The sequence below is a fragment of the Chionomys nivalis genome, chromosome 23 (genome assembly GCF_950005125.1).
Source record: "Chionomys nivalis chromosome 23, mChiNiv1.1, whole genome shotgun sequence".
Classification (NCBI taxonomy): domain Eukaryota; kingdom Metazoa; phylum Chordata; class Mammalia; order Rodentia; family Cricetidae; genus Chionomys; species Chionomys nivalis.
In genome coordinates this window covers 12443776-12699019 of record NC_080108.1, presented here as the reverse complement: position 1 = coordinate 12699019, position 255244 = coordinate 12443776, and the positions used below count along the sequence as shown (strand labels likewise).

At 44.9% G+C, this 255244-nt stretch overlaps 3 protein-coding genes across 4 annotated transcripts; 1 reads left to right on the top strand and 2 right to left on the bottom strand.

Moving 5' to 3' along the window:
- Nucleotides 1-29872: 29872 nt before the first annotated feature.
- Nucleotides 29873-51272, top strand: Tm6sf1 (transmembrane 6 superfamily member 1). 2 transcript variants are annotated; one of them, XM_057756606.1, is made up of 10 exons: nt 29873-30316; nt 34104-34207; nt 36842-36939; nt 39925-40028; nt 40622-40704; nt 41391-41512; nt 43700-43804; nt 45720-45812; nt 45986-46105; nt 51068-51272. In XM_057756606.1, the coding sequence occupies exons 1-10, from the start codon at nt 30225-30227 to the stop codon at nt 51257-51259; spliced, it is 1113 nt and encodes a 370-aa protein (XP_057612589.1). In that variant the 5' UTR covers nt 29873-30224; the 3' UTR covers nt 51260-51272. The 2 variants fall into 2 exon arrangements, with proteins under 2 accessions (XP_057612589.1, XP_057612590.1); XM_057756607.1 differs by lacking the exon at nt 51068-51272 and adding an exon at nt 46598-48594.
- A 1345-nt stretch (nt 51273-52617) lies between these two features.
- Nucleotides 52618-105491, bottom strand: Hdgfl3 (HDGF like 3). Its single transcript, XM_057756608.1, has 6 exons — nt 104960-105491; nt 72963-73039; nt 67200-67338; nt 66569-66724; nt 61280-61426; nt 52618-53717 (listed from the first exon to the last, which is right to left on the bottom strand). Exons 1-6 carry the CDS (start codon nt 105041-105043, stop codon nt 53712-53714), a joined length of 609 nt encoding a protein of 202 aa, XP_057612591.1. The 5' UTR covers nt 105044-105491; the 3' UTR covers nt 52618-53711.
- Nucleotides 105492-133433: 27942 nt separating this feature from the next.
- Nucleotides 133434-159245, bottom strand: Bnc1 (basonuclin zinc finger protein 1). The gene is made up of 5 exons (XM_057756323.1): nt 159054-159245; nt 144477-144576; nt 143409-143644; nt 139466-141315; nt 133434-135094 (listed from the first exon to the last, which is right to left on the bottom strand). Exons 1-5 carry the CDS (start codon nt 159147-159149, stop codon nt 134410-134412), a joined length of 2967 nt encoding a protein of 988 aa, XP_057612306.1. The 5' UTR covers nt 159150-159245; the 3' UTR covers nt 133434-134409.
- Nucleotides 159246-255244: the final 95999 nt, after the last annotated feature.

The following is a 255244-nucleotide window of genomic DNA, read 5'->3' as shown; positions in this document are numbered from 1 at the left end:
AATAAGCCTTTCTTTTTGCAGTAATAAGTGGATTGCAAGATAAATCAGTTGTTAGAGGCAAAAGGTAAAATAGATCCAGAAAATGATTTACTGGGTGAGGCCAGTTGGGGAAAACTTCCGGTTCACAATGTCAGTTAATCCCAAAATCCTAAACTTGGATTCTGTAGTGGGATTGGAAAACAAATTTAAGATGGTTCTTTCAAAACAAAAGCAAGATACCACAACAATCTTTTCTGGATTTCATAATTTAATCCTCATTTTTTTGGCGATTAAAACAATCTGTAAAGGCTCTATTATTAATTTTGAAACTACCAAAGACGTGAAACAGTTTGGTGGGATGTGTACAATTCAATGATCTATTGTAGGATTTTAAAGGTAGAGATGCGCTTGCCCCCAAGTCTGATGACCTGAGTTTAATCCCCAGGACCTACAAGGCGGAAGGAGAAAACCCGACTCCAGCAAGCTGTCCTTTGACCTCTAGGTATATACACCCATCCTGTAATGAAGGGATGTAATTTTAAAAGATAAAGCTGAGCGTGGTGAAGCACACCTTTGATCCTAGGAGGCAGGGGCTTACTGAGCCCGGTGAATTCCTGGCCAACCAGTGAGACGCTGTGGTAGTTTGAAGGTATTTGGTCCCCATACGCTCATAGACAGTGGCACTATCAGGAAGTGTGGTCTTGGAGGGGACTGGATGACACACTTTTTTTTTTTTTTTTTTTTTTTTTCCCCTGGGGCAGGGTTTCACTGTAGCTTTGGAGCCTGTCCTGGAACTAGCTCTTGTAGACCAGGTTGGCCTCGAACTCACAGAGATCCGCCTGCCTCTGCCTCCCAAGTGCTGGGATTAAAGGCATGAGCCACCACCCCCAGGCACACTCATTTAATCCAGACCTTGAGACTGGAGGGCACACCTTCTGTTGGAAGTGTGTCGCTGTGGGGCAGTCTTTGAGGTCTTTTTTCTCTAGCTTTCCTAGAGATGACTGTTGACTTTCTCTTGCCTGAAGATGTAGGACTCCCAGCTTCAGCATCACATCTGCCAACAGCTGCCATGCTCCCTGCCATGACAGACTGAACCTCTAAACTGTAATCCAGCCCCCTCAGTGAAGTGTTTTCTTTATAATAGATGCTGTGGTCAAGGTATCTCCTCACAGCAATAGTAAACCCTAACTAAGACAGATTCTGTCTCCAAAATAAATAAATATACAAAAATAGCCCACAGAGCCAGAGAGATGACTTGGTAGGTAAAGGTGCTTTCTGTGAAGACTAAAGACTCGAATTCCATCCCAGAAAAGACTGGCAGGTTGTCCTCTGACATCCGCATTGGCTGTTTACTTCAACGTGTGTACACACCTACAAACACACAAAAAGTATTTAGAAAAACCTACAAAGCGGGAGGAACATAGTATCCAATCTCTTTAATTTTAGAACTAGAGAGACAGAGGTCTCTTGTGAATTCCTGATTCTACAAAGCACGTTCTCAGCCAGCCAGGGCTACAGAGTGAGACCCTGTCTCAAAGAAATAAACAAAACTTTAAAAAAAGAAAAAAGTAACCCACAATAAAATTAGTTGCTGTCAGGTCCAAAATTCCCCTTTTCCCAAAATGGCAGTGCTGGGGATATTGTCCTAAGCAGGAGAATTTGGGGTAAACAGAGGGTTGCTGTTGGGTAAACAAGCCAAAGGTTTGCAGTAACTAGAAAAGCAAATCTCCCAAGGCAACTGTGCTTCACCAAGAATCTCCCTTAACCCTCCAGGAACCAGCCAGTAGGTGGTGGTGCACGCCTTTAGTCCCTGCGTTCATCTGTAGCAGAGGCAGGTGGCTCTCTGAGTTCGAGGCCAGCCTGGTCTACAGAGTGAGTTCCAGGATACCCAGGGCTACACAGAGAAACACAGTCTGGAGGGAAAAAAAATCCTCCAGGAACCTCCCTTAACCTTGCCCCAAAGGTTAACTACCTCAGACAAGGGCACCTACTTCCCAACCAATCCCGACAGCCCATATGATCTCAGCTTCTCCACCCTGCTGTCATTTAAAAGTCCCCTTGCTTTTCTGCCATTTTTCTCTCCTCTCTGGCCCCCACCCTCCTTGATAGTTTCTCTGATCATTGCTTATAGCTCCATTACTGTTTTCAATTGTAGTGGTGTAAGAAAGATCCAGAACAATGCATTCTTGCTATAGAAATCAGCAGGCATGGGTTCAGCCATAATGCTGTTATGGGGAATAAAAGAGACATCTCACACCTGATGCTGTTTATAGTCAATTAAAAATCTTTTGATGCCAGCTGGCCAGGACCACACCCAGGTGTTTCTGGACCTAGGCGTGGCTCCCAGTGTCTATAACACAGGTTTTTTGAAGTTTTGAAGGCAAAAACCACTTACTGGCATCATGCTAGGTGTGTGTGGGGGGAAGGTGGGGGGGGGTGTAGAAGTTCAGGTATGCAAGCAATTTTATACAAGCTAAGTGGTTAGTTGGAGGGGGTTCTGCACAAACAGGCAATTTAACAGAAGCTAAGTTATCCAGGGCATCCTGACCTTCTATTTCCTACAACAGAGTTTAGTCATTTTCCGTGGGATTCCTCATCGAAGAGATCAAACTGTCGTTACAACTGAAATGGCCTAAAGACCTGTATTTTGATTATAGCCATCTTAGTCACAAATTAAGTAAGATATTCACCTCTGCAGGGCACGTTCCCAGCCTAGGAAATTAACCCAGTATCTTATCTTCCTGTGAGACCTGCAGGCCCCAGGCTTCAGAAGCAATCAGCATTTATTTTGTTAGATAACAGTCACAGACCCTCAGTATCTCCTTCATCTTTCTCTCAGCCAGAGACCTGACATTCCAGCATCCTACCCTCCCCCCTGTCCTTTTGCCATAAAATGCTCCTGAGAAAAAAATAAAGTTTGCAGCTTGATCAGAATTCAGACTTGCTGTCCATTTCTTGTGTCTCCTGTCCGTTTCATTCCCATTCTTCCAGGGTTTGGATCCCGTTCATGTCCTGCTGGTCAGGACAATTCAGGATTCTAAGAGAAAAGACCTATGGAAAAATCAGTTCTACTTCAGTATGCTAACAATAATACCAAACAAAACTAGGAGAATGATTTAATCTTAAGAAGATGGCTCAGTTAGTAGTGTGCTTGCCTTGAAAGCACCTGAGTTCTATCCTCAGAACGCATGTAATATTCATCAAGAAGGAACTGATTAAATTATGGTTTACTTACATAGTCTAAAAGTATAGTCATTTATAGAATGAGTATTGTAGGAAGCATGGAGGTCTTTGGGCTCACAGATAAACACTAGGGAACCCAAAATGTTAAACACACAGGGGTGTTCCTTCGGAGGAAGTCATGCACAGTCTCTTATTGCCCAGAAGGCTGGGAGAAGAGGTGGTGACCGCCTGGTGATCTGTGTGCTCTCTGTGTGGTCCGAGACCACACTGGACCCTCCCACAGACCTCTACCAAAAGCTTGTTATTCTCGGTGAGTCTATAGAACCCATCTTTATGGAAGGTGGCACATGTCCTTTGCAAAGAGTTTTTATTCCTCCAGGAGATTTATATCTGCTTTATTATGCATGCAGGTTTGAATTTATTATCACCAGGAATCTTTTCATCAAATTGTTCTGTGGTGTAGATTCTAATTGGCCTTAATAATAAACCTGGAGTCAGATTGTGGTGATATCTTGTTTGTACAAATAAAGCTTGCCTGAAGATCAGAGGGCAGAGCTAGCTAGCCACTAGCTAACCATAGAGTCTGGAGGTCAGTACAGACAGTCAGGAAGTGATACCACTGGCTGGAGAGAGGAACCGATAAGGTGGGAGGAGACAGGAACTGAGTCTCTTTTTAGCTGGGAAGCTCAGTAGCTAAGGTGGTTGTGGTTTGCTCCTTCATCTCTCTGATCTCTCAGCATTTACCTCTATATCTGATTCTGGGCTTTTATTATTAAGACCTATTAGAACTTATGCCATATCACATATTAGGGGTAAAAGCTGAAAGGTCAAAGAAGCAGAACAACCAGCTGGGTATCCTGTCTCTGCGAATCCTCAGACTGAAAGCCCTGAACTCCTCCCTCTCTGCCCAGCCATATCCCATCCTGTCTCCACCTCCCTAGTGCTGGGATTAAAGGTGTGAGCCACCACCTCCTGGCTCTGTTTCTCTTTTAAACTGGATTTATCTCATGTAGTTCAGGGTGGCTTTGAACTCACAGAGATCCATCTGCTTCGACCTACCAAGTGCTGGGATTAAAAGCCACAATGCCTGGCCTTTATGGCTAACTAGTGGCTTAGCTCTGCACTCTGATCTTCGGGAAAGCTGTATTTGTTATAGCACTTAAATATGCCTAAAAGCATAACTAAAAATATGCCTAAAAAAACTAAACTACTTGGGCTGGGCGGTGGTGGCATAAGCCTTTAATCCCAGCACTTGAGAGGCAGAAGCAGGTGGATCTCTGTGAGTTCGAGCTCAGCCTGGTCTACAGAGAGAGTTCCAGGATAGGCTCCAAAGCTACAGAGAAACCTTGTCTTGAAAAACAAACAAACTAAACTACTTGGGGTCAGACTCCCAAAGTTTGATCCAACACTGGATACTTAGTCTGGTTGAGCGGACGCCCTTTTTTGCCCCCTGTGAATTGTTACTCTGCTGGCTAAGGTAGTCACAGAGTCCCCTGCAGAGTATCATGAGTGCTGGTATGGAAAGTTCTTCAAGCAATATTCCCCAAGATTGGGCTTGAAAGATGGCTCAGCAGCTAAGAGCACCAGCTGCTTTACCAGAGGACCCAGATTCAATTCCAAGTACTCACACGACAGCTCACAACCATCTGTAACTCCACTTCCAAGGGATTTGCCATCCTATCCTGGCCTCCGAGGGCACCGGGCATGCAAGTGGTACGCAACCATACACGGAAATGGCAGACACAACACCCTTACACATACAATTAAAACCAAATATCTTCAGAACTATAACGCTGAGATAGAATGGAGCATGATCCTTTACAGACAGCCTAGGTTGGTACTTCAGTACTGTAATATACTGTTATATTAATTAATAACAGTAATATACTGTTAGCGGCAGTATATTAACTAGTGTTGCCTTGACCTCTCTTTATTTCATTTTATCATCTGTAAGATGATTGCATCATAGATGCATATTTTATGAGGAACTTTTAAGAAAAAAATAATGCTAAGTAGAAACTGGGCTGCGCAGCCTTTGTTACAAACAGAAGCCTTTCAAACCTTCCGGCACACTTGAAAGAGGAAGAATGAAGTCGCCGAAACACGTCTGTAAGGCTGTGCCCTGGAGTTCCGACTCTTCCTATGGTAAGAGAATGTTTTCTAGAGAGAAAACAGAAAGACTATATTCTAAAATGATCAGAAGGTTATTATTGACTGTTGAGCGAATGTCGTCGGCATTCACAGTTGTTAGTGGAGACAGTCTCCTTTGTGGGGTGTTCTGCAATCCAGGGAAGACTGATGCTTCTCTGTGGAGCTGTCACGGACGTTTACAGTACAGATGTGTGTTTTATAAACACAGGAAGGCTGATAAATGTATTCTGTGTGATTTCACAGAAAGGATGTGATTATCCAATTGAAGTCAGTGACTTACCAAGAGCAGTCTTGACAGTAGACTTCATCTTGATCAACTATAACTGAGAACAAAAAAGTTCCCTCATTAAATTTGTACTTTGATGGATTGGAGGAAATCAGACTGATTGGCTTCAAGTCATGCAAATGTTGACATTGTTTTTTCCCTACTACACATACACTCTAGGGCTGACCCACAGCTATAGAAAAGTGTCCGCCAGGCGGTGGTGGCGCATGCCTTTAATCCCAGCACTCGGGAGGCAGAGGCAGGCGGATCTCTGGGAGTTCGAGACCAGCCTGGTCTACAAGAGCTAGTTCCAGGACAGGCTCCAAAGCCACAGAGAAACCTTGTCTCGAAAAACCCAAAGTGTCCTGACATGCTGCTGGCTTGACCCACAGAGTAGGCCGTAGGAGTCTTCCAGAAGCTTTTCCTACCTCGTCACCTAGCACTAGTGGTGGCAATTCCAGAAGGGTATCCCATTAAACCCAGCTAAGTACACCCCACTTGGCTTTTTTTTTTTTTTGCCATTTACCATTTCTTTTTTTTAATTGTTTATTTATTTATTAAAGATTTCTGCCTTCTCCCCGCCACCACCTCCCATTTCCCCCCTCCCCCATCAAGTCCCCCTCCCTCATCATCCCTAAGAGTAATCTGGGTTCCCTGCCCTTTGGGAAGTCCAAGGACCCACTTGGCTTCTTATTATGCTCTGACTCAGGGAAATTGCCATGGGAGATTTTCTTTTTCATAAGCAGCAGTAAACTAACTGATGGAAAATACCTTATTTTTCAAAGTCTATAAAACATAGGCTTGTGTGGAGATGTTGCTGGCGTCTGCTCCAGGGAACTGTCCTGAGTTTGAAGACAGGCTTCTCTGTGGAGATGCCGTAATGGTTAACTGAAATGAAATAGAAAAGGCAAGTAGAGGAGTCTGGGGGCATACAGGTGCTTGACAGGGGGATCTATAACATGTGACTGATAAATAGTAGTCTGCCATACCTGAAGAGACTAGGAACACCAGAAACTCTATTATAGACAGACAAACAAGGAAACATTTCATATTAGTGGGAAAAGCATGGAATTCACTGGTAAAGGTACTAGGTATAAAATTACTTAGCTCACATGAGTTAGATTGTTTTTCTCTCCCTACATATTTGACGTAATAGTCTATATATTTTCGAAATATGATGGGAATCTGGGTGTGTTGATCCATGTATGCAGTCTCTGCACTCAGTGGCTGAGAGAGGTAGATCATGAGTTTGATGCCAGCCTGGCATACATTGTGAGTTCAAAGCCAGTCTGAGCCATGTAGAGGGATCTTGCCTCAGTAACAACAAAACCATAATAATAAAAAGGAAAAGCAAGGGAGAACAATGCCAAGAAGAAACTATAAAGGAACCAGAGTAAAATTCAAGTAGAAATGATTGCTCTTAAGGTAGGAAATGCTTTTCTAAAGAGTACATCAATACTCATAAAATAAAAAAAATACAGGCTGTTCAGTTCTATCTACCTAGAAATAATGCATAATTAAATCAAAAGTAGAAAAACCAAAAATCTTGAGTTTACACGATTTATGACAAAAGTGTTGTGGTTGTAATATATAAAACACCTTTGTAAATTAGTAAGGCAAATACCCTTCCCCCTCTTTTGTTGTGGAACTCAAACCCAGGGCCTTGTACATATGAGGGAAGCACTCTACCAGTGAGCTATATCCCCAGCTCAGTCTCCCTTTCAGTGGCTAAAACAGTGAATTCCCTGGGGTAATTCAGAAGTATATGTTCACAGTTTAAAAGCCAATGCATTTCTTACTTAAGAAATTGTGGGGGGCTGGAGAGATGGCTCAGCGGTTAAGAGCATTGCCTGCTCTTCCAAAGGACCCCAGTTCGATTCCCAGTCAACCACGTGGTGGCTCACAACCATCTGTAATGAGGTCTGGTGTCCTCTTCTAGCCTGCAGGCATATATGCAAACAGAATATTATATCCATAATAAATAAACATTTAAAAAAAAGAAATTGTAGGGGCTAGAGAGATGGCTCAGAGGTTAAGAGCACTGACTGCTCTTCCAGAGGTCCTGAGTTCAATTCCCAGCAACCACATGATGGCTCACAACCATCTGTAATGAGATCTGGCACCCTCTTCTGGTGTGTGGGAAGCAGAATGTTGTACACATAATAAATAAATTTAAAAAATAATAAAATATTAAAAAAAGAAATTGTGTCTATCTATAGTAATCTATCTTAGAGAAATGGGTGTAGATTTTAAAACAAGGAGCTCAAATGGCTATGCTGAGTTTTAAAGTGGAAATACCCTAGACAGTTACTATATATTATTATATATTGTCGTTCCAGGTTGGACTCCCTTGCTTTGCTGCCATAACGTAGTGACCCAAGGCTTCTTGGGGACGAGAGGGTTTATTTCATCTTACAGGTGGTAGTCCATCATTGAGGGAAGTCAGGGCAAGAATTTGAGGCAGGAGTCCGAGGCAGGAACTGAAGCGGAGACCGTGGAGGAACACTGCTTACTGGCTGGCTCTCCCTGGCTTAGTTCAGGCAGCTCCTACACTACTCAGGACAACTTCCCAGGTGGCACCGCCCACACTGGGACGGTCCCGCCCATGCCAATCTTTAATCAAGAAAATGCTTCACAGACATGCCCATAAGACAATCTGATCTAGGCAATTCCTTAATTCAGGTTCCTTCTTCCTGTGTGACTGGGTTTGTCCCTAGGACAGCTGAAGCTAACGAGAACAACTACAGTACAGTCAGCCGTGTGACGGGCTCAGCATTATCTGCTGGAAAGCGGTCTATCGATGTGAAAAAGTATTCTCAACCCATAATACTGACAAAGGAGTAACAGGCTACACAGCACAGGCCACACACACCGGTTTGTCCTCTGGGCTCAGAATAAGGCATTCTGTGTGAAATGCCTAAGGCCCTTTACGAAAATATATGCGCACTGTATATAGGAAAACACATAAGCACGCTGTTAGGTCTTACAGAGTGATAGATTAGGTTATGGGTGATTTTCTTCATGATCATTCATTGAGGAAAAAGAAAGAGGCTGGGTTTTTTATAAGGAAACGCTGAGCAGAGACTACATTGAAGTCTTGAACGAGCTCCCGAGAAAGCTCCAGGACGGACCCCAGGCACGATTATCATAAACTGCCGTTGAGCCCCTGCAGCGCTGTTGGATATGACCTGGAATCGGAAGAGATGTCATTTAATCCGCTCCCGCTCCCACTGCAAGGACTAGAGGTGAGATTACAACACGACCAGAGCATTACTTGTCCCACCAAGTTTCCTGTTTATCAAGAGGTGGAAACCCAGGGAAGCCTGTTTAGCTTGACATCAAACTCCCGTGTTCTGTATTCCTTTTAATACTGCAGCAGCAACGGCAATTTGCCGTGTCCTAAGCTAAATTTCTTACAGAGCCTTTCTTTCTCTGCTTGTCAGTGCTTTCTGGAACCCAGCCTAGGGAAGGTAACACATGCCACCATGCGCGCTAGTTTATAACTAGAACGAATGTGAGCACGCCCGAAGAAAAGGATCTACTGGCAGGAAGGCATTTAGGAAAACCCTAGAAAAGGCAGCCGGGGGAAAGGAGGAGGAAAAGATCTATTTTGGAAAATGATCTAATGCCAAAGAAGAGACGAGATCTGGAAAGCACGAAAGGCAGTGATTAGGCCCTTGGAATGTGGGTTTCGGGGAGTGTACGGAATGGTAGCTGCCGCTGGACTACCCGCTCTTTGAAGGGATGAGCGCTGAGGTATAAATAGAAGCTAAAGCCACGGCGCCAGAGGCAGAAACACTCACGTGTGCTTTGAAAACCGATGAGCGCGTGAAATCCCACCCTCTACACTTAAGGCTGCACTCAAGCCTTCGACTCCAGTTCGAGTTCCAGGGAGGGCAAAGGTCAAGGAGAGAAGAGCTTAAACTTGCCCTTTCTTCGGGCAGCCCCAGCCTCTCCCAGGTTTCACTGGAACTCAGAGATCCGCCTGCCTCTGCCTCGTGAGCGTGAGCGCTCCTCCTCTGCCTTCTTCAAGATGGATTTGTCCTCCCTCAGAATCAAAGAGTGGAAGTTCAGCCTCCTCATCAAGGTCATTTGGAGGAAGTTCCGTGGTCAGGGGGTCATGCTATCCACTCCTCCTGAGCCTCCTTTAGCTCCTAGGATTGCAATTAAGAACAGTTAGACTTCCACAGACCTGCTGGGTGGGGACAAAGTGACCTCCTTGCCTGGTAGACAATGTGTCAGTGGAGAGCAGTGGGTCAGTCAATGCCAAACTGAGGTCGAGCCAGCTGGAGAGCAGCCCTCAGACTCTGACCAAAAGAAACAAAACTAGGCTACAGGTTAACGTGACTGCTAAGGTCAGCTGTGGACACCAGAACACCAGGGCCAGAGCCAGTATGTCAACCATCACCAGCCCATACATATCCCCAATCCAGGGCAAGAACAAGGTAGTCAAGCAGCCCAGCAATATCCTGAGGGCACGTGGTCTTTCCCCAGATTGTCCAGTTTACAGATAGGCTGGGCAGCAAGGTAGAAGAAGCTAGGAGAGTCAGTTCACTGAATGGATGGGCACGTAGGGATTGGTTGTCTTCCTGTCTTGGACAAGTTACAGGCTGAAACACATTTCCCCATTTCGTCTAGTAGGCGGGACTTGCTAAGACCAATCTGTTTTAAGATAAATAAGGAAATTCCACTCCTTAGTGTTTCTGAGTGTTGTGTGGGTATATTTACCACCCTCTTTTGCTTGTTTTTCCTTGGTTATGCCAACTTTCATGGTTACCATGAGAGTAGTTTACTTTGACCATTTTTCTAGACTTCCGGTTAGAACTGAAGGAGGAGGCTCTAAACATCACTGCCCCACACTCTTCTTTATCTATCAGTAAACAAATAATAACCTACCCTGAGCAGCGGTACTGAGAGAGAGAAGATGGAGAAGACCTTCCTTGACATCACGTGACTCACAGAGGCGCAGCCACTCTCCCACACAGACACACAGATGTCTCACTCAGCATCGAAGTGCCACTTCTGCGCCTCAGGACATGATGGCAGTCCTCTTCTGTGCTGTGGAGGATGGGATGCTCCTGCCTCCGACCAAGATCCTAGGGTGGTAACATGTTATCCCATGGGTGGGTTTGGTTTGTACCGCTCGAGTTACTAATGCACTTCTCTATTGGTTAATTCCGAGTGCTTCTTGGCCATTTTAAAACTGGGGTGTCTTTTGTTTTTGAGTTGTGAGTGTTCTTTCTGCACTCTGAATACTGGCACTTTATTGAATCTATGGCTTGCAAACGTGGCTTCCATTCTATTCACTGTCTTCTTACTTTCTTGTGTCGTTTGAACCTTAAATCTTTTAGATATTGATTAGATCCACTGTTCTAGTTTCCTACTTTCTTTTTTTAAAGATTTATTATTTTTTTTTAATTTTATGCGTATGTGTGTTTGCCTGCATGTGTGTGTGCCATGTGCATGCCTGGTGCCCTCAGAGGCTGGAAGAGGGTGTGGGATCACTCTGGAGCTGGAGTTAGAGACGGTCGTGAGTCATCTTGTGGGTGCTGGGAACCAACCCAGGTCCTCTGCCAAAACAGTAAGTTCTCTTAGCCACTGTCTTGGTTAGAGTTTCTATTGCTGTGAAGAGACTCCATGACCACGGCAACTCTTAAAAACATTGACTGGGGCTGGCTTACAGTTTCAGAGGTTTAGACCATTATCATCATGGTGGGACACGGTGGTGTGCAGGTAGACATGGTGCTGGAGAGGAGCTGAGCGTTCTGCATCTAGATCTGCAGGCCGTAGAAGGAGTCTGTGACAATGGCAATAGGGTGAGCATAGGAGGCTTCAAAGCCCACCCCACAGTGACACAAAAAGCCACACCGACTCCAAGAAGGCTGCCACTCCCTGTGGGCCAAGCATTCAAACATGTGAGTCTAGGGGGTCATTCCTGTTCAAACTGCACAGCCTCTGAGCCATCTCTGAGCCCCTAATTCTTCGGTTTCCAGTTGAGATTTTAGCATCCTTTCTAAGAATTGCTTGCTAAATCCCAAATCGTGCAGATTTACCCTCATGTTTTATTCTAATAGTAAAATCGTTTTAATTCTTAGCCTTGTGTCATGCATCCATTTTGTGTTGATTTTTGCATATGATATGGGGCAAAGGTCCACTTTCATTCCTTTATTTTATTTTATTTATTTTTATTTTTTGGATTTTCAAGACAGCGTTCTCTGTGTAGCCCTGGCTGTCTTGAAACTCACTCTATAGACCAGGCTGGTCTTGAACTCACAGAGAGCCGCCTGCCTCTGCCTCCCAAGAGCTAGGACTAAAGGCGTGCGCCACCACTGCCTGCCCCCCTTTGTTCTTTTACATGTAAATATCCAGTTGTCTGAGCACCATTTATTGAAGCACCATTTTTTTCTCCCATTAAATCATCTTGGTACTCTTTTTGAAAATCAATTGACCACAGACGTTTGGGCTTACCACTAGACTTTCAATTCTAGTATATTGATCTATACGGTTATCATTTTGCCAATACCACACTGGTTTAATTCGTATGCTTTTGCGGATTTGAAATTAGGAAATGTAAACCATCCAATGTTAGTTCTATTTCTCAAAATTGTTTTGGCTAACAGGACCCCTTACAATTCTTTTTCAACTTTTACTTTTTCATTTTCTTCAGAAAGGTCATTGTTTGCATGAGGATTGTTCACAGTCTGCAGATAGTATTGGGAAGAACTGCCATCTTATTAACATTAAGTCTTCCAATTCAGGAACCTAGAATGTCTTTCCACTTAATTTAGATATTATTTTCTTTTATCAGTGTTTTCATTTTCTGAGGAAGGGTTTATCTATGTAGCCCTGACTGTCCTAGAACCTGCTCTGTAGAGCACACTGAACTTGGAACTCACAGAGATCCACCTGCCTCTGCCTCCCAAGTTCTGGGATTAAAGGTGTGAACCACCACCACCCAATTTAAGTTTAATACTTTTTATATTCTTCAGTGTATTAACCTTATAACTTGGGTTGGCACAATAGTTCAGTCAGTAAAGCATTTGCCTTGCAAGCATGAGGGTCTAAACTGAGTCGCCAGTATCTGTGTAAAAAGCTGGACACAGGGTGCATGATTCCAATCCTAGCAGTGGGAGGTAGAGACAGGCAGGTTCTTGGGAGTTGGTGGCCAGCCAACCTATCTACTGGGCAAGTTCCAGGTCAATGAGAGACAGTGTGGTGGTTTGAACAGGATTGGGTTCTATGAGCCCATAGATTTGGATACTTGGTCACCACGGAGTGTCACTATTAGAAGGTGTGGCCTTGTTGGAGTAGGCATGGCTTTGTTGGAGGAAGTGTGTCACTGGGGGTGGGATTTAAGCTTTCAAATGCACACACCAGGTTCTCTGTCTGTCTGTCTGTCTGTCTGTCTGTCTGTCTGTCTCTTTCTCTTCCTGAACCTGCTGATCTGAAGTAGAGCTCTCAGTTCCCTCTCCAGCACCATGTCTACCTGCATGTGGACATTTTTTTCTGCCATGATGATAATGGACTTAACCTCTGAAAATGCACGCCAGCCCCAGTTAAATGCTTTCCTTTGTAAGAGTTGCTGTGGTTATGGTGTTGCTTCATGGCAATGGAACACTGACTAAGATAGACATGGCTTAGATTTGGTTTTCTTTAAAATCATAGACGTCACCTGAGGAAACAACTTCATCTTTCCATTCCCCATTTTCCTTATTACAAAACGCTAGCAAATGCTCAAAAGGGAGTCAGTTTAAATACTAATTGCTGATTTCTTTTCCTTTTGGCTTTGTTCGTTTTGAAATTCTTGCTATGTATCCTAGGATAACTTTGAACCCTTGACCCTTCTGCGGCAACTTCCTTAGCATCACAGGCTCACTCTGTCCATTCAGCCAGATCAGCCGAATCGCGCCTGGTGATCAGTGATGATCAATGAGTGGTGATCACAGATGTCGTAGGCGGACCACCCTCCCATCTCCATCTGATGCTTGCACTTCCAGGGCAGCGTCTTAGGAATTTTCACCTCGAGTACCATGCTAACTATGGTGTTGGGGATACTATTTCAAGGTGTGTTGCTTTTGTTTACGCTGCATTTGTTTAACTCTGTGAAGCTGTGTTCCTGTCCAAAACACCTAATGGTCTAGCGAGGCAGGAGAGAGAAATAGGTGGGGTTGGCAGGCAGAGCGGATAAATATGAAGAGAAATCTGGGGGGAAAGGATCTGGGAACAGGAAGGAGAACTTCAGGGGCCAGTCACCCAGCCACCCAGCTGCATAGGCAGACATGAAGTAAGAGGGAAAGAAAAGGTATACAGGAATAGAGAAAGATGAAAGTCCCAAGGCCAAAGATAGATGGGATAATTTAAGTTAAGGAAAGCTGGCAAGAAACAAGCCCAGCTAAGGCCGGACATTTAACTAAGAATAAGCCTCCATGTGTGATTTATTTGGGAGCTGGATGGTGGGTCCCTCAAAAAGCCAAAAATGCCCAAAGAGTAAAACGTCACACAACACTTGGGGTTGTTTGCAACTGCTCTTTACCGTGTTGGTGGGGTCACCTTTTATTCCTAGTTTGTTGAGGACTTTTCATCATGAAAGCCGTTATATTTTCTAAGATCCCAAGACCAAAGAATAATATACTTGAGACCAGTTTCAGAGCTGCTGGCGTGAGTAGGGACTAATGAGAAACAGATTTGGAAACCAATCACCTGGGTTTGAGTTGCATCTGGGTCACAGTTTGCTACATGGTACATGACCAACTTCATCTTTCCATTCCCCATTTTCCTTATTACAAAACGCTAGCAATTGCTCAAAAGGGAGTCAGTTTAAATACTAATTGCTGATTTCTTTTTTTTTTTTTGGCTTTGTTTTAAAATTCTTGCTATGTATCCTAGGATAACTTTGAACCCTTGACCCTTCTGTGGCAACTTCCTTAGCATCACAGGCTCAGGTTCTCACCAGTAATGTCGGTGCTACAAATTTCCCAAGGTCTACTCTGCATGGACTTAATAATTTGACTTTGCCTTGGTTTAATTCACGGTGCCTCATTCCCCCCCCCCCCCCAAATTCCCATTTCTGCATTTGCTGCTGTTCAAAATCTTTCATTGTCTTTGTTCCCTTTCTGTCTTTAATCTACTATTATTATTTGGTTGCACGATTATTGTTAGATGTACCGGACTATTTTTGATGGGATCAAACATAAGGCAGATAGCTAAACATTAGTCCAACTTTCGTCATGTCATAATTTTCATGATAATAAAAATAACCTGAGGGCTGCAGGGCGTTGAACACTTCTCTGCCCCACGTGTTCTGAGCACAGTTGCTGTGATCGTGCTATGGGGATTTAAATATGACCTTCCACGAAAAACATGTCCTGGCCAGAAATGAAATACAAAGCAGCAGGCTGGGTTTCAGAGTCCGCTTCTCGAGCATCTGCTGCCTCTTGGGTTACAGGGAAGTAAATATAGATGCTGATTTATGTGAACACGGTTCATTTAGCTCTGCCCATCTCTACTTATTCCCCAGCCCTCGGAAAGCAGATAATCCTACTGTCGGCAGTTGCTTGACTCTTTCTGCCAGCTGCAGAAATCCCCCTTCTTTACAAGACGAGTTTTCCTATCTTTGCACTTGGATTCATCCTGTTATCCCCAGCTACTGTGTGTTCTCCCTCTGGTGATGTTACTGTTCCCATGCCGTGGCTCCTTCTCCAGACGTTTGAAAACGGACGGCTAGTCCCCATTGTGAAGTTTCCTCCACCCTGCCTCAGCCTCCGTTGCCTCTTCTTCTCGCCAAAGCACCCTCATCTCCTCCTCACGCTCCACAAGCAGTGTTGTCTGGTTCGGTCCCCACTTCCACAAGTCGCTCTAATGCTGCTGGCTGGTGACTGTTAGGCCCACTGGGTCTTCGTCTTCTGTGGGACTTGAACTCGTTGGGAACGATGTTGACATGCATACTTCGGAACCTCCTTTGCCTGGGTTTTGTAGCCCAAGTCCCATCATTTTTCACAGCATCTTTAAGCTTTGGACCATCTCACTTCCCAACGAATTTCTTCATATCTCAGCCATACCTACAGTTCAGCTAATGCAGGCGACTTCACAGCTCTCTCTCTTTCCAGCCATGGACGTTCTTTGCATAGGTCTTATTTTGGATGTCCACACTTCTACTAGAAATGTCCTATTGATGTCCCACACATCAAACCAAGCTTACCACATCTCTTTGCCTCAAACTTTCTTATAAAGTCAATTGCTGCTACCTTAAAAAAATTCAGAGTCAAGAACCCTGTCTTCCTTGGGGTTTCTATTGCTGTGATAAACCCCATGACCAAACCCACTTGGAGAGGAAAGGGTTTATTTCACCTTACAACCCTCAAGTCACACTCAGTCACTGAAGCAAGTCAGGGCAGGAATCTGGAGGCAGGAACTGAAGCAGAAGCCATGCAGGCTTTTGTTGCATGCTTTTATTGCATGCTGTTTTATTGGTGTGCTCACTCATGGCTTTCCCCGCCTACTTTCTTATACCATCCAGGACCAACTAGCCAGGAGTGACATCACCCACAGTGTCCTCCCACATCAATTCTTAATAAACAGAAAAATGCCATATAGACTTGCCTCCAGGTATCTGATGGAGGCAGTTTCTCAATCGAGACGCCTCTTCCCAGATATGATTAGATTTGTGTCGGGTTAACAAAACCCAGCTGGCACACGCCATCAAGATGACTCAGTAGGTAAAGGGTAATTTGTCCCCAAGCCTGATGACCTGAATTTGATCCCCCAGAACCCATACGCTGGAAAGAGAGAGTACAAACTTTAGGTGTCCTCTGACCTTTGCTGGAGCCCAGGTACCCACACAGACACACCAAACGGTAAATAAATGTAAACAAATGTAAGAAGTTCTGCCCCGATTCTAGTTGGGAAGTGGAGAGAAAGTCACACCATCTGGCTTTTGCCCGTGGTCTCAACAGTTACTTACAGCAGAATACAGCACACCTCTATAACGTGTGTCAGTCATGGTGTTTACCGACGTGGTCACTTGACTCCATTCCTGGCTCAGGAAATGGCACCACACTGTAGTCAGCCACCGTCATAGCAGAAAGTCTCTAAACCCTGGGGCTATGCTGCCCTGCTCCATCTAGATGACCCCGGGTAAGGGTTTCAATCTTCCAGGCTTCGACTTCTTCACCTGTCTAATGGACATGACCACATTGTTGTTTACTTGGGATAACAAAGGGATCAATTGTTCAGACTCACAACTCCCAGAGAGCTCACCCAACACTGGCCTTTACTGCTAATTAAAAAAAACACAGAAGACATTGAGTCTCATGCAGGTGTACTGCCATCTGGGACCAGCAGCGGAGGGCTGGCCTCTCCCACGGTAGGATGTACAGTGGCCCATAAGGAACATACCAGATTATTAAGAGGTGCATGCAGGACACAGCTTATACCAAGCTGAGTTAAGAAACACCCTTATTTTATAGTTCAGTGATAAAGGAACTGTCTCTAACGCTTTCCACTATGCTAGGTCCCCAGATACCATAAGACATGTAAACCAGCCATAGCCTGCTAAGTGTGTTGCATGGAAAAGGCTTTTAAAAAAACCTTTCTTATTGTTAAATGCCACCAAGAATTATTTAGGAGGCCACTTTGTTTTTCTCTTTTCCTTCTTCCCTTCCTTCCTTCCTTCCTTCCTTCCTTCCTTCCTTCCTTCCTTCCTTCCTTCCTTCCTTCCTTCCTTCCTTCCTCCTTTCCTTCCTACCTTTCTTTTTTATTATTTGTTGGGCTGATTTTTTGTTTGTTTGTTTCTCTGTATAGCCCTGACTATTCTGGAATGCACCCTGTAGACCAGGCTGGCCTCGCTGGCCTCGAACTCAGAGATTCGCCTGCCCCTGCCTCCCAAATGCTGGGATTAAAGGTGTGTGCCACCACTGCCTGATGGCTTTCTCTTTTTCTAGTTCTTTGTTTCTTTCAACACGTCACTACCTCCTGTGATGTTCCATAGGACAAACAACTGATATATGTCAAATTATTTCTTCTTTTCTAGACTCTGGAACCTGGTTTCATTCAGTGGCGACCCAGGCCTGAGAGCACCTGACTCTGGCCTCAGGGAGTAACCAAGACTGACCCTGTCTTCCCACGGGTGACTCCTTCTGAACTGATCAAAGCACACGTTCTAGCCAATGAAAAGGGTTTTGTGGTCTAGTTAACATTAAAAACCCCAGAGGAAACGGGCTTGTATTAACAAGCTTAAAGGTGAAAATCCAGCAGGCCGAGGATGGAATTAAGAAGGCCTAAAGAGGCCAGGTCCTCAATGACATCCTTGATCTACTCGCGCTGAAAAAGGAGTCTTATTTCTCATGGACTTTCATATGGGATTTTCAAGGATCGTCTTCCTTAAGCTGGGTGAGGTGTACCTGCTGATCTTAGAACTCCCTGTGTTCCTAAGGGCAGCAGAGCCTTTGGGAGCTGTTTGAGGATGGGGCTCTGGGTCTAATTCACAGACCCCTGAGATACGGAGACTGAGGCAGGAGAATAGTGACTTCCAGGTTAGCCTGGGCTACAAAGAGCCTTGGTGGAGAGTGTTAGCATTCAGGCATATCTGGGCCTGACCCTGGGGACCTAGCAGAGTGCATCACCCTGTGTCGCTCCTGTGGGAGTGGCAAGCAGTACCCTGGCTCTGTACATAAGCAGGGGCAAAAGGTCTAAGAGACAAGCTCTGCCCACTCCCTCCCTGTCTTTCCGCTGTCCCTTTGTTCCCCTCCCACTCCATCTCCCGTCTCTTCCTCTGTCTGTCTCTGTCTCTTTCTCTTCTCTTCCGCTCCTGTCCCCAGAGGCCGGTCTCCCCTCCCCGCTCCCCCTTTTCCCGTTCCTCTTCTCTCAATAAAACTTCTCACTTAAGCTCCAATGTGTCTGTCTCGCACCTGCCATGCTCTGTTGCGTCTGTCTCGCACCTGCCGGGAGACTCCTTGCTGTCCAATCTCACACTGTATCTTAACAGACAGGGTGAGCAGATAAAGCATTCAATAGGATCTTTATCCTACAATTACTTCCTGATTGATTTTCCTTTCCTTCCCGGTTTATAAAACTGGGGTAAGGAAGGAGGTTTTAGAGAAAAAAAAACAAAACATAGAAGGACTGGGTATGTTTCAGGGAATCTTGGTTTCCTTGGCTCCCTTCCTCCTTCCCTCTCCTAGCCACCTGCCGCCCCTAAATCCTCCCGTTACTCTCGGGCAATTAATCGCCAGGCTCCAGTTCCTAATTAGCTCATCCTTTCCGCTCTTGCTCTAACTGCCCAGCACAGGGCCCGTGTTTCCTGCTGAGATGAGTCTCCTGTTCCTCTTTGCTGCCCGCCTGTTCTCTGCACACCTACCAGCCCCAGCTACTGAATTAACCCGGCAAAGGTGTCTCTCTCACAAACCTTCCGCTAGTCCCTTGCCCTGAGGATTTCCTCCACTAGGCAGGTCCACATGCCTTGTGAAAGGCCTCCTCCACTCTGCTCCTTCTGGGGTCACATTTGCTGACTTGCCCGCACCCTGAGGTTCAGAAGGTGTGGTTTCAAGAAGAATGGTCCCCATAGGCTCATCTGTTTGAATGCTTAGTCGCCAGGGGTGGCCCTACTGGAGAGGGATTAGGAGGTGTGGCCTTTTTGGAGGAAGTGTCGCTGGGGGTGGGCTTTGAGGTTTTCTCTTCCTGTTGCCTGTGGATCCAGATGCAGGATTCTCAGCTATTTCTCCAGCACCATGTTTGCCTGTGTGCTACCATGTTTTCTGCCATGAGGATAATGGACTAAATCTCTGAAACTGTAAGCAAGCCCCAATTAAATGCCCAGATTTCTGTTTGTTTGGTTTGGTTTAGTTTTTCTAGACAGGGCTTTCTTGTAGCCCTGACTCTCCTGGAACTTGCTCTGTAGACCTGGCTAGCCTCTAGCTCTAGCTAGGTGGTCCTCCTGCCTCTGCCTCCCGAGTGCCGGGATTAAAGGCGTGCGCCACCACCGCCAGGCACTCAATGCTTTCTTTTATGAGTTGCCTTTTATGAGGTGTCTCCTCACAGACTATGACACCTCTGCATCTTGACATCTGGAAGAAAAAAAAAAACAGGAAAAATCATTTCCCCCTCATTCTGTTCCCCTGAAGCAGGTCAGAAAAGTTCCATTCTCGGGGTGCCTTTTCTAGACTATGAAGAAAGGGGTCTTCTCATCCCTGAAGACACAGAGATGCCAAGAATAACCTGAGCAAACAGGTCTGGCGGTGTGATTACTATCTTTGTTCAATTTGATCTTCCCACCACCATACACAAATAGCATAAAACTGCCCAGGCTTCTGTACTTCTTCATGCCTTCATTTCTAAGGCTCTGCTGTCGCAGAGAAGTTATACATCCACTTAGATGACTTCCTCTTGATTATTTATCTTCTGTTTTAGGTGCCTGAGCCATGAACCTAGCAATGGGCAAGGACGGTATCGTCCCTCACAATCCTGCCTGTTGTAGGGCTTACACACTCCTCGTGTTTTCCCAAGACAACTGTGATCGTGATGAGTGACACACCTAACTCCCTTACACACTGTGAATGAGTTGGTAACTTACCCACAATGCCTAGAACAGGAAGTATCCAGTCAATGCTGCAACGTCCTTTGGATGCACTGCATTAAGCCTGGTAGCCAAGGTAGAGGTTCGCTTTGTTCTCTAGTGATGAGGGGTGTAATTAGTTAATCTCTGTGCTGTGCTTTCTTTCCCACTTCTCCTTTCTACTTCCTGACTGTGGGACAGCCTTGCCAACACTAGGATCAAGGAAGTGGTGAACTCCCGATGGCAGAGCAACTGTGACAGCTAATAAATATCACAACAGCCAGCATTCACGTGGCCTGGTTATCTGTTATTCAGGATCCCAGAGGGGAGGGTGTGAAACAGCCTTCACCGCTGATGCCCAAGAAGGTGATGGACTTACAGGGAGGGAAGGTTTACTTCATCTGAAAGGTTCACGGATTTCTGTCCTGAGGCAGAATATCAGGAGCCTGTGGAGGAAAATCATTCACCTTGAGGCAACCTGGAGAGAGTGAGAGGCACCGGAAGAGGCCAGACAAAACACACCCTTAAGACGCACTTAGGTGACTACTTTCTCCAGCCGGGTCCCACCCTCAACTGCCCATTCAGTACGAACTCCTCAGTGGATTGACTCACTGGTTAAGATTAGTGTCCTCATGGTTCAGTCAACTCCCAAAAGTGCCTCCAGATGGGGACCAGGCTTTGAACACGTGAGCCTCCGGAGCAAGTCAGTAGCTCTCCAGAATATTAGCTAACGGGCTGGTCAGTGATAGAAAGTGTGCCCACAGCCCACCTCTGCATTGATCCTTTGGTGGTCAAGCCATCAATTTGGAAGCTCTTACCACATCTATGTCTTTCTTTGCTCTTTGTTAATTAATTTTATGGTCAATTTCTTTTTTTTCCTTTTTTTTTAAATATTTATTTATTTATTATGTATACAATATTCTGTCTGTGTGCATGTATGCAGGCCAGGAGAGGGCACAAGACCTCTTTACAGATGGTTGTGAGCCACCATGTGGTTGCCGGGAATTGAACTCAGGACCTCTGGAAGAGCAGGCAATGCTCTTAACCGCTGAGCTATCTCTCCAGCCCTATCGTCAATTTCTTTTTTTTTTTTTTGTTTTTTTGTTTTTTTGTTTTTTTCGAGACAGGGTTTCTCTGTGGTTTTGGAGCCTGTCCTGAAACTAGCTCTTGTAGACCAGGCTGGTCTCGAACTCACAGAGATCTGCCTGCCTCTGCCTCCCAAGTGCTGGGATTAAAGGCGTGCGCCACCACCGCCCGGCCCCTATGGTCAATTTCTTATAAGCCATTCTCCACTATCACTTTGATGAATTTTTTTTTCTGAGACAAGGTTTCTCTGTGGCTTTGGAGCCTGTCCTGGAAATAGCTCTTGTAGACCAGGCTGGCCTCGAACTCACAGAGACCCTCCTGCCTCTGCCTCCTAAGTGCTGCCTGGCTCCACTTTGATGAACTTTATGAAATTCTGCAGGTCAGCAATCCAGGAGAGGCTGACTGTGAGGAGAAAGACCACTGATGCCTTGGGGAGGAACAGGCTCTGACGTTAGCAGAAGCGGAGCCAAAGGTATTTATAAACGTGAAGGGTTGCATTGTTTACATCGTGTTGGTCTGAGAAGATTCTTGAGGGTCCTCTCAATTCCTGGCTACCTTCCTCAGTCCTTGGGGTTTTCAGTTTCTTGTTGCCTATGTTATCTTCTCCCTTGGAGTCATTTTTTGTTTTACTGAACAGTATTTATGATTAATTTCCTCATCTAGGGAGTACGGATACTAAATATCCTGAGTTATCGCATGTCTTAATATTTATCTGTTCTTTAGTATTCTACTAGTAATTGGAGTTTTGCAGAATTTATTATTCTAGGTCCAATATCTTCCTTGCTAACTGTGTGTTTTCTAGGACCCAAGGCTGTTCATGGTGGGAGACAGTCTTGCTTTTTGTTCCCTTGGAGGAAACACCAATGATTTTGTGCTTTCCTTCTTGTAAGTGGAGTTGTAAGATATTGCTCTTTGTGTCCAGATTTTAATTTAATTCACTAAAGCTTTATGGGTGCCTTTGGGTGCCAGGTACCAAGTTCCAGACGCTGTTCGTGAGTGACCAAATCAGAGAGCAGTTCCCAGTTTCCCGGAGCCGGCAGGATAGGAGGAGAGACAGATCCTAGCTAACATGTATAGCAAATAAGGAAAGCAGGCAGCCTGCTAGTGATGGGCAGTGCTATGGGGAATGAAGCACGCAGACCAGGATGAGGGGCATGTTGGGAGGGGAGTTTTCTGTTTTGGTCCTAATTCTGTTCAGTGGGATTTTAAAAGAATTTAAGTAAATATTTAGTTGGGCATGGTGGTGCATATCTATAATCTCAGACTGGGAAGGTGATGCAGGAGGATCTCTGAGAGTTCAAGGACAGCTTAAGCTACAAAGTGAGATCGGATCTCAAACACCAACTGACCAACCCCCAAGCCAACCACCAGGCAAAAAGCAGAAACAAGCATGGTGTTACATTACTTGAGGTGTTTTCTCGGTCTTTTCCTGATTGCGCAGTTGCTGGATCTCTCGTTAAAACGTCCAGTCCTTTGTTTCTCTCTCCCTGCCTACATCAGCAGTTCTCAACTTGCGCGTCGTGGTCCCTTTGAGGGTCAAAGGACTCTTTCCCAGGGGTCACCCATCAGATATCCTGCAGAGAAGATGTTTACATTACGATCTATAACAGTAGCGAAGTTACAGTTAAGCAGTAACAATGGAGATGATTTTATGGTTGGGGTCACCACAGCATGAGGAACCGTGTTGAAGGGTCGCAGCATTAGGAAGATTGAGAGCCACTGCTCTACATTCTGAGATTCCTGGAGCAACTACTTAGTCTGTGTTCTTGGTCCCTTTTACACAACACCTCTCTTCACTTGGACCACCAACCAGTTCCCAAATCATGACAGGAGACTTATTAGTTTGAATGCTCGGCCTTATCTTAGCACGTGTCTGGCTAGGTCTTTTAACTTAACCTGTTTCACTTATCTACCTTTTTGCCTTGGGTCTTTTCTTTCCTTCTGTGTGCGTGTGCGTGTAATTTGTTTTTGTTGTTTTATTTTTGCTTTTTTAAATTAATTTTTCTTTTATTTTGTGTGCATTGGTGTTTTGCCATGGGTGTTGGGTTCCCTGGAACTGGAGTTCCAGAGAGTTGTGAGCTGCCGTGTGTGTGTGCTGGAAATTGAACCTGGGTCCTCTGGAAGAGCAGTCAGTGCTCTTAACCACTGAGCCATCTCTCCAGCCCCCCTTCTGTGTATCTTACTTTCACTGCTTCTCCTGTGTTTCTGTCTGCTGGCTGCCTGGCTTCTTGCTCCAGGTGTGTTCCCTCTCTCTTTTTTCTCCTTCTCTCGTCTTCTATTTGTTTCCTCTGCTCTGCAGCCCTGCCTAGCACTCTCCTGCCTAACTATCGGCTGTTCAACTTTTTATTAGACCAATCAGGAGCCTTGGGCAGGCAAGGTGAAACAAATGCAACCCATCTTTACATTGTTAAACAAACACAGCACAAACAAGAGTCACACACCATCACACAGTTAAAGTAATACCCTGCAGCACAAACAAATGTAACACATCTTTGCCCAGTTAAACTAGTCCACAACACCTCTCCTGCCTCCTATGATGACACCCCAGACTCTTCCAGACAGTAACTAGCTGTTACTAGTGCACAATTCCTCCCTAAGCAGCCTGTCTCCTCCAAGGCCAGCTTTCCTTTTGGACCGTCTTTCTTCTGTGCTGCTGATTTTCCTGATTCATCTAGAAAGCTCTGGGTTTTGCTTATATTTATGAATAAAGGACTACCTAGTGGTCACTATGCCTACATTTGTGTCTTTGCAGATAGGTAGTTTGCTCATCAGGCCTTCCTTAGTGGACAGGTTGTCGGAGGGTTCTGTGTAAGCGGCAGGATCTAAGGAAACATAGAAACTGTTTACAGGGTTTGCCTGAGAAGGAAGCAGCCAGCTTAGGGATGCCCACAGAATATCAAATGGACTTTGTTCTAGGGCTAGGACACTTTAGCACTTCAAGCTGGGGTCTGCTTCATTTAGGGGCTCTACATTCTCCAAAAGTCCCTAGGCAGATCACCTATTCCCTTCAGGGAGTACAGATTCTAGTGAGCAAATAGAAAAGTCATTACTTCAGCCATCACTTGTTCTTGCCGGGAAGGGACAGGTATGCCCAGCTCCTGAAGGGCCATCCAGAGCCACCTCCTACTCTGCCTTTGTTGACTCTGACTTCAGACTTATCTCCCAGGGGAAGCATTTGGTGTCTCAGGTTTAGGTGCCTCCTGATTTCTCATGATTGCTTCCTGCATCACTTATCCACGGTGGCACAACAAATCACTCCAAAATCCAATGGCTTAGGACACCAAAACTTGGTAATTTGTAATGATTCTCATGACTAAGAAATTTTGCTTCAGGTGGTGTGAGCATTGGGCTGGCTGGAAGGTCCAAAAGTGTTGCCTCCTTGCTGGGATTGTCTATGGCTGTCAGCCATGGGCCTGGTCCTCTATAGTGACTTCTTCACGTGACTGCTAGAACTTTTCCTCACCATGTAGTAGCTGCACTTCAAGAGAGTGAACCCCAGAGACAAAACACTGCTAATGTCCCTTAGCTTACCTGTGCTCGGATGCCATTGAGAGGTACAGCTTACACTGCCAAGCCTGATGTCACGTGGCAGGGGTGACAGGGTGTCACGTGGCAGGTGGCTTGCTGCTTCCCACCCCCATCAACACTTGCCATAACCGTCTCCAGACTCCATGGTCTATCAATCATATCTCTTTTCTTTTTAAGTAGAATAATGTTTATTTTTAAAAGTTCATTTATTTATTCATACCAATCCCAGCTCCCCCTATCCCACCCCTCAACCACTCCTCAGAGAAGCGTGTTGTTTCTAAGTCCTGCCCCACTCAGTTCTAACCCTAAACTTAGTGGAGTCTTTCTGTCATGCCTCGGGAGCAGTCTAAAGATGACGGACATTTAGAGTTCTGATAAAGGACTCTATCCCAACTCACCCTTTTCATTCAGAATGTCAAATGCTCTATTTTCCATACTCACTGAAAAAGCATACACCATCTTTTCCTTGCTTGCTGGCTGCTATAACCTCAATCTCCCTATCACCTCGTCTGTATTAAAATTTCCTCCCTTCCTCCTCTCCCCCTTTCAGTTTTTGGAGACAGGGTCTCATATCCTGGGTTGGTCTCTAATTCAGTACCTAACTGGGACTGACAATGAATTCTGATCCTCTTGCCCTGGGATTGCAGGGAGAGGTCACTGAACTTGGCCTTAAAACTTTCTTTGGGAGTGTGTGACTATTTGTGTGCACACAAAAATGTGTGTTCATGTGCAGGCCGGAAGTCACCTTGGGTATCATTCTTCAGGTACCAGGCCCCCTTGTTATTTTGAGATAGAATCTGCTTCTGGCTTGGACCTTGTTGATTAGGCTAGATTGGCTGGTGTGGTTATTTGAGCAAGAATGGCTCCCATCGGCTCATATATTTGGAAGCTTGGTCATCAGGGAATGGCACTACTTGAAAGGGATTAGGAGGTGTGGCCTTGTTGGAGTAGATATGTCTTATTGGAGGAAGTGTGTCACTTGGCGGGGGGGCGCTTTAAGGTTTCAAAAGCCCAAACCAGGCCCAGTCTCCCTCTGTTCCCGCTGCCATGGGTTCAGATGTAGAGCTCTCAACTGCTTCTTCAGCACCCTGTCTGTCTGAACGCTGCCATGCTTCCTGCCATGACTAAACCTTTGAAAGTGTAAGCAAGTCCCTGTTAAGTGCTTTGGGTTTTGTTTGTTTGTTTTGAGTCAGGGTTGCTTGGTAAATACCAAGAGAAACTTACCAGTGTGCTCTGCTGGGAAGGTGAGACCTCAAACAGGAAAGCATGCCACCATCAGGTAGCGGTGTCTACCTTATCATACTAGACTGGAAGCGATGGTACAGGCGCTGGAAAAGCATCTTCGATACATCACAGTCCCCAGGTCTTACAAAATCTCTCTCCAAACCAAGTCTAAATGTTCAGAGTTCTTATCTCTATGAGGTTGCTTTGACGGCTCAAGTATACCGAGTGACACTTGGCAAAATGCCAGTCACCTGCAGAGGCTGTACTGAACAACAGCTGTCCACAACTGTCAAGAGCACAGCCTATATTTACTATAGGAATGCTCACTTAAGACGATTGAGAGGCCAGGTGCTGGTGGCGCATGCCTTTAATCCCAGCACTCAGGAGGCAGAGGCAGGTGGATCTCTGTGAGTTCGAGACCAGCCTGGAGCTAGTTCCAGGACAGGCTCCAAAGCTACAGGGAAACCTTGTCTCAAAAAAAAAAAAAAAAAAAAAAAAAAAAGACGATTGAAGGACGAGTTTTTCTGAGCAACTGCTCTGTTTTTTATCTTCCGGGCACGGTGAATGTTATAACTGAATATGCGTCTCTTCTTTTTGCTCTGGTTGCTAGGAAACCCCGGGCGAAACTGCAGACCTCCACTGGCAACTGCTCAGAACCTTTGCAAACCGTTAAACTCCCTCGTCTCATTTTATGTGCCCTCTGCTCCTCTCTGCATCACTTCTATTTCTGGCATCCCCACTTCCTTTCTCCGCTGTAGCAGTATTGAGCACGTTCTATGTTTGGCACTATTGCGGGCTGGACAACAACTTCATCCCCCCTCGAGATCCTTATCAATAATTTCATCCGACTTCCAGCAACTATAGGGTTAAGCAGTCATCTGCACTGAGAGTTTCTTCCAGTCCTGAGGTTTAGGGAGGGAAGTGGTGGGTGATTCTCTCTTGGCTTCTGTCATCAGGCGGTGCCCTCATTTTCTGCCCCATGAGTCATACAGTCCTGATCACTTTCATGCCATTTGCTTGCCACAGTGTATCCCACAGTGCATTCTGAATGCTGCATGCACTCTCGTCTAGAGCATGTAAGCTTTTGTAAGAACACACACTCAGTTTTATTTTTTCTTTTGCAATACTGGAACTCAAACCCAAGCCTGGTAAACACTAGATGCATGCTCTATCACTGAGCTACAAACCTGGTCATATAAACTTCATGTATGATTGTGCAACGTGTGTGTACCTGGTGCTTATGGAGGCCAGAAGAGGGTGTTAGATCCCCCGGAACTGGAGTTACGGACGGTTTGTGAGCTGCAGCATGGGTGCTTGATATTGAACTGGGTCCTCTGGAAGAGCAGCCAGTTTCCCTAACTCCTGAGCCATCTCTCCAGGCCCTCCGAATGACTTTTCTAAAATCTGGATGTGTCCCTCTGTCAAACTTCAGTTACTAAGATGCACTGAGTGAGATTCTGCCCTCCAGAGCTATGACAAATCTGGGGTTCATGCGCCCACATTTTCCCAAGGCACCATTCCTAGCGCTCTGCTGCTGTCTGGCATAGCATCCTGAGAAACAGCAACTGGAAGTCTCCATCCTCAAATAGCTTTGCACTCTTTAGAGACCTGCTGTGAGGATAACAAGGGACGATGGTGGGGTCTGCTTTTTAATTCATGGGTGTACCAGTTGCAGATGGGATTATATCTCCCAAGCCCAGAGGGTGAAACCTTCCCACTTACTATTTTTGCTTTCAGCTTCAAGATTGAAAAAAAAAAAAATCCCCACTGGAAACACAAGTCCAATATGCCTGTTATCTTTGCCAGCTCTCGGCCCAGGGATGTTGGTTGATCATGCTGTCAGGGTGGATGCCAATAAACTGCTCTGCTGGAGGCCGTGCCCACTGACCCCTCTCAGGGAGCTCCTGTTTGCCTGTCTGACTCTTACGCTGAACACATGGGTTTGGCTTTAAGGTCTGCTTCTGTATGGATGGGACCCAAACTTGCATCTGCAGCCTTTGCCCCCCCCCCCTTTTTTTTTGCTGGCAGACTATGCCTCCCAATTGTCCCTGCTCATACTGAAAACCCAGAACAAGCTCTTACATGGTCTCCTCCCACTTTGTCCAATTCTTTCTGGTATCTTCCTTCCACATTTGTTTCCTCTTCCCTCTCCTTGCCATTGGCTTGGTCCTGGTCCTATCATCTCTTGCCAGGATAAATGGTAGGAGCTTCCTGATTGGTCCTTTTCCTCTGGTAAGCTGCTGTGTATACCATGGCTTTTAAGATGCTCACCTCATCAGGGCAGCCCTTCCTCACCCTTTCGCTTGGCTTCCTGCACGTGAGGTTCTCTGAACAGAGCCCTCATCAACCCCCATCTCCAGCGTCTTCTCTCTGTCCCACAGTGTTTCACCATTTCCACCCAGAGCAAATGATGTCGATGCACAGCAAGCTCTGTGGTGTGTTCCTAAACCGTTCCTGTTGCCGTCAGGGCCCCAGGCTGGCCTTGAACTTGTTAGGTAGCTGAGGATGACCTTGAACTCCCGAATACCTCTGCCTCCATCTCCTTCCTATTGCTGGGGTTTCAGGTTTGTCCCATAAAACCCCATTTATGAAGCACTGGAGAACAGATAGAGGCATGGAGTTTCTGAACGTCAGGTAAGCACTTCACCAATTACATTCCTGGCCTCGACTGAACAATTTTCATAAATATAACTTTGAATTTAACGCAAACCAAGTACAGATGAGAAAGAAGAGTAAGTAATAATTGAGGTTCAGCAAGTGTCCAGGTAGGCAGGAAGGGCAGGGCAGCCAGAGGCACTCAGAGCATATAGAGAATGCTAACACATCCAGGCACCAGACGGGGAGGTGATGGTGGATTGGGCAGGCTTGGGGAGCTGGCCTAGGGGATTGGCCAAGGCAGAGAAAGTTCTTTGGGGGAATGATGGAGGTGGTAAAGATAAGGAGCAATCATGGAAGAGGGTGCTGTTCAGCCTTCCCCTCAGACTTCCGAGAGAAACCTCGAAGACACCACAGTTTGGGTAGAGGCTTTACTTTACCCTTATGTCCCCACTGTTGTTGAGTTTTCAAGAAAAGCTAGGACGGGGATTAGGAGAGCTGGCTTTGAAACAACTGAGTGGCCTGGAGCAGGCCATGGCGGATCAGTGGCTCATTTTCCTCACTTTTAAAATGAACCAAATGAGACTCGGTCGTGGAGATGGGAAGACATGCACTCTGCTGCTCCCGTCGTCGCTCAGGAGCCCACTTTTCTTCGCTTTCCCAAGGCCATAGCAACCAGGTTCTGCCCCAGAGGCCTTCTGGAGCTCCCCCACCAGTAAGGCGGCTCCAGCTGAACAGCGGTCACCACCATGCTCTACAACCAGCCGTCTGTCTGGCGATATTCCGAAGAGAGCTCTTGTCTTCTAGTCTTTGTACCCTGCCGACCTGCCAGGCTAGTCGGTGCTAACCTGGCCTCCAAGAACACTTCCAGGCAAGGAATGAATACTGTCTCAGCGTCCTACACCAGGGCGTTCCTCGGAGGGGTCCGCTCTGCTACAAAAAAGAAAGGGAGCGGGAAACAGACCCGTGCGCTGAGCAGTGCAGGGCAAGCCCTTCATATTTGTTAACTCCGTTATTTCCACAATCAGACGATGCAGCAGGTTATCTCCATTTCACACACAGAGAAAAGATACAGAACGCTTAGTAACTTGATCAAGGTCAAGGGCTGGTGCGCGAGTAGCCAGGGTGGAAACCGAATATTTCCACTTGGCCCAAGAACCTTGGTCGCAGCCCTTGATGACTGCCTGGGGGCGGGGAGGTTCCAAGGTTCCTGGAGCATCTGTCCCTGTGGGTCTCTGAGCCGATCTCGCGGGCCTGCACGCGCTGACACCCTCGCGTCTGGCTCCACCCTCCTCTGGCCCTTGGCTCAGCCCAGCGCCGCTCCAGCTCGAGGATGCCCAGCTCCCGACTGTGACCCGCGTGCTTCGCCCGGCCACTCCTTTTCCCTGAGAGCAAGCGTTCTGGGGCACTTGTCTTGTCGCGGTGGCCTCTGAACCACGGCATTCGTTAGAAGGAGCCGGGCGGGGACGCCTCTCGGGATCGTACCGCGGCTCTAGCGCACCCGGGTGGCGGCACTGCGCTCGCGGGGCAGCTGCGGGGACGCGCGGAGGGGACGCCGCAGAGGGGCGCCTGGAAGGGTAGCGGCTAGGGGCGCGGCGTCGCCGGAAGCTGGGGTGGGGGCACCCGGGAGCGATGCAGTGAAGGGCGAGCGACGCGGCGGCGGCGATGAGTGCCTCTGCGGCCACCGGGGTGTTCGTGCTGTCCCTCTCAGCCATCCCGGTCACCTACATCTTCAACTACCTGGCGGCCCAGCACGAGTGAGTGAGAGCGAAAGGGGTCGGCAAGCACCTGTAACTTTTCCGCGGGACTGGGGTCGCGTCCAGGAACTCCACGCCCGCCGCACGAGGGAGACAGCCAGGTCACCCGTTCCTAGGTCCTCCTTTGGGCTAGGGCAGTTCAAGGTCTGAGGGCTGGGCGCCTACTCTTTGCTGGTGCTGAGTGGTTAACTGGGATTACCTAGGTCAATACCGCAATGCTCCTGCCTCTGAGGCTCTCAGACACCAAAGGGTTCAGAGCTACACAGAAAGGCACGAGCCTGCCCTATTTGATAGGATCGTTTTCCATGTATGGACTTTCACTTACTTAACCATTTTTTAATTTTAGAAATTGTTGTGAGAGACTAGCAGAAATAGCTCTGGTTCTCTGGGCCTGGCTTTAGTGTTCTGGTCTGTCAAATGGGTAGTATTTGCACCCTAAGGTTCTTGTGAGAACTTTGTGGAGGGGCGCTGTGACAGGAATACCGGCCCGGAGCAAAGGCACGGTAGTTCAGTGCTAAGGCCGGGTAGAGCCGAAGGAGTCTACACGGACTCTGGCTCCCAGTCTGGCTTCCCACTTCTCTAAAGGGATCACTGACTGACCAGCCCTTGGGTGGTCACTGGAAAGGCGCCAGCTGCGGCCCTGCTGAAGCCGGTTGCTGCCTGCTGGAGGAGGAAGTAACCTGCTATGTTTTCCACAGCGGTTGGTGCTAAGGAAATTGCATCAGTCTATACTCTGTAATGCCCCCCACCCCCAAGACCTCCAGACTGCTAGCAGGGGGTGCACACATCGTCTCGCCCTGTTCTGCTCACCTCATGCAGACAACCCGAGCACCGAGAAGCTCTGTTAGCTTAGGCACAGACCTTGAACCGACCCCGCCTCTGGAGCATCTCCTGAAGCAGTGGCACTGGGCAGTCAGATGTTTTGTGCCTGTCGCTGGAGTGCACAGGAACCTTGGCTCCTAAAGTAGCACCGTGAGCAGCTCAGCGGACATTTACTGAACACCTCTGTGCTCCGATCCGTCGCAGAAGTTGGGGACTAGCTGAGAACAGGCCAGGAATGATTGAGCCGTGAATTAAAGAGACCAATAGATATATATGCTGCGAAGACAACAAAACGGGGTGATGCGGGGGGGGGGGGGCTAGTGGCCTGGGAAGGTTGTTTTTGGAGATAGGGATGCTTCGGCTATGGCAAGATCTGGGGCAGAGGTTTGTGAGCACAGGGAGCAGGGTGAACACGGGAGGGGAAGGAAGTGGTTGTGATAGGCAGGTGTTTGCTGGCTGAGCTATCTAGGAAGGGCTGGACTGAGTTAGTTCCAGCCCTTCACCCCATCCTCCTATACATAGGATAAAGCCAGCATTCCAGGAGAGCTCTCTCATTTTGTTCCCTAAATTCTTCCTCCTGTCCCCCTTTCTGGTAAATCACAGGGCTACTTGGGAGTCTGCACCTTCCTCTAAGTTCTCTGGTACAGACCGTGACAAAGGCCCCCTCCTGTCTGAGCCCCCTGCACATATCTGAGCCTCAGCTCCCACCCCACCCCCACCCCCAGAGCATTATCTCTCTCTCTCTCTCTCTCTCTCTCTCTCTCTCTCTCTCTCTCTTTCTTTTATCTTTTTTTCTTTTTCTTTTTTGGTTTTTCGAGACAGGGTTTCTCTGTGGTTTTGGAGCCTGTCCTGGAACTAGCTCTTGTAGACCAGGCTGGTCTCGAACTCACAGAGATCCACCTGCCTCTGCCTCCCAAGTGCTGGGATAAAGGCGTGTGCCACCACCGCCCGGCCTCTTTTTTTTTTTTTTCTAAACACCTGGTCCACCTTCTTGTCTCCGTGGCTGTTCCTTCTTCCTTTCTCCCCACCGTGGGTTGCTGAAGACACACTTAACTTGACGGCCCTGTGGAAATGAAACTGCCGCTTCTCCATTTGTGGGTCCTCCCCCCAAAGGGATTCCTGCCTTGAATCCCCTCAGACTCCCGCCTCACTTTCTCCACAGAGTTCCTTCCTGTGGCCAGAGCCCACCTTGCCCAGCGGCAACTCCTCTGGCCGCTGCTCCGCCCAGCCCTGTGTGCAGCGGGGTTTCAGTTACCCTTCCTTTCCTAACTGGAGCTTCTGCTTGCTCAGGCCTTTTATGAAACTCTGAGAAACAGGACGGTCAGAGAGGTCAAAGGGTCAGAAAGAAGTTGGGGGAGGGAAGCTCTTGCATGCACCGGCATATGTTCTGTTATGGGAGATCTGGGGACAGAGCCTTGCAGGTGTTCTGGGGTATGTGTGAGCTAGGCAAGGTAGGGGGAGGGCTAGCCTGGTTGTCTGGAGAGCAGCCTAGAGAGGGCTGTATGGCAGCCCAGAGGATTCATCAAAGAGCACCAGGAACTCCTGACCACTCCAGCTAACAACCCCTGGCTTATCCAAATCGCCCTTTGTGCAGTTAGACCTGTTTCTGCTTGCCCTGGGCATGGGTTGTTTTCCCCAGAGGGTCTCCAGGAGCAGAGCTGGGGGGTGGGGGTTGGCAGATGTGACCTACTGCCCCAGTTTCCCTTCCCGTGTCCTCCTACCTCAGAGGTGGAGAGCATGAGAGGGCGCCCTGAACTAATTCATGCTGCCTGTCATACTCCATCAGAGCCTAGCCCTTTGAGCGCACAGGCTGTGAACTCAGCCGTTAGAGTCCAGGCATAGCCTTGACTGCTGACCAGCACCGGCCTCTAGGCTCATTGTTTGCACCCTACCACATGGCTCACCAACCTGCCCCTCTCCTCCCTGGGTATCTTAGAGCAGCATCATGCTTGTGAGCCATGGAAGCTCCCCGAGGAGCCTGGAGAACCCACCGGTATGAGGGAAGCTTCAGAAACCTCCCATTATTTCCCAGCACACAGAGCCGGTCTCCTCCTCATCATATGGTAGAATCCATCCATGCACATCTGGTCCTTCATCCACCGTCCCCCATCCATCATCCATCCCTTACCCACTCACCGTTCATCTGTCCATCATCTCCTCTTCCATCCATTCATCCTTCTTCCCTCCCTCCACCACTGTCTTCCTCTTTCCCCAGGGGTATGTGGTGGAGGTTATCTGAAGATCCCAGTGTTTGGGCCATGGTGTGGAGGTATCCCAGCTGGGGATCGGTGCTTGTAGCATCTCTGAGTGGCAGTGGTAGGTGGGCTGGTAGGTAGGAGCTGATTCTATAGAGCTGGCACAGAGGGCCACGGAGGTATTTGTCCAGAATAGGAAGCCCCAACAGTGTTGGCCATCTGGGTATCTCTGTAGGGCTGCGGTGACCTTCCGGCCAGCAGAGCTCAGAACTCCTAGAGATAAGTACCTCCATGTAGACAGCGGCCTCTCTTGTTCATCCGGAGTCTCATAGGCCAGCAACAATGCCTACCACATGGGGAAGTGCACTGCGAATTTCAAGTTTCTCCCTGGAGGGCCTGTCAATCATAATGAAGCTCAGTCAGAGGGTTCATGACTGGTCTAGGGGAGGTGGCAGACTAGTGGTTAGACTGTTAGCTTCTAGGGTAAAGGGTTGGAGAAATAGGAGGGCAGGAGCAGCTGAGCTGCAGCCATACTAGGGACACCTGTGGGAAGGAGAAAGGGTTTCTGGTCCGTGAGTGTCGTGGGGTTGTGACCCAGAGAGGCCAGCATGCTGGGGACAAACTGCAGCAACTTTTTGGTGCCCAAGTTGAGGCTGGCTTCCAGGAGCCTTCTGCAGCACGGGGAGCCAGTGCCTTCAATAGCCAGGAAATTCCAGGCACTGTTGTGTTTATTGTGATTAGTGACCACCTCCCTGCTTTGCTCCTGACAGTTCCTGGACCATTGTTGGGGTTGCTGCCCTCATCCTGCTCCTGGTGGCCCTTTTGGCTCGGGTCCTCGTCAAAAGAAAACCACCACGGGACCCTCTGTTTTACGGTAGGTGGGCTGGTAGGTAGATTCCTCAGAGGGAAAGGGTTTGTATCCACTCTGGCAGGGAGTCAGGCATTGGGTACACGTTCCTGCTGGGCTGTGGCTGCTCTGAGTCCACTGCTGACAGAAACTGGAACTGTAGGGCTGTTCAGGACAAGGCCCTTGCCGCTCAGTTCCCCTCAAGGCTGTGGTGTCCACTTTCTAAATAGAGTTCTTCTAGAGAGTGACTGGCAGGGCCAGGCGGGCCTCCTCTAGGCACCCTGTTGAGCCTCTGGCATGCTCTTACCTCAGCCTCCAGGCTGGGATTTCTGCCTTCAGCTGGCTGCTGGTATGTGAGATTGAATGTGCCACGTCTCAGTCTACACCAGTGATTCTCAGCCCTCCTAATGCTGCAACCCTTTAGCACAGCTCCTCCTGCTGTGGCGACCCCCCCAACCATATAAAATCATTTTTGTTGCTACTTCATAACTGTAATTTTGTTACTTATGAATCATAATGTAAATATCTGATATGCAATGGAGGTTGTGTCCTGCAGGCTGGGAACACTGGTCTACACATTTGTCTAAAGGGGAAGATAATACCATGGTCAGACATTAGTATTTGCTAGGGACTTCGATCAACACCTGACAAATAAGTATGTATATTAAATAAACAAACAAAAAAGTCATTGGTTGGGCACATCGTGTGCCTGAGAAGGCTCCGCGCCCTTTAGAAGTATTATTTTAATACTCGCAACAAATATCCCTTCACTCAGCTAGCTGGAGGTGCCAGAAATGCAGACAGGATCATGGGGGACACCCCCAGACCCTTTTCACACACATGCTGCCTCAGGCAAAGCTGTGGCTGCTCTTGCAGCACTTGCTGTGGCCAGGAATTCTGTTGGGCATCTTATTATGTTTCTGCTGATGTCAAGCCCTCCTCACGTGTGTCTCTAGCAACAGGCATCCATTTTTCTTGCTCACTGGCCTGTGGGTTGGCTGGGATGCTCAGCTCCAGGCTGTGGGTAGATTTAGGGCTGTACTCTCATCTCCTCCTAGTTCCCCACAGCCTACACAGAGGGCTCAAGGAAGGAAAGGAATGTCCCCAGTGCTATGGTCACTTCCAGCTCCATCCTAAGGTCAGAGCAAACCACGTGACCTCATCAAAGGCTGAGGAAGCAGTCCCTGCCCTCTGTGAGCTTTGGCAAAGGTGGAGAGGGAATTGTAAGTGACCAGTCTCCCTGTTGACACATGCACAACTGAAGCTTGGAGAAGTTGTGAGTCTTTGTGTCTGGCTGGCCTCTCTGACTTCAGAGCTGATCTGGTCCCAGACAGTCTCATACTGCTGTCTATCCTTCCACTTCCTCCCCACCCGGGGAGCCCACACTTAGCCTACTGATTGAGACATTACCCCATCCTTTAGGCAAGGCAACCACTCTTGTATCTATGGTTCTGCTTCAGCTTTAAGGACCCTTCAGCCATGCGGTCCAGCCCTAGGCCAGGTTCCTTACCTACCAGGAGGCAGAGACTATGTCTTTGTCCCCTCTAAGACAGCATCTATCACCTCTACGGGTGTCACCAGCTGCTAGTGCATTACATGCCCAGTGCCTCGTTTTCCAGGAGCCATGATGGCTGCTTACCTGGGAGTCAAAGTGGTCACACCAGCAGGAAACTGCCATGGGACCTCAGTGATGCCTGGTGACGCCCACTCAGGGACCCCTCAGTCCTACTGGCTTCCCCTAAGGCAGCTTCCCCTCTCTCCTTTTGCTTTCTTCACAACTTTTGTATTCACAAGCAGGGTTTTTTACCACCCCTCCCCATTCCACAGTTTCAGACGCCAATTTATTATAACCTGAAAATGCAGTTTTCTTGGTGGACTCACAGGCCCTGAGTGGGATTGGCAGCTGTTATAAAGCTCTGGTCCTTAACTGTTGATCATGCGTAGTATTTAAAGCCCAGCTGGGGATTCTGAACAACCGGTCAGATTCTGTAGATGTGGCAGCCTTCCTCCCTGCATCTTCAGCTGTCCCATCTCATGTGCATTTTAAAAGTCACTGCCTTTTGCTGGGCGGTGGTGGCACACGCCTTTAATCCTGGCACTTGGGAGGCAGAAGCAGGTGGATCTTCAAGTTCCAGGCCAGCCTGGTCTACAGAGCAAGTTCCAGGCCAGGCTCCAAAGCAGAAAGTTTCTGCCTTTTTCCTCAAAGCTATTGACTGTCAGTTGCACATCAGCCACCTGCCCACCCTCAGGACCTCCAGGGAGGACAAGGCTAACATGCTGGACACGTGGACACACTCTTAGTTAGCTTGCATGCCACACTAAGAGGACTCACCTTTTCTAGACCGCCTGATGACCATTTGGTTACAGTGGTGTAGCTACTGCTGCTCGGGGTGGGGGTGGGGGTGGGGGCTTCACTTGAAGGGAGTGAGGATGGTGGAGGTGGCCTGGAAGAATCTTCTGGCACACTGTGATTCTCTATTTCTGTGACATGAGTTCCCTGAAGACCAGCCGCTATGCGGCAGATGCAGCCTGCTTGTCTGGGGATAATGATCGCAGCATTTCCTGGAAGAACATGAGCAACACTCCTCGATAACTGGTGGATGCCCCGTCCTTGTTGCCTCCCACGGCATGCGTTTTCAGCTGCTGTCTCCTCTGTTCTAGTGTATGCGGTGTTCGGATTTACCAGCGTGGTGAACCTCATCATAGGCTTGGAGCAAGATGGCATCATTGACGGGTTTATGACTCACTACCTGAGAGAGGTACGGGGCTGCTCGAGGGTTGTACTCTGATCAGGTGGCTCACATGCAGGCTGCTGGTGGAGCACTGTCCTAGCCTGAGCAGGCACATGACAGGCCAGCGATGGAACACAGAAGGCCGGGAGACCTTCTTCTCCACGCCTCCTTTGCTCCAGAACTGTTTTTCCCTGTGAGTGAAGAACCTCAAATGATTTTAGTATTTGGGTTTCTGTTAGTGGATTAGAATCGCAAAGATCCCAAAACCGTCTTTAGTGTACCTGCAATTTTACTCAGTATAGTTGGAAGGCTAAGACAGAAGACCTGCTGAAAGTTTGAGGGCAGTCTGACAATTTGGTGAGCTCCAGGCTAGCCTGGGCTACAGTATGGAACCCTGTATATATATGCACACACACTCACAGAGACAGGGTTCCATATATATAATATCATAATATATATAATATATAATATCAAGTTACTTAAGCTTGCTGAGTCTGTGAATAACATCCTACCCCCAAATCATAGCTCTTGAGGAAACTAGTCTTATTTTCTAATTTAGAGTGGGTTGAATCGTGTCCTAGAGAGGACAAGTGACCTCCTTAAGGTCACATAGAAATTAGGATCAGAGGTGAAAACAGTATTGTCTATGTCCTTTCTGTGTTTCAAATAATGAGGCATTTGTATGTCTCCCCAGGAGTGTGTGAGGGGAGCTTTTGAGCCAGGGAAGAAGGCAGGTTTGTGGGTATTGGGCCATTTCGTGCAGTGGGATATATTATACCTAAGGTGGCTTCTGCAAGGCTAGCAAGGGCAAGAAGATGGCCAGAAGCAGTGCAGGGCAAACAGAGAGAGTTTTAGGGATTTAGAGTGGGATTTTGGGTCCAGATGGGGGTGATGGAGAAGAAGGCCTGAGGTGATGTTCTGGTTCCTGTTTTGGGGTTTGTTAGAATACTGCTGTTAAGTCAGGGGCTTGAGGAGTGACGTTCTGTAAAGAGGCCATGAGCTAATTCCATTTCTTGCCCTCAGGAGTTCAGTGTCTAGTATGAAGGGCGAATGGCATGGGCCTGATATAATGACAGAGGTACACTCTCAGTACAGATGAATGGGCTCTGGAAATGCCCAGCAAGGCCTCTTTGAGTTGCTGGCATTTCTCCATAGCATTTCGGAGTGGCCATGGGAAAGGACCCACACACTTCTATATGGCACAAGGAAGGGACAGGGCTTCCAGGGTAAGGGGGCAGCTTGGGCAGAGGTCTGGAAAGTGGCCTAGTAGTGTCTGTCTCTCTAGGAGTGTTTGCGGGGGAATGCTGAGTTCATCTAGGCACATGTGGAGTTTTGGGTGCTTGAGAGACATCTACTAATGCTCCCTTAGAAGCTGAAAAGCTTTGGACTTCTGAGGAATGATTTTGTCACAGAGAGTCAGGAGCCACCCAAATACAGTTGCTTCCAGGGAAATGATAGACCATGGTGGGCAGAGAGGGGCAGAGGGCCAATGAACTCAGAGGAGGGGCTTTCAGGAGGGAGGATGCTGCTCAAAGGGCAGGATATCTCAGGGATTTGGGTAGTAGGCACAAGAAAGGAAGCTGAGGTAACAGTGGTAAGGTCTGGGACCTAGTGGAAGAGATGGGGCTTTGACCTATAGGCTTTCAGGAGGATGGCCGCTGCGTGCATCTCACATTGCGGCAGTGTGGTAGATGGGAAGCAGGGAGAGACGGGGGGGGGGGGGGGTTTGGGAATGCAGCCGTGGTTCTATGTGGGACTCCGAAGGTCTGAGCCTACGCAGTGATGAAACGGGAAGGTCATCTAAAGTGACAGTGTAGATATACCATCAGTGAAATTTATCTAGAGGCTGCATAGACGAGCTTGGAGCTGGTTGAGCTGGCTGTGCAGGGGCCAGGAAGGGAGAAGGTGAGTTGGAAGAGTTCAGATGGGTTTGAAGAGCCCGTGGGTGTCTGTCAAGCTCCCCAAAGAGACCAGTGCTGGTTTTCAGAACTGAGTGTGTAGGCAGGAAAGACTGGAGCCATGAAATCAGCTGGAATTATGCAGCTACAGCACCATGGAAATGAGAAAAAGGCAGTAGCCAGGCATAGAGCTAAAGTTTGGGTGTGACTTTTTTTGGGGGGGGGGTGCTGATGTCCTTGCCTGAGGGGAGCCAAAAAGTTTCAGGGAATGCCTCCTTGGCTGGTTGATACCATTCAGCTGCTCAGACCTCTCCTAGTTAGAGAAAGGACAGCAAGCATATTAGGGAGACATGGGAAGCTATCTGGGAGGGCATGGTCCTAGGACAAGGAAGAAAACACCATTGAAGCAGTCACGGCTGATGGGAACCTGAAACATGAGGGGGACATGCATAGTTCATCATACAATCGCGGGTTCATGAAACTAAAAATATCCCTGAAGTGTGGCTTTGGTTGGTGATACCTGTCCTGCTCCTTAGTAGCTATGTGACCTCAGGCAAGTCTTAAAGCCTTGAAACATGTTTTTGCCTCTGTAGACAGCCGGTCCTGACCAGCCCACAAGCCGGTTGGGAAGGTCAAATAAGGGGCGGGGGGGGGGGAGCTGGGTGTGAAATTGGACATGGGTCCCTGCCCAACCCACCACAAGATCAGCATGTCTGGTTAAGGTCAGCTGGGGGCACCAGCGAACAGGGTCTTCCTGGGCCACCCTTCTGGCCAGTGCCAAGCTCTTGCAGACACAAGTTTGGCCTTGCTCCAGTGACTGGGATGGCTCACACAGCCACCTGATGCCTTTGTGTTATTATACAAACCTTTGTCGAGTAATCAAACGCCATTTTGTTAGCAGTTCTCCTATTTGATGTTGTGGCAGACCTTGGTTCTGGCTGCTCTGGGGTGAAGTCACATTTTTGCAGCCCTACCAACTGTTTGGGAGCTGTTTCAGCTCAAAATGAACAAGCAGCACTTAGTTCTGTTGTTTTACTTGTAACACGTGTGCTGTCCTGCATTTAAAGATTCGAGTCTTCCTTACCCTGAACCATCTTTGTAATGCTCTCCTCAGGGTGAACCGTATCTGAACACGGCCCATGGGCACATGATCTGCTACTGGGATGGCTCTGTTCATTACCTGATGTACCTGGTGATGGTGGCCGCCATCGCATGGGAGTAAGTGAGCTTTCCTGGTGTGTGTGTGTCACCTTTGCAACCGATAAGGGGAATGTAAGGAAAACATACGTAGAGAGGCGAATACACACATGTATGCCAGGGCAGGAAAGTTCTATGAATTGGACAGAGGCACTGTCTTTTTTAACACATCCTTTTGAGCTGTCCCTCTACTTTGGTGGCAGCTCAGGCAGAGTGATCCCTTAGGTTTCTGCTTATGTTTTCAAAACAGAACAATCTCTCTAGGCGTGTTGGTGTACGCCTTTAGTTCCAGCACTCAGGGGGCAGGGAATGAGGATCTCTGAGTTGTAGGTCAGGATGGTCCACAGAGTGAGTTCCAGGCCAGGGCTACACAGTGAGGACCTGTCTCAACTAATAAACAGACATGTGATATCAACAATAAACTCTGTGTTTGTGTGTGTGTGTATGCGCCTTACCTGTGTGGGAGTGTGCGCTCATTCATGCAGGCTAGTGTGGCAGTCAGAGGGTGATGTTGGGAGTGTTCCTCAATTTCTTTTCTACCTTTTTTTAAAATTACATTTTGTTTTGTGCGCATGTATGTGCGTGTGTGTTCATGTGCACGTGTTTCGTTGCAGGGAGAGCTACAGAACCATTGGTCTGTACTGGGTTGGCTCCATCATCATGAGCATTGTGGTCTTTGTGCCCGGAAACATTGTAGGTAAGAAGCCCTATTTTAACAGCCATGCTTTCCTTGTTATGTTTTGCAATGATGGGGTGTTTAGATAGAGAAGTTGTTTTTTCAGCTTTATAATAGATTGCAAGCTTATAAGAGCTATTTTGCTAAGTTATTTCCAGCCCCTCTGTGCTCCCATCTTTTAAGAAGTGCTTTGGAGCCATGCTGAGAAGTGTGCACTGAAGTTAGCTAAGCAATCGGCATTTGCTGCGTGGACACTGCTTGTAGCTCTTTGTATTTCATGTCACTTTTCACGCGCCATGAGAACCCATGGTCAATGCACCGGAAATAAAGATTCTTCCAGGCTGAAGTAAAAGAAGTCATTTAGACAGGCAGAAAATTAGGATATGTGTGTTAATATAGTTTTTCATATTGTAAACAGGACATCACTGTTAAGAAACATCTAATGGTTTTGACTTTTTTGTGCCTTATCTGATAAAAATAGTGCCTGGTTCATAGCAGAATTTTACGTGATTTGAGGCAGGAAGTCGCTTAAATATCATTGTGTGGATATATGCACCAACAGACTTCTATTTTTCCTCTCTTAGACTTTTTTTTTTGGTTGTGAGCCCAGCCTTTAACGGCTGAGCCATCTCTCCAGCCCTCTTTTAGGCTTTTTTAAAATTTTATCTTATTGAGCTATACATTTTTTTCCTCTCTCTTTTAAATAGGAAAATATGGAACACGAATTTGCCCTGCATTTTTCTTAAGCATACCATATACGTGTCTTCCGGTCTGGGCTGGCTTCAGGATCTACAGTCAGCCATCAGAAAACTGTAATTATCCCTCAAAGGTAACTTTATCACACCGAAGTGTAACCAGTTGGCTACTGGTGTGTAAACTTGGGCTAGCTCTCTGGCAGCCGGTAACTCTTCCGTGTCCTTGGGGTCACAGGGCTCACACCTCCTACGAGGAGAGAGCATTTGGGGCGTTCAATCCCCAGGGCTGTGTTGCTAGCTTGGCATTTGCTGGCATCTTCATCCATGAGGCAGATGGTCTGCTTCCATCTGAGTCCACCTGCCTCTTCCTACTGTCCCCTAGTCCATTGTCCAGGCTACACTTTGGGGGACGTCCCTTGCAGGGATCACCTTGGCTCTTGTGACCCTTCTGTGTTAGCATGACAGGTGAAGTCCAGGCTTGTGGTTTTCCTGGCTTGTCAGTGGCCTGTGTGAGCACTGACACTTCCTTTGGTAATCCCACTTACTGCTGAGCTAGTCACGGCAGTGCAGAAGGCCAAGGGTCTGACCTCTGGGGGTGCAGGACCAGGACTCTGGCTGCAGGAGCACTCCCAAGACTCCTCCCCTTCCATTCATGGCCAAGGTGGTCGATATGAAGCAAGGCTAGCCCCGCAGGTCTGCTTGAGTCTTCCTTTCTGAGAGAGCAATTTCTTCCTCTTCAGTTTATATACGAGATCCTTGGGTAGGGTCCTCTAACTCTATCTGATATGCGAGAACAAAGTACTAGTTAGAACATGGTTACTCATCTGACAGAACTACTTTTACTTTAAAATAATTATTTTTTAAAATTATTTTTGAGGCAGGGTCTTACTACATAGCCCTCCCAAGGTGGCCTCAAACTCTCCATGTTGTCCGGGTTGGTCTCAAAATCACAGGGATTCACCTGACTCTATCTCTTGAGTGCTGGAATTAAGGGCATATGCTACCATGTCTGGCCAAAATTGTTTTTACAACTAGAATTCATTAAAATACCTTTTTAGGGGAGTGTTGGGGTTGAATTCATTGCCACCCATGTGCCAAACAACCACTTCACCACTTAAGTTTACTTCTCGCTGTATGTACAGTACAATTTACACGTGGTTAACTTGTAGATATGTAGATACTGCCGTGTAAACTCAGGCCAACAGCAGCCACACGTGTACATTTCTGAGGAGTGAGTGGGCGTTAGAAGAAAGGGTGAACTGTAACCCTAGTCAGCCCCGGCTCCACTGCTGTGTGTGAGCAGTGTTTGCATAACAAGACACACAGAACCACATGTTGTCGCTTCAAGGGTGAGGCACAGCCATGGGCGTTATGACATGGTGCTGTTAGGAACCAAACTCGGTCAACAAAACCCAAGAGCAGCAGACTCACTCTGCAGGGTGGTTTAGCCATGTATCCAACTCATTTCCACATAGGGGCCTGTCCTGAGACTGTAATCGCTAACACCCTGCGGGGATTTCTGTGCAGGGCCGCTCTCCTCAACATTCAGTGTTCGAGTGAAAAAAATGCCCCAGTGTCTTGTACTGGGAGAACAGCAATTATGGTCTCCTTACGGTATTTTCAACTTTAATCATGTGAGCACGTACTCACAGGCAGTTGTTCAGGGAAGAATGCAAAACTGTTTATATTCTAAATTCTATTTCTGCAAACAAGGTTATACGTAGGTATATATGTATTTACGCATAAATGTCTGTGTGTGTATGTGTGCGTATATGAATGAGTCAGGCAGGATGATGGCACACATGAAATCTAATCCTAGCACTTGGGGGGAGGAGGCAGGATAATCAAGAATTTGAGGCTAACTTGAGCTACACAGGGAGTTCCAGGTCTGTCTGTGTCACATAGTTGAGATCCTGTCTCAGAAAGCCAACCAATCAACCAACCAGCTGACCAACCAACCAACCAGCTGACCAACAAACCAACCAGTTGACCAACCAACCAAAACTATAAATGACCGCGAGTGTGTATCAACCACCGACAGCAGTGAGGCAATTTATGGTTACATTCTAAAGTTTCATTTATCAAATGCATGTAGCTTACTTTTATAACCATAAAAACATAGTTTCAAGAAAAGATATGGACTAGCATGGGATGAGCCTCAAATCACCTTAGTGCTTTCGTTTCATGGAAGAGGGAGTGCACAGACGGGAGGTACTCTGGACTGAGCATCTCCCAGACTCACTGTTCATCATCTTGGCCTTTAGTGCTGCAGGCTTGGCCCTGGCCTTGGGATTATTCTCCAGCAACAAACTCTCTTTTAGGTTCTTCAAGAAGCCCAAGCGAAGGCCCTCTTGAGAAGACCATTTGACCTCATATTGGTTGTGTGTCTTTTCTTGGCGACTGGATTTTGCCTGTTCAGAGGCCTGGTAAGCATAGTATCAAAATAGCAATATACTATTCCAAATGGGAAAAAAGTCTCTCTCTCTCTCTCTCTCTGTGTGTGTGTGTGTCTGTGTGTATGTATATATATATAGTTTGTGCATGTGTTTAAAACCACACTGACAAACTCTTCCTGCCACAGCCTGGAGCTCCGGACTAGCTTCCTGCAGCTCTCTGCATACCCCCACTCACAATGGAAGGCTCGTCCTGGGCTATCTCATACTTCCTCCTTTGGGTCCTCAGATCAAGTTCTATCTAGAAATATCTCCCTTATTTTAGGATACCTGAAAAACTGGCGATTAGAATCTCATCGCCACTTAAAGGCAACCATCTTTGGTCAGGGTGATACCCTAAGACCTCAATTCAGCTGTGGCCCAAAGTATCCAGGTGCTCTCAGGAATAGGAATGGTGGGACCAAGGAAGAGGTTCCCGGGCAACAGTTCCCCCATGCAGGGTCATGTGAGCATATCACTGCTAAGGGTAATGCTGAATTAGGCTCAGGTTTGGAGTTTTTCTCTGTGTATCAGTTTTTGCATGTGGCTTGTTTTTGCAGACAGGTTTTCTCTGTGGAGCTGCGGGGAACACCAGCCATTTGCTAGCTGTGCAAATGTCAATCTCTATGACCTACCATTTTCTTCCCCATAAACTACGAGTGCCTACCTTACATTTTTTAAATTATGTATACAATATTCTGTCTGTGTGTATGCCTGCAGGCCAGAAGAGGGCACCAGACTTCATTACAGATGGTTGTGAGCCACCATGTGGTTGCCGGGAATTGAACTCAGGACCTTTGGAAGAACAGGCAATGCTCTTAACCACTGAGCCATCTCCCTACCTTACTTTTTTTTTTTTTGGATTTTTGAGACAGGGTTTCTCCATAGCTTTTGGCTCCTGTCCTGGAACTAGCTCTTGTAGACCAGGCTGGCCCAGAACTCACAGAGATCCGCCTGCCTCTGCCTCTCGAGTGCTGGGATTAAAGGCGTGCGCCACCACCGCCCGGCAAGAAATATCTTAATAGCTAGGAATTATTTGCTAATCATATTCAGCTGAAACAATCACTAACTATTCTAACCTTGCTGGTATTGCATGAGTTGAGAACAAGTCATGAAACCTGTTCTTTGGTTGGTCTGTGCTAATTCCCAAGTTCAACCACCACCACATACTGAGATCCAACTGTATCCTTCCATGTCTTTCTCTCTTGCCCCTGAGAAAGATGTGTGCGTGTGTGCTGGACAGGACTTCCCCAGATGAGTATTTGGGCAAAGGTCCAGCTCCACGGCTAGCCTGTAATCTACATTGTCATCTAGGAGGAACATTTCATTGACGAACAGCCGACGACATGAGGAAAGGTGCCTGAGGGGGAAGTGTCTCAGTGGCGTGCCAAAATCTAGTCTGTGGCCTAGAATCTACTCTGCAGGGACTAAATCTGCACTCTGCTCTTTCCTGAAGTGGGCAGAGCTCCACAGGAGGACCCCGCTTTCAAATCATCCCTTGCTGCTTCCAAGGACCATATGCTCTGGGAGGCACAGTAGAGAGAGAGGCAGATGCTATTTTTGAATCTTGCAGAGCGTAGTATGATTAATTTGGCACCAAAGTGTTATTTTTCTTCTGGTAGAGACTAGTTGGCTAGCTATTCCCAAATGGAACTCGTCATCTATACTAAGAGCTATGCCTTGGCTCACTAAACCTAGATGCTGAAGCTGTGACTATCATTGTCCCAAGAACAATGCTCCACAGTTAACCTAGGCTTAGTCCTTTAGAGAAGTCGGAATGTTTCAGTTTCTCCTGTTACTGATGAGCCTGGAAAGACACAGTAGCTTATGACTGAAGCTGGCACACAGCCTCATCAGCAAACCCAAGAACCAGATGAGACTATTTCTAATGAACTCATTTTGTCCTTAGATTGCTTTGGACTGCCCAGCTGAGCTCTGCCGACTCTACACACAGTTTCAAGAGCCCTACCTAAAGGACCCTGCTGCTTATCCTAAAATTCAGGTCAAGTAGTTACCAAGTCTAAGGTTTTCCTAAAGTTAATTCTCTCTTATTTTAAATGAGAAAATGAGGTGTCTACACAGGAAAAAGAGTTAGCATTTATCTTTGAAAATGTTTCTTGGTTTTACTTTTTGTTAAGGTCAAGCTGTTAACTTGCTCACTTCTTTGTCACACAGATGCTGGCATACATGTTCTATTCTGTCCCTTACTTTGTGATTGCACTATATGGCTTGGTGGTCCCTGGATGCTCATGGATGCCCGACATAACGCTGGTCCACGCGGGAGGTCTAGCTCAGGTACTCAGATAGGAATATTCCCCTCTCCCACTTTTTTTTTTTTTCAAAGACAGTTTCTTTGTGTAATAGCCCTAGCTATCCTGGATCTGCAGACCAGGCTGGCCTCGAACTCAGAGACATCCACCTGCCTCTGCTTCCTAAGTGCAGGGATTAATGAAGTGGCCACCACCGCCGGGCTAGAATATTCCCTTTCGAGAAAGTTCTTTAGTGACCAGCTGTCATTGGAATTATGAAACCTGTCTCCACTCAGTGTTTGAATTGGAAATCATTTTCTAGTTCCCTGGAAGACATTTCTGCTACATACACGCACTCTCTCTCACACTCTAATAATGCCACCTGGTAGATGTAGGCCTCTTGTAAAGCCAGGGTGCCCTGGGGTCACAGAAGTAGCAAGGGGCACTGCTGTTACAGGATTGTTTCCTGATCTATGAACGTGACTACTGATGAGAGCTGAATGCTGTAACGCTTAGGCTGTCTGTTCTGTCTAAACAGAGTCCAGAGCTCTGCTACTCGATCCTCAACAGAACCAGTGAGGCTGGTTTAGTCTAAGTTCTGTTACAAGAAAGCTGAGCCTGCCCTTCATCCCGCACTCTGGCACATCGCCAAGTCCCTGACGGATGAAAGCAACACAGAGCAGGAAATGAGAGTGGGGTCCACCGGGAAGCAAAGCACAGTGATTATACAATCAAGGGGACAGTAACCAGGATGGCAGAAAGACCCCAGAATTCGTATTGTTAAAAAATACAGTACTTACAGGGTCACTGGGTTAAATCCTTCCTTGCATACTCAGAATAATCATAGAAAGGCAGATAAAACCTGCTGAAGAAATACTCCTGGAGATGCTTAGCTGCTCTGCTCTTTGTCCACCTCTGAATCCCTGATCCTCGATGCCTCAGCGAGGGCTTTTGTTTCTCCATCTTTCGATGTCAACTGGAAGCTGGTGACCAGTCTCTTCAGCCCTGACTGCTGCCTCCTAAATTTAATTCCAAACTTATCACTTCACCTGGATGGCTCACTAGCACATCCGATTTCTGGAGGCATTTTGAGAAACTTCTGAAATGGAAAACAGGCACACTTGACTTTTTAAACACATTTGCAAAGCAGGCATCAGTCTACGAAAGAAAACCTATTTTCCTGTTTGATAGTCTTGCTTTGTAGCCCAGAACAGCCTTAATCTCAAAATCCTCCTGTTTCAACATCTTACCATGCCCAGGTAGCATGTTAGACTAAAAATAGGACTCTTGGTTCTCCCCATTTCTCCTGTTTCCCATTTATTTGGTCAGTGCCAATAGCCTCAGCTTCTATTGGTCAGCTCAAGCCAAAAACCTGGAAATCTTTTTACCTTAATGCCTATGGGTGTTTTGCCTGTGGATTTATACACCATTTGTGTACCTGGTGCCGTGGAGACCAGAATAGGCACAAAAAAAAATTTCAAATTTTCTTAGGTCATTGGAAGACACACTGGGTGATTACTGCGTCCTTGATTTCAGACTGGTAGCAACCCCCCAAATCTGTTGCCTTCAGAAAGTCCGAGCTCAGTTAAACTTTTAATAATAAAAATCAGGCTATATTTTAGGTCAATTTCCACTGGGGGACTTAAAGCACAATCTCTCTCCGTGTGCAATGCCTGCTATAGGACTGGAGCTGTAGCTAACTTGGGAAGGATGTCAGACCGTGTTTCCTGTCAGCTGGAGTAGTCAGTTCTTTGTTATGTGCAGGTTCAACCAGCTTAGGAGACCCCTGTCGAGGCTACTGCGGTTATCAGTATTGAACAAAGAGGAGACTTTTCTTGTTCCCTAAAAGACACAGCACAACGGCTTATATTGCATTACCCTGTGTGGTACTGTAACTCATCTCAAGGAAGACATGCAGAAAGATGTACACAAGGTACAAACACATTTTACAAAAGGGACTTGAGGATCCAAGGATTTTGATATATATGGGATGTCCCAAACTCCTGGAACCAATCCTCCTTGGATGCCAACAGCTGACTGCATGTTGTTAGAATCATGGAAAAGGAAACAAAACAAAAACTCTAGTTAATGTAGTCAACGTAATTAACAGCAAGGGCTGATTCGAGCCCCTTGTCATATATTGGTATATTTTACTTCTCTTGATCACCAATTGTCTGTGAAGTTGCTGAGATTAAAAAGGTGCCAAAGAGCTAGGCATAGTGCCTGACGTGTAAAAGCTACTGACTCCTGTTTATAATTATTGTTGGTAGTCTCAGAAAGGATTTAGAGAAAAATGCCTTCTGTGATTAATTCTTTGACAATTTAGCCATCGTGTGTCTCACATATAATGACACTCTCAAAATAAAAGCAACCTGGGCAAAGGCTTAGGGACAGATACCTAGTGGGCACTACGTTACCCCACATCCATTGGAGGGGGGGCACCGAGTCAGGTGACATCTCTCCAGCTCACCACTCCTGGCCGTACAAGGATCGGGAGGTACATCTGTGGACAGTCAAGGTGAAAAGCGCTGACTTTCCTGGAACTAAGTTTCATGGCATTTTTCCTGCAGATACAAACCTTTCTGTCATCCACATCTGGTACTTTATTACTAAGCACCTTTGACCTTGGGGTTCACTTTCTTGTTTCTGCTTTGATAGAGAAGGAATTAAAAGGTCAATTGTCAATAGGGTGCCAGATCAGAGCAGGTAGTTGAGTTTTGTATCCACCCACACCGCACCTGAGGTGGGCCCTGTAACCTAGGTTGTGTTGGATAAAGAATCCAATCTGGCCATGTGTTTCTGGAGTATTATCAGCACCTATGCAGTTACTCAGAAAACTTATATTATCGGGTCTGCTGCCTAGAGGCTTTGCCAGCTAACATTCAGGAGCCAGGGTTGTGATCAGGGAGAGGGATTAGGATAGGGTCACCCTTTCCCAATTTTCTCTATCAGGAATAGAAGCTATCATAATGTAGCCTTTGCTGACTTTCATTACCTCATTTTATTTTATTTTTTTGGTAAGGAGTCTTACAGTCTTCACCCTTGGTAATAACGCTGAGAATGCCTACCACTGTAGGTATAGACAAATGCTTTAAAAGTTCTTTTCGTAGCTGACAATCACAAGACCATTGTTGTTGAACGTTTATTGAACTCTAACAATGTGATAGGTGCCACACAAAACATTAGACACAGTATCTGCCCAATGGGCGTACAATCTAATCTAAGGACAGAAGTCATTTTTCTAATGTTGCCATGAGCTCACTGTTCATGAAAATGAGGTATTATCTGCACTGTGTAGTGCAGGAAGGGCCCACAGACTCACCGACCTTTCGGGCAGGTTTGTCCACACAAGTGCAAACAACACGTTTCTTACTCTTGGAAACCATGGGTGCCATTTTTCTGGTCGTTCTATGATGTACACAATAATCTATAGGGATAGAATCACTAAACCCACAAATCTGACAAAACCAGAGTTCAAAACTGGCCTCCAGTCTAGAAGAAAATGGTTATATATTCAGATCAACAGCTATTTAAAGTAGGGCCCAGAGAAAAAGCGTCAGGAGCCAAGGTTTTGTTTAGAGTTCCCAGACTGTTCACAACCACAGCTCCTCAAGGCAGCCTCCAAAGTGCTCTTTACTCAAGGTCTCTTGTCTGTGTAGCCCTGAGATGCAAACATTTGCTGTGCCCGTTGGTCATCTGCCCTAGGGAGGTGTGTCTGAGGGCAGAGCCCCTCAGTGCCTGTGGATCACAATGCAGGTAATCCACTTGTTGGTCCTTGTCAACACACCACAGGAATTTAATTTTTATCTCCAGAGTAACAAAATTGTATTAGAGGTATCCAGAATATATCAATAATTTATAAATTGTAGCCCATTAAAATATCTGCCATTGATATAAATTCCGAAACATGCTTTTTATAAAAGCTTGCCCTTTTCTTGTCAAGGTCAAATCGAATGCTAAGTAGCGCTTTTATCTGCTAACCCTTAGCACAGTCAGTGTAGGAAATTAAGGTAGCACACACATTAAGAACATTCTCTAGTGAGCCATTCTTTACAGCACCCTCCACCTTTTCACTGACCATGACTTACATTCAAATCTTCAGTCTTTATTCATGTGTACCTTGAATTTCAGCCAAACATAAAAATGCAGACTTGGGTTTGTATTTTATTATAACACAAGTTTTCTGAGAAAATATTTTCTTGATTTTTTAATCCTGCTATGGCCTGTATTACTTTTCTAATAGTTTTTCTCTGTGCTTATGAAAAGTACTAAAAACAAACAAGTCAAGCAAAACTCAGCAGGCACATTCTGGATAGTCTGTGTATATAAAACAGAGGGAGGTCTTGCCTTTCTGTTCTGAAACTTGGATTATGCTGGCCACTCACAATTCTGAGTTGATTTCTGTCCGGTTTAAAAAGGTTGCCTGTGTATGTTTTGTCATTTTATAATCATACTGCTATCGACAGCCAAGCTATTAACAAGTGTATCTTACAAACAACCACAGTGCTATTAAGTTGTGCAGAACAAAATACATGACTAAACAAAACGACATGTTGATGGGGCTCTGAGAACTTGCTCCAGTTGTCAGTCTGATCACTGAAACGGAGATCCTCAGTGCTCCTCTGTACGTAGCTCGTTATACTAACTACAGTTTAGCTTTGAAGCTTAACTTCATTTTTAATTGGAACCCAATTTATGAGTTAGCTGAGTGTCTATGTAGTATTCCTAGAATTCAAATTAGAAATGTTTGGTATTGGGCACTAGATAGGTTAAAAAACAAAACAAAACCCTGGAACGATAAAACCACACTTGAAATAGGAGGCATTATTTAATAGCTGTATCAAGAATGACCTTTAAGTGAAAGGCTATGTATTGAGGCTGTGGGTTATCTACAGGTATTTTGCTTTTAAGGCAGGTTTTGAGGGGACATGGTCTGAGTGAGTCACCCAGAATTCATCATTAATCCAAGAGTCAGTCTCATGCTACTCCTCTGTTCTGATGCAAACAGGCGCAGTTTTCCCACATCGGTGCGTCTCTCCATGCTAGAACTGCTTATGTCTACAGAGTCCCCGAAGAAGCAAAAGTCCTGTTTTTAGCATTAAACATAGCATACGGCGTTCTTCCTCAGCTCTTGGCCTACCGCTGCACCTACAGTCCCGAGTTCTTCATGAGAACAAAGGCAGATGAGAAGGTGGAATAAATATACCTCACGTTATCTCTGGTCCTGTTAGATGGAACGGATGCTCTACTTCATTCCCGTCCATGATAACACGAGAATCAGACTGGTGCTCTGCGGTGTGGGTGTGAGTGGGAATAACGGCGTGTGTATGGTGTACTCTCTGGTTGGAGGGAAACTGAAGAAATATGTCAAAATCTGTCTGTGAATGTGACCATGGATCTTAACATTGCACATACCATGTGAAACTTACAACTCCGGTGCCTACAAACAGCACAGAATCAAACTATTCAGGAGTGACTAACCATATTCACTATGCATATGAAAAAACTCAAAACAGCAAATACAGGTTGGAGAAATAACTTCTTCATATGAAATGTACGACTCATTGACAACCTTAATATAAATGCCAGATCAGCATAATATTCTTAAGTTGTTTGAAGTGTCTTCATAAGGAAAGTACATTATTGTTGTTTTAAAAAGTTGTTATCCAAACTTGCATTGTGAATCTAAATAGCTAAGATGACACAAATCAACCTTATTAGTAGCCTTAATGGATACTTGTTTTACTGGTGGCTGGTAATATTTCTCTTCTGTGTATACTTTCAACACAATTATTTTTGTTGTTTTATGAAGACAAACTTTATTAAATTTGAAGCATTTGATGTATACATTTCATGACAAATTTTGAACTTTTTATTTAAGAAATCTGTTATATGTTCCAATTTAAAATGTTATCCACATTCTTCATATGTTTTAGTGTGATCAATGAAGAAGTCTTCTGGCAAATTTCACTAATTTTAGAATAAAATATTTGAAATTAAAAAGTACCTTTTTTAAAGTTAAAACCTGATGTGGCACCCTATCTCTTAATGAACTTTTGGTATTTGGAACTGTGTGTGAACAACAGAGAACCCACTAATTGCTAAACGACAGAAACAAGTCAAAAGCACAGTAGCCTCCTCAATATGCCCTGAAGGGGCAACTCCCACAGCCCAGCATCACCTTCATCATCACGACACTGGGCTTTTAGATCTTCGTATATTTTGTCTTCATGTTCATTTGTTCTTCAACAAAATAAGAAACCAAAAGAAAGTGGGATGCACATAAGGCTATGTATAAACCCAGGGTCCAAGAGCTGATGTGCTCTTAGACGTGCAGGCAGGTCACACTGTTATTTCCTCCTGTCCCTCCCAGTGTTTTCAATTAACCTAACATCCAGAATAGTTAAAAAGAAAAAGATAGAAAAAATAAAATCCTCACCTACACTTAATTCTGATGTCAATTTGCTGTCAATCTTTGCTTTAATATAGGAATTACATCAATACTTCACTTACACGTATGAAGCCAAATAACACTAACTCAGTTGTTTACAACCTCAAACCTTACTCCCAGTATACATTCCAATAAATTTATTCTGTAAAAACAATACATTTTTTTGTTGTTTTTGATTTTTTTTTTTTACAGTAAACTTTTGAGCTACAAACCTCAAACATACACGGAAGATGTTCCAAGGACAAGCATAACAGAGCGGATGAAACCCAAACTGACTGATGTGTTCTCACAGTATAAGCTGGCATAAAAATAAATAAGACTCTCTATTATCACAATAGCGACAATAATGTACACATAATAATCATTTGTGGATGAAAGTTAACTACTCTAATTCTAGTTCCAAAAGAAAAGTCTATGTTAAAAGTCTGTATCAAGAGTCAATGTTTTGTCTGTTTCCCACAGTGCTCTTGCTGATTTCAGCTGTCAAGTGTAAAGTCATTACCTTGATTGATTAGCTCAAATCATATTGGCATTGGGAAAAAATAAATCCTTGCTTTATTTGGGTATAACACAAAAGACTCACTAGGTTCACATACACACTCAGGTTGTGCACACAGCAACATGAGTAGAGAAGTGTGAGTTTCAACTATCTACTTCTAATACAGGACAGGAACTGTACAGTATGGTTAAAGTTTACACATGGCCTTCAGACTGAGAGATGACTTTAACTCCACTCTAATATACCAACAGTATGTATCTAGGAGTTGGTTCTTGGGTTCTGTTAGAAAGAAAATCCCATCCTTAAGTATTATGTTGAGTAGTCATCTAAAAATATGAATTACTATTTAACTGAGTATTTGATGATGGTGGGGTAGAGGCAGGAAGCTGATGATCAAAACTGCCTTGGAAAAGGAGCTTAGACATGGAAAAGTCTGTGCAAAAATCTTGATAATTCTTAGTGGTTAAGGGAAACTTCATGCAACCGAATAACATAAAATTAAGTCAATAACCTTAAAAAAGGTCAAAGTGTCTTTTTTTTTTCCTTCAGACCAGAGAGGAATGTGACTATGCACACACACTGGGTGGGTTCTGTCAGTGACAACAAAGACTATGTGTTGGTTCATAGCAAATCCAAGAATTAGACAATCAAACATTTAACCTTCTTGTGGTTTCTCTCAATATGCAGCATTCATTACGGTAGTTAGGTCTGTAAAAAAGCAAATAAAACAAGCCTTAGATGAGCTAGGACACTAACGAGGGGAGCTATCCAAACCTCTGGGGCACAGCACTATTTTTCTGAGGTTTGAGTCAGCATCAGCATTATGGCAGCAGCAATACTTAGCAAGGCAGCTTCAGAGGCTTTGCTTTTTATCTAGCAAAAAGTTAAAGGCAATTTCTTGGCATTCTGTTGTAACAAACAAAAACCCTGAAGAGTCAACTTTGTCAGTGGGGCGTGGTGGTGTCTGCCTTTGATCCTGGAACTTAGGAGGCAGAGACAGGTGGATCTCTCTGTGTTCCAGGACAGCCTGGTCTCTACAAACTGAGTTCCAGAACAGCCAGGGCTACACAGAGAAACAACCCTGTCTCAAAAACAAAAGTGAAACAAAACCAAACCAAAGTAAACTGTCTACTCTCTGCAGGAGTGTGCATGTTGTGCCCCTCAAGGACATGTCTGCTGCTGGTACACATGGGTGCACACAGGTAACCGAAATACTTTAGTTACTATGGTACACATGGCATAACAAGTTACAAAAACTAACAGCATCAGTGTGCCTCGTCTTTGCTTTGTGCTTTTGAAGAAAAGAATACAAGATGAAACAAAGTCTAGTTCTCTTTTAACATTATATGGCATAGATGTGGCAAAAATAAAATATTCCTGTTTCATAAAAAATTAAATTTTAATTTAGTCTTGTATTTTTTTAATGTGTCTCTGTGTGTGTGTGCACACTACAGTGCACACATGAAGGTCAGATGACAACTGACAGGAGTACGTTCTCTCCTATCATGTGGATCTGGGTTCAAGACTCAGGTCCTCAGACTTGTTGGCAAGTAACTTTATCCACTGAGTCCTCTTGTAGACCCAAGAATTGCATTTAAACTGAGATTCTACTTTAAATTGTGTCAGGTTATATTTCCCCAACGAGATGCTATTTTTGTTTTCCATCTCATTAACCTGAAAATATTAACTTTTAGTTCTCAAGGGATGGATAAAAAAGGGAAATCAGACCCCACATATTTTCCCCTAAAGCAGCTTGAGTTACTTCATAGCTCACTCAAGCAACACACATGCATGTGGGATGTTCCCGCTCACCCAAAGCCAATCAAGTCACTACAGGACCTTCAGAAAGAGAGAAGGTTATCCACAGAGGGCAGGGAGAGACTTAACTTTCTCTGCCCCTGCCCCAAACAAGGAAGCTAGTGGATCTTTATTTTTTAAATCATATTTACAACCTGTGAATCTGAAAAATACAATGCCTGGTAATTGATTTATTTATTAATAAATAAAAATACTAGACATGATTATACTCACATATACTTTGGAGGACTCTTCTTTTGGAGGGAGAAAGATACCCAAATAATAAAAAATTATTATTCAACCAAAGAAACCTTTAAAAGTATATTTTATTAATATAACGTGAAAGGCAATAAATTCTATGTCTATGCGGCAGGAAGTTCATTTAACAGGAAGTTCATACTAAAGACTACTGTGAAGCAGATCCAGCAGTGGTTTCAGAGCAGGGTCAATGCACTGGAGAGATGACGGCACCAGTGCGAGCACTTCAGGAGCACACCTCTCTATTCTTAAATAAGGCACTGTCAAACGGGGGCTTGTGGAGCAGCTGTGGAGGCTACAGCTTTAAATACTCACGCCAGCTACCATCCTCTTCTAGTCACCCTAACTCAGGATGGTGTCCATGCTGGACACAGCGCTCTGGCTATCTGCCAGGCCTGACACTTCCTCTACCCATGAGTCAATGTGGTGCTCATGCTTTGTGATCCCCTTCCGTGCCTTCCATGGCTATGCTGACTGACATCTAGAGGATCCAATCAGAATCCCCCTTGAGGTACTTTAATGGGAGGCACACTGAAAAAGGCTTTACAGGGCAGCAAAGCTAATGGATACCCAAAATATGGCAGGCAGAAGCCAAAAGGATTTTCTCATGGAGTATAATTTTTATGTGAAAAAAATTGATGTTAAGATTTGGATATTTGGCGAACTGAGCAGTAAGATGCAAGTCAAAATGCCAGTGAGCTTCCATCTCACCCCAGGAGGGATGGCCATTTATCAGCAAGTGATAAATGCTGTGAAGATACAACAAGCAGAGCTTCTGTGGAATCTGTATGGAGGGTTTTCAGAAGACTAAGGACAAGGGCTGGGGAGGTGGATTCGCGAGGGAAGTGCCTGCTGCTCAGCATGAGGACTGAGTGGATCCCCAGAACCAGGGCAGCTGGGGACAGCAGTATATGGTGGCAATGCCAGTGCTCGCGGAGGAAGCAGAGATGGCTGGGGGCACTAGCCAGCCAGCAAAGTCTGTGAGCTTAAGGCTCAGTGAGAAATTGTCTTTTTTTTTTTTTTTCTTTTAAAAGGTTGAGAGTGATGGAGAATTTCAATGCTGCCCTCTGGTATACACATGCGCAGGTATGCATACAAATTAAACAACAGCAACAACAAAAAGACAGAATCACTGCTGATCATATATACCACTTCTGAGTTCACACACAAAGACTCAAAGCATACAGTAGAGGTACTGTACACCATGTTTACTGTGGCACTTACTCACAATAGCCCAGTCATGGAACCATGCTAGGGTCTATGAAAGGATAAAGAAAAACCTGACACACAGACACACATACAAGTTTTAGTCAGTCAAAAAAAAAAAATGAAACTATGCTGTTTGAAGGAAAATGACTGGAACAAAATGATATAAATAAGACTTAGACAAATAAGGCTTTTAAAAAAAAATCACATGCAGATTCTAGATTTAAAAAGGGAAAGGGAGAAAGTGGAGGTGGGAGGGGGACCAGGCCTGGATAAACATAATAATAGTGTATATGGATAAAAACTTCCTAATGAATCTGTATGGTTATTATACACTAATAAAAGCTTTAGAATTGACCACTTTATGAAAATATAGTGACTCTAATTCCTAAGAAAAATAGTATTTGTTGCTAGTGATAAAAATTGATTATTTAAGTGAAAAGTATAATTTTTAGTCTTCCATTGATAGCTTCTTGACGTTTAAAGATTTCTAAAAGTCAGTAGTATTTAGAGAATGACTGAAACATACCACAAAGGTCAGCATTTGAGGAAGTAGTAACCAGGATTTCCAAACAAGTAAAAGTTGTGTAAGATCCAAATGGTCTGAGGGACTGTGCTAAACAAAACGTGACTAGTTCAGGTCCTGTCCTAGTCAGCAGCAGCTGTCACTTTGACACAGCCTAGGGCCGTCCAAGGGGACCTCAACCGAGAGACTACCCAGATCAGATTGTCTGTCTTGACTGATGCGGCAGGGCCCAGCCCACTGTGGCCAGCGCCATCCCCAGGCAGGTGGACCTGGGCTGTGAAAGGAAGCTAGCTGACCACACACCAGTGAGAGGCCAGTGCACAGGACAACAAACAGCATTCCTTCACGGTTCCCGCTGCAAGCTCCTGCCTTGCTTGAGTTCCTGCCCTGACCTTTCTCAATGATGGATTATGGCCTGAAATGTAAGCTGAACAAACCCTTTCCTCTTCAAGTTGCTTTTGGTCAGTGTTTATCACAGCAACAAAAGGAAACTAGACCAATTCCTAATGTGAGCACCTTTTAGGACACTACTATTCATAAGATAGGAAATAAAAGGGCTAGGAAGAGGGAGGAAGAAATCATCCCTATATGCAGCTGACCATCCTATACTTAAAAGTCTCCAAGAATTCACCAAAAAATCCTTAGACCAGATAAGCATTAAGTAGTGGGATGCAAAAACAACATACAGAAATCAGAAAACTTGCCACACACTGATCATGAGTTTGCTGAGAATCAGAGAACACCATCTTATCTGTAAAAGCTCCAAGAAAAGTAAAAAGCCCAGGAATAAATCTAACCAAGGAGGTAGGAGTCCTTCACAAGGAAACTTCAAGACACTGAAGAAAGAACTGGAAACCAGGAGATGGCAGGGAATCTAAGCTCATGAACCGGCAGAATCCGTACTGTGAAAACGGTTACATTACTGAAAGTGATACACACATCCAATACAAATCCCATCAAAACTCTAAGACATTGTTCAGTGAATTAGAAAAGACAATCCTAAAATACATACAGAAACGTAAAGACCCCAAAGCCTCAGTGATCTTAAACAGGAAAAATAATGCTGAAGGTACAAAACCCACAATCTCAAACTATACTACAGAGCCACACAAACTGCAGTCTCAGCGCAAACACAGACATGAAGTCCAAGCGACTACAGAACAGAGGACCTGGAAATAAAACCACACAGACAAAGCACCCAGTTTTTATTTCTGTCAAAACATATATTAGGAGGAAAGTGCCTTTTCAGTAAGCGGATCTAGGAAAACTGGATCCACACCTGTAAGAGATAGAACTGTATCTGTACCCCGCACTGTGTAGAAATAAATTCAAAATGGAATCAAAGATTTCTATGTAAGACCTAGTAATCTGAAAATGTTAGAGAAAACAGCATATGAAGTTGAGAGGAGAAAGTGGTGCTAGGAAATAGGGGAGGAACTGAAGGGGAGGAAACAGGAAGTGTTTGATCAAAACACATTGTATGTATGTATGCAACACTGTGAAGAAAAGCACAGGCAGCGTATTTCAAGACACAGACAATGACTTTCTGAAGGCTCTGACGGACAGTCCCAGGACTGGTAAATGGGATCATACCAAATCCATAAGCTCCTGTCACAGTAAAGGAAGAACAAGGAAGACGGAGAGCCAAGCAACAGTGGGAATTCTTGGCCAGCTATACACTTCCCAGGGGATATCTAACATAAAAGAAACTGCAAAAACCGAATACCAAAAAACTCCAATTACTACATTAACATATTTTGGATTCCATAGTGTGCCCCTTCCAATGCAGCTCCCTGGCCTGAACCTCCTGACCCGTACTCCGGCTGAATTCACCTCTCTGTTCTCTGCTTGCACAGCTCAGTCTGCCTGGAGCAAAGTCACTCCCTCTGCTTACTTCAAGTTCATGCCCACCAGCCCCAAGTGAGTCCCGCTTCCTTATCAATCACTTCATTTCCCAAGCCCACTCACCCTCCTATTCTTCTCTGGGCCTTTTAAACCTCTTCCCCTCTGTGAAACCTCAGCACTTTTCCCTCGTACAGGACACTGCTCCAGCAACTGTTCCTTTGATAATCCACCTAACTGAATCATTCCTAACAATCTGAGCATCAAGGTCATTTGACATTCTATCCCAGCTCATGGCTATTCCATATTTAAAAGTAACTTTAACATTATCTATCAACTTTATGAAATACCATGACTTGTTAGAAAGCTGCTATAGCGTAGAGTGGGTAACTGACCAAAGGAACACAAGAGAACCTAGTCAGAACCTTATGCTAGGTGGCACATGATTTCAGTAGATGGTTACGATGGTTATTCTTAAAGACAGACAATTCTAACACATGAAGAAAAGTGAGAAGCTGACTAAATAAAGCTAAGAAAGTAATTTTTTTAAATCAAAAGAAAGTTAATAGATAAGACACAAATATTAAACAGTATCGTACAGCATAAGCAAGGCCCTATAAAGAAGTAAAAAGATAAGTCTAATGGGAGAACAGGCAGAACCTTGGAAATGTGTATCATGGAGCAGAAACAGGGTCAGTTGGTAAGCATAAAAAGAGACATATCACTGATCACACTGCATTGCTAATTCATACTGTAATGACCATTTTATACCAATATATTGTCAAAAACCAAAATCAGATGACACCAAAATAATACACTGTTGGCATTGTTTGTCTGAGCATAAACTGACCAATCCTCCAGAAAGGGACTTGGTAAAACTGAAAGCCATAAACCTGGACTTCAGCACCTCCAGCTCTAGTGCAAACTAAGAAAACTCGAGCATGTACACTAGGAGACAGAATGCTTATAGCAATATAGTTTTGAACTGCCCAAAGCTGGAAATAGCACAAAACCCATTAGCAGTAGACTGACTACAAAATTTGGCATACTGCCAACATTATATGTTATATAACCTGAGCATTACACAGCACTGAAAAATGAATAAGGGTTGGCAAGATGGCTTGGTGAGTAAAGGTACTTTCGCTAAGCCCAAGCTCTGAGCTTGATCCCAGGATTCATGTGAGAATACAGATCCCTGAAAGTTGTCCTGGGACCTCTATACATGAACTACGTATGGCAAGCTGGAACAGCACCCCCCATGAGTAAGAACTTTAATTAAAAAAAAAAAAACAACAAAAACCAAACTTGCTGCTACATATAACCAAATAAATGAACTTAAAAGCACAGCAGTGAGTAAATGCCATCATTAAATGTTTATAAACAAGCCACACGGAATAATGTTAATAAAAATTGAAATAGGAACTTGTCTGTTTTTCGAGACAGGGGTTCTCTGTGTAGCCCTGGCTATCCTCGAACTAGGAAATCCACCTGCCTCTGCCCCCCAAGCGCTGGAATTAGAGGCACGCCCCCGCCCCCGTGGATGTGTGAACTTTTAAGGAAGCATACCATGGCAGACTGCAGGAGAGCTCTAGGAGAGGGAGGGGAGCAGAAGAGAACGGTGACTGGTGAGAGTCGGGAGGAGAGAAGAGCCGCATGGTACTAAATGCTGCGAGAGAAGGGGACTTGAAGAAGAAGAAGGCCAAGCTTGGTGATGCACCCTGTAGACCCAGCACTCAAGAGGTTCAAGCATGAGTAATATGAATTTGAGGCCAGCTTGAGCTGCACCGTGAGTACTAGGCCAGACGGGGCATACAGCAAGACCCTGTTTCAAAAGCTGAGAGGAGGAAAAAGAGGTGGAGGTTACAGAAGCCTAACCTGCGTGGTGTAAGAGAACAACCAAGTGTACTTGGAGAGTAATGGCAGGCAAGTGGGATGAAGAGGGAAAGCTGACAGGCAAGCGGGACAGGTGTGGACAGGCGAGAATGGATAGAGAACCAGTTGAATAGAGGAGCAGCGCACTTCCCGGGTTCCACGGCTCACCCACGATTTCATCAAGGGCAGTTGCTGGGAGTCAGTGCTGTTGGGCCAGGGCTGTGCTCTCAAGTGCCCAGCCTTCATAGGTTATTCTATGAAGACAACTGGTCTACAGAGAAAATGCTATGGGAAAGGCCCCAGTGCACAAATTCCCTTACTACCACTTTCACAAATGTGGACCTGCCTGCAATGCCAAAGTCAACAGAAGTTAACTAGAGTCAAAGTAAGTCCTATAAGTCTTTTAAATATCAGTACTCAAATCCAGCTTGAATACTTATATTCTATTTTGGATATGCTACTGACTTTGTGATTAAAGAAACAGAACTGTTAAATCTCAATTTCAGTAACTTGCAAACTACTTTAAAATACTTGTAGTTGTTAAAGTGGTTTGAAAAATAAATAATTCAGAGCTCCAATTTTCCAGGAAGGTACAATTTCCACGTGGCTCTCTTTTGTCCTCAGACTCTAAACATCTGACCTCTCATTCAGGTTTGTGAATGGATACAAGAAACCGCATGTCTACTAAGGCTAAGACATGGACACTGACTCCACAGGGCAATGTCTTCTAGGTTAGCAGGAGATAAGGAAATCATCAGCACATCCTCACCCCTTCACCGGCTTTCTGCAAGTCTGAAGTCGTGTTTCTTGTGTCATTGCCGGCGTCTCCGCCCTCAGAGCTGCTTTTGTTTTCCTCTTCTTTGCAGTCTTTATCATCTTCATCTCCTGGAGATTTCCGGGACTGTTTAGAAGACTTCTAAATATTAAAAGTTAAAAATTAGAGTCAAAAGCAGAGCTCCAGCAAATGCACAAAAATAAGTAAAGAGGTGCATTAGGAGCTGGTTTGCATATCGTCTGACTCTATGGAGCACATACACAACACATTTAGTGTGCCAAGGCTGGACTAGGTGCTGCTGGACAAGTCATTTTACTTCTCTGGGCCTAGAGTAACTAGCTGGAAAGGAAGCAGATACAGGCTAGACAACCACCTAATTATAGCAAGAAATATGATATTAAAACTTGGACTCTACAGACACCCACAGCATGACTAAACACAACTGGGTGAGGACCTACCACCTTAGTAGATATCAGAACTGAAAGTCACCTTATAGCAATAGAAACAAAGGTCCCGAGAGTCGGGGTGAACTTCCCGAGACAGCACATGACATTGAAGGCAGAAGACCTTGTGCTGTTTGACCAGGGACAGACTTAGAAAGACTCTGACAAAGCCTTCCCACCACAGCATGACACCACAATATAATCTTTAAACTACGGGTAATTACTTAATCACCAAGGAACACTGGCGAGCTAGGGCGTTTTCTTTGTCATCTTCCATTTGAAATCAAATTATAGTTTGCAGCAGAAGTCGCCTGGCAGAACAGTACTAAAGCTAGAAAAATATGGCTTCAATTGTATGTCTTATATATGATGGTGAAATGTAACATTTTTAACATTTCCCTTTAAAAGACTTTTTTTGGAATTTTTAGAATTATATGTATTTATTGTGTATGAGTATGTATTTGTATGGGTGTATGCACCTGCCACAGCATGTGTGGAAGTCAGAGAACATCCTTGGGAACTAGTTCTCTCCTTCCATCATGTGGTTCCTGAACTGGTCATCAGACTTGGTGGCAACTGCTGTTACCAACTGAGTGACCATGATGACTCCTCTTAAGAAGTTTTTTCTTTTAAAGTAAAAAGCAAGTTTAATTACAAGCATATAAACAATAAACAATGACTAATGGGCTTGTGTGAACGACTACTAGGTAGAAAACACAAAGCTAAGCTGTCTGTCCAAATGCAGTCCCTTTAACATGTTCTGAACTTGACCAGCTTGCCCTTTATCTATTAAATCTGTATTTCTCTTAAGAGGTTTTAATGGTTGGGCTTGTAGCTCGGGTAGCAGTGCTTGACTAGCATGCAGGAAAGCCTGGGTTTGATCCCCAGCACTATATATACTGGGCATGAGGATGGATATTTGTCATCTCAGCCCTCAGAAGACAGAGGAGGAGGCTCAAAAGTTCAACAACATGATTGGGTTACATATGAGTTTGACACCAACCTGGGCTACATGAGGCCATTTCTCTAGAGGAGAAAAGGAAGGTGAGGAGAAATATTTTTAGATCAATCTCCAAATACTTTAAAAAAAAAAAAAAACTAAGGTAAATTGACTAACCCAATAATTTTTTGGATTTCCAGAAATGAATTAGCAAATTGGAACCTTCTCATACAATCCGATTTTAAAAATTATTTTGTATGTGTGTGGTACAGGGGCAGTTGTAAGTGCTTGTGAGCAACCTGATGTGAGCAATGAGAATTGAACTCTGGTCCTCTACAAGAACAAGCGCTTTCAACTTCTAAGCCATCTCTCCAGTCCCTTACATATATAATGTTTTTTTAAATGCAAAGACTGGCTGGAGAGATGGCTGTGGTTAAAAGAGATTACTTGCAGAGGACCTGGGTTTAGTTCCCAGCACTGATATAGTGGCTAACAACCACTCATAATTACAGTTTCAGGGGATCCAATTTCCCATTCTGGTCTACATGCAATACACACACATGTTGTATATACAAACAGGCAGGCAACACACACATGAAATAAACCTAAAACACAAAGAGAAAGATCTTCTAGTTACAGAACACAATAGATTGCTTCTATTTTACTTGATTAAAACTACCAACCATAGCCAAACTGTTAGTTTAAAATGCTATCGTTTTTTACCTTTTTAGATTGCGGTATCCTCAAGTAACAATGCTGACCTCCCACTCTTAGCCGAACGTAGAACATCATAATATATATAAATGCCTGTGCAGGTTGTTTGTAAGTAACCCTGAGTATGCTTCTCAGCACTTAGCATGATACAAACACTAAGTCTCACACCAATGAGAGCCAGGGCATTTTTAGACATCTCCTAATGAGTGACAATAGTATCTTCGCAGGAAATCTGGCTGCAAAACTAATGCTGTAAAGCTCTTCAGATCATAAGTCCTGTAAGTTTCTTTTAAATTAGTGTTTATCATCTGTTTTATCAGTGTGGACTTGAGTTGGTTTTACGTTTAACTGTTGTTCTGCTAACTAAAATTCTTGCTCTTTTAGCATTTTTACTAATTTGTTTTAAGGATCTGATAAGCCTTAACCATAAATCATTTGCATAAAATACTTTTAATTTACAGTTTTCTAGTATCTACTAGTGCTTGTTTAACATGAACCAGCTATACACTTGTTAAAAGATAAGTCACTTTCCTCAGACCTGCTGTACTTTGGCTTTTTTATTTTGATTGAGTTTTTTTCCCCTCACAGGTAAATGCAATCCTGTAGATAGAGGAGATATGAGATAATCCTTTTACCTAACTGGATGTTACAGAAGGTTTACAGACTACTGGTTTTCAAGAACAAAAGTAGACTATTCAATTGTAAGAGAGATTCATGTATTCAACAAAAAGAAAACACTGGGAATCCAGAGAGTAACACGGCTACAGTAGGAAGTGGTTCTCCCGCTGTCATTTCCGTGTTGGCCGACTTATAAACTAGATTCCCAGCCTTTCCACCAAGTTCTGGAACAGCAGCTCTGGGACCTTAAGGCATGTCAACAGCAATCCATAGGATTCTGATCTAAGTGACAGTTGAGACCCACTGTGTTTTTTTTTTTGTTGTTGTTGTTGTTTTTTTTTTTCTTCTGCTTTTTCGAGACAGGGTTTCTCTGTGGTTTTGGAGCCTGTCCTGGAACTAGCTCTTGTAGACCAGGCTGGTCTCGAACTCACAGAGATCCTCCTGCCTCTGCCTCCCAAGTGCTGGGATTAAAGGCGTGCGCCACCACCGCCCGGCTCCACTGTGTTATTAACAGGAAAAAGGTCCAGTCTGACCAGGCTTCTCAGCTACCTGTAACCACAGCATTTCAGAGTTTGGGGCAGAAAGACCACCATGAGTTCAAGGCTTGTCTGAGATATATATTCAGTTTCAGGCTAGGCTGGATTACAGAGATAGACCCTCTACAAAGAAAACAAACTAACTAACAAAAAAAACAAGCAAACAAAAACCCAAACACCTTACCTCCACTTCAACACACAAATGTATATAAAAAAGTTAGAATTCTGGGCTGGGTACTAAGTAGCTCAGGTGGTAGAGTATTAGCCTAGCATGTACAAAGAGTTTTAATTCCTGGCATTGTGGAAAGCCAGCAACAGTAAAAACTAAACATAGTTCTTAAGTGATCATGAAAATTTCAATTAAATAAAAATAGTTAATTCTAATTAATTAAAATTAAACAATCCTTTAAATGGTAAATTTCAGGCTTCACCTTTACTGTTGTAAAGTGCTAACTCTACCCTAACTATGAGTCTTGGTATTGTTGATTGTGGAAACATGCAATGAAATAGTGACATTTAAAGGCAACATGTCCATTATTAAGTCTTTGAAGCCTTATGTAGCTTTTACATAATTTAAGGTTGCAAACACATTCCATACAAGCTCAGCAGGTAATCAATTAAGTAGAAATTCAAATGGATGTTTAAGGAAAACACTAATGCTAAAAGAAACTCAACTTAAAACTAACCAACTTTATCCTCACCAAAAGCAGTCATTTGTTTGCTTGTGTGTGTGTGTGTGTGCGTGTGTGTGCACGTGTCCAATTCTTCCTACCCCCTCCCCACTATTTTCCCCTCCTAACTACATGTGCTTGTGCTTTTTTTTTTTTTTAAATTTAATACTCACTGCATACATTTAGTGCTGCCTATATATATGTGGAACACAATGGTCTCAAAGGGCCTGAATCTACCTTATATTTTTAGGTAGGGTCTCTTACTGGACTCCCTCATTGGGCTAGACTGGGTGACCAGCAAGCCCCTTCCAGGGATCATCCTGTCTCACCTACCCTGCCAGCTCGGGGGTTACAACCACATGGGCCCCGATTTCAGGTGGGTGCTAGGTTATCTAGACTTGGTCCTCATTCTTGTGCAGTAAGCATTTTACCTACTGAACCATCTCTCCAGCCCTAGTAGTAGTCACTAAGATACATAGTGAATCACACAACTAGATACATAGGAAAAAACAATGAATGGATAGCATTTCAGCTGTATGTTAGTAGGTAGATTTTAACAACTGCCAAAGTTAAATCCTAATTGTATGAGAAGCTCTTGGTACTTGTTTTCTCAGGGGTTCCTAATTATATAGAGCCAATAAATACAAGAATCAAAATAGAAATAATTTCAAGAGTTCAATCATGTGACAGACTCTACTGAATCTTGAACCAATCTTAGCTCCTCAAGGATCCATTTCTCTTACTTTCAACTTACTTTCAAAAGTTTTCACAAATCTCAGTATTTTTGACTTCATATCTAAAGTACCGTATAGCAAACCTACTCCTTCCCTTTGTAAATCTGCCATCACGTCACTGCTGCTTCGTTTGGAACAGACCTGGACCCATTCACCGACACCGCTTGCAAGTTTGCACTGTTCAGCATTGACCTGTGTCTCTATGCTCCAGATCTAAGGGTACCTGTGCTTTCTGTTTTCATCCTCTTTTCATGATTTACATTTGTTTATTATTTACTTGTTTATTGTGCCCCCTCTCCCTTTCGCTGGAGTCGGAATCCTCAGTCCTGCATACCCAGTTTAACTCAATGTCTGGTACGGATGCACCCTACAGTATTTTGTTTAACCTTCCTCCTTCAACTAAGCATGCAGTACGTTCAGGGCAATCAGCTGTGACTCCCCGAATACCTCAGGGCTTCTGCCTTTCTGCCTCTAGAGTTTGTAGTGTGTCTGTGGAGGTGGGGAGGGGATGTGGCTGAATCACATGTTCTAGGTTAGCACTTTGCCAAGCAACTATACCTCCTACCCAGAAGAAAGCCTTTAGTGAACATGCATGAGCCATGAATAGTGGGAGGAGGTTATCATGACCTTTGAAGTGCGGGACTTTTTCCGTTTTGAGCCTCCTTTCTCACTCTTCCTTTTGCCTTTTCCATCTTCTACTCTACCGCCTTCCTCCTCGCTGCTCGCGTCTGCGGCATTCCCACCTTCTCCCTCAGTTTCTGAAGAGCTCTGCTGCTGAATTGTCTAAGGGAAAAAAAATCAGCCAATTACATTTTAGAAAAAAAAAAAAAGAACACAAACTGTGGAAACAATCACTCTGCTTAAATTTCAAAGACTTTGGCCTACTTCTAACATTTTAAAATAAAGAACTATGACAGCCAGGCACAGTGGCACACATCTCTAATTCCAGCTGAGGTAGGAGGGTTGCTTGTGGTCAAGAATTTGAAGCTAATCTCAGCAGCATGGGTAATCCTGATTCAATTAATGACCCAAATGACTGTCAAGAGTCGATTTTTCAATGTTCAATGGCCACTTAACTCAGACTCTTCTGGGCAAGACTTGGTACTTAATCAAAAAAACTGCTGCTATAGCCAAAGAAGAACTCTGACTTCAAACGAATGAAAGGTAAGTACTAAAAAGAAGGACATTTTACAAAGATGCATAAGAGTTAAAAGCAAGGAATAAGAGTACAACAAGAGACTGTGATGCAAACTATTACCTGGTACCCAGTAAATTTCACTCCTGGGTTATTTTCAATTTCCCATAATCCTTCATTAAATCCTTTCCGTTTGTTTGACTTTCCAAACTTGTCTTTGTATTCCTTATATGGGAAAAGGTCTTTAGGACCTAGAAATGCACTGCAGAGATAGATCAGAAATAGAACTGACACGCTGACCTTCAAATACAAGGTACTGTAAATATCAAGATCAAATACGATGTCAGAGCACATTACAATAAAGTTATTTAAAGTATATATAAACCCTCTGGGTTAAACACATATCACAAGATGCTTTAAAAACATATTTCAAGGCGATAAAATGGATATCTGAGTATGTAAAGTCAGCAACTGTGGACTGTCCAATTTTGACTTTATATTAATATTACCAATATACTTCGTTTAAAATTGATTTCTTGTTACACAAGATAGAATTAGAGCTATTTACTTTGTGTCAATCATCATTTTAAACTAGTATTTATGTTAATCTTACTGTAGGTAAGGGTTTGTGAGATTTATATTAGGAATTTAAATACTGGAATAAAAATTATTTAATTCTGCATACTACTTTAGAATAGTTAGCCTAGCCAAAATTATTTCTGTAAATTGCTTGGGGGGAGAACAACCCAGAAGTGGCAAAGTAAACAAAATTATATCTAATTTAAAGCTTTCCTAACTAAATTAATTATAATCGAGAAAAAGTAGTTAAATTCTGTAGGTAACAGACTGTGGCACACTGAACAGAACCTTTAATATCGTGACTTGTGATCTTAATCTAGTGAGTGAAACTACTAAGGCTCACTTTGACTGACATCCTTGAGACATTTCAAATTAAAGTTTACGTAGCTATTAATATGACAAATACCAGTCAGACTCCTATAATGTGTCAGGCATTGTTGCAATGGTATGGGAATAAGGCACAGCAATTGCTGCCTTCAGGAAGTACAGGTGCTGATAGTAGACCAATTAAAATGGCAAACTAAACACATATTTCTTGTATACAAAGAAGGATGGTGTCTTAGTTTCTTTTCCTGTTTCTGTGATAAAACACCCGGACAGAGCAACTTAAGGAAGGAAGGGTTGATCTGGCATATAGTTGAGGTTAACATCCACCACTGTCGGGAAGTCAAGGGTTCTGACACAGCTAGACACATCACATCCACAGTCAAGAGCAGAAAGCAATGAGTTAACGCATGCACGCTGAAGCTCAACTCATTCCACTCATACAGTCAGAATCAATCCTAGGGAATGGCGCTCTCACAGTGGGTGGGTCTTTCTAGTTCAAATAACCAATTAAGAAAACCCCTCACAGACAAATTATTCGCCTAGCTAATTTCTCACTGAAACTCTTTCTCTGGTGAGTCTAGGTTGGGTTGTTGACAATTAAAACTAGCCCATCCCAGATGGATGCATTAGGGATGACTTCTACAATTTCAGCTATAAAGACTGGAGAAGGCATGACCAGAAAGGGAACTTCTAAGTAAAGGAGGTGAAGGCACCCTCTGTGCTGTTACCTGGGAAAAATTATGTGTCTGAGAAACACAGAAGAGGCCAGGGCAGCTAGAGTGAAATGAGTAACAATAACCAGTATGGACATGGTTAGAGAGGTAACAGGCTAGCGACCTGTTTAGGGCCTTGGAGCTCATTGCAAAGGTACTGTGTAGTATGGGAAGCCATGCAAGGTTCTGAGTTGTGTTCATAGCACCATTTGGCTGTCATGTTGGAAACCAAGTGAAGGTTAGGTACTAGGATGTAAGCAAAAGCTAACAGAAGGCTACTGAAAAAAAATATGATGGCAACTTGGGCCAGGGTGTAGTTGGTGAAGAAATGATCAAAAATCAGATTTCATTCTCAGGAAAAAAACCTTGGTGGAAAAACTGGATTTGAGGCTAGGGTTCAGGATGATAAATAAGAAAGCTAGAGTTGTTAGTTTCTGAAATGTTTCTCTCTCTCTCTCTCTCCTCTCCCTCCCCCCCCCCCTTCGACAGGGTTTCTCTGTGGCTTTGGAGCCTTTCCTGGAACTAGCGCTTGTAGACCTCTCGAACACACAGAGATCCGCCTGCCTCTGTCTCCCGAGTGCTGGGATTAAAGGCGTGTGCCACCATCGCCCGGTGACGATTTTTCTCTTGCAGAAAAAAATTTGGGATGAAGCATATTGTTAGTTGTAAAACTTGAAGTCCCAGTTAAAACATTCAAAAGAAGATATCAAGTAGGGAGCTAGAAAATATTTTCTGGAGATTAAAGAAAACTATGAGCTAGAGATAGGAATTTAGAAATCAGAAAAAGATGATACTGAAACCTTTCATTCAACATGCTAGCAGTAATTCATAAATTCCATTTTCTGACTGGGTATAGCAATGACCTCTCCAGATGGTTTAAAAATAAACTAACAAATCTACGTATACTAAGTGTGTTGGCACACTTACAATGCACATGGGAGGTGGAGGCAGGAGTCTGAGCCTATGGGCTCTGTGAGACCCTGTCTATCAGGGAAGAGTGTAGACCTGGTAGTTAGCCATACTCCAGGAAGACCACATGTGGTTGTTTTAAAGGAAATGCCCCCCAAAGGAAGTGGCTCTATTAGGACATGTGGCTTTGTTGGAGGAAGTGTGTTACTATGGAGGCGGGTTTTGAGGTCTCATACATGTTCAAGCCACACCCATGTTTCAAACTACTTCCTGCTGCCTTTAAGTCAAGATGCAGGACACTTGGCTACTTCTCCAGCACTATGTCTGCCTGCATGCCACCATGTCACACCATAATGATAAGGGACTAAACATCTGTGCTGTGGGATAATGCTCTTGAACACTGTAAAGATTTGTCATATTGGCTTAATAAAACGCTGACTGGCCAGGAGACAGGCAGGAAGCATAGGCAGGGCAACCAGATGAGGAGAATTCTGGGAAGAGATGCAGTCATAATCCAGAAACAGACGAGGCAAGAGAGAATGCCTTACTAAGAAAAGGTACCAACCCACATGGCTAAACATAGACAAGAATTATGGGTGAAGCCGGGCGGTGGTGGTGCACGCCTTTAATCCCAGCACTTGGGAGGCAGAGGCAGGCGGATCTCTGTGAGTTCGAGACCAGCCTGGTCTACAAGAGCTAGTTCCAGGACAGGCTCCAAAACCACAAAGAAACCCTGTCTCGAAAAACCAAAAAAAAAAAAAAAGAATTATGGGTGAATTTAAGTTGTAAGAGCTAGTTAGTAATAAGCCTAAGCAATAGGTCAAACAGTTTATAATGAATATAAGCTTCTGTGTGTTCATTTGGGACTGAATTGCTGTGGGACTGTGTGGGACAGAACCTTCAGTAGGCACCTCTGAAAATGTAAGCCACCACAATTAAATGTTCTTCCTTACTAGAGTTGCCATGGTCATGGTGTCTCTTCACATTAATAGGAACCTAAACTAAGATACCACACATCCAAGAATATTTGGGCAGCACAAATTGTTCCTGCCTGGTGGTTTAAAAAGAAAAGACACAAAGTTGAATGAGTAGGGAAGGAGGTGTGGGTCCAGGAAGAGTTGGAGGAGAAGAAAGGAAATGCTCAAATACACAATCAAGAATAAAACTTTTGAGGGATGGGTAGGTTAAAGTTTTATTTGATGAACATCATGAACATGAGAAAAAGTGGACATTATATGTCTACTTCACTTTCAAGGAAACTTAACAGGAATTATTACTCTAGCCTTTGACTTTTGCAATCATTGATCTATGCATAGGAAACAACTGTGGGTTAAGCTGCTTAAAGTTTGTGTGCCAGTTGGCAGGTCTTTAAGGGCACCTTTCCACTTCCATTGATTTACAGAATACCTTAAAAAACAAATACTTACCAAGGGAATAAAAGTAAACACATAATTTTAGTAAAAGGTGCATACAGTACAAGTGAGATTTTTTTTAAGTTAACTTTTGCTTTGTCCCCAAAAATGCAGCCAGATAATTTGGAACAGGTCATTCTAAGGAAACCAGAACAATGGTATGCATATAAAATAAGGTCAGGAGTGAGGTAAATAAAATATGTATCACAAAGCATATTCTATTGATAGGTAAAACATTTACTTCTAAGCTTTCTAGCAACCTAAGAAAAGGTATATACAGTGTTTGTCAGATAAAAATAAGACTTGTGTTTAGCTTCTTGCCTCCTTGAGGACTTGTAGCTAGTCCAGCAACACACACATACACACACACAGAACAACAACAATAAAATTAAGCCAAAATAAACTAAACTCAAAACAATACCAAAAAGTCCTAAAAGATTATTTCCTGAAAGATACACATTATCTCTCACACAAGAAAATAACTTTCTGTCTTCAGGACTTTACCCTGGTGCTTTCAAGACCAGAATGAGGTGAAGTTGGAATGGGAGAAATAGCAAGCTAAGATTCCTTTCAAACTCTGCTAACATTTAAATGAAAGTAAATGATAGAGAGTGGCAAGACTGCAAATTATCCCCAAAACCATCTTCTTCTTCTTCTGTCTTTCATTAACAGGTTATTACTCCTCCCATATTTTAAAACTGCTGAACTGGAAACCATTTCCCAGTTTCCCTATGGCTGTGTGCGGTTCCATGACCAAATTCTTGACACTGGAATGAGTGCAAGCAGAAGTGACTGAGGGACCTTTCTTGCCATTTCCTTACAAGTCATCCTGTTTTTCACTCTTCTCTCTTTCCCTCTCCCTAGAAGATGCACATGTACAACGGAAACGTCAGTATTTAAATAAAGCCAATGAGCTAGGTGTGCAGACAAATGACTTTAACCTCCGCACTTAGGAGGAGAAGCAGAGGGATCTCCGTGAGCTCAAGGCCAATGTGGTCTATATAGCGAGGCTCTCACGAACAGGCACACAAGGGTAATACCAAGGACTGGTAGGATCTGAGAGAGGGTGCAACTCTTAGAACTCATTTAGAGCAAATCTGTCTATCCACTGTGCCCACTTCTGGATTACTGTGAAAAAAGGAAATAAACGTATATATTACTAGAATCCATATATTAACAAATGTAATTAGAAAATCTTTAAAAGGCAGTATGTTTGTTTTAGGTCTAAAGCTGAAAGAGCTAAGAGAACATAACTTTGTCCTATAAAAATGAGTGGAAGACGCTTCTCTAAATGGGACATGTATGTACAGAGTCCCAGCAGTAAGTCCATTGCTCTAGGACTTCACAAGTGTCCTGAAAGGAGACTTGGGTTGATAACCAACACTTAAAATAGAAACAGAAATGGCATTTAAAGCAAAGATGTGCTTTCAGTAATCAAGACTTCTATGAACAAAAACTTACTTTATGGTTTGGATTTGAAATGCCCCCTCTCCCTTGCTCTAAGGTTCAAACATTTAGTACCCAGACAGTGATGTTAATTTGGGAAGTTGTGGAGTCTTATGGGGTGAGGCATGAATGATAGGTCATTAGAAACGTACCTTTTAAGCTATGGCCATGCCTGCCCCGGCTTGCCTTTTCTGCATGTCCTAGTCCTAGTCCACATGTAAAAACCTATAACCACATATTCTTCTTGCACAGACTCCACCATGCCTTCCCTGATGTGAGGAACTGAAATCCCCTGGCTTTCTTCCCAAACTTGCTTCTGTTGTGTTTTGTTACAACATGCAAAAATAACTAATGCACCTTATAGTAATAAAATGTGTTAAGTCTGTTATTTTATAAGAGGACATAATAAGTAACATTAAACAGTATAGATCACATATTAATATGTAATCTAGTGGAATCAGATCAGAGCTGTTGAAACTTAGGCTATTTTGTTAACTTACGTTTCATGGGTACCAAAAAAGAAGATGGGATACTTGTTGGCTGGAGGCTTCACAGCTCCCTCTGGGAGTTCATCAATCTATTAAAGATAAATTCAGTTATGAAAGAATGTTGTAAACACAATAGAAACAATGTTTTAATAATTTATTGCCAATTTCAAAATAATATTGGTGTAATAAAAATTCTAAGTTTTTCTTAAACCTAGTAAAATTCTTCTAAACATCCTATTTAAAACTGTACATTAGTTATATCCATTACAATAATTTATTGAGGCTGACCTATTCATGCCTTTTGACTCAACAGAATTACTCCTACTCCTGGAAATCTGTTCTAGTGAAATGAAGCAAAAGCTGGACTTTTGACAGGGTGTCTCTGTTGCTCTAAAGCCTGTCCTGGAACTCCCTCTGTAGACCAGGCTGGCCTCAAACTCACAGAGATCCGCCTGCCTCTGCTTCCTGAGTGCAGGGATTAAAGGTGTGCGCCACCACTGTCTGATGTCAAAAGATGTACTTTTAAAAGTAATGACAAACACATATCTCTAAAATACATTTTAACATAGGGGTATGAGAACTAATAATGTATTATTATGCAACCATTGGTCTGGACCATGCTGAGTTTCTCTCTCCAACCACATAAGACTTAAAGATACACATTTATTATTTCATTTCCAGATTCTTTTTTTTTTTTTTTTTTTTGGTTTGGTTTTTCGAGACAGGGTTTCTCTGTAGCTTTGGTTCCGGTCCTGGAACTAGCTCTTGTAGACCAGGCTGGCCTCGAACTCCCAGAGATCCGCCTGCCTCTGCCTCCCGAGTGCTGGGATTAAAGGCGTGCGCCACCACCGTCCGGCTCATGTTCCAGATTCTATAGCTTTTTGTTGCATATCTATCATTCCTAGTTATGTATCTGAGCAATTTCTGTTTTTCTTTTTGTAGACAGGGTTTCTCTATAGCTTTAGAGCGCGTCCTGGAACTAGCTCTTGTAGATCAGGCTGGCCTCAAACTCACAGAGATCAATTTGCTTCTGCCTCCCAAGTGTCAGGATAAAGGCGTACGCCACCACCGCCCGGCCATTTCCTTTTTTTTTTGTTTTTTTTTTTTTTAAATAAAGTTAAGTCAGCGCTTCTCAAGATCTACCAGTTCTTTTATTTGTTTGTTTGTTTGTTTACTTATTTAATTTTTCATGACAGGGTTTCTCTACATAACAGTCCTGGAACTCGCTTTGTAGACCAAGCTGATTAAAGGTGTGCACCACTACTGCCTGGCAAGATCTACCAGTTCTAAGTGCCACTGAGGTTAAAAACTTCAGATAGAATAAGGTCAAAATTCCCTAGAATATTCCAAGAAATGTTCATTCTTCTCCTCATATCATGATACAATATGAAACTAGATGCGATTATTTATAAGCGTGCTATTTTTAATTTTGTTATGTTGAGACAGGGTCTCATACTGTAACTCAGGCTGGCCTGGAACCCACTACGTAGCCCAGGCTGTCCTCCAGCCTCTGCTCCCTGAATGCTGGGCTTACATACAAGCAACAGCAAGCTATTCTCTTTCTGTCTTTGCTGATGGCTGAACTTCTCATTTTTCAGAGACATATATTATTCAATTACAAAAATGAATATTTGTTTACAATATTTTGTTAGTAAAATAAGCTCCAAGAAATCATCAGCAATTTCCCATAATGCTTATCTAGAAATGGTTTCTAGTTACAATACAGCTTTCTAATTCTACCCTGAACATTTCAAACCCTGCATTGACAAATGAGGGGCTCTGAAATTTAGGATTAACATTGTAAATCTACCTGTTGGCCATGCTTTCCTCTGGAAGCTAGCTAGATATGAGTACAAGTCATGACTGTCACTTACTGGCTATGTGATCCTGGGCAAATTACTCAACTGTAGCTTCTTCATCTCTTCACATGACACACATATTACTACTGTGACTATCAAATGAAAGGCAGCTTTGCATCCCTAGCTCCAGGTGTTCAATAAATAGGCACTAGATAATTATTAATACCATTAGCCTATGAAACTTTCCAGGGGCTGTATCTTGTTTGTATGCAGGCATGTGCATGCATGCAGAGGCATGAGGCGGACACCAGTGGCCTTTCATCAATTGCTTTCCACCTTTACTTTTTGAAACATGGTCTCTACCTGAACCTGAAGCTCACTGATTCCACTAGGCTGGGCAGCCAACGAGTGTCACAGATCTACTCCACTAGGATCTGAACTCAGGCTCTCATGCTTCCCTATCTATAGTCATTTCCCTAGCCCCTGTAGGAGCTATATCATATTTAGAATGTTATCCCTAATACTATTGCTTAAATATGGTCTGAGAGTATCCCTCGATTGTTCATGTGTTAGAAGCTTGGTTTCCTAGTGTAGGGATGTGAAGAAGTGGTAGTACCTCTACTGGAAGAAGCTCCTGGGACATTGTCCTGGGAAAGAGATCATGGTGTTCTCACAGGATCCCTGAGTTAGTTTTATAAAAGCCAGAGCTCACCTCCTAAGTTCTCTGCCACTTCCTGTCTTCTAGGAAGGATTTCCCTCACACTCTACCGTCATCTACCATTCACTGTGACTAGGGCAGCAGCCACAACAGACTGCTGACATGCTGGGAGGACTTCAGCATCACCCACAAACAGACTGGTTCACTTATCTAAGGTACGACAAATAGTGCTTCTCAATCTTTGTTTGTCATATGATAAAAAAATCTACCATATCACAATGGGAAAATCTCATGACTTTGTTAAGCAAAAAAGAAAAATACTTTATGTTCATCATTGATTATAATTATATGTATGTATTTTTATAGATGGATACTAGGAAGGAATAGGAAAATATAAACATCTAAGTGTAAGGTCAGTGGTATTAAAGGAGAAAAATTCTCCCTTTTCAATTTCCTTTTTGTTCTCATAATTTACAAAAGAAAACCTTTATATCAGAGGACTAAAATGACTATTATATAAACAGAAAATTTCTTGTATTTCTGTACTGCTGCTGTTTTAATCAAACCCATAAAGATCGAAGCCGGGTGGTGGTGGCATACGCCTTTAATCACAGCACTCTGGAAGCAGAGGTAGGCAGATCTCTGTAAGTTTGAGCTAGCATGGTTTACGTGGTGGTTCCAGGACAGCCAGAGCTACACAAAGAAGCCCTATCTTGAAAAACAAAACCAAACAAAACAAAAAGATAAAATCAAGTCATTTCAGTGTGAATAATTTTGTCTCATTTGTTTCTGAAATTTAAAAAAAAATGAACAGATTTTCTAATTGTAACATGTTCCAAAATTAGTCTGCTGACTGTAAACACTCTTAGAGCTAGTCAATGCATGCATGAACTATGTTTTTAGATACTAGACATCAGAGGGCACAGGACTATAGTCCCCAGGGGCCAGTGTTTTAAGAAGCCTCTAGGCGATTTTGACACACCCATGTCAGTCTCTTGTGGTTCTTGTAGATGAGCCATGATGTTTGTATTAACATAAAGTCCTCTAAATCTTCAGGCTTTTTTTTTTTTTTTTTTTTTTTTTTTTTTTTGGTTTTTCGAGACAGGGTTTCTCTGTGGTTTTGACCAGGCTGGTCTTGAACTCACAGAGATCCGCCTGCCTCTGCCTCCTGAGTGCTGAGATTAAAGGCGTGCGCCACCACCGCCCGGCCCTATCTTCAAGCTTTTTGTATTCAGACTGCAAGCTTATTTTCCTAATTCTTTCAGAAAGTCCTGTTAAGTATGTAGACATTTAGAAATAAATTCTTAGAGAAACTGAAAACTTGCAAGCATTTTAAAAATAGGAATCAGATGGGTTTGTTTTCATGTGAACTTTTAAAATTTCTTACACTACTGTGAAGCTGGTATTACTTCTGCATGTTTAAAATAAATGAACATGTAAGCAAATTACAATTCTGAGGTTTCTTGCTTTTTGTTTTTTCTTTGGAGGTCTCACTAGGTAACCCGCCTGACTTCAAACTCAAAATCCATTTGACAAAGCCTCTGAGTGCGGAGATTACAGGCATGCTCCACACACTTAGCTCCTTACAGCCATTTTCTGTGTGTAACTATGCACACCTGTGCACAGGGCATGGCGGCCATGGGGTGTCTTCTATTTTACTCCATCAAGATAGGGTCTTTTACTGAACATGGAGCTCACTTGTTTTTGTTTTTTTTTTGTTTGCTATTATTTGTTTTTATTTTGTTTTATTTATTTATTTATTTATTTATTTATTTATTTATTTATTTATTTATTTATTTATTTTTGAGACAGGGTCTCTAAGTAGCCTTGGCTGTCCTGGAACTCACTCTAGACCAGGCTGGCTTCCAACTGTGAGATCTGCCTGCCTCTGCCTCCCAAGTACTGGGACTAGAGGCCTGTGCCACCACCGGCAGCAACTTTATTACTTTTATGAGTTGTAATGTAAATGTATCTGATATGTGACCCCTGTGAAAGAGAATCGTGACCCACAGGTAGAACACAACTGGCTTAAATGATGTCTGAAAGCTCAACATCTAATATAGTTAGGAGGGCCTCTACTGCACTAGCTGGCAGCTCTCCCAGCCTGCACCCATAGATACGGCCCTCACACAAAGAATCTTTCCCAATCAAGGGTAACGGGCAGAGCTCCTACTATCCCCGAAGATCAGCATTCAGTTCCCTGTTGACCCTTGAAATTACTCTAATAACCAAACATATTCTCCTGTGGTAACTGCATGGCACCTGATCCTATTGAAACTATCAGCCCCATTTTACACTGTCCACTGCTTCTGAGTAGAGCTACCATTGGGCCTGTGGAGTGTATAATGTCTTTTTTTCACTCCAGGCTTTGAGTAATGCAATTAATAGTCTGCTGCCTGTCACATCTGCCCAGTATTGGGTATTTGGGCATCCCCACAGCTACACAGTAGGAATTTCTCCCTCACTAGGGGACGAATTAGTGATTAAAATGCACCAACATGAGGGTAATGTAATCATGACATGGAGATCAAGGGATTGGATTCCACATGGTGGCTAAATGTGAATAATTTGTGTGCCCATCCATCCTGAGAGTCTAGCTGGAGGCTGAGGGGGTCAGAAGTCCTAAGGGGCAGGGCCCAGGGAAAGACATGAAGGCTCCTCCCTGGGCAAGATCTCTTCTCTTAGAAGGGACCACGCTCAGCTCTTTCACCTCACTCATATTTCTGTTCAACTCCATCAAAGACTCTTCACAACCTACTTCAAAACCACTTCCTTCCATATCCCTTTCCCTTCTGGTTTACTGCTTTAGCACTCTCTGACACAGAAATGCATGCTTGTGCACATCTGTCTCTTGGCACTGCGACACTCTCTCTTGTCCTTCTCACGGCTGTATTCCCGCTGCATACAGCAATGCTTGAGTGGAAGACATTTTAAGTTGAATCCTACCTCTACGTGCTGTGTGTCTGAAAAAGGGGGTAGAGACAGAGATGGGGACAAAGTGCTGAATGAGGGTTGGGAAACAGCTCAGAGGGTGAAAGTGTCTGCTGCCCAAGCCTGGCAACGTGAATTTGAGCTCCTCTCCAGGAACTCATGATGGAAGGAACTGACTCCAGTTTTCTCTGATCTCTATGTAAGCTGTGGCAAGTGCACATCCATACTCATATATGCAGAATTCCTTCTTTGATATAGGTTCTTCCTGTGTCTCACAGGGTTGCCTCAAGCTCACAGTCTCCTATGTCAGCCTCCTGATGAGTTAGGACTGGCTGCATGTGTCACTGCATACAGCAGACATCACCATTTGTTTATTAAAACTATTAATCATTTTCCTTTGTGGCTTATGAGTCTGGATCTTGCTTAAGAGCATTTCCTAGTTCAAGATTATGAAGAACATCTCTTACGTTTTCTCTATCATCGCTTTCCTTATTTATTTAGAGGTAGGGTCTCACTCTGCATCCCAAGTGTTTGGATTATAGGTACAAGCTACAATGCTAGGATATTTCTGTGGTTTTAACGAATTGTTTCCTAAACCTAGAAATGTGCCTGAAACTGGGTACAGGAAAATGGACAAAACAAGTACTAGCAACGCTACTGCAAATATTTAAGAAATTGATACCATTCTTTTTATTGTAAAATTAAAAAAACACACCATAGTTTAACAATTCTACTGCTAGCAAACAGTCTATCTTGTAGAAGAGCCTGGAAACATAAAGAAACCAAAAAGTTCACTGGACCACTCCAGCCCAAACGTAAGATCATTAGTATAGGTAGAAATGGTTAAATAAATGTTAAGTAGTATATACTACTATAAACCTCAGTCACGATCTATTATGTACGGACTTGAAAAGCTAGTAATATATCAAGGTCAAGGGGATACACACTGAAAAAAAAGACAATCCCATAAAACTCTGTGTGTGTTCATTTAACATAAAACATCAGAAAGGATATGTTCTGAACTGTGACAACCAGTCACCTCTGTAGTAGTAATTAGTGCTACAGATTTACATTTTCTTTAGAAATAAAAAACAAACACAAGTACATAAAATGGTCATGCATTTCATATTTTGCACCAGTTCTTACAAAGCCTATCTAAAAAAAAAAAAAAAAATTGCCCAGGGCATGGAATTCTCATTAAAAACTGGCTAGAGAATCTATCATGTGCCAAGGACTATTTCTTTAGCCAACTTTTCTCAGTACAAAACCAATGAAACCCCTGTCTGACTGGAGAGAACACCTTTTCCCACTACAGGCCACTTTTAGAGCCTCCAATTCAACACAAGGCTGCAATTTTAAAGAATCTTTATTCCACTGTAGGCGGGGTATGTCGGGGGCACAGAGGTGGTTTGTGGCAGAGCTGGGGATAAGACTGGGGTATTAATTTTTTTTTTTTTTTTTTTTGTTTTTCGAGACAGGGTTTCCTCTGTGGTTTTGGAGCCCGTCTTATTAATTAGTTTTGAGGGAGCTGAAACAGAGGTGAAAATCTGCAGTTAGCCTACTTGTCAGAGTGGCCTGTGGGCTCCTGCTGGAGTTGGGGGCTGGGATAAAGCAATGGGGGTAGCTCAGGAGGGGAAGATCTGTGTGGGGTGAGGGGAAGAGGAAAAGGAGGTCTCAAGAGGAGGAGGAGGAGGAGGAGGAGAAGGAGGAGAAGGAGGAGAAGGAGGAGAAGGAGGAGGAGGTCTGCTACAGAGCCAGGAATGAGATTCAAAGCAATTCCAGTAAAATCAGGAACAAGACAAAGCTGTCCACTCTCTTCCTACCTACTCACTATAGCACTTGAAATCTTAGCTAGAGCAATATGACACCTGAAGGAGATCAAGGAGATACAAACTGGAAGGGAAGAAGTCAAAGTATTATATTCGCAGGTGAGATGATAGTATACATGAGTGACCCTAAATATTCTACCAGAGAACTTCTACAGCTGATCAGCACCTTCAGCAAAGTGTCTGGATACAAGATTAACTCATGAGAATCAGAAGCCCTATATTCAAATGACAAATGGACTGAGAAAGAGATTAGGGACAGAACACCTTTCACAGTAGGCTCAAAGAATATAAATTATCTTGGGTTAACTCTAACCAAGCAAGTCAAAGATTCATATGATAAAAACTTGAAGACAGCCGGGCGTTGGTGGCGCACACCTTTAATCCCAGCACTCAGGAAGCAGAGGCAGGCGGATCTCTGTGAGTTCGAGACCAGCCTGGTCTACAAGACTTAGTTCCAGGACAGGCTCCAAAAACCATAGAGAAACCCTGTCTCAAAAAACTAAAAAAAAAAAAAACAAAAAACAAAAAACAAAAAAAAACTTGAAGACACTGAAGAAACTGAAGAAGACATCACAAGATGGAAAGATCTCCTATACTCATGAATTGGTAGGATTAACAGTAAAAATGGCCATCCTACTGAAAGCAATCTACAAATTCAATGTAATACCCATTAAAACCCCATCACAATTCTTCTCAGATTGAAAGGACAACATTCTCCTTCATATGGAAACACAAAAACCCAAGATAGCTAAAACACTCTTAAATAATAATGCTGAAGCTATCACAATCCCTGATTTCAAGTTGTGTTACGGAATTATAGTAATAAAAACAGCATGGTGCTGGCACAAAAAACAGACACACTGATCAATGGAACTGAATTCATGAGCCGGACACGAATCTACACACCTATGGACATCTGACTTTTGATAAAGCATCCAGAAATACACTCTGAAAAAAAGAAAGCATCTTCAACAAATGGTGCTGATCAAACCAGATAGCTGCATGTAGAAGAATCCAAGTAGATCCATACTCCTTGCCCTGCACAAAACTCAACCCCAAATGAATCAAAGACCTCAACATAAAATCAGATACACTGAACCTGACAGAAGAGAAAGTAGGAAATAGCCTTGAACATTGGCAAGAGAAAAGACTTTCTGAGCAGACCACTATTAGCACAGGCACTAAGATCAACAATTAATAAATAAATGGGACCTCATAAAACCAGTAAGTTTCTACATGGCAAAGGATATCAACATTTGTCAGTGTGTAATCATTTTGTCAAAGTGCCAGCCTACAGAATGGAAAAAGATTTTTTTTTATTAACCACATCTGATAGAAAATTAATATCCAAAGTATATAAAGAACCCAAAAACTAGGTATAAAGAAACAAATTACCTAATTAAAAATTGTGTACAGATTTAAACAGAGTCTCAAAACTGGAAATTCAAATGGCTGAAAAACAAAGAAATCTTAAACACCGTTAGCTTTCTTAGGGTTACTATTGAAAGAAAACACCATGACCAGAGCAAACTGGGAAGGAAAGGGTTTATTTGACTTACACTTCCACATCACTGTTCATCAAAGGAAGTCAGGACAGTAACTCAAAAGCAGGAACCTGTAGGCAGGAGCTGACGCAGAAGTCATGGAGGAATGTTCAGCCTGCTTTTCTTATAGAATCCAGGACTAGCAGCCCAGGATGGCACCACCCACAATCGGCTGGACCTTCCCTCATCTATCATTAAATAAGAAAATGACTTACAGCCTGATCTTATGGAAGCATTTTCTCAACTGAGGTTCTCTCTTTTCAGGTATTTCTAGCTTGTGTCAAGCTGACATAAAACTAGCCAGCACATTAGTCATCAGGGAATGCAAATCAAAAGTACTTTGAAACTTAATCTTAAACCCCTCAGAAAGGCTAAGAACAACAAAACAAGTGATAGCTCATGCTGGTGAGGATGTGGAGTAAGGGGAACCCTCATTCACTGCTGGTGGGAGTGAAAACTTGTATAGATAGACACTATAGAAATCAGTATGGCAACTCATCAGGAAAATGGGACTCAATCTAGCTCAAGATCCAGTTATACCACTCTTGGGCATATACCCAAAGGACACTTCATTCTACCACAGAGATACTTGCTCAAACTTGTTCACTGCTGCTCTACTCATAATAGCCAGAAATTAGAAATAACTTTGATGTCCCTCAACAGACAAATGAAGAGAATATGGCACATTTACATAATGGAGCATTACTCAGCTGTTTAAAAAGTGAATTCATGAAATTTGTAGGTACACAAGATAGAAGCAAAAAAAAAAAATCCTGAGTGAGGTTATCTCAGTCATAGAAAGACAAATATGGTATGCATACACTTATATGTGAATATCAGTTAAGTCAATAATAACCAAGCTATAATCTGAAGAACCAGAGGTTAGTTATAAAGTAAGGAACTGGGAAGACAAATTGATCTCATTAGGAAAAGGAAACAGAATAGTTATGGACAAGAGGGGGCTGGAACAGTGAGGATCAAGTGGGGAGAGAGAGAAGAGGATGAGAGAGGAAACGGGGAGAGCCAGCTAAAATTAAGGGCCATCTGAGGGGTAGTGTGGAAACCTAATATAGTAGAAACCTCCTAAAATATTTACATATATGAAGGTGATCTAAATAGAATCACAAAATAATAGGGAGACACAGCCCAAACTGGCCATCTCTTGCTACCAAATAAAGCTTCCAGTACTGGGATTACATCTAATTGAGTTATTGGTCAACGGTTACATTGGAATCCCAATAGAACCCAGACTATTGCCAAGACAATAGACTGCTCTCCACAAACTAATGGCAAGGCCCCATTGCTGAAGACAACACCTACACAACTCACTGAACATGGAGAAGTCAAACTGGTGCTTAGATAGAGCTATCACCCCTAAGATTTAGCGTCTTTGGTACAGGAAGCTACTATAAGAGAAACATAAACACCACCCCAGCCACAAAACCTCTGATCTACAATGATGTCCTGCAAGATATGCTAAGGCAATGGTGGCACAAAGTTTGTGGGAGCAACCAAATCATATTTTTTTTTTAAAGATTTATTTATTTATTATGTACACAGTGTTCAGCCTCCATGTATGCCTGCAGGCCAGAAGAGGGCGCCAGGTCTCATTACAGATGGTTGTGAGCCACCATGTGGGTTGCTGGGAATTGAACTCAGGACCTTCAGAAGAGCAGTCAGTGCTCTTAACCACTGAGCCATCTCTCCAGCCCCAACCAAATCATATTTGATTTGACTTATGGCCCACTCCATGAGGTGGGTGGACCTGAGACCAGATAGCCAGGGACCTAGGTAAAACCAAATAATACTGTTCTTTTTTTAAGTAGCAACACAATTACTCCTAATGACATTCTGCTATACCCATATATCAGTGCTCAGCTATCATCAGAGAAGTTTCCTCTGCAGCTGATGGGAACAAATACAGAAACCCACAGCCAGACATTATTCAGAGAGTGAGGGACTCTGAAACATACTGCTCTAAATGGGATGTCTCCATCAAATTCCTCTTCTCAGGGCTCAGGGAAAGAGCCAGAGGGCATGGAGGACACCAGAAGAACTAGATCCTCTAAATCAACATGATTAATGTACATATGAACTCACAGAGACTGAGAAGCATGCACAGGTCTGCATCAGGTCCTTTGCATACACATTATGGCTTCCAGTTTAGTATTTTTATGGGATTCCTGAGTGTGTCAATGTGTTGGTCTCTGTTTCTTGTGCCTTCTCCCAGGCTGTTTCCTTTTGCTGGTTTGTTCTGTTCAATTCCTATGTGTTAGCTTTTGTTTTATTATATTTTAGTATACTTTTTTAAAAAAAGAATATTTTTAGGAACTTTAATAGCTCCCCAGGCAGGATTCTTAGCTGGTCCTCCTCCAGTGAAATTTTCCTAACCATAGGCACGACTTTCTAGAGTATATTTTAATAAGGCAAAGAACCTAGTGCTTTATTCTGATCTGTCAATGACCTCTCGCTAAAAATTTTAAGTAAAGATGACCATGTGAAGTTAATTGTTTTACTTGAGACACTTGTGAATCCTGGTCACAAGATATGTGACAATGTGTACTTTTTATGTCATGTAAATATTGTCATCTTTTTTGTTCATCTAAATTTCTTCTCCAATTTGAGACTATTTTTTTGCTTTCTATTCTCTTTCGTGAAGTCAGTCTCTTATAAAAGTTATATTGTTGTATTTTGTCAGTCCAAATAAAAATAATTTATGCTAGTAATATGAACCTTTAAACACAATCTCTTTATATGCATTTTCCCCTGTAAACTGTAATGTAAATACCTCATTTAAAATTCTATCAGCAGTTATTTTAAAAATATGATCAAAATGTTTATACAATTAAGATATTTATTACAGTCCAAAATGAGATATTTAGTGCTTTCTCATCCTGCCCTCCCCGCCCCAGTCTGCATTAACCTGCCCACTTCTCTTAATCAGGTTGTAGGGTTTGGTTTAATAAATTAGTAACTGCTTTTCTTGTAGTTACGTTGAGGGTAAATAGTCTTAGGTAAACGAGCAGGAAGACGGCAAACACCAAGAGACAGGATGTGAACACAAAGCTACCCAAGTGTCAGTTTTTGCTGGAGATGCAAAATAAAAGATAGTATGTTCCAAAAAGAGGTCAAGAATGAACTTCCCATTTGGGAAGAATATAGTTAAAATCCACATAAATTTTACTCTAGCATAACAAACAAGGTGGAGAAGATTCTGGTATGCTGTGGCTCTCCTTTGTCCTTTCTCCAGGACTTCAACTAATAAAAATAAAGTTCCTTGAGAGCCCAAGGTATGTCTTCTAGATCTTTAGATGATTCGAATCTATGGAATCCTTGAGAGAGGCTGAAGGCAGAATCATTTCATTAGGTACTCGGATGGCAGCATGAAATTGAGGGTGACTGCCAAGGATTCCTGTAAAGAATGCCAAACTCCATGGCTCACCCACAAGACTGTCTGGGATTTAATTAAATCCTGTCCAAGAGGGCCATCTGGAGGCAAGGCGGTGACTGCAGTGGGAAAAACAAGCTGAAAACACTAAAAGATGACCAGGGAAAGACCACTGACAGGATGTCCACTTACTCAGCGGCTGAACATGAGGCCATCCCAGAAGGCTACTGCTTTGAGAGCTGTAGGCTGCTTTTAAAATGGTACCTAGGGACTCCATTCCTGAGTCACTGCTGTGTGTGGACTCTCCCTCCTAGGCTCCTAGGGACTCCATTCCCGAGTCACTGCTGTGTATGTGAAATCTCCCTCCTAAAGTGCAGGCTAAATCTAGCTACAGACTAGTAATGAACAGAACATGACAAACATGATTGGATACCACTTCTAGGTTAATCAGGACAATGACTTCTGCTGTGCTATAACCTGTTCTATCCAGCCCACAAGGTATGGGAGACACAGGACATTCTCTGACTGACAGCTGTGAAGAAATGAACTCATTAGGTCAACAAACCATTCCTTCCAACTACTTATACGTCTTGAAAGTGGATCTATCTTCAGATCAAGCCTTAAGATAACTGGGCTCTTCTGAAGAGTCAGAGTCAAAGACTCCACACAGACAGAAACTATGAAATAATAAATGTGTGCTGTTTTAAATTTTACAGTAATCTGGTATGAAGGTATTTGATTTGGAATAGTAACATATAAAACATACCAGTAAGTAATATCATGAAGACAATTAAGGAGTCATTAAGAAGAAGTTGCAAGGAACCCACAAGCAAAGAATTGGCTTTAAACAGTTGCCTCGACTAGGCAGCAGAAACACCAGCTCCCCAGTTGTTAGTCAAGTAAGAACTTTCAGCAATCTGTACCCCAAAAAACCAAAAAACTTTAATGCTGTGTCTACCCCATTTCCGTCCTGAGGTGACTGATGACTGAAGACCCCGGCTAGTCAGAATGTGGGTGAACAGGGTGTGTAAGATAGACAAGGTCAGAAATATTACTTAAACCCTTTCCTACTGTAATAGGCCAGTATTCAGGAGGCCTAAAGAAATTACTTTAGACAGGAAAAACTGGCTGAAAATAGAACACAAAGTTTTATTCATTACACAGAATTCACTATATTTATTAATGATTTGTGTGTGTTTAACTAGAACTAATTTCAAGATTTTTCATTAGCAGATCTCATCCAAAGAGGCAGGAGAAAGGCCAGCATCATATAAGTAGAGATAAAACATAGTTTCAACAGAAAAATGAGAAAAAAAGAAGTCATATCAGTTAAATTATAGGTTAACACAAAATTATGCTTGAAGATAAAAGACAAGAGAAAACTACTAGGTTACATATAACATGTTATGAGCGGTAGTTAGCAAAAACAGACACCCAACAAGCTGACAGGTATTATGCTATTTCCTTTAAAATTAAAAAATCAATAATAATTTAAATATTTCTTCTCTAAACCTTCTCTAAAACCGAACAGTACATAAATCTTTCTGTCTACTGAGTAAATATGTTTAACAATAGAGGATATCAGATAATTGTGTTCACAATTTACACTCAGTTGAGCACTGCTGTTTGTAGTTTTAACTATTAAACTGTCCCAATGTTCAGTATTAGTCTCATGTTATTTAGTTTATACCAAAATAAAGGTGATGGTTAAAATGGAAAGTGAAAGTAACAAAATGAACATGGAAATAAACAGTAGTAAAAAGCATAAAATAATAACAGTTCTGTTTATTTCTCTCAAGCAAAATATGACTTAAACCTCGATGAACGGAAAAATTATTTCCACCTGAACCGACACTGGAAGGTTAATAAAAAGGTAGTGAGGGTTTACCAACTAGCCTTTTATTTTTAAAATTAATTATCCCTTTAGACCGTTACTGTGATGACTCTCTGTTGGTATCATCTACATGTGTGCATCCGTATTACACAAATGGACATGTCACAGGTGCTGTTTGATCACGGAGATCCTTGCTTTTAGAGCCAGGCTTACTTTCCCATGTTCCCCCAGATGTGCGCACTCTCAGGTAAATATGTTTAGCAGTGGTGGGTGTTTTTTGAGGGGAAGAATGGTGTCTATGATGCTTCTCACACGCAGAGAAAGAAGGAATTTTATTTTCTCTTCACTATGAAAATGCTTGAAATTGGCATAGACCAAGTGGCACAGATCCAATTTGTAAACAGAGACCGCTTGTTCGTTTCCTGGCCATCCAGATCTGAATAATCACGCAGACTGTTTTCAAAAGAGTTGCAGCAACTCCTATTTCCACCAAGGTATAAAAAGGAACTCCTTTCCCATCTTTGATAGCATTTGGGTATCACTTCTCTTTTAAATCGACATTTTCTGATTGATGGGTTAGGTTAAACATCTTTTCATAGCTTTATTGGCCATTATAATTTGCCCTTCATCAAAATGCCTATTTATAATCATTTCTTCATTTCTATACAGAATTTCTTTTTTTTATTATTTTCTGTTGTATTTTACCCTCACATTTGTTATTTCCATAGCACATAGACCTCCCAATACAGTCCATGTCTCTGGAGATACTTCTTCTTTTGAGTTCCAGGACCAACAATCTCTTTCCTCCTCTCTCTCTCTCTCTCTCTCTCTCTCTCTCTCTCTCTCTCTCACACACACACACACACACACACACACACCTACCTCACAATCTACCTCTTCTCATGAGTCGCCTGTATTTTCACTTATTCTGTTAGTGATCTCCATGACTTTAAATGTCATCTATAAACTGTAAGTCTCATCTAATAATCTATAAATTGATGAGTCTCATTTTGTAAATACCCAAATGTCAGAGCTTTCTGAGCCTAAGATCACATAAGGAGATTGTCCTAAAAAATTTGATCTTATTTCCTAACCTGCTGATTACTGCCCAAATAACAGCATCACCATCTACTCAGCTGTTTCCTACCAGACACTGGGAAGACACTGTTGATTTCATTTTCTTCAAAGGCATTTCAACTTGGTGACCACCAACTTCTTCCAATTATACTGCTAAGAAGCATCACCAAACAAGCCACTTCTTTCCAAGTCCACTGTTCTCCCCAGTCCTTGTTAATCATCTAAGGCCCAAACTTTTACAAGCCTCCAGAAAGGTCCTTCCATTCAACATCTCCAATCTTTACCCTGCCCAACTGTGTACCCAACTTCAATCCTTCAGTTCCTGAAGATAAATCAGACTGTCATTTGTCTGCTTGAAAATCCCCAATGACTTTTCACCCCCTAAAACACTCTAACTAGGTTAGAGATCTAAGATCCTATATAAGAAGGCTCTGGCCCGCCTGGCAGAACTCATCACCTGCAGGGCAGTCGCGTGAGCTTCATTCACCTACGTGCTCATGACTATTCAACCTCTCTGCTGCTTCTCTTTCAGGAGCCGTATGGATTTCTCCCACAGAATAAAATCTGCTGAAACACTGCCATTTTCAGATTGGTCTTCCCTAAACCATGCAGACACATGCACCCCCTCATGCCTGACTCCTCAGTGTTACATCATAAGCACTCTCTTATGTGTGCTTCATCTCCTGTTCTCTTATGGTTACATTACATGTGATTTTGCTGGCTTAACCACAAGTTCCTTCCACACTAAAAATGTCACAAACAGAAACATTTTCCATACTGTTCAGTGTTTAATTCCTAGCACCCGGAACAAGGTTTAGTTTGGTGGTTAATCTTGGTTGTCGACCTGAGTACATCTGATCTGGTATCAACCAAGCAGCTGGGCACACCTGTGGATTTTCTGGATCGGATTATGAGGTGAGGAGGCCCACCCTAAATCTGTACATCTTTTGGTAGCAGTCCACCTGAAAGGACATGGAAGAAGGAGGCTTTCCTTTTTGCCTGGCTGTCCTCATTCTCACTGGCAAGTTCATCTACCCTGCGGTGAGGCACTCCTTCACTAGTAGTAGAACCGATTTCTTTGGGATTCCAAGATAGAATGCAGAACAGCAGCTCTCTATGATTCCTTGGGGACTCTGGCACCAGACTGGGACTGCTGTGACATCCTGTCTCATTGACTAACAACTTCTGGATCCTTGGCCTACTGGGGAATAACCATTATTGAATACTTGGACCACAAACTGTAAGCCACTCTAATAAATCCCATATATATAAACTACATTTCTAGTCGTCTAGAGGTAGAGATATATGTACTATGGAAATTACAGATGCTGAATCAGAAAAACACACAACATTCAATTTACAATATAAATTGTATTCCTAAGTGCTGGACCCTTACATAATCCATCAGTCCTGTTAAAGAATCTTTTTTGAATCATACCATCAGCAATATGATACTTATAAATTTCTTAATTTCCGACATTCCCATAATATTAATTCACATTTCTGTGAGCACTTTTCTTATAGGTATTATACTCATAGGCATTATATATTTCTTCAATGAAATGGCTGTTTGTGTAGTTTTGTTCATTTTTCTATTGAGCTGCCTGTCTTTGTTTACTTGATTCATTATATACACTAGAGCTTTATAGGTTCCATGTGTTGTGAGCATCCTTTCCCATCTGTGGCTTACCCTCGAAACTTCATTATGGAATTTTTAAAAAGTTGATTTTAATGATCTCAAATTTTACCAATCTTCCTTTTATAGTTCATCTCTTCTGTGTCCTCAGACATCCTGAAAATCCCTTCACGGTTTCACCTGACGTTTGTATATGGTATAAAACAGATGCTTGGTTTTACATAGATGCCATGACAGTTAACTCATCTGGATATCTAATATGATGCTAATCTTGACTGTCAACTTGGTTAGGATTAACTACGCCTAGGAAGTGAGTAAAGCACTTCTCTGGATGCTTGTGAGGGCACTTTCAGACATGGTTAGATTACGAGGCCCTGACTCAATCAACTAATTGACTGTTGGGAGGTAATGAAAGTGTACAGGTGTGGGCTAGCTAGAGGACGTGGCTAACTGGAGGCATGCCTTTGAAGAGTCTAACTTAGCCCCTCCCCCATGGTGCTACTTCCCACTGCTTCCTGGCCACAATGAAGTAAGTTCTGTTCTATCATGCCCTTTCTACTATGGTGTTCTGCTTCCTTCAGACAAAAAGAAACAGAACCAGAGGACTATGGACTTAAACATCTAAAGCTATGGGCAAAAACAAATGCTCTTTAAACCAGTTTGGTTATTTGTCAACAACAAAACCAAAAAACCCTAACACATGCACATGACTGACTAAGCATGCCAGTTTTACATGAAAACACTCCCTATCTGCAACCTCACACTTGTCTACTGTGGATTTCACCATCTGGGGACCAGTTTCTGGACTCACTTTTATGTTTTGCTATCTTATAAAGTTTCATCATCTTATTCTTGTTCAGAAGTGTTTTGTCTTGGCCATCTGTTATTTTACATACATTTCAAAGAATAGAAACAAAAATAAAACATAATAATATCAGCAATTAGATTAAAATATATCTAAAATGGATGTGTAGAAAGTTATATTTAAAGGCCTAAATAAATGGAGAAGTAAACTACATTTATGGAAAAGAAAACCACACTATTATAACAATTCTTCCTATATTAACCCATAGAGAAAACCTAAATCCAATTAAAATCCAAAATCCCAACACAGTCCACTGATTGGAAACATTCAGAATTATAAGTCTAAGACTTTAACAGCATGTTTTGTAAAACATGTTAAACGTCACCTCGTTCTAAACTCATGCCTTTCCTTTAAAGTAGTCTGAGCTTTTCCTGATAATCTTGATTAATCTGCTCTGTCTTTTGGAATTGATGTTTCAGAAAGTTGACTTTCTCACAGTATACTTCATTAATTAATTACCATTTTCCCTCTAATAATTTATTTTTGTTCTTGTTTTTCTTTTTTCCTTCTCAAAGTCTGGCTTCTATTTGGCTATTTTCTATCGCATTGACTCTACAAGTTATCTGGGGTGTTTATATATTCCACTCTGGCTTTTCTTATTTTTTTTTTTTTTGGCTTTTCTTATTTTATGTCATCATTGTTAACATTCTATTTTTCTTAACTGAGAAAAACATTTTAAGGAGCACAGATGTGGGTAAGAAGCCGGAAAAGATGCTGGGCGATGGTGGCGCACGCCTTTAATCCCAGCACTCGGGAGGCAGAGGCAGGCGGATCTCTGTGAGTTCGAGACCAGCCTGGTCTACAGAGCTAGTTCCAGGACAGGCTTCAAAGCCACAGAGAAACCCTGTCTCGAAAAACAAAAAAACAAAAAGACGCTGGAAAGAATGGCTTTCTATGGAGATAAAGCACACCACAAAGGAACACAGAGCCTCTGGGCAAGGAAGAAACAATGCAAAGACCAATGAGAGAGATACCCTACATAATTTCAGCTTAGGGTTGTAGCAGTTACCTTACATCCCTCTGGAAACAAGGACATGTGCACTAAATGATAATAGACAAATGGTAAGAATCACTGAAGCAGTGCACAAGCCTTATAATTTATCCAATGTCTTAAAAGTTTAACTTACAGTAGTAATATAATACCACTCTGCAGATTTAATGCATCCCTCTGTAAAGTACCTCTTTTTAAAGGCAAAATATAAAGGTAGTTTTGATGTCGTCTGAAAAGTTTCAACACAAAAATAAGCAAATCAAAACAAAATAAAAACCCTTTTTATGGGTGTGTGCTCCTGACAGGGAAAGAAAACAAGGAAATTATCAGTGTGTGCTGTAGTTTTAGGATCACACAACTCTAGGTATTTTGATTAGGAAGCTAACATTTTTGATGTAGTAATATAACTGCTAATAAAATAAGGTGTGTGTGTGACAGGGTTACTGAGCTGCTTTTGGTCAGGGTGTTTTATCACAGCAGTGGTAGCCCTGATTAAGACATGCTTCATCAGAACCTCTTCCATTTGGTGTTCGGAGAGTAAGTAGCCATACTATTCTACTGGACCTCACTAGAATCAGGCCTTGTCCAAGGACTCCAGTTCTTCACTCACACAAAGGAACATTATTTGGTTTTTGAAAGAAAAGGAAATTCTGGCACAACATGGATGAATCTTGATGACATTATGCTAAGTAAAATAAGCCAATCACAAAAACATATATAATATATAATTCTACTTATAGGAGACGCTTAGACAATCACATGCATAGACATAGAATGTAGAAGAGAATTTGCCAGGGGTTAGCAGGCAGGAAATAGTTACTGTTTAAGGAACATCAAGTTTCAGTTTTACAGGAGAAAATAGGCGCTAGAGATAGACGGAGGTGATATTACATTACTAAACTGTAGACTTGTGCATAGTTATTAAGCTGGTATATGCTCTATTAACAAGAAGCTGATACAGGAAGACTAATAAAAGTTCTAAGCCAGCCTGAGCTATATAGTATGAGAAACATTAAATATCAAATTTTCTATCAAACACTGTAAAACTTGTGTTTCACATAAGGAACCCAAGTCTTTTATCTCCCCCTCCTGTAAGACTTTAATGCAAATTTTAAAATCACTCCTACTCAGTAAAACCTTTGTTTACACAAAGAACATGCTGTATTCTCAGAACTTAATAAATAATAGCAAAATCCTATCTGAAAGAAACAAGATATAGTTAAGATGGTTTCATAGTATGTGTATTATACGATAACTTAAAAAAAACACAATTACAACCAGCACATATAGTTCACTCTAAGTCTGAATTATCTTTTTTCCATAAACGTTTTAGTTTTTCTAATTAAATGATTCATGATATTTAAAATTATATTTAATGTGTGTGTTGTGTGCCAGCTAGGTGTTGAAATAATTATGTGTGTGTATGTGTGTGTGCTGTGTGCCAGCAAGGCATGTGTGTGCTGCCAAGGAGGCCAGAAGCTGATTATCAGATCTCCTAGAGCTGGAGTTATAGGCAGTTATGACCCACCCAGTGTGGGTACTGGGAATCAAATGTGAGTTGTCTAGAACAGCAAGCATTCTTACCCATTTAGCCATCTCTCCAGTTCAAGTCATGATTTCTAAATCAGAGTGTCAAAAACCAGAGTGATTTCCTTATTTACTTTCACTTCTTCCTCTATGTCAGACAAGTGACCAAAGATCACCAATTTTAGTAAAGCACTTCCTATTAACTGACTGTAATTATACACTTAAATTTTCTCATCTTCAAAATAAAAACACTGGAAGTCATCTTAAATCGTACATTTCAGAAAGTACTACCATTTTACCTTCAAGTACTGCCTGCAGGAAGGGAAGAAGCAACAGAACAAACATAAAAGTGGGCTCATTCAGGATTTAGTAATCTCTCTCTACAGAGCTTTATTTAAATGCCATTTTATTGAAGGGATTGTCTCTGAATATTCTATGTAACAAAGAACATCTTCCCTGCACTCCTCAGTCCTGGTAGCACATAGCATCTCCTCTCGGCTATTTACAACGCTGGGAGACAGGGTCTTCTGCCAGATTCCCATGTGTAAACCCTGCTTCTAGACCAGGGCCTGAAGCATGGGCACTCAATAAACAGCTGCTAATTGAAAAGATGAATAAACATGTAGTGATAATATTATTTGTATTTTAATAAATAAAGCTTGCCTGAAGATCAGAGTGCAAAGCTAAGTCACTAGAGGCCCAGGAGTGGTGGCACACACCTTTAATCTCAGCAGAGGCAGACAGACCTCTTTGAGTTCAAGGTCACCCTGGGCTACACAAGACCTCAGAAACAGATCCAGGTGGTGGTACTCACACCTTTAATCCCAGCACTAGGGAGGTGGAGACGGGAACAATATGGCTGGGCAGAGAGAGGAATATAAAAGGGAAGAGACAGAAATTCACTGGAGTGTGGAGTCTGGTTTGGTGGGGACACAGCTACAGCGTAGTTCAGGGAGTCTGAGGATTGCCCCTTCAGTCTGGGCATTGGTAGAGGTAAAAAATCTCTCTAGTGACTTACTGCTGTCTCTCTGACCTTCAGCTTTAACCCCTGTATATCTGACTAGGTTTTGGTTAATTAAGACCAACTAGAATTCTTGCTGCACTTGCACTGCCAGAGGCAAAGCACACACTCTACTGGCTTAAAGTAAGAACGGGAAGTAGGTTTTGAGCTTATCAATTACTATAATTCCGCAACTTGGAGGAGATACTTAGGATCTCTCTAGACTTTAATTTTCCCATCTGTAAAAGGGGGGATAGTAATACTTAGGTGTCTGTGCAGATTAATGGCACATAAATACTATATAGAAGCTTCAAGCGTCCTCCTTTAAACATGGTTCTTCTCTCACATGCCCTTATTTTGTGTGTGAGTGCTCTAGTGCTTACAGAGGAAAACGGTCATTGCTGGGACTGGATTCTCTCCTTCCACAGTCTGTATTCCACAAACTTGCCCTGAAGACCTGTCAGTTTTGTGAACCTAACAGTCCTTATTTTTATTCACAGATTTAGCACTGTAAACTTAAGCCAACTCCAGAGCCTCAATATCAGCCAGGGAACATTATATAGTCAGACCATAAATAAATATGCAATTACCAAATAAATGGTGCTTATTAGTAAGTCACATACATGAAATTATAATAGCTTCAAGGTAGTTACAGATATAGTCAAAAATTAGAAGGAAGGTGAACGTTGAAAAGTTTCAGTTTGTATTTTAAAACCATTTGAAAACAAGGAATCTATAGGCCTGGATGATTAAAATATCTAACAGAATACCAGCTTCATTCCTTATATTTACACAACTTTCATATAAGATTGCAGCTGTATCAAAATACAAAGTTCAGGAATGTAAGTAAATCATCATTTTCTAAAACCCAACAATTATTCCATATAAACACAGAGAATACACAACAGATTAACTTCCTTTGTTCTAGCAGACCAAAACCATGCTTTTAAATCAGTAAAAACTGATTTATTGGTAGTCAACCTAATTTTACACCAAATTAAATATAAAACTATCAGGCTGCTTCACATGTAGAATTATGGTTTGGTTAAAAAAAGTTCTGGTGTGTTTCTGGGAATTAGTATTTATTTTTACTGTCAAATATAGCAAAAGCAAGGACAGCAAACAACTGCTGAGTGAACCGACGATTACGCATTTCCCAGAGTCTCGATCTTCAGAACCAGTGAGTCAACCTTGTTATGTCAGCCAGTGAAGGTGACAGTTTTACTTTGAAAACAGCTGGTCTCGTACTGAAAATCAAAGACAGGTAGAGGGAAAATTCATTTGCAATGCATTATAATATGGGAATTCAAAAAACTAACAGAGAATTTATAATACTGTTCCCTCTAAAATTAAAGATGTCATTAGTACAAAGTTTCTACTTAGAATCAGAAAAGAAGGGTTCTAAAGCTGAGTTATTTTCTGACATTCCTGCCTACATAATTTTTTAATCTTCTGTGAAACTTATTTTTATATGTGCTAACCACTATTGAACCAATTTTTTTAACAACTTTAATGTTACGCATTATTTTGCATTAGAAACTTACTACTATGTTATCAAGAATTTTCTACTGCCCATATAAGAAACGTTGTTGCTACCACTGACTGTACCATTCTGTGGAGACTGAACATCTCCAATTCTGGGTAGCCTTAAACTAGTAGCAGAATTTTCATGAAGCTTGAGCCCCAGTGACCAAACAGGAAGGTTGATTTATTCACTGGCCCATCTGCGCGTCAACATGGTCATATATCTTGCCCCCACATCCCCAGTTCTAAAGCTATGGGGAATCTCTAGAAATGGTTCATTACACTTGGGAATCTTACAATGGGAAGTCCCCACAATTCCCATAAGCTAGCGCCAAAATGATTATTATAAAATTACAAGGAAACTGTTGAAAAAACATACCACCAAGCCACACAAGCATTTACTGAAGTTTTTACTAGGGTTCTTGCATTATGTAAGTAGAGTTTGGTGCAGTCATTTAGTATTTCTTTCATGCATAGTTTAGCAGCGAATCCCTAGGGAAAAGATTTGCAACGTTATCACCCTTACTGTCGCCCAACCTAACAGACTCGAACAGCAGTAGAGTGAGGGGCTTGTATATCAAGGCTTCTCTGTATATCACAGGCTTCCTCACAGTCAGCAAGATGTCGTCCCACAGGTCTGGACTTGTCTTTCTTTTCCTTTCCTTTCCTTTTCCCCTCCTCCCTTTCTCCCTTCTCTCTCTCTCTCTCTCTCTCTCTCTCTCTCTCTCTCTCTCCTTCTCTCTCTCTCTCTCTCTCTCTCTCTCTCTCTCTCTCTCTCTCTCTCTCTCTCTCCTTCTCTCTCTCTCTCTCTCTCTCTCTCTCTCTCTCTCTCTTTCCTCCCTCCCTCCTTCCCTCCCATGTGGCTCCAGACTAACTGCAATCAATTCTTATTTGGGTAGGGGAGAGATAGAAAAACATCATTTACTAACTCTTTTAATTAAGTTGAAAGATTACCATACAAATGGCAGGGAAAATCAGGAAAATGTTCTCAGGATCAGAAATGTAGTAAAGTGGTAGAATTTACACTGGCCAGTGGTCAGACTTAAAACCTTATTTGTAGGTTCCAGAAAATTAGAAACTCATAATTAACCCACCTGATGTTTGGAGAGTACCTGTTCTCTCTTATACATACAGATTTTCAATCCTTCACATACGTCAATAATACTGTGCAATTAACTCAGAAATGATTTTAATAGTTCTCTGATTTCTCTAAATGCACAATTACTGCCTTACTTATTTTATATTTCCTTCAATCAAAGGGCGTTTAAAGAGATAGACTAGAGAAATATAATACAAACCAATATAATAGATGTTCTGATTTAAGATTGCCAGCATCATAGATGTAGGATTGATCTATCTATCTATCTATCTACCTACCTACCTACCTACCTACCTACCTACCTACCTACCTGACTTTCTTACATACTGCCAAATGTTTCTTCAATCCTTTCATCTAATGGCAAAATTGATAAATTTTTGAGGCATTCTTAATAGTCAGGGATTAAGACAGACGGGAGAGTGTTTGCTTAGGAATCCTGAGGCCCTGGGTTTGATTTCCAGCACTCTATAACTGCTCATGGTAATGAATATTCATAATCAGAGGGTATACACTGAGAGATCAGAAGTTTAAGGATATTCATTATTTTAAAGTGGATTTGAGGTCAGTCGGGGAAATGTGAGACTCTGTTTTAAAACAAGAACAAAAATAAGATATTTATTGTTAATCTTGAGTGTATTTCTTAAGCTACAGTATTATTATATTTACCTTACCCTATTATCAAGATATATACGTAATATGTGCACTCTCAGAGATAATAAACTTAATCATAATTAGAAACTTAATTCAAGTAAATGTGTGCATTGAGCTGACAGATTTATTTATTGGTGCTGAAGATAGGACCTAGAGCCTTACACATGCTAGACTTTAAAAACCAAGCCATTTACTCTGAATGATTAGGAAGGAAATGGGTGTTCTTTTTCTCAGCTAGTGAACATGTGGGAGCCGAAACTTCTCTGTTAAAGTGATGCTAGTAACATAGATCCAAAGTTCTAAAGTGCACACATACCCCAGGACTCAAAAATACAATTTCTAGAGACTCATCCAAAGAGAATAACTAATGACCTAGCAAAAAGAATGTTTCTGAATCTTGTTCTATAGTTATAAATTTGAATAACCTATGTCATATAGCAGAACTAAAATCATTTATAACCATACTAAATACATACTCACGTTGGTCATAACTGGGTACAGGGATATTAATCTTTCTATAATGAATATTATTCACACAATATAACTTTTTACTCAGGAGAAATTAGTATCTACAGCATGAAATTCAATGTACTTTCTTTTTAAAAAGCTGATAATAGTACAAATCATTTATAGTACTAAGATAACTGTATCAGATGAAAATCCACCTTGCAAGAGCCCTGCTGGACTGTTGGCATTAAAAAGAAAATCTGTTGGTGTTTATAAAATACAGGCCTCGTGGTGGTGGTGCCACTATTCGGGAGGCAGAGGCAGGTGGATCGCTGTGAGTTTGAGGCCAGCCTAGCCTACAAAGAAAGTTCTAGAAGAGCCAGGGCTGTTACACAGAGGAAAACCTGCCTCAAAAATAAATAAATAAATAAATAGAGTGATGATTAACTAGAAAGTAAAAATAAAAAGCACACAAAATTAAGCCTTGGTCTAAAATAATTAGATTCACAAACTAAACTAGCCTAATTATTTTCACATTCTTTTTGTTGTTTGTTTGTTTTGTTTTCAAGACAGAGTTTCTCTGTGTAGCTCTGCTGTCCCGGAACTCACTCTACAGACCAGGCTGGTCTCAAACCTTGTGATTCTACTGCCTCTGCCTCCTGAGTCCTGGAATTAAAAGTGTGCATCACCAAATGTCATTTTCACATTCTTACTCGGAATTTCTTTACCTGTTTCACAAGTGAAAGTCAGCAACCTGCTAGCAGGGCTTGAAGTGATCAGAAAAGCATTCTGCCAAGGCCTATACCTATAACCACATCAAACAGACTAGGTTCTGATCTGACTTTTGAATATTCTTAACAATAGAAAACTTTCTCCTGTTTACTAGCCTAACTGCTTTAATACTAAAGGACACTTCCAATAAAGTTGTTTATAATGCTAAACTATCAGTCATCTTACAAAAGAATCATAAATAGTATCTTACAGTAGAGATGTCATGACAGAGAATTAACGCAACATATTAAGGATAAATAGTATCTTACAGTAGAGATGTCATGACAGAGGATTAACGCACATATTGGTATTAAGGATAAATAGTATCTTACAGTAGAGATGTCATGACAGAGAATTGACGCACATATTGGTATTAAGGATAAATAGTATCTTACAGTAGAGATGTCATGACAGAGAATTAACGCACATATTGGTATTAAGGATAAGTTGCCTGCTTGCTCTTAGTTTATGTAAAAGAAATGAGACAATCTGCCCATTTCTTGGCAAGGTCAATGAAATCCCTGGGGAAGAGGCTTTTTCCAACTAAAGACAACTTCTCTGGATGTATGCCACGGTAGTGAACATTATGGACATCTTACTTCATGTTGAGATTTAAAAGAACTTAAATTCTTGAAAATATGAGGCCTGCTTTCCAGAAATAAAGTCTTATGTCTAATACCTTATTGCCAAAGGCAAACAAACAAATATAGAAACATCACCACCTGGACAGTGCTCCTGTGAGGAAACCCAACTGTTCCAAAAACGTTTATATTAATAAAGATTATAAAATACATTTTATTTATGCTTTTAACTAAGTGTCACAAATTTTATCTGAATTTTGAACTGTACCTAGCACTGTGCCTCTCACAGAACAAAATTTCAGTAAGAGTTCGACACCTCACGCAATACAGGAGGGTGAGGTAGCACACTGCTGTAAAGTTCCATCACGAGAGAGAGGCTGAGACAGATCTAGAGCATGATCAAAATTGATTTAGTGAGAACGGAACGGAAAGACAGATGCAGGCAAACAAATGAAGCTGAAGTCAGAACTGAAAGAAGACCAAAGAGAAACTTCTAAAGTAGCAAATGTAATCTCTTTTTTGTCTTTCTGTCTTCCAATACCTGGGGATGGAACCCAGGGCTTCACACTGCTAAATGAGCACTAGCACCGAGCTCAATCTCTAGCAGCAAAAGGAAAGCAAAACCCTGAAAACTAAAAATGGTGAGATCGAATCCATGTAGCTCACGGGATCAGTTGTGTGAGAGGGCACTTTACCACATCTGTCCCAAAATGTATTTCTAAAAATGAAGGTAGAACCCACGTGCAGCCTGGTAAGCGTTCCTGTGAGCTCTAGCTTGTCCAGCACCAACAGGCAAAGGCACAGAATAACTGCAGGGCTTCTCCCCACTGTATGAGATCTCCACCGCCAGCTCTGCTTGTTTTTCAGTATTATATAAACAGATTTATACTCAATATACTGTCACGTCTGGCTCCTTTCTCTCAACTTTACATCTTTTTTGGGTGGGTATCAGTAACACATGACAGAGTTGTCTAATCATTCTCCTGTGAGGGACACTGGGCTGTTTCTACTAGTCTATTATGGGTAAGTCACTTCCTACAGACACTTTTATACAGACCTTTTGGTGGACATAAACACATTATTATTATTATTTGGTTCTATAACAACAGACTGCTATGCCACAAAGTAGGTTTGTGTTCAATTCCAGTAGATGAGGCCAGAGTTTGGAAATGAGAACAGTGTTTTAGAGTTCACATAAAAATGTACTGAAATCTTGGGGGCGGGGGTGTCTCGGTGTGTTACCCAGACTGGCCTTGAGCTCTTGCACTCAAGCCATCCTCCTGGGTAGCCTCCCGAGTACTGGAACTAAAGACTTGTGAAGACTTGGGCTAACATGCCTGGAAATAACTTGGGGGTGTGGGGGAATATTATTTTAACGTGTGTTACTTTTCTTTTTATGATGCATTTGTTTAACTCTGAGAATCTCTGATTCTTTGTCTAAAACACCTGACAGTCCTAATAAGGGCTGAACAGCCAATAGGCAGACGGGGCTGGCAGGCTGCAGTTTAAACAGGAGGAGAACTCTGAAGAGAAGGAGCAGCAATGAGAGAACAAGGGAGAGGGTGTCAGGGGCCAGCCATGGAGTCAGAATGAAAGTAAGATATACAGAAGTAAGAAAAGGAAAAAGGCCAGGGGCAAAAAGAAATAGGGATAATTTAAATTAAGAAAAGCTGGCAAGAAACAAGCCAAGCAATAAGCCTCTGTGAGTGATTTATTTGGGAGCTGGGTGGTGGGCCCCCCCAAAAGTCAAAAGAGTAAAACACAACGAAGAGGGTGGACACTAGGGATAAAATTCAGGGCCTCATGCATACAACGCATTGGTTTACTACTGAAGTCCGCCATATCAAGGTTTTCAACTGAAAAAGCTCCTGAACGGAAGCACACGGTCTTGGAAGCTATTCTCTGTACTGAGTAACACAGGGTGCTCGTAACTCATACCCAAGGTGCATAGGGGAGTGTGGCAAGAAAAGACTATTCTAAAAAGTCAATTTCACTATAATTTAATATAAAAATTGACATTAATGCCCTTACTTAGCCTTACTGTGGTTTACTGCCATTTGTGAAAGCTTGGTTGAACAGAATCACTGAGAATTTAATTCAACTAGCTTTCACCAAACATACAAATGACTAAAAACTTCCACACAGATATTAATGAATACAAGCACACAGCTTTAAAAAAATGGCTCAATTGGGATGTGTAACCTAAAAAACAAAACAAAACCTCTTTAGAAGATTATAAGCTGTGACCACTTGATTAATTGGGTCCCACAAGGAGCAGGTCAAAAACATTCTTAAAAACTAAGGCTTAAAAATATGGATTTAATACCTTGACCATAAAAGATTTGAACTATAAAATACCCTCATCTCACGTCATTCCCTTTGGATCATATTCATGTTTATTTTTTAATGTACATAGTAGTAGTATAAAATAAGAGGTATACACAATTTTAAGGTAAATTTACACATATTAGGGATGCATACTGAAATTTTACCAACAGCATACTCAGTCAAGAGTTCACATCCTTGTTTAGCGCACCTTAACTTTTTAGTTTTAAGCTAGCAAATCTTTATACACAGATGAATTTCTAGTTTCTAAAGCCATATACAATAGTCCGCAGAAATGTCTAGCTGCCTTTAATGTTAAAATAACACAGGCAAACAGTAGGAGAGAGGGGAAGAAGACAGGACTTGCCAGGGAGAGACACGAGGGACATTTCCTAGTTACTGGTACTAGTCTCTATCTCAGTAGATACTTTTTATTATATCTGTGTATATATTAGTCAAACTCAGTGAATGTACATTTATGCTTCCCTTATGTAAATTTTACCACATATGGAAAAAAATCCATTAAATATGTTGACCTCTAGTTAATGACAAGCGTATATAAGAGTAAATTATACTAATGTCTATAACTCACTTTGAAATATATCAAATTAAAATAGACTGCTGTATGGACAGAAGGATTGACATATGAACAGATATGTGATAAAACAGTATAATTAATAAAAAACCTAGGTGAAAGATACACGGATATTCACTGAATAATTGAACACCTCTGCAGTTCTTCATGGTAAAATAATTTTCTCAACACATCTACTAAAGAGCTGAAAACTGACAGACATTAACTTAAAATGGTACAATGGTAAAATGTAAATTCTAAATCTATAATGAAAAAGGTACGAATATTTAAGCACACTGCTTTGGGATACAGCAGTTCCTTATCCTCAGGGTGTGTCTCAAGACTCACAGTGGAAGCCTGGAATGGGCACAGTACCATAGCCTATAAACACTGTTTTTTTTTCCCTTGAAATATACATAACTATGAAAAAGTGAAACTTATAAATTAGGTAGAGAGATTAACAATAAAGAAAAATTAAAATACATTGTAATAAAAGTTACTCGAATGCAGTCTTTCCCTGTATAGCTGCACTGTACTTTTGAACTGTGGGTAATAAAAACACAGATAAAGGAAACTAATAAACTCTTTATGTGGTGAGAATTATCCTTATTTTACAGACTACTAAATTGAAATTCAGAAAGATTATAGAAGTAGACCAGACCATTAAAAGTCAAGGCCAGGCAGGAATGGAAGACAACCTTTCCAAGTCCTGGGTCCTCTGGACCCAACTTTCTCACTAGGTGCCACCCTGAACCAAACATCTTCCTCCCAAGCATGGAAACTGTTCTTCCCGTCCTGTACCTCCTGTACCGACCAGCTCTGACTTCTCAGAAGCTCCCTCCTACAAGACCCAGCTTCTTCTGCTGCCTAGCTGTGATTCTTTGGGGCCGCACACATTGCAACCCCCACATTACATTTTATGTGTGGGGAAAGGACAGGAAATGTGACGATGCTGTGGTTTCCAGTTAGTACTTTAAGTATCAGTGGACAGCTCTAAGTAGGTATAAAACGAGGGAAAACGCTGCGTGAAACTGAGATGACGCTATGTGGAATCAAGAGTAGGACCTCGAAAGAGCTTTTTCTAACCTTCACCCTTCCCTGGAATGCAAAATGTTGCTCATCATAAAATAATTTTCATAGCCAGGCCCTTTCCTTAAAGTTAAATCGAAACATGCCGGTTTTTCTTCCATGCACTGTTTTAAATCTGAAAACCTAATGGACTTTTGCTTTCTCATCTCCCTTTCTATCTCGGTTTGGAATTATACCTTCAGGGATTTTTTTTTTTTTTTTTAACTAGGTAAACAACTAGAAACACTTCCGTAGCACTTGGTTTCACAAATTACCACAGGTGGCCAACCTGTGAGAGCAATATGCTAATGTGAATGTCAGTATTTTCTTTGGGGCCACGAGGAGACATTTTTCAAAAGCAAGACTGTAAAGAATGATTGTGGTCTTCCACTTTTGACCACGCACATATCTCCTCAAAGCGCTGTTATTACCTCTTTCTGGACAAGTGCGCACGGGGCTCCCGAAAAGACCTTGCCCTTGTGAGTATTGTATACTATTCTGTAGCATCAAAAACAACAAAACCATACAACAAGCAGTAATCCTGCTCTGAAAAGCTCGCCTTATTTTAGGACCTGGAGAACTTCTTACACCCTCATGGAGTCTGAGTGAAGCTTTTCTCCTGATGCCTGAGGTTGTTAGGTTGGGAGGTAACTGGAGGCGACTATGTTGGAGCCGCAGACATGGACGTGCAGGCAGTTAAAATGATGGGTTCCTAACAGTGCCTGAACCACACGCCAGATCCCCGAAATTCCCGGCTCAGTGTCCTTTCCATTTTAAAACCATGCCAAAAACAAACGTTTACAAAAATGACTATGTCCATCCATTACCTCAACTTCACTAAATTTCAGCCTGCCCCTCTTGATGTCACTTCCTTTCCTAAATGAGTGTGTTTTCCCCTTGGTCTTGTTAGCTTCACTTCATTACCACACAACACTCGAACTCGCGCTCCCAATTTTGGCCAGCTTTTTCCTTGGCTATTTTTGTTCCTCAGGGACATCAACACTGTTTCCGAGATGCCTTGACTATCCTTTAGATTTCAGGCAGTCAACTGCCGACTATTACAAAACTGACGATAAAAGTGGTTTATTTTTAAAACATGAAGCGCGCACACACCCGGCAGTGTGCTTCTTTCTTAGTCAGGGAGTGTAATAAAAATGCCGAATGCCAGGTATTAAATGCAGATGCTTTCGAGAGAAAACCCTGGCTATTTAGGAAGACAGCTATCGTGGGCTGTGGTTCGAGCCAAGAACAAGGTTCGGAAACTGACCTAAAACAAATATGGAGGTGAAAAGGCACAAGCAGCTTCTGGAGCTCATCAGCCTGTGACAGGCTATTTGGCGTCAGTTTCTAAGGACGAGGGGCACCAGGAAGGCACCTGGACAATGAGGGCACAGGCGGGGCACAGGGGATCGCGCTCGGGGAAAACTCAACAAGTCTGGAAGGTGAAGGATGGCACCGGGATAGAAGATGCTGCCACGAGGCTCTCGCTGGCCTCTGCTCGACCAGGACTGAGCGCCACGGGCGACACTGTCGCCGGCTCGGTGGGGGACAGCTTTTGGCTCTCCTACCTGCCTCGACGTTCGCCCGGGACTAGGGTGTCTACCCAGGACCGTGCCGCCCACCCGCTCCCCGGGTACGATGGCGACGTCGGGCCTGTCCGGCCGGACCCGCCTTCCAAAGTGGGCGTCACGATGGCCGCCGAGCGGGCCGGATCCCTCGCCTCGGCCCCGAGGCCGGGGCCGAGCGCGGCCGGAGGCTCAGTCCAGGCGGCGGCCGGCCGGGCGGCGGGGCTCGCGCTGAGGTGCTGATGGGGAAAGGGGGCGGGCGCGCCATCATGAAGGGAAAATGGTGGGCGGGCGGGCCCGCGCGCGCGGCCGCCGCCGTACTCACCCGGGCGGGCCAGTGCGGGTAGCCCTTCATCTTGGCGAAAACCAGGTCTCCCGCTTTGTACTCGCGGGGCCGCGGGCGCGCCATCCCGGGTCGTCTCCTCTACCCGCTCGTCCTTGGTCGTCACCGCGAAGATGCAGAGAGGCCGTCCCCTCCCGCAGCGCCCCGTGCGGGCCGACGGACAGCGCCGCGCGCTCCGCGCCGGGCCTCGAGCTGCCGCTCAGACGAGAGGAAGCGGCGAGGCGGCGGCCGAGGCGAGCGGCGTCTGGCTGGGTGTGCGGTGACGGGGGGACCGCAGGCCCGGCAGATCCCCGCCCGGCTGCGGGGGAGGGGAGCACGCGTCCGGCCGCGCCGAATCCCGCCGCCGCCGCCGCCGCGTGCCGTTCACAGCAGCCGCGTCGCCAGCCTCTGGCCGCCGCCGCCGCCTTCCCGCCGGGCTTGCTGGGTTCCGTGCGAGCTCCGGGCCTCGCGCCTCCTCCGAATTCCTCCTCGGGCAGCGACCGCAAACACGATCTTATTATTGTTCTCGCGCGCGCTCAGCACCCCCCCCCCGCCCTCTCGCTCGCCCGCCCGCCCCGCTTCCCTCTCCTCGCGCGCCGGCCGGTTAATTCCTAGGTGCACGGCCGGCTTTCGCGGAGAAACCGCGCGCGCCGCCCGGCTCGCAGGCTCGCTCGGCCGGTTTGGTGGTGGGCGCGTCCTCCCGCAGCAGCGAAGTCGGTGCCCGGCGGGTGGGAGCGCCTACTCCGAGGACGCCCGCCGCCTGCTCTCTTTTGTTCTTGGCCGGGAGCTGCCTGGCGTAGCCCAGCCAATCACTACCCGGCCGCCCCTCTTCCCTCCTGCCCGCGCCCACCCCCCACGGGCTGCACCCCCCTTCCTGACCGCCCCCCACCCACGGGCCACTTTGTGGGTGTTCTCTGGTGAGTGGGGGGTAGGGGGACGACAAAAGGCTCCCGAGGCCTGGGGATGGCCGCGCGGGGAACTCTGCCTGGTCACTAGGCTGCTGGAAAGAGCTAGCGACCTCCTTAGGGTTTTGCCCCAGGTCTGCCCTTAACAATGAATGCAGTGTGACCCACCTAGGGCGACCTGCTTCACTGGAGTCAAGGCCAGTCTTCACCTTGACACAGTCGAGTTTTGAACATGGACCCATGGTCCAGTGCCCATAGCCTTTATGCTTCTTTATGTAGGGGCTTCATGGGTCAACAGCTTTGGGGGGAAAGATTTAGCCTGACCAAGTCACTTGTTTTCTGTGGCAATACGCTGGGCAGCAGCTTCAGGTGATTTCTTGCTACAGGTCAATAGGTCTAGAACGTGGGTTCGCTGTTGTTTTATTTGGAAATCAGCTGACTGCTTTCAAAGACATTCTGGGAGCGAGACTCTTGATAACATCTTGGTGAGAGGTAAATAAGAGAATTCACTCTTTTCCGAATTGGCCTGATGGATGAAGGAATGCTGCCCCTTCCTTCCATCACTAGAACAGACCTTAGAAGGTCCGCTGCTGCGGCTGTGGCCTGCACGTCGCGCAGAGGACAGCCTGGCTTGGGGACTACCCTCTTTGCCGTTTCTCCCCTCTGTAGACAGTGCGTTTTCCAGGCATCTGTTTCCCTGGCTTGCGCTGTGGAAATTGTTTTAATGCAGGCTTCCAGTGACCAGGGCCACAGTCTGTAGACTTTCTGTGGAGTGTTTACTTTGTTCACCGTTCTTAGCCATTTCTTTTCTGCATCTCTTAATCCCGCCCCCACCATACACACACACCCCTCACCTTTTCTGTGGGCTCACCTTCTCTTCTGCAAAATAAATCTAGGTCTTTCCCCTTTGCTGTCATGGCCTGATAATGTACCATCATCAGGTGCATGATATGCTTCTAGGAATCAAGTCACACCCATTATAGGTACCCGTAGAGTGTTTCCTAGGCCCTCATGCCAAAGCCACATCTCTTGACAGGCTACCAAAGCCCTAAAGGTTCAAAGGCGGAATGGTCCAGTCTCCCGGTGGACTTAGGGTGGTCATGAGTAGAGGAGGGAATCAGTAGAAGTTACCATTGTGAAAGCCATGGAAGGAAGTTTAGCTGGGAAGTAACATGATGGTAGTTGGTTTAGACAGAGTACTCTGGTGCCAGTGTAGGCTAGGTGGATCGGAGAGTGTGGCTGGACCAGGACCCTCACTGAGGGACTTTCATCAGGAAAGAAGACATGGTCTCAGACGTCTTGCTGACTCCCGAGTGGCAACTAGGTAGGAAGATGGTGATTGAAATCTGATTCCTTGGTTTCTAGACAAAGTAACAGGATTGTGGGCATTGGGGAAGGTTAGGAAGTCTGTGAAGAATTGGCGGGTTTGCAGATAAGACCGCAAATGGTTTTGGATGTGTTGAGATTTCTGTGGGTCCTGTTTGGTGGGCTTTTGGTTAAGGCAGAATGTAGAAATTTGAATGACATCTGTCAACAGGTGGTTACTACAGCATAGTCTAGGAGTGTGTTGAAGGAGAGAAGCAATTGCCAAGTTTGGAGACAGGTCACCAAATGCTTGGGGTCAATTAGAAGTTCAATGTCGTAGGATCCAGAGTTAGAATGCATTTCTAGAAGAAAGGGGATGTCTGGGTAAATGGCACAGAGGATAAGCGAGCTGCTGGAGGAGACGGGCCCATCTATTATGCTGACTGGGAGGTCACTGGTGACCTTTTGAGGACGGTTTGAATAGCGGTGGAAAGAAACCAGAGCGGTGGCTTGAGGTGTGTCAGAGGCAAAAACGTGGACACAGAAAGTGCAGACCGCTCATTCTCACGAAGTAAACACATCAGGCTCTAATAAAAACTAAGTAAACACCAGTGGAGAAAAGACAACAAGAAAGCAGGAGGGGGCCGTTCTGTATGGTGCTTGGCTTGTTTTTAAAGATAGGAAAAACGAGGAAACAGCTAACCAAGTAGTTAGAGGTAGTGTAAGAGGGGATAATGGACAGGACTTTGGTTATTTTGAGAAGGCAGACATGTCCCCCAGTTTTTTGGTTTCTTTTTTTCAGTTGAGCCTGGCCTTACTGCTCAGCACATATTGCTCAGGCCCTAAGCAAGCCAGACTTAGTAACACAAAAGCAGGGACTCCCGTTATGGGTTGTCTTTGGATGATGATCAGGACTGCCAGATGTGTCTGGCTGTCTCTGCAGCCAGACTGGATGCTGACCTCCTAGGGAGGAAACACTGCAGGTTTCACTGAAGGCCTGACTGGTCTCTCCACTTTATACAAAGGACTGATGCTGTGGAAATGCTCGATCCAATATTTGGGTAACAGAAGCAACCACACGGAGGTTAGAAGGTAGAGAAGCAGAGGATGCTCTCACAATAATCTAGGGCGTAGCAAAAGCCACAGACGATGCTGCTTGGACTACCTGAAGTTACTGCAGGTCTTGGGAATTCTGAATCTGAGCTTACAACCTGTTTCATTGAGGTCATTTCCATTCTTCCTCTTTCATCGTCCTGTTCCAGACTGGGGGAGAAAGTGGATAGGTTTAATGAGTTAGTTGCTACTTGGAGAGAAGAGATTCAAGATGTAGAGTACATCAAATGCTCAAAGAATCTGCAAAATTGCCTGTCATTTTTGTTAGCGTAGTTCTAATGTTAGTGTGTATGTAGATGAAGAAAGCATTAGGTCAATATTAATACCCATTCCTTCATTTATTCAGTGAAAATCTGTTGAATACTGGTGTGCACCACTCACTTTCTAGAGACCCAGGACCATAGAGAGCAAAGAGTGATGGTACCAGATGCAAAGTCATGAACGCAGTGGTGTGGGATTCTGGGGAGACTGGGATCTCTGACTCTGGGTCTCTCAAGGGGATGTGGAATGAAGGGTGTAAAGGGAATGATGTTTTGATAGTTCTAAGCTCGGGCATTCAGAGGCCTCATGCTTCCATTCTGAGTCCTCTTGGAGTCCCAACGCCATGTCAGGAATTGTGAATACTTTGCTGCTGTGGAAATGGGGTGGGGCATATGGAGAGATGGTGTCCTAAATAGCTTAAACTGTCAGCATGACACAGCCTAGTCCGTCACCTGAGAGAGGAGTCTAGTTGGTGGACTGTAAGATCAGATTGGCCTGTGGGTGAATCTGGGGGATGTCTTGATTTACTTGATGTGTATGTGTGGAGCCCACCGTGGGTGACAACATCTGAAAGATTCTGTCTCAGAAAACCAAGTGGAGGACTCCTGAGAAACAGCACCCACGGTTGACCTCTAACCACATACGGCACACATATAAACACCGACATGCCTGTACACATGCAAAAATAATTTAAGATTTATTGTTTGTTTATATGATTGCTCTGTCTGCATGTACAGATCCAATGTATAGTGGGCATTGGATCCCATTATAGATGGTTATGAGTCACCTGGGAATTAAACTCAAGACCTCTGGAAGAGTAGCCAGCGCTCTTAACCACTGAGCCATCTCTCTAACCCTACAAAAATAATTTTTAATGTGGGAGCAGATTGTAATTTAAGAAAAGATAACAGCCAGGCCATGGTGGTGCACGCCTTTAATCCCAGCACTTGGGAGGCAGAGGCAGGCGGATCGTGAGTTCGAGGACAGCCTGGTCTACAAGAGCTAGTTCCAAGACAGGCTCCAAAGCTACAGAAAAACTCTGTCTCAAAAAACCAAAAAAAAAAAAACCAAAAAAAAAAAAAGAAAAAAGAAAAGACAGAGTTTAATAGCAGTTTAATAGAGCCAAAGAGAGTGACATAAATGGTCAGAAGAAAAAATTGTACTTGGAGCTAAAAAAGGACGACTTAAGGAATTTAATATAGTCCTTCCAGCATTCTGCTACTAGTCTTGTAAGTACCTGTGGGCTATGAATTGTTTAAGTCTTTATGGAGTCCCAAGTGATGGGACAAAGGAAGAATGAGGTGGAAGTTTTGTTGCTACCAGGAGTTTTCTAAAGCAGAAGATAACACTATGATCGAATATTTGTGAGGACCCCCCATTTGTATGTCAAAACACTAATTCTCAATACATTTGTAGCATTAGTTGCCGGGGCCTGCTGTGTAGCTCTTCCCTCTGATTGGAAGATTCCCTCCCAGAAAGAGACTCCTGAAGACTCAGGAAACAAAAGAAATTTACAGATCTCAGGAAGCCCCTAAAACTGAGGAAATTCACAAAGGACCACCCTGTGACTAAAAAAAAACAGTGAGTGTTTATGTAAGCAGGGTAAGGTTTTCAGTGATGCAGCTGCTTTGAGAGTCCTCTGCTCCCCTATGTCAGCCCTCACCCACATTCCTCTGCACCCCATTTCTGAGCCCTCACCCACACTCCTCTGCACCCCTATCTTAGCCCTCACCCACACTCCTCTGCACCCCTATCTCTGAGCCCTCACCCACACTCCTCTGCATCCCTAGTGGCCCTCACCCACACTCCTCTGCACCCTTATCTCTGAGCCCTCACCCACACTCCTCTGCACCCCTATCTTAGCCCTCACCCACACTCCTCTGCACCCCTATCTCTGAGCCCTCACCCACACTCCTCTGCATCCCTAGTGGCCCTCACCCACACTCCTCTGCACCCTTATCTCTGAGCCCTCACCCACACTCCTCTGCACCCCTATCTTAGCCCTCACCCACACTCCTCTGCACCCCTATCTCTGAGCCCTCACCCACACTCCTCTGCATCCCTAGTGGCCCTCACCCACACTCCTCTGCACCCTTATCTCTGAGCCCTCACCCACACTCCTCTGCACCCCTATCTTAGCCCTCACCCACACTCCTCTGCACCCTTATGTGAGCCCTCACCCACACTCCTTTGCACCCCTATCTCTGAGCCCTCATCCACATACCTATAAGTAACCCTAATAAGCTCATTGGATCACTGAGTTAGATTTGAGTGCAATCGTTGGTCTGTCATTTGGTGCCCTATTTGGCGTGAATAGACATTTGTGCAAGTTTCCTCCAGGGAAAGACCCACAACAAGGCCTTTGGGAAGTGACTAGAGGAGGAGGTGAATCTCTTAGGACGGGATTACTAATACCTTTACAAGAAGAGGTAGAAGAGAGTTTCTTCTCCTCTCCATCTACCGTGACAAGATGGCGTCTGCAAACCGGAAGGAACACTCCCACCAGATGCGGGAAATGGCAGCTCCTTGGATTTCCCAGCCTCCAGAATGTGAAGATAAATGTCTGTAGTATTTTATTATAGCAGTCTTGAGAGACCCAGCCCCAGCGGATGTGTAGCCATAGCACAATCCCTGAGCACCCTGGCTCTGAACCCAGAGCCAGTGATAGAAACAGACCCTCGATCAGGGACCTGATCTGGGGAGAGAATCACTTTATCCCTGAACCCAGAGCTAGAGAAAAACACCCTGGATTGGGGACCTGAGCCGGGGAGAGAATCACTTCATCCCTGAACCAGAGATAGAGAAAAACACCCTGGATTGGGGACCTGAGCCAGGGAGAGAATCACTTCATCCCTGAACCAGAGCTAGAGAAAAACACCCTGGATTGGGGACCTGAGCCGGGGAATCACTTCATCCCAAGCTAGAGAAAAACACCCTGACCTTGAAACCAAAGCCAAAGGAACACACTTTGCCCCTGGACCCAGAGCTTGTTAAAGAAATTCACTCTGAGCCTAAAATTAGAGCCTCAAAGATAAAAAGGACCAGAGAAAGAAACATAATTTGGCCCTGAAATCTGAGCTATGTCTGCCCCTGACATGATACCAGCTAATCCCAGGACAGGAACGTGGTAACCTCTAGTCAGAGGCCTGACCTTTCTGGACCTTATCCCAGGGAGGTAGGAAAGCAGTAACCTCTAGCCTGGAAAGGTGCCATGACCTTTTCCCGACCTCAACCCAGGGAAGTAACTACCTCTAGAGGCATGACCTGGCCTTCATGGGTACCTGTACTCAGGTGAACACATACACACACACAATCAAAAAATCTTAGAAAACCATGCGATTATGACGAATTAATAAAGGTACTAAGATACTACATTTTAATGAAGACACACATGAATTTTTGGATAATTAAATGCTCAAACTAATAAAAATAACTCATACTCCCAAATGGGAAGAAGTGAGAAAAAATATCATAGAATATAACATAATTACACAGAACCCATAAACTCATATATACCAATGATCACACCAAAGATAAAGTGACAGATTTTCTAATTAAAAGACGGACAAACTGACTTAAAAAGACTTTATAGTCTCACAACGTTCTCCTCCTCTCTTTTTTGCACAAGTCTTACTTTGTAACCCAGGTTGACCTTGAACTCATCGCAATCACCCTGCCTTCAGCCTTCCGTGTGTTGGGGCTATGGATATAAGTTACCACTCCCAGCAAGAGAGATAACATGAATAAAGACACTCAACAGTGAAATGATAGGCAAGGAAGACAGTTACAGATTCAAATAGCTTTATTTGTATCAAACAAAATAGACTGCAATGCATAAAATATTCCTATAAACTGGTAGGGCATGACCAGGGGTGGATTACCCCCAGGTGACCACCACACAGTGAACATTTGACAGTGCCTACAGATGATTGTGATCTGCACAGCTTGGGTTGAGGTTGCTGCTACCATGTGGTTTATTGAGGAAAGGAGCGTCACTGGACACTTTACAGTACATGGTACAGAACCTCCCCTCTAGGAAAGAATTATCCTGCCCCCAATATCAATATGCATATTTCAGAAATGCTGCCTCAAAGAGAGAGTATTCAAAAACAAAGGGACCAATAAATGAAATCCTTAATTTGTATAGATCAATAACTTATCTCAAAATATATAAAGAAAACTAGACAAATTTACAATCATAGTTGGAGACTTCTAATTCTCTTAGAAACTGGTAGCACACAGAGATTTTACAAAATCTGTGAGAGAGCTGGGCTATGGCTCGATAGTAGAGCACTTTGCAGCATGCAGAAGCCCTGGGTTCAGTCCCGAGCCCCGCACATACGTTAGGAAGACCATTGTTGGTAGCACAAGGAGAGCTGGGAAGGCGGCCCAGTGGGTAAAGCACTTGTATAAGAATAAATGAGTTCAGATCTTCAGAACTCAAACCCAGATACAGCAGCTTGCATCTGCAATCCCAGAGTTCCATGGTTAGATGGGAGGTGGGGACAGAAGAGTCCTTGGAACCGTGAAGGTCAGATACTTAGTGTGGCCTGCACAGAGATGAACCCTGCGGCCTTGCCTCCAAGCAGGAAGTAAAGACCTGTACCTGAGGTTGTCCTCTGACCACACCAGGGGCATGTATGGACCTAAACTAACGCACCACACATGAACACACAAACAAAGATAAAAACACAAGTAATAAATGTATTGGATAATAATAATTAATATGTAATAAAACTTAACAATAACTAAGTAATAAATATATGACTAATATATTTAGGACACAATTCCAAATACCAAGTATACAATTTCATATGCATATGAAACATTTACCAAAATTGACCATATGCTGGGTAACATAATTTTTAATATCTTATAATTTTAGCTTTCTAAAATAAGACTTGTTATAGCTTCTGATCACAGAGCTATGAATCAACAGCAAAAATGTTAGTAAATTTTTTTGAACTTGGAAATTAGACAATATTTTTATTTCTAATTTTAAATAATCCATGACTCAAGGAAGAAGAAGCAATGGAAATTAAAATATATTTTGAATAACAATAGTGGCAACTTATCTGTACTTTTAATCTCAATTTAAAGCTGTTTAGAGAATTTTAAATTGATATCATAGAAATAAGGTTGAAAAGCAGTGACTTATTCAGAAATCCAGGAAAAAGCAAAATATGATTAAAAAGAATTAAATATATGATAAAATATATCATAAAGAGATTCAACAAAGCCAGAGATAATAAAACACATATGTCACTATAGAATTTGATCAAGATAAAAGTAAAAATAGTAAATATGAAAGATGAAAAATGGTACATTGTAGGCCGGGCGTGGTGGCGTACGCCTTTAATCCCAGCACTCGGGAGGCAGAGGCAGGCGGATCTCTGGGAGTTTGAGGCCAGCCTAGTCTACAAGAGCTAGTTCCGGGACAGGCACCAAAGCTACAGAGAAACCCTGTCTCGAAAAACAAAAACAAAAAAAAACAAACAAACAAAAAAAAATGGTACATTGTTTCAAATCCTATGGATGTTTAACATAAAGGACATTGTGGACAACTTGATGCCTATTTTGAAATATTAGTTGAAATGGACAATGTCTTGGGAAATATATCTTACAGAGTTGACACAAGAAGAAAGACAAGTGAGAATAGTTCTCCATCTCCCAGAGAAATAAATTTCATCTGTAATCTAAAATCTGGGGGCTGGAGAGATGGCTTAGCGGTTAAGGGCACTGACTGCTCTTCCAGAGGACCCAGGTTCAATTCCCAGCACCCACATGGCAGCTCACAACTGTCTGAAAATGCAGTTCCACGAGATCTGACACCTTCACACCAATGCACATAAAATAAAGTTAAATAAATCATAAATAAATAAATAAAATCTGTCCAAGAAAATTCCAGACTTATGTATCTTCACTAGCAAATCATATTAAATATTTTCAGACTTAAACAATGCCAATACCATACAAAACCAGAGCCTGCAAAGACAGTGAATTTACCAAACTGTTTAATGAAACAATATATTAATATCAACATCTGACAAGTATAACACAAGAAAAGAAAATGTCACTCTAGCCTCTCATAGATAAAAAAAATCAACTAAATATCAAATCACATTCTGGTATATATCAAAAGGATAAACCCATCACAGAAAATTGGAATATAATCTAGAACGTAAGCCAGCACTTGAGAAACAACTGGTGTCTTTACCTTAATAGATTTTAGGAGAAAAAAATCACGACTCTTCAAAGAGGATGGTGCTTAAGTTTAACACTATTTCAAACTTGAAATAGGAATTTTCTTACTCAGATACAAGACATTTATAAAATACTTGCAGAAAGTATCATACTCCGTGGTAAAATATTGGAAACGTTCTCCAGAATTATGAACACAAAAGGGCATCTGATACTGTTTCCTGTATTTAAGAGTTCTTGTCCAGAGAAATATGATCAAAAAAAAGTAGAGTTGAAAAATAATAGATCCACTTTTTTCACTGATAATGCAATTATGTAATACAGTCATTTTTAAAAACTGGAAGCTGTCAGAATTAGGACGTAAACCTGGGATTTGATGCCCTCTTCTGGCCTCTGTGGGCACTGCACTCACATGGTGCAAGTAAATACACACATAAACATCATTTTTTAATTTTTAAAGAAAAATAAATATATTTATAATAGCAACAATTATAAAGCTAAATTTTAACTATGTTATCATTTATAATAACACCAAAAATCAATTCCTTATGAGCAAATTAATAAAAGATTATAACCTTAAACAGGAAGCTATATAGTATTATATAGAGAGATTAAAGATAATATCAACATATCAGGTGAATTTCACATACCTAGCCTGGAAACTCAATATTATAAATGCATTACTCCACTTTAAACTGATGTATGGGTTCTAATTAAGCCACATTAAAATCTCAGTGACTTTTTGGGGTATGTAGATCTTTGCTTCTAAAACTTACATAAAATGTAGAGTTCCAAAAAGAAGCTTGATAATATTAAAGAAAAATTTGGAGGATTTGTGTTCCTATATATTATTATTTTTCAATATTAGTTCAATATACAGTAACCAAGAGAGTAAGTTTTAGCATGAAAGTAGATTAACAGACAAGGAGATAAAGTTGCAGGATCAGCCGCTAACCCACACCTGTCTGAATTTTTGAGCCTGTGTGATAGCGTAGACCTATAACCCAGGTATATAGCAATCAGGAGGCAGAGCTAGGAGGATTACCACTAGTTTGAGGCCAACCTGAGCTATATAGTAGAATCTAGATGTCCTAGTGAGCTTTACTTGTCTACTTAACACAGCCTAGAGATGTCTGAGAAGGGAGTCTCAGTTGAGGGACTGCCCAGATAACACTGACCTGTTAGCGTGTTTGTGGTGAATTAATTTCTAACCTGATGTCAGGGAGCCCAGCCCACTGTGGGCAGCATCATTCCCTGGGCAGCTGGCCCTGGACTGTATAAGCAAGCTAGGAAAATGGACCTGTGAGTAGGTCAGCAGGTAGAGTTCCTCCTTGATTTCTGCTTCAAGTTCCTGCTTGAGTTCCTTCCCTGACTTCCCTTGATGAACTGCAACCTGTAAGCTTGAACTTTTCCTACCTTGAGTTGCCTTTGGTTAGAATGTCTTATCAACACAATAATAAAAAGGGAAACCAGACCAACAGGCTGCCCAGATCTATGTATAAAGATCTTGTCTCAAAGCTAAATAAATAAATAAGCAAATAAACCACCGTGATATCTATGAATGGCTTCTGAGAAAGATGGTACTCTGGAAAGACTACTGTGTTTTAAATAAATAATTCAGGATCAATTGAGATGCTGATACTTCAATTGAGATGCTGATACTTCCTCTCTCAAATCCTGAAGATTTTCTTTATATGTATTTTTAAGTTTTTTTTGAGATTATAATGTAATCACATCATTTTGCTTCCTCGCTTCCCTCCTTCCAATCCCTCCCACGCACCTCCCCTCTGCTTTCTCAAATTCATAGCCTTTCAAAAATTGTTATTGCATTCCTAAATACATGAACACAACCAGACCAATCTGTATAATGTTTCTCGTACGTATTTGTTTTCAAGGCTGGCCGTTTGGTACTGGAGAGTGAATTAATGTTCTCTTCCCTGGGGAAGACTATTTCTCCTGCTTTCAGCATTCTTTAGTTGCCTGTAGCTCTTTGATGAGGCTTCTAAGCGCTCCCCCCCCCCCCGTCTCTGTTAGCATGTCTGTTAGCATGTCCATTGGTGGTGTCCTTGTTCAGGTCTTTTATAGGCAACCCTGTTGATGAGACATCATGTGTGTGTAACCTCTCTGACATCAAATCTCGAGTTTAATCTCATATATCAAAAATCTTATGTGTTTAAATGTGAAAAAAAACTGGGAAAACAAGCTGATGATCTCAAGGAAGATAAAATTCCTAAAACAGAATATATCCCCATCAATGTAAAAGCTCTAACTGTGAAGGAAAGGACTGATACAGTATAATAGGATTCTTTAGTTTAGATGGGAAGTGAAAAGAAAAAACACAGAGTGTAAAAAAGTATCTTTAAGACAGAAGTAATAAGAGGATTATATCCAGACTGTATGAAAAAAATATATAAATTAGTAAGAAAAGTACCAAAAACCAAGATGAGTGGAGAATTTGAATAAGTTCTTTTTTTTTTTTTTTTTTTTGATTTTCAAGATAGGGTTTCTCCGTAGCTTTTTGGAGCCTGTCCTGGAACTAGCTCTTGTAGACCAGGCTGGCCTCGAACTCACAGAGATCCGCCTGCCTCTGCCTCCCGAGTGCTGGGATTAAAGGCGTGCGCCACCACTGCCTTTAATAAGAATAAGTTCTTTGCAAAAGATGTTAAACACATGGGAAAATACCAAGGTTGTAACATGAATAATAAAAATCCAGAGACAGATATTGGGGTTCAAGCCAAGTATCAGAAAAGCAAAGCAGCCAAGGCACTGGAGAGTTCTCATCTCTACCAATGCTCAGACCAAAGGTGCGAACCATCGAACACCAGACTGGAACTGAGCCCGAGACCTGTCTCCTCCCGTTTTATGTTCCTCTCTAGTGCTGGTACTAAAGGCGTGCACCACCACTGCCTGGCCTGCATGACTGACTAGTGTGACTGCTTCGCACTCTGATCTTCAGGCAAACTATTAAGACACAAATACTATACCACTATAGGTGCTGGCAAGGAGGTGGGACAAGTGAAACCCTCCTCCCCTCCAGTCACTGTTTTATTCTTGGGAGTTACAGTTAAAGGCAATGTCTCACATTTGGAATATTCTATGTACTAAGTCCTGTTTTATTTTCCACCATACACACTATGACAAAGTTTAATGTCTTAATTAGGCGCAGTGAGAGATTAACAACAACCAAATGAGAGCAGAATGATTATAGCTCTATGCTGTGATAAAAGTTTCAACTTAGGAATCAGTTATTTCTGAAAAATTCCCATTTATGTCCTCAGCACAGGTGACCAGAGATAACTAAAAAGTATCACAAAAACCTGAGATTAAGAATGGACTCCCATTTCAACCTTCAAGAAATTGGAAATGATATGGCCAATTTTCCACTAAAGTTGGAGTTCTCCACCACAGTTGAAGGGGCTTGCTCTTTATGTTTATAAATGTGAACATGTGTGCAACAGAAGTCAGGCACAACAGGTTTATTAGAGACATTATTCATGGTAGCCAAGACCTAGGAATAAGCCAACTGTCTATCAGCACTAAACAGTGAGCACACTGTGGGATAACCATAAATAGCATATGGAAATGAGGGACAAAGGGCCACCCATATGCAGTGGCATGGATTATATTAGAATATTGACCAAAAGAAGTCTCATATGTGAAAGAGTAAATTCCATGCCATTTCTCTGACACCAAGATCAGAATTTGTCTATGGCATTCAGAGTCAGGGCAATGGCTGCTTTCAGGAAGAAAGAGGGAATCTGAAAGGACACAGAGGACTTTGGGGGTGCTAAGTGATACTTATTTCTCACGGGGGATTGGCTGCACAGGTATATTCATTTTATACCAATTCATCAAGCTCCTCAAGATTTTCTATACTATAACTATTTTTCTTAAATAAAGTTTGCTTCAAAATAAAAAAAAAACATGTATTAAGTTTTGGAACTGTGGCTTAAAAAATTTGAAGTGAAGGCTACATTAGGGTTTGTGTGTCTGATGTTTCCTTCTTTGAGCAAGTCCCTGAGGGATGAAGGGGATTTGTAGCTTCAAAATGACTTCAGGAATGGGAGAGAGGATTCTTGGATGACACTTAGAATCTTGTTCAGGCCAATAAAAAAATAAAGTCACTTATCAATACTATTTAAATTTCCCCAAAGGAGAAAATCCATCATAAAACAGACTCAGCTTTGGGCTAGGGTAGGCAAATAGATGTCATCCACTGTTGCCAATTCCAAACCATTAGCAGTGGCTACCTGGGACATTATAGAAGAATGCATCTTGAGCCTACACATAGGATCAGTGGGAAATATTCCGCCTTCTCCTCGGCAATGTATGCAGATGCTAAAGACAAAACAATGGGGCGTGAGACCATTTTAATCATCTGGGCCTAAAATTCCCCAATCACAGGATGTTGGTGGATGCTGCAGAACACTGAATTAAAAGCATTGTTGGTTCAGGAGCTCACAGTAGGAACAAAAGGATGTTGAGCTAATACTGGATATTATGACAGCAAAGTCAGTGAACCAATCCATACAATTACTGTGAAGAAAGTAAAGTTTGATGGAAAGACAAAAGATAGTGAAGGGTGTTGGCAGTACATCAACGTGGAATGAAAATAGAACAGGAAACAACGCTGTCCATCAACTTCTCCCAGATAGATGTTCCAGGGAAGACTGAGCTTAAAGTTGTTCATAAGCAAAAGTAGGTCTGCTCAGAATATCAATTCTTGGCTCTGATCCATCATGGCAGAGCTAGTGGTGGCAGTGTGCATGAGTGATGGAGGAAGGTCATTGGTTAAAAAATAAACTGCTTGGCCCTCATAGGTTAGAACATAGGTGGGTGGAGTAAACAGAACAGAATGCTGGGAGGAAGAGGAAGTGAGCTCAGACTCGATAGCTCTCCTCTCTGGGGCAGATGCGATGAAGCTCCGACCCAGGATGGACGTAGGCTACAATCTTCCCGGTAAGCGCACCTTGGGGTGCTACACACATTATTAGAAATGGGCTAGTCCAGGTGCGAGAGTTAGCCGAGAAGAGGCTAGATATAATGGGCCAAGCAGTGTTTAAAAGAATACAGTTTGTGTGTTGCTATTTCGGGGCATAAGCTAGCCAGGCAACCAGGGAGCCGCGCTGTGGGAAGAGGCCCGCAGCTCCCACTACACATGAGCAAGCAAGAGACTTGATCCAAAAGGAGAAAGAAGAGGGAAGGAGAGAGGAGCTGGCACCTGCCAGCCTTTCTGGGGCTGCAGATGGCATCAGGACCTCCCACGAGGCCCCGCTCTGCAAAGGTTCCATCACCGCCTGGCAGTGGTACCCTGGGAACCAGCTCTTTCATCACAGAGAACTGTCGAGGAACACAAGCCATAGGAGATGTTTTCTAAAAGCTATTTCAGAGTGTGACATAGTGGCACACACCAGAATTCTCAGCTATTTGGAAGCTGAGGCAGGAGGATCACTTAGGCCTAGGAGTTCAGGGCCAGACTATACAACAAAGTAAGTACCTGTTCCTTAAAAACAAACAAACAAACAAACACCAAAAAATAAAAAGAGGGGCTGGAGAGATGTCTCAGTGGTTAAGAACACTTTCTACTCCTGCAGAGGACGTAGATTTGATTCCCAGCACCCATATAATGGTACACAACGATCTGAAACTCCAGTTCCAGGGAATCCAGTGCCCTCTTCTGGCTAGGGCAGGCACAAGACATGCATGCGGTACACCAATGTACATGCATGCAAAACACTCATAGACATAAAATTTAAGAAAAAAAAGTTTTAAAAAAACCCACTGCTTTCTCTGAACTGTAGAAGCTTTAATTGCAAATAATATTTTCAAATAAGATTTAAAACAGAGCAACATGTTTACATGACATGTAAATCATTATAATGGGTTAACTTATGTAAATGAGAATTATCACAGAATATGTTACAAAGTAATTTCCTTATGTATTATTTTCTATATAGTAACTTTTACTGTCTCTTAAAATGATACCTGGAATCATACAACATCTCTAAATCCTTTTAGCAATTTATTTTTAATTATATGTGTGTTTGGGGGGGGTCTGTGAATATAAATCTATTACAAAGAGAAGTTTCCTTGATGAGGGATGTAGACTGTACTTATCTGTGGCTGTGGTTATCAAGACAAATGTTTATGGATTGTTATATGGGGATTCTGATGGTTTAACAAATTAGTGATTGTGGAGTCTCCTCCAAAAACCATGATTTCACTAGCACCGATTAGTTAGCTAGGTTTCCAGTACCACATATGGGATCCCTCTTATTCTGAGGGTCTTAAGTCCAACTAAAGAGTCATTGGTTACTGCCAAGGTATGTGTGCCATTATTGTATCTATCGGATTAAACATAATGTTTATGGAAAGTACTTGCCTCCTCAGCACAAAAGGTCCAGCTAGTTACCAGTGTAAAGTATTGATGTCACATGTTACATAATTTTTAGGACATAATTTTAATTGTTGAGTATGCAAAACAGTTTTCAACCATTCTGGGCCCAGCTGTGGGTGAATAGTTGGCCTACTCATGATACAAAGAAGGAAGAGAAAAAGGAAGCCTCTCCCTACCAGGAAAAAGTACTTAGTTATATAAAGATGGAATGTTTCCAGCTATCTGACAAGGGATTTGGTACAATCATTTTTCTTTTCTCTTACCTAAATGCCTCGCCAACTTGGCTCTCCTCCAGACTCCTAGCCAGCTGGGCTAATCCACACTCCCAGAAGAGTCACCCACACACTTGAATTATGTCTTCACATAGTCACCTTTGAGTTTGAGGATGCAAATACTGGAAAAGTAAGAAATGACTACCTTTTTCTAGGTCCTAGGAATATTTGTTACAGGTGGGATCCAGGGCAAAGATTCCTGTTGCTCGGACTTGTGACCAGAACGGTAAATATACAGCAAATGAAGTTCATAGACAAATTAGCTTTAGCCATGTTAAATTAAAGCACAGATGAGACATCTTTGGGAATTCTCAGAGCCTTTAATTTGCTTACAGACTCTCACCAAAAGGGAGTCTTCAAGAGAAACAGAGTATGGTGCTCATTTAAAATGAATTCACTCAAAGCATCCTTTACTGCTGAAACAGCTCAAGGACTTGTATTACAGAGAGCAGAGTTGGAACAAGCATGTGTAGCTTGGGGCACAGGATTTCCCACCCACAGCAGTCTGGGAAGAAGGAAGACACTGTCTGGGCCACTTAGTCTTTGTCTTTCCACTATTTCCCTATCAAAGACAAATCAGGGAGCCTGAGAAAAGAATCGCCTCTAGCATGGGAGAGACGATATAAAGAGGCTGCTGGCATTTCCATCTCTGATGTGCTTTGCTCAGTCCCTTGACTTGCTGAGTCTCCTCTGTGCTGTGAGAGAAACTTGCGTGAGCCAGAACAGAAGGGGCCAGGACAATTTGCCCTACTTCATACCAGCTAAAACATGGGAGAGCCTATGTATACTCAAGGGCCCAGAGATTGCCATGGAGGACAGATGACATAAGATAGGGTAGTCTTGCCCTAACCACCGCAGTGGGCAATGTCAAGACTTAAAATCTCAGGCATGAGACATGATGTCACTAGCTGGGAATCAGTGTGACGATGTGGCTGAGTCTCCCAACGGCACAGTGCCAGATCTCCACCAGCAGGTCTGGTTGGAGTTATTATCCCTGTCCCGGGGACCCCAGACACTCTAATGCACTAACTTTACAGGCGGCAGCCTCTGGAACCAGACCAGACTCCCAAAGGGTGCTACTGCAGGGAGGGGTCAGTGCAGCTCAGAAGGGATGCAGGCTGCCATCTAGAGGATCCAAGGGGTGAGGAGGTGAGGTGCCCGCTGACTGAGTCTGGGGGCAGCTTCCCGCGAGTGCCAGGACCAGGACAGTGGCATCAGCAGTTGTCCAAACCCTCGCCCAGTGCCAAACACAGGTATTCATATCACTGACAAGATGGAGAAAAAAGAACTATTAGTCTCTACAAATCCACAGTGGGTGCTGGAGCTATGTCCAGGGTCATGGCTATTCTTGGCCACCAACTTGACTACATCTGGAATGAACTAGAACCCAAGCGGCTGTGTACACCCGTGGGGCATTTTTTTTCTTAATTAAATCATTTGATGTGGGACGACCAATCAGGGTCACCCCTTCCGCTGGCAGCCCATGAAAAGGACACAGGAGAAGGAAGCTGGCTCTGTTTGCCTGCTTGCTCTCGCTCTCGCTAGTAAGTCCGTTCCTTCACTGGTACCAGTGCCTGCTGGATCCCAGCATATCCTGAGGACCAGCTGAGACACCCAGCTTCTTGGGCTGAACAACTACTGGATTCTGGATCCTTCGGTTGGTAAATAGACAGCCATTATTGGACTAGCCAAACCGCTGCCTATAAGCGTTTCTGATAAATCCCTTCCCTTTATAACCATAAAGTCGATTAGTTCCGTTCCTCTAGAGAAGCCTGACTGATCCATCCAGCCATGGTGCTGCAGCCTTGCTCCAAATGTCCACCCTAAGGAGGTCCCGAAACTCTGGTGTTGCTAGCATCTGCTTTCAGTCTCTTCTGAGAGATCCTCAGCCAAAAGGAATTTTGCCTGGAGCCAGCTGCAGCCTATTCACTATTGCTCCCTGGAGGTTGCATCAAGGAATGAAATGGGGGGAGGGAGGGAGAGGTCCTGGCCAATACCTTGTTTTCAAGCCCAAGCACCAGGGAGGCCTGAGGTCACTTGTGGGTAGCAGCAGGGAGGAGTAACATCATTTTTTACTGTCTGAGAATCTATGTGGGTCCCTACAGTGAACGCCTCCACGCCCCGTCTGATCGGGCGCTACTGACAAGACTGAGCAATGACACCTCACGAGGACATCGTCAGTCCCGCCCATCTGTGTGAAGCATCAGCACGGGACCAGAAGGCAAGAGCTCCTTGCCATTACTGACTAAATCAATCCTGGTGACCCAGTCACGAAACAGAGCCAGCGTCAATTATGCCTCAGGAAACTCCTATTGAGGAGTAGTCAGATGAGGTGACCTCACCTCCCCTTACCCCCAGTTCTTCCTGCTCCACCCCTATCTGAAGAGCTAGGGGGCAAGACCCACTGTAGGGGCAACCCTCCTCCAAGGATAACAGCTATCGGGGCATCATCTGGGCAGCCTGACCACCCACAGTGACCCTCAAGACTGGCCTGTTGCTGTCCCTGTTTAGAAGGAGCTGGAAGAGAGTCATTAAACTGTCACATGGGATCCTAGCCGCCCTGTCTTCACGCCTCTGTGAGCTCTACTGCTGTGGTTTCAGAAGGACCTAGAACATAGAGAATGTGGAAAGTTGACTGAGGGGGGTGGCCAGACGCCATTTCTGCAGCTTTGGGGAAGTTAACCATCCTGGGTAAAACTTCTTAGTGAAATGGCTGTTTGGGGATCACCTGTAAATGAGCCTAACAAACTCATGGGTTCATCCCACTGGACTTGGGTGGAATCATTACTTTGGTCTGTAGTTGGTGCCCTGTCCTGGGTGAGTAGATGTTGGTCCGCATTTCCCCAGGGAAAGTTCACATGACACTGATGGACAGTGAGGTTTTCCAACTCAGACGTTGCATGCTCTGTGTCCAAACTCACTGGGCACAGCAAAAGAAGCTGCGCGCAGAGCTCGCTGAGGTGCACAGCTGGGAATAATCTTGGCCTTGTATAGCAAATTGATAATCCAAGACAAAATTCTAGGAGGAGGTCGATTTAAAACATTAAGCTTGTTCTTGGACAAGGTCATACATGTATTTGGGGTACTCTGTTTACTCTTTCTCAACACCCCTCTTATCCTCTCCCCACCCCAGCCATTCCGCTCTCTCTGCCCCATGGGTCCCCTTCTCACACTCATGCCTTTCGCTTCTGACACATTGGGTTTTGTTTGTTTGCTTGGTTTGATTATTTGGTTTTTCGAGACAGCTTTGGAGCCTGTCCTGGAACTCACTGGCCTTGAACTCACAGAGATCGGCCTGCCTCTGCCTCCCGAGTGCTGGGATTAAAGGTTTGCACCACCATCATCTGGTGACACACTGTCACCAGACCCCTCTGTTTGGCCATGAGAAAAGGAAACTTCTCCTTGGAACTACCCTTTGAAGCTGAACGGGTCACTCTTTGGTACACAGTTAACCAGAGGCAAAGACTAGCGCCCTCACACAGCCCAGAATCATTCAGTTGCCAATAATTTGTCAGGGAAGGGTAGGACCCCAATCTTGTGCTGACCCAGTGGAAGCAACCACAGCCGTCACGAGACTGTGTTAGCAACAGCTGCATCATGCCCTGAAAATAGCATCGTGCAGCTCTCCTCCCTATCTTCAGGCTCTGCTCCCTCTCCTGCCGTGTTCCCTGCACACTAGAGGGAGTTGTATAAGTGTCCTGCTTCGGGCTGAGCTCTCAACCATCACATACCCTATACATCCTGAGCAGCTGCGAGCCTCTGCATTCGCTGCAAGGACAAGCTTCTCTGATTACGAAAGTGAGTTGTGTTTGTGTAGGAGTGTAAACACAGATTTTTTAGGCTGCAGATTTTCACTGTGTCAGTTTAGCTAAACAACAATGATGAGTTCCCAACTAGGGCCTGTGACCTCCCCAGCCAGGGGCTTAGGCCTGAGTTTACAGTCCTGGCTCGGTTGTTTCTTGAGATACTTGCCCCGGGTGGGGTGGGGAGGTTTCATGAGAAGAGCCCTGCAAATTTTTTGGTGCTTTCCAAAAAACAAAGGAATAATCTGGTAGTTTATAATTAATCACAGAAGAGCGGTGTTAGCTCTGAGCCTGGGGCCTCTCAAGTATATGCAAAGTGGATTTTCCCCAGCAGTTACTGCTGATCCGGAGAATTCCACTAGACCTAGTGAGAATTTAAAATCTTATCTGTTTTACAAACCCAGCTGACTTCAATCCTCCCTCGGATTTTAACATCAAGGAAGAAAACAGGTAATATCGCCAGTGAAAGGTTTAACAACATGCTGAACACATGTATATGCATGTGGCATGCAAATCCACAGGAGAAGGCACAAGTTACCAAGCACACAGAGTGCAAACCCAGCGTCACAGAGTCTAGAATTCAGGTGGCCATTGGGTCATCCCCCTTACTTCTTCTGGTGCTGGAATTGAGCTCAGTACTTCACGTATGCTAGGCAAGTATTCCACCATTGAGTAGCATCCAGTCAAGGGTTTAAATGTGTGTGTGTGTGTGTGTGTATGTGTGTGTGTGTATGCTCACATTCCACACACAGAGGCCACAATGTAGGAACTGAGAATTTAACTCACATCTGTCCAGGTCCTCTGCTCCCCACCTCCCCACCCCCTTATTTACTCAGGTAGTCTTTCACTGAAATTGGAGCTCCCTGATTGAGCTAGTCTCTCTATCTAGTTTGTCCCAAGGGGCCTCCTGTTACAGGTGTGTCCTCACACCTACCCAGCATTCATGAGGGTGCTGGGATTTGAACTCGTTTTTTTCACATTTGTATGACAAACATTTTATCTTCTGAGTCATCGCCCTATTCCTGGGATTTTATATTTTAAGTGTGAACATCCAGTGAGCCTCCCCCCCCTTCCCGGGGGTTTACATTTTCCATGTGACACCTTAGAGTTGTGCTGGCCTCCACAAACAGTATCATCATGAATCTTACTGAGCAGCTCCAGCAAGGCGGCATCTGATTGAACCACACAGTTTCTCCACAGACACTGCAGAGCGACCCTGGGGTCTAGGACAAGTTAGCAAGCTTGACAGGGAATGGGTTTCGGCAGAACCCGGTGTCATCACACACACTGAGCAGCTCACGGGAAAACTCGGTCACCCTTGCTCTCCCTGTTATCCATAGCACAGCTTGTAAGGCGGGGAAGAGGGAAGCTGAGGGCAGGGACCAGGGAAGGAGGGACTTTAGATATTATCTTCTGAATGGTTTTGGAGAGAAAAGTCTCTTTTTTAGTATCAATACACAAAATAGTCAATGGTCTGTGGCTTTTATGACGATGCAAAAGTGTCAATGCAATGGGACAGTCAACACTTTATAATGGAAAGGCGCGTCAGGTGATTGTCCCGCTAAGTTCACACAGGTGCTCTGAGTACGGTCAAGGCCGAAAAGGGCACCTGTGTCTTTCAGTAGACGAGCAGGTTTTGAAGAGAGTCTCATCCTACATTGAAAAGCCTATGGATAAACCAGGTGTGTGTGTGGGGGAATGGAAAAGTAGGAGGCAGAGTTAGGTAAAGGCTAGAGGAACTACCATCTAGAATCATCTGATACCGTACAAAACAGCTAGATGTTCAAAGATCACTAGCACAAGAATAATTGACCTCTGAGGAGGGAAAAGGCTTGGTTGGGTCATCACACGCCACATACTTTCACTGAATTAGTACACACTAGACCATACACGTGTGCTTATGTATTCTAGGAGGCAAAACAGTGGCCATATTCCCCAAGCCAGTTGTGCCCGCGTACAAGAGGTCCTGGAGATCTAGCCGATGGCTGTGATGGAGACTGGGGAGGGTCACTGATGCCTCGTTGAGATCCCGGCCACTCTTCCTAGCCACTTGCATTCAGATTGGGCCTCACTGCATGCAACCTCAGAATCTCTAGGTCTTAGGAGTCACTGGGGAACTTAAAGAAGGGTTTTTTCTATAGGGCTATGGGATGCCATCATTCATGCTGCCTGAAGACTTTGCAGTACTAGTGTTTTCAGGTCACCCAAGCTCCTTCCTCCAGTGTTGGTAAGTCCACTAAACTCACTGATTCCCCAGGGTAAACTTCAGGCAATTCATGCTTTGGTTTGTTATTGGGACCCTATGAGGAGCAGGTAGACATTGATCACATATCCATAGAGAAGGAATTCTCACAACAGACATGGAAAACAAATGACATCAACAGCACCTAAAAGAACCAATGTTGGAGAATACAATGCACAAACCTCTAAGTCCAGCCCTTGGAGGTGGAGGCAAGGGATCAAGAGTTGAAGGACAACCCGAGCTCTAAGAAGGCCTGTCTCAGTAACAATAACCACAAAGGAAAACCAAAACCCCAACAACAACAAAAACCTCAATCACCCCCACCCACCTAAGGAGAAAATACCCCCCCCCCCCGGCAGCAAAGTCCCACTAAGATGGGGACTTCTGAAGGAAGCAGAGTGAACTCTTGGATGGCACCTACCTTCTACATCCTCTTGTCCTTCAATGATGCCGTTTCTGAGGTTCCCTCCCGAACACCCCAACATGTAATCTGAAGCCACCGTGTCACAGATGGGGAAATGGGGACTCCAGAGTTGATGTTTAAGGGTCAGGGAATGAGAGGTTCCTGCCAAGCGTATTTCTCCTCGTTGTGGAGTCTACTTTCGTTCCCCAAAAGCAAATACCAAACACTGGTGCCTGGAGCCCTGGGTTAAAGTTTTATTTAAGGCGTTTAACTCCTGGAAGAGGGAGCAAGATCATGCAGGGGAATATCCTCCTCTGAGCTGCCCTTAGAGTTGGAGGGCATGGATAGCAGCCCCAGGGGAACTTTCCAGTCTCTTTCAGGAATCTGGAGGACTCCAGTGTAGTTCATTGAGTGCGTAGTGCCCATTGCAATAGCCTACAAATTCCAGCAGAGGGCACTCCTCCCTCATAATCTGAACTGTTAACGGTGTTGATTGGAAAGCCACACTACTTCTTTGCAAAACATTTTTTCTTGACCTCCGTTATTCCTAACCCTCTGTAGAGACAAAGTGCCATCATTATGACTAACGAAAACTCATGACTTAGACTCAGGAAGGATATATTTTGAATGTTTTCTCTCATTTGTGGATCCTAGATTTTATATAGACACATTCCCCCATACACACTTCACATAAATAAACATGAAAGTAGATATTCAATATATCACATGATGTAATACATACATATAAGAAAACAGGAGTGATATGGGGGGAAAGAAAGGCCCTAGTGAGGAGGGAGGGAGTGTGCAGAGGGTAACTACTGTCTAAGCATATGGTATACATTTAAACATGTCTTTAGGAAATTCCACCGTGTAGAATGACTATATACCAATACAGAATCGAAACAAAACTTGTCAAAGACAGAATTTTTTTTGGTAAAAGTATCAGGTGACCAGTAGGAGTTCTTCCTCTGAAGTTCCCCTGAAGCTACTTTTAAAGATCCTTGCCAAAACTGGCTTAGTTGATAGCTCTCAGAAGAAGTTGTGGGTGAGAGGTGGAAGGTGGTAGGGATCCAAGCGACCTCTCAGGATGACACAGGTGATGTCCAGAAACTCAGAGACACGCTTTTCTCCCGCCATCCCCAATGCCAGGCAGGCAGACCCAGGCCTCATCTCCTTTCATCGAGAGATCCGTGTCCACAGGGTTGCTCCCATGGGTCTCCAACTCCTCTATAGATGTCTCTTGATCTGTGTGGTGTGAGGACAGGCAAAGAGAGGCAGCCTGAGTCAGGCACCCATCACGCCGTCCTTCTGAAGGAGGTGAATGACTTAAGCCCTCCTTTTCACACCTACCTTACCTGACGCCCCTCCGCATATCCCAGGATGGCTGTATGAATGAGGCCCAGCGTATTTATTGATGATGACATCATGTCATGATGTAAAAAGGTTAGCACCTCTGGTAGACTGATAGCTCTCAGCTGGGAGCTGCTTCATCACTGCTCCCATCAGGGAATTTCTGTCAACACATGGGGCCAATTTAGCAGTCACAATGTTGTAGGGAGCTACTGGCATCTAGCGGGTTGAGGTCAGGGAAGCAGCTGGACACTACAGTGCACAGAACAGGACAAAATGAAATGTCAGTAGTGCTGAGTTTGAGAAATGTGGTCTAGACTTCGGACTAGATTTTTTTTAATTTAAAAGTTGTTTTTTTTTTCATTTTATATACCAACTACGGTTCTCCCTCCCTTCCCTCCTTCTGTTCCCCCAAATTTCCCCCCATCCAAGCCCCTATCCACTCCTCAGAAAGGGTAAGGCCTCCCATGGGGAGTCAACAAAGTCTGGCACATCAAGTTGAGACAGGACCAAGGTCCTCCTCCCTGTATCAAGGCTGAGCATGGTGTCCTTCTATAGGGAATGGCTCCAAAGAGCCAGTTCATGCACTGTGGGATAAATCCTGTTTGAACGCTTGGCCGAGATAGGAAGTTTGACTGGAGTGTCTATGATCAGATCTGTGATGAAGAGCCAAGATGCAAGTTTTGTCTGGGAGCTAAAATTTTGTTGATTTGAGAGTCTGTCTTCAGAATGAGGTTTGTGCTTTTCTGGTATTTAGAAGTTAACGGAGCGAGTCGTGGCTGAGACAACTTTCCCCTCAAGTGTCGGGTAGAGTCTCGGTTATTTAATGTGAATAGAAGTGGAAGGTTGTCCTCAGAAGACTGGAGGCTTGGGGCACTCTGGGGAACTGGCACTCAAGCTACATGTATGTAGGGAGAAATTCATGTACCGACTCTTAAGAACAGGCATGGGTTTCTGTGTTTGGGTATGTGCATGTGAGCGCATGTGCCCTTGAGAGTCACAAGAGGGCATCAGATCCACCAGGGCTGCAATTACACAAGCTTGTGAGCTGCCAGACATGTGTGCTGGAAACCAAACTCGGGTCCTCTGCACGAGCAGTGTCTCAGTTACTTTCTTATTGCTGTGACAAAATACCACAACCACAGTAACATTTAAAAAAAACATTTAATTAAGTCACAAATGGACCATAAAAATGTTAGTCTAACTATTAAATGAATGAATAAACTAATCTTAAAATCAAAAAAAGGCATTTAATTTGGCTTATGGTTTTAAGAGGGTTAGAGTCCGTGATGGCATGCAAAGGTATGAGCACAGGCACAGTTGAGAGCACATGTCTTGATCCATAAATAGGAAGGAAAGAGAGCCAACTTGAAATGTTGTGAGTCTTTTGCAACCTCAAAGCCAGTGACATTCCTTTCCTAACCAGGCCATGCCTCCTAATTCTTCCCAAACTTCTTACCATCGGGGACCAAGTATTCAAATATGTGAGCCTATGGAGGCCATTCTCATTCAAACCAACACAAGCAGTAAGAGCCCTTAATCTCTTTTTAAAGAAAAGCCGTGGGAGGGGTCATAACCCTCACCCTTAGTTATCTGCAGACAGATATCCTGAGAGTATAGCAAATAAAATACAAAATATAATTGTCTTCTAACAATTCAGCATATATATGTGTGTGTGTATGTATGTATGTGTATATATTTTAATTTTTGGCTTAGAATCTGCCTTTCTTGATGGACTTTAAACTTCATAAGGATAGGGACCATGCCTAGCAAACTTACCACTATGTATTTAGCAGTTCTTGGGTTCTTGATCTTTCTCTGTTGATGGACGCCAACCTGAAGGCCACAGTTAAACTTGGCCACAATCAAGGTGAGTGACCATTGACCAAAGGACGGCCACCCAGGTGGTGGACACAGGGTAAGGGAAATCTGTGCGCCAAGCCTGAGACCATGGTGCTGCAGGTGTAGAAAATAGGAACGGCAGGAATCCAGAGGCTTCCCACAAATGATTGCTGGGCTGCATCTCAGGAAGACTGTGGATCGCTGGGCAGAGCTGGAAAGGCAATTCCTGCAGAGGTGTCGCATGCAAGGCCACAAGAGGCTGAGTACAGACAGAGCCACCTGCAGAGGTCAAGCCGCTGAGCATGGCTACGGTCTGAGATGACAGGCTTGGCCTCGCTGGAGTCTGCCCGAGGGTGGGGGGTTGGGGTACAGCTAAAGGTGGGGACGCAGTCAGATGCACGTGATTGTGGAACTCCCTGCAAGTGCTCTGTAGAGGCTGGATTTGAGCAAAGAGGAGTAAACTGTACTGGGATGGTCTTAGAGGGAAAGGAGGAAAGGGCGGTCGTGATGAACAAGATTCATTACGGGTGTGAAGAGGAGGAAATCTGAGAGTGTGGGGAAGGTAGCTGTATTGGGATTTGAGGTTGCGGACTACAGGGAGCGAGGTGAAAACAAAGTGCCAGTGTGTGTCACCACAGGTCACATTTATTGGATGCTTATGTGCCGGGCACTGGCCTATGCTACATACCCACTGTCCGTAGAATCTTATGACTCCTGAAGTGGAAACCATTTTTTATGCTCGTGGTATTGATGAGGAAACTATGACTCGCCGAAGTAGTTCTTCATCAAAGTCATCTGATTAGAATGTAGAGTAGCCGAGGCTTGACTTGAAGAGCCACATCCCTGACTGGAGGTGCTGTTCCCCAATGTGGTCAGTTTCCATTGATAATGATAGATACACCTTCTCCAAGGTGAGGAAGTATTCAGAGGATAACAGCTCAGTCGAGGAGGAGGGAAGTGCTCTTGAGCTGAGTTCAGAGTAAGCTGAACTGGAAAGGCTGTGGATTATTTGGTGACATCCTATGGGCATGTATGTACTGCCTGGGAGGGCATTTCTGGAGGGGAGGACTTAGAAGGTACTAGCTATGGACAGGAGTCAGTTGTGGAGATGCTACAACCTAGGGGAAGAGGAAACAAAGTGATCTCTCCTCCTCTCCCTTCAGAACGTACACCATGGTAGAAATGCGCCATATATGTTGTCCATCCTGCTTTCCTTCATCCCTTTTCTGTCTCAAAGAAATTCCTCGTGATAAAGTCCCCCTGTCCCTTAAATCCGTTTCACTGAGGATTCAGACCTACAGACCTGTAAGTGGGAAAAACAATGAAACCCAGATGGGTGAAACTCAATAGTCTGCAAATTGGGACTATGTCGTTCTCAACTTCACCGAATGGCCGTGTAGCTTCCTGCACTGATAGAATTGCCAGATACTTTAATTGTAACAGTTTAACTGGGAAACTGGATTCATGAGGGTGGGCAAAAAGTGAAGAAATTAAGTTACATTAAAGAAAAGGTTTAACCATTCCATGACGTTCTATTTTTGGTATCAGCTAGGCTTATCTCGGACAGGACTGTATTTATGAAACACCACAGTCTGTATTTTTTTTTTTAAGACCAATACTCAGCTCATCCTCTCAATGAATGACCTACTCCATCTCTGTGACCTCTGCACTGCAATCTGTTTTCGTGTAATAATGTCTTGTCATCTGTAGATTTTCAGCTCACTCAAAATGACAGTGTCTCTGTGTTTGTATGTATGAGAAAAATCTACTCGTAAAAAGACAGACATATAAACAAAACCAGTTATAAATATTTGCCCTTTAAACAAAAGGTATGCCATATATTTTATTAAATCATAGAAAACGTTGCATACAAATTTTTCCATTTTGGAGAAACTAGAATGTCAAACATCTCAGTAACAAAGAAGCTCGAAAGATGCAATCTCTCCTTAAGCAGAGACAACTTTTAAGTAATCTTTTTTTTTTTTTTTTTTTAGTTGAAATAATTACTAACAGGTTGTTGGCCTTTTCTGTCTTTAAGCCAGGGGAATAATACCTCTATAACCATCAGTTTCCTTTAAGGATTTTTAAATTAAGTCAACATGAGTCAGACAGTTAACTTGAACTCTGAATACAAAATCCACTTCTTTAAAAGCTGTGTAGCCCTTTAGAATATTGCAAATGCTGAATTCCAAGAGATGGTCTCATTTCACAGGGCTGCTCACACATCCTTTCAATAGTGGCAAACACGTTTAACAGTGTGGAATAGATCTTGGAATAAGTTAAATATTAAAGACACAGAACATGGCGGTAAGGTCCCTACTTTTCTTTCTACCATATAAATTTCAAAGTTCATCCTAACCATATACATTTACCAACGGGTGAAGAGCAAGGGATCCAGTGATACTGAAAAGACCCGACAGCTATCAGAACCTTGTTCTCTAAATAGCTTGGTGGATATATACAAATGTGTTAGTCCAAATCTCACTGGCGCTCATTCCACAGTGGTCAACAGGCTGCAGTACAGTGCCTGAAGCCAGGCTGCGGTTCTGAAGGGTAAGCTGTCAATTGTTCTGGTTCTGAACAGATTCAGAGGTGACACGGACATGTCTGCACTCACACCAAATAGTTACATAATATAAACACAAGTTAAATATTATCAAAATAACTTTAAATTAAACTGAAGTCCACTATTCTTAAGTGCACAAAATATTTTCCCTCTAGCTTCTTAAAGGCGTGTTACAGATCAAGAACGGACAAGGTACATATTAGGGGCTAGCCAGCTTCCTCGGAGAACTCCCTGGAATCACATCCGAGACTGTGAGGGTAGCAATTACTGAGTCCAATGGAGGGATGGTTTCTGAATGTCATTTCCCTAAACTCAAGTCTGGGTTTTGGATTCATCAAAAAAAGGGGGGGGGGACCTGAAAATGACATTTTTAGGGCTGGTTGTCAGGCCCATGATGACAGTGTTGTATTCAAGGAGACTTCTTCCCTGGCACCCTTAATACTGCAGGCCTCACGTGAAGCTGTGCCCAGTTCCTGATCCCTACTCCCTCCAGTTGGTCTGTAGACCTACAGGTCTCCTAGGGAACATGTAAACAAATCTGGGGGAAACTGCCTTTCCGTGTTTTCCAGGTGTCGGCAGAAAGCCTCATGGGCTAAGAAAAACATTAACAGGCAGGGCGACCCCAGTGTCAACTTCTCACAGGCTTGCCTTGTGCTTTTCCTGCTGCAGAAGACCGTAGGGTCAAGTCATTTTGCCTGGCTTCTGAGAAATGGTACTGAACAGTCCAGCGACCTTTTTCTTTGGATGCTTCTCTTCCTGAAATCAGAGCAGACCCCGGCCAGTCTTCGGCTTGTTATTGGAGGTGGCTGGGTGAGGCGGCCAGGCTCTTGTGCAGGTTGGGGTTCTGACTGTGTCTGTTTCGGCTGCGGACCGATGAGAACATGGTGTTGCAGCCGGGCACTTTGCACTTATGGAGCTGGCGGAGGTGCACGGTTTTGTAATGGGCTCGAAAGGTCCCTTTGTTACTGTATATCTTCTGGCAGAGATGGCAGGTGATGGGCAGCCCGGAGGGCAGACTAGCAAGGCTCTGATCAGCCTTCTCCATCAGGACGCAGATGGGGTACTCGTCTTCTCCGGACACAAGGCTCTGTCCTTCACAGTTCCCATCACTGTCCTCCAGAAGGGTGGCACCTTCCTCGCTCACCCCGTCAGAGTCCCAGGAGGAATGACTGCTGCTCTCTGACTTCATGCTTGAGGTAGTGCTCAAATCCAGGATGGTGCCCTCGCTCGGGGGGCCGGAGTTGTAACTCTCCAGACGGGCACTGTGCACTTGGGATATTGGGTAAACCAGACTGCCCATGCCACTTGACCCCTTGAAGATGACAGACGTCTGCGAGGCTTGCGGTGTGAAAGCCACATCCTGGTAGGCCTCCTTGGCCACGTCTTGCAGAAGGTAAGCAGCACGGAAATGGTCCTCACTACTCTCCAGTGCTTCCTCACTCAATACTTGCTGGTGGAGGCTTAGGTTCGAGCTGTGTCTACAAGAGGGACAAGACAGAGGTGAGCTGGATTGCTGTCTCGGAGCCATTGTTCTGAGTACAAAGTCTCAGCAGACACTAGGAGAAACTTGTGGTGTGGTGGGGGTGATAGTCAGGGTCAGCATCCTGTGAGCTGTGCTGTGTGGTCAGCAGAGACTAGACCATTGCTGTGGCTACTCGTCAGAAGCCAGCGTTCCCCAGGAAAGCCAGCAGTCTGGAACTTCAATTTCCACCACCTGATTAACCCTTCATCTCAGCCACAGAGGAGGTTGAGACAACTTCAATTAGAACAATTTAATGGGAACACTAGATTCAGGGGAGCCCAAGAAAAGCATCAGTCACAGATGCTCAGAAACTAAGTAGAAAGCTTTATTTCAGTGAAATGATGAAAGATTACCATCTCCAAAGCACCCCATCTAATACAGCATTCAACGCCCTACACACTGCCACTGTCATATATAGAAAAGATAGCATTTGGGGTATACTGAATTAAACATGTAATTGAAACTTACATTCCCTGGTTCCTTTTGTCCTTTGGATATGGTTAGTCAAACACTAAAGATTCCTAATGTGGGGGCTGGAGAGATGGCTCAGTGGTTAAGAGCACTGACTGCTCTTCCAGAGGTCCCGAGTTCAATTCCCAGCAACCACATGGTGGCTCACAGCCATCTGTAATGAGATCTGGCGCCTCCTCCTGGCTTTCGGGCACACATGGAAGGAATAATAATATTCCTTCCATAATATAATAAATAAACATAATAAATAAACAAATATTAAAAAAAAAGATTCCTAATGTGGCTTCCCATCATCTTTCTATTAGATGGGGCTGGTCTTGAGCAAGAGTTCATGTTTCACTCCGGAAGTTCTATAGGTACAGCTGGTAACCTCACCAGCTGGAAAGCGTGCTGTGTGTGTGTGTGTGTGCATGTGTGTGCGTGTGTGTCTAGTGTAGGTCGTAGCTGCAGTGTCTCATGATGAACCAGACAGGAGTTTTGCAAATGCAGCAGTGTGAGCACACCGCCAATCTCGCACCCAATGATTTTCTCCTAGCAGGCAGACGGTGAGCATCCATTATGACATATGCTGTTTATCCCCACGTTATCATGGATGTAACTGGTAAGATCAATGCTGCTCTTACTTAGGGATCCCTTGGTAAGTTCTGACAAGACAAACAAATTCCCTTATACCAAAGAGTACACTCTTACAGGTGACAGGAGAATGATCCCAAGAAAAATGTCTCTATTTTTAAATGATCAATTATAGATCAGAATTATGCCATTGTCAAGAAAGCACCCTCTCTAAATAAATGAATTAAATTTCCTATTTTAAATCTCTCAAGGTATGTGTACAAGGCAGTCTTAATTGCATTTAATGAAATGTATATATTTTGTTACATAGTTTCTTTTACCCTGGATGCCCGTGTTGTGGACACGGTGAAAATTATAGTCAGAGATCACCCACTTTGCAAGCCGCTCTTCTCAGCTACGGCTCTGCCCTGTGATTATGCTAATGTTCCGCACTGAAAAGGCTGGCATGTGCCGGCAGAAAACCAGACAGCAGATGGACACGTATTAATTCTGGTACACGCAAGCAGCTGAGAAAGTCAGACATGTACCGGAACCTGGAGCATGAGGGCTCTACTACAGTGTGAATATCTGGGTCTCCTGTCCAGCTCCTGACTGTCCAGTGGTCCCCTATGACCAGGAGATAGTAGGAATACACAGACTCTCTGGTCCAGGAACCAATCTGTGCCCCCTGCCTTATCTTCCCTTGGCTTCCAGTTCCCACTTCAGCTTTTCCCTCTCACTCCAACTCAGTGGAGACCAGTGGCTCTCAGGTGAACCAGTCTAGTCCCCAGTGTCATTCCAGCAGCTCCCAAAGCTACAGTTCATAACCAACGTTATCAATTCAGGGGATTTTCCAGAATGGATATAATGTGATATTGCAATAGGCTCAGTGCAGAAGCAGCTGTTTCCTACTAAACCAAGTATTAGAGATTTGCAAAAATATAAAATAAAGCCATTTATTTCACTATATTTATTTTGGAAAAGTAAAAGCAGTTTCCCATTAACGTGTTTTTTTTTTTTTTTTTTGGTTTTTCGAGACAGGGTTTCTCTGTTGCTTTGGAGCCTGTCCTGGAACTAGCTCTTGTAGACCAGGCTGGTCTCGAACTCACAGAGATCCGCCTGCCTCTGCCTCCCGAGTGCTGGGATTAAAGGTGTGTGCCACCACCACCCAGCTCCATTAACGTGTTATATTAACATAAAATGTGGGTATTCTTCTCAAAGAGGTATGTCATATTTTTCCAGTTTTGCTTCCTAATACAGTAAACAATGATTTCTACAACTTAAATAGAGAAAAACACTTTCAGGTCCTTAGCTGAGATTTAAAAAGATGTTATAGGCCTAATACATTTAATATTTGCTGGCTTGGACAGACCCCTTCATGCAGGGACCTTTGTTACCATAGTAAAGAGCCTAGGTTAGTGCCGTAGTATGTGTCATTCTGCTCTACAACCCACTGTAGCAATCTTTATAGTCATCTATAATCCCTTTTTACTGTCTTCTCCACTAGACTGATGACTTTTGTGTGCAAGGATTGTGGATCCCAACACCTAACACAGAAGAGTTGCTGATTAAATAAACATTTAAGATGTACTCTCTTCTCCCCCCCCCCTCCCGATCCTAGGAACTGCTGCTGGCAGGAACTGTGGCTCAAAGAGGGGAAGTTAGCTGCTTTACCAAACAAAAAGCAGTTTTCAACTTTGACTTAGCAGAAGCGGTGGACCTGGGCTTGTCCACAAAGTCCTGCTTAAAGTGGTGTTTTCAAAACTATAGATAAATGGATCTGGGGACTATTGGAATAAAATGTGAAATAAAGTGTTAAAACATTTAGAATACAAGATGGTATCCTGTTATAGATGAGACTTCTATATACATACAGGTCAGAACATAAGGAAACATTGACTGTATGGAAATTAAGCATCATATGAAAAGAACTGTCGATCTACAATCTAGTATGTGTTATAATTTAGTAGGTCCTGTAGGCTGCTCCGGTCTCATAAACAGCAAAGATAATCTAACTGATATGACTACCTCTTTTTATAACAACATCTTATTCATAAGCAAACCCTCCTCTTCTTGGAGGATGAAGGAGAAGGACTGGTTCATTAATTAGGGGTACCCTAGTGGTTTGGTTTAAACATCCTAGCAACAGAAGGCAGGAATTTTAACTAATATCTCCTGTGCTTTCTTCTCTTTATTAAAGACAATGAGCGTGTTCTTATGAGGCCTAGCGAGGAATGTGTGTGGGAGTCTTTACATTTTCACCCTCTTAACAAATTAGGCGTCACGGCTTGGACTAAGTTGTTGGTGGTGCTAACCTGCTTCAACTCAAGCTTGTTAGAACAATTGCAGTTTTCACATCCTCCGAGCCATTTATCACACTGCATTTCAGCAGACAGCTGACCCTTTCAGCAAACTTCTTAGATCACCTTTGTGGGCTTGCTCTTCCTTTCAGAGGCTGGGAAGAGGGTGACCTCGAGCATCATCAGTGGCCCAAGTACACACACAAAGAAAAGCACAGTGCTGTGCTCCAAGGAGATAAGCGTCAGTGTGCGCTCTGAGACAAGTCTGTGTGCTTTATGATAACCCAGCAACTTTCGAACGGATACAGTAGCCCCAAAAGGAGCTGCCAATCACTTTTATTCTTTAATAGGTTAGCATCTTGAAAGGTTTCTAATCAAGCAGTTATTCTTTCTGCAAATGTTGCTAGATGACTAGAAGCGAGAGAATGGGTCTCACGTGAGAGACGTCTTCATTTTATGAAATGGAAATGAGGCTAGTTTTGAGAAATTATGTGACACCGAGAGGCCCTTCCTCTGTTCTCTCTACACAGTCACCCTTTACACAGCTGCTAACACGAGAACCAGCTCACCAGTCTTTATCCCACACACCTGGGAGAAGATACGTTTCTCAATTTGGGATCTCTCAGACTTTAGAAAGGTAGGATGCTACATGTGCTGGAATATATCAGAATATCTACTAATAAATTAACATCAATACAGTCACTAGTAATTGAATTTGACCAAAGCTGCATAACCCCTTCAAAGAGGTAAGAGTGGAGATCTACCACAGAAAGCACCATGTCTTTCCAGGTCAAGTTTTGTGGCTAAATGCTTTTAGATTTTTGGAACTGAAAATGCATATAGTTCCCACACCCTCTGGGAACTTGCTAGAAATGCATACTCTCAGGCTTGACCCCTGACTTACAACAGCGGATTCTAGAAGTGTTTTCCTGACCTGTCAGGTGGACACATGCTAAGTTTTAAACCACTGTCTGAAAAGAAACAGCTGCCGATAGACACCTTACCTGTCCCTGCTCCTGCGGGATGGGAACGCAGCGCCGCACCCCTCCACTGTGCATGCGTGTGTCTCTTTGGCGTGTGTATTCTTATGGTGTGTCTTCATACTGCAAGCATTTTTAAAGGTCTTCTTGCAGATGTCACACTGAAAGCGATTTTCTTCCTTCTGCCTCACTAGTGCATGCTCACCCAGGTGTTCCAGCTCCTTAGATTCTTCCAGAAAAGGAAAAGTCATCCCCCTGTTGGACAAAGCACTAAAGAGTCCTCCAGCCAGTAAGCGCTGCTGCAATTCCATGTAGTCAGGAAAGGGAATCTGTGGCCCTAGTCCGGGTGTGAAATGGCGCTCATGGCCACCATCCTCCACCTCTCTTGGCATGACTGAAGTCAATGCTAACTTCTGCTCCGCCTCTCTCTCTGGGTGTGTGGTCTGCTCAAGGGTCCTGCCGATAGTTCCGTGAGACTCAATCACAGATTCAAGATGGCAGGGTCTTTCTCCTTGTGCTAAAGGCTTCTCTGAGCTTAACTGTGTGTGCTGCTCCTCGGGTACTCGGTCTGACTGAGGACTGCTGGCCTCTGGCTCATCTTCGCTGACTACCTGCAGGGGTGTGTCATCATCTGAGCTGAGACTGTGTCTCTTCTCAGCAATGTCCACAGCTTCTTTCTCGATTTTGATAGGCATGCTGGACTTCCTAGATTTCTTCTTGGGAAGTGCATCGAATGGCATGTCTGTGGAAACCAGCTGCTCTGGGATGGAGGAAGACAGCAGAGGGAGAGAGGGCAGCACACCAGGTGTGTTTGCCAGCTCAGCTGGAGTAGCTGGGCTGCGGTAGAAGGGAAGGACTGGCTGCACGGTCCGCAGGTTAGGGAAGAGCACGCCATTCTGCCCAAGGCTCGAGAACGCTGGCTGGCCTTTGGAGTCCTCCACCGAACTGGGGTAGCCTGGGAGGGGCCCGCAGTCTGAGATCACCGTGAAACCCGGGCGCTTGTACGTCTCAGAGCTCGCCAGGTTCAGGCTGTTCCTGAGATCTTTGTCCCGGTTGTTTCTGTTCATGGGCATGTGCAGGCGAGGGTTGGGGTTGGCGCTGTGTCGGTTCCGGCTCCGCAGGGAACTGAACACCATGTTACACCCTTCGATAGTGCACTTATGCTTGATCTTGAGGTGGACGGCGTTGTAGTGAATCTTCAGAGTGCCTTTGTCATAGAATGTCTTCTCGCAGGCGGTGCAGAACACCCGGCCCTTCTTAGCGCTAATGCTGTTCCTCTCGGGCTTTCCTTTGGCCTCAGGGGACAGCTGTGTCCTTTCAAGCTTAGTGGCAATGCTGTACGAGCTGGAGTCACTTAAGTGCGCACTGTCTTCTTTCGGGGTAGCAACATCTGGACACTTCAGACACTGTTCCTTTTCAACCTGAAATGGTGTGGACGTGAGGAAGCCGCTGTCAGAGAAGGGCCCGTGCAGCTCCTGTTTGGGGTCCTGGCTCTGGTCCTGACCCTGCTCCAGCACGTACTGTTCGGGCAATGACCCTATCAGAGCAGGAGGCAGAGGGTTGAAGAACTGGAAAGGCAACATGAACGTCATGTTGCTGATAAGGTTCTCAAAAGGGTGCAGGCTGCTGGGGTTTCCTTTGTCCACTGGAGTGGGGAGGCCAGCACTCCTGTGGGTGCAGCTCTCGATGAAAGCCCTGATGTCTACGTTGGCGGTGGAGGGCGGTATGATGATGGACTGCTCTTCTTTCTCCTGGATTGCCATGAGCTCCACTATGGACTTGGTCTCTCCAAAGCGAAGGAACTGCTGCAAGGTGGCCACTTCCTCCTCACTGGTCATGATGCTCCAGTGATCCAGCACCTTCCCCGAGGCATCCTAGATACAAACCAGATTGTAAAAGAGTGTCCACTTGTTTACTGCTCACTCTGCTCCCCAGGAAGCTGCCATCTGACGGAGCCTCCACCAGACTACAACAGGGAAACATTTTCTGTGGATCAACACAGGACTTGCTGCGTTCAATCCCTGCCTATCTCACTCTCCTAGGCCTGAAATTGTGAATATCATAAACTATACCAATATAAACAGTGGCCCTACTGTTAGCCTAGAAGAATGAAATAAAGCATTCAAACCCAAGTCAGGAAAATATGGAAATCATTTTTCATCTTATTTCAACCCAGCTGATGGTCATGTATGATTCTTGTCATACCTGAGGCATGATGACTTTCTTCACTAAAATAAAAATATGCATCATTTGAATGACGGTAGTATCTTCATCTAAAGACTACAAACGGGGCGGTGAAGTCTGGATGTAGCCAAGTATATATTTCATTTGCTTCAAACTTAATAATCTGCTAAACACCTACCATCAAAAACCAGATGAGCATGTATTGATCTACTGCCCGTGTTCATAAAGCACAGCTGTAATTATGCAGGAGTGTTGGAGATCTTTCAAACTCTAGCAAGGCCTAACTTTCCCCAAAACTACAATAAATATTTTATCACAGAACATGTATTTGATGGCCTACTGAGATTTTCACAGTGCATGTGAGAGTTTTGAAGATGAGGAGGAATGTAACATCATAAATATTTCATGCACCAGAGGTTCAAGGTAATTGATTCCATATTTTTAATCCTAACACTGGAAAGCAAGATTATTAGGATCATTAAATATTGATCTATGTCATAATGTAAGACCATAATGCTACTCTATGTATAGTTGTTTCTAGTCAGTCGAGGCCCCCACACCAGAGGTGTGCACACAGGATTTCAGGGAAAGATTACAAGCTTTGGAACTGGGAAGAAATGTACTAATTTCTGGTCTGCTATATATTAGTGAAATAACTTTCAGTGAGAGTGCTTCAGTCTTCTGGATTTTCAATTAGAAAACAAGGGTAAATGGCTGTGGTACTGCATACTTTTAATCCCAGTATTCAAGTGGCAGAGGCATGTGGATCTCTGGGAGCTTGTGACCAGCCTGGTCTACATAGGGAATTCTAGACCAGCTAGGGCTACGTAATAAGACCCTATCTGAAAAAAGAAAAGGAAAAAGGGAAACAGGGGTATGTCATCATAAAAGTACTAGAAGAGCATGTCCATTAATAAATGGGTATTATCAGTATTTATTTTTAATGATATAGTCTACCTAAGACTTGAAAATACACATATCTCCGATTTTACTGAAACAATTTTAAACAAAGTCTGTTCATATTCCTAGTGCAGCGGCAAGAAACAATGATCTGTAATTTCAGAAAACATGCTATTTTCTCATAAAACACTTCGATTGCCTCTGAAGATGAAACACCCTTCACCTAACACCCATGGCATGACCTGGGAAAAGAAGCTAAGCTACTCTGAAAACAGGCAAGGGCTCGAAGGATGGAACACTGAAGAAGAGAAGAGACTGTGAGGAAGCTAAAAAGAGCTGTGGTGGGGGTGAGAAGAGGGGGAAGTGGCGGGAGAGGGGTTGATCAACGGAGAGAGAGGAAGAGGGACAGAGATGGAGAGAACAGGTGAGGATATGAACACAACCATATCACACGTGGGGCTGAGCGGAAGAGCCCTTTCAGGACAGAGAAGGAGATCAGCGTGTGAGCTATTGGTTGTGTAGTTCTGGCATGTAAGAGCCCTTTCTCACCTCCGGGTCTCAGCAAAACCTGACACGCAGAACATCTCGAGTCAGTGGGCAGTTTGGGCACGATATATGTAGCACAGGCAGGACCCAAATGAAACAAGTGGTTTTCTGTGGGACTTGGTTTAGTGAATACGCTCAAGAGAAGGTGGAATGCTTGCATGGCCTGGAGTCTCAGAGATCTTGAAGGAAAAGGACAGGATTTCTCCCAGAATATGAGTCAGGGGCTTAAGTCATCAGGAAAAGTTCCAAGGGGATGGACAGCCACCAATGACTGACAGGCACTGGGTTACACCAGTTACACGGGTACTCTAGGGAAACAGAGCCAAGGTCACTGTACCTGGAGCACATAACCACGGATATAATCCTGAAGGGTCCAGTCCAAGGCATGGAGGATCTGCAGAACCTCATCTTGTTTCAGCACACTGAAGAGCCGGTCCAGTAGGATTTTCAGGCGAACAGGGATGGCCTGGGTCCCATAGAGCATGAGGCTGCTAATATCGAACACCACATTGGACTGGACAATTTCCACTTGGCTTGTTGGATACACGGGGGGGATCCTCAGCTTACTTAGAGCTGGAAATCAAGTGCAAGACATTGGGAAAAGCTCTAATTTTAGCAGAAACATTGCATAGCAAGTCGGCTGGGGATATTCTTAGTTGTCTGTTTCAACAAGAAAAAAAAACAAACCAAGAATCTGTAAAGGACTAATATCCTTAACAGCTACTGGGACTCATGGTCTTCACAGAAATTTCTAAAATAAAAGAATTTTCTCCCCTTCTTGTGATATTCCTGAGGGAAATCTTCACAAACAGGGGAAAGGCAAAGAAAAGGAGGACACAAAAGCAGAATTCAAAGAATGGCCACTCGGAAATCAGAGTCTGAAGGTGAGGATGGCCTGGGGCGCAAGCATCTGGGTTCAGGCCCTGATCTGGTGCGTGGGAGGCGGTTTTAGAAATTAAGCCACCTAATCCAGTCTGCTCAACACAGGAGTTACTAATTGGCTACTGGGGGCTATTTACATGAAATCAATCAAAGTTTAAAGAAAATGAGTAATGCCAACCACCAGGAGCCCTGGCCACGCCACATTTTCAGCATTCAGTAGTTACACGGGACTCGTGATTGTCAGATGCAGTAAATGTATGAGCAGGATGTCTATATATAAATTTTATCTAAATCATGAATAAGGGATATACTTATATCAGAACATATTTCAGCCAAAAAATATTAGGGGCAAATTATTAGCATGGGACATATCTATAACTTCTGTAGTTGGTGTATTTAGAATAGAGTTAGTAAGACAGTGTATAAATTAAAATGTGAGGAGATATTTGATATGAAATCAGTTCCTTTATAAACTTAAGTGATTAAGGAAGGCTGAGAGGATGCGAGGGAGAAATGAAGTTACCGTGAGCCACCCATCCGTGCCTGCACTGCTCACACTGCCGATGGTTGATCTTCCCAGGTTTGAAACTCTGACAGCTGCAGTTCAGAGTACAGCCGATAGCCTACGAGAGAGAACACATGAATGCATACAATGTAAGAGCTATGTGCTGGATACTGTTGCATGTATGAAACGAAATTCCCCCACTCATAAAATTCACTCAGCAGACCAAGGGTGCATATCATACCTTAGGAAAGAGGAGCCTCAAGCCCAACTCTCAGGAGACCATGAATGCAATATACAGAATTTGTATACTGATAACAGAGAGAACCTAAAGGAACTTCTGATAAAGGCTTATGATCGGAAGCCTTGTTGTTATGAAGGTCAGAGAAAAACCCAAAGTTGTATTTTCACCGAAGTTCTACGCTGATCAGAACAGTCACTCTGAAGGATGTATAAAGATCAGTTTAGAACAAGTAGAAGGATTATCTGAAGCAAGAGCGATCCATGAATGGAATCTGTTACCCTCAGACCCTGAAGACACAGTACAGGCTGAAAATATTAAATACATCTGAGAACAACCCTACAGACTGGCTGGGCAGTGAGCTCTTCTGTCTCCATCCCCATGCCACCCTGCCCCACCCCTGGGGTGACAGCCCGTGCAGGGTCTTTATAGGGTGCTGCAGCTCTGAACTCAGTCCTCACATTTGTGGGGCAAGCATTTTACCAACCCATCTTGTCAGAGTTCCTCAAGATAGAGGCCTGAAGGATATAATCTATTATTATAACAAACCGACTAAGAAACAAAACCCCTTAAAGGAGCTCAGTCAGTGAGGTTCCAACTCTGATGGTTTGTTTTGTTTATTTATTTTCTGCAATAATGTATGCTTCTGGGTGAAATTTGGATGGTTTAAGAAAGCCCTGGAACTGAGGAGAATGTATGTTCAGAGAAGAAACCTGTGAATTTGGGGTGTGAACCTCTAGTCTGCCAGTCAAGGGACTGTGAAGCACAACATGGAGGACAAGGAAGGGAGAATCTGTAACCAGTCTCCCCCAAAACAAAACAAACCCACCAACCAGTCAGACAAACAGAACAAACAAACAAAAAACTCAGTTGCTTGGGGCACTGTAAAAGGCACAACCGCTTTGGAACACCCTGACAGCTTCTTTAAAAGTCAGACAGAGAGTGACTGCATGACTCAGAAATCCTACTCCCAGGTACACAGCCACGAGAGTAAAAAAACATACGCTCATCCCAAAAGCCATCTGATGTGGGACTCCCCTCTGTATGCTGTGAATATCATTGGTTAATAAAGGAGCTGCTTTGGGCCTATAACAGAGCTATAGGGGAATAGAGCTAGACAGGAAAAACTAAATGGAATGCTGGGAGGAAGGACGTGGAGTCAGGGAGAAGCCATGGAGCCCCACTGGAGCCAGATGGAACTTTAGCAGATAAGCCACAGCCACGTGGCGATACACAGATTAATAGAAATGGGTTAAATTAAAATGTAAGAGTTAGCCAATAAGAAGCTAGAGCTAATGGGCCAAGCAGTGATTTAATCAATCAGTTTCTGGGTGCTTATTTCGGAGCTAAGTGGCCAGGAACCAACAAGCGGCCCCCTCCATACAACAGCCATCCACATGACTGTTCATATCATCATCCACAACAGTGAAAGTGGAAACAGTCCCAATACCCACCAACAGAAGGATATGTAAGATGTGGTCTATCTATCCAATGGAGTGACTGCGTTTTCACAGAGGGACAGGGAATGGGTATCTGCTACCAAGGGTGAAGAATCAGGCACAAACAGTCACAGTGTCACATGGTTCTATTTGCAAGAAACATCAGGAGGAGGCCAGCTCCTAGAGGCAGAAAGTGGCTTAGTGACCATGGGGAAAGGGGAAGGGCTGAGAAGAGAGCGTGTCCGAAAGGTGATGTAGTGTTCTCTGGGTTACAAAAAGGAACCCTACTTCGTTGTGTGCTCATTTACTGAGCTTGCAAACCCAGCACCTTCCACAAACTGCACCTCTGTGACAATCTCGTGTTGTCTCTTAGCAGCATTTCCCAACAGCTCAGAGTTATCTGTATTTTTACAGCAATAAACCATGTTTCAATTGAGGTATGCACACTTCAAAAATAACTGGTAATCCACATTTAACAGACTACATTATAGTATAAACTTTTATATGTACAAGGAAACTAAAACCAGTATGACTTGCTTTGTTTTGTAGAATTAAGGACAATCTTGTCAAGCTGTGTAGTAACTCTGCTTAACTTCCTGAGGAACTGTCAGGTTGGTTTTAGAAGCAGTTGAGCTGTTCTATGTTCCCACACAACACACGAGGGGTCACCAATACTTGCTATTGTTTTATCTTGTTATTGTTTCAGGACAGGGTCTTATGCAGCTCAGACTGGTCTCAAATTTACTACACAGCCAAGAATGACCTTGAATTTCTGACCCTCCTCTCCCACCTCCATTTGCTAAATGCTGGGATTACAGGCCCATGTCCCCTCGCCTGAGTGACATCTCATTGTGGTTTGACTCATGTTTCCCTGATGACTGATGGTTTAGCATCTTTTCTGTGTTTACTGGCTATCTGTGTATCTCTGAACACACATATGTGAGATCTTTTTTAAATTGGATTTTTTAAATTTATTTTTTAATTGGGTTGTCTTTTTGGTGTTGTGCTTCACGAGTTCTTTTATTTCCAGTTTCAAATCTGTTACCAGATATGTTATCTCAAGTGTGTTCTCCCTTCCTTGCTCTTTCTTAGTGGCGTCTTTTGAAGCACAGAAGTTTCAGATTTTGAGCAGGGTTTTTTTTTTTTTAATATTTATTTATTTATTATGTATACAGTGTTCTGTCTGCATGTATGCCTGCAGGCCAGAAGAGGGCACCAGACCTCATGACAGATGGTTGTGAGCCACCATGTGGTTGCTGGGAATTGAACTCGGGACCTTTGGAAGAGCAGGCAATGCTCTTAACCACTGAGCCATCTCTCCAGCCCGCAGGTTTTTTTTTAAGGTGATACAATGTCCTAAAATTAGATGGTGGTGATGTCCACACAGTTCTGTGCATGAATATACCAAAAGCCAGCCAACTTATACCCTATAAGGATTTGGGGCATGTGAAGCACACCACAACCAAATGTTATTTAAATATTGTTTGAGTTGGTGACCCTACTTAAATACGGATGAGATTTTCATGATTTGGCTGCCTCTGACTGTTTCTTTGGTTAGGATGCACCTGAGCAGAGCTGCAACCAGGAGTTTTCAAGTAGAAGAGCGGCAACTCACAGCAGGGTGTGCTGAAGACAGCACCAGCATCACCTGATCTGCTCCAGAGGCTAGCCCCAAATGGGAAACACAAAAAAGAGTTTTGGGGGCTTTTTGTTGTTGGTGGTAGAATTGTTTTTAATTTTGGCAAAATCATACAATCTAATATAAAGAAACTTATGCAGCTACAGATCCATCCTACTTAATAAAACATTCTAATGCTATAAATTATTTTACCTTTTAAGAGTTTCTGCTTGCATGTGCACATGCAAATACATGAAACACATTGACATATGCATACACACAGCAGCTATACCTTACTCAAGACTAGTTGCCTTGAAAGAAAATTTAAGGATATAAGTTAATGATGATTTAATTTACATTGCAGAACCCCAAAACAAACTTGCCATTAGCTAGGTTTGGTTTGGGGCACATCTGCTACGCTGTCCAGCATCTCTCACTTGCCTACAACCCTATGAACAGCCACTTACAAACAAACTAATCATCTGTTTATGACTAAATGCTAACAGAACACTAAGTTACATAAAGCTAAAGTGATTCACAATCTGGCTTTAATAAACATTGCTTAAAAAGAAAATACTTTAAAAGGAAGATTTTTTTTTTTTTTTACCTACATTCATTGAAGTATCACTTATCTTTTTGGGAAAGGTATGGCTAGGCGTGGTGAGACATGCCTTTAATCCCAGAACTCAGTGGGAAGAGGCAGGCAGGTCTCTATGAGTTTGAGGCCAGGCTGGAGTACATTAGTGAGTTCAGACTAGCTAAGGTTACACAGAGAGCACCTGTCTCCAAAAAAGTGGTTATGGAAATCTACAAGTCAACTTACATTTAATTATTTTGAAAACTAACCCTGTTTTAAGAGAAAGGGATGTCCTTGAGTATATACTTGCTCCAATCCCTAAAGACTTTGCTCACAAGATCGAGGCTCATGAAAAGACCCCAGAAACACTATGTGAATCTGTCTCACAGTGGAATGAAACAAGGAGCAAATCCAGGCAGCTTCCTAGCCCCAAACTGGAGCTTGTTTTCCCCATCTCTCTTTATGTCACTCATATGTCTCAGTTTGGGACTACTGACATTCCAGGTTCTAGATCTCTGTGGCTATACTAGTATCAGTCAGGAACAGCAGCCCTGGCCTCTGCTCTCCTGCTGCATGTCAGTTAAAATCTTCTAGACATTTCCTAATGCCCCTAAGACCTATCTCATGTGTAACTGTGACCACTGACCCAATCTGGCCATTCACGTCTAACAGCGTCTATTGGGGGGGGGCATAACTTTAAAGAGTTATATCCATAATTCGATTATATAAGTATTGATTATAAGAAACATTAATGTGATTGCACATGAAGGATTTGAATCAGGCTTACAAGGGGAAGAGGAAATAAATGGCTGAGGAATTATTTATGAACTAGAAGAACCTAACTAGAATACTGAAGAAAACTTCTAATGTAAAGACCATTGGATTGTCCCACACAATTCAGAATTCCACATGTCAAATTATAGCACCCTTCATTAAAAATAAGTTAAAAATTCTAAAATGAAATCGAACCCTCAAAATTCTAATTACAAGACAAAAAGTCCTCATGTAAATGGAGAACTTGAAATCTACATGCTTTCCTTTGGGTCTGTAATACTTGCTCCATTCTCCAGAAACAGAAAGCAGATGTTTCCAGCAATGCGAACTAACAAGGCATGAGGATCGCTTCTTAGGATCTCGTCTTAACCAAATGACTTCCAGAACTGTTATTAGTCACTTGATGCGCTACAAATCAGTATTCAAAATTCTGGCTTGCTAGTTTATAGCCATCACTTGCTCACTCACGGCTGGTGTCTGACACACTTGGTCAACTGCTGTCTTGGGGTGGAAATGTATGATCTGGATTTTAGGTGGCTTGGTAGGACCATTTAATCTCTCATAAAGCCCTGTTCGACCTTAGCTTGGGGAGATGCCTCCACAGGCCTTTTGCTGAGGGGTTGAGTACCCATCCCAGACACACAGTGGGGTAGATGTGGATGCCCAGCACTGGACAGTAGAGGCCTGCGATGGGATCTGAATTGACCCCAGTAATAAAAACCATTCAAAGTTACTGTCATCTCTAGAATAAATACACACACACACACATTCATATCATATTTCTCACAGCCTTAAGGAGGGCAAGTATGAGATCTTTGGGTCCCCTTATTTGTCACATTGAGCCACTGGAGGGACAGAGGCACAGAAGTTGCACTACATCTTGCTGGGCAACTTGATTGGCTCAAGGCATTTAGTCTACACTGTCTAGTATATTAACTGCATGTGGCTATTATAATTCTAGTTAAACAGAATAGCATTTGAACTCAGCTCCTTGGTCACACCATCCACACTCTAGTGCTCAGGAATCCACCTGTGACTAGTAGCTATCACAATGGATGATGGTGACAGAAAGTATCTCCATCATTACAGGAAGTCCCATGGGTCAGTGCTAAGCCCAGTGTTGAGATCAGCCATTGCTTTTGACATGGTGAGGCTCCCGTTTAATAGGTAATTTCATTTAATCCTTGCTATCTTTCTGTGAGGAGAGAATTATTTCAGAACGCTTCTATTTATGGAAGGTTCATAACATCCTCAAGGTCGCACAGCTCGTTAGCTTTATCATGTCTGTTTGATGTGGGACAATGCACCAAACAGCACCCATGCGTTAGCTGTATTTCCTTCTCACAACCACCAAAGGAGGTTGCTGCACCATCCCTATGTTATGTCCCAAGAAGCTGAAGAATTTACAGGCTACCCAGGTAGTCTAAAATCTGAATATTCAGGGAATAGTCTGCCTTAAAATATCAGGATTTGGTGTTGGCTGCAGGAGCACTCAATCTCCACAGCCTCTGGAGTGGGGCATTACCACACTGTCCTCCAGATCAAGAGGCTGAAGTTCCACATGGTAAAGAAACTTCACAAGTCTTTCTGAAACATAAGTGAGACCATCATTCTAGAATCTAGACTGCCAATGCTATCATGTAGAACGAGACTGTGGAGGCCCGTGTCTGCAAGGAGCTTCAAGTCTATCTCAGAGGTAGAAAATGAGACAGTATGTGAGACTTTCAAATAAGGTTGAGTGTCAAGAGAGGGCTGAGCAGAAGTTGGCGCTAATCATTCATCTGCTGGCATGCAGAGTATGCACAGGAGGAAGTGCCTTCAGGCAGGGCCATCATCGGGAGCCTCGGAGGAGGACCGACAAGCTAAGTTCCAAGGGCTGGGAAGGATGGAGGGGGTGTTTCAGAAGGCTCAACAACTGCAAAGACCGTAAGACGTCAGCTCAGGGACGAGGAAGGAGGCCAGTGGGGCAACAGAGTCAGAGAGGCGACAGAGACCATTCTGGATAGGGCCCTGTGGGGCAGGGAAAGAGTTTGGAGTTTGTTCTAACAGAGCCTCCGGGAACAACACAAAATGAACATGGTCTGCTGTTCTAAAGAGACCCCTGGCTATGGCTGCACTCCCTTCCTCTCGCCCGCTGAGCTCATGTGCTGGCACCTGTGATTATAACATGGCTGCTAAGCACCCCTGCCACTCTCAGAAGTCCGCTAGCCATATTAGCAGATACACAGATGAGAGCCAAAGAGACCAGACAGATACACAGTCTGACCACCCCGCTTCTCGCCACCACATCCACAAGGAGGTTCTCAGGTCCTCTGGCTCTGGTGGTCGACTCTGCATAGACACAACGACCAAACACTGATAGAAGATACTGTTCCTAAAAGAGTCTCCACAGTTCCTCACTTCAGAGGAAGACAAACAGTTCCAGCACCCACCCACTAGAGATAAGTCTCACGTTTGGTAAATTCCCTACTGAGAGAAGTAGTGAATGACTGACTGGATCAACAAAAGTTTACCTTGTACAATGATAAGAGATAGCATCTAGCTACCTTCAAATTTTATTTATTTTATTGTGTGCAGGCCCACATGCCACGGCATACAAGTGAAAGTCAGAGAACAATGTGGGGGAGTTTGTGCTCTCCTTCCACCATGTGGGCTGAAGGCAGGCACTTTGTGGCAAGCACCTTTACCCACGGAGCCATCCTGCTGGCTCATGGCATCTTCCCCCTCCCCCCATATGCCTGGGTAAGAGAATTTTAGCTGGGCCTGATGATGCAGGCCTGTGATCTCAGTTACACGTGAGACTAAGGCAGGAGGGTTACAGGTTCAAGGCTTGCTTGTGCTTCAAAGCAAACTGGAGGCCAGCCTGGATAGCTCAGCCTGGATAGCTTCAAACTGAAAACTAAACAGAGGGCCGGGGTCACGGCTCAATGGTGGAGTGCTTGCCGCATATGTGGGGCTTTAGATTCAACTTCTAATACTAAAAATAGGAAAAAACAGATTTTTAATTTTCTGTCCTCACTGAACACTGGCTCACGGCAGACAGCAGAACGGTGGAGCACAAAGGAAGCTCCTCATACATGGGAACTGGTTGAACTTCGATTCTTTTGTCTTCCTCCATCTTGGAACAAAAACATGATGGCTAGAGTCCAGAGGGCACCCTGTGACCATTCGATAACCTGGAAGGCACAGCGCAAGATGACTGAGAATAAAGAATGGGAACTATTGTCTTGGTGCTTTTTACTAGTGGCCAAATGCACTTCCTAGTTTGCACACTTACACACTGATCTTCCCACCGATTATTGAAAAGGGTCACCAAACCAAAATCAACAAAAACCCACCTAGAAAATGGCTCACTAGAAGAGATGGCTAAGACTAAGTTCGGCGTCTGTGGTCCTATCTTAATGGTGGGATTCCAAGGCTCTGCCAGATCTGTAGGGGTGAAAATCATTAAGCTCTCAACTTGAAATCAAAGAGCCCAGGCTGCCAAACCACAGCTCACTGAAGCTTTAGGACAGAAAGGCTGCTGGCTTTTCTAGCTTTTATTTTTAACCGGTGACTAGAGATAACTGCTCTTCGTCTGAATTCTGGAAAATTTCAGTGTATGTAAAGACTGAGATCAGAACGTATCTTAAACCTGCCAGGATTCCCTCAGCTGTGAGAGTACGGCTACGCTTCTCTCCACCTGCACTGAGATTGTCATTCTCCTCCCTCTGGGGCTGCAGAGCTGGCTCTCCTGGTTCAGAAGACCAAACCACTCAAAGCAGGGAGACCCCAGCCTCTTTGGCTCTTACTGAGCTCTGATTTCTAGTTTCTCTTCAGTTCACTAACTTCTTTAATTTTTTTATTAAATTATTTTTTATTAAATTAAATCTCCACTAATTTTCTCATACATGAAACTCCACACTGGGACTTTGAAAATCCTATCGTTATTTTCAGATGGGCAGTCAGGACAACTGGGGGAAAAGGGGAGGGAGGCACCAGGTTCTCTGTGTGAGGCAGATTACCTGGCTGGCAGCACTGAGCAGAAGCCCATCTGACAAGCACACAGACCAGATGTTCATCTCCCCAACACTTGCCATCACCTCACTCAAATAAGTTTAACAAAAGGACAATAATTTATTTACAAGTTTTATGAGCTTCGGCCAAGTAATTGGAACCACAGAGAGCCTCCTGTGACGCAAATATAAGTCACTCCCAGGTTCTACTACGGGCAGAGGCACGAAGCTTTTCTGGAGAGTCACACAACTAAGGGAGACAAAAATGGCAGTGATGGAACTGGAGAGATGGCTCAGTGACAAAGAGCACTCTTCTAGAGGACCTGGGTTCGATTCCCAGCACCTGCACGGCAGCTCACGGCTGTTTGAACCTCCAGTTTCAAAGATCTGACACTCTCATAGAGCAAAGTACCAGATGTACATAAAATGAAAATAAATAAGTTACTTAAAAAAAAAAAACAGCAGTGGATATGATTATTCAAAAGTTTAGGTTGCTTCATTTACAGCTGAAAACCCAAGGCTTTGAAATGCACTCAGAACAAACGCAAAAGTCACTGAGAATGCCAGGAAACCAACAGACTGTCCTGAAAACCAGCAAACAAAGAGACAGAATGAAATCTTTCTTCTCCAACTTCTGTTCAGGGAAACCAAAATATTGATGAAGCAAGTTCTCTTAAAATGTCCCATTTCATTGTTCCTTAAAAAAAAAAAAAGACGATCAGGCCCATTGCCCTGAATTCTTGTCAGCTGATCAAGGTGCTTCACCAGCGCCCAGTGAGGAAGACGGGCAGCAGAAGTCTGTTTAATGGCTTCACAAGGAGCTGACTGTCAGAACTCAGACTAGTATTCTGAAGATGGGCATTTTCAACAGATAATGGCAAGATTAAAAAACAAAGAGACTATAAACCTAGACATTAAGAGAGACAAATGATATATACATTTGGATTCTAATGTGAACAAACCAATGGTAATATAAAGTTTATAAGACAGTCTAGGAAATTTGAACATTGCCTGGAAACTTAATGACATTAAGGACTTAGGTTAATTAACTATTATTATTATTATTTTTTGGTGTTGAAGCTTGAACCTAAGGCTCTGTACAAGCTAAAAAAGCACATGCCCCACCACTGAGCCGCACCCCCAAATTATTTTAAGGTGTTTTATGATATATTGGTTTGTTTTTAAAAGTGGTTTCTTTTATATTTTACAGCTACATATTAAAATATTTTTAATGAAATTGTATGACAGCTAGCAGTTCCTCCAAAGTAACCTGGGGTTTCTAGTGATAGGGGATAGGGATTAACTGTTAAAAGTCCCAAACACTACCACCAAACTCCATTACGCTATTATAATTCTGTTTATCTAAAATTTTCTATAATAAAAAGCAAAAAATTAAGCTATGTCAAGACACCTATTCCCTCCAAAATTTCAATTTGCAGGAGTCAACAGATGGAGAATAATGCTGTGCAGAGAGGCCAGGCCACAGGAGTCTTCCTCCAGGGACATAAACTTGCTGCCTGTGTGCAAGCAAACTCCTGGGTCTGTGTGCTGGGTTCAGAAGCCTGGATCACAACACACAGGTTTCTGTTTGGCCAGTGAAAGCAGTTTAGGTGGGGTTGAGTGGTGGGATGACATGCTGGACAGTCAGGGTCTCTCTGCTGGTTTCACAGAACCATTAGGGTTCTGAACAATGGGAGACACTGTTTACCAACATCAGGAAAGGAGATCATGATTGAGAGAGGGGACCTGGGGAGCTTCAGGAAGCAGATAGCATTTGCCATGGAAAATGACACGGCAGGAGAACTGACAGAAAGTGGCATCTCACTGCAAGTTACAAGGAAGAGAGAAGCCAGAGCAAGGAGGGCATGGAGATGGCCTGCACAGAGAGGTAAGGGAGCTGCGGCCCCTTCAGGGGATGGATGCTGGCCTAAGTCTACCTGTGAGCAAAAGTACGCACGACACACCTCTGTGATGTTCTCCTGGTGCTTAGTTCAAAGAGGATAATGGGGAAAATACTCACTCTTTTGATGTTTATAAATCAAAGCCTAAATCCTATGCCAAAACAATTTAACATCTGCACCCTTTTTTTCTTAAAATTATTAGTTTTAAAAAATGAAAATGTGAAAAAGACTAGAAATTATACAAACATCAAACTGAATATTTCCTTTTTAAAAAAGGCTTTAAAATACATAGAAATTACGGGCATATTTTCCCCCTTATAACCTTCATGGAGAGGAACTCAGAAGGAATCTTCATAAACCTTTGATAATGAAAGCTAGAAGACATCAGTGATACGTAACACAGAATTAGCCTTGGAAACTGGGGAGTAAAACGAAAAAACACTTGAAAATTTTAGGTAAGGTAGCCAGCTAAGTATTTAACACGAATTTGTTACTAACGGTGATGTCTAAATGTTTCAAACATGAACATGTCTAAATAAAACTGTTCTAGGGCTTCAAAGAGAACCAAAAACTACTTTTTGAAAAAGATAAACTCAATCTCAGTTATTTATGTTTTCTAAATCTCTACCTTAAAACTCAGCATAACGTATCATGAATTGTTACAGTGGGTGGTATGGGAGCTTGGCAGTCACCGTAAGTCTAGAAGCCATCAGAGGACTAGGGAACTAGGGCAATACTTCTAGAAGCTGGGAAATAGTTCTCCATGTTTCAGTACACGGAAGTATCACAGTCTGCAGGAGGAGACAACTCAACTAATACAATGAATGGGAAGAAACGTTAAAAGCCCACATTAGAGTTCACCTGAGGCCACCGTATCCTTCTGTTCGAACCCAGCCTTCACGTTTTATTTTCCTAACCCCTCTCTTCCTTCACTTTAGTGGAGAGAAACGGTCATCCCGGCTCAGCTAGAGCCCTTTTATGATTGGTTAGGCTGACTTATAATAAACGGTCTGAGTGTGGACAGGAACCGACAGCTTTTTTTCATCAGTAACTATGTATGTCTGAGGAGGCCCCAATGTCCCTGGAGAAGCAGGGCTGCTTTCTGTTTGGGCTCAGCGTCTCTGACTAAAACAGGCACGTGCATCTATGCAGAGATGGCAGGTGCCACGCTGCAATCTTGGAAACTCCAAAATGAGGGAAAAGGGACTTCAAAGGCTGATGAGATAAGCAAAGAGGTGTTCTGCGAGAAACCAACTAAAAGGGGAGGAGGACCCCCAAGCTTCCTAGATCTTCCTTCTGTGCAGCACCTAGTTATCTTTGCCATCTCTCAGAAAAGTCACCAATGGTAAAGAAACACACGAACAATCTGTACTAAGATCCTCCCAGTCAGGGAAAGCACACGAGGAGTCATCAAGGCAGATGACCTGGTTCTGAGGACCTGGGAAGTTAACTGTATTTCTAGTTACTTTCTATCCAGACTGTTTCCGACCAAAGTAACTACCCCATCCTAAATGACATCTGCAGAGGAAACTCACCCTGGGGTGAAGCATGCCTCTCCTGCAAGTAATTTACCTTGCAAACCTTCAGGGCAACTGCTCTTAATGGTCACCGCCAGGGTAACTTCCAAAGCCCCGTACAGAAGCTCAAAGACATTTTTGGCCCCTCATACTGTAGTTTAATTTTAATAACAAACCAAACTTTAAAAATGTTCCCTCATTTACGCTTACTTCTTGGCATTCAGAAGTGACCAGGGCATGCTTAAGGGACAATTATTTTTCTATGGGGAAACCTAGATGGGTTTTCTCACCACAGGGCTAGGTCATCTTTCGAAGCTGATGATCCGAGGTATAAAATGTGGGTGTGGGGCCAGAATACAGGCCTAACTTCTGCAAGGGGAACAGCCATAAAAACCAAATCACCTTCTGTATAAACCTTGTATTTCTAAGGCAATGGCTTTATGAAGGTTAAGATTTCTTATGGGAATACAACCCAGGCACACAGATTATTGGTGCATATCCCAGGAGATACTCATGGGCAGATTATCCAAACTAGGAGCCGGTTTCTCTCGGCCGAACAGAGCTCCACAAAACCCTTACCAGATTGCATGGGTGGAGTGAATGGTGCAAACTAAATTATGCAGCTGTCTGAAGGCAATCTGAGTTCTTAAAGTACAACGAACTCACACGCTAAGCGAGAAGATCTCACTGCAATGTCTGGCCATTCAGCTACAACAGAGCATGTTCAGTAATTGAGCACAGACAGTAAGTTTCTGTAAAATTAAAGTTTGTCAACTTACCAAACAATAAATGCAATAATAATTCCTATCATATTCTTTTTAAGCGTCTGAAAGTATACTAAAAAGTTATCAAAATTCCTCACAGGAAAAGGGGCTGCTGTCTGTATTTATTTTAAAGCAAAACTAAAATCCAGCACAAACTGTAACATTCGAAATAATGTTTTTTTTTACACGCTGCACAAAATTTCATGTTGATGAATACAATTTCAATAAAAGTGTATAATAATATGCATCAACGAATTTGGGAGGGGCAAATGGAAAAGCTGTATGCCGGCTTCACTACTCCACAAAAGTTTTAACACACAAACACCAACGTGGAAAAGGAATCTCTTCGAAATCGGGAGAGACCCCATAAAATCTAAAAATCTAGTAGCATAGTGAAGACAATAAGCAGGGAAGGACACACACACACACACACACACACACAAACGATTTGCTAAAACGTCGTTTTTCAGTTCACTTAAACTGTCCCACCAAAATCTTGTTGCTTTAATAAGAATCTACTTTTTTTAAAAAAAAGTGTCGATACATCTGTTCTGTGTTTCTATGTAGTAACACGTACACACACACACACACACACCACACTCTGACAGGGATTCCCAGGACACCAGTGGGGCCTCTTTCAAGCCCCTTAAGTGTTAACAGCAGAGGCCTGGCTGCGACCAGGCGTCTGGCCCGATTTAAATGCCCTCATCTTCAGAGGTCTGCGGGCGAGCCCAGCTATAAAACCAGGGGACATTACCGAACCCCGGAGTGTCTGATCTTTCTCCGCGCAACACACACAACTTCACTCGTACAATTAAGGCTGCTGGTTGGCATTCCATTTAACTGTCAAACTCAGGCCGGTGGCAGCCCCACAGCCACAAAAGAGATGCTTTTAAACGAGAAGAACATGTTTCTACACCGCATTTGAGAAAGTTTGGCTCCGAGCTATGCACTGATTGATATCAGATCTCTTTCACTCGCCTCTCCAATCTTGTCACATCTGGCTGACAAATCCCCAGGAGCTTACCCAAAGTCAGGCGGCCCGGGGGGCTAAGGGTTCCTGGGGGAAGCAGCGTCCCGGGACAGCGACACCCCGCAGCGGGATTCTGGGGCACGCCTGGCTGGAACCCCGCTGCCACTGGAACAGTCCTTGCGCTTGGCAGACTAAGAACCTCACCGCTGCCTGGCCAGGGTCCCCCTCCTGTCACCCGCGGGCAGACCATCCCCAAAGAGACTGAACCTTGGCTCCGGCTTCCCCATCCGCATCCCGATGGGCCCCTCCAAGTCCCTACGCCTCTGGAGGAAACGAACACCTCAGTGTCCCACGCGCAACAAGCCAGCCGGGACGCCCGCTAACCTCCTCACCCATCAGCAAGCGTCCACTTGAGACACGTCTAAGCTGACAGTTTGCAGCGCCTGGGTCTTGCTCGCTTCTTTTTCTTTCTTTCTTTTTTTTTTAAAGCAAGCATTTGTCCCTTGGGGGACCGGCGTCCCCCTCCACGCCCCTCGGGCGTCTCCTCGACTCTCCTCCTGGAATGCTCAAAGGTCACGGCTTGAAATACCAGACCGACGACCGTTCCAGTGGCCACAGCATTTGGACAGGGGTCCCGGGGTGTAAGAGGAACGGGGTGCCGCTCACAGGTCACCTCGCTGGGACTCAGGCACAGGCGGTGGCGACCGCGGTTCGACCGCCCGCGGCGCGCCCGACCCCCGGCGAGCAGGTGGCCCTCGTCAGGCGGAGCCCCGCGCCCCTGGCCCGCGCCACCGCTTACCTCAGCCATCCTGCGGCCTCTGCTGAGACGCCCTTCCCGGCGCGCGTCCCCTGCCCGGGCCGCTCCGCGTCCGCCCCGGCTCGGCGACCGGCGCATCCACGTTCCGGCCGTCCGGGGGGCCCCCGCCCTTGCGCAGGAGAAGTGGGCGGCTCCCCGCGGCTGCCGGTGGCCGCGCCAGCCCTTGCGCCCCTCGTGCGCCCTCGCGTCGCCCCCGCGTCCCCGGGGGAGCCGCCCCCCACTCCGCTTGCCCCGCCCCGCCCCGCGCCCCTGCTCCCGGCCGCCCCGGGGGGCTGCGGGCTTCGCTCCCGGGCCAAGGCCGAGCTAAGTTGCTGCAGCTGAGGCCAGGCTGGGGGGGGGGGGGGGGGCGGGGGCACAGCGGAGACCTCGCCGGCCGGCCGCGGGCACTGAGGTGTCTGCCCCCGCCGGGCTTGAAGGCACTTGTTGAGAAAGAGACAGACGTGTCGGTGTTTGCCTCTCTCCCCGGCAAGGGCGAAACGCTCTCTGAAGTTTCCCTGGCTTGGCTCTCTGGGGCTGGTGCTGCCTCCCTCGCCTCCCCCGGAGGCGCCTCGGGTCCCAGGGCGGACGAGGCAGAAGGCTGCACCGCCCCCGCCCCATCGGGAACTTTTTATTGCCACAGATGTGGGGACTTGGGTCGGGTCGCGGAGGCTTGATTGGGAACTCAAACACCCCGGTCCCTTGTGGAAGTCTGAGTTGAAGTCCCGGTGTTACCGCTTTCCTGGGACAGGTGACTTTACTCTCAAGTGGGCTCTCGCCTCTTCCTAGGTTCTGACGAGATCGGGAAATGAAGGGCACTGGATAAACCAAGCTGCACCTTCGTCCCCGTGAGCAGATGGGGAAGGGCCCACCTGGAGAACCTGCTTTCCGGGGCTCGAGGACAAAGAATCCTTTAGCCTCGGGAGCAGGCAGAGATGGCCCACAGCTGGTGCGAAACAGAACCAGGCTTTCCTATAGCTCCGGGCCAGGGCAGACCCAGAACCTGAGGCCTGTTTTGGCTAAAAAGGAGTCTGTCCTTTTTAGAGTTCTTTAGAGCCCAGACTTGGAGTGACAGGCCCTGTTTCCTTTTCTCCCAATTCCTTGCACCTGCTTCGCTGCTGGTGGGCGACCTTGAAAAGCGAACCTAGTTCCACACCCAATCTGAGACGCTGGGGACAATGACTGAGTTGCAAACGGACAGAGGGTGCCTGCTTCTCTGGAAGGCACGTGCTGACCGCAGGCTCCAGATGGAAAAAGGAGAAAACTGGACACCCAACCAAAAAAAGTGTGGGTATCTGGGTTTCAAGCGGGTCTGGAGACTGGACACCCATTACTGGTACTTTGGCCAGGTGACTCATCTGAGCCTACAAGGTGGTACCCTTCCTTGCAGGCATGAAGTTGCCTGGTCTCACGTGATGAGCATTGGCCTGTGGGGGCAAATTAATATTGCCACATGGCTAACTTCATTATGAAGATTTGTTTTATTAATGGCCAAGCTAACCTGGCTGGTTCCCTTCTAGTCCTCCGCTCCTCCCCAAATCACTGCAATCCACCACACCACAACACTTAGGCCTTTCTTCTGGTCCTTCTTTTCTGGCTATTGTTTCATGGTTTCTTCAAAGAGGAATGTGACCCTGGCTCAGAAGCCTTCCCTGACGCACCAAGCCCCGACTTCACAGATTTCTGCACCCTTCTCTTCCTCCTCCCTAAGCACTTGTTTCTGATTCTTATGCTTTCTGCATTTTGAAGCCTCGTTGCGTTTTATTGTCATAGCTCCCTGACCATTGCACATCTTAGTGGATTCTGTGCAATGAGTTGCAGTAGCAGACAGAGCCCCTGTTTCGTGACCTGGACATATAAGCCTGTTCTCAGCAAGTGGAAACCGGTGGAGGAAGCCATCCAATTTGGTCTCCCTTTTCTTATCTATAAAAGCAGATCTGAAACTTCATCTCAGTCCAGGCTGGCTAAATGAAACCATCTCTTCTCTCCTCTTTCTCTTTTCACTACATACAGAGCTAATTTTTGTTTATTAACTACATTAACTAATTCTTATAGATTTTTAGAACATTTATATCTGCTTCTTTGTAATGTACCGAAGTGTCTAAGTCCCAGGAAATGGTCCATTTAAATCGTCTCAGGGTTTCTTTTTCAGTTGGAAGTTTGTGTTCACTGTAACTGTATTTATATAGTGACAAATATTGGAGGCAACAGGCTAACGCTATTCCTGCTTACAAACATCAAGGAGGGTTTGGGCTTGGTTTGAACACTCGAAAACAAGCAACCTCTGCCATATACTCACAAACTGGGACGAAGAAAACGCTTGTGGCTATAGGAAGGGATGTGGAGCAGGCTGGGTAAAGGGGGCACAGACCACGCTCATGTTCAGCTTCTCATCAGCAATGGGGTGTCTGGCACAGCTCTTCCCTGCTCTTGGCCTCCACCCTCCTAATCTGGCACGAGAGGGCAACCCTAACACTTTACCCTGCTCTCTAAATCCTCGTCTTTTCCTTTTGACATCCAACCTTGCTATTTTCCTTTTGGGTCTCGTTTCTTCTCTTAGGAGTAAGAAAATACAATGCTTCCCCAACTTTACCAGGATCTTTTGTTAAACCACATTTTATTAAAAAGGGCAAAAATTGAGAAGACACAAATCTTTGTGATCTGAAGGAAATAAGAGTTGGCTCTCTGGGGACAGGGGACCTGATCGGGTCTCGGAGTGAGTCCTTTGTCAGAATGGATGCGCTCTGATTCCGTATCCTAAGAGGGGCAGGAGGGTTGGGTCAGGGGATGTAGGGAAAGTCAGAGCTGTAAGGGCAGAGGACCGGTGCTGTCCCAAGTGGGCAGTTGTTACTCTGCTTGTCATCAGCTGGGAATGTGGGCTCTGTTTTGCCAGCTTTTCTCAGTTTTCAAGAAAAGCTGGAAGCATTTGATATTTAAAAGTTGGCAACTAATTTGAGTTATTGGTAACTATAGTATGAGTCAAAATGCTTACAAGCTGAATCTGGCTAGTATTCTGGTCATTCACAGTCTCTGCTGTGTGGTGATGTCTTCCTGAAGTCTGGGCTTGTAGTATATGACAGATAGGCAGGAATGCTGTAAAGTAGGTGTCATTCCTGCTAGGGAGTGGCTCAGAGCCACTTGAGTCCTAAGTGTGTCACAAAAACCATATTGAGTTTAGATCCAAACTTCTTGTGTTGGGTTCAGTTTACTAAAGGACTGGTAAAAGGTTCTAATATTTACCTCCTGGAAGATCATTTCCAGTGCGCACAAATTCTATTAAATAGAAAATAGTCTCTTAGCAGCCTAATAATTTTATTTTACTATTATTATTTTTTATTAGTAATATTTTGGTTCTTTGAGACAGGGTTTCTCTGTGTAGCTCTAGCTGTCTTTGAACTCACTCTGTAGACCAGGCTGGCCTTGAACTCACAGAGATCCACCTGCCTCTGCCTCCTGAGTGCTGGGATTAAAGTCATAAACCACCACCGCCTGGTCAAGGAAAGTAATTTTAAGAAGCATTTTCTCCTGAAGTAGGGAGCAGGATGAAAAATGAGCTTTAAAAAATTAAATTAGAAAACATTTTAAATCACTTGAGTCACCATATTTAAAATCCTCTCATACTAACTAGGAGGGCTGGGAATTAAGGATGGGAACATCCCATAACAGCCAACAGTGGGGTAAGCTGGTAACTGCCTAAGGAGGCAGCCACCTCTCACCTGAGCCCATCAGTGGCTTGGAGGAGAAGGTGGAGCCAGCCCTGGGGCTGTTGGCAAGAGGACAGAATGAGGGCCAAAAGGGTAGAGCAGGCAGAGGCTTTGACCCAGAGCGTGGGCAGAGAGCTGTAGCCCCGTGGTGGTGGCATCTCCTGAGTCTACATTCCTCTGAGGACAGTGTCGGGAAACACCAGAAGGCAAGAGTCACCTCCCGGCGGCCCAGACACAGACACCTGGTGGTGGCAGGTCTGGGCACATCTGAAAGCTCTGCTCGGTGTTGGAGCCTGACTAAGCAGCACTTGGGCCAACTGGGCCCCCCCACGTGGCTGCCTGCTGCGGGGCAGGCTGGTCTGCCGCAAGCTTGACGCAGGTGTTGCAACCTTCCCCACCCCCTTCCCTCCCCACCTCCATAGCTGTTTGCTGTGGAGAGAGAAAGATGAGGCCACCCCTATTCCTCCACCTCTTGCACAGGTCTAGGATTAAAAGCACTAATGTGCTCAGCAGGTCCTCCTACACACACATGAGTGACTGTCCCTGCTCTGTGGCCTTTGGAGTCCAGCTATGTAGGAGACAGAGGGAGGGGGCCGTCGACAGAAGCAGGATAAAGGGAGTAGTAAATCCCGAAGAGAAAACAGACACGGGCCTAACCGACTCTCTGAATGCTCTGCAGGCCTGTGGCCTGGGTGCACCAGCAGCCCTTTCTGCAATCAGGGGGAAAATACCTCTTTCTAATGTGGACAAGCTGGAGAGTTAGGATTCTTCCACGTGTAACACTTGGGGGGAAATTGCAGATGTATTGATCATAGTTTGGGAATGTCTGAAGTTAGGTTCTGTGTCTGTGGTCTTTGTATGTGAACATGTGTGGGGGTTAAAGGTTGAAAATCTTCCTCAGTCAATCCCCACCATCTTTTCCCCCCTTTTTTGTTTCTTTTTTGTTTGTTTGTTTGTTTTGTTTTTAGACAGGGGTCTCTCACAGAACTCACTCAGTCTGCTAGATCTGCTGGCCAGAGAGCCCCCCCACCCCGGCCCCTCTCAGCATTGGGGTTGCAGATGTAGGCTGCCACACCCAGCTCTCTGTGGGTGCTGGGGACTCAAACTCCGGCCCTCACGCCTGTGTGGCCTTGAACTCACAGAGATTCGCCTGCCTCTGCCTCCCGAGTGCTGGGATTAAAGGCGTGCGCCACCATCACCGGGCTCGACCCACACAATTTAAAGTGCGGGACTTAAGTGAGTTTAAGAAGCCAAATTCTTCTTTCCCATGGGCGTGAAGAAGGGACTCCATGGCTCTTACTGCCACTGTAATTCGTCTTGAGAACAGTGAAGGAGGAGCAGTCCGGCGATTCGGCTGACAGGTGAAGACAAGGACTGAGAGAATTATAGGAAATCAGGTGAAACTCTGATTAAAGAATCCCCGATGTCTGCAGCCCCTGGAGAAATGTAAAATTAAATTACTTCCGTCATTTGAACAGAGATGATTCCTATTTCCAATAAACCAAAAAGCGGAAACTTGCACCCAGGTTGGCTGCAAGATTGCTCTGGGCAGAAGCCATCTTTTGTCCAGGGTTTAACTAGCACTGTCGTTAGATGTTTAGGAATCTTTGACACAGATTCATGGTCCTCAAACCCGAGGCCAGGTGAGGTTCTTCCACATGCATCCTAAACCTATCCTTTCCTTGAGCTGAAATAAAAAATATTTCCGAGAAATGCACTGACCAATCCTTTAACTTTTAGAAGGGGCTTTTCTTCATTGGATTTTGAGATTATGATGGATAAGAACCTCTGACCTTTACTGTAACTAACACAGCACAGTGCCGGGTACAAAGTAGGTGCTTTGGGAACCGTGGGCTTTACCTATGCATATCCAAGTGAAGCGACTTAAACACACACTCCTGGCTTGTAGGCTCTTCAAAGTTCATTCTTAGCAGTGGCATAATGGAAGACTTCTACAAATATAATTGCTAACTGCATTTGGAAATCCACCTTGTCAAACGGTGGCTTCTGACAGCTCGTCTCCCAGCACCAAATCAGTTCTGATACCTCCGTTTCCCAGAGGTGTGGCTTTTAATCCTCAAATTGCAACACAGGTTCCAACAGGCCGGTTCAGTCTGTCACCAGGCGTTCAGCAATTAACAAAATGCCACGGCACTAATGGTTTATCAAAAGGCTAGTAAGCAAGCAAGAGACATGATACAGGAAACAGATCTGGCATGCTCACTGAGTTCATTTAAGGAGCACCCCGATTCTCCGTTCTGCTTCATCCCGGGGGCCAGTCCGTAGAAGCTCAGGATTGGCCATAAATCCTGGGCAGGAACAAAGTCGAGTTGCAGGAATCACACGCGTCAGGGTCATTTTCACAGCTGCAGCTCTTTTGCAACAGCCTTTGCTGCAAATGCCTGCCATAAAAGTTAGTGGTTTCCTTGGGAGTCCGAAACAGGGCGCATAATAGCCAGTGAGTAACCTGCGAGTCATGCCTGTGGTGACAACTTTGCTTTGTTCCCTGGGAGAGTAAGAAGCCGAGTCAGGACACAGGTTGCTCTCCACAAGTGTTGGGAAAGTGCACACACTCCAAGGAGCAAGGAGTAGTTCTCTTTACCTGAGGGGGCTGCCATTAACGCTTAAACGCTCCAGCATGAAGGTGGACTTGCATAAAGAGAAGATCCAAATGTTTCAAAGATAACTTGGGGGAAGCCAGGACCAGAAGAGGAACCGAGTGAGTTGATGTGGAAGTTTATCCCCACAGAGGTCCCCTTCTTCAGAGCCCCGTTGTCTGCAGATCCTGACAGAGAGGTCGGGCCACACCAGGCTGGCGCTTCTCCAGGGCAGGCTCTCTGCCTGAACCTCTCCTCACTTTCTCTCATCAGGACATCACTAATGGCTTGCAGATGTCCCGTTTGGTTAGAAGCACGTTCCAGATACATCTGCCCTTCTTGCTTTTATGGAAAAAACACCTGCAAATCTTTATCTTTGGTTAGATTTACCACACATTTGAAGCTTTGAAATTTGGGTCCAGTGGGAAAGAGGAAGATGTCACCACCCTCCTCCTTAAGTTGAATTCCGTAGCTGACAATAGTTTTGGGGGGAGAGGTTTTCATTTTTTTTTTCTTTAAGGATGTTAGCCAGTAAGACTTTAACAGCCTCAGACCTATGAAGTGGAAAGTTAATTTCTTTAATTCCAGAGCTTGTGAAAAAAGTCCATTGTGACTATGGCAGGCAGGGTGTGTGTGTGTGTGTGTATGTTGGTGTGTCTTCCTGATATTCGGAGTCTTAAAGAAACTGAGACCACAGTACCAGACAAGGAAGGAGAGAACAATGAAATTCTGACAATCTGACTAGGGTATGGTTACAGGACTGGCTTCCAGGCAGTACACTGAAAAGACATGCAGAGCATCTCTAATACGTGAGTAAGTCCTTGTGGGCCTCCAGAAAGATTCTAACCACGCCCTTTATTCAACTTTAGGGCATCTCATCCCAGCATCCCCAGGATGACAAATGTCATTTAACGTAGTTGTGGTATAATAAAATAATGAGCAGCCTCTGGGAACACTGAGACGGAGATCCCACTGGGTGTGGCTGTGGAGGAAGGTAGGAAGTTCTGGCTCACTGTGCAGTAGGCCGTGACTTTCAATAGGCACACTTCACCTCTTGGAACCTTGTAGACTTGACTGGAGGATGAAGGAGACAGTTGGAAGTCTTTTTTAATTTCACAAATACATACACCGTACAGGCTGGAGCAGACCTAGCTCCTGTATTCATGAGTAGCACGTCTCAGCAATTCTGCCATTTCCTGGACACCGTATGTCACATCAACATGAAAGCTGACTTAGAACCTTCCACCCTGCCTTAGTCTGCACTAATTTCCAGTAACTTACACAACCATTCTTTTACTTCTTGGCTTTCCAATATTTTATTTTCCTTCTTTCCTTCTTCACTCCCTCCCTCCCTTCCTCCTTTCTTCCTACCATCTTCCCCAATCTTTATTCACATTCCAGCATGTGTTGAACCTGCAAAGGGACTTTTCTCATCTGGTTCCATTTCTTCTGTCTTTGTTCTCCTAGGCCCCTTTCCCTGTGCATATGGAGCCAGGACCTCGTTTCTGTTTTGTTTGTTTGTCTCACTATGTCATACAGGCTGGCCTCGAACTTGTGTCTCTTGACTGATGGGATTCCCGCAAGCTCTAGTTATCTTTCCTCACTTCTAGGACCACTGCTCAGATTTCCTTAGCGATTCCATAAAAATACACAAGTACTCGTTGAAACTTTTGTTAATTTATTTAGTGTCTGTCATGGCGTAAGTGTGGAGGTCAGAGGAGAACATACAGCAATCAGTTCTCTCCTTTCATCATCTAGATCTCAGGGATTGATTTAGCGTCGGGTTGTCAGGCTTGGCAGCAAGTTGCCTTTACTTGTTGAACCAGCAAATGCATTTTTGTTTTGTTTATGTTTGAGACAGGATTTCTCTGTGTAACAGTCCTAGCTATCCTGGAACTAGCTCTTGTAGACCAGGCTGGCCTTGAACTCACAGCACTCCGCCTGCTTCTGCCTCCCGAGTGCTGGGGTTAAAGGCGTGCGCCACCACCGCCCTGCTAGCAAATGCGTTTTGAATCGCTCTTCTTTCTCTACTCTCCCAGAGTCCCTCCGCATGCCGCCATCAAGAGACCCTTTGAGTCTCTGTGGAGTAGTAACACTCTGTGCTGCAGCCTCACCATCTCCTTTGTAATTGTTGCTTTTGGGCTCAGCCTGCAAAGCCTTTAAGTTCTAAGTTTCCACCCTCATAGTGAACTGTTACCTCGAGAGTGCCCTTTTTCCTTAGTTCTCCCAGTATCCATGTCCTTGAGTGGCACCCTCATCTAGGGACTGTAGACTTGCCCAGAGTTAGCTCTTGTTGGTAAGAGGTCATTAGTAGGTGTGATACAAGTAAAGTCTTGGTAAGTGCTTTCTCACCAAGTCTCTCTCCTTAAGTCAGTCCTATTTGGAGTCCAGCTTCATATTGTAAGGAAGCCCATGCTGCTGTGATTGCAAAAACAGCCACATGGAAGAGGCACTAGAACATGAACGGCCTGTTTGGACTAGAGGGATAGAGGCTCTGAGAGCATCTGGGGGCCTGAGTCCCAGCGAGGCCCACCAGGTGACTTGCTGCCTGGAAGTACACCTAAGAGTGCCCACAGGAGAGCTAGCTGAAGAATGACTCAGATATTGAGATATTGAGGAATAATAAAGCATTCTCTTAAGCCACAAGCTTCAGAGCAACTTGTAGCAGGTAAGGAAAACAACCTTAAAAACCCACAAACAACCCCCAAGCTCCTTTAACACCTGCCCTCTCCACACTTTTCCTTCTTGTCTAATCTTTGTGGAGCAGCCTGCATGTGGTGCGAAAATTCCTCGGTTTCTAAGTAAGAGGTGTTCTTCAGAACGGGCCCACTCCTCTTGTGCGCACCTCACGGAACACTCTTTGCCCAGTGTCTGGGGCTCCTAAGCTCCAGGTTCTCCTCCCTCTCCTCTCGCCCCACACGATCTTCTGTTTCCTAAAGGCCTCCTCTTCCTCCGCCCACCCCTTTCGGATCCTCGGGCTTTATTTTCAGCCAGCTGCTTTGCTTTTCTTTTTTCTTTTTCACACCTCGCACTCTGCCTGGATGATCTCTCGCTGTACGATCCCAACTATAACCATATGCGGCTGCCAATCCCGATATCCAGGTGCTAGATGTTAGGTTAGACGATCTGAAAAACAGGCGTATGTCTAAACCTGCCGACCAAGGAGCGTGCTCTAGTTTTCTGTACGCACCAGGCCATTTCCTGTTTCCCGTGGCCCCAGTCTCAACTGCCCTGCCCAGAGAACCTCACCTGCAGCACGTTGCTTCCACGCCCTCCTTTCCAAACACACTCACCTTTAAATGTCTTTGCTGAGAGCCTCTATTTCTCTTCCCACGTGGGGCCGGGCATCCCCATCTCGTGGCTGTGTTCTGATCAGATGGTCTTAGTGTATGTTACATTTTAATTATTCTCAATGCATCCTCCCCTATTCAGTTCCGAGCTTGCTGAGGGCAAAGGCTGTGCATTATTAATTAGCATCTCTGGGTGCCTAAGCACAGGGCTCAGTGTCTCCTGTACCCAGGTCATATGTGCTCAACAGGCAATTGTCGAAGGACTAACTTACGGACTCTCCTCTCAAGGTTCTATGGAGTTCTACTAGCCTAGTTGATACTTTTCATGTCTGTGTTTTTGAAAGGGAAATTGGCCTATAATTGAATGTATGTGAATCAAAGAAGATTAGAATCTACTAACATATTTAATTTATAAACTGGAGGGCTGGGGAGATGGCTCAGAGGGTAAAGTGTTTGCTGAGTATGCCCGACAGCCTGTGTTCAAATCCCCAGAACCTCTATAGAAAAACAGATGTGGTGACACACATCTATATTCTCAACGCTGCTGGGTGGTAGCAGTCAGACAAAGGCAGATCTGGGGCTTTCTGGTCAACCAGTCTCGGTTCAGCGAGAGATGCTGTGTCAGAAGTAAGGCATCCTGCAACAAGATAGTAACAACACAGCACAGGGTGGGGAGCACACCTGCACACATGCGTGTGTACACGTTCACCATAGACACACCCTACGCACGAACAATCAGTTGATAGTTCCCCACTTTCCCCAGTGTTACAGAAAACCTTTTCTAACATGGAAAGTACTAGTCCCTCTAAGATGCGATAGTATTTCCCCGCATTTCTGGAGATTACCTGCTGGTAGATGCTGTTTTTAAAAAATTATAATTTTAGAAAGTTTTTCTTCAGGTTTTTGGTATCTAGCTAGCATTTACATTAATTTGTTTAGTTTTCAGTGGCGAATACTTGTCTAATTGCTATTTTAAATGTTAAGAACATAATTATGTATAGTTATAAAGTTGAAAATATAGTTATTAGTATTAGTGTATAATTCTCCTCACTTTTTTTTGCTTCCTCTCTCAATTAGAGCCGCTACTACGGCTGGGCATGGGGCACGTGTCTGCAGTCCCAGCTTTGGAGGAGGTAGGAGGATGGTTTATTTTTCTTTAAGTAAAGCAACATTTTTCATTCTCCCCGCGTAGGATTCTGTTGTGTGCTACTCAAAGAAGCTCAGATGGAACACTGAGTTAATACCCTAAGAATCACTTCCTGTGTTCTGCTCTAAGAATGTCATTAGCCACATTCCCTTTGCTCGTTAATGGGATGTCTCCATGCTTTCTCAACGACGTCTTACTATGTTATCAATACCTTCTCTGAACTAAATGTCATAGAAGGATGTCCAGTGTATTAATAACCTTTCCTCGTAAACCTTATGATTCTTCATTTTATTACACTCCGATCAGATTATACCAGCATAATTTTTACTTGTTTGAGCTTACGAGAAATGAAATGGTATTTGTGTTTAAGAAGTGTGTATTAGCTGTGTGTTAAAGTGACAGTGGGAAGCGATATTCTTTGTCACAGCTTAGTAACAGCGAATAAAATGACCTCACTGTTGTCGCGGCACCACTGCGGTCCCAGCAGGTACGTGCAGCTGAACCAGCAACTGTCCCTGGATTCTCTTCCGTGAAGTAAATCTGGGAGCACCAGCTCTCTACAGAGGAACCTGGTCTGGTTGTTGCACTTACTTGGACCCAAGGGGCGTCATGGTTGCTTTCAAAGTCTTTCTTTTCTCTTATCATGACATTTGAAGTTTACTCTCCGACTTTTAGCGATTTGGGAGGCTGTCACCAGGCTGTTAAGCAAAGTAGCAATATTTGTTAAGCAGCAGGCTTTTCTGTTTTTGTTCTAGAATCAAAACTGATGTTTTATGACTCAATTTCATGGCAAAATGTTTATATAATATAATCAGATGACAGATTTATTAGTTATGTATTGCCATCAATTACCCGAAAGTTGAGTGTTGTAAAACAGCAAAAGGTGGTTTTTATGTTGTTGGTTGGTTGGTTGATTTTTCTTTTTTTTTTCATTTTGGTTTCTTGAGACAGGGTTTCTCTGAGTATCAGTCCTGGCTGTCCTGGAACTCGCTCTGTAGTCCAGCTTGACATTGAATTTACTAAGATCCACCTGCCTCTGCCTTCCAAGTGCTGGGATTACAGGCATGCGCCACCACCGACCAGGGTTTCTCTGTGTAACAGTCCTGGCTGTTCTGGAACTCGATTTGTAGACCAGCTGGCCTTGAACTCACAGAGATCTACCTGCCTCTGCCTCCAAGTGCTGGGATTAAAGGTGTAAACTGTGACACAGCTTCCATCCCAAACAGCTATTCTAACTGTACAGAAGTTCACTGAGATGCACTGACTTTGAGTCTCGTTAAACTGGGTGTGTAATGTTTTTAATTCACAAGGTTTCTTATAGTAAAGTTCATAAAATTATAAAAAAGTTTATTTTAAAAATTATTTTTAATGCGCCAGGGTGTGGCTTAGCTATGTCCTGCGGCTAGGGATCATAGCTATTTTTGCCATGAAGGTGTTAGTCGTAGCTATTATCTTTTTTAGGTCCAACCATGCAAGGATTTGCTTCTAACTAAGCTCATGCATGTGACTGTTGGCAGGCATCAGGTCCCACTTGGATGCTTTAGATGCTGGTCGGGGAGATTGCAGTTGCTGCCTTAGAGGTCCTGTCCACAGAGAAACTCCAACAGTGCAGTGCTCACAGCAAATGGAGGAGCAAAAGCAGGAGATGTACAGCCAGACCATAACTGTTTTGTAACCTAATCTCAGAAGTGACATCCCATCACCTTTACTTTATTTTATTTGTTAGAAGAGAGTAAAGATACAGCCCACCCTCTGGGGAAAACCCAAACATGAAGAGGAAGGGGGCCCCAGGAGCCACTAGCTAGGAAACTGCCTAGCTCAGCAGAAAACTTCCCCTTTGTTCTTTCAAAACTGCATTTCCCTTTTGTTCTAATACATATGTGAGTGTGTGTACACATATATTATATGGTATATATTATATAAACATCATATATATAATACATAATACTATACTTAATGACTCTCCTTGCCTTTTACTTTAAAACACAATGTAGCTCATTTAATCCCAATGTTAATCACTATTTCTTTTTCAATTATAAGCTGATTCTGACCATAATGATGTTATTCACTTGACCTGCAAAAACAATCCTGATGTGTGAACAATTTTAGTCTCTGGAGATCTTATAATATTGCCTTTATCTATCAACCGCTCACGGCTAACAGAATTCTGGGGTCACCTCTGTGCTCTGGCGATCTGAAGAGGCTTCTCTCCCTCTCAACCTTCATAGCTTCAGAAGATATGCGCAAAGCGTGCCTGCTTCTCTTTGAAAGGCAGAATTTCCACAGGAAGCTCAGGATGGCCTCAGACTCACACACTGTGCCTTGCTTGTTCCCCCGTTAAGTGCTGGCCCTATAGGCATGCTCCACCAAGCTGGGCTTACAATCCTAATTTCTAACCGAGTTGGCAATCTCCCTCCCCCTCAGTCTGTTATCAGCTCACAGATTCATTTTTCCTTGGGGTGTAAGAATACACCAGGGTTTGAACTAACATTTCTTGGATTAAGTCGGTCTGAAATATTAGGGACGACAGTAAGTAGGTCCTAACCAGTTGTTCCTTTTTTGGCCAGGCATATTTTACTCAGTCTACCTGTCGAGCAAGTTTTGTTCTTCCCTATCTTTTGTCTTCATTTGTTTCCTTTCAGGTATTTTACCGACTTATTGTAATTTGATATGTCGTTCTTGACACTATCATGTGTGTGGGTGAATGGAGTTTGGGTAACTTTCATATGCTTTTTAATGGAGGTGGGCTATAATTTTGTCAGATTCCCCTTCTATGCTGACTTTTCCACTGACCGATGATGCAATGAATTGTCTTGTCTCTTTGGAAGCACAGAGCAGATTGGCCTTCATGTTAACCTACTTTGGGAAGGTTTCCTTTGGGGAAATCTTATAAAATCTTTAGTGCTCTAATAGTTCCTCCACCACATCCCTTCTCCTTTTGAGCCTGGCGTTTTTACTAAAAGTTTTTACTATGTTTGTCTAGAATACCCGAGTGATTGGATTGAAAAAAAAAAAAAAAAAAAAAAAAACAACCACATCCCATGATTCACTGAACACGGAGAGCTCTCCCTGGGACTAGTGCCAAAGGTTCAATCAAAAACTGCCAACGGCTCCCTTAGGAAGTTCCTGGATTTGAAAATGAAGGGTAGACCAGGAATAGCTGCAGGTTAGCTAATCTAAATCTTACTTGGAATAATACTGGACCATAAATCAATCAATACATGCCGGTCACTCATCTCTCCTCTGCTGAGTGCTGGTCAGAAAGGATCTAGGGGAGACCAGCTCATTTTTATTAATGCTGGTGAATTATTTCTTTGTTTTGGCACATGTCTGGGCATTTCCTCTCTCTCTCTTATGCTTCTTCAGGTGGATGCTGGTCTGGATTTACAACTCATATTTAATCTATCAATTCATTTCCCCTTATAGGGATTTTCTGCCTTTTTTTTTTTCACTTTCTATTTTGTCCTTCAAGATTCATTGTTCTTGCGGAAGCAAACCCTTTGGTCATCTTGTCAGCGAAGATCTGGAAGTAGCCAATACTCTTCGGTATCATAAATGTGAAAAGGTTTTGTTTCTGTTCTCAATGCCAACAAAGTTTGCCCCTGTGAAGCATTGGTGCAGCCGCTCTCCCCCAACCCACCTTTAGCGCCTTGGAGATACTCTGTGAGTTCTCCAACCAGGAGTGTTGAGGTGTGGTCTCAGCATCCTCTTGTCGGTAATTCATCCTAAAGTTTCTAAGACTGTATCTGAGAATGATTTCTTTTCTGTTACCTTGGATACATCTTTTCAATATGAGGGAAAATTCTCACTGTTATTTTTTCGAGTCAGGGTTTCCTTTGTATATCTCTGATTGTCCTGGAACTCACTCTGTAGACCAGGCTGACCTCAAACTCACAGAGATCCACCTGCCTCTGCCTCCTGAGTGCTGGGATTAAAGGCATGTGCCACCACTGCCTGGCTCTCATTGTTTTTCTAAAGTCTTTTTTGTTGTAGATTTGGCTCTGGATAAATTCTTGGTAATTTTTTCCCTAGTTTGCTACTTTTCATATTTTTCATCAATGAATGATTTTTCATTTCTAAAGCTTACTAAATATTTTCTTTTATCTCTTTATTTTCATTTTGTCTGAGTTTAGTTTGATAACTTTCTGTTCTTTTACTTATTTGAAGACCCTAAAATAGTCATTTTAACATTTTTGGAAAATCCTGTTGTCATTTCATCTGGAATAAATTAATCTGTTAATGTTGATTTAGAAGACGGAGACCAGACGTAAGATCACCGTGTAAAGTTGAGCTTACGTCAGGGATTCTCCTACCCACTGACGAACTCAGAAAAGAAAAAACCCACTGACACCTGGATCTATTTTTTTCTTTAATTCCCATTTGTAGGCAGATGGGGGAAGTACCACCAGGCATGTAATCAGGACCTAAGGAAAACCATGTCATTTCCGAGTATTGGACTCCATGCTGCTCAGTGATGGTGGCAGCCATGGTCCCAGTTCTCAGATACTCTGCTTAAGTGTATGGTGCTTATTGTATTGTTGAGCATAAGTACATGTGAATGATGTTCAATTTTTACATGTATTCATCACTGTCGTGTGTTCAGAGCTGGAGAGGGGCTCTGGGTATTAACTCAATTTTGTCTCTAAGTCCTGCTTCCAAATGTACAATCTACACTAGAGATTTAGTATCCGTTTCCTATCTTCAGTGTTTACGTTTCAAAAGGCATTTTTATTTCCAACAGAAATTAAAAATTAATTTCTAATACACATTAGACCAGATTCTTTAATATTGAAGTCTTATTTTATAGCTATATTTAAAATTAGAATAACTATTTTATACACTTATCTTCTCATCCACTACTTCTATCTAAAGAAAGTTAAATGGGTTATCAGTCTGACTTTGGAGATATGTAAAGGAAAAGGGCCACAATGTTAAACAATTTCCAGCAGATGATTATTATTAAATCTGTTCATACAAAGTTGGCTAAGTCTCTCAGGCAGAGCTATTTTGTTCATGACTTAGGTCCTAGCCAAGGACAGCGCTGGAGCCTGGGGCCAACCAAGCTCTGGATCTATTCTTCTGTTCTGATGGTCACAGAATTTCCTTGGTGTAATTGAAAGAACACAATGGGGCAGTGGTGCCCCGGTGGATGACGAGGCGGCGGATCTGAGGAAATGGTCACTCGGGTGTTTGCTTCTCCTTCTCCACAGCTACTAAGGTGCAGCTGCAACCCCTCTTCTTGGCTTCTTTCACACCAAGCTGTGAAAGCTGTGTGCCTGTGAAGCGTGTGTACAGAAGTGAAGGTGTGTGCCCTCTGTACTGAACTACCGGCAGTTGTAAGGTAAAATGTCTTCAGGGCAATGTCTGGTCTGCTCTAGGGGAAGGGCAGAGGAAATGCCCCTGGCCCACAGTAGGAGCTCAGTAAGCTCCAGTGGACAGTGAAGCAGCGCAGAGCACGGCATTCTGTTGCCTATCTGTCTGTCTGTCTGAGACAGGGTTTTACTACGTAGCCAAGACTGGCCTAAAAGTTTGCCCTTCTCCTCAGCCACCTAGCTAATGCGGCCAAAGCGATTAGCCGTGCCCAATCAGCCCGTGCATATTTTGAGACAACCGATGCAGGCGAATGGAGGGTGCCTACCGTGGAAAATGTGGCCAGAAGGAGCGGTCCTTTTACAGTTCTCCGCCATTTCCTATTCTGGTGTGTTAAGCTGAGATGAGCCAGGTATAGATTAATTAACTATTAATCAATGCCTACCGTGAGGCTTGCAGTGCGGGCAGCACAGAGATGGGATTACGGTCCCTAAATTCTGTTTCCTATTGTGTGTGCGTGCGTGCGTGCATGTACATGCATGCACACAGGAGTATGTAGAGGTGTGGGGTGGGCACTGGGTGCATTTCTTTATTGCTCTCCGCTGCTTCTTTCCCCCAACCTTCCTACATCTCCTTGTCTCTTTTTAAGAATATTATAAAAACATAATCTGCTTTCTTATTCGGTTCTAGAGTCCTATTTCTATTAGAGTGCTTTTCTTTTATAAAAGTCTGCTGGAAAAAAAAAAAAGGAAAAAAAAAAAAAGTCTGCTGATAGCAACCAGGCCCAGTCATACAGGCATGTAGTCAGGACTCCTTGGGAAGCTTAGGCGGGTGGATATAAGTCCAAGACCTGTTGAGTTCAAGCCCAACCTGGCCAACCCAGTGTTACCCTGTCTCAACAGAAAAAGCACAGAGAGGACTCAGAATATTTCCCAGTGGCAGAACAGTTGCTTAATATGAACAGTGCCCTGCGTTCAACCCATGCCCAGCATAGCAAAGTTAAAAAAGTCTTAGAATATCAACCCTCAGATGAAAACACACAACAGATACAGTGGAGTATATTGGCTTTAAAAAGGAATCATGTGGTAAAAATGCAATTACCTTGAGGATGTTCTACCAGGTGAAAAAGCCACTTAACAAAAAGACAAATACTCTATAAGTCCCTATAGCAGCTGAAGTCACTCACAAGGGAGAGTACAGATGGTCACGGGAAGTTGCTCTGTGGGTATAGATGAAGGTTTCCTGGAGATGGGCTGTACAGCAGAGTGATCACACCAACCTTCATTGAACTGAACACTTAAAAATGATCAAGCTATTAAACCTTAAAACATTTTATCAGAATTAAGAAAAAAAAAACTATGACAACACAATAGCATATTACGACAAAGCCAGTGGGCTTCTGTGGGGAAAACTGCCTGATCCAGGCCTAGGCAGGGCGAGCACCCCTGAGGACGAGCCTCGTAAGGCAAGACCTAGGCAGGGCATGGAATCAACCAGAAGGTGCAGAAGGGAAGGGCAGAGGCGGCTCTAGACAAGGCTGCGGGCTGTGACTAACTTATACAGCCGCTGCTCAGCGCTTATCAGATCCTGTCCGGGTTACGGCAGTCAAACAGTTTCCGTCTCTTTCTGTCTGCGCACTGATGCCAGGTTGATTTTTTTTTCCTCATAACGCCACCTGGATCGTGTTGCCCTCCCACCTTCCTGGCTAAGCGTTCCAGAGCCCTTTTCACCTGGCCCCACCCTGGCTCCCTTCCGTTACTCCCCCGTGTGACCTCCTGCACCGGTTCTATCCCTCTATCCCTGTTCCCCAAACACTGGCTTTTGGTTCCTGCCTCAACACCTTTGCTTATGTAACGTCTCCCTGCAAGGCTCTACTCCCTCTTCTCCTCATGCCCCGGTCCTGCTGCTTCCTTCAGGTTGCTCCTTCCAGTCCTCCGGGACCATTTTCTTTCTGGCTTCTGTAACTTGTCATTTTGTGTGGACTGTCTTATCCCTTAACTTCACCCTCCCCTCCCCCACACTCACACACTTTGCTTGAGAACCTCATCTTACTCATGCCTGAGTCCCTGCTGCCCTAGTGGCACATTCAAGGAGCCAATAACCTTTAACACATACCAGGCGCCCACTAGTAATTATTCCCCATGACCAGCAGCTTGGACCGGGCCCTGGGGAGCTGGAAGTCTCTGAGGCTGATGGCCGCTGGAGAAGCAGCCTGTTTACCCTCAGCGCTGCCCCCATCCAGCTCCAGCAACCCTTCTATCTACTCCTGACATTCTTGAGCTGAACATCTCCCGACCAGGCCCTCCAGATTCTTAACAGTCTTATCTGCTTAACTGCACAGGCTTCCCAGGCCAGCGGCTCCATCGAGGGAGATGCAGACGCTAGAAAAGGCAAAGAGGCACATTTTTCTAAAGTTCAAAGCTCCGAGGCCCATCAGGGATACTCCTCGGGGTGGCAAGGGAATCATCAGGTGAACCTCCTGCGCTGATTAGAAGCAAAGCCAGTGGTTTAACTCAGGAGAGCAGCTGCTTCCATAGCCTGGAGTTGGGCGGAACCGTTCCGGGGCAAACTTGGTGTCCTGGGCTACAGAGGAGTAGGGGCAGGAGGAGGAGGAGGAGGGCGCGGGGGCGGGGGGGTGTGTGTGGAGAAACCCACCTGGATGCCATCAGTCTTGTCAGAGTAAACAGAGCTGACAGGAGTGCTTGCCGGCAGCCTGGTACAGGTTAGGGGGGGTCACCGAAGCGGCCCGGTGACCTGCTCGCCTTAAGGTAGGGCTGCTCTGGAGTCTGTCACAGAGGACAGAGCTGAAAGCTCCGTCCTCCCAGAATGAACCCGTTTCCTGGCATTCCACACAGTTGGGAGTGCAGGCGCTTTAAAAAAACGTTCCCAATGTAAATCTGAGCTGGGATCAAATGCGCACATTTAAAGCAAAACAAACACGAAAAGATCCCCATCCGTCCACCTCAAAGTAGGACCTGGACCATAGATGTCACTAGCCATAAAATAATTTTTAAAAGGCTCCCCCCATTTTCTTAAAGCTTGAGGGTTTAGAGTCTATTTTAAAGGGAGAATCACAACAGTTAATTATCTAGAATTCCCCCAGCACAACAGCCGGTTCTAACTTAAGCAAAGTTGCCTTACTGAAATCTTAAATAATATGGAGAAAAAAAATCCCATAATATTATAGAAAACTTTTTTTTTTTCCCATAAAAACACAGGGCTGGAGAGGAGGCGCAGCCCTTAAGACTGTTTGCTACTCTTCCAGGGGACCTGAGTTCAGTTCCAAACATTGTTTTTTTTTTTTTTTTTGTTTGTTTGTTTGTTTTTTTGGTTTTTCGAGACAGGGTTTCTCTGTGGTTTTTGGAGCCTGTCCTGGAACTAGCTCTTGTAGACCAGGCTGGTCTCGAACTCACAGAGATCCGCCTGCCTCTGCCTCCCGAGTGCTGGGATTAAAGGCGTGCGCCACCATCGCCCGGCAGTTCCAAACATTGTTATGGGGTGGTTCCCAACAGATTATAATTTCACCTGCAACCACCTTCTAGTCTCTGTGGGTGCTTGAATTTGCACGCATGTGTGTGTTCGTGCGCACACACATACAATCTTAAAGATCAAAATCCACAAATACTTGATTCTTCTTTAGAAAAACACACACAGCAAGTTAAGCTGGGCGGTGGTGGCACACGCCTTTAATCCCAGCACTCGGGAGGTGGAGGCAGGCAGATCTCTGTGAGTTCGAGGCCAGCCTGGTCTATAAGAGCTAGTTCCAGGACAGGAACCAAAAGCTACGGAGAAACCCTGTCTCAAAAAAAAAAAAAAAGTTAGCAAGTTAGCTGTGTCAGTCAGCACACCTCACAAATGTCTTTCCCCAAGTAGACAAGAAACTTGGAGGAGGAGTCTGGATAACCAAGGCTTTGAACTGGAAACTTTAGCAAGCTTCCCATGCCCCCCGCCCCCCAAGCAAGCACCGAGGCCGGTGATGTGCACTGAATGCTTCCAGAATAATATCCAAAGGTCAACAAACACTGAAAGTCATGGCTATAGTTTCCTGGCCTCCCCAACCACAGATATGGCATCTTCCAGGTGGAAGAAAACCTGTCTGTGGTCTTCAAGATGTCCCGCTGATTGGTTATGTGACCCTGGGCAAGTCACTTCACCAGCCCCTGTCTTGTTTCTTCACCTATAAAACAAAGATAGTAAAACCCTGGTGCCTCGCGGGTATTCCTGGCACTAATGAAGGCTCATAAAGTGCTTTGAGATCCTCAGGATGAAAGTCTCTGGGGAATTGTAAAGCTTGATTATTATGCTACAAACATGACATTCCCAGGAAAACCTTGGTCAGACTCTTACCCCACCTCTCAGGGAAGATTTAAGAGTGTGGAGAACTGTCATAAGTTTTAAGAGATGGAGACCTCCATTACGGCTACAAAATACGCTGCGGCAAACTAGTATATTAAGGGCTATTATCATGAATAATTAAGGCCGAGTTCCCCTCACAGATGAATGAGCCATGTGTACGAGGTGGTGCAGTGGGCTTTCATTGTGGCTTCCTCCCCCATCCAGCCTCTGTCACAGAATTCATTTACTCTCCGTGGAGCCTCCAGTTTGCATAGATTAGCAGGTTTGCTCCACCTAATATGTTGGCAAAAAGAACACTTCTGAGGGCTACTTATATATCTGCTCGAAGAAACAAACCCAATTAGAGGCCTCTTCCTTCTTCGCACAGAAGACAAGGTTCATTAATGATAATGAGGGTCTGAGCTACACCAGGCCCTAGGTTTGTAATTAATCTTGTACAGGCCTTCCCCCTTACAAATATTGAAGAATATCAAAGTCGTGAACCCCGCCCCGGGCTAAAACCCAAGCACGTGAAAAAAAGAAGGGCAGGCTTGTGCACAGATGTTTTGGCTGATCTTGGACAGTGTTACACCCGATGATGCCCTCACCTTGTAAGGCGTAACCATAATTAGATCAAATGAGAGCCTTTAGATAACTCACCAAGATCGAATACTAAAAACCCGTGCTTTCCGTAGCCAATGGCCTTTAGAAAGATATCCACAATTAGTGACAACATTACGGGATTTAAAGACATGACTGAGGCTTGCTGTATGGCTAGGCTCTAGATTCACAGGGAGATGAGGAGGAACTTAACTGACATTGATCTCTGGTCTCCACGTGCACCACACACGCTGTGCACACACATGAACTCATACACACACACACACACACACACACACACGGTAAAGAGGAACTGAAGATCAAAGATACTGGTGTGTTCGTATCAATGATTTAGGCTACGCAATATTTCCAAACAACTTCAAACAAATATCCAAAGTATCAGGGACACTCTGTGTACCCCTTCTCTGTGGTTTCTACTCTTCCTGTGATTATTTTTCTACAATAACATTGCCTTTGGAATCAGTCAGTGTAAAGTAATTCACAATGCCAGTGTGACTTGTGACTGCATTTAATGCATTCGTGCGTGTGTGTGTTGGGGGTGCTTTCTTCTAGAGATAAATAAGGGCCACACTCAGATCTCTGGAATGTTCTTTGACAGGCAAGAGGGGCTGGGTGATAGAGAAGGGGTCTTGCTGCTGTAGCGAAGCTAGGAAACTAATCTTCAACTGATGTGAGGGTCCAAGTATGAGAAAAACATAAGACCATTCATAATCCTTAGGTTTATAGGTAGCAGGCTAAACTAAACTTCAAGGGAAAACTGCAAGGCTCCTCTTACTCAGCCCTGAGTTTTCCAATGTCTGCTGTGCAGTGGTCACACCCACACCCTTACTCAGCCAGAGCTGGCCCATCCCCAAGCCTCCTTCCCTGCCTGGACCACTCCTGCTCACCTTTTTGCTTACAATGCTAACACCTTCTGCTCTGTGCAGCCTTCCTCAATGGTGCCGAGGATGCTTCTCCAATGCATTCACAAAACTGCAGCGGGGTGGTGGTGGTGGTGGTGGATGTGGTGTGTGTGCACGTGTGCTTGCGTGTGTGTGCTTGTATGTGTGTGCTTGTGTGTGTGTGTGTTCCGTCTTCTGTCACCCTGGATCATGTCTTATCGCAAATATTTCTGCGTCTGTTTATTTCCTTTTCAGGGCTTGAGCTATAGATGAATGTATATCTGTTTCTGGTGCCTTATGCAAACCCATTGACCAAGAATCCAAGTAGTCACCCCCCAATGTGGCAAAGTAAGGACCAACCAGAACAGATGCGGGCTACTGGCCATCCTCAGGGCCGTGCTAGAACATAGCCCTCCACAGGCTGCATACTGAGTGTGAATTCTTACTGTAATCAACTTATTGGGTGTCTGAGTGACTGAGTACACCCTGTGGCTTTGATGACCCTACGACCTGTGTCACCATTTTCCTGTCTTTAAAACAAGGAGGGAGATGTGATGTTATCTGTCTGTAAAGACTTAGACAAAGTGCCTGAGCTAATCCAAGTTGAGCGGCTGTACTGGTAGCCAAACTGAACTCTTCACTTCAGCGAAGATTCTATTATCAACCTATCAGTGATGGTTCGGGGAGGCTATGCCCATGCCCATCAGAGAATATTGAATGCAAGGGTCTTGATGAGGTAGGTGGTTGCTTCCTTGCTCAGGTGGCCCATAGCAGGTAAAGAGAAGTCAATTGGAAGCCAGCCAGTGGCGGATGCAACGCACCCTGGCCCCGCAATCTTTAGCTACTTTGTTCTCTCTGAGGATGCTGCATCTCACGTCTTGCTATGACGTAGGATCATGGTAGATGTTTTTAGCTCCTCCTTGCTGGGCATCTCAAGGCAGATTTAATTGGAATATCTGGGATTGAACTCAAGCGTGGGTGTCTTCTGAAGCCTCTTTGAATGATCCCAATGAGCAATCAAGTTGGAGGCCAGAGCAGCCAAAAGCCCACTGAGGCTCCGCCGCTCCTGTGAAGGAGTCGGCGCAGTGCAAGACAAAGCGGACCGGTGAGGACCGCGGTAAACTGGAAGGCGCACATCCCGCTTAAGGATTTCCAACTTTTAGAAAATGAATTCGCTGTTGGAGCCAAGCGAAACACAGCTGGCAGCTGGATTTAGCCCATGGGCCATTGATTTGCAAACCCTGCATGTGCTAATATTGCCTGTAAGGCCAGGGAAAGGTCTCGGCCTAGGTCAAAGGCTGGGCTCAGACAGTGCTGCCAAAGCTAGCAACCCCGAGCTTCCTGAGGAGTTCCCCTCAGGTCCATTCTCTTTCCCCAAGCAACAGCTCCCTAGACGCTATTGTCTGTTGGCTCTTACTTGTTAATTTTACACACTTTTACATTTCGGCATTTGAAAATGCCTCTTACAGTGCCACCAGAGCACACGCTCTCAGAGGTGGAATTTCAGCTTGGCAGAGTTCTTCACAGTGATTACTGCTGACAGACATGGCCCTCGCTGAAGCCAGCGTACAGCAGGGAGGAAGCAGAACAGGCCTGGGGCACATTCCTGAAGCAACCCCCAGGTGTTCTTGGGAACCTTTGCTTTTCCGGACCAGCCCTGCCTTATGGGTCACTTTCCTGGCTGAGAGGTTCTCATCACACTTACGGCAGGACAGGCAGATGTCTTTCCTTAAGCCCGCCTCCTGCCTACCTGCCACTTGTCCCTAGAGCACAGGCTTTACTGTGTTCCTTTACAGTTCTTAGGGTTCCGAAGTCGTTGACTAAACTGGGTGTGGCCTGGGCAAGGCTGAACGCGCCCTGTCACATTTTCCTTCCAGCTCATCCCCGCCCGTTATTAGTAAGTAATTCCCTTACTTCACCTAAACCTCAGCAAAGTCCTTATCACAGGACCGTAGTCACTGTCATCAGGTTCTGTCCCCAGTGACGATGACCCAGGCTTCATTTCCTCTTCCACTCCCACGGTCACATAGAGGTGACTTAATGCCACATTCCGCTTGGTGTGGAATTGCTGCTTCTCTCTCTGCTTTTCAGTTTACCTAATAGAATCGCTTAGGCTAATAACAGTGATGGACAGTGTGCCCAATGCCAGTTATGTAATAGACAAGGACACCTGGAATGAATGAATGAATGAATGAATGAACGAGTGATGAACGAGTGATGTCTCAAAGGAGTTTGTTTTCTTTCTTTTTTTTTTTTGAGTCTGTTCTCAGTGTCACTCAGATGTCAGGACCAGGACAAGGATGAGCAGGTTAAGCGCTGCCCTCAGGAGAGCGGGGTGCTCCAGAAAGACTCACTCGCCAGTACTCTGACAAAGAGGTGTGTGTCACAGTGTGATGTGGGAGCACAAGAAGGAAGTGACTAAGTCTGCCTTGGGGCACTGGGAAAGTCTCAGAGAAGCTGGGACATCAGGGCTGGGCTTCCAAGGCACTCCCTTTCCCAGCATGAGCCTGACTCCACATTTGGGGACAGCATCTTTCCCAGGTCTGTCTTCCCCTTGGACATTTTCGTGAGGACAAAAGGGGTCTTAGGTCTCAGGTGTTCAAGATCATTCCTTTTCCCTCTCTTGAAATACTCTTGCCTTCAGACATCATACTGAGGACAGAGGATCCCAGTGGGAGGGTCCTGGGTGCTGATGGCCACACTTACAACAAAATGGTAGAACACAGAGACACTCAGAGCGGGGGTGAGGGTGGTGCTATACCCAGGGCTGAGATGACCAGGGGGAGTGGACCATCCCTCCATCCCTCCAGCCTGGAGTGCTTCTTATCACTGCCGTTGCTTGGAGCTGTTTGTGTTAGAGACGGTCAAAAGCAGGTATACTTTTGTTCTTTCATCGTTCTGGAATTCTCTATGGACAGCGAACCCTCTCACTTGCTTGGCTAGACCCCTCCCCTGTCCCTTGTCCCACTGTCAGTGGACATACTAACCTGTAAGTTCAGACAAACACGATTGCTGAAGTCTTGCGTGGAACTTCGATTAAGTTCTGGTTTGCAACCTGCATGGTCTTTGGCAACTGGTGGGAGATACCAGGGCCTTGATCTGCATAGCTTGACCCCTCCCCAGGGAAATAGTACCATGGAGGGTCATTATACCAAAAGCCAACAGTTGGCCAATGCTGTCTTGCCCTCCAGATATAAACCACGGGCAATGAATCGGGAACTGAACAAGGAGACCAGCGATTCAGGGAGTCTCACAGTTCCAGGATCAGGAGCATTTCAAGTGAAATGACGTTGGACTTCTGTAGGGCCACTGTAACCCTTCTGCAAGAGCAATCCTGGCCCTTGAGGAAGACAGACAATTTCCCTAGTGGGCAGGGTGTGGTGTTTGAACCTAGAATAGAGAGTTGGTTCTAAAGACTGCCTCAAGCCAGGGCTTCCAGCACTCTCTTCTGGCTTCCAAGGAACAGACACATGGAACTCCTACATACATAACATACATAAAGACCAACACTTGTGTCCATAAGACAAAAATAATCTTTGTGAAAAAGCTGCTTGTTTCATGCTATTACCGGCAACTTTGTTCATTATATAGGGTCTCTAAATTCTATATAAGATATGTGGGAAACAAAAATATTCCTGTAAATATTGTCATGAAATTGACATACTTTCTGGAGAGCAGAACATATTTGGTTGACAGAATCATGCATTACTGCAGTAAGAAAGCAACACTAAATATTTCTGGAGTCATGCAACAGAGACTGGAGTTTCTGTGGCCAGCCCTGCTTCATTCTATGGTTTATGGCATTGTCTTTGGCTTCCATTTTCTGTACTTCAGAGTGTCGTCTCAAATAAAGAAATGTTTGCGTATTTTATGTTATATTCCCCTTTAAAGTGAAAGGTTATTATCTCTGCATTACCAAGGCCCTATGTAGTACTTGAGGGAAAAAGTTTAATAGCTCATCATCTTCTGGATCTATCTCACACTGTGTGAGTAGTGTATGTTGGGTCACATTTTCTTTTCTTTCGTTTTCTTCGTGTGTGTGCGTGTGTGTGTGTATGTGAGAGAGAGACAGAGAGAGAGAGAGAGAGAGAGAGAGAGAGAGAGGTATAAGAGAGAGTTGTGGAGAGAGAGGAGAGAGAAAGAAAGGAAGAGAGAGGGGGAGGGGACACATGCCACAAGATGGTGGAGTTGAAGGACAACCTTGGTGTATCAGTCCACGCTGATCCACTTAATTTCAGACAAGGTCTCAGTACAGCTATGTAAGGCAGACTAGCTGGCTCCTAAGCTTCCAGGTCTCTCATCCCCCCCCCCCCCCCCGCAGTTCCTGTAGTTGCGGTGGGATTAGATATAAATTGGTTCTGGAGACCCACGCTCAAGTCACCAGGCTTGTACAGCGAGCACTCTTACCCACTGAGCCATTTCCTTGTTCTTCAAAGGCTATTTTCTAACTTGTATTTTTTACTTAACTATATCATCAGCATTTTAACATCATCTTTAGTGACTAGATAGTATTTTATTTGATAAACAGATCTATCTATCTATCTATCTATCTATCTATCTATCTATCTATCTATCATCTATCTGTCTGTCTATCTATCTATCTATCTACCTATTTATTGGATTTTGGTTTTGTTTTGTTTCTTTTGAGACAGGGTTTCTCCTGGCTATCCTGGAACTTGCTCTGTAGATCACGCTGGTCTCAAACTCAGAGATCTGCCTGCATTTTTCTGCTCTCAAGTGTCAGGATTAAGGGTGTACACTATATATCTTTTTTACACATGTGGTTCCTTTCCAATTTGCAAAACCTTAGCGTCTGCTGTGTGGAAGATAAACTGTTGGTAGCATCCATCCCTAACTGCAGTCTTGCATGTAGAGAATGACTGTTGGAAGCATCTATCCCTAACTATTCCTTAGTCAAAGACTATGTTTACATCAAAGGTTTGGTATTTATATTACCTGATTGTCCCCCTGGTCCTGCGGATCATTGAGATTATCAACTAGAAAAGATGTGGAAAAATTTATTTCCTATGTGGTCAACAGGTAGGAGTGCTTTGTACACATGCATGAGGACCCATGTTCAAACCCCCCGGACCCATGGAAAAAGCCGGGTATGGTTGTGCTGGGGCTGGGTTGAAAACAGGGGGGCTGCTGGAGCTTGCTGGCCACCATCTATCTCCAGGTTCAGTGAGAGACCTTGATTCAAAAGAATAGGCAGAGAAATGGTAGCGCGAGACACCCAGTGCCCCTCTCTGATACATCAATGTTGTTTCTTTTAATTGTTTCCTTGTATGGAGATACTATATTTCATCTGTCTACTCCTCAGTTATTATAACTTTGTAATACATTTCCTAGTGGAGAACAGAAGACTTCAGTGGTTCTTATAGTGTAGTTCATGGACCATCAGCATCACTGAGGAGCAGGTTAGCGATACACATTCTTAGGGCTTGCCCAAGGTCTTCTGAATTACCACTGTTCCTGGGGAGGAGCCTGGATGGGCATCTTATGGAGCCTTCTGCCAACCCTGATCCACAGTTGCCAAACTATTGGAATATTTTCTCATGCATATTTTGGAATGGAATATTTTGTTCATTCTAGACTCATTAGTTACTATAGCTGAAGCCTAGTGTATTGGAGTGTAAATCTAATATCCTAATTTTGTATGGTTAAAGTCTTAGAAGGAGCCGGGCATGGTGGCGCATGCCTTTAATCCCAGCACTCGGGAGGCAGATCTCTGTGAGTTCAAGGTCAGCAGTCTGGTCTGCAGAGTGAGTTCCAGGACAGCCAGGGAGGGCTACTGAGAAACCCTGTCTTGAAAAACAAAAAGAAAACAAACAAAACAGTCTTAGATAGGTGTAGTCCTAGCCCTTAGGAGGCTGAGACATTTGGGACCAGCTGGGCTATCCAGTGAGTTCCAGGCCAGCTAAGGCCACAAAATATGGTCATAACAAACAATCTAAAGAACAAGTAAAAAAAAAATACCTCTGATCATTTCTTCTATCCACAACTTTTCTTCATACTAGCGTCAACAACTGAGGTATTAAAAATTTTCCTCTGTCTTTGTACACTCTTAGTTATGGCTTCAATATGGAGTTTAAGAATCCCGATCGTTGTTTCGTTGTTGCTATTATTACCTAACAGTGTTGGGGCTTAGAGGTAAGGCCCTTTGCATGCTGGGCAAGTGTTCTACCCTTGAGCTGTATCTGTCACCATTTTGAATAAGAGCAATTATTATTATTGTGTATATGACATGTGTGTATGTGTGTGTCTATGTGAGTTGCATGTACCACAGCAGGCATGTTTGAAGTCAGAGAATAACTCTGCAGAGTGGGGTGTTTCCTTCTGCCATTACTTGATGACTTAGTGTTTTATTGCTGTCAGAAGATACCTCAGAAAACTTGAGTGGAAATGGCTTTATTTTGGCTTACAGTTTCCGAGACTGTACAGTCAGTTCATCAGGCCAGAGAAGTTGAGAAGGCCAGGCCATGAGGCCGGCCCATACACTGCAGTCCTGAAGCAGAGAGAAAACAGGAAGTGGGGGGCAGGCTATACAACCTTGGAGTTCACCCCCAGTGCAAAGAGCAAGGTTACCCCTCTAACGGGTCAATGACCTCCCTCAACATCGCCACCAGCTAAGGACCAAGTAAGTGTTTAAAGACATGAGCTCACGGAGGACGTTCCTCCATTCGAACCACAACACGTAGGTTCCAGGGACTGAACTCAAACCACTGCCCCCTTCTAGTTCTTCTTATGGTTAGTTTGGAAGAGGTAGACTCTCTCCAAGAAAAGTAAATTTGCTGGCCTGTGGTGGGCCACGCCTTTAACCCCAGCACTTGGGAGGCAGAGGCAGGTGGATCTCTGTGAGTTTGAGACCAGCTTGGTCTACAGAGTGAGTTCCAGGGCAGACAGGGCTACGGTTACACAGAGAAACCCTGCCTCAAAAAGATAAAAATACAAAAAAAAGTACATTCACATTTACATTATATCATTTTATTCAGAATTGCTTCTATTTTAGCTGGTTTTAGAGCTCAGTATAATTTCCCTTTTCTCAGGCTCTTACCTTTTTTTTTAAAAAAAAGTTCTGAATTACTACAAAGCATAAAACTACAATTCCCAGGTTGCACTGCTGCAGCTTCTAGGGTGCCCACTGCCTCACCTGTGTAGATCACAGCTTAGGATGTACAGCATGTGCCATCATGTCAGCCACTTACTGCCAGGGTGGTCTTTCTCTCAATGGATGCAGAGATGGTTCTCCTGGGTGCGTGGGTGGAGGCAGGGCAAGGTACTTGTTTTCCCAGCGATGACGGGAAGGTGCTAATATCTTCCTTCCCGTTTTTGTTGGTCTCGGTTTGTTCCATGTAGTTGAAAATTAAAGTTAAGGATTTTTTTTTCTCTGACTGCCTTAAGTCTAGCATCTACTCTTTCAAGATTGCATATATTTTAAACTTTTTGTTTCCAGTATGAAATGAATCAAGAAGGCATGCCTCACGATTTCTTTTGAGAGGGTAATCCTGGGAATGACGGTGACTTCCATAGAGAAGGGAATGCGCGAGGGAGCCTTTGTCCTGGGTTCGGGAGGTGTGGTATCTCCTCCATGATACTTTGGTTTAGAGATCACACTTGGACTGAACGAAGCAGATACAATATAAAATGAAGATAACTTTTGAACTTCCAAAATGTTATTGGGGGAGAAGCAAGTGAGATAACAAGATGGCTGCCTTCACAGACAAAGGAGAAATGCCACAAGTCAGAGTCAAGAAAATCCCTTCGGTGCAAAACAGGACTCAATCCTAGCCAATGTGCCTCAGGTGTTTCCCCAGTTTGCTTTCCAAATGCTGGAGGCTAGCAACTCTCTAGGAAAAGGTTCAAGAGTCCTAACTTCTGGCCTCCTTTATGAGCAGGAAAACATCCAAAGTACTTTTTCTGACAGTTCCCACTAGCATTAGCTGTGGATGGAAGCATTTACAGCGGACATTTAAGCATCTCCCGTGTTCTGAGTGAGGGGAACCGTACCAGGTAGCTTCACTTAAGCTGAGGATGCACACGTGCATGCTCGCGCGCGCGCGCGCGCACACACACACACACATGACATCTGGCCTTGATCTTGATGAGAGGATTCTGAGCTTCAAGTTGGCGCTCTGCTTGGGAGTCTTGAAAGACCCTTCCTTAGTAAGGCAGAAAAGAGTAAATAATTTAAAGTCAGAGAGCAAACTTCCATGGTTTCGAACATCCACAAATTATTTGTTACTCTCTTCAAGAGGCGCATTTGGATCCCCTCCTACTCAAGTGTTCCCAGGACTGAATGGTAGGAAGGGACGGCGTGCGACTTTTGAGACTAAGTCATGAACATATATATATTCTAGCTTCTTCCACAGCCTCCTTTTCACTGTTTCCGGGGGGAGCTGAATGCTTTGTTGTCAAGCAGCCCTATGGGGAAATGCATATGGGACCCACTAGCCTCTTGTCCACAGCCATGGAAATAAATTAGAAGGACGCTGGAAAGTCTTTAGAAGATCACGGCGGCCCCTGTCGACGCATCGGCCGCCTCTTCCTAAGAGACTCTGAGCGAGAACTACTCGGTTCAGCCGCTCCAGGTTCCTGATCAGCAAAGGCAATCACATAATGAATGCCTGGTGTCTTAGCCCCCGTGTTCTGGGATACTCTGTGATACAGCGCTAGGCAATTAGTGCGCGCACACCGTCATTCCAACATTCAACCTCTGGTTTCAGACGTGGCTCTGGAGAGAAAGGTCCTGAACGAGGTCTCTTTGGAGACAGCACTTGGGGCAGAATTCTCAGAGGGGTTTTTGCTCCAAAAGTGCAGCAGAATACCTCTTTATAAACCAAGTATTGGTGTTGCCAGGACCCAAATAAAAAACCCAGTCCCACAACCAGGCATTACTCCTCCACGGGAAGCCACTATCTTGACGACGAACAGCAAAGATTAGTTATACTGGGTGTTGTGCTTTTCATAAACACGGAATCATCGCTTTTGCGCCTGGCTTCTAATACCCAGCATTGTGCTAATGAGATTTATCGAAATCATTTCATGTAGCTGTAGATTGCTCACTGTAATTACTCTGCCTTATCCTATTGTGCGGAATCCCACAATTTATTTATTATCCATCAACTAGTGATGGGCATTTGGACAATTTCCAGTTTGGGGCTATTACAAATAGTCTAACTATGAACATGTAAAGATTAGTTTTATGATAACAATGTCTAAGGATTACAAATGACTGTGTTAGCCTACCTTCCCTGGTTTACCTTTCAGGCATGGCAACGAAGAAACTTTGTTGTAAAAATAAGGGAAATAAACGTTCCCTTCAGCTAATTTGAACCGCTTCTAGGAGGCAACACATAGTGACAACCTATTCCACCTAGGCACTGCCTGTGTGCTGGATGCTGGGATTGGGTTGGGGGGGGGCAGGGCAAGGGCCCCATGCTGAGATGTAGAACAGTCCTTAATAAAAGTCAAGACAATGCCTTAATCAAGAAAGATAAAGAGGGCTTCCAGGAGAGTGGAACCTGGGTAATAGACAGAGCCAGTTCTTAGACTGGGGATAAGATAGGAGCATGGCGCATTGGGGTGGGGAGAACCTCACAGAGGTGGTCATGGCCTGTGGTTAACCCATCTTAAAAATGACCTGAAGACTCTCAAAGTGTGGAGGAAAAACAGTCTATTCCAAGTTCTCCTTACCAATTGTTAAAGAAGATGGGAATTTTCATGTGGGCCTTTTATTTCCCACCAAAGCCACCAAAGCTTATTTTTTTAAAGATTAACATGTCTGAAATAGAGCACCCATTCATCCACTGAGTGTCTGTTCCATGCGGAAGTCACCGGCCTCCACCACTGGGGATGGAAATGAATGAACGATAGTCCCAGACAAAGCCACTCAGGGATGGTGAAGTCCTGCAGCCTGCATAGAGTGGTTGGGAATGGGTAAGCTGAGAATCAAAGCTGATGTAGTCTTCATGGTGGGGGAGACATTTTCACGTTGTTCTTGGCCTGGAGATTGTTCTCCTCATCCCGAAATGCCAGATGTTGTAAAACTTCTCTTGCAACTGCAGTGGTGATCAGAGACTGGAGGATCCCAGGGGCCTATCGGCCAGCCAGTCTAGTCAATCGCTGAACTCTAGATTCAGTAAGAGACCACTTCATATAATACAGCGAAGGGCCTGGGAAGATGCGTCAGTGGGTAAGATCACCTGCATTGTGCACATCTGTATTCCAGGGCTCCTGTAGGTGAGATGGGAGGTGGAGACAAAAGATCCCTCAGGAGCAGCCTTGGGTACCCCCAGGGGAACAAGAAGACCCTGTCTCACACAAGGTGGCAGGTGAAGACCAGTGCCCAAGGCTGCCTTTTTGTCCTCCACGTACACACTGTAGCGTGTGCCTGTACTCCTAAACAAACTCACAAACACACATACCTACACTCCCAGACACATGCATCATGTACATACAAAAGTTTCTTTTTTTAAAGTTGTAATACAATCAGGGAGCTAGGCAGCGTCAACCTCTGGCTTCCACATGTACACACAGAGGTAAATGTGTATAAATGTGGGTAAACCCCCACCCCACATACACTCATGCACGCAAACCCGAATATATCACATGCAAAGGAGTGGGGAGGTGTTAGGAAAAAAGTAAGAAAGAAAGGGAAAGAGGAAAAAAGAGAAATAAGCAAAAGTGCACCCCTTCATATATATGGAAAAGACTCCTCCTGCTCCCAGTTCTCTGCAGAGTCCTGTCTTGCCCAAGTCCTCTTGGAAGTGCTGAGCACCCCTGCCCCGCAAGTGGTAGATAAACCAGCTGGAGTCTAATCTTTTATACAATAGCCCAGTATCACAGAGGGACCTGGAAACAGAAGCTATGACCTGTCCAATGGCCCTTGGAGGGTCTATGTCATGCCTAGGCAGCCACAGCTCCTGTCCCCTCCAAGTCTTTCCTGTTAACACTGCTTCCATCTTGTGGCAAAGGCCTCTTACCCCGTCTCTCCAAATTCAACCAAAAATCTTTTCTCGTGGTTACTTTCAATTCTAGAAATAAAACAGAGCAGCAAAGAGTTTAAGTCCCCAGAAAGGTTTGTCCATCATGTTGAGGTTAGTGTGCCCCACGAAAAGCCCATGGTCACTCAGTCTAATCACAACGGGGGGCCAGACACGACACGGGGTATTGGAAGACTTGGGGGGTTAATCTTGTCTTCCACAGCCTCTTTTCTTGGCATCTCCTAAGGACAGATTAGGGCCTGCAGCAACTAGCTTTGGGTCTGACTAAGCATTTTTTTTTTTCCTGGTGCAGAGCAAGCTGCAACGAGGGCCTCATTCCTGGATGTGTGTAAAACCAGGGAGGGACCAAGCCAGGATGGGAGCAAGGCTTCTCACTCAGGGCCCAGGTGTCCTTCAAAGTGCAGGGACTCTGAAGGCAGATGGCTAGGCATTTAAAAATGCCTGGAGTTGACTGCAAGACTCTAAGAAGTGTCAGAAACAAAAGTAAATTCAGGCTCCTCCCTCAGAACTAAAGACAAAGCATTTGCATATTCTCCCTTGATTGCAAAACGTTAGCTATTGAGTAGGAAGAGAAGCACACTTCCCCCAACCCCACATAGTTGCATGCTATAAGATACGGGTGTTTAAAAAATCATTTCGTGCAGGGCGGTGGTGGCACACACCTTTAATCTCAGCACTCAGGAGGCAGAGGCAGGTGGATCTCTGTGAGTTCGAGACCAGCCTGGTCTACAAGAGCTAGCTCCGGGACAGGCTCCAAAACCACAGAGAAACCCTGTCTCGAAAAACCAAAAAAAAAAAAAAACAAAACAAAACAAAAAAACACACCCATGATATTTGTGGGTTTTGTTCCATGTAAGCTATACTTTTGCAAAAAAAAATAAATAAAAATAAAAAGGTACCAATTTTATATGCTTTGATAAATCAGTAATTTGGAAAGGGAGAATTCATTTCAATAAACTAAACACGAGTAACGTGTATGATATGATATTTCAAGTAACTTCTACGCCCTCTCTTAGAATATTTTCTGTGCCCAAGCTCTTCCCTTATAAAACATGACCAACTGACTTTTAAGGGTCGGAGATGATTTTTCCCCATCTGTCATTTTTGTCCGTGGCAAATGTGGACATGTCATTTGGAATGTGGCATGGAGGCCCTGATGAAATTAGAAAAGCAGGCGGAGATAAAAATCACTCAGGGATGAATCCAGACACTTCCTGCCACTTGACAGATGTCACAGAGCTGGAAGCCACCCTCCTGGGGGGAAGTGATTCAGCCGGCCTCAGCCAGATGTGTAGGAAGCGCCGTGGACCTCCGTGTTAACACTGTCCCGATTGTGTAGGACACATGCTTTCAGTCAAGAGCGAGGAGTGCAGGCGGGGCCGCATGCCAGGAGTCTTTCAAGCGTGGCCCACCAGCCAGCCCACAGCGCGACGCACCGATGCGTCCAGTCAGCAGATGCGTGTCACCACGACACAGGCCGGGGCTGGTTAAATCCCAACAGAGCTCAGTGACCTCATGCGCGCACTCAGCCCTTCCTGAGAACCTGGTGCAGCGCTCGTCACGCTGCGGGATGAGTGTCAGCTTGATTCCAAGGCTGCTCGGCACATGTGCTTAACCCACGTGGGGTGGCAGAAATGCCTTTTTCTGCACAGCCTTGTGTCACAGATCTCAGCCGGCTGCCAAGGCACGCAGGTGTCTTTCAGTAACCCAGGATTTGGGGGGAACCGGGAGCGTGATTACACGCTGGCCTTGACTGGATTCCCTTTGCTAGTGGGGCTCTCCAGGGGCCTCAGCTGCCTGCAGGTATGACCTTCTCCTCTCTCTAGCAAGCCTACTCAGCCCTCCCTTCCATAGGAAGCATTGAGGGGTGAATTTATAAAAATGTTCTAGACTCACTCTAACTTTGCAAGAGCTCCGCCTTCTCTGATGGTGTGAGGGGTGTAAACACGTGCAAGAGTCACACTACCACTCTTCTATGTGTTAGTGAGGACACAGGCAACCATAGTGTCACTTAGGTACTGACATGACACTGCAGGGTAGCTAATTGTACATGCTCGCAGCCCCTTAGTTGGCTAGCAATATTGTATCCAGACCTAAGGAGTCCTGGCATGTCTGCATAGGTGCATACAGTTGGGCAGATAGATGCTTCTCAGCGGTTGCTGCTCCCAGTTGCTCAGCAACCTGGCTGTGTCAAATTAGGTCCCCATTGCTCTAACCTGCAGACCCTCCAACATCAGATTCCCTGGTGCTGCCGAGGAAACCATATTTTCCACTGTCTCTTTTGGCAAAGGCTCACACCTGTTGTGTTTCCACCCAGACACCAGGAAAGCCAAAAACACCTTCAATCATCACGACGGCCTTCCTGTCCACGGAAAGATCTTACTTTGTATAATCACGGCTTTGGTTGCCTAACAGCCAATCCTCAGAAGGGCAAGCACCGGGGAAGCTCTGTGATGCATGATGTCTCGTGTTCCTTTAAGTCATAGAAGAACACATGTGGAGGCTGTGTGCCTCCACCTACCCACTGAGCGCCACTCAGTACCACACACACAGAGTAGTCGCCAAAGAAGCTGGCAGCACCTCATGTTTGTGGAGCGGATTCTGCTCGCCTGGCAGAGAGGGCTCTCGGGGAGAACAGCGGTCATGATAATACATACCTGTGGCTCATCACCAGTCATTTGCTTGGCTTTAGAATTTGTTTTTGTGCTTACGCTGGAATATGGGTCTGCCTAAGGCTGTGGGAATTCACAGCACTCTAGATAAACTAAATGATCTTCCCCTTAAAGACCTGACTCAGGCAAAACCCAAGGAGGTTTTTGTCTCCTGCTCTGCCACCCGCTTGGAACCAGGTTAGATTCAGAGGCAAGAACCAGAAGCAAGACATTAGCCTAAGATGGGCTTCCTACTACCTAAGAAGTTTAAACTAAATACAAACTTGGAAGATTTTTGGTTAGTCTGCGAAGTGAAGAGGTTATAGTTACCCTTTCCTATGCTAGTGGCTACTCCAGGGATCCCTGCCTCTTAGGATTTTACACCTCCATCCCCACACACATGTACACACACACACACACACACACACACACACATCCTATTTCCTTCTCATCTTCCCAAGATGCCTTCACATCCTGTTAAATACTATAGCTGAAAACCTGACTTGGTTTTCAGCTCTGTGACTTCAAATTGAATATATTTGAATATAGGTTACAGGGACCACTTGTTTGGTCAAACACTAATCTAGAGGCTGATGGGGAGGAAGGTTGTAGACGTGGTAACAGCCACACTCAGTTGATTTCAGGAGATTACGCCGACACTCTGGCGGCCTTCCTTCCTTCAGTCAGTCAAAGGCCTTAACTGCAAAGACTGTGATTGCCCAGAGAAGAAACTTTTTCTTAAAGAATCTTCCGGCAAGGCGGTGGTGGCGCACGCCTTTAATCCCAGCACTGAAGCAGGTGGATCTCTGTGAATTAGAGGCCAGCCTAGTCTACAAAGTAAGTTCCAGGACAGCACAGAGAAACCCTGTCTCAAGAAAAATCTTCCTAGTCAGGGGCTGGAGAGTTGACGCAGAGGTTAAGAGCACTGGCTGTTCTTCCAGAGGACTCCAGAGGACCCAGGTTCAATTCTCACATGGCAGCTCACAGCTGTCTGTAACTCCAGTTCAGGAGATCTGACACCCTCACACAGACATACATGAAGGCAAAACACCAATGGTCATAAAATGAAATTAATAATCTGAAAACCCCCCAAACCTTACATTTTCCTAGAGTCATGAGCTTTCAGACGCTTGCTGAGCCTCTCCTCCACTCAGCCGTGTGAGCCAGTTACCTTGAACTGTAAATCTCTTCACGCTCTTTCTCCTTTTCCTTCTCTCTGGTTTGTTTGTCTGGAGACCCATGACACCCAACACAGCGCGCAGTCCTGTTCCCTCAGTTGGTTTATTTCCTTCAGCTGCGGCACCCAGGCATGACTGAGGGATTTCCTGTGGAGACCATGCACACAGCCCATTCTAAATTCACCTGTGGCAGAGGGGCTCCGCTGCTTCCTAAGAAAGCTCAGGGTCTACTTTTGGGACAGTTCTTTCCCTTAGCCCAACTTCACTCATAGGCTGAGCCATGAGTGACCTTTCAGGGGGTCAGTGTCCATCTGAACATGGCTCTGAGGAATATCCAGGGGACATAGATGGCGGTGTCTAGCCCCAAAGGACACAGGATGAAGACAGTGCCCTTGGGAAAAAGCCGGATATCAGGAAGGCTCTCAGGGCTGTCCTCAGGTGGTCCAAGTGTCTCTGGCTGCCACTAAGCCTAAGGAGGTGATTGGTTTTTGAGGGAAGTACCAAATTCCCATGCCCACCCCTGCTTCCTTTTAATATTTCCAGTGTTTCTTCAAAGTTGAATTCTAGATTTGGTGTGTATTTGGTGGAAACAATTGAAGTTGTTTGATTTGGGGGGCGGGGAGGGAGGGAAAGGCCTCAAGAGATAAAGGGAAGGTGGGAAATTATAGAAGAGAGTTGGTACCCGAGAGAGGACATCATTGCTAGAGTGCTGGAGTTTTGCCTGTTTGGTTTCTCCAGGATCTCAGTACATGGCATAGTATTGATAAATTTCATTGAACAAATGTAGGGGGACATCTGTTACAAAAGCCTTCTCTGTTTCAGAGTCCTGGGCATGAATTCATTAAAAACAATTAATAAACAAAACAAAAATAAAAACAACATGCCTCAAACCCTTAAGAGTATTAATTTTAATACTTTTGACTTTCTGAGGAAACAGCGAATAAAGGCTACTGGGATTTATTTGTTCTTCCTGAATCCATTTCTTACCCCACAGTCATAGCCAAGCCCTGGGCCCCAAACCCCTGGGACTTGAGCTGAGGAACAAACGCAGCCCCACCCTTCAGGGGCTCCCATCCAATAGCAGACAAGACCAGGGCCCTGATAATTACTACACAATGTGGTAAGTGTTCTCAGTCCTGGAGGGGGCTCCAGGAACCAGGGAGGGAGTGACTAACTTCTGACTGCCTGGGGGCCTTTGGGAAGGCAGGGACCAACAGGAGTTCACATGCCTGGCAAGGGGCTGGAGAGGGAAAGAGGCCAAATTCCACCTTGGACCATGGCTCCATCAGATTACACACGGGGCAGAGTCGCTGACAAGGAGCCAAATGGACAAGCCAAAGTTGGCTCTTGCTCCCTTTTCTCTTCTCTCCTCAGGAGAGGTACTAATGAGTAGCTGAGCCCAAAAGCAGGTGAGAGTAAGGAAGAAATTCGATAATGGGCCAGATCGATGGCCAGCCTCCTTGGAGTCAAGTCGCCTTGCCCACACCAAAGTCACCTAATAGGACTTGATAACCACATGGCTTCTCTGGCTCGGCCCACGAAAGAGGCCCCTCTCTGACACCCACTTCACTTAGCACCTTGCAGAGAGCCAGCCGCTGGGGGCTGCTTCATCAGAATGCTTGAAAGGGGGAGAGACAGAGCTTCTTAAGACAAAGGGTAGCTGCCCTTGAGAGAGTGGGTGCTGCTAAAAACCTGTTGCCCGTTAATTGCTGTGGAGTGCAACATGCCAAGGTATCTTAATTCAAATCTTACCTCACCGTCCTAGGGACCTTTTGTTGCTGTAAGGATGGTCCTCGGTTCCAAGAAGAAAATTAAAGGCTGCTCCTGAGGTGAGCACAGTCATTTGGATGAAAGGAAACACATGGTTGCATTTAGAAATCAGATCTCGACAAGACGGGGCACCACCTCCTGCCCAGAGAGGAACGGGCCACAGGATGCAAAACTGGAATTTATGTGAGACTGCCTTGCCCCCATTGTGACATCTCTAGGTGAGCTCGATACACATTTTTGGCACCAATTAGTTCTTGCGTCTAATTGCTGTGGGTGCACATTGTGTGTGCCCATTTTCCTGATGGAAGGGCTGACAGGAGGAGAGATGGCAGAGGTTTTCAAAGGTGATGATGCCACATCTGTCCACATCTGTCCAAGCGTGTTTGCTCAGGACGAACTGCTCTTACAGTTTTCTGCCTGGGGGCTGCATTTGCCACAGAACCCAAAGTCTTGGCCCTCTAGGGTTTGATTCCATCATCTGCCCTGAACCTGGAGTCAAGTGGCAAAGCCATACATACATCGGCAGCTAAGCGTCTGTCAGATTACTGCCTCCAGAGCCAGGCGTCCTGGGTTTCTACTCTAATGCTTAGCAGCTGTGGGGGCTTGGCAAGATTCGCAGGAAGACATTGTACCCCAGTTTCCTCGTCTCTAATGGAGATTTGACAACAGTATGTGCGTTATCGCAGGCTCACCATAGCTGAATGTCTCTGTACCTCGTTTCGCTCGCTTCTACTGTTCTGGACAAGGCGTCTTGGAGCCCAGTCTGGTCCTGGACTCACCATGGAGCTCAGACGATCTTGGTCTCCTGATCCCTTCTGCCTCTACCTCTCAAGTGTTCAGAAGCTGAAGATTTGAAAGCTTCTGCAAAAATACCTGACCCAGAGTAAGAGCTGAGCATTAGGTTGGTCACATAAAATCCCCACCATCTACCCTCACTTTTACATGGAAAGCCAAAAGTTTACCTGGCTCACTGTAGTATTTGTTTAATGATAAGTACCTTTTATATAATTATCATGTTTGTAATATTTTAGCACTTATATTATTATTGCCACTTAATTTGTGACCCTGTTACTATATATATATATATATATATAATATGCCTGTTTTCATTAATTAATTCAATGTACTTTAAAACAATATGCTAATTCCATTTAAAGATCGTATGTCATAAAGTGATGCTGGCTGACATATACTTGTAGGTAACTGAGGCCTACAGGTTATAAAAGGATCAAGGATTCCATGTTTTAGGGTCAGGGAACCATGACATGGGACTGTTGGGGAAAACTTGTCAACACCAGCCTCTATCCAGCCTGGATCCTGGCTGTGAAGAAAGACAGGTAGAAGTGGGGTTAGAAAACACAGTTGGCCTGTTGGGCAATGAAGGGGGTTGCTTCTCTCTAAAAGCTAAATCAGGGAGGCCACAAGGGGAGTCAAGCTAGGATGTGGGTTCTATATAGTCTTGGTTTATCTAAGAGCCAGTGAGGCCCTAGACCTAGGCTGATACAGCAATATCCAGGATGGAGAGGGAAGCTGCACGGAAGGGCTGCAGTCAGGAGAGAGGACGGGGCCCATCTTCCTGTTATCTGGTCCCTGGACTGGAGTTGTGGTCTAGATTGAAATGTAAGCTAAATTCACGAGTATCATGTTGGCTGCTGATAGCTATATTGTTAACTGAGGATAGGTGAGTTTGGGAGCCCAGAACTTCAGTGAGTGTGGACAGAGGCGTGAGGGAAGAGTCTGAGATATGGAGAAGAAAGACATGAGTCCAAGGACTAAAGGCGACGCCCACTGGCATCAAGTCCAGGGGTAGTGTGTTATTATTATTCAGGAGGAGAGATTTCCTCTCCCGAGTCAAGGGCAATGACAGCTGTCTTATGTTCCTGCTGGAAGGTCCGAATGCTGTCTTATTTTGGAAAGATGGAGGAAGTAGAAATGACAACGGGAGGGACAAAGGGAGGAGGAGTTGACAACAGTCACAGCGGAACGTGTGAGCACTGCCTTGTGCCTGCCACTCGAGCCACCATGGCAAGCAGCTTCCAACTTACCTGCATCCTTCAGCGGAAGATGCTGGGGACGGAGGTTAAGAGGCCGAGCTCTCAGCAAGCAGCAGAGATGCGCTGCCCGTCCAGACAGCCAGTTCAGAACCTGTCGTTATTTGCTGAACAAGACTTAAAGAAACAAGATGCTTCAGAGCCAAAATAAAAAACGACAACAAAGCCGGGCGGTGGTGGCACACGCCTTTAATTCCAGCACTCGGGAGGCAGAGGCAGGCGGATCTCTGTGAGTTTGAGACCAGCCTGGTCTACAAGAGCTAGTTCCAGGACAGGAACCAAAGCCACAGAGAAACCCTGTCTCGAAAGAAAATAACAACAACACAAATGACAGCAACATGAGCGAGGGCGCTGCAATCACACGGGAAAGCGGGGCTTGAAAGAACAACTGCCAGGTTTTAGCTAAATAAAAGGATTTCTTGTTTCTCTCCCCCCAGGGAGTTGAGACTCACCCACAGGCTTCTTCCCCACAAGTTTGTCTCTCCTACAAGCCTGCAAGGTGCTGCCAATCCCAGACAAGGAAACAGGGTGGCACAAGATCACCTGCACACAGGGGAGCTGTGTGTTTGTTAGTTAGACTTGAGAATCTGAGCTTGGATCCTTGAGCTCTGTGGAGGACGTGAGAGGAAGGCCGGGGTGGATTTTAGCAGGCTTTGGGTGTAATCATGCAAGGGAGATAAACTATAAGTGAGGGAGGAAGGGGGCGACCCAGACAGTAGAGGTCCCCTTGTGACACTGTGAATACGAGGAAGAAAGAGGGACTCTAAATATGCCTCCTCATAATCAGATATGAGAGGACATTGTACATTATAAGGCAATGACGGTAACAGATCCCACTTGGAGTCCTCACACAGCACACGACCAGATGGGGGTTCGTGCTGTCAATCAAGCCTGGTTCCCATAGAATGGAATCGTGAGACTAAGGGACAGTGTAAGCATGTTTGTCTTTTGTCTCATTTTATGTGGTGACCCTTCGGATAATTGCCCTTCTTTCTTTTCCATTGAATGCATTTAAATTTGTAAACTTCCTTTTAACCATGGCTTTAGTTGTAGCTCACATATCGTGGTATCATACATCAATATCACTTAAAATATTTAGCAATTTCCATTATGACCTTTCTTTGATGTATGTGTAATTTCAGGAGCATATGATTTGTGGGGTAATATGCTCTTTTATTCTCAGCATTTGGGAAAATAAGGCAGGAAAATCACTTGATCTCAAGAGTTCAAGACTAGCTGACAGCAGAATGAGATCTTGCTTTTAAAAAAAAGAAATAAGGAGTATATTATTTAACATGTAAACATTTGAGGATTTTATTTTACATTTTCATAGATGTGTGAGTTACTTTGTTGTGGTATTAGAACATGTCCTATATAACAAACAAAACTTCTGAGATTCATTTAGACCTACCGTTTCATTTCTACAGTAAAGTCGAATAATCAATTTTGATAAAGTGTCCTGTATATCCTCAAGAAGAATATGCACTCTGGGACCAGGGGAGATGGCTCATGCCACGCAAGGGTTAGGACCCAAATTTGGACATAGCTCACTCATGTGAGGTTGGGTACAATAGCGCACATCCATCTGTCTGTCTGTGGTCCTAGGGTGCCTATGGCAAGATGGGAGGAGACAGGGAACCCTGGAAGCTTGCAGGCCAGCTGGCCTGGTGAATGCTATGGCAAGCGGCAGATCTTGTCTTAAACACGGTAGAAGGTGAGCACTTACAGAGCTATGATAACAGAGTGTCTTTTCTTTATATGCTTTGTGGAGAAAATTAGGTGAAATTAACACTTAAAAAAAAAAAGAATAGTGAAGTCATTATATCTTGTGCTTGTTTCTACTCCCCCATCCTGTATCCAAAGCAGACATCACCAGTGGATCCCGAGTACTTCCCAGTTTAGAGTTGCTTCACGCCCTAACTCCTAGCCATCACCATCCACGGACTACATCTGTGCAGTGAACTCATTTGTTGCCCCCTTTATAGATCCTTCACTCTGCCCTCTCTCTAACTTCCACCACGATATTGGAATCTTGTGCTTCAAACAGAACTCTCCGGTTCTGTGTCAGCCGTGCCTCTCTTCTCTGTTGCTGACCACAGTTACAGTCTCCTTCTTTTCTGCCTCTGTCTTAGCGACAGAGGACTCTCCTAATGACGACATAACAGAGACAAGACCGACAGAGCATCCGGGTCGGGATGTCTTACACTAGCAATGAGTCACGTGCATACTGGGGGAGGAGAATTCCGAGTAAGAACTTGAACAAGCTAGCTCCTTTCTCTACATAACTGAAATTTCCCAAATAGATTTTGAATATAAATGATGGTAAAGGTTGGGCCTAAAAACATCCCCAGCCTTCTGACTCAGAAAGTGTTCCTTTAGAAAACTCCTGCGTAGACTCGCAGCAGACTAAACCTAGTCACATCCTGAAAGACTACGTGTTAAGTACCCTCACATCGGGGGTACTTCATTCAGTACAGGAGTCCAGACACACAAAAGTATCAGTCCACAACAGTGGGCACCTTTGTTTTCACACTTATGAGGTTATTTTTTTTCACTTAGATTAATATCTTTTTATATTGACAAGTTAAGTTTTGCTGAGTTTTTGTTTTAGATCTTTCTGCAAAGTTTGGGATACTCTGCTTTATTCTCATTGTGTGCTCTGTGCGGCCAGTCCCCTTCTATGTACTCATTCAGCTAAAATCTACAATTATCTATTTACTTATTTATAGTTAACATCCTCAGGTTCAGAAGGCCCAGTTTGTAGGGCCCCACTCTTCAGTGATTCCTCCTAAACTAAGGGCAATGAAATCATATTTGATAACTGAGGGATTAGTGGATAAAATTCTTTTTTGTTTACTTTTTTCCCTAGGCATGCTCAGCAGACATATATAGTATCTCTTTTGTGGTAGAGGGGACTTTGGGAGACAGAGTCAAGTGAGGGTAACAGGTTTTGGACTGGAGATGGGTGCTTCTGCCTCAGAAGTACAGGGAATCCTCAGATCTGATGAGTGGTTTGTCAGAGACATTTAAATAAATTAAATTTTATTTTAATTTGTCACAATGAAGAATTATGGTGGAATAACAGTCAAAACCACTGAAGTGGCTATGATAAATAAAGCCTTCATAGCCCATGGTGGACTCAGCATCTCCATCTTAGTTAGAGTACCTATTGCTGCCATGAAACACCATGGCCAAAGCATCTTGGGGAGGAAAGATTTATTTGGCTCACACATTCACATCACAGCTCATCATCAAAGGAAGTCAAGACAGGAACATAGACATGGCAGGAACCTGGAACAAGAGTTAATGCAGAGGCCATGGAGGTGTGCTGCTTACTGGTTTGCCCCTTGTGGCTTGCTCAGTCTGCTTTCTTATAGAACCCAGATCACCAGCTTAGGGGTGGCACCGCCTACAGTCACTAATTAAAAAAATGCCTAACAGGCTTGCTTGTAGCTCGATCTTATGGAGGCATTTTCTTAACTGAGGCTCCCTCCTCTCAGATGACTTTAGCTTGGGTGAAGTTGACCTAAAATTGCCAGCAAGCACAATCTGCTTCATGATTTCATCCAAACACCACAGGCTAAAGGCAAATAGACCAAAAGCCGTGCAAATGAAATGAAGAAACAAAAGATTGAAGTGGGACGCACGTGGCTTGAAACACTCGAGGGTGGGCCTAGCCCAGTCTTGCCCCTCACTTGCCGAGGGAACCTGGGCTGGCACCACCCCGTCTAGGACCGAGTTTAGGTAGTTTCCTAACAGTTCTTTGCCAGTCCAGTTTTCTTCCGACTGGAAGAAAACCTAATCCCAAACCCTGCTTTGGGAATTTAATAGCGCATGGTCATAGTGAAGTCCCACGGCACCTGCTCCCCATTTATAGCTCGTCCTATGCCGAGTCCTTTAGCCAGGAGACTAGGGACAGTTAGAGCTGATATGTGTGGCTTCCGCAATCTCACTCTGTCTACAGACCTCACGGTGTGCTATTTGCCACACAGCAGCTCTTAGAAAGTATTTTCTACTATATCACTATACCCAGTGAGCGTGATTGCTTTAAAATATGGATAGGGAAATGTAATATTTACACATGACAGACAGGTGGTTTTAGAAAGTCATAAAGGACCTTTGTGGCACCAAGAATTCCTTCCTAGGTTTCCTGCCTTCCTTTTCTCTATAAATCCAAGAATGTCCTCCACCTCACAGTGACACGGTCAGCTCTCTTGCCTTGCCTGGGAACTCAGATTCGTAGCACTGAAAGCCCTGGTGTCCCCATGGTTTCAAGGAAGTGGAGACAAGTGACCAGGCGTCATGCAACATACTTAGTCTATAGAGTGGGGGACAAATCAAAAGCAGATAAATAAGAGTTCACACATGCCAGCCAGCCAGGATTTTATTTTGTTCTAACCAGATTTCATCCCTCTGATAACTATGTGAAATTATTGTTAGGATTCTTAGGGAGAATTGATACTTTTTGGTATTGATACTTTTAACTTGGGATATAGCTGTCATCAACTACCTGAGAAATCTATTTCATTCTTTACAGGTATGGGGTGAAGGACTTTCTCTAGATCTTATTTCCCAGATACGACAAGAACTGTTTTGTGCAGCATTTCATTTTTAAAATTGTTTTTATTGAGCTATGTATTTTTCTCTGCTCCCTATTCAAAGATAAGATTTGTACAACTGAGAGAAAGAATCCTTAGATCCATCATGTGCTTCTCCATGAAAACGCCTGAGGCTCACTTCAAATGCGAGTTCCCAGAACACCCAAAGGTGGATCCGCGGAGACCAAATGCATACAAAACCAAAATGAACTCAACGGTGGGGAATTGCGAAATCACAGGGGTCAAAACCTGGAGCTGCCTCGGATGTAAGTGGCTATGACAAAGGGTACGGAGTCCCCAAGATAAACTCAGCATCCGTTCAGGGGCCTCCTTCTGACGTCCAGTCAGCCCTAAACAAGTCATTCATTCCCCTCTCAGCTGTTTAAAGAACTAGACAACCAGAAATGGCCGTGGAAAATATCGCCTTGCCAAAAACTGTCTACCAAAGCACAATGTACTAAAACCGCCCTGGTAACCCTCCCTCTCGAGGACACACACCATCTCATTTAACCTCCACAGCCCTCCCCCACCCCGGGGGAGGGAGGGAGGCAAAACTCATACTATCGTCTTAGTTTAATGGCTTGAACGTTCCCTGGCGAGGAAGAGACGGCGGGGCAGCTGGCTTCCTGGCACTTGCCGTTGGATCAGTCTGTTGTGTAGGCCTCGGTGGCAGGACAGAGAGGACAAGGGAGAGAAGGGAAAGACAGACATCACTAAATGACACTTCTGGGTGATGGGCATCAAGGAGACTTACTCGGCTGATCCCCTTTCAGCCAGGAAAACCTTTTGGACACTCAGCACGATTGGTCTTAACGTTAAGACCTCCTTCATCAGATTTCATCACAGTCTGTAAACAGTAATTTCTCCTCAAACGTTCCCATGGTGGGAGAGAGAGCAGACACAGAACAGAGACACACAGTCTTCTTTAGTGTTCACTATGCAGGAAGGGAAGGAGAGAGAGAGAGAGAGAGAGAGAGAGGAATGAACTGTAGTTTTCCCCATAGGGATTTTAAAAACTAATGATAGTACACCAGTTGTGAAAGTTCAAGAATGGTGTAGGATCAGAAAAAAAAGGAAAAATCTTAAAAAACACCACCAGGGCACCCTTGTGGAAGGCGGCCAGCATGCGCGTCAGGCCCCCAAAGCATTTCATTCAAGAAGGACAGAAAATGACAGCTTGAGCTGCAATCCCCTTTGTAAAGACCTGGGGGGCGAGGTGGGAGAGAGCGAGGAACATTGATTAGCTGGGCAGCTGGGCTGAACATGCCTGGGTTTTAGTACATGCTATCTCTTTGCCCAGTGCTACACACACACCCCTCTGCAATCCGTCCTCTCTCGAGAAGCTACCTGAGGGAACCGTGGAATTATGTACCTGGCAGTTTGAGAATAAGGGTAAACAAAAGGCAGACACAGCCCGAGGTCACGGGGTGAGCTGGTAATAACATCACAAATTCCTGAAGGGAAGGGTAGTCTGGCTGCAGTCACTACGCCCACAGAGGGAAGGAGGGGAGGAGGAGAGGGAAGGGGAGGAGGAACTTCCAGTACATTCCCTCCCCATTTAATCCGCTCCTGAGGAAGCAGGGACAGATCTGGGTGTGCAGCAAGGTCCCTCCAGGTAGTCAGATTTGAGAGCTCCTTCAAGAGTGCAACCAACAGGGGTTGGGACCAGGACTTGGCGGATGAAGCCCTTGCTGTGCAGGCTCAAAGACCCGAGTTTGATCTCCATCACCCACACAAAAGCCAGTCGCAGGGGTACATACCTGTAACCCTAGCACTGGAACAGGCCGAGACAGGCTGATACCTCAGAACTTTCTGGTCAGCCAGACAGGCTGAATCAGTGAACTGAGACCCTGTCTCAAAATTCAGGGGGTGAGTTCTACCTGTGCATGCATGGCCACACACACAGACCCACAGATACACAGACACAGACAGACACGCACATGCATGCACACACACACATACATTTGTACTCACACATGCACACTCACGCACACGTCTGTACACACTCATGTGCCCTTGTGCGAGAGAAAGGCAATAGTGTAGTTACATATCAAGCTTTGAACATTGCATTTAGAAAACAAGCAGGCATAGAACCCAGAGTTGAGAAAAGAGGAGTTTTCCATGAGAAACCACCAAGTCAACATTTTACTAGAAAAGACTGCCCAGGGTTTGATCTCTAACGCCATATATCCTGGGCATAGGACAAACCCCCATAATCCCAGCTCGTAGGAGGAGGTGGCAGAAGGATGAGAGACTCAGTGTCACTTCTGGCTGAATAGAAAATCCAAAGTCAGCCTGGTCTAGAGACCTTGTCTTTAAAAACACAATAAAACAATTGGTGTCAGAGACCAGATGCTTCTGGCATAAGTCCACAATAGAGACAACTTCCTGAGTGCATTCTCGGCATGGTCCCCCGTGTAATTATTGTCTGGATTAACAAATAATTCTAAGTATACAGAACGACCACAAGGCCCTAGGACGCTCTTTTCCGACTCGGAGGCTGGTTAGGACTCTTAGACCGGAGCGACTCCATAAGCAATTTCATTTCGGCTTTAACTGTGAACTTCGGTTCACAGGGCTTTCCACGGAAATGCTGACATTTTCAGGACATAAAGAGATTGTGTAGATGTATAGATATGCATGGTCACACTCTCACAGGAGCGGTTCAGGGACCTGTGACCTCAGAGTCAACTGGCTCACCCCCTAAAGTCATAGTCTCTGTTGCTCAGCAGAAGTCCCTGAACCCGACCCGCACAGTGACAGGGGCTGCATAAGTCAGCCAGGCACCTCAGCAGCCGGCATCCTATGTGCCCCGTCCCAGGGTCTATAGGACCAAGGTGCTAATCTGCACTGCCATAAAAGTCACTTTCTCAAATTGGTGTCCCTGACTACACAAACTCTCTGCTTCCTATTTTAACCCCCTCTTGCTTCTCATTAATCTGTCTTTCTCACCTCTTGCAATCTGAATTAGTGTAATTTAATTAGAATTAAAACCTAAGCCTACATCCAGCCCGTCTGCTGGACTCATCCCCTCCCTTAGTTTAGCCAGCGGACCGCCTTCTGGGGGCAGAGTCCTTGGGGTGGGCTGAGGCAGACAACAGGAGCATGAGAGGGTCTAGCAGGAGCCGCTCTGCTCTGCAGCTTCTCCTTCAGCCCCTGTCCCCTCCTCCCTCCTCCACCCTGCTCTCCGGTTGGGCCTCTCTTAAGGCAATCACTTCTGTGAAAGCCTGTTGGGACATGACACAGCCACAGAAGGTCCTCCAGGCGAGACTTCCCATAGACGATTTGGCCAAATTCGTAAATTAAGTTGAAAATTTGATCCAGCTTGCTGCCAAGCGGGGCTAATTAATTTCTGTAGGGACTGATGAACAGGAAGCTCACGATCTGCATTATTTCATCAACAATTAATTCACTAAGCTGCGATTCATTAGTTTCCTGGCATTCACCTGCCTAAACAGTGTGGGGAAGGTGTTTGTGGAGGTAGCCTGGCTATTTTAAGCCTCCTGGAGAACACCTTAGGCTCAGCTGCCTCTCTGCAGGTGACTTCACCCTCCCCTGGAGAGGACTCATTAGGGGTTGTTTTGCACCCCGGGAGGCAGGCCTGGGTGGTAAACCTTTTCTTCCTGGGACCTTCTAGAGCTCTGTGGCCTTCTTGGCAAGCAGAAGTCATGATCTGGGCCCCAATTTAGTGTCTGCTCTTCTAATGAGAGGCTAAAAAATAAAATAAAATAAAATAATAAAATAAAATGAAAATGCCCTCGGGGGCACTCCCAGGGACAGGAAGTGGGAAGGACCAGAGTTCCTCAGCCTGTTCTAGGCAGGTCACTCTTAGCCCTTCCTCCTCTCCTCAGATCTCCAGTAGTCTAGAGCAATTGCTGATCTTAGTGGGTCAGCCCCCAGGTATCACGGAATTGTGGGGTGCAGTTTGAGAAGGCTTCCTGGAGGAAGAACACCACAAGTGTTTCACAAAGGGCGGGAACCCTGCTTTATTATATACTCAACTCATAGCAAACTCCTGACCAATAACATAACTAGTGGTCAGTAATGCCACCCAGGAAGAAAGGGGAAAACCCAGGGGAGGGTAGAAAAGGAAGGAGGAAAACTGGGCATGGTGGCGCACGCTTTTAACCCCAGTATTCAGAAGATAGAGGCAGACAGATGTTTGAGTTCAATGCCAGTCTGGTCTACAAAGTGAGTTCCAGGACAGCCCGGGCTGTTAAATCGAGAAACGCTGGGGAGTGGGAGGAGGGCTAGAATATACCATATAGAAGAAATGGCGTGCAGAGGTAATCGTCAGGAGCCTCGATACACAGAGGTGCGAGTTCTGCCCAGCACATCTCTGAAGACCCTGCCTCCAGGGACCGACACACTTAGAGCAGGTTCCCAGCTCCACGACGGTGGGCACCCGTGGGCGTCCACGCGCAGGCTGAGAAGGATCCATGGAGCCCAGCAAGGAGACACTTTCTAAAGCGAAGCTCAGGCTTGCACACAGAGACTTGTGGTCAGGTGAGCTCACCTGGCCTGGCTCCACCCTCCTTCAAAGCAGAAAGACCAGGTAGCCAGCCGCATCCTGACCAGGGGATTCTGGCTCTACTTCTTGGCAGTGGTCACACACTTGACATTCTCTCTATTCGCAAGTGTCTTTTTTTTTTTTTTTTTTTTTGGTCCGGGCATGGTAAACTACTGTGGTCAAGGTAGGTCTTGCCCCCGAGGGCAGGCAAGTCTGAGCCCTTGTCTAACTCAGAAGCCCTGACTTGCTGGACCCTGCATCAGAGAGGGGAAGCGACATTTCATCCCCTTGAGAGCCTTTCTTCTTCCTGGGGCTTTTTAAATCCCTGTTCCCCAATCCCCCGGGGATTGGGGGCGGGGCATGCCGGAAACCGAGGCTTCAACATCCTAAAATCCGCAAAAGATGTTGAATGTAAGTTTTCTCCCCACAGCGATAACTCTGAGCAGGAAGAGATGCTTTCAAGGTAATGGTTTTCACTCTGGAGGGAGTTGGCTTGTTAGAAGACCAGACAATGTGGCCCTCAATAAAGTTAGGAGAGACACATAGCAATCAGGTAAGTCTGGGTTTGTTCTAGAAGCTGGGGGGAGGGCAGCGAACATGTGTCAGAGAATTTCGGCAAAACCTCTGAGAATGAGGACAAATGGTACAAAATGGAAGGTACGTGCTTGGGGAATTTTACTTCCTGAGAAAGCAGCAATGCTTCATGGGAGAAACCTAGGGGATCCTGGGTGTCCAGTTTAGGGGGAGGAGACTCAGAGCTGGGACCTGAGGGTTTGGTCAGCAGAAAGCTGACGTCTTGGGAGCATCCAGAGGCTGCTGGAGGTGTGTGAAGAAATCATCTTTCTTTCTGGACTCTCTGGATGCTCCCAAGACGTCAGCCGAAATTCTTAAGCCAGGTGGTGGTGCTCAGGAGGTAGAGAAAGGCAGATTTCTTTAGTTTGAGGCCAGTCTGGTTTAGTATTGAAACAAACAAACAAGATCCTGTTTTAAACAAAACAAAGCAAGAGCAACCACAAACAACAAAACAAAGAAGGACTAGGGCGGGGATCTCTGCTGTCTTTCTCTACACTGGCGGCTGCTTTAGGGAATTGCCCATGCTTTAATATTATTTTGGAGACTAGTCTGACAGCTGCATGGGACCAAATTCAGCTGGAGTAGGGAGTCAAGGAGCATTAAATGTAAGTTCGGGTTTGTTTGTTTCCTTATTTCTTGGTTGTGAGTGTTCTGCCACAGGTATGCCTGGTGCCTAGGAAGCCAGAAGAGGGCGTGGGATCTCCCGGAACTAGAATTACAGATGGTGGCCAGTTACCATGCGGGTGCAAGGAATAGAGCCTGGGTCCTAGATTGGCCTCTGCTCCTACCTGCTGAGCCATCTCTCCAACCCTATTCTTTAATTTTCGTTTGTTTAAATAAAGTTTTTACAGGACTGGAGACATGGCTTTGTAGTTAGGGACACTTGCTGCTTTTGCAGAGGACAGAGGTTTCGTTGCCAGCACCCACCTGGCAGCTCACAGCTGGTTATAACTCTAGTTCCAAGGGATCCATCCCATGCCTTCTGCTGGCCTCTGTGGGCACCGCACTCATGTGGTACACAGACATACATCCAGGCATTCACAACACACATAAAATAAAATTTTAATACACTTTTACAATAATTATTCATTGATTGCCAAACATAAGATTAGCCGCTTTCAGGTGGACAGAGTGCAGTTAGCACATTCACAATGCGGGGCTGTCACGCTCTGCCTAGTTTCAGAAGATTTCTGAAACCCACACTCAGTAAACTCACTCCCCATTCTCCTTCCCCAGGACTGGAACTGGAACCAACTGTTTGTTCTGATCTTACGTAAAATCCCCTGAAATCATGTCAATGATCCTTCCTCCTAAAGATTCTTCCTTCAGACACTTTGCCACAGAGATAAGAAGAGGTAACTGATACAGTGATGTGTCTCTGGCTTTTTTCTAGTCAGAACATTTCATATAAATATAGTCATATAATATGTGACCTTTTATGGCTGGCTTCTTGCACTTAGCAAGTTTTGGAATTTGTTCATTTAGCGGAATGTTTGTAGCATATACTAGTACTTCATTTGTGTGTATGCGTGTGTGTGTGCGCGCGCGTGTGCGTGCATGCATCCTTGTGGGTGTGCATGTCAACACACACGCTTGCAGAAGTCAGGGGAAGGTGCCTGTTATACGCCTCTGTCACTCTCCTCCCTTGTTCTCTTGTGACAGGATCTCTTGTGAACTTGGACTTTGGTTTGGTTTTTGCCCCCCCCCCCCCCGCCCTGCCCAGGTTGGCTGGTCTACAATCCTCAGCAATCCTCCTGTCTCTGCACTCCCCTCCCTGACCACTGGCTTTGCAGGTTCATGCATGATGCCAGACTTTGTATAGGGCAGCTGGGGATCTGAACTCAGGTCCTCGGGCTTCTGTAGCAAAGCTTACAACTGTTTTTTTTTTTATTTTTTTTTTTTATTTGGTTTTTCGAGACAGGGTTTCCCTGTGGTTTTGGAGCCTGTCCTGGAACTAGCTCTTGTAGACCAGGCTGGTCTCGAACTCACAGAGATCCGCCTGCCTCTGCCTCCCAAGTGCTGGGATTAAAGGCGTGCGCCACCACCGCCCAGCAAAGCTTACAACTGTTGAGCCATCTCACCAGCCCCCTTTACTCTTTTTTTTTTTTTTATGCTGGAATAACTACTTTTATACCACAGTTTGTAATCAGTTCACCCACTCACTGGGAACGATTTGGGCTGTTAGAGCCTTTCAGGGTGATGAGACTGGTGTTGCTACGTGCAGGCATGATAGGAGCGCAAACGCTCATGTGTACAAACTGTTTTCGGTTCTTTTTGAAATCACACCTAGGAGTAGAATTGAGGGATCACCTAGGAACTCTAGGCTTCATCCTTTTAAGGTACTTACAATTGTTTTCCAGGGCAGCCGACTGTTCACAACCCCACCAGGAATACGGGAGAGTCTGTTTTGTCTACATCTTTGCTAACATGTGTTGTGGTTCATTGTCATCACAGCAGGCATCCTCGTGAACTCGGAGTGGGCTTTAAGAAAAATTCGGCGCTCATTTTTGTGTATTGAGGTGGGGGTGGAGGAAACAGATCTGAAGATAATTTTACTGAATGAAGATGAGAATCTCCCAGAGAGTTCTAGGCCAGGAATCCAAGGAGTAGAACAAGAATAACAGCAGTGGTGGCGCACGCCTTCAACCCCAGCACTCGGGAGGCAGAGGCAGATGGATCTCTGTGAGTTCGAGGCCAGCCTTTGCTACAGAGTGAGTTCTAGGACAGCAGAGCTACACAGAGAAACCCTATCTCAAAAAACCAAAATTCAAAAACCAACCAAACAAAAAATGAATGACAACAGCTATTGTGTTAGGCAGTAGTACCGGATAGAGTTCTAAATGCTTCTGTCACCACAGAAACCAAACAACATCTGAAGTAGCCTTATTATTAGGTAATGATCCTATTTTATAGATACAGATGTGGAGGTTCAGAATGGTCCAGGCATTTTGTACAACGTAGGAAACTTGAAGAGTGGTCGGGTAGTGGTGGTGATGGCTCATGCCTTTCTTAAATCCCAGCCTTTAGGAGACAGAGGTAGGTGGATCTCTGTGAGTTCGAGGCCAGCCTGGTCTAAGAGGGAGTTCCAGGACAGCCAGAGAAACCATCTCAAGAAAGCAAAAACAAGCCAGGGGAGTGGGAAGAGAGAGAGAAAGAGAGAGGAGAACACTTTGGGAAAATATTTACTGTGAAAAAAAATACATTTTATATAGCATTGGCTTTATACTTTCCATAAAAATTCAGGAATGCTTTCAAGAGAAGGGACCTGAATTAGGATGAAAGAAAAAACCCCAAAGGAAGCTGGGTGATTGGGTGATGTAATGATCAAAGGATGTGACCCTAAACTGTTAGGGTGGAATCTGAAGAGGAAAGGATGGCACCAAGCGGAATTAATTCTTGGAGAGGGAAAATGGACCACATTTCTCCTTCGGGACTGACAGGAGGAGGGGGAGGAGGAAGGGGTGGCTGTCAGTTAGGACATCAGATGCCAGGCATCTCGCTGAGTTCTCTCCTTGGAAACACTGACACATCTTCATCTGCCTGGAAAGATCTGGACGGGTCCTGTGCCAAAAGACAGGGACCCAGCCGGGTGATTCCTCTCATTATTTCCCAGTCCTCTTTCTGTTACACCCTGTATATGGGTCCCATCAAAAAAGTGAGGTCTGAAGCCTAGGGATTTGGGGAGGGAGGTCAGGGAGACTGCGTCTAGTTATCTTTCTTCTATTAAAAGAGAGAGAGAGTGTGTGCAGCATCTCACATGCTCTGGGGGGCCTCTGCCTCCCCACACTTAGCTCCGCCCCTGGCTCCCAGGGTGGGCCCTGATCTTCAGCTCCCTTTCCCTGCAGGGATTTAAAGCTGAGCTGCTGCAGCTGCCTTCTGACCCTGTGGGGAGATGGCTTCTGAGAACAAAGTCAGCATGCTGGGCGAACAGAGCTGTGTTGAGTGCTTATGTTGTTTGGCCGCTCTCTTAGGATGTGCCTGACACCTAGCCTTGGCCAGGGCTGTCCAGTCACAGGAGCAGATAAACTGGCTGATAACCACAAAGTTCTGATTTGGTTGGGCAGATTAGATTAGATCAATAATGTAGTCTAACAGCTACCTTATTCTTCTAAAAGCCCGCCAGTGTAAGATCTTTTTTTAAAAATTATTTAACATTTATTTTATGTGCATTGGTGTGAAGGTGTCAGATCCCCTAGAGCTGGAGTTACACTTGTGTGAACTGCCCTGCAGGTGCTGGGAATTGCAACTGGGTCCTCTGGAAGAGCAGGCATCTCTCCAGCCCCCAGAGCATTCTGCTTTTCAAAAGCAAGCAATGAGCCAGTCCCGGTGACTCACGCCCATGATTCCAGCCCTTGGAGCTGGAGGCATGAGGATCAGGTGTTCAGAATTATCCTCAGCAATAACAAGTTTGAGGCCATCCTGGGCTTCCTGAGCCTCTATCTTTAAAAAAAAAGAAAGAAAGAAACGAACAGTCAATGAGCTGTATGTAAATGGCATGTACATCAAGAGAACCTCTTCATTCATGTATGAATTTAGTACTTTGATTTTTATCTTTATAACCAGGCTATTGATCTTTAGTGCCTCAAAGATCAGAGGAAATAAAAATGTGAACGGAGGACTACAGGGTGTGCTTGCCTGTCCCAGGGCCAAGCCCACCCACCCTGAGGATGAACCTGTAAACATTCCCGAGACACGGTATGGCTGTGTAAAGCGGGAACAGCAGTAAGAGCGCTCAAGTCATTTGTTATCTGACAGCGGTCCCCTCTCACGCCCACCCATCCCTGCCTCTTCCTTCCACATCATCACAGCACCTAGCACTGTGGCTCATATGGTACTTCCTGATTTGTCTGTGGAACGTGACTCTCCACTATAAGGTTCCCAAGGTTGTGACGTCCCCATTAGTCTCAGCCTCTATTCTATATGTGTGGATGGATGGAGGGATGGATGAATGGATGGACGAACAGAGGAATGGATGGATGGACAGATGGATGGACAGACGGACAGATGGATGGAGGGATGGACGGATGGATGGACGGACGGACAGACGAATGGATGGATGAATGGTTGGACGGACGGACAGATGGATAGATGGACAGATGGATGGATGGACAGATGAATGCATGGATATTGGGGTTAGGAGGAATGAAAGTAAGTTTCTGTAAAAGCTATTTTTTTCTGAGCTATTTCTTACTTCCTAAGCTTTTCATTTAATAAAAGATTGGCATTTTGTCAACCGAGTTGGATCTTTTTATTCCCCCAGCTGAAGCGTGCCCAGTGAGGGGAGAGGGAAGAGGGACTTGGTACTACCTGGAAACTGGTTCTGTGAGTTTATCTTCAGACACAGGAATGGGCTATTTGGCGGAGGCTGTGAAAGCCGTGTTGATTCTCCTTCTGGAAGGGAACTGAAGGGCTGCTGCCAGGAGTCCTGCAGGGAACAGGTTCTGGGTGATGGTCAAGTTCTGATTTGGCACACCATAGCATGACTACATCTAATTTGCCGTTACCTGGAGACCTTGGAGAACAACCAGGAGAGGAAAGGCGAAGTAAGGAGAATCAGGCTTTTTTTTGTAAGAACTTTGGATAGGTTCATCTTCAAAAAGAATGGACTAGCCACACAATGCCACGCACATTAAGAGGCTACCCAATAACCTACAATAGTATAAAACATGACTCCATGATGTTCAAAGAAAACTGGGTGGTGGGGCAGGGGGAAGAAAACAGCAAAAACAAGAAACCCATCCGAACTACAGGACCAAAGTCATTGCTGCTAGCTCATAGCTAGGGTGACAAACACCCTGCCTGGTGGCCTGGCTTCCTCCCGGAGGCTCTGCCTCCCTGTATTGACTCACCTCTAACCCACCTTTCACTCGAAGGTTGCCTCCTTGCCTCCTCTCCCCTCCCCTGAACAAGGCCTCTCAGTTATTTCAGCGTCAAGGTTTCTCCTGGAAAGTAAACCCACAGAGACCCTCCTGCTTCTGCCTCCCAAGTGCTGGGATAAAAGGCGTGCGCCACCACCGCCCGGTTGAAGTACTGACATCTAGGGAACATTCCATTGCCCAGTGCTGCTGGACAGAAGAAAAAAAAAGACTAATCAAACCTTTCCCTATCTATTGCTGCAAAATGGGTTCAGAACTCCGGTCGCTAGCAGCTACACACGCACGCAGGCACGCAGGCATGCACGCACGCACGCAGGCACGCACGCACGCACGCACGCAGGCAGGCACATACCACCTAACATTATCCCACTAAGCCGATTGGCCACTCTGTGAAGGCATTTTTGACTTATTTCCATACAGTGCCTGAGGCGGATTTTTTTTCTTTTGTGGGTGAATGAATGAATAAATGAACAAATGAATGACCCTCAAGGTTCAGTGGTTGGCTATCCTAGTTAGCTTTTTAACACGCACACCCATGTCTTGAGGCCAATTCTGAGTCCACATTTGTCGATGCATTTGGTATGACAGGAAGCAATTAAAACAAACCGTCCGGAGAGGGAAGGGTTGTCAACGCCTATTTCCATAACCAACAAACAATGTGGAAGCGGCATTTTCCCCCTGCGAGTGGGGCCACACTGACGAGTGGAAAGGCTAAGTAAACTTCAGTACAATCTGTAAAGCCCAGAAAGGGGGGAGGGGAGGGAGGGAGAGTGTGAGCAGTGCGACCTTTGATTTTTTTTTTTTTCATTGCAAGATTCGCGCGGGTCATCCCTTTTTAGCTTGCTTCTTCCTCGGCAGGAAACTATTGAAATCAGTCTCCCGCTAACCCCGGTGCCTCCTTAAGATTCAAACTATTATTTTTACTAATGAGCAAAATTTGGGGATGTTATCCCGACTCATCTGCATCTTCTCAAGAGACTGCAAATTAACAGGACGCACCTCAGTCTAGACACAACAGGTGTCATTTGAATCCCGATCTAAGCTGTTTACACCCCATGCCGTTTTGTTTATCCTTCAACAGCAGGTCTCCATTTAATTAAAGTTGACTTTGGTCCTGCTGGCAGGCACCGCGCGCAGAAGTGGTTTAGGTGTTTTTCATCCCACCTTTGCCTGTCTGCTCTGCACCCAGCACACAGTGGCCCTGACCTCCTCCTGCTCCTCTCCAAAGGCTGGAGTGGAAAACCACAGGCCAGAGCCAAGGAAGATCCGGGGACCAGCTCTTCCAGGGCCGGCGCTGAGCTTGCCCAGACGCTAAATCATAATCTTCGTGTTTTTCGTATTTCACATTCTAGCCACAATTTCAACATCCCATCCCCGTGACATTAGGGAATGATAAATCAGCAGGCAGGACAGCTCCCCTGTACAGACTGGTACCGCGGCTGTGCACTGCCAACGCCCTCGCTCTGAGGCTGGGGGTTAACCCTTTCCCTCGCCTGCTGCGGTATTTTTAAAACCATCAAAGGCTTTTCTTCTTTTTTTTGGGGGGGGACGACTTTCTTTTCCCTCGTCTCCCCTTTTTCTTGTTTGTCAGGCTTAAGACTCCTTTAAAGAAATGAAAAATTTGAACCACAGGTAGTGGGGAAATAGACTTCCCATTAGGACCCGGAGCTGGTTTTGGTGCCACTTCTGCCCCAGGCGCTATGCAGGAGGCCGACCCAGAGAAGCTTATTACAAGGTGGGGAAACACTTAATGACAAATTTTTGGCAATTTTTTGTGTTGCTTTTTAAAACTATATATAATTTACACATCGATGAATTCATTTACTAGTGCAATTTAAGAACTTTGACTATATATTGTATAAGCACATATACATGTATACAGACACACACATACATATGGGTAGCCAGCGAGTGTGGTGCTGGGGATGAACTCAGGGTCTGGATGCATTCTAAGCAAATGCTCTATCCATGCAGCTGATGTTTATAGAATATAGCACATGCTATTTTTAGAGCACATATCTACCCCTACCCAGCCTCCTCTGTCACTAACCGTCATTTTTTTTTCTACCCTGCCTCCAGTCACAGATAACCACAATATCTACCTCTATCCCGGTAAATTTGCCTTCTCTGGGCATTGTCTACAAATGGAATCAAAGGGTAGGTGGTCTTTTGCATCTGGCTTCTTTTAAAGTCTCCTGTCTTTGAAAGACAGTCCTGACTAATGGCTTTAGCACCTGGATGGCCAAACTGTCCCCTATTACATCATCTATGAGCTGAGTGGAATATACACTGTCAAATGGAGTTCTCATCTCATTTCAGGGCATGTACATGTATGTGTATGTTTGTGGTATGTGTTTGTGTGGTATGGAAATGGTCCAGGTGGTATGTTGGTGTTGTGTCGGTATCGGAGGTGGCCTGTGTGTCTTGTGATCTATGTGTGGTGTATTGTCATATGTGGGTTATAATGGTTCTTCTGTGTCTGTTCTGTGTGACGTATGCGACACATGAGGGTTTTTTGTGTTCCGTATGTGTATTATGGGGTTTGGTGTTCATGTGCTTGTGTATGTGTGTGTGTGTAATGTATGTGTGGTATGAGAAGGTGGTGTGTGTGTGTGGGTGCTGCGTGTTTAGTTTGCCATGTAATCTGTGTGTCATCTGTGGGTATGTAGTCTGTGTGGGGGTAGTATGTGTATTGTGTATGGGGATAGTATGTGTATCATGCTATATGTTGCATATGTAAACTATGTCTGTAGTGTGTAGTATATATGTATAGTGCGTTGTGTTTTATATCTGTGGTCTGTTCATGTGTTGATTGTATTGTGTGCGTAGTATGTGTTACGTATATGGTCTCTGTGTTTTGTATTTTGAGATAGTCTCACTACATAGCCCAGGCCGATGTTGAACCCCGTATCTTCCTGCCTCAGCTTTCCTCATGATGGGACTGCAGGGACCCTTGCGACACCTGGCACTGGTGTTTAAGAGTCTCCAGCAGGCTCGCCCAGCACACTGCTGTTCTAATATCTAAACTCTTCGGCTGTCTGGCTGTCTGTCCTCTTCCACCTAGAAGGAGATCCACATACCAAAGGTTCTTCACACAAAATTTAAAAAGTTATGTTTGTGTGTATGTGTTCAAGTGTGTATGTGGGGTACACATACACGTGAAAGCTGGGGTTTAACTGTGTGTGTTGTTCCTCTGGTGCAGTCTGATTTGTTTTCTGAGACAGGGTTTCTCATGGCTTAGAGCTTGCTGATTTGCTAGGCTGGCCGGCCAGAGAGCCCTAGGAATCTGTTTCTACCTCTCCAGCTCTGTGGTTACAGAGGCACCATATGCAGTGCCAGGTCTGGCTTCCTTTTTGTTGTTTGTTTGTTTGTTGTTAGTTTTTTGTTTTTTTTGACAAGGTTTCTCTGTGTAGCCCTGGCTGTCCTGGAGCTTACTCTGCCTCAGTCAGAGGCCTCAATCTCAGTTATCAGCCTGCCTCTGACTCTCAAGTGCTGGGATTAAAGGCGTGCGCCACCACTGCCCATGGGCCTGAATTCTGATGTAGGTTCTGGGGCTCAGACTCCTGGAACTTGCAAGGAAAGCCCTCTCTCACTTGAGCCATCTCCTCACCTCTCCTCACGCATTGTTAGTGAATTACGTCCTACTGGCGTGAGCTGTATCTACGCACACCTACGCACGCAGCTGAAATTTTCAAAATGGAAATGGTGCATCCGTGAGATGCTTTTTGTTGTTGTTGTTGTTTAAAAATTGAAATTTAGGTTGATCCTAACATTGGAGATCACAGATGCAACTTCTTGGACTTGAGCATGTGTCGTAGTAAATTATGGTAGTGGTTTCAAAAGCTAGCACTGCTTCTGTTTGATTTCGAAGTCTTCACAGGCACCGAAGACTCTAGCAGAAGGTCTTACCTCGGGGAAGGAACCTTGGGTACACAGAAGTACTCTAGCACCACCCAACCAGTGAAATGGCTAGCTCTGAAGAGCTTGCCAATCTCTGGCTGCTAAATTACAATTTAGGATCCCAGATGTTCCTCAGACTGAGGACAAGGTATGAATCCAGGGATGTCCTTTTCTCCACCTAAAGAGTTTCCACCTAAAGGGTTAAGTCCCTGCGGGCCCTGAAGCATCACCATCTTTGCATGGTGTCCTCCTCCTGCTGATGAATGGCCTGACACTTCCCTGATCCTGCCGCTCTTTGCTTTCGAAAATAACATTTGGTTTTGGTCATGGCAAAACCCCAGGCTCTGCTGATTTAAGGCTATGCGGAATGTGACAGCAAATTTAAATACTTTCATATCTATAAGGCGTAAGTCTTGAAATACAGATGTTAACATCAGCGGGGTTGGCTCCTGGCTCACAATAGAGGGCTCTTTAATCACCAGGGGTTCGGTTACCACTTATCTCTAATTCTCTTTTTGGAACTTCACACCTTGGCTTCTGCTATGCTTTTCTATTTTGCTAGATCCGTGGTGAGTCTGAACTTTAATTTCAGGGTTCGGATTTCATCGGATTAACTCAGTATAAACAATTAAGAAGTGGAGCCCTTTTCTCTAATCTCGCATTTCAAAGGCAGTGGCCCTGATTCCACCCGAGGTAGAAATCTCCTACGTGCTGTGTTGTGTGGTTTTAAAATACAAAGAACTGTGTCTTTGTGTCTGTGTAAGAAATCATTTGAAAAAGACTCTTCCAGAAGACTCGACTATTTCTGGCAAGTGGGAGGTAGGTGAAAGTTCAGGGGTAACTCTCCTATTCATATTCAAAATATAAATTGGGATAATTGTTCTAGAAAATACTTAAAGAAAGAGATGTGCTGATAAGTTAGAGAGCTAATTAAACCGCGGCCTTTTTTTAAGCCCAGGGTTTAATTTGCCTTCAGATGTTCGCCCGTTTTGAGTAGCTAACGCTGACAGGGGCCCAGCTTTTGTAAGATCATTTCACTGGGTTTACAGCGCTAACAGGATGGGCTCCAACATCCTGTTAAAGGATGAGAATAAAAGATAGCTTTGAACTGAAACAAATCATTTCAGAAAGACTCCTGTATTTTGATTCCAGCCTCTTTTGCTAGTCAAACTGTAGCCCTAACAACTGAGTTAATTACTTTGCCCGCAAACCTCCATTCCAGGCTCACTGCCTGCTATGCCATCCCCGGGCTGGGTTTGTAGCGTGCTCTCCTTCCCTTCTCTCTTGCATTCCCATCCCAGACGATCTTTAAATCTTGCCAACCGTTGCTCCTAATGTGTCCAGAATGTTTTTATTGTTCCCAGTTTAAGAGGACATCCCATCACCTGGAGAAATCCACAGGCACATACAATCCCAGGGCCTTCCTCCTGCGGTCTGATTTAACCTGTTCCAGGTAGGTCTAGCTAGGGGAGTCTTCATTTCTATCAAGGTAACTGGGGATCTCTGAAGCTCTTTCCTAATCCTGGGATGAGGAGCAGTAGGATTCAACTCAACAGTGAAACAAGCAGAAACAAGCAGCTTGAGAACCCCTGGCTGGGGAGAAGGCAGAAGGCTCGGGGGCAAAACTGGAGGACGAGGAGGTCCTGGCATCACTGTGTGTGCGGTTGGGGTCCTGGGCCCTTATGAAGTAGCTCTGCCTTGAACAGATGACGTGTGAAGTACCTGGGGGGTCTGCCCAAAAACCCTTGCTGGAAGCAGACAATGAGGTCACAAGTGCAGAAAGGGCTGGCCCGGATCTGATCAGTGGCCTTGGAAGGAACCTGTCCTCTGAGGAAAGAAGGGGGCAGAGCTGAAACACCATTTTTAGCAGGGACTGGAGGAAAGAAGCCAGTGAGAGACACAAGAGGAAGGAAAGAGGGGCTGGGAAATTGAAGGAGCGAGGAAACAGATACAGAATTGTCGTCACCTGAAGAGAGTGGGTATGTGATAAATGCTTCCTGAATGAGACAGGAACGCCACCCTGGCCAGAGGAAGGGAGAGTGATGTGTGAAGAGGCCGGGGTCCCCGTGTGACCTCGGCCAGGGCAGCCCCGGTGGAGGAGAAGTGAACAGAGCATAGCCGGCTGACTGAAGTGTAGACAAGACAAACGTAGACATTGAATGACCATCAGTGAAGAAGCGGAGTTGGGTGGGAAGCGTCGTAGAAAGTAAATGAGGAAGAAACGACCGGAACTTTCCCTTCTACCTGGCCATGGGCTTCCACTGATGGAGCTACCGAGAGGGCCTCCACAACAGCTGGCTCATCAGGATCCGTTAAAACACTGCCTTTAGTGTTCCCTTTCCACTTTGGGTAAAGCCATGATGAAGCTAACGTTTTCCTGAAGTGTTGGGCGTCTGCTTTCATGGCCCAAGGGTTTCCTGTCCCTCTAGTGCCTAAGCACCCTGGTATGACTGGGGCAGGTGTCTCATCTGCCCTGTCTCATGAGCGTCCCTCGGGTAGATGTCCTTGTCTTCATCCTTCGGTATGGAATGGCCTCTACCCTTCAGCTAGTAAGGTTTCCGGCTGCAAGCCAAGCCTGGTTCTGTCTGACTCACCTAGTCCTTCTAACCCGCCCAGACAGTACAAAATCCAAAAGGACACAACCACTTCCCCCACAAAGTTCCCGACCTTTCCACATTCCAGACATGATGGAGGTGGAGCTTCTGCCATCTGGAAGGCAAAGCCTGCGTGGATTCCGCACCAGCGTCTCCTTCTGCCCCTCTCCCTTCACAAGCCCATGGAATCCTCAAAAGAAACAGCCTGCTGTTCGCCTCCCAGAACCCCCTCTGTTCTGCTCCGCACCGTGCCATCTGCCTCCGCCTCTGCTCCATGGTGTAGAAGCATGCCCAGTCAGCCTCGTGTGTGGTCCAGCCACCCATCGGAGCCCCTTTCTGCTTAGAGAAAGCACATCCACTTAACACCCTTGTCCAAGTGCTAGACGCTGCGGTGGGTACCGCTATGGTATCTCAGGTAAGCCACCCAGCTGCAAACTGGAGGCTGTCAACACCATTACACAATGAAGCAACTACCTCAAAGATGAGGCGACTTCCAGGGACACCTGCCTGGCGGCAGGGGGGCGTGGGTGCTGGAGATTGGACTCAACCCAGGTCTAGCTACATTTTAAGACCACCTTATTATACTGCCTCCCAGCACGAGGAAGAACTCACAGCAGCACATGCTTCTGTCTCCCAGGTGGGCTGGTCTAAGAAGGATGCTAATGGGAGTGCTAGGTGAAGAGGACCTGTCAGTACTGAGACTTTTATTTAATGATAAATCTGCTATCTCACACATTCCTAGGAAGGTTTTCTGTTAGTCTCTTTGTGCTTTTACACACTCGTATTTAGACAAGGAGGTATTCTAACGACTGCGTGAGAGCAGGCATGAAGCCCTGGGTTCCTGGCACTACATAAACCTGATGTGACGGTGAGCTCCCGCAGTCTCAGCCCCTGCCCCAGGACGGTCAGAAGTTTAAGGTTATTCTTGGCTACACAGTAAAGTTAAAGACCATTCTGGGCTACGTGACACTCTATCTGAGGGAGGGAAATCTGATTGGAAATGTGACCAGTGTTCTCTGCTGAGCACGTTTGGTGAAAAGTCCTAGACCCGAGGCTAGAGAAGCTGAGCTTAGACATAGGGAAACTGGAAGGGAAGACACTTCAGATGGACACTGTGGGTCCTTCAGGCCCCCTCAGCTAGAATTAGAGTGCATTGCTATGACACAGAGCTTCTGCAGGTGCCAAAGCGAAGGTCCCTGTCAGAGGGGAACAACAATGGCTCATGTCTCTCCTTCTTTAGCAGCCAGCCTCCTTCATGTCTGATCTGGGTCTCTGCCTGCCAGGTAAGCTGCTGCCTCAGGTAGGATGCTGCCCCAGGTAGGCTGCTACCTCAGGTAGGCTGCTACCCCAGGTAGGCTGCTACCCCAGGTAGGTTGCTGCCCCAGGTAGGATGGTGCCCCAGGTAGGATGGTGCCCCAGGTAGGATGGTGCCCCAGGTAGGATGGTGCCCCAGGTAGGCTGCTGCCCCAGGTAGGCTGCTGCCCCAGGTAGGATGCTGTCCTAGCTATGCTGCTGCTCCAGGATCAGATCCCAGACTTCTGGCATCCTGGCAGTCTGGCTGCCTCATCTCAGTGAGGAGAGGAGGGAAATTTTTATTGGCTCCACCCATATTGCTATGGGGCATCTGAGCCACATCGCACCTGTGCCTAATTGAGAGCGCTAGAACATTCCTTCCTCAGCAGAATCCCTCTGGATTTTAAGAGGAAATCAGATTAAACCTTATAATGTTCCCATGGGCATTTCTTCAGGCTTTGGATGGGTCTGTCAGGAAGCCCCAGGTAGTGAGGGCTAAGGCCTCTCTTCACAACCCCTCACCAAACACTCAGCCCCAGAGTTTGGGACTATAGGCCCGAGGTTCATGACACTCCATCATGGGCTTGGGGGGTGTCTATGGAGCTCCCCCGGAACTGTGTGATTTTGGTGGCAGACTGCCCTCCAAGCACAGAAGCCATTGTCTTGTAATCAGATGTGATTACAATGGAAACATCTGTCCTTGTACTCTTGAGGCTCTGTCAGGTACGGCCTTTGGGGAGGATAACGCGCTCCTGTCCAAGACTCTGGGGTTTGAATATAGAGTGTGCTGCTTTGTTGATTTTTTTTTTCCTTCTCTGCTGGAAGGCAATTGAGCTGAAAGTGCTGGCCCAGGGTGCTTTCTCTGGGTGCATTGTGATAGACCAATTTTACTGTTATTTTAGGTATGAGGTTGGGGCTGGGCAGTAAGCAATTGCCAGGTGCCTGAAGACATCACACTGTCCTGTCACAATTAAGTGTTCTCAAAGGGCTCTCTCCATTTTGGGTTCTCCATTTATTTCCCAGCCCTTAGCTACTGGACTTCTCTCAAGTCCTACTGAAACTAGCCTCCCCCAGGTCAGCCCTGACCTCCTCTTAAATATCTGTAAAATGCTTTCCGATTCCTACTCTACTTGGCTTGATTGTAGTTCTTTATATGGACTTAAATAATTAATATTCATCTATCTTAGTCAAAGCACACTGTCTACAACTCTATTAGCTATCATTAATATGCTTTATCCTAAAAGCAAGGAATTCTAACCACAGACTCAAATGCCACTAAATAAACTTGAGGTCAACATTTATCCATCCCTTAGAGGTGGCTGAGGACCCCACCAGATGTCTGTCACTGTGCTGTGTCCTGCTGATGCTATGGTGGGCTGGCTTGAGACACCAAGGCAGCTTTCTAGTCTACGAGAAGGGAGTAAGAGAGTCCCAAGAGCCCTTGGGAGAAGTACTCTGTGGTTAGGATTTCAGCTGTTCCTCCTAAAAGTACATTACTCATCTGGACTGATAGATGGTCTCTGGGAACTTTGGTCCTTCACAAAGTTAAATCAATCAAATGTACTTCCCCATCACACACACACACACACACACACACACACACACACACCCCTACCTGGAAGGCATTGCCAAAGTCCAACTAAAATGATCAGATGGGCAGCAAATTTCCAAAGTTTGGAATGGTTAGGGGACTTGAGGTGTATGTATATGTGTGTGTATATGTGAGAAATTTGAACCAAATACTAAAATAATCAGAAAATACTGTGAATTCCCTCTCTGACTCTAATGTTTTCTAAGTTCAACAGGAGTGAAGACTGAACATGCAGCCAGTATGGATCTAAATCTGTACCCTCAGGTACAAAGGATAACCATCCGAGATAGTAATAGGACAGAGAAAGGACTTTCCTGCTGTGGGGTAACGCTCTTGTACCCTGCAAAGATTTATCACTTGTATTGGTTTAATAAAATGCTAATTGGCCAGTAACCAGGCAGGAAGTATAGGTGGGGCAACCAGACTAGAAGAATTCTGGGAAGAGGAAAGGCTCAGGCTACAGTTGCCACCCAGACACAGAGGAAGCAAGACAAGAATGCCTCACTGATAAAAGGTACCAAGCTAACATGGCTAACAAAGACAAGAATGGGTTAATTTAAGTTATAAGAGATAGTTAGTAATAAACCTGAGCTAAAAGGTCAACAGTTTATAATTAAAATAAGCTTCTGTGTGTTTTGTTGGGAACTGAGTGGCTGCGGGATTGGGCAGGACAGAAACTTCTGTCTACATTTTAATAGCAGTCTCATCAATGTGAAGTTCAATCTTGAGAGCCCAGAGGGTTCCCAGTGAAAATAGCCACTACCCGGCAAGGCTTGCTGGGAGGCACAAGGAACAAATCTGCTCATGATTCCTGTCTCCCCCTGCACGCTTAACAGAATAAGGCATTTAATGGCTGCTGCCCTTGATGGCAGTGTGGTATCCCTAACCTGCGCAGTCCCTTGTCCATATGGAATGGAGACACTGTGGCTTCCTACAGACGAGTGATTGAAGCTCTAGAAAACTACTAGTGAAGGGCTAGGGCGATGGCTCAGTTCTATTTAAATGTTAGGAGCAGAGTTCGGACTCCAGGACCCATGTAAATGTCAGTGGGGCTGGCAGCCTGCCTGTAATTCCAGTGCTCAGAAGGCTAGAAGAGGCGATATGGAGTGATCCAGCTGCCAGAGTCGCCTTCTTAGTGAGCCCTGGGTTCAACTGAGAGACCCTGTCTTATTAAATAAAGTGGAGAGTCACCCAAGACTCCTGATGTCAACCTCCAGCCTCCAAGTTCACCTCCATACACATGGGCCCACAAACATAGACTTTCCTGTGTTCACAGTGGGGAACAATAAGCATGGCCTCCCCTTTCCTATGATTCCAATGACAAACCAAAGTTCAATTACACCACCGTTCACCCTGGGAAATCAAGGGGTTTATTATGCTTACTTACAGAGCAATGGGTGAGGGGTGACTTTAAACAGCCAAGCTAGAAAGTGTGGACCCTTCATGAATAAACTCCCCCATATAAGTATAGTACAATAGATAGATATATAGTAGCATGCATAGCTGTATAGTAGCATGCATAGCTGTATAGTAGCATGCATAGATGTATAGTAGCATGCATAGGTGTATAGTAGCATGCATAGCTGTATAGTAGCATGCATAGGTGTATAGTAGCATGCATAGATGCATAGTAGCATGCATAGATGTATAGTAGCATGCATAGATGTATAGTAGCATATATAGATGCATAGTTGTCCTTCCAAGCCTACATTCTCTGATTCCACTTTGAATTCAAGGCCAATGCAATTAGGGCAAAATTGAATACAAGGGGTTGGAAGGAGCGACTGAATACTCAGGTGAGGGTCCCAGGAGCATTTCATGAGGGTACAAAGACAGTCAAGAAGTTCAGTTGGGCTGGGTGTGGTGGCACAAGTCTTTAATCCCAACACTTGGGAGGCAGAGTCAGGAAATATCTGTCAATTTGAGACCAGCTTGGTCTTTAGAATGAGTTCCAGGACAGCCAGAGCTGTAATACAAAGAAACCTTGTCTCAAAGCAGTAACAATAACAACATCAAAACCCCCCAAAAAACAAGCAACAAACAAAACAAAACAAAATTCAGCTGGGATGATCTTTTGCAAGTGGGCACAGATGAATTCCTAAGATGCTGGTTGCTTGGCCTTGAACTGGAGGATAGTGCTGTACAACACACACACACACACACACACTCAGGAAAGTAGCCATCACTGGTTGAGACTACAGATTCTGAACCAGAAACATGACTGGCTCCTGGAATTCCCACCATGGGTAGAATTTGTCAGGGAGCAGGAGTGGAGATGCCAAGAGTCCCCTGCAGGGACATCCTGAACTCTCATGGCTTGAAATGCTGTCTTTTCAAATCCTCAGAAGCCATATTTCAAAACCTTCAAGACCTTCAGATCTCTTCCCAGGCTGTCAGCCTCCCCAGCTAACAAGAGGTCACACTGCACAGTCCCCGAGGTCCGTCCACGCTGACTGCTGTGTGTGCTGTATCACGTGACAGCTCTACATGTGCCAGTTAGGACATGTTCAGCTGGAAGCGACAGTACACTGGCTGATGGCTCAATCTGAAGTGCCAATCATTTACATAACCAGAAATCTGAAAACAGCCCACCCGTGCTGTGGACGACACAGGCTCCTTCTGGGCCTGTGCTCCCCCATCCTCTACTTCAGCATGTTGGGGTTTTGTCCCTCATGACTGACAGCTGCTGCTGGTCTGCTCATCTTTAACACCAGTGGCTGAAGGTAGAAGGAAAGAGGGATGGCAAAACCAACCAAACAAACAAATCAGAAACCAAAACAAAACACCCCCCAAATAAACAAACAAACAAACAAATAATCAAAAAACCCTGTGTCTTTTTAACCAACCAAATCAGAAACCAAAACAAAACACCCCCCCAAATAAACAAACAAACAAACAAAAAAAAAAACCCCTGTGTCTTTTTTACTAACCAAAGCAAAGGGAGCTGGATTGCTCTAAGTGGGTCAGGCCAGTCATGGTTCTTGTCCTGAGGCTGAGGCTGCACTGGAGTCTTTCATCTCTAAGAGCAGTGGATAGAGCAAGTGATGTCTAGAATCTGCAGCAATTCTCCCAGAGCTTTCCCTCACGAATATAGAACTTGATCTCCTTTCCCCCTGTCTCTCCACTTGCGCACTTAAAGACTAGCGTCCAGGAAAGGCTCAGTGGATAGAGTGTCCTTGCTGCCCGGCCTGATGACCTAGGTAGATCCTGATTCTGGAAAGTTATCCTCTGAACTCGGCATGTGTACTGTGGCACTCCTGTCTGCCACAACAAAAAATAATAAATAAACAGAATTCTTAAAAGGAGAAAGAATTAAGACTATCTAATGGATGATATCTCCATGCCAGGCTGGGTACCAAGTGTGAGAACTGATAGCCAACTTCCTTGACAAAAGGCTCAGAAGGATTCTCTCTCAGCCCATCTCCTCCAGGGCCCACAAGCTCTGCTGACTGACCCACTAAAATCTTAGATAATCAGGTTGTGTGTGTGTGTGTGTGTGTGTATGTGTGTGTGTGGCTCAGCCCACAAAGTGCTTGCTATGTAAGCATGAGAACTGAAGTTTGATCCTTAGCACTTAAAAAAAAAAAAGGCAGGTGTGACATTGCACACTGATCCCAGAGCTAGGAGGTGTAAATTCAGGGCTTGCTGGCCAACCAATCTAGCTGAGCTGGGGAGGTCCAGGTTAAGTGAAAGACCCTATCTCAAAACATAAAGTGGTTGAGGAAGGCTTTGACCTATGGTCTTTGCATGCATTGACACATGCGTGCATGTGAGCCCCTGCTCCATGAGTATACATACACGCCCCAGAATATTAGTTCGACGTCTGCCCTGCCGGTCTTTTGACAGACCTGTCACTGCTGGTACTTCCTCCTGATAGGTTATGCCTCCAGCATGATGGTTCCCATGGTTTCACTCTTACCCCTCAGACCCCATTTTCCTCACCAGTTTCTTTCCCTTCCTGTGAGAGACAGATTCCGTGAGTTGTGAAAGCGACAGTGTTAGCTTCCCTCTGCACACACAGCCTTGCTACACTATCCTCTACCTCCACCGCCAAGAGTTCCAGCCCCCGCCACTTGGTCCCACAGAGCCTTCTTTATCACCTTAGCAATACGCCCCTCTCTGGCATCAGGCACCTAGCTGAGCATTTAATGGAAAGCCCAGGAATGTCACCTCCACACCGCATCACCGGAAGAACATTCTCGTGTCTTTTTGGCGTTCCAGAATCCTAAGCTCAGGTTAAATGACTTTCTCAGTGTTATGTTAGGGTGGAGCTGACACTCAAGCCCAGATCTGCCTGGAACTTGAGTTCCACTTTTAAGCCCTGGGTGATGTCTCCTGGGCTCACCCAGCCCTGTCCTTTGTGCCTCTCCTCTGTGTGAATATCCTGTCCCTACACAGCTCACTCCTGGGATGACATCTCTCTTTGTCTGTTTTCCCCAATGGGCTGGGACTGTCCTGAGGGCATAGATTCTGTCTGAGTCATAGTGTTCTCTCCACCACCTGGGTGCTGCATGGCAGGTATCAGTGGGGTTTTTCTTTTATTAATGACCAAGGAATGTGAATGGCACCTGTGCAGAGGGAATGAGTGCCAGGAGCCTGCACTCAGCAGAGAGCAAACCACCCCCTCAGGAACCCTCTTCCCTTTGGCCATCCTTAGGACACTCTGTCCCAGGCAGAGCAAGATCCTTCACTGTGCTCCATCCTGGCCCCGGCCTGTGGTTGCAGCCCTCAGTCTCAGAGGGTGAATCCCCAATCCAAAGATGTCCTAGACTGCGTCCTCAGAGTTGCAGCCCGCCTTCCCCCACATCTTGATCCAGGTCAAAGGTAAGGGAATGAGCCAGTCTGACCAGAGCTACCTACTGCCGCCTGCCCCTCCCTCTGCCTGGCTTCCTGCTGCAAAGCTGTGCCTCTAGTCCAAATCCCCTTCCTAAGGACAGCCAGCCCGACTTGCTTGAGTTCTCCTTCACCGCTCTATCCAAGATGAAGGAATCATTCAAGTGAATTTGGTCTTAGAATGGGATATTCTTATAGATAGACACCTGGGAGTGGGGTCTGGTTTCTTGGTACCCACAGGGATGGGTGCAGAGGGAAAGCTGAACCAGGGGCTGCCTGTTTGTGTGGGAATGGGGCTCCCAGATCTGAGAGATTCTTATCTCTCCAAGAATCTGGAGATGTCTCCTGTGCCCTGCCCTCCTCAGAAGAACTGGTGGTCTGTGGACTTGGTTCATCCTGAGACAAGGTATCGGGCGTCCCAGATGAGCCTGGGGCAGATCGGCTCAGCCCCAGCCCTGTCAGCATGAGGTCATCTTGCCACTAGGAATTTCCTGTCCCTTAAACACTAACTGGAGACAACCCCGCCCTTTCCCCAGTCCTTGGGCTTTGGGACTCACCAAATACCTCAGGCAGTCATTGCCAGGCAGTGCCAGACCCTGCCCATCGGGACCGCCACCGCAGACAGCCCAGATAGTCACCATCTTCTGCAGCGAGGGCGGCTGTCTCTCTGCAAGCTTACGTAGCGGCAGCATTGTCTGCAGCAGACAAGCCTGCTTTTCTGAAGAGTGGTCCCTACACATTCCATCTTGTTCCCTCTCTTTCAGTGTTTGACAGAACTGTTGCTGAAACTGAGACCTAAGGTCTGGTCAGAAGGTGTCCCTGGGCCACCCACAGGAGTGCACAGCCTCCTACAAGAGAAAATGCTTCACAGAGCAAAACCAACCATATTTGAAGATACAGTTAGCAGGTGACTCCTAGGTCAAGAATGTGAGTATTCACCACAAAATGAGTGTCTCCATAGTGGGGAGGGATGAGCAGAACCCCTATGCCAGGGGATCTGCTGGGAGAGGAGCTGGGGTGGACGATGTACTGTGGGTATTGGCTGCTCAGTAACCATGTCCTTTGCACACTAGGGAAACAATCAACTTTTGTACACTGCCACGGGTGGGAGAGACCTCTGATGCGAGTCACCCTAGTGGCCCTGCTCTCCTCTTTCTGGAGGGCTGTCTTTAGCGGTTGTAGGGGATGATGATAGGGGTCAGGAGGGAAAGGATATGAAGGTGTCAGGAGCAGTACGCTCTGATTGGTCAGGACCCTGTAATGTATCCATAGTAAGGCTACATGCAGGTATGAAGAGCAATCTTGGGGTGGGGAGCTATGGTCCTGATCCAGAAGAGATCCAAGTAAGTATCAAAGTATAACCAGAATAGGACATGCAGGGGGACATTTCAGATGAGGGCTCAAGGAGTTTGGCTATATGGGCCCAACTTAGGGGATTGCTAATGGGAACTCCAGAAGGTGGTGTCCTGGGGCCTGCATTCTGTCTGGCAGGTCCCTGTGGTCGCAGTGTCATTGCCACAGTAGGGGATGAGCCCTCAAGTGGCTTGGCTGTAGCATACCCAAGGGAGATGGAGGGGTGGGGTTACAGAAAGTGAGCCCCCTGTGTGGCAGGTCTCTCTACCCAGAAATAGCACAGTGAGATTGTGGAAAGCCAGGAAGAGAGGCCGGGCAAGTGGTCATGAGCCACCGAGGCAGGAGCAGTAGCTGATAGTACATCCCAAGGTGTGTGGGAGACCTGAAAAACCCGGACTACTGAAGAGTATGGTATTTTGTTCTTAGAAGTTTTTAATTCAACTCAAAATATGGATAGTTTAAAAGGGTGAGGGCTGGAGAGATGGTTCAGTGGTTAAGAGCACTGGCTGCTCTTCCAGAGGACCCCCACCCTCTCCTGGCCCCTGAAGGCACCTGCACACAGGTGGTACACACAGACACATACACATACACACACACACAACACACTCAAACATCCATGTGTATACAATAAGATAAACACATCAACCTTTTAAAAACAGCACTTACTATGTGTCTTATGATTACAAGACTGTGGTTGTTTATGAAAAAGCTTTGAGCAACATAAATTGCATAAAGCAACTTCTCAGAGGGGACCACTCTCCACATGATATATTTACTCAAACTATTTTGGAACTTACGTTAGCCACTTCAAAGTATATTGTGAATATTTTCACATGCCAATAAACACTCTTTGACATTATTTTTTAAGGATAGTTGAGCATTCCTTTCTGTAGGTCTGCCAACAATCATCTGACCAATCACTGTATTCGACGTAAAGGTTGCTTAGATCCGTTAGCTATGAGGTCTTCAAGCAGCCACTAACAGCTCTGTGGAGAGGGATGTGATGACTTCCTTGGGGCGAATTCTAGGAAGAAAATGACTGGTCAAGCGGTGGCAGTTTTAAAGATTTTGATATACACAGGTAAATTATACAAATCACATTCCCACCCATGAGATGTGGCAGGTTCCATCGCCCCACACCTATACCCAAGTTTGCTATTCTCGGAGTGTTTAATTAATTTTTAGCAAGATTTAAATTCCCATCTCTTGATTGTTAGCAAGACTAAGCTAAACATCTTTTCATTTTACATAAATTTCCCCTTTGTGTCCTTCACTGAACGCTTGCTCATTGCTTTTCTGAAATTCTTTTCTTTTTAAATTTTTTTTTTTTTTTTTTTTTTTTTTTTTTTTTTTTTTTTTAGTTTTTCGAGACAGGGTTTCTCTGTTGCTTTGGAGCCTGCCCTGGAACTAGCTCTTATAGACCAGGCTGGCCTCGAACTCACAGAGATCCGCCTGCCTCTGCCTCCTGAGTGCTGGGATTAAAGGCATGCGCCACCACTGCCCGGCTCTTTTTAAAATTTTTATTGATTCTTTGTGGATTTCACATTATGGATTCAGATCCTACTCATCTCCCTCTCCCCTCCCACTCATTCTCTGCCCGGGCAGCCTCCCCCTAAAACAAAACCAAATTTAAGAAAAAAACCCAAAGCCAAACAAAACAAAGAACCAAAACAAAATGTTTTTTAAAAAGGGAAGAATCTTGTCATGGAAGCTGTAGTTCTTTATGCATTACTAGGAGCCCCTGCTCACTGTGCTGTGAAGATTTTAACCTTGTTTGTCTTTTGACTTTGAATACATATTACCTTTGAAGTTTTAGACTTTTTGTAGACAAAGTTGTGTGAGTTACAACATGAAAGATTTCTTCCATACTGACCATAAGAACATAATTTTCTATTTCATCTCAACCCGTTCCCCAATATCTTTGTGGTAAAATACACAGAGCACAAAATTTACCATTCTCACCGTTTATGTGTACAGTGGGTGATTCTAAATAGAATGTATTTATTTATACCGTGTGTAAATGTGTAGGTTTAAGTGTGTGCACTTGTTTTTTTTTTTTTTTTTTTTTTTTTTTTTGACAGGGTTTCACTTTGTCGTTCAGGCCGACCTCAGATTCATCATTCTGTGGCTTCAGCCTCCCAGGTGCTGGATCACAGTGTGAGTCACCATTCCCAGCTTTTGGGTGATATTTAAACACATTTATAATGTCACACAGTCATAAACATCGTTTGGCTTGACTTGTCTTCTTTCAGTAGGACTGGAACACTGTAACTTTCAGCATTAACTTCTGCCCTTCACTCCCCTGGCCCTATGGTTCTGACTGTTATTTCAGGAAAGTGGACTCTTCTGTTAGTAAAATTTTGTGGTTGTCTCCTTTTGCGTAGCATCATCTTTTAAAAATACATATTCCCTGTGAACTTCTGTAATTTCCTCATTTAAACTTAAACCCTTAATTCTTGCATTTCTCTTGCAACATTAATGAAGTATTCAATTAAAATTTTCAACAGTTTGTTCAGTTTTATCATCACTATTATCACCATCATCATCACCACCATCATCATCATCAACAACATCACCATCATCATCACCATCCTTACCATCCTCATCATTTTGAGACAGGGTTTCAATATGTAGCTCTGCTAGCCTGGAACTCACTAGGTACACCAGGTTGGGACCCACAGAGACCCACCTGCCTCTGCCACCAGAACTCTGGCATTAAAGGTGTGCAATACCACCCTGGGCTTTATTCAGCATTGTTGAATAACTAACCCTTTCCTCACAGATTTAAATTGGACTGTTTGAATTAATATTTTGCTGGTTTTCCTAACCATTTTGTTTGCTCATTAGTAAATGCTTATGTATATCCTTTGTCTAGGGCACCTATCTCTCGCTGACCGGAAAGTGCTTTTTATGTTGAAGCTAGAAATCCTTTTAAATTTTCTCTAGTCATTTTGATTTATGGTTTCTGAATTGGTCGTTACGCTCAGAGTGTCCTCTTCGATGCTAAGGCCATGGGCATTGACATCTACTGTTGGCTTCATTTTCTCTTACCCTCAACTTCAATGAATACATAATTTACATTGGTGAGTCTAAACTAGCAAAAAACTCATTTTATTTTTCCCTTTAAGAGCCGTGCAATAGCCTCATTCTTGTGTATTGAAGAATAATTAGGTTCTTGTTTGAAGTGTTACCTTCGTTGTAGCCTAAATGTGTAGCATGGACCGGGTCTAAGTTTTCTGCCAGGATCCTGCTTAGTTTTTATTCTGAGAGTGCTTCCTTGCAAACTCCAGCCCTGGATGAACCCAGGTCCTCACCCCACCCCTTCTCTTCGCCAGCTGATGACAGTTGCTGGAGGAATTCGACTCTGCCAGTTGGTGCTCTTCCAGACCCATGGTCTGCTTCAGCTGGACCTTCCACTTGGCCCTGCAGCTCTTGTTTTGTAATCGTGATCTCAATCTTCTCTCCCGTCACCTGCAGATAACTCACTGTGTACTTGAAGCAAAAATAGAAGTTCTATTGGAACTTTCTCAACTTTACCCTCCTATCAGCCTTCTCTTACCAAAGAGCCTCTTACTGGAGGCTGAGTGCTTGCCGGGGCCAGGCACTGCTTAGATCACTTTGCATGTGGTTCATCCTCACAATACCCCTGCATAGTGGACCCTAATTTTATCCTCAGATAACAGGCAATCTGCCCGAAAGTCCCGGCAGTCCCAGAGCCCTAAAGCCTGGCTCCTGATGGTTCCTTCAGACCCCAGGTTGCTGTGCACATCTCTGCGTTATTCTTTTAAAAATGTCTTGTTTTAATTTTCTCTAGTGCGGTAGGAAAATCATCCATTTCTCCACTGAGTTAACCGTTCTGCAGATAATGGGGCCTCTTCTAGGTGTTAGAATTGTTTCAGGGCATAGGAGGCAGCAAAATCAGACCTGGCCTCCAAGTCTCTTGGTGCCAATAGAATTTAATCAAAGAGTCACACAGAAGCGCGTGCCACGCCAAAGGACCTTCAAGACTAGCTGTGAAGGTGTTAGGTGAGAGCATGTGGGTGGGAGCTGGGGTGAGATTTTGGAATTCGATGGGTCACAAAGTATCCAAAGTCATTCTGCCTGGCGTTGAAGCCATGAGCACAGAACTGGCCGTGCAAAGGGGACTCTAAGGCACTTATGGAACTTTTCTCTGAAGAATGGAAGCAGACCTCTTCATTCCAGATAGGGCCCTATGGACGAGAGACTTGATTCTGCGCACCTCTAGCGGGGAACTCATGAGGTCATTGAGTCACTCACAGGCGCGTGGGTGATGCAAAGGCCTGCCCCAGTGTGAGTGACAGGTCACAAAAGCGCTCTGCACAACTCGCAGGTGGTTCCGCTGCAGTCTTGCCCGCCGTCAGCAGTGATTAACTGCTTAGTAGCTGTGGGGAAGAGCCTTGGGAATCGTAGTTGCTGTCACGAGCTCCCTAACCTTGAACTTCCCTAGCTTCCTCAATTTTAGGAGCATCCCTCTCTCTAGGAGGTAATCGAGATGCTTGGTGCCTCATTGTTGACAAAACCGAGGATCATCAAGGAGAAGGGCCATAGTGTATGTCATGGGGGGGGGTTATCTCGATGGCTTTAATTGATGTGATGTAGCCCCACCCTCGCAGAAGATCCTCAGCTGTTTTGTGGGGACCTTGAGCTGAGCACTCATTCACCCCTTCTTCTGCTACTGTAGTGTGACCAGTTGCTTCTGGACCCTATTGCCCTGACTTCCCTGTCATTCATTGTGGACTGTAACTCTGTCTGAACTGTGACCTAAAAACATGCTTTTCCCCTGGAAGTCGCTTTTGTGAAAGCATTAGCGCAGCACAGGGAAGAGATGAACGCAGGACAGGGAAGAGATGAACGCAGGACAGGGAAGAGATGAACGCAGGACAGGGAAGAGATGAACGCAGGACAGGGAAGAGATGAACGCAGGACAGGGAAGAGATGAACGCAGGACAGGGAAGAGATGAACGCAGGACAGGGAAGAGATGAACGCAGGACAGGGAAGAGATGAACGCAGATTTGCTTCAATTCTGAGGAACTAGCTACGCAACAGCTAGCCATGGGCAGTTAGCTACCCACCCGTTCCTGCCCGGCATTTGTCTGCAGGTCCCGAAGTTCTTTCGGTTCACCTGGCCCAGCTGCAGAGAGCAGGGAGGTACCATCAGACGCAGCCAGGCCCTGGGCACAGCAACTGTCTCCCACAAAAGGAGAGCAGGACGCAGCCACTCAACAGCATGACAGCAAGAGAAGAGACCCTTGCCAGAGTTACTGAGTAAACATATGGGTGGCATTGGCCATGGATTAGGGATCACACAGAAACCTGACCAGGGACTGCTTCCCATCACTGTCTTTGAGCCTCTTCACACCTCTCTGCATCGATGGGAGAGAATGAGAAGGGGACTGGCGATGACTGCTTGGCGTCAAGGGCCACACTCTTGGGAATAACTGTCGTGCAGAATCGGTGGTTTTCAGCGCTTTGTGCGGACCCACCAGGGAAGGGCACAGATATGGCGGCAGGAGCGGCCGGCAGTAGGCATCTTTCTGTGCACAGAGCACCACACTGTGCAGTTATATTCTGGATAACTCTGTTTGCAGAGCAGAAACTGAAGATGGAGCTGAGGCTGGGGCGTAGCTGGAAGTGCTCTCTGAGAAGGAGCAGCCCTGTGCAGTCCTTGCTGCTGTCGATGATAAAATACCCGACAAGCAGCTCCAGGGAGGATGGTTTATTTTGGCTCCCGGTCTGAAGGTGCCATTCATCACGGCGGGCTGCCTTGGTGTGAGAGCAGTGTCAAAGCAGAACACGGGACCTGCTCACTCCCATCTCTATGAAAGCAGGAAACGGGGCCAGGCTATAAACCACAAAGCCCACCTCCTCCGAGTCATCCGCTTCCTCCAAGTGGGCCCCACCTTCCAAAGTTTTCACAGGTTTCCAGAGAGACCAACTGTCCAGTCATGGAAGGCATTTTGGGGGCTAGCACAAAGGCATCTGGATCTTGCATAAATGTTGCTACACCCACCAACCCATGGCTTCAAGAAGGAAGGGACTCTGGGGACTATAGACAGGTACGTGTGACCGTGTCACACAGGGTGATTGAGAGCCTCTCCTGAAGCAGCTTTCTAATGGAGGCTTTTTGTATCTCTGTCTTGCTGCAAGCACTTCCACCTCAGAACTTTCTGGATGAGCCCTGGGAGCCCCATGTTAGCTCCAGTTTGCAAGTGCAGACCAGGGAGGCTGAAGTTATCTGGATGCCTCCCTTGCTGTGACTGCAGAGGCCTCTGATAACCCCAGGATTCCCAAGGACCCCTGGAATTCTTTCTTGTCAGGGAAGCACACCCCTCCGTGCTCTGGAGGACCTATGGGCCCGATGTTTCTGGAGCCGTACCAAGCACACTCAGGTTCAAATTCAGGTTCAAGATGCAGCCAAAGAAGATAAAAGAACCAAGGCCAGAGAAACATCCAAGTGGGCAGTCATGTCTTGGCTTATCTTTATTTATTTTAAAAAAGACTTATCTTGGATCCTGGAGCTTAAATGTTTTAAGTCTGCCGTGAGGTTCTGGCACGGACTGTGGTGTGGAAAATACACGTGGTGGGTAGGCTGTGGTACCGGGGTGGGGAGTCACCTTATGTGACTGTGGGCCTCCTGAGACTCCCCCCATTGTTAGGAGCTGGGGTGCCGTGTGACAGGAGAGCTGTTGCTGAAAAGGCCAAACTTAACAGCAAATGGAGCATTGTTGAGAGAGTGTCAAATGCTGGGAAAAAATACTTGTTCAAAGATTAGGTAGCTCAGGCTAACACAATCATGCCTCTGCTTCCTTCTGACTGTGTCCCAGGCCCGGTTCAGTCCTTTAAGTGATGTATGTATTTGGGGGAGGGATTCCTGGTGCCCATGGGGTCTGACTATCTATTTCAACTTCCTAATTTAGAGTTAAATTCATAATGGTTTTGCTCAATAATCATCTTTATCCATTGTGTTTATTTTGCAAAAAAAAGGGGGGGGGTGGTTTGGAGGTGTGTGGTGCCCCAGAGAGCAACTGGCTCCTCTTTCCCTTTTCCAGGAAAGGGACTCTGTCTGTTTAATCTCTGCTTAAGGTCAAGAAATAGAAAGTCCAACTCAGAAGACCTCAGATAATAAAGAGATTTACGAACTCTTAGGACCTGAAGAGCTGAAGGAGCCGGGTGGGCTGTGCTGCTGCTTTGTTTTGCTGGCTTGTGTGAGCAAGTGATGAACAGCGTTCTTAGTCTCTCTGCTCTGACTCCATTCTCTTTGGAAACACCACCGCAAGCCAACTTGCTCTCTCTCACGGTCACAAAACGGCCGCCTTCACGTATGCATGCCAGGCCCTCTGAAGGACGGGTGAGATCTCTTCCAAGAGTCCTGGCACAGTGGCGGAAAAGCATCTGCATTTCCCAGAAGTCTTCTCACTTTGTGTACCAGATAATGAACTGGGTTACAGCAGAAGTGTTACGAGGGGACTGGGTCAGTCAACCATCGTGGCTGTCCTGGTTGTCTTGGACCAAAGTGTGGACCAAATCCACGCTTAGGATTCCAGATCCCAAGGCTGCTACACCGATGAGAGTGGGAACGGAGGCATCACCAGACCTTCCCCGGAACACACTGCAGGCGGCAGGTGGTCGGTGGTCACTCAGCTTGCAGTCTTTAGGATGGATGGGAAGACCCTCAGGAAAAGGCATGGTGCTGGAGGGTGGCTGTGTGTCTGTGTGTGGCACAGAAGCTGCCTGAGTTGAGTCTGTTCCCATCTCCAGTGCCTTCTGGAGCAAGCACAGCTATTCCTACTGAGCAAAAGAGGACGAGAGAATGGCTTTTCAGAGACCACGGAGGAGTTGGCTGTTCTTCCCTCTTTGCCTTCCTTGGGGTTCACATCAAAAAGACCTCTCTTGGACACTCTCCAAGGTCAGGGCTGCAACAAGGAGATGGATAAAACCCCCAGAGGGGAAGGGGAAGACTATTTGGCTTAGGATATTTGTGGTTCCAGCCTGGCTGTCCCTTTTGCACATGACATGCCTTGGGCATAGTCATGAGTGACAGTTAATTTGATGGTCAACTCGACACAGCCTGGGGAAGAGAATCTCAGTGAGGGACTGTCCAGGTCAGGTGGGCGTGTCTCTGGGGGGGATTGTCCTGACTGTTTTAATAGACGTGGGAAGATCCAGCCTCAAAGTGGGCAGCCGCATTCCCTGATTCAGAGTCCTGGAGTGCATAAGGGTAGAGAAAGCTAGCTGAGCTCGAAGGAGCAGACTCTCACTGTCTGCTGCTGACTGTAATAAGCTGCTTCTGGCTCCTGCCACCATCACTTAGCCACAGTGATGAACTATAGTCTGGAACCGTAAGCTAAAGGAACCCCCTTCTCCTTAAGGTGCTTTGGGTCATGATTCTTTATCAGGGCAACAGAAGCCAATCCAGGGTACTATGCTTGGGAGGAGGCTTCCCTCCCATCGCTACTTTAGCACCTATGGGACTCAGATGGACTTAGAGATTACACATTACCTGCTGAGGGGCTGGTCTTCCCTGACTTGTCATATGTCTTGTGAGGAAAAGTCTTTGAGACATCACAAGTACTTGACAGGAGTGCCTGCTGCAGTTTGTGCCTTACCCCATGGACCAATCAAAGAGTGAAATTCAACCACCTGAAAACAAAGGCCAATTGCATTGGGGGAAGTGGCTCCACGGAAGAGCATTTGCCTAGTGTATTTAAAACCCTGGGTTTAATCAAAAGCACCACCGGTCGGGGGTGGGGAAGAGATGAAAATTATGACAGACACAAACTTGTTGTAATAGGGGCGTCGGGGCTGCGTCCCCGGCACCGGGCTGCCCGCATGGCTTTACCCAAAATAATTACACCGGAATTGTATTCTTTTAGACACTGCCTGGCCCATTAGTTCCGGCCTCTCATTGGCTAGCTCTTACATATTGATCTAACCCATTTCTAATATTCTGTGTAGCCCCACGAGCTGGCTTACCAGGGAGGATCTTAACCTGCATCTGTCTGGAGTGGGAGAATCATGGCGACTCCTCACTCGGCTTCTTTCTCCCAGCATTCTCTCTGTTTACTCCACCCACCTAAGGGCTGGCCTATAAATGGGCTAAGGCAGTTTTCTTTATTAGTTAACCAATGAAAGCAACAGATAAAATACAAGAACCACCCCCATCACAAACTGGTGTGCCAGTCTCTACTCCTGCTCTCTTCACGCTGATTGCGTTAGGAGAAACAGCCTCATTTGGTAACCATGGTAACTGCTAAGCAGTAAACCCCTCTAGGGAGGGCCTCATTGTTTATGACCATGAGTCCCACCTGTAGTAGAGGCTTGGAGATTGTGGAAGGGATGGAGAACCAAAGGAAAGGAGAAAGCGGGGTCTCTAATCCCGTTTCCTTGTTAGAGGGGTTACTTCTAGTTTGTCACTGAATATGATTTTGGCTTCTAAGGTGGGCGCTCTTAGCGCAGGTTGTGATGGCACACACATATCCTAGCTCTCGAGAAGTTGAGACAGGATTTTGAGTGCAGGGTTAGCCTGGGCTATTTATTCAGATTCTGTCTAAAAAAAATAATAATAATCAAGGGCTGAAAAAAACCGCTCAGTCTTTAGTGCTCTCTCCACACAAACAGCAAACACAAGGACCTGCATTCTGCCCTTAATGCTCAACTGAAAAATCCAGGTAAGATGGAGTTCGTGTATAATCTCAGCACTGACTGAGAAGAGACATGCCTGTCTAGCCCAGTCGGAGAACCTCAGGCCAGCAGAGAAACACCCGGCTTCAAAAACCAAGCAGATGATCTTGAGGGAAGACACACAGGGTTGACTTTTGACCTCTGCATGGACAAATGCCCCCCAACCCCATAGATCTCTCCCCAGAACAACAACAACAAAACAACCACAAAAGTTGGAAGCTCTTTAAATTGTTAAAAAGTGCTTTTAATCAATATTGAGTTAGTGTTTTTCTTTAAATGCAGTCGGTTGATCTAGTGGAGATCGGCAGAGTAAGGGAAGAGCAACTGGCTCCTCTTCCTGCTTTTCTATTAAATACCCACGAAGACTTGCAAACAGAAAAATAATCGGTGCCAGCTACAGGCACAGGACGGGAAGGGAGCGTGTCAGAGCCTGGGATGGGAGGACTGGTTTTAAGCGCAGCTCTGATGGGCTGGATTAGGAACTAATTCCTCTGGGCTTCTCGGTGTAAGACAACACTGAGTAAGTGAGAAGCAGGCTTGGCATCCCTGTTGGCCCCCACCCTCGGCTTTGCAGCAGGACAGACTGACCAAGCTTTCTTGACAGTGCCTGGTCTCAGCTTCTCAGTGCACCCCAGCCATCCCTGTCAGAGATCGCCCAGGTGATGGGAAGACAGCCCTGTGCTACGGGCCCTTGCCAGATACAGGAGACAGCTCGCAACTGTCTCTCCTTGCAGCTTCCCCAAGGCGCCATGAACAGACTGGATTTAACCCCAGAGCTGCTCTGCTTTTCTATAGCTGGTTTTAAACAATATTACATTTGTGGGGGCAGAGGGCAGCTTATCCCCAGCCATGCCGGATGGAGCCTCTGTATACTGCTGGGGGGAGGGGATAGGGCTGTCTAGGAGCCAGTGTGGGAAACACCCCTCCATCTCCTGCTCTGCAGCTCCCCCTCACTGGGCCAAGGGAGTTCCCCTGTGAACCTGCCACTCCACCTGGTAGACTGTTTACTAAAGGAGGCCATGCCAGGAAACACACTGGACACGTGACTAAAGGCTCATGACGGAAGACTTCCTCTGAAATACCTCTACTGTAGGCTTTTTGCACTCATGGTCACTCAACAGGTGATCTGATGAGAGTGACCAATACAAACAGTTCCAAAGAGTCTTCATTGAACTATTTTTAAAGGGAAAGCAGTCATTTTCTCCAGGTGGGTGGTGTGGGGCAGCCCTGGGTGGTGGTGGGGAGCACTAGGTGGTTGGGGAGAACTGGGTGGTGGTGGGGAAACACTGGGGGGTAGGAAGTACTGGATAGTGGTAGGAGCACTGGGTGGTGGTGGTGGGAGCACTGGGTAGTGGGGGAGCACTGGGTGATGGTGGGGAGCATTGGGTTGGGGGGGAGCACTGGGTAGTGGTAGGAGCACTGGGTGGTGGTGGGGCAGTACTGGGGGGTGGGAAGTACTGGGTGATGGTGGGAGCACTGGGTGGTAGTGGGGGAGCACTGGGTGATGGTGGGGAACACTGGGTGATGGGAGGGAGCACTAGGTGATGGGAGGGAGCACTGGGTGATGGGAGGGAGCACTGGGTGGTAGTGGTGGGAGCACTGGGTGGTAGAGGGTGGTGGAGAGAACTATGAAATAGGTAAAGAATGCTATGCTTGAGAAAGTCTTATCTTCTAACTGACAGCTGACCTCCTCATCGGTGCTTGAGGATGGGGGTCCTGATCAGTGAGTGATCTTAGAGGCTGCGTTCTAGCAGCTTCTCACAGGGCACTTTGAAACGTGCACTGTGGGTCGTCAGGACTTAGTCAGTCTAGAAGGAACTCCATGAAGTAAATTGCATTTCTGTCCCTGTCTCAGCACCAAGATGGACAGCTGACATCCCATGAGATACATACAGAAAATATAAGGGTTGGGCCAGGAAGGAAGTCAATTATTTCATACATTAACAGTTAAAGAGATGGGCTTTCCTGCTGGCCCCACTGATCTCTCTCTGAGAGTATGTAACTGTGTGTGTGTGTGTGTGTCTGTGTGTGTGTGTAACATGTATATTTTGATTTAAATACAAAGGGCATGGTGTTGGGGGCAGGCTTGCTATTCAGAAACAAAAGCTTTTCATCATGAATTGATTAAAGGTAAGCCCTGATCTTAACCTAGATCCATCTAAACCAAGCAGCTGGAGAAATCCCAGTTTAGGAAATGATTGCCAAATGTTGCAGAGCCTCCTTGACCGTGGTGGTTCTCCAATTTAGTCGGAATTCCTCTGCGCTCGGGACAGATGGATGTTTGGGGAAATCGCTTTGCTTCACTGAACGCCGAAGACCCTGGGACTCCTACATGATTATTACCTAAACCGCTGCTAATGAACACTTCCAAATTATGAGTCATCCCTCGCGCTGACGCTTCACAACCTCTGCTTAGCTGTACCCAGGCAGACCACTCCTTTGTCATCTGACTTGCAGACGGGTGCCTGATCTCCTTTGATATACTGTACATGACATGCTAACAAACCCTTCTCTTTAATCAAAAGCACCAGACATATGCCATCGTCAGAAGTCGGGTGGGGCGAGCCCGGGGCAGATGTGTTCTTGCAGGTCAGATGGAATGAGTGGATTTGGAGCGTAGACTTGGCATACTCTTGAAAATCAACCCCAGGATCTAAGTTTAAAATGAAAATCTTGTATTTTTTTTTCGCATGGCGGAGACTTTGTAGCCAGCAGCTTTTAGGAAAGAAAACAAAACGTTCTGAGATAACTTTTCACAAATCCACACAGGAGTACTGTCTTCATGTGCAGAGATTCTTGAGCTAGAGAGTCTCATCCTCCAAGGGCCAGTGAGAGGGCTCAGAGGGTAAAGGGACTTGTTGCCAAGCCTGACGATCTGAGTTCAACTCCTGGGATCCAAATGGTAAAGAGAGTCAGCTCCTGCAAGTTGTTACCTGACCTCTATATGCGCTGTGGGACATGCATGTATTCTCTCTCCCTTCCCTCCTCTACACATACAATCTCTCTCTCTCTCTCTCTCTCTCTGTTTCTCTGTCTCTGTCTCTCTTCTCTTCCCCTCTCTTTATCATCGGTCTATCTATCTATCTATCTATCTATCTATCTATCTATCTATCTATCTATCTATCTATCTCTCTATCTCTCTATCTCTCTATCTCTCTATCTCTCTCTCTATATCTATCTAATTTATCAGTATCTATAATACTCAGCATCCTTGCAGGTAAAGACAGATATACATACAAGTGGCATCCACATAATTTTCAGCTGGACTGCTGGCTGCCCGGTCACAGTGGAAGGGAAATCAGCCCATCTTCTTTTCTTACAGCTCTGCAGAACCTGTTTTCTTTCGAGAGGGGAGAGGCCTCAGACAGGGTCTGGCAAGATGGATGTGCTGAAAAGATTCTGGGGAGAGCCACACATGCTGGAGAACCAGGAAGGGCCCTTGGAAGGCCCAGCTACCTGAGCTATCTGACACACCCACTCATTTCTTCCTCCTGGATTTGGTGGCTCAGGAAGGGCAGGGAGGTGACTGTCTGGTCCATTGCCCTCCCAGACCTGCTTGCTCTAGGACCTTTAGTGCTCCTTTCTGTCCCTTCCAGATCGCCTCACCTCCATCCAGGCTTTTCCTGCCTCACCCGCCCTGGCAGATGACACCTGACTCCTCCCAGGCTTTGCCTTGCCTGTCAATGCCAGTTCCAGGAAGGAAGCGATCAATTAACCTCTTCTAGGGTTTCTGTTCCTTGCCCACAAAACTGGATCTGCATCTTAATTTTTTTTCTCTAGGGGACAAAAAAAAGAGAAAGAAATGCTATATCCTATTTATATAGACTTGAATCCTAGCTCTGCTCTAGGGACTTGGAAAAGCTAGTAGCCTTGCTATTTAATGTATATTAAGCTTACACTGTGAACCATACACTGTGCTATCCCAGGGTGTTGTCGCAATGAATAAGACACCATCTCCTCCGCTGGGAGATTTATATTCTAGGAGGGGAGGTAGAAGTACCAGTGTGAGTGGAAGGCAAGGGTCGGGTCAGTAAAGAATACAAGGAGGCACACCAGAGGAGAGACGTCAGGTCCATCTTCCTGAAAGAGGTGATGTCTGTGAGAACGAGGGACCAGAAAGTGTTGGCTGGATGAAGGTTAGGGTGCAGCTGACAGAAACCACGGGGAGTGCAGGGACCTACACACTGATGTTCATGGGTACAGCTTGGAATTAAGGGAAGAATGTAAGAGATTGGTGTCGGATTCCCCTCTGTATGCTGTGAGTACCATGATTAATAAAGAAACTGTCTTAGGCCCATGCAAGGCAGAACTTGGGTAGGCGGGGAAAACTAAACTGAATGCTGGGAGAAAGAAGGTGGAGTGATAAAGAAGCCATGGAGCCACCACCAGAGACAGACATGCTGGAACCTTGCCTGTAGACCACGAGCTCATGGTAAAATATAAAATAATAGAAATGGGTTAATTTAATATGTAAGAGCTTGCTAGGAATATGCTATAATGATGGGTCAAGCAGTGATTTAATTAATACAGTTTCTGTTTGGTTATTTCAGGAGTCTGGGCAGCCAGGAAATGAATAAGCAGCCTCCTACTGCAAGAGATGAGTAAGGGATGGGGGTGAAGTGAAGTTTGGGGGCAAAAGAAACCAGACCAAGACGCTCTTAAGCTCTGACATAGGAATTTAGGACCTGAAGATCCTGAAGGAAATGACAGGTCTTGACCATCCCTCTGTCCCCTGTCTCATCCACCGACTTAGTGGGTCCTCTTGCTTCATTTCCAGGTCATATCCGGAAGTCTCTCTCTTCCCCAAGTCTACTGCCATCAACCTCGGTTGGAATCCAAATAAGCCAAACCCTGGTTTGTTCAACCATGGAAGAGATGGCCCTGGCATGAACTAAAGCCACAGGCAAGAGTGGAGAGAAGACAGACCCAGCTGAACCAAGAAGACAGAGTCTTCCCACCCGGAGCTGGGCACTTCAGACTCAGAGCAGAGTGACCACACTGTCCCTACTCTCAGAGAAAAGTCTTCTTCTAGTGGGAAGAAAAGGAACCAGTAACTCGGAATCTGTATCAGGAGCTACAAGACTGGGAAGAGACAGAGATCCTAATGAAGGCCCCAGGGAAGGGAAGACTAGAGCTGAACCCTAAGAATGAATGCCAGGCAACTTTGCTTTTAAAGGGGAAGTGGTATCCATCTGGGAAAGAGAGACCAGAAGGGAAGGGTGGGTGGTGCATGAGGAACCCAGAGGAGTGGGGATCCCGTGGAGGAATGTGAAGGGCTTTCTGAGGCAGGGGTGGGCTGGAGAGGAGGACGAGAAGACGGTCTGGCTCTATGGGTCAGCTTGAAGAAACAGCAAGAGATCCAAAAGTGTGTTAAAGCGTGCGTCAGGGCAGAGATGGGTGTGTGTTTTGACAGGTGTGTATTGCGTCTGTGTGTGGGCTAATCTTCTTCGAGGGATGATGGTAAATTAAAGTCACCAGAAACAGAGAACAGTCTAGTAGGTAAGATTGGGACACACAGCACATGCCATGAAGTTATGGTAGGAATTATGGTAGAAGAAACAGAAACAGAGAGATAGTCAACTCAGAGGGAGGGCCTTTGTCACAGACAAATTAGCTGCTGGCATGAGCTCTCCCTCCCTCCCTCCCTCCCTCCCTCCCTCCCTCCCTCCCTCCCTCCCTCCCTCCCTCCCCCCCTCCCTCCCTCCCTCCCTCCCCCCTCCTTCTCTGGCACTGGGATTGAACCTAAAGCCTTAGGCAAGCACTCTACAACTGAACTTTACTCCCAATCCCTTTTAAGTGTTTTGATTTTGAGATGGGTCTGGCTAAGATGAATCTGGCTAAGATGGCTAAGATGACCTTGAACTGGTTCTGTAGCCCAGGCAGGTCTGGAACTTGTGATCCTCTTGTTTCATTCTTTCCAGTAGCTGCCATACAGGCTTGGAACACCAGACCTGACTTTAGTCTCTTTTATTTTTAATTTCTAGGTAAAGTTGAGTGGCCCAACACTTGCCACACAAGCATTTCCAGATCTCAAAATGACCATTGGCCGGTGAAATACAACGTGGGCCCCCAAGCACTTCCAGCACAGAAAACTTGTCTGGAGCTGAGAAGCATCCTCATGATTTAAGAAAGAAAATGCAAGCTGAATGTGCTGGGCCAGGCTTGTAATCCCAGCATTTGGAAGGCTGGGGCAGGAGGCTCATGACTACAAGGCTAGTCTGGACTACATAACAAGGTCCTGTGTCAAACTAAAACAGCAGAAATCATTCAGAATGGAAGTGGGAGGCAGAGAAGGGCATGGCCCATCCTTCCTACTGACAACAGGGCCTCCTGCGGCTCTTTCTGCCCAAGGGAAGCTGCAGCAGCTGCAGCAGGGGCAGCCTTCTGGTTGGCGTCTCCAGCTTCAAGTTACAAATAGCTGGACACAAGCACTCGGAGCTCAGCGATCTTGTCTGTAGACAAGGTGACACCCGAAGCTTTGGAATGGGGTGGGGACCCAACCACACTTGTGAGAAAGCTACATACTTTTTCCAGAAGCCCACAGTCGATAGTGGGAAGTGCCTGCTGGCAGGAAGCTTTTAAGTTCCCTGGACCATTAGACACAGCAGACGTGACCTGAGCAAACATCTCTTAGAATCAAAATATGAATGGATAATGGGATTTATGAAAGGAGGATCAATGAGGCATTGTAATGCGTAAATACAGAGATAGGCAGATGCTCCAGCAGGCAGCTGGACATGGATTACACCTCGAGCTGGTTTCTGTAAAAGCTTTGCATGGAGAGCAAATAGATCGGTCTATGAAGCAGAGCAGTTATAAATACCTGAAATCTTTCGTACAATTCCATCTTAAACAATAGTTCTTAACCAGGTTTGGCCCCGTGGGGCATCTGACACTATAGGCATGTTTGATTGTTAAAACTGGCAGGGGGTAGAGCGCGAGAGAGGCTGGTAACATCCTCCAACCTGCAGACTCTTGCTGCCCCCATGACCACAAAGGATTATCCAGCCCAAAATGTCAATAGTGCCAGGGTGGAGGAACGCTGGCGTGAAAGAAAAAAACTGCATGGAAGACAAAAATCCACAACTCTTTGAAATAGGCTCTGTAGCCTGCAGCATGAGGCTGGACCTGCTGAGGAAGGGAGAGGGTAGCTGCTCTTCTGCGGGAAGACTTGCCTTCGAGACAGAGCGAGAAGAGGAGACCAGCCTGAACCACACAGGCCGGCAGCCTTTACAGCTCAATGATGTAGCTCCTTCCAATCACACTTTTCCTTGCTAGCTGGTGCTGATAAAATCAATTTGTTTTGAGCGTCTTGACTGCACAGCAAGGGAGAGAGAAAGTGTATTAATAAAACATACTGAACAAGGCTCTCAGTCCTGGGATAGTATGCGTGTATGTGAGGGGGTACACCTGCATGGCACCCACGTGACCGTCAAAGACAACTTGTAGAATTTGCTTCGATCCTTTCACCGTGTGGGTCTCAGAGACTGAACTCAGGGTGTTAGGCTTGGCAGCAAGTAGCTTTACCAATAAGTTATTTTGCTGGCTCGGCTTCACCTTTTCATTTTTGGTTTTTCGAGACAGGGTTTCTCTGTGTAGCCCTGGCTCTTCTGGAACTCACTCTGTAGACCAGGCTGGACTTGAACTCACAGACATCTATCTGCTTCTCTTAAGCATTCAGGTCTTAGCCGCCAGTCACAGATGGCTCTGCAAGCCCATTATCCCTCGAGGTGACCTGATCACTGTTACCAACCTTCTTTTTGCCCTACTTTCTTCTGGAATATCACCCTCACTGGCTAAGCCATCAAGTTAAGGAGTAGAAATGATTCATGACCTTTAACTCTGCCCCTATGGAATTTCCATAGCAACAACACTGACTTTGGGGGACATTTGGATCCTATTTGCTCAGCATGTATAGTTACAGTGAACCTGCTGTCCAGGCTCCCTTTGGGACTAAAGGAAGGAATAGGTCTTCGTTTACTGAATTGCCTCTGCTGGAGAAAGCCATGTTGACAATGTTGTGTTCCCTACTAGAGGAACTCACATAGGGTGTGTGGTTGTAGAGGGCCAGCCCTTTGCCATCCCTTGGGACATCTCCAAAGGGTCATTCCCATGCTAGTGTTCCCAATAAGCAGTGAGGCCATTGTCAGGACATTACGAAGAGTGCTTCCTGATCTCTGAGTACTTCAGTGTGTATTTTCCCAGATCCAAGACGTTGTCTGTTTAATACTCAGGATGGAAAGAGTCACATCAATAGAGCACCATTTGTCAGCCCAAGGGCTATAGGCAATATTGACACGGGACCCACCAGGTCCTTTGTGGCCCTTCACTTCTGGCTCCAAACACAACCCCAGGTCATTCTTTGTATTTGGTCTTCAGGAATCTTTATCTCTTTCATCTACAAGGCACACACAAGAACAGAGGTCTTGTGTTGTTTGTATATTGCTTTAGGAGGGACATGATAACATTTTGACCCCATTGTGATAATGCTAATTTTGATCATTGGGATAAAATTGTGTCTACCAAGTCTCTTCTCTCTAACATCACTGTTTCTCTCTGTAGTTAATAAATGATGTAGGGAATATACTCGTGTTATGTTTCATATATAGGATATGTCATATATCCTAATTTCTTATGGAACTCTTTTTTGGGGGACTTTTTTTTTTATTAAAGATTTGTGTATTATGTACAGTGTTCTATCTGCATGTAAGCCTGTACACCAGGAGAGGGTGCCAGATCTTACTACAGATGGTTGTGAGCCACCATGTGATTGCGGGGAATTGAACTCATGATTTCTGGAAAGCAAGCAGTGCTCTTAGCCACTGAGCCATCTCTTCAGCCCATCTTATTGAACTCTTACGCATTAATCATGTCCACTAACTTAAAAAAATGCTATGGTTTCTTCTACATTTATTAGCTGTCCCATGTATGTCTGTATTTATTCAGTCTGAACGGACTTCCTTATATTCTGGAGCCTAGAACACAGAAAATAACATTTGAATTGCTGACATATCACAGGATGAAAAAGCAAACCCACTTGTAGTAAGAGGCCGCTTGTTTGTTCCCAGCTGCTCAGCCCCAAAATAATCACACAGAAACCATATTATTTGCAATACTGTTTGGCTGATAGCTTAAGCGTATTTCTGGCTAACTCATATCTTAAGTTAAACCATCTCAATTAATCTGTGTATCATCATGAGGCTGTGGCATACTGGGTATAGTTCTGGCATCTGTCTCTGGCAGGGCTACATGGCTTCTCTCAACTCCGCCTTCTTTCCCCAGCATTCAGTTTAGTTTTCCCCCACCTACCTCTGTTCTGCCCTGAGCAGGCCTAAGGCAGTTTCTTTATTAACCAATGGTATTCACAGCATGCAGAGGGGAGTCCCACATTACCCACTAACCAGAATTGTTTGGATTTAAAGGTCTTTTTATTGTTTTAAATTAATAAATTCTTCTTATAGTATGTGCATATATGTGGGTAGTGTGTATGTATGTGTGAGTGCTGTGGCCACGTGTGCCACGGCAAGCATGTGGAAGTCATAGGAATCAGATCTTTCCTCTACCATGTTGGACTTGGATTGTTGGTCAGCTCCTATGGTAAGGGGTTTTTACCACAGACCCATCTCACTACTAGGTCTTGTTAGTTCTCTAGGTAACGTTTACATGCAGTAAGATGCATAGATCTTAAGTATTTGTTGATATTTGATCAGCATATATACACATGTAGCCACCGTTATAACTGAGATACGAGATAGTTCCACCAGCCCACATATTCCTTTGCCTCCTCTTAGTAAACGCCTATGAAATGGAAGCAGCCACTGTTCTGACTACTAATACCACAGATTAATTTCGCTTGTTCTTGAATTTCATGTAAGTGGAATATACGGTACATACTCCTTTGTGTCTGGCTTCTATGCAATGCAATACTTTGAGGTTTATTCATATTGTGTCATGCATTGGTTGCAACATTAATTTCTGTTGCTAGGAACCAATCACTGTGCATATCCACTTGATTGTCTGGGACTTATTTTGAGTAAAGTTGCTATAAGCATTTGTATACAAGTCTCTTCAAGGACCAATAGTTTCATTTTTCTTGGGCAAATATCTGGCACATGGTAGAATTGCCAAACTCTCTTCAAAGTAGTTGCTTTGTCGTGTATTCCTACCAGCAACCCAGAAGAGTTCCTGTGGCTCCATATTCTTGTCAGCATCCGATACTGTAAAAATTGTATTGCTTGTATAACTACTCCAGTGGTAGATAGCATCCAAATGTGGCTTTGATTTGCACATCCCACTGAGAAATGCCAACAGTTATCTTTCCACATGGTTACCAGCCATTAGAGATTTTCTTTCATGTTTGTTACCATCTTTACAGATTTTAAAACAAACTTATTCTTCGAGAACTTGACTTATGCAGACAGTGTATTATGTTCATATCTCCCCCCATTTCCCTTTTCAGCTCCCCCAGACCCTTTTAATAGATCTTCCTTCCAGCTTCATGTCCTTTCCCTCAAATTGTAAAATATCCCCCTGTATCCCGCTAGTGATACCCACACGAGCATGCATGGATGTAAAGCCATCCATTGGAGCATGGACAGCCTGCTAGTGGCTATAACCCCATCAGAAATGAATAACTACCCCTTCTCCAGGCTCCATTAATTTCTGGTGCTTCCTCAGCTTGGGGTTGTGTGTGCCTCATGAGTCCCTCTGGCATCCGTGCTGGAACTGGGACTGTATTACTCTTGGGAAAGTCTTGTGTGGGTAGCCTCTGCAGCTGTCAGTTCATAAGGGTGGCAGCATTGCCATGACACAGCGGTCCCCAGCACTCATCCCCATTTTCTGGCTCTTGTAGTCTTCCCGCCCCCTCTCCTGTGATGCTACCTGAGTCTTGAGGGTTTGTGTCAAATGGTTTTAGTGTATTGAAACATAGTATTTGCCTTTTTGTTGTAGTTTTATAGAGGAGTTCTTTATTCTGAGCCCAAGCCCGACAGGTGTGCTGTAACAATTTCCCCAGTCAATCCATCTTCTTTTTCATTTTCTCGATGGTGTGCTCTTCTAAGAACAACGTTTTTCATTTGGTGTCATCCGATTTATCAAAACATGCTTTTATATGTAGTGTCTTCCACATCTTTGCTTCCTCTTCTCTTATGTTAGCAATGTTATAGCCTTAGATTTTATGTTTGGATATGTAATCCATCTCAGATTAATGTTGTGTGTGTGGACAATAGGGGTCAAGGCTTGTTTATTCCTGTGTGTTTATCCATTTGTCTCAAACTCATTGATTGAAAGGCTTTCTTTCCTCCCATTGGCTTGTGTGAGTACCTCAGTTGAAAAAAAATCATCTACTTGGCTCACTTCTGAACTCTTTTCTCCTCCCTTACCTTATTTTACTGTTTTGATGCCACTACCAAATTCTCTTCATCCCTGTAAAATTTAGCTCTACAGGACAGCCTGAAACCGGGTAGTGTGTGTGCTTAGGTATTTCTTGTGCTTATTTTTAAGACTGAGTTCACTCTTCTAAGTCCTTTGCGTTTCTGCTAATATCTTATAAAAATTCATCTGATTCTGTAACAGAACAGATTTTGGTTAGTTAATTTACTGATCAACTGATGAACTAGATCTCAACAGTTACGGGGCTCCCAGAGTATGGACTTGGGGTGTGACTCTTCAGCGTCTTCTCTCATGATGCTGTGTGCATGCTAACTGTTGGATTCTGCTGATATCAGAGCTTCAGCTGCTGGAAATCAGAGTGAATTGTGAGCAGGACATCACGTGCATTTGATAATCCTGGGAAGAGTTGGCTATTAGGCGGATCAGGAGAGGGGCGAGGGTTTCTCTCTATTTGTAGGCAGTCTAGATCACGGCTCTCTGGGATGCTGACCCAGCATGGTGGACGACAGCAGAGGTCAAGGGGAGAAGCAGCTAGAGCTAAAATTAGAGAATGCGGGAGGGATAGATAACTTACAGAAATTGTGATTAAAGTCTGGTTATCTTGAAAGTTGGTAGGAAAACAGCCACCTTTGAGACACAACCTATGTAGAACTCTGCACTGAAGTGCACATGTCAGGACTGGGCACAGACTCCAAGTCTGAAAGGTACTGGACCTTCACTTCTCAAGGCTGGTCTCTGGGGTTATTTCACTATAGCAGAGACTATCAAGACCAATGACGTAATCTAGAAGTTGCTACCGTTTGTTGGTGTAGGACACACTGAATAGATTCCATTTCTCACAGTGACTTTTTAAGATAGGTAACCTTACAGATGAAGGAATCAATAGTTTGAATGATGAAGCAATCAGGACCCCATGGCTAGCTCTAACCGTGTTTCCCAGTCTCTCTGCCTAACATTGATCTAGATTCACTTTAAATCTCATGGTCTTAATGCCGTGGAGGCTTCATCATCCTCGGGGAAGCCCTGTTGAGGTCTAATTTACCTTCTTGGCAACTTCTCGTCCCCATAAATCTAGAGCAAGGCCCGGGTGAGCTTCTCTGTCAGATTCTGTCTCCACTGTGCCTTAATTAGCCCAATGGAGATGGAACACCATGGCCATCAGGGCTGGAAATTAGGCTTGGGAAGTCCCTGGTGGTGTTTAGGCCATTATTACCCAGCCCGGGCTTGCTTCTGGGCTTTTAAGTGCATTAAAGCACTCTGCATTGACTTGACTGGTTGCTTCGTGCCGACTGACTTGTCAAATTACCTCTCATTTGTACAGCTCACCTGATGGCGTGGAACCACTTTCCTGGCATTGGGAGCTCCAGGCTCATCCTGAGGGATTTGGGGACTGGGCTTAGTGTTACGGCAGCAGGGAAGCTGAGCCCTGCCTATATTGAATAAGTATGTAGTTGGTTCCCTTCAAGGGGCAAACATTTGTGACTTGGACTCACCCCCTCCCGTATTCCTGGTTTTAAAACTCTGATCTGGCAATTCAACAATTCATCAAGTAAGATTGTGTTTCAAATATAAAAGTAAATCAGAGAGGGGGCTGATTCATTATGGGGAAACAGGCTCTGTAGGACACGCCAAGAATCCCCACATGGGTGGGGGGAGGTGTCTCAGGTTCTCAGGCTAGTGACCCAAAGTTGCACAAATGTCCATGATAATCTAATGGGACATCCTTCCCTGCAACATGAAGCTGGCTGGGGGTCCTTTTCCAGGAACAGAGAGAAGGAAGCCAATAATCGGGAGAAACATTCAGGTAGAAGGTTCCAGAACAGTAGTCTGTATTCTATGGGCCAAACAGATCTGCCTCGGGCTGTGTTCATTGGCTAGAGCCCCTGTGGCAAGTACCACAGCTTAAACAACAGGAGCTGCATTTTCTCACAGCCTTCTTAGCTCGAAGACTGACAGGGCAAACAGGATTGGTGTCCCCTGAGGTCTTTCTTTGTGGCATCTAGATGGCTGTTTATGTATATTTGTGACAATTGTTTTTTTCTCACAGGGACCTAGGCCATGTTGGGTTAGGGCCTCTGCTTATTGACATTGAAGACAATTTCCTTTGTAGCCAGGAATTCTGTATATGAATTTAGGGGGCACACATTTCATGAAGAAGCGTGTTATTAACAGCCCACTAGGCTTCTCTTTCTGACCGAGGGGACCTCAGACACAGATCCCATAACAGTGAGCACTGTGCGGGGGGGGGGGGGGGGAGCGAGAATCCACACAGAAACCATCAGTTCCCCTCCAGCATCTGTTGGGGTTGTCAACTGTGAGTAAAACTGACTGCAGTGCACTATTCTTGAAGACAGGCTCAGCTCAGTGGGGAATATTGATCCTGACCGCAGCCATCTCTGGTTCAACTGCTTTTTCCCATTAGGAAGAAGGGACATGGTTGATGAAAGAGTAAAGAGGAAAAAAAATCTCTACATGTTGTGACAGTGTTTATAAAATTATGTCTTTAAAAGGTAACCCACTGGGGACTGGAGAGATGGCTCAAAGGTTAAGAGCACTGGCTGCCTTTCCAGAGGTCCTGAGTTCAATTCCCAGCAACTACATGGTAGCTCACAACCATCCATAATGCGATCTGGTGCCCTCTTCTGGCGTGCAGGCATCTGTGCAGGCAGAACACTGTATACACAATAAGTAAATAAATCTTAAAAAAAAAAAAACCCGCTGGACTTGGTGACTACTGTTGCCTCTCAAACAGTCCCAGTTTTAGGGAATTAAAAAGAAAGTGTTGTTTTGTTTTTTATGTTTTTTGTTTGTTTGCTTGGTTGGACTTTGGTTTTGCTTTTGAGAGAGGGTTCTGCTTAGTAGAGGCTGCTCTTTAACTCAGTATGTGGCAGAGGAAGACCTTGAACTTCTGATTCTCCTGCCACCACCTCCTGAGCGCTACAATTACAAGCAAGTGCCACATGCCAACATTTTACCAATCACCCCACATAATGACCTTTTTTGGTGTGGTGAAGGCCTTTGAGACTTACTCACCAAACTTTAAGTATCGAATACAGTGTTGCTAATTAAAATCAACACCTTCATTAAGTTCCAGAATTTAGGACTGAAAGTTTGTATCATCCTATGAATGCCCTTGATTCCCACCACCTCCAGCTTCTACTGACTGTCAGTTCTGTCTTAGTCAGTGTTCTAGTGTTCTGAAGAGGGACAATGACTACGGCATTCTTATAAAAGAAGGCATTTAATGGGGGCTGGTATACAGGGTCAGAGGTTTAGTCCATTACTGACATGGTGGAAAGCATGTTGGCGGTGGCAGGCAGACGTGGAGAAGGAGCTGAGAGTTCCACATCCAGATGGGCAGGTAGTGGGAAGAGTGAGTGACACTGGGTCTGGCTTGAGGCTTTGAAATCCCAGAGCCCATCCCCAGTGATGCATTTCCCC

Bases quoted from the DNA above. Each gene is read 5' to 3' on its own strand.
- Tm6sf1 (XM_057756606.1), top strand. From the start codon at position 30,225: ATGAGTGCCTCTGCGGCCACCGGGGTGTTCGTGCTGTCCCTCTCAGCC. The intron at 34,208-36,841 runs GTAGGTGGGCTG...CCTCTGTTCTAG, and splicing joins ACGGGACCCTCTGTTTTACG to TGTATGCGGTGTTCGGATTT. The intron at 46,106-51,067 runs GTACTCAGATAG...TGATGCAAACAG, and splicing joins ACGCGGGAGGTCTAGCTCAG to GCGCAGTTTTCCCACATCGG.
- Hdgfl3 (XM_057756608.1), bottom strand. From the start codon at position 105,043: ATGGCGCGCCCGCGGCCCCGCGAGTACAAAGCGGGAGACCTGGTTTTC. The intron at 67,339-72,962 runs GTAAGTTAACAA...CTATCTCTGCAG, and splicing joins TTTTTTGGTACCCATGAAAC to TGCATTTCTAGGTCCTAAAG. The intron at 61,427-66,568 runs GTCATGATAACC...TTTAATATTTAG, and splicing joins AAAAGTCCCGCACTTCAAAG to AAGTCTTCTAAACAGTCCCG.
- Bnc1 (XM_057756323.1), bottom strand. From the start codon at position 159,149: ATGCGCCGGTCGCCGAGCCGGGGCGGACGCGGAGCGGCCCGGGCAGGG. The intron at 144,577-159,053 runs GTAAGCGGTGGC...TCTCTCTCGTAG, and splicing joins GAGGCCGCAGGATGGCTGAG to GCTATCGGCTGTACTCTGAA. The intron at 141,316-143,408 runs GTACAGTGACCT...GTTTGTATCTAG, and splicing joins TCCGTGGTTATGTGCTCCAG to GATGCCTCGGGGAAGGTGCT.